Genomic DNA, 212,403 nt, shown 5'->3' with positions numbered 1-212,403 from the left:
TTTAAATTGCCCCTAGGTGTGATTGTAAGTGCGGCTGTCTCAATGTGCCCTGCGAGTGGCTGGCAACTAGTTCAGGGTCCAGTCCTGCCTTCTGGCCGTTGACAGCTGGGATAGGCTGCAGCACACCCCGCGACCCTTGTGAGGATAAGTAGCTAAATAAATGGATGGATGGAGATACTAAACCGATTTCCGTTGTTCCTGTGACAGTGACAATGAAGTTCAATTCTATTCTATGACAGCGCCATATAGTGGCATTCAGAACAATTAAATGATCTTCCACTAGAGGGCAGAAGATGTACAGAAATTCTACTGTACAATCCGGGCCTTGGTTTAATAAAGTTTGGAAAAAACACACCACAATAAGTACATTAAAAAAAATAGCATGATATGGATTTATTGTGTTATATGCTTTTTTATTTGGGTTTCACAAACACTGGGAAAGCGTGGAAGAATAATTTGCTGTTCAAAACAGCAACTGGGTGCAACAACAAATATCATTTACATGTAAAAAGAAAAAAAACGAGCTGTACAAAAACTTTATGTCTAAAAAATATAATCAACCAAACAATTATAAGAGGATGTAATTGTGCCTGGAAAAAAAAGTGGGGGAAACGGCTTAAAAAATGATCAAGTTGAATAACTGTGTCATAAACATGATTTTCAACCCCCATTCAATGCATATACAATTGCAATATGGAACTACACGCAGCACGGACGATAAATTAATCCACACAGGTGACGGCTGCATTTTAAAAAAGAAAAAGAAAAAACAGATCATAATTACTTCAACGCGAAAAACAGGTGGCGTCAGGTACACTTGGAAAAAGTATTGTCAGTTAACACAGTCTATCACTAAATGTACAGATGTCATTCTTTAATCAAAGCGAAGTTATACAGTCCATAAAAGCTTCCAGAAGCACTTCCTTGGGTCGGAGTTCACCTGAGATGGATGGACACAAAGCAGAAAAGAAAAATTTCTTTCCACCATCTTTTTGGGAAAGAAACGTGTTTTGCTGTTGAACACTGAATAAAAGCGTTTTATGTTCAGAGTATATTTGAGATGGGTTTGCCAAATTGCCAAATCGATAAGATCTTGATTCAATTCAGCATGTACCCCACGACCAAACCATGACCTCACTAAAATTCAGTGTGTGTATGTGTAGCTGTGAGTGCACATGTGCATGCGTATGTGCGTGTGTGTGTGCGTCCCAGAGATCATCCTCCTTTTTAAATTAAATGACTTGTTGTACACTAAAATGGCCAATAAAATTGCTAAACTATAAAAGTAACAGGTTTACTTGAATCATCCATCCATTTTCTTTTCTGCTTATCCTCACAAGGGTTGCAGGAAGTGCTGGAGCCTATCCCAGCTGTCACCGGGCAGGAGGCGGGGTACACCCTGAACTGGTTGCCAGCCAATCACAGGGCACATAGAGACAAACAGCCGCACTCACAATCACACCTAGAGGCAATTTCGAGTGTCCAATTAATGTCGCATGTTTTTTGGGATGTGGGAGGAAACCAGAGTGCCCAGAGAAAAGCCACGCAGGCATGGGGAGAACATGCAAACTCCACACAGGCAGGTCCGGGATTGAACTCGGGACTTCAGAACCGTGACGCCTGCTTGAATAATATTTATTTTATTTTTCGTAATTACTAATATTTAACTTGGACATTAATCGTGATCCTGGTTGCTCGTGATTATTGTGATCAAACATGCAAAATCATATTTCTGTACATACCATCAAGTATTTACATTTTTGTATGATCACCTCGACAAGATTCCTAGAAAAATTACAATGTTCCACTCGTTAGTTTTAGAACTGGACTGTGGGCGAGTCCTGTCTTTCTTTGTGGATATACCTGGTTTCCATGGACACCATATTTAGAGTACAATCAAACAATCTTTTCAGTTCAAGACCTTCTCAGGGTTTCTCTACAGGAGTTGTTTGGGGGTGATTCTTTTTCAATCCCTTGTTCTGAGTGTGGGACGTCGTGGTGGTCTTGAACAGTGACCCAGTCACAGGCACTCCGCTGGGCCCGATGCCACCTTTCCCAACTGCAGGCCCCTTGGCAGTTAGGTTGGCATCCGTGCGAGACGTCCACATCCCAGCAACAGCGTCACCGATTTGGGCTGGCACACTCAAGTCCCCAGCCAATCACACACAGAAAGAGTCAAATAATTCCAGAGGTAGCCAATAGTGGTCCTGGGTGTACTGAGTGTCATCCCTCCCCTGATAGAAATTCCTCAAACCCACCATATACACAAAACACAGACAGTGTATACAAAGTCGGAGTGTGCACATACTTGTGCTTACATACGTGCCTGATGGAAAGAAGGGATGAAAGCGATCTTTTTACAGTGGAGTGAATCTTTCCATACTCTTGAGCAGGTCCGGTTTATTTCGGACATTATTTTGTACTTTGCTAGTGGAGTTCTTTCTGTCTCATGAAGCTTTCAAAGGCTGCAATTCGAGCTTTGGCTCCCTCCAGTGGTTAATAGGAACAAATGCGGCTTCGGCTTTTGTTAAATTACTGTTTGCCATTATTGACATTTAAAAAAACAACAACAACAATATTTTAACATTATTTTGTCATCATTACTGGGAGATTTACACTAAAGAAAAATACACCATGTTTTTTTTCCAGTTTTTCTACTCAAAGTATTGCTCTGATGTCATCCCAATATCTCAGTAACTGTGAATTTCTATGGAATTCTTTGATTTATTAACTACCATCTTTTTCATAATATTCTATTTATATTCATCAAATGCAATACTTGTGGTGGCAGAATACTTGCTGTAGCTCTTGAAATTGATATTATGCATGTTGTCATAATGATGTAGCTTCTCAGTGTTGTCCCTGATTCATTTGACTTGGTGACCTCATCTCCCAGCATTCACCCAGAATGTTGAAGTGAAATGCAATTTTTAGAAAAGAAATCAATGAGGCAAACCTCAGTATATTAAAACGGAAATTTAATTGGTCAGCATTCAGGAAATGATCCACCACCTTAGAAGAAGTCAATAGCATCACTTCTGTTGTCACAATTATTTCGTCTAAAGGAGGACAGACAGATGGGAAGAAAGTCAGTACTTGGTTAATATACAAAAGAGCTCAGTATATCATGAGATCAAATATTAAAATGTGTACGATTTAGTCACAAAAAGAACACCTGCTGCATCTCACCTTAACCAAAGTGGCCAAGACGCCGTAGATGATGGAGATGAGAAAAAGCACAAGGAACGTGGCAGACATGTACCAGCTTTCCACATTAATATCTTGACTAACAACTGCATGAGCAATGTCATCCAACACATTGCAATCTGGCAAAATCACTGAAATGATTGAAAAAAATATGCATCATTATTGTACAGTGATAATCACGACATGTGTCAAAGCCACAAAGTAAATTAGTACCTGGATTTGATAGGTTCAAGGTAAGCGTGAGGGTTGTATGCGTCACCCTGCAGGTATGGACCGCACCAGGTAGCAGGTCCATTTGGGACATGCGAAGGTGGCTCTGGATGGTGAACCTTCCATCGGGCCCTCTGCTTGGTTGACTGGTGTTGAAGTGCGACAGTTCGTTGGCGTCAAGAAACCAGGAAATGTTTATGGACGCAGGGCTGAAGCCAAACACCAGGCACACAAGTTCACCTGAACCCCGGAGCAAGATGGCTGAAGGCTGGCTCGGGGTCACTGTGGCTGGTGGATGGAGACATTCATTGAAGTGGGAGAATAAAGAAGAACATTTTGATTCAATCTTGTAAAAAATGGTCAGAATGTGGCACCGTGACACACTGTGACCAACCCCAGAACTTAAATGTTCCATTTTGAAATGAATTAAAATGCCATTCCAGCCAACCAAAAACACCATTATTTTTGTGACATATTTTTAATGTATTGTATAAAATAATAAAACAGAGCATAAACAAATAAACTAGTTCATAAGGTGTAATTATTATACGTTGAGAAAAGCCAAAAGTCAGCAAAGGTGTGGGTGTTACACCACTCCTGCTATTTTTAATTTTTTTTTTTTTTAGCTATTTCATCTTTATTTGTATTTCAGGTAATTTACCAAGTTCTTTAAACTTTGCATTTACTGTTGACTACTGTGAAAGGTAACATTTGAAGAATTCACTCCTTGTTTCATTGTGTTTAACCCTTTTCACAGAATCGTTTCTAGCTCCCAAGCGGCTAGATGCTAGTTACTGGTGTGCCTAGTGTGTTCCACATCTTGACTCAGCTCGCGCGAGCCATCACGCCTAAGTACTCACGCTGCATTGCTAGCTCGACCACTACAGCAAATAGATTTGACAAAGGGTTATATTTAAACTCACCAAAAACGTCGTCAATCGTGCTTCTAAAAGGTGTTCTGGATGACTCATGTTTGACAGAACAAGAATAGCTGGAACCCCGGTCCTCAGTTTTGGACACGTTCAGTCTGCTGCTCATTGAAAAAGTCCTGCTACTGCTGTATTTCCATGAAGGGCTGTTGGTATAGGAATCTGACGGCAGCCTTTGGCCATCTTTCTCCCAGTACACGATCTTATTATCTGGGAAAAATCCAGTAACCAGGCAAGTTAGCGTGAGGTCATCCGAGGTTGACAGCTCAGAGACGGTAGGCGGTATTATGCGCACTGTTGGTGGGTACAAGTCTGGGGGAACACAAACACAGATAGAGTCAATGTTGATACTATGATGGCTATGAGATTATGTTGTGAAAAATACAAATGCACTAAACAATACTACAATACCTCTGCTTTTGCTTATTTGGCCCTCATCACCCTGGTCGGAACATTTGTGTTTTCCCTGACAAGAGACTTGTTTATAGGCATCCCAGTCGCTCGCTAACACGCTGAGAAAGCTCCGTAAGGACTCCGTCCCGTTGCTGTGACTGGTCGCCTTCTCTGTTTGTGGTTTCTGGGAATATGTCTTCCCATCTACTTTCCAGGAAATGGTTAAATCATCGAGATGAGTGCCGACCAAAAGGCAAGTGACGGTCACTCGAACCCCCTGCTGCGACTCTGTGAGTGGCGGTCCTTGCATATACACTGCGACTATTTGAGATGATGACGGGGTTACTGCAAAAATACATTGAATAGCGATTCATATTTTGAAATGCAATACTGTTTTTCTTCTGCGTAAGAAAATCTCGCAATCATTTACCTGAGCAGATGTTGATAATTTTTCTCACGTCTTTATTCTGCCACCTGTCAGACACTTTACAAGTGAAATTGTCGCCAGTTTGCCACTCTTCTTTCTCCACATCTAGTTGACTAGCCACAGAGACACGTCCATCCGCACTCATGCTGACATTAGTCGTCGATGAAGATCTTTCCTGAGACCCGATGAACCACGTAATTTGAGGGTTAAAGCCCCATCCGGAACAAAGGAGTCTCTGAGGTCCTGACCTTTCGCTGGGGCCCAGAAAGAGCTCCGCTGATGGCTCCACTGATCAAGGATGACAGATTGATAAGGTATAAACATTTCAGCATGAAAGCAACTCTCAAGAATTAGCCTCTTACCAAAAATGCTGTCAAGGCGGTTTGATTGGAAGGTGCTGGAGAAGCCTTGGTTCACCGTGCAGCTGAACTGCGTGTCACTCTTCATGTATGACTTCGGCAAACTGAAACGCGGGCTGATGGAATGCGGGCCTGGGCCTTTTGGCAGTTCAACAAAGAGCTTGTCCAAAATATCCACACCGTTGGCCTGAAGGGTGACGTAGAGGTCGACGGCGTCGAGTTGTGCGACGTGGCATTCAAGCACAGCCGTGTCTTTTTTCTGCAAATCGGCAAAATATCGCCTGATCTCCACTGTTGGAGCGTTGACTGCTGACCCTGTTTGATTATGGGGGGATAACGAGGGAGGCTTTAGTCCAGCAGGTCCGCTTCTCTCAAAACCGTATCGATTTTGCAAACGCCTCTTACCTGACACGTGCACGGTCTCATCAATGTCTGAGAAACAGCGATGCGCCACTCTACATTTCACACTCTTCATTTGTCGCCACAGTTCGGCAGATACCGTCAGGTGACTGATGATGTGGGACGAGTTGGTGTACTGGCTCACTTGGTTGGAAGAGGCCGCTTTGCCCTCCACCAGCCACGTGACAGCGGCATCATACGCAGTGCGCACCAAACAGGTTGCCTTCACTTCAGCTCTTGCCGTCATGACCGCGTTGAAGCTGGGGAGCTCCATATGAACGGAGGGAGGGTCGTCTCCCTGTGCTGTCGGATGACACGGCGTGTTCATTTTTACAACATTCAGGATCACACGTTGTACTGGTCAAAGACTGTAGTCATACACACATACGTACTTTCACAAATGCTCGTGGACTTCTTCATTTCCGCGTTATTGTGAATGGACCTGCAGGTAAAATCTGAGCCCTTCGTCCAGTCACTCATGCTTGGCTCGATCTCACTAATTACGGTGAAACTTTTCGCTTCTTTCACCACACTCTGAAGTTTCCTGGTGGAGGTCTGTACGGCATCTACCTTTTGGTTGTCCCGTAGCCACTCGAAACTCAGTGTGTCAGGATAGAAGCCACTTATGATGCACAAAATTTTGACAGCTGAGGCTCCAGATGTATCTTCCCACAGGGTATACAATGTCATGTCCGGAGACACAGAACTCTCTGCTACAACTGAAAATACAACATATGTCTTTTGGTTTTGTTTTTTTAATATTCACTTCTCAGTCCATGTGGAAGTTGTACATTTCCCGCACTCATCATAAATAAATCATACATACCTTCAAGTATTTGACTCAACTGTAAATGTCTTTGGTTTTAGGCCAGATGGCAGAGTTTCACTTTGACAGTCTCTGGTGTCGAACAGTCAGGTGGAAACAGGACTGGCTTGAGTGAGCACAGGCATCAGCGAAAGCAGCGGGCGAAAGCGTAAATACACACACACACACAAGCGTGCCGAAAAAAGCACCGAACGCAGAAGTGAAAAGCGGCGAGGAGGAACTGCGTGTGACGGACGGCAGGTGTGACACGGACACAACTTGCGGCAAACATTGAAATACTTTACATGTTATTCAAATCTCAAGATAGTCCGTTGAATGCAGGTGCTGGTGTGATGTGAACGTTTGACAAAGAGCCATTAAGAGAACAACTTGCATGTGAAAAAGTCCATCCATTGACATCATTTTGGTATTTATTTATTTTTTAATGAAATGTAAAAAATCAGGTGTATAAAAACTCATTACTTACAAGTGACATGCAGTGTTCGCTTAGGAGACAATTTTTACAGACAAAAGCAGATTTATGATTTGACCTGAAAAGAAAATGAAGAACATGAATATCTGTCTTCATAACAATCAAAATAAATAAATAACAATAATATCCATCCGTCCATTTTCTGAGCCGCTTATCTTCACAAGGGTCGCGGGAGTGCCGGAGCCTATCATTGGGCTGGAGGCGGGGTACACCCTGAACTGGTTGCCAGCCAGACAGACTACAGCCGCGCTCACGATCACACCGAGGGGCAATTTAGAATCTCCAATTAATGTTGCATGTTTTAGGGATGTGGGACGACACCAGAGTTCCTGGAGAAAATCCACGCAGGCACGGGGAGAACATGCAAACTCCACACAGACGGGGCCGGGAGACCAACGCTCTACAGCTGCCCCACCGTGCCGCCTGATAATAATAGTGAAATGAAAAAAAAGGAGACCGAGAGAAACATTAACAAAATGTCAAAAGTGTTATTATTATTTCAATTCCAAAAATTTCAAGAAAATTCCACTCAAAAAGCAGAATGTTTGTGATTAATCAGAGCAATTTAACATGACTCCTTACATCCTCAGTACGAAGATGCACACTCGTGCCAAGTATTATCTCAGTTGCTTACTGTATATATATTAGGGGTGGTATGTTTCTATTTAGAAAAGATTTTTTGATGCGTAGCATGATTCGTGGTGGCCGATTCCATTTACGAGTATATACACATACATATATACGCACACATATACATAATAATAATAATTACAGTATTATTATTCTTGTTACTACAGTATTGCAGTATTGTTTTACCTTGAAAACAGTTGTTCCAATGCTGAAAAGCAGTGTGATGAGGAAGAGAATAATGAAGGTGAGTGCTGTATTTTCCATGTTATCTTGCTCTGCATCCACAGCACTATTCCAATCTGTCTCCACCAGGACATCTAGTAAATGTACATTAGTACTTCGGTTAAAGCTTGAAATCCAAAATGTCGTCTTTTAAACAATAGCTCAGTTGTGCCTTGACACGACGATACGTTTCATTACCTTGCAAATATTTTCTATACTTTCACACAATCAGCTGCCAAATTTGTTGTTTTTTTTAAGGCCTGGCTATGCCTGTGTCGTAAAATGTTGATTTTGTTAATTAAATTAATGCTAAAGACTTGGAGACCCTGAATTGCTTTTGAAAGACTCCAATATTTGTGTGGCATGTGTGATTTTCAATTATTGTTTATTATTATTATTATTATTATTATATACTGTAGCCAGTATATTTCACAAGCTAGACCACCAGACAGTGTTGGACCTTAATTCTCTCTTTCATTTGGGTGGCAAGACCCAGGAGAGGACAAAGACGTGCAAAAAGACAAGTGACAGAAATATTGTAAATTTACCATCTATTCTTTATCTCTGTCCCATGAGAAATACTCCAAGTGACATTCAACAATAAATGTATGCTAAAAAATAAAGACAACATGGACGGCTTGCGACATACAACAGTTGCAATGTTATTTTTTTATTTAGATTTTTTTTTAAATTCTGCATTGAAAGACACAATGTTCATGAACAAGCAGCAAACATTCAAGAACAAAACAGGAGAAGACAGAGTGACACGGAAGACGTCTACTGAGTCTTGCACAATTCAGGTTCGTTCATGGGCAAACCACGCCTTTTTGACTGGCAGTTGTGTATGTAATGGACCTGGCAATGACACCAGAACCGGTGACCAGAGATTCGTGGTAAAGGATACAGCTATAGACCACGTCAGTTTTTTTCCACTCCTCAATGCTGAGCGTTAAGTGGCTGTAGACTGAATATAAACCCTGGTTTTCGACAGGTATGGAGGTACTCTGGTCGTGGGCGGAGTCTGCGGGCTCGTCATTGATAAGCCAAGACACCAGAACCTCACGAGGGAAGAAGTCTTTTGCAAAGCAAGTCAGGGTAACCGTTTCTGTTCTACTATGTTCCACGGGAGACATCATAAATAGCGAAGGACGCTGCGGTTGTCCACCTGCAACGATGACAAAACGACGTGTGATCAAGAGCACAAAAAAACCTTTGCTTGACCATGAATTTCTTACCAATAGTTCTTTCGTAGGATCTCCTGACCGTACCGCCGGTACCTTTACGCACCACAACGCAGTCGCGCATTGTCCCCTTTGTCCACTCATCATATGTGATGTCGAGCTGAGTGCGAAATGTGGCCGTTTTGTCCGCCGGGACTAATATTGAGGTACCGGCCATATCCTTCCCGTCCTCGTTTTCCCACGAAATTCTCTCCACGGTCGGCTTGATGACTTTCACTTCACATGTCACTGTTCCTTTTTTGCGCATCAACATATCTTCCACCTTGGGGCCCGTGATCTTTATGGTTATATCTCCTTCGGGGACTTCGTCACCTGTTGATTTGATCAATAGTTTTATATTATTTGAAGCCCTCTACATCGAAGGAGCTGCATTTGAAAGAAGGAAAAAAAGCAGAAATGCACTCACAGGATGAATCCGATCCAGATGGAGATGTGTGGGTCACAGATGAGTTCATATAAAAAGCCCCTTGCGCACCTTTCCCTTTAAACTCGCACACTATGGTTGTGCGGCGTGACCACTGATCGGATTTTAGCGTGAGCAAACTTCCTGCGCTATAAAGTGTTACTCCCTGCGCGCCACTTCGGGCCTCAGAATGAGTCTTGATCTCGTCTATTTTGTTGGAGATCTCCACTCCATTTCTCAGCCATTTGAAATCATAAACATTTGGGGAAAAATCTTTGGCAAAGCAGGCCAACGAGGCCTCGTCTTGGCCGTCAGAAGAGGCCAACACTTTAAGAGTTGGCGACATGTAGGCCTCTGAAAAACAAACATATTGACAAATATATGTTTGCGCGAGACAAGACTAAACATGTATGCACAGGCAGGCATGACAGTGAGCTGAGACAAGACTCCACATAAAAAGGTACACGCTCAAGCAGACATGATAGTCGGCAGTCATTCTAATTTGGCTGTTTTAGAAACACTTTATTAATTCTTCAGTAAAGAACTTATCCATTAACTCATCAATGTGCATGCGAGTCAAAACTAAGATATTGGCTGAAATGTATCCACTGCAGACCATGTGTGCTTTTGCATGTATTGTAAAGCGCATCCACCGAGGCAAGCGAGCACAGATTTTACCCAAATTAGTCATTCACACTCTGGAGCCAATGAAGTCGGATGCAAAAAGCAAGAACACATTAGAAATTATAATTTTTCTGACAGAGGCGACAGAGTCAGCAGCCGCACGAGGAGAACTCCGCCATTCCACCTCACTGTTTTGTTTGCTTGAAGCGACACCGTTGGAACCAATTTGAAAAACGACCTGGAAATGTTTTTTTTCAGTGGCTGAAAATTTCCGTTAGGTGACATCCAATGTGCAATCTGTTTTGTTTTTTTTTGTTTTTTCCCCCTTAACAGTGGGTCAAGACAAATATATGTATTCTCATTCAATATTTTATGGCACTTATCAGCTGATTTGTCCTACATTGGTAAAATAAACCCTTTTGCTTTTGTTGCTTGATTTGTAATGTATAAATGATGTTTTGAAAATGTAAATTATCATTACAGAATTCAATTTACTGTGATGATTTTTTTTCTCTCGACAATGTAATAATCGTGATTAAAAAGAACAGAACTCATAAAATTGGCCTTACTGGACTAATTTTCTTGCAGTACAATTAATCCTAATTGCTTGTATAAACTTTTACAAATCCATATACATCTCTCATACATATCAAGACATGATTTTATGAAACATATTTTCAAAACAAAATCTAAAAATCCCTGTATAAGAATCTCTGTTAGAGGATTAAAAAAAAAAAAAAAGTATTACCTTCTTTTTTGGTGATCTCAGCTTCAACATCTTGGTTAGAATGTTTGGCGACGCATCGGAACTTTGCCCGATTATCCCAGTCCGCTTTATTCACTTGAATCTCACTGACTCCAGTATATAAGTTGCCCTTCTGTACTGGAGGATACTGAATAAAGTTCGTCAAAGCGACCCCGTCTTTGGTCCAGGTGAAGGTCAGCGGAGGTGGCGTGAAGCCAGTGGCAAGGCAGCCAAGACTGAGGGTGGTTCCAGAACCACATTGCATCAGAGGAAAGACCGTCGGTCCGATCGGTGAACCTGGCAAAAGGAAAGAAATTGTGCCGTTGAATCTGACATAGTGTGTGACTTCAGTGAAATGCTTGTGATGTACTTTATACATCAGTGAAAATAAAAAACCATAATATTAAAGAGTACATTATATTTTGACCGATAAATATCACTGGGCATTTTTAAAATCTCATTTACAAAATGTATGACAAATATATCTACTAAAAAAACAAGAAAATATTTTGGATACAACTGAACAACCATTAGAAAACATCTAATAATTGACATTTTTCACCATTTTTGATTTCAGACTAAACTCAGCATTTTATTTCCCCACAACTTCCTTATCTTGTAGCAGTAAGCCGGTCACACTTAATGAGTAACATTTATACGCAAAACGAACACATTTTACTAACTTCAATTTCAGCACAGCAGCTTGAAAATTAATAGATAAAATGTGACTGAAACATATATCCATTGCATGAGAAATCTGTTCAAATAATAATAAATAATTCCTGGGCTCGATAAACCAACAGTTGATTTTACTCATCTGTCAGTCATCCACAAAAAGACAATAAAACAGCATCAAAAATGACTCGTAAAATTTCAAAATTGTACTTACCGCGTGTTACTGACACACATTCCTTTTCTCCGTCAAAAGAGCAACCCTACTGTGTAAATCATTTTCCAGTCGCAAAACATTTATGACTTACCAGCTGTAACCGTGACTTGGGTTCCTTTACCCCAGTACTCCAAGGCATAAATCACATTGACCGAATGAAAATGCAACGTAATGCAAAAATTTCATCTAAAAACCTTAACAAAAATAACAACCGTCTTCTGACACGAAACATAGTTAATACTTACCAGATGTGACTGTGACTTGGGTTCCTTTACCCCAGTAGTCGTAACCGTCACATTGACTCAATGCAAGCGCAATTTAGTACAAAAACCTCACACGAGCCATCGGCACAAAGCAATTATTACTTACCAGATGTAACCGTTCATTTCCCCAGTTAACACATCACAATGACCAAATGCAAGTGTTTTGCAATTCCAAAAAAAAATTTTAAAAGACAGTATTCCAGACGGCAAAAGAAAAGAACTTACCAGATGTAACTGTCACTTGGGTTCCTTTACCCCAGTAGTCGAAAGCATCACATTGACTGAATGCAAGCGCAATGTTGTACAAAAACCTCTCACGAGCCACTTTTTCAGACACCAAACAATTACTACTTACCAGATGTAACTGTTCCTTTTCCACAGTCAGTTAACACATCGCAGTGACCAAATGCACGTGTTTTGCAAATCAAAAAAAATTTTAAAAGACAGTATTTCAGACGACAAAAGAAAAGAACTTACCAGATGTAACTGTGACTTGGGTTCCTTTACCCCAGTAGTCGAAGTAACTACACAGCGACACAATGGAATCGGTTGGCAATGCAAATACCATTCAATAATTTAAAAAAAAGAAATTTGACAGGAAAACTAGTTCTTCAAATAGTCACCTCCCTTGAGATGTTGGTTTCCTGTCCTCGGAATTGTGTGTAATCCAACAGTGAGAGAAAATGTCTTTCTTTCTACAACTTGCGCTGTGACAGCTGTGAACTCGCCTTCGAACAAAACACATACTTTTCCTCCCAGGTCCACTCATTTTGACCCCAACATTCAAACCCTTTGAGATGGTCCCAACCACATCCAATCACGTCTGAATGATCGCAAAACAAAACATGAACAAGTCTGATTTACATAAGGGAATATCGCCGAGCTGGGAAAGTGCGTGGTAAATTTAAAAGAAGAAAATGCAAACCTGAAAGCAAAAGTTGACAATGCCCAAAACCATCCTTCAGATGTTATTGAAATGACGCGATTGCTTCGATAAATGAGCAAATCCTGCTGCTCCTTGTCCTAGTAAAATTTCTCCACAGCAGCTGTCATCAAACCTATGGTCCCTTGTTTGCTGAAGACTTTGACTTTTTATGTTGACACTCAAGCCATATCAAATCAAACAAAAGTATTGCTTTGGCGTCATCTTGAAGAATGTAGGAGTGAAGACAGGAGTTTCATTCAGTCACACCATAGCCATTGTGGCATTCAAATACAAACCTTTATGAGTGGATGTCACCTACTTGTGGATTATTGCTATTTGTGACAGGGTCTGCAAATAGTGAGGGAACACAATGCCATGGCAGGGTAAGGAGAAAATACCGTGAGATATATTCCTTTCAATGTGGATAAAATTCATTTTGACGAGTTATAGGACCTTGGAACAAATTATTGGCAAAGTCTTAAAAGCCATTTGGAGGGGCATTGATCCAATATCACTATGTTAGCATAGGGGTCAAGTGGCCAGAATACTGGTAAGCAAGCACACATGTGCCAATATCAGGCAGTGACGAGAAAGTGAACAGCATTAAACACCTGCTGTTGAGTTGCAATGGCTCCTAATTTAGGTTAAGCGATAAGGAAAATCTTTGTAATCTGGAGGAGGTTACTGACTGTAAGGTCGTGGTCGGGTAGAGTGTAGCCCGACATCATAGGGTGATTGTGTGTAGGATGACTCTGGTGGTGGGTAGGAAGATTAAGAAGGCAAAGGTAGAGCAGAGAACCGTGTGGTGGAATCTGAGAAAGTAAGAATGTTGTGTGGCCTTTTGGAAATAGGTTAGACAGGCTCTCAATGGACAGGAAGAGCTCCCGTAAGACTGGACTACTATAGCCAAGGTGATCAGAGAGACAGGCAGGAGGGTACTTGGAGTGTCTTCTGGTAGGGAAGGGGAGAAGGAGACTTGGTGGTGGAACCCCAAAATACAGGAAGTCATACAAGGAAAGAGATAAACGAAGAAGAAGTGGGACATGGAGAGGACTGAGGAGAGGCAGAAAGGAATACATTGAGATACGACATAGGACAAAGGTAGAGGTGGCGAAGGCTAAACAAGAGGCATATGACGACATGTACACCAGGTTGGACACGAAAGAAGGTCAAAATGATCGATACAGGTTGGCCAGACAGATAGAGATAGGAAGGATATGCAGCAGGTAAGTGTGATTAAGGATAGAGATGGAAATGTGTTTACTGGTGCCAGTCATGTGCTAAGTAGATGGAAAGAATACTTTGAGAAGTTGATGAATGAAGAAAATGAGAGAGAACCAAGAGTAGAACAGGCAAGTGTGAAGCACCAGGATGGGATAATGATTTGTAAGGGGGAAGTTAGAAATGCACTAAAAAGGATGAAAATTGGAAAGGCAGTTGGTCCTGATGATTTACCAGTGGAGGTCTGGAAGCAATTTGGAGAGGTGGATGTGGAGTTTTTGACATACTTTTTCAACAGAATACTAGCAGCCGAGAAGATTTCTGAAGAATGGAGGAAAAGTGTACTAGATCCCTTTTTTAAGAACAAAGGCAATGTTCAGAGCTATGGAAACTATAGAGGAATAAAGTTGATGGGCCACACAATAAAGTTATGGGAAAGAGTAATGGAGGCTTGACTCAGGACAGAAGTAAGTATCTGCAAGCAACAGGATGGTTTCATGCCCAGGAAGAGTACCACAGATGCATTATTTGCCTTGAGGATGCTCGTGGAAAAGTACAGAGAAGGTCAGAAGGAACTACATTGTGTCTTTGTGTCACGTCCCATCGGAGCGAGAGTAGGACCCAAATGCAGGACTCGGAAGATGCAAGGTAGTTTAAGAAGAGACACGTTTATTATATGCAGAGGTAGGGGATCGAGCAGGCAGTCCGGTGCAGCAGCGGTAGTTGGGACGTCGGTGAAGAGAGCAGGTGAGCGGGCAGGCAGGAGTCGGTACACAGGAGAACAATCAAAGCAGGCAGAAGTAACGAAGGACTCAGGCTTACAAGGTTGGTCGGAGAACGGACGAAGGTCGGTACACGCAGGTTCAATCAGGGATACCGGAGCACACGAACGGGACATGAAGATCAACGAACTGGCGCCGGCCAGTTGTCATCGCGGTCATATAAATCCACAGCATAATCAGGCTGCATGAGGCGCAGGTGTGCACTTTCCAATCAGCGCACCTGCGCGGACACCCGCACAGCTCGTGCTGGAGTGGCAGGATCATGACATTTTGTAGACCTTGAGAAAGCCTATGACAGAGTACCAAGGGAGGAACTGCGGTATTGCATGCGTAAAACTGGTGTGGCGGAGAAATATGTTAGAATAGGGCAGGACATGTATGACGGCAGCAGAACAGTGGTGAGGTGTGCCGTAGGTGTGACAGAATAATTTAAGGTGGAGGTGGGACTGGATTAGGGATCAACTCTGATCCCCTTCCGGTTTGCTATGGTCATGGATAGGTTGGCAGATGAGGTTAGACTGGAATCCCCTTGGACTATGATGTCTACAGATGATATTGTGATATGCAGTGAAAGCAGGGAGCAGGTGGAGAAACAATTAGAAAGATTGAGAGATGCTCTGGAAAGGAGAGGAATGAAGATTCACCACATTAAAACAGAATATATGTGCGTGAATGTGAGGGGCGGAGGAGGAAGAGTGAAGCTCCAGGGAGAAGTGATAGCAAGGGTGGACGACTTTAAATACTTGGGGTCAACAATACAGAGCAATGGTGAGTGTGGTAAGGAAGTGAAGAAATGGGTCCAATCAGGTTGGAACAGCTGGAGGAAAGTGTCAGGTGTTTTATGTGACAGAAGAGTCTCTGCTAGGATGAAGGGCAAAGTTTATAAAACAGTGGATGATGCACGGATTAGAGATGGTGGCACTGAAAAGACAACAGGAAGCAGAAGTGGAGTTTGCTGAAATCAAGATGTTGAGGTTCTCGCTCGGAGTGAGCAGGTTGGATTGGGTTAGAAATGAGCTCATTTGACGGACAGCCAAATTTGGATGATTTGGAGACAAGGTGAGAGACTTTGATGGTTTGGACATGTCCAGAGGCAAGAGAGTGTGTATATTAGTAGAAGGGTGCTGAGGATGGAGTTGCCAGGCAAAAGAGTGAGAGGAAGACCAAAGAGAAGGTTGAAGGATGTGGTGAGGGAAGAGATGAGGGCAGTTGGTGAGAGGAAGATGCACGATATAGGCTTGGATGGTAAAAGATGTGGCGATCCCTAACGGGACAAGCCAAAAGGAAAAGACGAAGAAGAAGATTTTTACAAAATCTCAAGTCCCCAGAACTGTACGTATACTTAACGGCTGCAATTCCACCAGATCAGACATAGCTGTTATTTTTCAGAATCAGCTTTAATGGCCAGGGATGTAACAACACAAAAGGAATTTGGTACGGTTTTCTGGGTTTCTGCTTTCTGTCTAAGCTACCTCAAAATAATTCCAAATCAGGCTGATACGTTTTTCATTTCATGAAAAGAAAATGTTCTTGTCCTTGTTTCTTTTTCACAGTCAGATGGTGTCCCGTGCTTTCCACGTTATTTAAAGCATTTGCCTATACTGTACAGTTAATTAAGGTTTTAGAACAAATTGTCTTTACATGAGAAAACAAATATTTGCAAATTAGCAGAAGTCGAACGTCATCCAGCGTCGTGAAAAGAATTTGCGCATTTTTCTTTGAAGGTTCCGCTGATCTTGTGGTTATTCCTTCACAATATTTTTGATATGGTATTTGTACAGTATATGCCATTTGTTTGGATTTGATGGAATACTGTTGTTTCACAACGAGAGCTCATTGTGAAATAATTATTGTGTTGTAAAGAATTTCCTCCGGTGCTTGCGAGAATCGCATTCGAATGATGGCAGGTTTTTGCTATGCCGTGTGACACCGTGCCACCCCATATACGCACAATGACACACCGCCTGTCAAAAACCTGCCAGCTGCAGCATGTGCCAAAAGTACTTTTGAAAGACAAAATGTATAAATAACCAAAAACAACAACAAAATGCAACGAAGTATTTTGTCAAAATGATCATTATAATGTATTCATTGTCTTTCATTTTTATGAACTTGATGAATGATGACATTCCGATAAAGTAATTTGTTTTAATGGACATACAGAGAGACTTACAAAGCCTACTTCAACAATGTTGCAACATTGTGCAAAAACCGAATACTGAATACCAAATAGGATTTTCTCAACCTTTCCAATGTTTCTGAACATCCCAAAAAGTTTTATTTCATGATTTTGCAGTGGATTTGGGAAACTTTTTTTTTTTTTTTTTTTTTGGGGGGGGGGGGGGTTCCTGTTTCACAAGAGCAGCTGGTTTTCCAGAGGTGCAACCACAAGATATAACACATTTAGGTTAAAATGACGAAAAAAGCATGACCCGAACAGCTAATAAAACTTTTTTTTTTTTTTTCAAACACTGGAACAAGTTCACTTTTCTTCCTAAGTTCGTGGACTATCGAGGGGCGGTGAGTACAACTTGGAGGTGAGCCAGCATCATGGATTTTTTTTTTTTTTGTAGAATTTCCACTATAAAGGGTTTAAAGTAATTGTACAAAATCTAAAACGAACATTTTTTCCGATCATTTTTGAGAAAACACTTCTCTGTGTTTGCAGCACTGCATTGACGTACACATTTACATGTACATACAGTATGTTTTTTGTTGCTTGATTGAATGAATATTTGATCAATTTCATCATTATTCATGTATGCATGAATCAATATGAATGAGGATCCGTTTTTTCCAATATTCAATTGTATTTAAATTGATCAAATATGATACGTTCATAAAAATGTGACTGACTCTTTAAATAGCGTCTGTAGGATTATTTCTGGTGTATACATAGCAAAAATGATACCTTAGAAAAGAAACAATACAAACATTTTTCAAGTAACATCAAGATTTTCCAGAATGTAAATGTATAATTACATTTTACAATTTTCATGAATTTAATTTATTGTACAAACGATTTTAATGATTACTGCCTCATGATATTCAGAGATGTATCTTATTACATATTTGCAGCTTTTAATGAAATGAAGTTTCTCCCTGTGCTTGCAATTTGTAGACACTCGAATGATGACAGGTTTTTGTTATGGTGTGTGACACTGTGCCACCCACCCAGTAATACACGACGATACATCCCCTGTCAAAAACGTCCCAGTTCCAGCATGTACCGTTTTTTTTTTTCAAAGACAACAGATTTTAATATCCCAAAATAACCACAACATGCCATTCAACATATGATTAAATTGATGTTTGATCAAATATTGTCTTTAATTACTATTCATTTATTTTCAGAATCTATACTTGGTATTAAATCAATAAAAATATTATGCCTATATATATATATATATTATTTTAACAGCAAATGGTAGGGTTTTCTTTGTCAGCATTATTTTAACTCTTGAAAATATGGTTGTTTGATTCACGTAAATTCTGGCAGAAACAGCAACCAGAGATAAAAAAAATAATAACAAAGACCAACAATCAAATGAAGTGGGAGTAGGATGTATGAAGAGTAGTAAAATTTAGAAAGCAACCGAGATTTTTTGTAAAAAAAAAAAAATGTCATTCAATAAACGTAGAACTCAAAGAATTTTTCTATCCATTTTCTTCACCACCTATGCTCACGAGGGTCACGGCAGTGCTGGAGCCTATCCCAGCTGTCAGCAGCCAGCAGGCGGGGTACACCCTGGACTGGTTGCCATTACTGAGTGGGAATCGATCACACAGTGTCCATACAAAAGTCAGGCGTGTGTACCACTACACCATCAGTTACTGCTTGGGAACGAAATACTTCTTAAGTGGTAGAACGTTGCTGTCATGTTGCATGCTTTATGTAATGTAGTTGATTCAATGAAATACAAGTCAAGTTTTTTCCTTGCTTCTTAGTTTTTGTTCAGGTCTGCTGATGTTTTGTGTTGTTGTGTGTCTCTGGCACAGTAGTACACTGCAGTGTCTTCAGGCTGCATATTCTGGCCGTTTAGGGTGACGATTTTGCTGGAGGGGTGCAAATTGATACTGAACTTGTTTTTCAGTGAGTCCGTGCGGTAATAGTCCCCAGTGTGTCGTTTGCTCCCGATCCATTCCAGTCCTTTCCCGGCCGGTTTCCTGACCCACGCAGTGTAGTAGTCACTCAACAAATAAGACACCTTACAATCGATGTTCAACTCCACACCAGACCGAAGGGTCAAAGACGCCGGCTGGGTCAACTGTTCACCCTTGACACCTGTGGAGGGACGCATGTTACATGTCGAATGTGAGCAGTCAAAGGTCACGGGTGCGACTCAGTGACACTCACTGGACCCGGCGGCGAGCAGCACCAGCAGAACGACACACAACATGGTTGGTATGCCGAAGGTGTCCTGACGGGAACGTCTCTTCTGCGAGGGCAGGACTGCAAGTTTTATAGCGCACCGGTGGGGCCATTAATTTGCATAGCGGCACCGTATGTGTTATGAAAGATGGCAGATACTGTGCATATTTAAAAACTGATGCTTATTGTATGCTCTAAAACTCAAGCTTACCCTGTGTGATATTGACAAAACATATTTTTCATTTTATTCCATGTTTTAAATCTTAATCAAGTGACAGTAAATACTTGGAAAAGTTTCAATGAGTAAAAATTGTTGTATTAATCACATACAATACAATTTAACAAATGCCTATCATCATTATGTAAAACAGTTCTACACCACTTTTATTTACAATCACAATAATAGAAGCTATTTTAAATCTCTTTTTGGCGTGGTCAATCAAACGGAGCATTTTCGACAAAACTGTATTCAAAACAACTCTTCTCAGTTTTGTCGAAAATAGATTCAAAACAGCTACTTTCATTTGGAAAAGTCCATGAAAACGATAAAGCATGTGTGTGAACCAGTTCATTATGGTCGTTAAAAGAGGACTAGTGAAAAGGTTGACATAACTGATACAAAATGTGCTTTATTAGAGTTTTTTCCTCAATGTAATGGTAGAAAATTGCCCTAATTTAAAATTACATCAAAGTGATGAGCATCATCCTTCATTGTTATTTTCATTATTCTTGTAAAAGTACGGCACACCTATAGGGACATTGAAGAAAAAAAACATAACTTTTTATCATTGTAATGAGTAACTTTGGAAAGTGTCGATAGATGAAATCTGTTGCATTATTCACACACAATACATTTGAACAAATCATCAAAACAGTTCTATACCACTGTTATTGACAATTATAATAATAGTGTAGTAGTATCACTGTATAGTGTAGTGTAAAATGAGTAAATTTGTCATTACGATGTCAATGTCCCTTTAAGGGCTCCGTATAAAAGGTTGTTTTTGTGTTTTAGTTATGATGTAAGTAAAACACCTGTCATGTTGGTACGAGCTGCCGGAATGGTTTTTGTGCATCTGTTCCGTTAGTGTCTGTCAGTGTGCTTCTGGCACAGTAATACACAGCCGTGTCCTCGGCCTTCAGACTGCCCATGTTGAGATAGAGTTGGCTGCTGGAGTCCTGTCGGGAGATGGTGAATCTACCCTGGACCACAGATGAGTAATATATCGGAGTACTCGCAGTGCTGATGTAAGCGAGCCATTCCAAGCCTTTACCAGGCGCCTTTCTGATCCAGCTCCACGCATAGCTAGAAAAAGACAATCCATCTGTTTTGCATGTCAGGGTGTGCGATTCTCCAGCTCTTTTGGACACTGCTTCAGACTGTTCGATGCTCCAGCCTTCAGCGGCCGTCAAAGCGCAAAGCGCGACCGTCAAGAACCTTAGCATTGCGTCTGCCATCTTAGTATTGGTTTGAGGCAAGAACACTGAAGGCGTTCTCATGGGTACTGCACTTACCGGGGGGTTTTATAGCTCATGGGTGGGAAGTCTGTTTTGCATAGAGGGAAATGGAAGGTTAAAGCACCGGTGGGATTCTCTGAAACTCAGCACAACGTGAACATACGAGGAAACAGAAACATGGTGTTTCAAGATTTTGTTTTTCTGTTAGTTTCTTTAGTTTTCTGTTGAACCCCAGTGGAGGTCTGCCGTCAAGCAGGTGGGACTGAAGCTTTCACTTCTTTTTTCGATTGAGCCACTCACCAATAGAAGCACACTGCATTGTGTGTTTCTTTCGGCTTGTCCCTTTCGGGGTCGCCACAGCGTGTCATCTCAGATGAACGCATATATATGTTTGGCACAATTTTTACGCCGGATGCCCTTCCTGACGCAACCCTTCTCAGCATAATAGGAGAAAAATATGGAGTTAGCGTTTCTTTCGTATATTACGGAAAGAAATTGAATTTTGACAATCCCATATTGTTTTTTAGTTATTATTATTATTTCAAGGAGAATGCCCAAGTCCAATACAAAGTACGATTGAGGTCTCATAATAATTACATGACCGAAAAAAGAGTGGATGTGCATTATAAAATAAAATGACAGAAATTGGTTTTGTGATGGAAATGGGAAAAGAATGAAAGTCTATTTGACATTACTCAATAATATATAATTAGCCATGCACGATATAGGGGTGGGGGAGAAAATCAGAGTACCTGGAGAAAACCCACACAAGCACGGGAGAACATGCAAACTCCACACAGGAGGCAAAGACTTAAACCCAGGTCCTCACAACTGTGAGTCCCAAGCTAAACAGCTGTACCACCATCTCATCTTTTTTTTTTGTTACTTTTCTGTCATTAAGCTTTCAATCTCAACTTAGAAATCAGGAAAACCCTTCTACCAATGTACAATGCGCACCACCATATGCTATCCATATGCTCAAAATGTTTGGAATTATCTGTATTTCTATTTTACTAGGTTTGCACTTTTATTGTTTGTACTTGTCTTGTTTTTCAAAAAAACATCTGTACAACAATGATTAATAATAATCTTTGTGCATGTACTTATGCAGCAGCGGTAAGATGATGAAAGAAAGAAGATGCTTGTTCTGGTCCTTACAATTGTCTGAACAGAATCCCTCAACCAACTCAAATAAATGCACAACAATGGCATAACATTTTATTGATATTGTTGAACATTTTTTGCAATAAATATTTGTATATAAAATGTTTGTGCATAGTGCAGTTTATCTGCTACATTACACATCCTTGGCCAAGACTTCAAAAGAAGCATCTGACTCATCTCCAATCTGAAAATTATCCATCGTAGCTACCTTTGGTCCATCATTGTAAATTTGATTCAGTTCTGGTGCTTCCTGCATTCATGAACAGTGACCCCATCTTGCTCCCACAACATGTCATCCTTTGTGCCATCCATGGCGTTTCTGCGGAAACATTTTTTTGAATCCCAAAAGTCTTGGTTCCCTTTATTTCTCATTATTGTCAGCGTTTTGAGGGGAAGGTCCACCGTGCTAACAGCACAGCGAGTGTCGTTATAAATGAGTGACAATGTGGTGAGTATTTAGCATTCTTCATGTTTACTTCCTGTTGTGGGTCCCTCACTACTTCCACCCCTCCGCCCACCTTCCTTGATTTTGTAGGGCCCTGCCGTGTGTTTCAACTTGTGTGGTCTTTTTCACAGTAATAGACGACAGAATCCTCGGGCTGTAGATTGGATAGTGTCAGATGAACCATGCTGTTGTCATTATCTTTCCTGATAGCAACTTGTCCTGTCAAGCTGCTGGCATATGTGTTGTGAAGGGACGATGAAAAGCCCCTTCTGATCCATTCAAGGCCTTTTCCAGGAGCTTACCTGATCCAGTGCATTGCGCAGCAGGAAAACGTGAACCCAGAGCCTATGCAAGAAAGACTGAGGGTCTGACCCGCTTCTTTCACGACCGCACTAGCTCCTCCTATCGGAACACAGAGTGCACTTGCCGGGAATGTCCACTTTTTTTATGTGTTTGGTTAGACATTTTGATACCGTTTTCAGTCCTATCTGCACGGGTACACTTTTTTCAAGTCATGCCCGTATGAGTTTTTGATTCCAGCATCCTGGTCAATTGCCCTCGCTCGATCTTCATCCTTTTTTTCTAACACTTTCACCATCGTAAAACTATGAACACACCGTTGCTCAGTTCGCACTATCACTTGGCTAACTAACAAGTTACACTGCGATTTCTGAGAACCGAGAACATGGCAATGGTGATACTCGATTAACCACTAACACGATTGGATCGTTATATTGTATAACTCTGTTGTCCAATCCAGTAATCTGCCGGAAACGAGTTCTAATGTTTATGTCGCAAAATGCAAATATTTACACTACCGAGCAAGTGAGAATGGCATATGATAGTCGTGCTTGTGCTAGCACTAAGCTGAACTTGCAGCTCGGAGCCCACCACCGAGAGGCAGGCGCACGGTACCCTACCCCCCCTTCCACCCTGAAATTTTTTTCAACGGATTTGCGCTTATCTCGAGAATTGTCATTTTGGTCTGAAAAAGTCAGAAATTCGCAGATCGGCGGAAAATTCTCATCTCAGAACAGTGTTGGCTTTGCTTGAAAGCCATTCTTTATCTTTCTTTTTTTCTTTTATTAAAACATGAAAACATAAAATAATAGTCTAAAATGAAAATACAATACTTGGAAAAAATTATACATTACACTTAAAACAAATCAAGATTATCTGCAAATACTCGAAGCATAATTAACATTAAAGTTGAAGAATGGAAATAACACAGTGGCAATAAGTCGCCCGGTTGCACATATGGGCTCAATACATGTTCACAATGGAATAGAAGGAAGTCTCCATCCATCCATTTTCGGTCCCACTTATACTGACTTGGGGGGGGGCAACAGGTTGACTACACTCTGAACTGGTCACCAGTCAATCAGGGACACATGTTGACACGGACAACCAATCGCACTCACATTCACAGCGTCACTGAGAGGGAACTGAACCCACACTGGCCCACCAAAGTCAGCTGAGTGGAACCACTACACCAGGGGTCAGGAACCTTTTTGACTGATAGAGCCATAAATGCCAAATATTGTCAAACGTAATTTCAAAAGAGCCATGCAATATTTAAAAAACTAAATACAGGTGTATTTGCGCATTTATGTCAAACCAACACTTTTAGAGTACAATACAGTCTCTGAATTCTTTTAAATAACATTATGATGTTGCTAACCACTGATGACAAAAGCACTTCCTACCATTAATGCGACTTCAGGTGCTTCCTGGTTTTGCTAATGACTTGACAGCATGTTTCATACACTCTCAGATTAATCTTCATGCAGGCGTTGAGATTTCCATCCAATAATCATGAACGTAATTCCATTTGATTTTCCATCATGCTGGTAGGATGGTGAACAGTTCTTGCCAACAAATGCGTGTCTTTTATTCGTTTGATTATCTTGTCTTGATGCGAACTTGGCAAAATGTTGATTGGCAATGTCGAATACTAATGCTTTGGCATACTCCCCATCTGTGGATTTAAACACACAGCAGAACCTTCCATCTCCCCAATGGCTGTCCATTCTTTTTGAAAACTTCAGTTGTACTCGTATGCTTTTCTTTGAGCGACCTTTGTCAAAAGCGTTTCCATAAATAGTTGTTCCGATAAGATCAGCATTAGACCCTTCTGCAGCACTGGACTTTGACTACCACGCAAAAACTACGGCAACACACTATGGCAAACTGTCTCTACGTCATTTGCGTTGCCTCCCACACCGAAGTACGGCAACGCCACTAGGACAAACCTTCTCTGCACGACAAAAATCACATGGACAGCGTGTCGTGATGCGGGCTTATATGCAACCACCAAAAGAGCCAGCTGTGGCTCGCGAGCTATAGGTTCCCGACCCCTGCACTACACCATCAGTGACAAGGAGGAAGTACAGTTTTTTCATGTTTAATGTATGTATATGTAATGTGATTAAGAAATAATTATGATTCTGAGTCTGAAATGCATACCTGTTTATCATAAATTTATTGATACTAGAAGTGATATTGTTCTTACTTGCTAGTCTCAAAATTTTAATCAAAAAAATAATAAATAAACAATGAAAAAAAGCAAAGGAAGTGGCAAAAGCAGGATGAGATTTGGCATAGTTTTGAGTGACTTGTGCTGCTCCTAATAGGAAATGCTGAATCACTTTAACAATTTAAATTGAAATAAACAAGTCTTTCAACATTGTAAGATATAACAGCAAAAAGCATTAACAAATATCAAAGTAATCTGTCAAAAATAAGGTCAAACAATACCATTATAGCTTCAGACATGATTTCATGTACATAAAAGATGAACGCGTATAATTATTAATTTCAGTGCTCTCTCAAAGGAGTGTAGTTATGGAAGTAAAGTGAACATGAATAGTCTATGATGGCCCTAGACAGAACATTTCTATACTTTTGCTCTATGTTGTATAGTTCATTCAATGTATTTGAAGCTCCTCCTCCCCCTTTTTTCCCCTTCTTATTAGTTTTTGTAGAAGTCTGTTGATGGTTTGTGTTTTTGTGTGTCTTGGCACAGTAGTACATTGCAGTGTCTTCAGGCTGCATATTCTGGCCATTTAGGGTGACGATTTTGCTGGAAGGGTTCAAATTGATACTGAAATTATTTTTCAGTGAGTCTTTGCGGTAATAATCCCCAGTGTATCTGCTCCCGATCCATTCCAGTCCTTTCCCAGCCGGTTTTCTGACCCATGCAGTGTAGTAGCTACTCAGAGAATAAGACACCTGACAATCGATGATCAACCCCTCACCAGACCGCAGGGTCAAAGACGCCGGTTGGGTCAACTGTTCACCCTTGACACCTGTGGAGGGACGCATGTGACATGTCGAATGCGGGCAGTCAAAGGTCACGGGTGCGGCTCAGTGACACTCACTGGACCCGGGGGCCAGCAGCACCAGTAGAACGACACAGAACATGGTCGGTATGCCAAAGGTGTCCTGATGGGAACGTCTCTTCTGCGAGGGCAGGACTGCAAGTTTTATAGCGCACCGGTCGGGCCATCAATTTGCATAGCGGCTTCGCACGTGCTATGAAAGATGGCATATTTGAAAACAATTGTTTCCAGTTGCTTTGTAAAACAAGCATATAACCTGTAAAAATGTTTTCAAGTTGACTTAAAATGTTTCTCCGTAGAGTTTATCATAGACCCAACCCAAATACTTCAACGCAACATTGAAACACAAGTGTTAATGGCATTCTGAATAATGGAGAATATTTTGAAATGAATCCATCTAAATGGAGCGTGATTGTCAATATTGCATTCCTGTTTCAGCTTGAAAACACACGAGTGTAAAAAATACCAAGCAAGTGTGAAGATCATGTGAGGTGAACACGAATAATCATTACATTGATTCCTCTGTTATTTTTGTTGTTGTTGTTGTTTTATCCCGTTTCTAACTACTGTTCATTAAATGTATGAGAAACGCCTATTCTTTGCCAGGACTAAAAGGAAAAGACAGTCACACCAAAAAAAAAATTCAGGCCTTCTGTGTGATTCATCTCACAGTCCAAAATGCAAAGGAGCAGTTAAAAGCCCGAGTGGTCAAATCAAAGCAAGAAAACTCATAATGTTTCATGTATGTGACATTAATTTGACTGCAGAATGTAACAGAAAACGAATGCAGCGCAAATGAAATTGCACACATTCCCATTATTTTTTGGGATCTTGAAAAGCGCTCCCAGCATATTTCGGACGAAAGATGTTTTTCATGGTTCCTGTTTCACTTAAGCAGGTGGCGTCCCACGGGTACAAACGGAAGATACATTGGGGTTAAAATGTGACTTGAAACATTCCCTGAAAGGTTTCCCAAGCTTCACATTGAGACCACGGAACAAATTCACTTGCAATCCGATGTGATATTTCAGGGGAGGTTAGTCCAATTTGGAGGTTCGCCGGCCTCACCTAAAGAATTTTTGTTTTGTATTTTGTTTTTTCTTTCAAAGTTCCACATTGCAGAGTTTATAGAAATTGGCAAAACTGCAAACCAAGAATTTTTAAGGCATTTTTGGTGGAAACCTTAAAGCTTTTCCGTCAATGTATAGATCTGGTGTAAATTGTAACATTTAGATAAATGTATACACTTTAAACATAAATGTATGTACATAAGTGTGATTTAAGTTATTGTTTAATTTTTAAACCTTTGGAGGGATAATAATCATCATGTTTTTGTCCACTATGTTAATTTGGATATTTGTGTACAGAATGACAACACTTAACTGGATTTGATGGAATATTGTTGTTTTAAGATTAGAGCTCATTCAGTAATGAGCTTCCAATTGTATATGAAAAGAAGTTTCTGCTCGTGTACTGAGTATTTGAATGAGCAGAGGTTTTTGCTATGGTGTGTAACACTGTGCCCCATACCCCATATAGTACACACAATGACACACCCCCTGTCAAAAACCTCACAGCTCAAGCAATGACAAATGTATATTTTTGAAGACAAGGCTTTAAAATGACTGTTAACAGCAAAAATAGATTCTATATTTGACCATATTATTAATTACTTGTGTATTTATTATTTTAATGTGTTCATTCTGATCCAGTTTTTGGAATATTTAATTGTTTATGAATTGATTGAATGATATGCCAATAAAATTAGAGACTGGTTATATCCCAAACTAGTAACCAACATTATTTCAACAAAAAAAAAGCAACTTCAAACAAGGGAGATGTCAGATAAACTCAGAGGAGTAAATTTGTAAATTCATTTGTAAATTCATATTAATAAAGTATTATTATTATTTTCATTATATTTTTCAAAGTTATTTGAAGAGCAAAATGATTTTTTTGCACTTAGGTTATGATGTCAGACAGACATGAAAAAAAAAGAAAAAAACTGTCCTGTTGATCGGAGCGACCGGAGATGTTTTTGTGGCGCTCTTCTGTTGGTGTCTATCAGTGTGGCTCTGGCACAGTAATACACAGCCGTGTCCTCAGTCTTCAAACTGCCCATGTTGAGATAGAGCCGGCTGCTGGAGTCCTGTCGGGAGATGGTGAATCTACCCTGGACCACAGATGAGTAATATATCGGAGTACTCGCAGTGCTGATGTAAGCGAGCCATTCCAAGCCTTTACCAGGCGCCTTTCTGATCCAGTTCCACCGATTGCTCGGAAAATCTAATCCATTTGTTTTGCATGTCAGTGTGTGGGATTCTCCGGCTCTTTTCGACACTGCGTCAGACTGTTCGATGCTCCAGCCTTCAGCGGCCGTCAAAGCACAAAGAGCGACCGTCAAGAACCTTAGCATTGCATACGCCATCTTAGTAATGGTTTGAGGCAAGAACATTGAAGGCGTTCTCGTGGTTACTGCACTTACCGGGGTTTTTATAGCTCATGGGTGGGAAGTCTGCTTTGCATAGAGGGAAATGGAATGTTAAAGCACCGGCGGGATGCTCAGAAACTCAGCACAACGTGAACATAGGAGGAAACAAAAATGTGCTGTTTCATAATAGTTTTTTTGTTTGTTTGTTTGTTTACTTTTCAGTTTGACGTATGTCTTACAGCCATATTTAGTTATGACTGCATCATTTCCTCATGTCCTCACTGGAGCTCTGCTCTGTCGCCAGATGTGTCCTTGAGCGCATCTCTGCACCTAGGCTAACCTTGATGAACTGCATACTTGACACTTTGTAATAATCCATTGCCAGCTAGAACCGGTTGAGACAGAAACCCTTTGTCTCAGTGGAAAGCTCCAATGTCATGCCACAGGTTTGATACCACCCATGGTCCGCCCTTCTGACAAGATAATAGATGTGTGCTTTCTCTGTTTTTTCGCCTTTGTGATCTGCTCTCTACAGCCATTGTCTGTACCTCATAAGTGCCCGGAATATTCTGTAAGTAAAATTATCCATCCCTTATTTGGATAACCAACATTCTCACTACCTACAGCCCAAATATTCTGCCGTCTATTACTTTGCAAAATACCACACAAGTTGAACCTCACAGCAGGGCCTTACAAAAACCAGGGAGTTGGGGGATTAGGGGGGGTGCAAGTCCACATCAGGTAGATCGTGCTACCCCATATGGAAATAATCTTTAATTAGTAGGATTCTAACGCAAAGGATAATATATTTAGGCACGTCTTTTTGTCTTCCAAAACTCAGGCACCATGTCGGCGACCCCGACCCAACATGTTAATGGAATGTAGGATGCAGCTGAATTTCCTGGAGGAAAACCCTCAGAACTTTCAGTCAGAAGTGCGAACCACTTTCCACCGTGTCTGATCCAAAGGGACAGAAAGTGGCACCTCGATATATGAGCTCAATTTGTTTTGTGACTCAGATCACAACTTTATTTAGTCTGATCTCAAAATTTTGAGCAACATTCTTTATTTACTATTTGAATAATATCAAGTAAACTTTTCGAAAAAATATCAATAGAGCATTTTAAAAGAATAACAGAACCCAATTTTTGAAAATAAACAAGCAAATAAAACATAAAAAATTAAAAATCATCCATCCTTTTTCTGAGCCACTTATCCTCACGAGGGTCGCGGGGAGTGCTATCCCAGCTGTCAACGGGCAGGAGGTGTGATACACCCTGAACTGGTTGCCAACCATTCGCAGGGCATATAGAGACAAACAGCAACCCTCACAATCACACCTAGGGGCAATTTAGAGTGTCCAATTAACGTTGCATATTTTTGGGATGTGGGAGGAACCCGGAGTACCCAGAGAAAACCCACGCAGGCACAGGGAGAACATGTAAACTCCACACAGGCGGGGCCGGGATTGAACCCGGGTCCTCAGAACTTTGAGGCCAACGCTTTACCAGATGCTGCACCGTGCCGCCCTAAATGAAACGTTATTTAAACAATTTATAATGACAATCTGTCCTGGATAAAACATGAGTGAAAAATATTATTACAATAATGAAGTTATTGATCAAACACAAGATCAAATAATACCAGTGTTTAAAAAATGAACTGATATTAGCATTAAATTAAATAAAAAAATTAAATAAATGAAATTCATGTAGTGAAATGCAGTGAACTGTAAAACGAATGAATATACTGCATTAGAACATTTCTCTCATCTTGCTTTATTTTTCTTTATTGTTGATTCAGAATGTTTGAAGTGGGAGGGCTCCTCCTCCATTTTTTTTCCCATATTATTAGTTTTTTTGAAGGCCGCTGATGGTTTGTGTTGTTGTGTGTCTCTGGCACAGTAGTACACTGCAGTGTCTTCAGGCTGCATATTCTGGCCGTTTAGGGTGACGATTTTGCTGGAGGGGTTCAAATTGATACTGAACTTGTTACTCAGCGAGTCCTTGCGGTAATAGCCCCCATTGTGTCGTCTGCTCCCGATCCATTCCAGTCCTTTCCCGGCCAGTTTCCTGACCCACGCAGTGTAGTAGTCACTCAACGAATAAGACATCTGACAATTGATGTTCAACCCCACACCAGACCGAAGGCTCAAAGACGCCGGCTGGGTCAACTGTTCACCCTTGACACCTGTGGTGGGACGCATGTTACATGTCGAATGAGAGTAGTCAAAGGTCACGGGTGCGGCTCAGTGACACTCACTGGACCCGGCGGCCAGCAGCACCAGCAGAACGACACACAACATGGTCGGTATGCCGAAGGTGTCCTGACGGGAACGTCTCTTCTGCGAGGGCAGGACTGCAAGTTTTATAGCGCACCGGTGGGGCCTTCAATTTGCATCGCAGCACTGCACGTGCCATTAAAGATGGCAGTTACTGTACATATTTGGAAACAAGTGTTTCGCGTGAAGATCATGTTAGGTGAACACGAATGATTGATTGATTCATCTGGTGGTTGTTGTTTTTTTTTAAGTTTTGTCTCGTTACTAACTACTGTTCATTGAAGTAACGAGAAACCCTTATTCTTTGTCAGAATTTAAAAGATAGTCACACGCAAAAAAAAAAAAAAATTCAGGCCTTCTCAGAATCTGTGTGATTGCTCTCAGAGTACTAAATGCAAAAGAGCTGTTAAAAGCCTGAGTGGTCAAATAAAAGCATGAAAAAATCATAATGTTGCTTTCATGTTCTTCAGTTTTTTCATGTATGTGGCTTTAATTTGAACAGAGAATGTAAAAGGAAGCAAATGCAGCTCAAATGAAATTGCACAAATTACCATTATTGTTTTACGTCTTGAAAAGTGGTCCCAGCATATTTCGGGTGAAATGTTTGTCATGGTTCCTGTTTCACATGAGCAGGTGGCATCCCACGCATGTCAACCAAAGAACAAACGTACTCAAAGCAGACTCTGGCTCAAACTGGGGCCCAAGAGCCGAAACGCTCACTATGACGTACAAAGCCATTGGAATGTCTGTCCTTAACGACAGCGCTCCACTGTGGTCTCCCTCACTCAACCCATCGCAATGGAAGAAGGTCCAGACTTGGCAGAACGCCGCCCTCTGAGTCACCGCCGGCTGCCTGGCCGTGGCTAACGAGGACCACGTGCATCGTGAGACCAAAATCCTACCGATGAAGCAACACAATGAACTACTCGCCTGGCAGTATCTACTATGCTGCCAACTACCCATGCACCTGTGCCATCAGGTGTGACAGGAACCACTTCAACCGCGCCTACTTCACCATGACGTCCGCAAATACCGTCAAGACATCGACAAAGACGTCCCCACCGACATGGTGTTCGACGAACAAACCTGCCGAGACGGGCTACATAGGCTCCATCGAACGGCGGTTGAAGACGCGGTGGCCGGCTACAAAGCAGTCATCATCCCTGGTGGCTACCCAACCCCTGAGGTGGACAAAACCGAAACCAATCTTCAGTGGGCCACGAGATCCAAACTGTCACAACTTCGCTCCATACGTGCTGAATGACAAAATGGCTCTTATTGACAACACTATTGTCAACCTCTGCCCGAAATGCGGACAGGGCCCTTAGTGTCCCACTTCTTCTTCGCTAATCTCTTTCCTTGTATGACTTCCTGTATTTTGGGGTTCTACCACCAAGTCTCCTTCTCCCCTTCTCTACCAGAAGACACCCCAAGTACTCTCCTGCCTGTCTCTCTGATCACCTTGGCTGTAGTAGTCCAGTCTTCTGGGAGCTCTTCCTGTCCATTGAGACCCTGTCTCACCTCTTTCTGAAAGGCCACACAACATTCTTCCTTTCTCAGCTTCCACCACATGTTTCTCTGCTTTATCTTTGTCTTCTTAATCTTCTTATCCACCGCCAGAGCCATCCTACACAACCCCATCCTATGCTGTTGAGCTATACTCTCCCCTACCACGACCTAACAGTCAGTAACCTCCTTTATTACATTGTCGGCACAAAATATAATCCGCCTGCGTGCCTCTGCTTCCGCTCTTGTAGGTCACTCTATGTTCCTGCCAATTCAGGAAAAAAGGGTTCACTACAGCCGTTTTCATCCTTTTCCCAAAGTCCACCACCATCTGTCCCTCAAAGTTCCTTTCCTGGATGCCGCTACTTACCCATCACTTCTTCATCACCCCTGTTTCCTTCACCAACATGTCCATTACAATCTGCACCAATCCCAACTCTCTCTCTCTCTGGGATGTTTAGAACTACTTCATCTAGTGCCTTCCAGAATTTCTCTTTCAACCCGAGGTCACATCCTACTTGTGGGGCATAGCCGCTAATCACATTATACATAACACCTTCAATTTCAAATTTCAGCCTCATCACTTGATCTGATATTCTTTTCACCTCCAAGACATTCTTAGCCAGCTCTTCGTTTAAAATAACCCCTACTCCAGTTCTCTTCCCGTCTACTCAATGGTAAAATAATTTAAACCCTGCTCCTAAACTACTAGCCTCACTACTCTCTCTTGGATGCAAAATATATAAACCTTTCTCCTCATCATCATGTCAACCAACTCCTGAGCTTTTCCTGTCATAGTCCCAATATTGAAAGTCCCTACACTTAGTTGTTGGCTCTGTGCATTCCTCTTCTTCTTCTGCCGACGAATCTGCTTTCCTCGTCTTCTTTGTCTTTGTCCCACAGTAGCTGGCTTTCCAACGGCTCAATATTTGTTTGCCACAGTTTATCCGAGCTTGGGGCTGTCCTACAGATTGCACTGGGTTGCATTCAAGTATGCAACAGTATGTGTTTGGATTTGATGGAATACTGTTGTTTCACAACTATTGCTCATTGTGAAATAATTAGTGTGTTGGAAAGAAGTTCCTCCTGTGCTTGCGAGACTCGCATTTGAGTCATGGCAGGTTTTTGCTATGGTGTGTGACACCGTGCCATCCCCAGTCCAGCCCATAAACACACGATAACACAGCCCCTGTCAAAAACCTGCCAGCTTCAGCATGTGCCAAAAGTACTTTTGAAAGACAAACTGTATAAATATATAAAAACAACAACAAAATGCAATCAAATATTTATGTCAAAATGATCATTATAAATGCATCTTCTGACATTCCATTTTTATTAAATTCATGTTATTCCTATAATTTATTTTAAAAGCAAGTGGTCGAGATTTACAAAGCCTACTTGAACAAAGTTTTAACATTGTGCAAAAACCGAATACTGAATACGAAACAGGATTTGCGACTCCTTCTCAACCTTTCCAATGTTTCTGAACAACACAAAACACTGTGAATTCAAATGAAGTGCATGAAACATAGTAGAATTTGGATGATGGTTGAGAATTCGTGTTGTTGTGTGTATCTGGCACAGAAATACACTGCAGTGTCTTTAGGCCACATACCAGTACTCTATTCCCCTGATCTAGCGAGATGACATGCTGAGAAAAAGTGCCTAAAAATAAAATTTATTTTATTATTCTCACACATCCATCCATTTTCTGAGCTGCTTATCCTCACAAGGGTCGGGGGAGTGCTGGAGCCTATCCCAGCTGTCAACGAGCAGGAGGCGGGGTACACCCTGAACCGGTTGCTAGCCAATCATAGGGCACATAGGGACAGACAACAGTCGCACTCAAAATCACACCTAGGGGCAAATTAGGGTCTCCAATTGCATGGTTTTGGGATGCGGGTGGAAACCAGAGTGCCTGGGGAAAACCCACGCAGGCACGGGAAGAACACGCAAACTCCACACAGAGGGTGAAAGGAGCTGGGATTGAACCCGGGTCCTCCGAACTGTGCTAAATGGTGAACATGATTAATAATTTGCTTTATCCTTGTTTTTTTCCCCTCAATATACTGCCTGAAGTTTAGATTCAGATTTTTTTTATTAGAATTAAAAATAAAAGTAAAAATTAATCAATAATAAAAATAATAAAAAATAGTGATCAAATGTTAAAGTTTTGGTTTTTAATTCAGTGACTTCAATTTAACCATAAAATGTAAAAATGTAATAAAAAAAAAATAACCACATCAATTTTATAGGATTTGAGAAGTTCCCTTTATTTCATGATCTTACTGTGGATTTGGGCTGAAACATTTTTTTTTTCTCTTTCCTGTTTCACAAGAGCAGCTGGTGTCCCAGAGGTGCAACCAGAAGAGACAACACATTTAGGTTAAAATGACGAATAAAGCGTGACCTGAACAGCTAATAAAAGGTTTTGGGGTTTTTTCTTCAAATACCGGAACAAATTCACTTTTCTTGCTATGTTAATGGACAGACGAGATGCGTTGAGTACAACTTGGAGGTGAATCAGCATCATGGAAAGAATTTTTTTTGTAGGATTTCCACTATAAAGGGTTAAAAGTAATTGGCCAAAATCTAAAACGAACATTTTTTGGATCATTTTTTGGAAAACATTTCTCTGTGTTTGCAGCACTGTATTGACGTACATATTTACATGTACATGCAATATGTGTATAAATTGTTTCATTTTAAGATCTTATAATCAATATGAACTACAATATTTTTTCCAATATTTAATTGTATTTAAATTGATCAAATATGCTAAACTTGTAAAAAAAAATGTGACTGACTCTTTAACGTGGGCCTGTCATGAAATGGATGATTTTTAGTATAATATTAATGAAAAACCGGCACCCAATATGGTCTCATGTGTTTTTTCACCACAAAACATGATTTTGACGTATACAGCTTTTTGTAACTCCCGCCATGAAAATTCTCTCAGGAAATTGTTTTCGAGAAGAAGCAGGAAGTGACGTAAAGGACAGCGGCGCCCCCTAGTGGAGTCGTTTGTTTCCATTAATTTTACCTCCGGGAAGGTAGCTCATTGTTCCTTTGTGTTAGCCAAAATGCCGCTCACTGCATTGCTGGACATTGCTTGAACACTCGGGCGAATGGAATTACCCTTCATAAGTTTGAAAGAGACCCTCTTCGTTGTGAAAAATGGATTGCACGGGTGCAGAGGACGAGAGCTTCGTGGGTTCCAAATAGAAGGTAGGTGCGCATACAGCTACTAAAAAATAATAATAGTTTGGGGCAGACCACGTAATCGGTCTCTCTCATAACGTAACAAAAGATCCGCGTATGAAATGTGTTGACGTGCGCGTCGCCCAGCCAACAATGTCTCACTCAGCCTCATCTCGATAGTGTTCATCGCGTACTGCGGCGGCTTTGAACATACCCCTAAAAGCAGCATGGCTAGGCTCCACCTCCACCTTATATGCCACCACAGAGCACAAAATCAGCAACAGGCTGAGGCGACGTGTTCAGCGGTCGCAGCTTCTGCGAAGGCTGCGTGTCGGGCTTTGCGACGGGGGCGGCTCTGAAGAACCCAGCCGAGAATGTGTTACTCAGTCGCGTGCGCGCATAAAGCGCCCCGGCTCGACTGTGACTAAAGCAGGACCGCTCGGCTCTGTCATAAGCCACACTGGCCGGCTGCGATGAGCCGCGATGGCTCATCTCTGCCGCGGGAGTGTATCGGATGGGATGCGCTTTGGCCGTGATCGCATATCATCTGAATATGGCTCGAAACAATAGTGTAATATTGCCCTGAGGGGTCGAAACAATAGTGTAATATTGCCCCGGTAACTTCACTCGGTTGTGTGGTGTTGTCCTTTTCGAAAAGAGCTTCCGTGTCAGAAGGGGCGTTGGAAAATCCCGAATATCTCTGTTGTTCGGCTTCCATAGTAGGTATAGTAGGCACTGCGCGTTTTCAACGGCGGAAGTGACGATGACATCAAGGACAGAGGACGCGACTAATATGGCGACCACTCGGATGTCGAGGGACACTCAATTGCGCAACTTTGCGCATGGTTTACACACGATCCGCTCACATTTATTTTTTCGTATAGACGAAGTGAATACTGTTATATGTATTTTTCATTACAATATCTATTTTAGGATGTTTATAGGGATGACAGTCCCACTTTAATGAAATGAAGTTTCTCCTTGTGCTTGCAATTTGTAGACACTCGAATGATGACAGGTGTTTGTTATGGTGTGTGACACTGTGGCACCCACCCACCCAGTAATACACGACGATACATCCCCTGTCAAAAACGTCCCAGCTCCGGTGCCGTTTTTTTTTTTTTTTTTCAAAGATAACAAATTTAAGTATCCCTAAATAACAACAAAATGCCACTCAACATTTGATTAAATTGATGTTTGATCAAATACTGTCTATAATTTTTATTCATTTATTTTCAAAATCTATACTTGGTATTAAATCAATAAAAATATTATGCCTATGTATTTTTAACAGCAAATGGTACGGTTTTCTTTGTCAGCATTATTTTAACTCTTTAAAATATAGTTGTTTGATTCACATAAATTCTGGCAGAAACAGCAACCAGATATAAAGAATAATGACAAAGACCAACAATCAAAAGAAGTGGGAGTAGGATGCATGAAGAGTAGTAAAATTTAGACATCTACCCAGATTTTCTGTAAAAAAAAAAAAAAAAAAAAAAGGAGGAACTCAAAAAATTCTTCCATCCATTTTCTTCACCACCTATTCTCACAAGGGTCACAGGAGTGCTGGAGCTAAACCACCTATCAACAGGAGTTAGGGTCGACCCTGAAGTGTTCAGGGCAAGTATCAATATCATCACTGAGCAGGAATCGACCACACGGTGCCCGTACCAATGATCAACCCCTCACCAGACCGAAGGGTCAAAGACGCTGGCTGGGTCAACTGTCCAGCCTTGACACCTGTGGAGGGATTCATGTTACATGTCGAATGTGAGCAGTCAAAAGTCACGGGTGCAGCTCAGTGACACTCACTGGACCCGGCGCCCAGCAGCACCAGTAGAACGACACAGAACATGGTCGGTATGCCAAAGGTGTCCTGATGGGAACGTCTGTTCTGTGAGGGCAGGACTGCAAGTTTTATAGCATACCGGCGGGGGCATCAATTTGCATAGCAGCACCCCATGTGCTATGAAAGATGGCAGATACTGTACATATTTAAAAACTGATACTTATTGTATGCTCTAAAACTCAAGCTTTCCCTGTGTGATATTGACAAAAAATATTTTTCATTTTATTCCATGTTTTAAATGTGAGTCAAGTGACAAAAAACACTTAGTGTCAATAGGTAAAATCTGTTGCATTAATCACATAGAATACATTTTAATAAATGCCAATCATCATGATGTAAAACAGTTCTACACCACTGTTTTTTGCAACCACGATAATATAGGTTTCTTAAAATCTCTTTTTACCGTGGTCATTCAAATTAAGCATTTTTGTCAAAACTGTATTCAAAATAACTCTTCTCAGTTTTGTCGAAAATAGATTCAAAACAGCTACTTTCATTTGGAAAAGTCCATGAAAACGATAAAGCATGTGTGTGAACCACTCTATTGTGGTCGGAAATGGAGGACTAGTGAAAAGGTTGACGTGACTGATACAAAATGTGCTTTATTAGAGTTTTTTCCTCAATGTAATGGTAGATAATGGCCCCAATTTAAAATTACATCAAAGTGATGAGCATCATCCTTAATTGTTATTTTCATCATTCTTGGAAAAGTACAGTGCACCTATAGGGACATAGAAGAAAAAAAACATAACTTTTTCCTCATTGTAATGAGTAACTTGGGAAAGTGTCGATAAGTAAAATCTGTTGCATTATTCACAGTACATTTTAACAAATGCCTCTCATTCTGTAAAACAGTTCTATACCACTGTTATTTACAATTACAATAATAGTGTATTAGTGTCATCATATAGTGTAGTGTAAAATGGGTACATTTGTCATTACGATGTCAATTTCCCTTTAGGGGCTCTGTATAAAAGGTTGTTTTTGAGTTTTAGTTATGATGTAAGTAAAACACCTGTCATGTTGGTACGAGCTGCCGGAATGGTTTTTGTGCATCTGTTCCGTTAGTGTCTGTCAGTGTGCTTCTGGCACAGTAATACACAGCCGTGTCCTCGGCCTTCAGACTGCCCATGTCGAGATAGAGTTGGCTGCTGGAGTCCTGTCGGGAGATGGTGAATCTACCCTGGACCACAGATGAGTAATATATCGGAGTACTCTCAGTGTGGATGAAAGCGAGCCATTCCAAGCCTTTACCAGGCGCCTTTCTGATCCAGCTCCATGGATAGCTAGAAAAATCTAATCCATCTGTTTTGCATGTCAGTGTGTGCGATTCTCCAGCTCTTTTGGACACTGCTTCAGACTGTTCGATGCTCCAGCCTTCAGCGGCCGTCAAAGCGCAAAGAGCGACCGTCAAGAACCTTAGCATTGCGTCTGTCATCTTAGTATTGGTTTGAGGCAAGAACACTGAAGGCGTTCTCATGGGTACTGCACTTACCGGGGGGTTTTATAGCTCATGGGTGGGAAGTCTGCTTTGCATAGAGGGAAATGGAATGTTAAAGCACCGGCGGGATGCTCAGAAACTCAGCACAACGTGAACATAGGAGGAAACAGTAACATGCTGTATCAAAAGTTTTGGGGTTTTTTTGTATTTTTGTTTGTTTATTTTTCAGGTCAACCTCAACCTCAGGTGTGCAATTGAAGATATTAACCTATTTTTCTCATTGACCCACTGACCAAAACCAACACATTGCATAATTGGAGAAGAATATGTAGTTAGCTTTTCTTCATATATGACTGAAAGAAATTGAATTTTGAAAATCCCATTGAGTTTTTCTTTTCTTATTTCAAGAATTCCCATGTCTAATACAAAGTATGGTCGACGTCTCATAAAAATGACATGACCGAAAAAAAGAGTGGATGTGCATTATAAAATAAAATTACGGGAAATGGTGTTGTGATGGAAATATGAAAAAAATAAAAGAGTTTATACAAATTGTCAAAACTGCAAAACAAGCACTTTTAAAAGCACATTGATCAAATGTTTATCGTAAAAATGATTTTGATGGTTATTTTATTGTTATTTCAAGAAACAATTTAATGTGGACTACAAAGTTGTTGAAGTGTCATAATAATTTTTGTATGTGAGTGACAAAACTGGATTTTCATCCTGATGTGAATGGAAAAATATAAAAATAATAATCTTGTAACTGTTATAAATCAAATAATATTGACATATTGTCCAATGTGACAATGAGTGTGAATTTTTATTGTATTATTTATTATCCATCTAATATTGTAGCGTTCCTGTTCAACTTAAAATGTGAATTTTTGTGAAAAAAAAATAACTTTCCCCATTTTCAGTTCATCCCCTTGTAAAGGAGAAATAGGCTGATCAACAATATGGTGAAGATTTGGATTTACCATTCTTCATGTTTACTTCTTGTTGTGTGTACCTCACGACTTGCAGCCCTCCCCCAACTTCCTTGTTTTTGGAGCGCCCTGCTGTGTGGTTCCACTTGTGTGGTATTTTGCACAGTAATAGACGGCAGAATCTTCGGGCTGTAGGTTTGATAGTGTCAGATGAACCATGCTGTTGGCATCATCTCTGCTAATGGTAAGTCGTCCTGTCAAGCTGCTGGCATATTTGTTGCGACTGGACGATGAATAGCCCTCTCCGATCCATTCAAGGCCTTTTCCGGGAGCTTTCCGGATCCAGTGCATAGTGCAGCAGGAAAACGTGAACCCAGAGCCTTTGCAAGAAAGACTGAGGGTCTGACCCGCTTGTTTCACGACCGTACTAGAAGGAATGGACTCCATACTCTGACCGGCACAGGCTGCCAAGGCAAAAAGAGAGCAGAGGAACGGTCGCCACGGAAGCTAAGGAACATTTCGTCAATCATGTCATGCCACAAAGGACTTACAGGCCAGAAGGACTGAAAGCGTCAGAAGACAGAGTGAGTTCATCTTGCCCATGCTGCAGATGTGATCTGTGATCCACATAAAACGCGAGACAAGTCGGACGGGCTCAAGTACACCACGCAGGCTCGACATTTGCATTTTCAGTCGAGAAGAAGGCGTGGGCTGCGTTGATGTCACGTGGTCAGGTAGACTGAGCAACCCCATATGGAAATAATCTGTAATTAGTAGGATTGTAACGCAAAGGAGAATATATTTAGGCACGTCTTTTTGTCTTCCAAAACTCAGGCATCATGTCGGCGAACAGAATGTAGGGTGCGACTGAAGTTCCTGGAGGAAAACCCAAAGAAATTTGAGTCAGATGTGCGACCCAGTCGCCATCATGTCGAATCCAAAGGGACAGAAAGTGGTACCTCGACATATGAGCTCAATTTTTTATGTGACTCAGATCTCAACTTTATTTAGACTGATCTCAAATTTTGAGTGATATTCTTTATTTACTATTTGAATAATATCAAATAAACTTTTCCAAAAATATAAGTAGAGCACTTTGAAAGAATAACAAAACCCAATTTTTCAAAATAATCAGCAAATACAACAACAAAAAATTAAAAATCATCCATCCATTTTCTTCGCCGTTTATCCTCACGAGGGTCACTGGGGAGTGCCGGAGCCTATCCTAGATGTCAATTATTAATTATTTTTTTACGTTTTGAAAAGTGGTCCTAGGATATTTTAGATGAAAGATATTTTTTATAGTTCCTGTTTCCGTTGAGCAGGTGGCATCCCACACGTGCAAACGGAAGATATATTGAGGTTAAAATGTGACTTTAAACGTTGCCTGAAAATTTGATCAAGCTTTGCATTGAGACCACGGAACAAATTCAATTGCTATCTGATGTTATATTGTAGGGGAGGTTAGTAGAATTTTAAGGTTCCCCGGCCTCATGTAAAGAATTTTGGTCTTGTTTTTTGTTTTTCCAAAGTTCCACAGAGATTATACAAATAGTCAAAACGGCAAAACAAGAATTTTTAAGGCATTTTAATGGAAAACCTAAAGCTTTTCCTCAAACGTATAGATTTGGTAAGTGTAAGTTTAGATAAATGTATACACTTTAAACGTAAATGAATGTACATAAGTGTGATTTAAGTTATTGTTTAATTTTTAAACCTTTGGAGGGATAATAATCATCATGTTTTTGTCCACTATGTTAATTTGGATATTTGTGTACAGAATGACAACACTTATCTGGATTTGATGGAATATTGTTGTTTTGAGATTAGAGCTCATTCAGTAATGAGCTTCCAATTGTATATGAAAAGAAGTTTCTGCTCGTGTGCTTAGTATTTGAATGAGCAGAGGTTTTTGCGGTGGTGTGTAACACTGTGCCCGGTACCCCATATAGTACACACAATGACACACCCCCTGTCAAAAACATCACAGCCCAAGCATTGACAAATATAGATTTTTAAAGACAAGGCTTTAAAATGACTGTTAACAGCAAAAAATACATTCAATATTTGACCATACTATTAATGACTCCTGTATTTATTATTTTTATCTATTCATTCTGATCCAACTTTATGTAATGTTTAATTGTTTATGAATTGATTGAATGATATGCCGATAAAATTAGAGGCTGGTTATATCCCGAAATAGTAATCTTCTCTTATATCTTACTATTAATACATCAACAGTATTTCAGAATATTTTCTATCTTTGTTACAAATAAACATTTAATCATTTAGTCCACTAAAAAAAAAAAAAAAACACCAAATGAGTCAGTGGCAAAAACAGATTAAGCTTTTTAGCTCGTACAATGAGGATTTGCCTTGTTTCACATACTCACTCATGCTGCTCATCGGTATTAATAACATTATTTAAACACTTTATAATGAAAAACTGTCCTGGATAAAACATGAGTAAAAATATTAATTCAATCATGAAGTTATTGATCAAACACAAGGTCAAATACTACCAGTATTTAAAAAAATGAACTGACATTAAAGGAATACTGTCCTCAAAATTCACATGTACAATAAACCCTCCAATGTGAAGTAATATTATTATTACATATATTTTGTACAGTGATGGAAAAAAACGTTGCTTGAAAATACAACTTGGTGTTAAAAAAAAAAAAGTCGGGCCACCTGCAATGGATTCTCTACATCTAAACCAACTCCTCAGAAAAGCATCAAATCTTCGCGGTCCATTTCATGGGACTGTTATTGTTTGTCATCAGCGCCACGTCCCTCCCAACACGTCAAAGTCCCCTTGTGTGTGTTCTGGCTCAAACGCTTAAACTTTGTACGTTGTACATTGTTATTTTTATTTTGTTTGCTCATTGGTCGGTATAGCAATAACAGAGCATCAACTCGCTTTGCTAGCTCTCAGAACACAACACTTCTCGGTGACTATCTACAGCGATCCATCTGAGCGAGAGATAATACTTTTCCAATTTAGAGATGTTTCTCAGTGATATCTGCGGATAAGTCTGGCATTAAAAGAAACACTGAACCCTCATCTACTAACTTTTTATGTGTGCTCCCATTCCTATTAGTTTCAACAAAGTCTTCCTTTAAATTCAGTGCTCTCATGAGTGTAAATCATGTAGTGAAGTGCAGTGAACAGTAAAATGCATGAATATACTGCATTAGAACATTTCTATCATGTTGCTTCATTTTTTTTATTGTTGAGGGGGTTTGAAATGGGAGGCCCCACCCCCTTTTTTTTCCCTTCTTATTAGATTTTGTTCAAGTCCCCTGATGATTTGTCTTTGTGTGTCTCTGGCACAGTAGTACACTGCAGTGTCTTCAGGCTGCATATTCTGGCCATTTAGGGTGACGATTTTGCTGGAGGGGTTCAAATTGATACTGAACTTGTTACTCAGTGAGTCCTTGCGGTAATAGCCCCCAGTGTATCTGCTCCCGATCCATTCCAGTCCTTTCCCGGCCGGTTTCCTGACCCACGCTGTCCAGTAGCTACTCAAAGAATAAGACACCTTACAATCGATGTTCAACTCCACACCAGACCGAAGGGTCAAAGACGCCGGCTGGGTCAACTGTTCACCCTTGACACCTGTGGAGGGACGCATGTTACATGTCGAATGTGAGCAGTCAAAAGTCACGGGTGTGGCTCAGTGATACTCACTGGACCCGGCGGCGAGCAGCACCAGCAGAACGACACACAACATGGTCGGTATGCCGAAGGTGTCCTGACGGGAACGTCTCTTCTGCGAGGGCAGGACTGTAAGTTTTATAGTGAACCGGTGGGGCCATCAATTTGCATAGCGGCACCGCATGTGCTATTAAAGATGGCAGATACTGTACATATTTGAAAACAATTGTTTGCGGTTGCTTTGAAAATCGAGCATTTTCCCTGTAAAAGTATTTTCAAGTTGACTAAAAATGTTTCTCCGTACAGTTTATCATAGAACCATTTCAAATACTTCAACACAACATTTAAACACAAGTGTAAATGGCATTGTCAATAATGGAGAATATTTTGAAATGAACACATCAAAAGGGAGTGTGATTGTTAATATTGCATTCCTGTTTTAATCTTGAAAACACACGAGTGAAAAAAATACCCAGCAAGTGTGAAGATCATGTTCGGTGAACGCGTATGATCGATAAATTATTCATCTGTTTTGCCTCATTTCTAACTACTCTACATCAAAGAAATGAGAAATGCCCATTATTTGACAGAATTAAAAAGAAAAGACAATCACACACACACAAAAAAACAAAATTCAGGCCTTCTCTCTCAGAATGTGTGTGATTCCTCTCAGAGTCCAAAATGCGAAAGAGCAGTTAAAAGCCCGAGTGTCAAATATAAGCAAGAAAACTTTTTTGCTTTCGTGTTCTTTGGATCTTTTCTGTATGTGACTTTAATTTGACAATAGAATGTAACAGAAAAAGAATGCAGTGCAAATGAAATTGCACACATTCCCATTATTTATTTTACGTCTTGAAAAGTGATCCCAGGATATTTTAAGCCAAAGATCTTTTTTATGGTTCCCGTTTCACTTGAGCAGGTGGCATCCCATGCGTGCAAACGGAAGATATATTGGGGTGAAAATGTAATTTAAAATATTGCCTGAAAAGTTGATCAAGCTTCACGTTGAGACCACGGAACAAATTCAATTGCTGTCAGATGTGATATTTAAGCGGAGGTTAGTACAATTTGGAGGTTCGCTGGCCTCATGTAAAGAATTTTGCTTTTGTTTTTTCTTTCAAAGTTCATACAAAATATAAAAACTGAAAAAACGAGCACTTTTAAGGAATTTTTCATGTGAAACCAACGTATAGATTTGGTAAGTGTAACATTGATACAAATGTATTGACTGTAAACATAAATGTATGTACATCAGTGTGATTTAAAATATTCTTTCATTTTTAATCCTTAGGAAGGATAAGAATCCATGTTTTTGTCCACTATGTTAATTGTGCTATTTGTGTACAGAATGACAACACTTAACTGGATTTGATGGAATATTGTTGTTTTAAGATTAGAGCTCATTCAGTAATGAGCTTCCTTTTGTATGTAAAAAGACGTTTTTGCTTGTGTACTGAGTATTTGAATGAGCAGAGGTTTTTGCTATGGTGTGTAACACTGTGCCCCATACCCCATATAGTACACACAATGACACACCCCCTGTCAAAAACCTCACAGCTCAAGCAATGACAAATGTATATTTTTGAAGACAAGGCTTTAAAATGACTGTTAACAGCAAAAATAGATTCTATATTTGACCATATTATTAATTACTTGTGTATTTATTATTTTAATGTGTTCATTCTGATCCAGTTTTTGGAATATTTAATTGTTTATGAATTGATTGAATGATATGCCAATAAAATTAGAGACTGGTTATATCCCAAACTAGTAACCAACATTATTTCAACAAAAAAAAAAGCAACTTCAAACAAGGGAGATGTAAGATAAACTAAGAGGATACAATTTGTAAATTCAAATTAATAAAGTATTATTAATTTGAATTATTTTCATTATATTTTTCAAAGTTATTTGAAGAGCAAAATGTTTTTTTGTACTTAGGTTTCGATGTCAGGCAGATGTGGGGAAAAAAAGGGGAAAAAAACTGTCCTGTTATCGTTTCTTCAGATATTAAAGAAATTTAATTTTCATATTCCCATTTAGGTTTTTTTTTATTACTTCAAGGAGAATCTAATACAAAATACATTTGACGTCTCATAATAATTACATGACCAAAAAAAGAGTGGAAGTGGATTATAAAAATAAAATCACAGAAATCGGTTTCGTGATGGATATATGAAAATAATGAAATTCCATTTGACATTACTCAGTAATGTACAATTAGCCATGCATGATTTAGGGGTGGGGGAGAAAATCAGAGTACCTGGAGAAAACCTACACAAGCACAGGAGAACATGCAAACTCCACACAGGAGGCAAGGATTTAAACCCAGGTCCTCACTAATGATGGTAAAAGGCAAAGCTCCACCCCCCACACCCCCAGGAGGTCAGAGTTCAGGCGGGTGACACACATTGCCGTAATATATCTAAATCTATAACTTAAGACGTAAAATATCATAATCAAAATTTATATGTATATACTTTTTTTTACCACCCTTTGTACCTGTATACGACTATACAGTGTGATTGAATTTTTTATATTTCACCCATACCTAAATATAATGCACTATATATGACTTTTGAAAATATTTTTGGAAAGAATTACCCATTCTTTTCGAGGAATTGCGGTACTTTTAGGTCAGTGTCGTTTTAAAAGAGTGACAATGTGGTGAGGATTTATCATTCTTCATGTTTACTTCTGCTTATATGCACCTCGCGACTGGCAGCCCCCACCCTCCACCCCCCACCCCCCTCCAACCTTCCTTGTTTTTGTAGGGCCCTGCTGTGTGGTTCAACTTGTGTGGTCTTTGCACAGTAATAGACGGCAGAATCTTCGGGCTGTAGGTTGGATAGTGTCAAATGAACCATGCTGTTGTCATTATCTTTCCTGATGGCAACCCTTCCTGTCAAGCTGCTGGCATATGTGTTGCGACTGACTGGACGATGAAAAGCCACTTCCGATCCATTCAAGGCCTTTTCCAGGAGTTTTCCGGATCCAGTGCATAGCACAGCAGGAGAATGTGAACCCAGAGCCTTTGCAAGAAAGACTGAGGGTCTGACCCGCTTGTTTCACGACCGCACTAGAAGGAATGGACTCCATACTCTGACCGGCACAGGCTGCCAAGGCAAAAAGAGAGCAGAGGAACAGTCGCTACGGAAGCTAAGGAACATTTCGTCAATCATGTCACGCCACAAAGGACTCACAGGCCAGAAGGACTGAAAGCGTCAGAAGACAGAGTGAGTTCATCTTGCAGATGCTGCAGATGTGATCTGTGATCCACATAAAACGCGAGACAAGTCGGATGGGCTCAAGTACACCACGCAGGCTCGACATTTGCATTTTCAGTCGAGAGGAAGGCGTGGTCCATGCTGATGTCACGTGGTCAGGTCGATTAAGCTACCCCATATGGAAATAGTCTGTAATTCATTTTAAAGTAATAATAAAACAAAGGATAATATATTTGGACATCTTTTTTTTTTTTCCAAAAGTCAGGCCTCATGTCGGTGACCCTGACCTAACATGTTAACGGAATATAGGATGCAGCTGAAGTTCCTGGAGGAAACCCCTCTGAACTCGACATATGAGCTCAATTTGTTTTGTGACTCAGATCACAACTTTATTTAGTCTGACCAGTTTTGGCTTTGCTTGAAAGCCATTTGTTTTCTTTCTTTTTTTCTTTTATTAAAATGCTAAAACATAAAATAATAGTCTAAAATAAAAATAGAATACTTGGAAAAAATAATACAGTACACTTGAAAAAAATCAAGATTATCTGCAAATACTATAAGCATAATTAACATTAAAGGGCTCCTGTCATGAAATGGATGATTTTTAGTATGTTATTAATGAAAAAACGTTAGCCAATATGGGCTCATGCGTTTTTTCACCACAAAACGTGATTTTTGCGTATACAGCTTTTTGTAACTCCCGCCATGAAAATCCTCTCAGGGATTTGTTTTCGAGAAGAAGCAGGAAGTGACGTAAAGGACAGTGGCACCCTCCAGTGGACTCGTTTGTTTCCATTAGTTTTACCTGCGGGAAGGTCGCTTGTTGTTCCTTCGTGTTCGCCAAAATGCCGGCTCATTGCATTGCTGGACATTGCTTGAACACTCGGAAGAATGGAATTACCCTTCATAAATTTGAAAGAGACCCTGTTTGTTGTGAAAAATGGATTGCACGGGTGCAGAGGACGAGAGCTTCGTGGGTTCCAAATAACAGGTAGACAGTAATGCACCCCGGCTCGACGGTGTTCAACAAATACTGCGGCGGCTTTGAACATCCCCCTAAAAGCAGCATGGCTCGGCTCCATTATATGCCACCACAGCGCCGAAAATCAGCCATACTGGCTGAGGCGCCACGTTTGGCGGTCACTGCTTCTGCGAAGGCTGCGCATCAGGCTTTGGGGACGGGGAAGGCTCTGAAGAACCCAGCCGAGAATGCCTCACTCAGCCGCATTCGCACATAAAGCGCCCCGGGTCGACTGTGTTATTCAGTACTGCGGCGTCTGTGAACACCCGTCCAAAGCAGGACGGCTCGCTTTGTCATAAGCCACACCGGCCGGCTCATCCGCGATGGCTCATCTCCGCCGCGGAAGCGGATCGGACGGGGATCCGGTTTGGCCATGATCGCATATCATCTGAATATGGCTCGAAACAATAGTGTAATATTACCCCGAGGGCTCGAAACAATAGCCCCGGTAACTTCACTCGGTTGTGTGGTGTTCTCCTTTTCGAAAAGAGCTTTCGAAAAGAGTGTCAGAAGAGGCACGTTTGTCACCCAAAGTTAGGGTGCACCGTGTGTTTTCCTTGGCGAAAGTGCGGGTGATGTCATGAACGGAGGACGCAGCCAATATGGCGACCACTTGGATATCGTAGAATGACACTTCTGCAACTTTGTGCATGGATTACGCGCTCTCCGCTCACATTTATTTTTTCGTATGGACATTTAAGTGTATGTATTTTTCATTGCAAAATCAATTTTAGAATGTTTATAGGGATGACACTTGGGCTTTAAGCATAAGCAAGTGTAAATGGCATTGTCAATAATGGAGAATATTTTGGAAAGAATCCATCTAAAGGGAGCGTGATTGTCAACATTGCATTCCTGTTTTCAGCTTGAAAACACATGAGCGTAAAAAATACCCAACAAGTGTGAAGATCATGTAATGTGAACACAAATGATTGATAAATTGATTCATCTGTTGTTGTTTTTTGTAGTTTTGCCTTGTTTCTAACTACTATAAATCAAAGTAATGAGAAACCCTTATTCTTTGCCAGAATTAAAAAGAAAAGACAGTCACACACACAAAAAAAATGTACGGCCTTCTCTCAGGATGTGTATGATTCCTCTCAGAGTCCAAAATGCAAAAGAGCAGTTAAATGCCCGGGTGGTCAAACAAAAGCAAGAAAACTCATGATGTTGCTTTCATGTTCTTTGGGTCTTTCATTTATGTGTGTTTAATTTGACCATAGAATGTAAAAGAAAATGAATGCAGTGCAAATGAAATTGCACACATTCCCATTATTTTTTTACGTCTTGAAAAGTGGTCCCAGGATATTTTATTTAAGTGAAAGATGTTTTTTTATGGTTCCTGTTTCACATGAGCAGGTGGCGTCCCACGCGTGGAAACGGAAAATATATTGGGGTTAAAATGTGACTTAAAACATTGGCTGAAAAGTTGATCAAGCTTCACGTTGAGACCACAGAACAAATTCACTTGCTATCAGATTCCATATTGTAGGGGAGGTCAGTACAATTTGGAGGTTTGCCAGCCTCATGTAAAGCAAAGCAAAGCAAATTTATTTGTATGGCGCAATTCATACATGATGCAACTCAATGTGCTTTACATGATGAAAGGCATTTGAAAACAAAGATATAAAACATTTAAAATGGGATAAAAACAAAAAAAATGACAGACAAAATTTTTAAAAAAGACAGTTAAAACCTTATACAGTGCAAGTAATATGATCAAAAAGTGGATATATTCTAGCATGTATGTATACATAAACATATATAAAAGGATTTTGGTTTTGTTTTTCTTTTGAAGTTCCACATTACAGAGTTTACACAAATTATCAAAACTGCAAAACAAGCACTTTTAAGGCATTTTTAATGTAAAACTTAAAGCTTTTTTCGATTTATTTAAAAAAAAATCAACTTCAAACAAAGGAGATGTCAGAGAGACTACAAGGAGTAAATTTGTAAATTCATTTGTAAATTCATAATAATAAAGTATATTATTATTTTCATTATATTTTCTGAAGTTATTTGAATACCAAAATGTTTTTTTGCACTTAGGTTTTGATGTCAGGCAGAGGTGAGAAAAAAAAGGGGAAAAAAGCTGTCCTGTTGGTAGGAGCGACCGGATATGTTTTTGTGGCTCTGTTCTGTTGGTGTCTATCAGTGTGGCTCTGGCACAGTAATACACAGCCGTGTCCTCAGTCTTCAGACTGCCCATGTTGAGATAGAGCCGGCTGCTGGAGTCCTGTCGGGAGATGGTGAATCTACCCTGGACCACAGATGAGTAATATATCGGAGTACTCGCAGTGCCGATTAAAGCGAGCCATTCCAAGCCTTTACCAGGCGCCTTTCTGATCCAGCTCCACTCATAGCTAGAAAAATCTAATCCATCTGTTTTGCATGTCAGGGTGTGCGATTCTCCGGCTCTCTTGGACACTGCTTCAGACTGTTCGATGCTCCAGCCTTCAGCGGTCGTCAAAGCGCAAAGAGCGACCGCCAAGAACCTTAGCATTGCGTCTGCCATCTTAGTTTTGCTCTGATGCAGGAACATTGAAGGCGTTCTCGTGCGTACTGCACTTACCGGGGGGTTTTATAGCTCATGGGTGGGAAGTTTGCTTTGCATAGAGGGAAATGGAAGATTAAAGGCACCGGTGGGACGCTCTGAAACTCAGCACAACGTGAACATAGGAGGAAAGATAAATGTTTCATGATTGGGGTTTTTTTTGTTTTTTTAGTTTTTAGTTCAACCTCACCCTCAGCTCTGCGATTGAAGTTATTAATTCATTTTTGCGAGTGAGCTCCTGACCAAAATCAACACATTGCATAATTGGAGAAGAATATGAAGTTAGCTTTTCTTCTTCTATAACTGAAAATCCCATTTAGTTTTTTGTTTTCTTATTTCAAGAATTCCCATGTGTAATACAAAGTATGGTCGACGTCCCATAATAACTAGATGACGGGAAAAAAGAGTGGATGTGCATGATAAAATAAATTCACGGGAATGGGTTTTGTGATGGAAATATGAAAAGACCAAAATTCCATTTGACATTACTCAGGAATATACAATTAACCATGCATGCTTTGGGGGTGGGGGGAGTACTGGAGTACCCAGAGAAAACCCATCAAAGGATGGGAGAACATGCAAACTCCATACAGGAGGGTCCGGGGCTGAACCCGGGACCTCAGTACTGTGAGGCCAACGCTTTACCAGCTGCTCCACTGTGCCACTGGCTCCTTGACATATCAGTACAATTTGTTTTGTGATTCAGCTCACAACTTTAGTCTGATTTCAAATTATGAGCGAGATGCTCGGCAGCTCTCGTTGCATTCGCTGCTGTCATCGAACAGCATTGGCTTTGTTTAAACGTTATTCTTTTTTTATTGTTAGAGTAAAATTAAGTAAACTGTCACAAAAATGTAAGTAGAATACGTTGAAAGAAAAACATAACCCATTTTTTAAAATAAACATCAGCAAATACAATGAAAAAAAATCATCCATCTGTTTTCTGAGCCGCTTATCCTCACAAGGGACGCAAGATGTAGGATCTTGTTTGAAAAGGAGAAGAAGGTAGTATCAATGAATCTATTCCTATTTTTATTTTATTATTAATACATCAACAGTATTTCGGAATATTTTTTATCCTTGTTACTAATAAACATTTAATTATTTAGTCCACAAAAAAAACAATAAAATAGTCAGTGGCAAAAGCGGAATAACATTTTTAGCTCTTACATTGACGATTTGCCTCGTTTTACATACTCGCTCTTGCTGCTCATCTGTATACATAAAATATTATTGAAAGAATTTATAACGAAAAACTGTCCTGGATAAAACTTGAGTAAAAATATTAATACAGTGATGAAGTTATTGATCAAACACAAGATCAAATAATACCCGTATTTAAAAAATGAACTGATATTATGATTAAATTCAGTGCTCTGGTGAATGAAAGTCATGTAGTGAAGTGCAATGAACAGTAAAATGCATGAATATACTGTATGAGAATATTTCTATCATGTTGCTTTTTTTCTTCATTTTTTATTCACTGGGCTTGAAGTGGGAGGGCTCCCGCCCTCCCCCCTCTCCCCCAATCTCCCATTTTTTTTCCTTGCTTGTTAGTTTTTGTTCAGGTCTGCTGATGGTTTGTGTTGTTGTGTCTCTGGCACAGTAGTACACTGCAGTGTCTTCAGGCTGCATATTCTGGCCGTTTAGGGTGACGATTTTGCTGGAGGGGTTCAAATTGATACTGAACTTGTTACTCAGTGAGTCCTTGCGGTAATAGCCCCCATTGTGTCGTCTGCTCCCGATCCATTCCAGTCCTTTCCCAGCCGGTTTCCTGACCCACGCAGTGTAGTAGCCACTCAGAGAATAAGACACCTGACAATCGATGTTCAACCCCTCACCAGACCGAAGGGTCAAAGACGCCGGCTGGGTCAACTGTTCACCCTTGACACCTGTGGAGGGACGCATGTTACATGTCGAATGTGAGCAGTCAAAGGTCACGGGTGCGGCTCAGTGACACTCACTGGACCCGGCGGCGAGCAGCACCAGCAGAACCACACACAACATGGTTGGTATGCCGAAGGTGTCCTGACGGGAACGTCTCTTCTGCGAGGGCAGGACTGCAAGTTTTATAGCGCACCGGTGGGGCCTTCAATTTGCATAGCGGCACCACATGTGCCATTAAAGATGGCAGATACTGTACATATTTGGAAACAAGTGTTTGCAGTTGCTTTGAAAAATGAGCATTTTCCCTGTAAAAGTATTTTCAAGTTGACTTAAAATGTTTCACCGCACAGTTTATCATAGAACCAACCCAAATACTTGAACACAACATTTAAACACAAGTGTAAATTAATAATGGAGAATATTTTGAAGTGAATCCATCAAAAGGGAGTGTTATTGTCAATATTGTAGTCCTGCTTGAAGCTTGAAAACACACGAGTGTAAAAATACCCAGCAAGTTGTTAGGTGAACATGAATGATCAATAAATTGATTCATCTGGGGTTTTTTTTGGGGGGGGGAGTTTTGCCTCGTTTCTAACTACTGTACATCAAAGTAATGAGAAATGCATATTCTTTGCCAGAATTAAAAAGAAAAGACAGTCACACAAAAAAAGAATTTCAGGCCTTCTGTGTGATTCATCTCACAGTCCGAAATGCAAAAGAGCAGTTAAAAGCCTGAGAGGTCAAATAAAAGCACGAAAACTCGGAATTTTGCTTTCATGTTCTTTGGGTGTTTCCTGTATGTGGCTTTAGTTTGACCATAGAATGTAAAAGAAAATGAATGCAGCGCAAATGAAATGCACAAATTCCCATGATTTTTTTTTTACATCTTGAAACGTGCTTCCAGCCTATTTCAGGTGAAAGATGTTTTTTATGGTTCCTGTTTCACATGAGCAGGTGGCGTCCCACGCGTGCAAACAGAAGACATATTGAGGTTAAAATGTAATTTGAAACATTGCCTAAAAAGTTGATCAAGCTTCACGTTGAGGCCACGGAACAAATACAATTGTTATCCGATGTGATATTTTAGGGGAGGTTAGTACAATTTGGAGTCCCATGCAAGATACCAGATCGTTGGGTCTCAATGATCCTTAGAAAGGTGAGGAATCAGCCCAGGACTACACGGCAGGATTTGGTCAATGACCTGAATAGAGCTGGGACCACCGTTTCCAACATGAGTGTTGGTAATACGCTAAGACGTCATGGTTTGAAATAATGCACGGGACGAAAGGTTCCCTTGCTTAAACCAGCACATGTCAAGGCCCGTCTCCAGTTTGCTAATGACCATTTGGATGGTACAGAAGAGTCGTGGGAGAAAGTTTTGTGGTCAGATGAGACCAAAATGGAACTTTTTGGTCGTTATTCCACTAACTGTGTTAGGAGGAAAACGAATGATGAGTTCCATACCAAGAACACTATCCCTACCCTGAAGCATGAGGCTGGGAACATCATGCGTTGGGGGTGTTTTTCTGCATATTGGACAGGACCACTGCACTGTATTAAGGAGAGGATGACCGTGGCCATTTATTCTGAGACTTTGGGGAACAACGTCTTTCCCTCAGTCAGAGCATTGAAGATGGGTCATGGCTGGGTCTTTCAACATGACAATGACCCGAAGCACACAGCCAGGAAAACCAAGGAGTGGCTTCGTAAGAAGCGTATCAAAGTTCTGGCGTGGCCGAGCCAGTCTCCAGACCTAAACCCAATAGAAAATCTTTGGAGGCAGGTGAAACTCCGTGTTTCTCAGCAAAAGCCCAGAAACCTGTCTGATCTACAGAGGTTCTGTGTGGAGGAGTGGGCCAAAATCCCTCCTGTAGTGTGTGCAAACCTGGTGAACATCTACAGGAAACGTTTGACCTCTGTAATTGCAAATAAAGGCTACTGTACCAAATATTAACATTGGTTTTCTCAGGTGTTCAAATACGTACTTACAGCTGTACCACACAAATAAATTGTTGAAAAAATAATCCATTGTTGTCATGATCCTGCAGCTCCAGCACGAGCTGTGCGAAGCCCGCGTGGGTGCCCGCGTGGGTGCCCGTGCGGGTGCGCTTATTGAGGCGCAGACCTGCGTCTCATGCGGGCTGATTAGTCCGTGTATTTATATCACCCCGATGACGACTGGTGGGTGCCAGTTCGTTGAGCTTCATGTCCCATTCGAGTGCTCCGGTATCCCTGATCGTCATCCTGTGTGTACCGACCTTCGCCTGTTCTCCGACCAACCTTGTAAGCCTGACTCCTTCGATACTTCTGCCTGCTTGGATTGTTCCCCTGTGTACTGACTCCTGCCTGCCCGCTCACCTGCTCTCTTCACCCGACGTCCCAACTACCGCTGCTGCACCGGACTGCCTGCTCGATCCCCGACCTCGCCATATAATAAACGTTTCTCCTTGAACTACCTTGCATCGTCCAAGTCCTACATTTGGGTCCTACTCCCGTTCCGATGGGACGTGACAGAACGAACTGGCCACAACAGGACCCAGCAGGAAAGACCCGGCGTCGCCGGGACCGACGCAAGGTAGACCATCTGCCGGAGGACCAAGCCTGTCCGATCCGGGTAGACTCCTTGACGTCCCCCGCTTCCGTGTCTTACACTCCGCCAGCGAGGTATGAATACGTACCGAACACGACCCGTCCGGCTCCTCATATTCTTCTGGACTCTGACTTTTCGGAATATGAGGAGGACCGTGATTTGTATGACCGGCTGCCTGAGTACGACTCCGATGACTTTGATTTTGAATCTCTTTACCCGGCTTTTCATCCCAGTCAGTTTGCTCCACCTCCCCCCGTTCCCAGCACCCGAACGTCTTCGCCCGGTGGATACAAATACACCAATCCGTTTGAGGGAACCCGCTTGGCCATCTAACCGTGACCTCCGCGGGGCGGCCAGAGGAGACGCCCCGGCCGGGCGCTCCCTGGTGTCTCCCGCTGGGTGGCAACGAAGACACCGTCCTCCCACTCTTCGCCGGAAACGGTGAGACCGGCAGACCCGCAGCTGGTGGCGAAGCTTCCAGCCCAGAGGGAGGAGGAGCCGCCAAATCGCGATGCGTTCTACCGTGAAATGCGGGCGGATATAGAGCGGCAGAGCGCCGAATTGGCAGTTCTCACGGGCCAGGTCCGGCAAGGATTGGCGAACGAGCCGAGCTACGCTGACGTCACAACTGCGACAGACTCGCTGCTGATGCAGGTTCACGTGGCAGTTGGAACTGACCCGCTCCCAAGACACGCCCACGTGTCAGTTTCGACTGACTCTCTGCCTACTCTCGCTCACGTTGCTGTGGAAACCGACCCGCCCCCTCGCCAAGCGCACGCTGCAGTGGGAACGGACTCTCCACCTTGCCAAGTGCACGTCGCAGTGGGAACGGACTCGCCACCTCGCTAAGCGCACATAGCTGTGGAAACTTACCCGCCTCCTCGCCATTCCCACGTCGAGGTTTTGGCTGTTCCGAGCAGAGTTCTCGCGGCAGTTGGAACTGTCCCGCTCCCGAGACCCGCTCATGTGTCAGTTTTGATTGACTCTCTGCCGACTCTCGTTCACGTTGCCCTGGAAACGGATTCGCCACCGCGCCACGCCCACGTTGCTGTCTCAACGAATGCACCGCAAGCTCACGTGGCAGTGGGGACCGACCCGATGCCTTCTCACATTGCTGTAAAGGAGGTGGTGATGGCGAGGGCCATGGTGTCGCCACCTTCTCACGTTGCTGTCCAGGAGGTGGCAACGTCTCCTCAGCCGCTTCCCGTCCGTGCTCCGGAGTACCAGTGGCGACCGGCCCGCGGACGCTCCCGGTTCCTGCTTCGTCGGCGACCGGCCCGCGGTCGCTCCCGGTTCCTGCTTCGTCGGCAACCGGCCCGCGGTCGCTCCCCATTCCTGCTTCGTCGGAGACCGGCCCGCAGTCGCTCTCCATTCCTGCTCTGTCGGCGACGGGCACGCCCATACGTTCCCATCCAGGAGGTGGCAATGGTGACACTGACGCTGCCTTTTCACGTTCCTGTCCAGAAGGTGGAGACGGTTCCCCAGCCGCCTCACGTTGCCGTCCAGGAGGGGGCAATGGCACCACGGCCTCCTCACGTTCCCGTCCAGGAGGAGGTGGAGTTGGTGATGCTGCCTCCACCTTCTCACGTTCCTGTCCAGAAGGTGGCGACGGTTCCCCAGCCGCCTCAGGTTGCCGTCCATGAGGGGGCGATGGCACCGCGGCCTCGTCACGTTCCCGTCCAGGAGGAGGTGGAGTTGGTGATGCTGCCTCTGCCTTCTCACGTTCCTGTCCAGGAGGTGGCGACGGTTCCCCAGCCGCCTCACGTTGCCGTCCAGGAGGGGGTGATGGCACCGCGGCCTCCGCACGTTCCCATCCAGGAGGAGGTGGAGTTGGTGATGCTGCCTCCGCCTTCTCACTTTCCTGTTCAGGAGGTGGCGACGGTTCCCCAGCCGCCTCACGTTGCCGCCCAGGAGGGGGCGATGGCACCGCGGCCTCCCCACATTCCCGTCCAGGAGGAGGTGGAGGTGGAGTTGGTGATGCTGCCTCCGCCTTCTCACGTTCCTGTCCAAGAGGTGGCGACTGTTCCCCAGCCGCCTCACATTCCTGTCCAGGAGTACCAGCGGCAACTGGTCCACGGCCGTCCCACGCCCTTGTCTTGACGGCGACAAGAGCTGGGGAGTTCTGATGAGCTACCCCGGAGCTGGAGAGACTTCGGGATGGCTGTGATGGTAATGGTGGCAGTCATGGCTCTGGTCCTTCTCTCCATCATCCTATTCACTCAAGATGGCTCCCAGCCGCTTCATGACCTGGCCTCGTTGGTGACCAATCCACGGCTGCCTACTGACCAAGCCTCGATGGCGACCAATCCCTGGTCGTCTTGCAAACACGGCGTGGGAGGTTCTCGTCTGGAGCAGTGGCCTGCCTCGTTCTGGTTCCTGCTTCGCCGTTTGATTCCTCACAGAGGTCGTCCGCCCGAATCGCCCCGTGGGGACCCTGGTGCTTGGCGTCCGGGTCGTCTTCCTGACCTGTCCACCCGGACGCCTCGCGTTTGGTGGCCTGGATGGCCACCAGACTGGGGTTCAGAGGGGGGGGAAGAGAGAGCCGGCTGCTGGAGTCCTGTCGGGAGATGGTGAATCTACCCTGGACCACAGATGAGTAATATATCGGAGTACTCGCAGTGCCGATGTAAGCGAGCCATTCCAAGCCTTTACCAGGCGCCTTTCTGATCCAGTTCCACTCATAGCTCGGAAAATCTAATCCATGTGTTTAACATGTCAGTGTGTGCGATTCTCCGGCTCTCTTAGACACTGCTTCAGACTGTTCGATGCTCCAGCCTTCAGCGGTCGTCAAAGTGCAAAGAGCGACTGCCAAGAACCTCAGCATTGCGTCCACCATCTTAGTTTTGGTTTGATGCAGGAACATTGAAGGCGTTCCAATGAGTACTGCACTTACTGAGGGTTTCATAACTCACGGGTGGGAAGTCTGCTTTGCAGAGAGGGAAATGTTTCATAATACTTAATAATATTTTTTTGTTTGTTTGTCTAGTTTTCAATTCAACCTGGTTTGCACCCAAGTGTGGGTCATTTAAATTACTAACTTATTTTTGTGATCAAAACCATTTTGTCAATAATTACGTGACAATATTCTTATCATAAACTTGGTCTCTCATTTAAAAACATATTGATCAAATGTTAATTGTCAAAATGATGATGATGGATATTTTATTGTTATTTCAAGAAACATTGTCATGTGGACTACAAAATTGTTGTGTGTGAGTCCTCTCAGAGTCCAAAATGCAAAAGAGCAGTTAAAAGCCCGAGTGTAGAATAAAAGCAAGAAAACTCATAATGTTGCTTTTGTGTTCTTTGGATCTTTTCTGTATGTGACTTTAATTTAACAATAGAATGTAACAGAGAACGAATGCAGCGCAAATGAAATTGTTCACATTCCCATTATTTTTTTACGTCTTGAAAAGTGGTCAAGCATATTTTAAGTGAAAGATGTTTTTTATGGTTCCTGTTTCACTTATAATGAAAAACTGTCCTGGATAAAACGTGAGTAAAAATATGAATGCAATAATTAAGTTATTGATCAAACACAAGGTCAAATAATACCAGTATTTAAAAAATGAACTGATATTATTATTAAATTCAGTGCTCTCGTGAATGAAATTCAGGTAGTGAAGGGCAGTGAACAGTCAACGTATGAATATACTGCATTAGAACATTTCTATCATGTTGCTTTTTTTTTCCTTCATTTTTTTAATCAGTGGGTTTGAAGTGGGAAGGCTCCTCCTCCCCTTTTCATGTCATTAGTTTTTGTTCAAGTCCCCTGATGGTTTGTGTCTTTGTGTGTCTCTGGCACAGTAGTACACTGCAGTGTCTTCAGGCTGCATATTCTGGCCGTGGAGGGTGACGATTTTGCTAGAGGGGTTCAAATTGATACTGAACTTGTTACTCAGTGAGTCCTTGCGGGAATAGTCCCCAGTGTATCTGCTCCCGATCCATTCTAGTCCTTTCCCGGCCGGTTTCCTGACCCACGCAGTGTAGTAGCTACTCAGAGAATAAGACACCTGACAATCGATGTTCAACCCCTCACCAGACCGTAGGGTCAAAGACGCCGGCTGGGTCAACTGTTCAGCCTTGACACCTGTGGAGGGACGCATGTTACATGTCAAATGTGAGCAGTTAAAGGTCAAGGGTGCGGCTCAGTGGACACACTCACTGGACCCGGCGACCAGCAGCACCAGCAGAACGACACACAACATGGTCGGTATGCCGAAGGTGTTCTGACAGGAACGTCTCTTCTGCGAGGGCAGGACTGCAAGTTTTATAGCGCACCGGTGGGGCCTTCAATTTGCATCGCGGCACCACATGTGCCATTAAAGATGGCAGATACTGTACATATTTGAAAACAAGTGTTTACAATTACTTTGAAAAAGAAGCATATTCCCCATAAAGATATTTTCAATTTGAGCATATTCCCCATAAAGATATTATCAATTTGAGTTCAAATGTTTCACCGTACAGTTTATGTTAGATTAATTGGATATAAAGTTATCTCATATTTGCTTTCTTGGGTTTTTAATGCTTATGTGATGCAATGCAATACAGAGGCCCATTGGGTGCCATGGAAACTTTGCTATGATGTACTTTAACAATGTGATGCAATCAAGTTGCATTGGGTGCCATGGAAACACCAGACAACAAAGACTGCCGATCTCCAGAGGATGGTGAAGACATCGCAAAGACACACATGGACTATTTTTGTAACGGTTGCTTTGTTTGTCACAATTTGCTTTGTGTGATGTGGACCACGCTCAGGAATAAAAAAGTGGAGACGACGTGATGTGATTAGAATGGGTTGGAGATTGTGAAAGAGACACATCCCACGTTCTCTTCGCGACCCATAAGTTCCTCTTGTCTTCCTTCTTTGAGAATTTTACTTTAAATATCCTCGGCTGCTTAAACCTGACAGTTTATCATAGAACCAACCCAAATACTTCAACACAACACTTAAACACAAGTTAAAATGACATTCTCAATCATGGAGGATATTTTGAAATGAATCCATCAAAAATTAGCGTGATTGACTTGTGTGATCCCGCTCAGAGTCCAAAAATGCAAAAGAGCAGTTAAAACCCTGAGAGGTCAAATAAAGGCAAAAAAACTCAATGTTGCTTTCATGTTCTTTGGATCTTTCATGTATGTGACTTTAATTTGACCATCGAATGTAAAAGAAAACGAATGCAGCGCAAATGAAATTGCACACATTCCCATTATTTTTTTTACGTCTTGAAAAGTGGTCCCAGGATATTTTAAGTGAAAGATGTTTTTCATGGTTCTTGTTTCACTTGAGCAGGTGGCGTCCCACGGGTACAAATGGAAGACATATCGAGGTTAAAATGTGACTTAAAACATTGCCTGAAAAGTTGATCAAGCTCCACGGAACCAGTTCAATTGCTATCCGATGTGATATTTTAGGGGAGGTTAGTCCAATTTGGAGGTTCGCCGGCCTCATGTAAAGAATTTTGCTTTTGTTTTTTGTCTTTTCTTTCGAAGTTCCACATTACAGGGTTTATACAAATTGTCAAAACTGCAAAACAAGCCTTTTTCAGGCATTTTTAATGGGAAGTTTTTCCGCCAATGTATAGATTTGGTGTAAAGTGTAACATTTAGATAAATGTATACACTTTCAACATAAATATATGTACATAAGTGTGATTTAAGTTATTGTTTAATTTTTAAACCTTTGGAGGGATAATAATCATCATGTTAATTTTGATATTTTGTGTACAGAATGACAACACTTAACTGGATTTGATGGAATATTGTTGTTTTAAGATTAGAGCTCATTCAGTAATGAGCTTCCAATTGTATATGAAAAGAAGTTTCTGCTCGTGTGCTTAGTATTTGAATAAGCAGAGGTTTTTTGCTATGGTGTGTAACACTGTGCCCCAGTACCCCATAGTACACACAATGATACACCCCCTGTCAAAAACCTCACATCTCAAGCAATGACAAATGTATATTTTTAAAGACAAGGCTTTACAGCAAAAATAGATTCTATATTTGACCATATTATTAATTACTCGTGTAGTTATTATTTTTATCCATTCATTCTGATCCAGTTTTCATAATATTTAATTGTGTATGAATTGATTGAATGATATGCTGATAAAATTAGAGGCTGGTTATATCCCAAGCTAGTAACCAACATAATTTTTTTTAAAGTAACTTCAAACAAGGGAGATGTCAGATAAACTAAGAGGAGTACATTTGTAAATTCATTTTAAGAAAGTATGATTATTTTCATTACATTTTTCAAAGTTATTTGAAGAGCAAAATATCTATAGGATGTACGACATGAGGAAAAAAACTGTCCTGTTGGTCGGAGCGACCGGAATTTTTTTTGTGCATGTGTTCCGTTAGTGTCTATCAGTGTGGCTCTGGCACAGTAATACACAGCCATGTCCTCGGCCTTCAGACTGCCCATGTTGAGATAGAGCTGGCTGCTGGAGTACTGTCGGGAGATGGTGAATCTACCCTGGACCACAGGTGAATAATATATCGGAGAACTCCGAGTGCTGATGTAAGCGAGCCATTCCAAGCCTTTACCAGGCACCTTTCTGATCCAGTTCCGCCGATTGCTAGAAAAAGACAATCCATCTGTTTTACATGTCAGTGTGTGCGATTCTCCGGCTCTCTTGGACACTGCTTCAGACTGTTCGATGCTCCAGCCTTCAGCGGCCGTCAAAGCGCAAAGAGCGACCGTCAAGAACCTTAGTATTGCATCCGGCATCTTGGTTTTGGTTTTAGGCAAGAACATTGAAGGCATTCTCGTGGTTACTGCACTTTCCAAGGGTTTAATAACTCATGGGTGGGAAGTCTGCTTTGCATAGAGGGAAATGGAACGTGAAAGCACCGGTGAGAGGCTCAGAACAATGTGAACATACGAGGAAACAGAAACGTGCTATTTAATTTTTTTAAATTTATTTTTTTTGTTTTTAATTCAACCTGGACAAGGTCTGCACTCCAGTGTGCTATTAAAGTTACTAACTTATTTTTGCGAGTGAGCCATTGATAAAAACCAACACGTCAATAATAACATAAGAATATTCATATTATGTACTTGGTCTCTAATTTAAAAACATATTGATTGAATGTTAATTGCCAAAATGGTGATGATGGATATTTTATTGGTATTTGAAGAAACATTTTCATGTGGACTACAAAGTTGTTGAAGTGTCATCATAATTTTTGTATGTGATTGACAAAACTGGATGTTCATCTTGATGTGAATTGAAAAATATAAAAATAATAATCTTGTTACTGTGCACTGGTATAAATCAAATAATACTGACATATTGTCCAATGTGACTGTGAGTGTAAATTATTATTGTATTATTTATTATTTTCCATCTCATATTATAGCGTTCCTGTTCAACTTAAAATGTGAATTTTTTTGGAAAACAAAACACAACTTTTCCTATTTTCACTTCAGCCCCTTGTAAAGGAGAAATAGGCTGATGTAAAATAGGGTAAAATAAGATTTGTATTTACCATTCTTCATGTTTACTTCTGCTTATGTGTACCTCGGGACTTGTAGCGTTCCTGTTCAACTTAAAATGTGAATTTTTGTGAAAAAAAAATAACTTTCCCCATTTTCACTTCATCCCCTTGTAAAGGAGAAATTGGCTGATCAACAATATGGTGAAGATTTGGATTTACCATTCTTCATGTTTACTTCTTGTTGTGTGTACCTCACGACTTGCATCCCTCCCCCAACTTCCTTGTTTTTGGAGCGCCCTCCTGTGTGTTTCAACTTCTGTGGTCTTTTGCACAGTAATAGACGGCAGAATCTTCGGGCTGTAGGTTTGATAGTGTCAGATGAACCATGCTGTTGGCATCATCTCTGCTAATGGTAAGTCGTCCTGTCAAGCTGCTGGCATATTTGTTGCTACTGGACGATGAAAAGCCCTTTCCTATCCATTCAAGGCCTTTTCCAGGAGCTTTCCGGATCCAGTGCATAACGCAGCAGGAAAATGTGAACCCAGAGCCTCGGCAAGAAAGATTGAGGGTCTGACCCGCTTGTTTCACGACCGCACTGGAAGGAATGGACTCCATACTCTGACCGGCACAGGCTGCCAAGGCAAAAAGAGAGCAGAGGAACAGTCGCTACGGAAGCTAAGGAACATTTCGTCAATCATGTCACGCCACAAAGGACTCACAGGCCAGAAGGACTGAAAGCGTCAGAAGACAGAGTGAGTTCATCTTGCAGATGCTGCAGATGTGATCTGTGATCCACACGAATCACGAGACAAGTCGGACGGACTCAAGTACACCACGCTGGCTCGACATTTGCATTTTCAGTCGAGAAGAAGGCGTGGTCCATGCTGATGTCACGTGGTCAGGTAGATTAAGCTTCCCCATATGGAAATGGTCTGTAATTCATTTTAAAGTAAGAGTAGCACAAAGGATAATATATTTGGACATCTTTTTTTTTCCAAAAGTCAGGCGTCATGTCGGTGACACCGACCTAACATGTTACTGGAATGTAGGATGCAGGCGAAGTTCCCTCAGAAATCCCTCAGAACTTTGAGTCAGAAGTGCTAACCAGTCGCCACCGTGTCGGATCCAAAGGGAGACATCTTAAACATCATCAAATACAACAACAAAAAATAATCCATCTGTTCTTTGAGCCGCTTATCCTCACAATGGAGGTGAATTGTAGGATCTAGTTTGAAAAGGAGAAGAAGGAAGTATCAACGTATCTATTCCTATTTATATTTTACGATTAATACATCAAAAGTATTTCAGAATATTTTTTATCCTTGTTACAAATGAAATTTTAATCATTTAGTCCACTAAAAAAAAAATGAGTCATTGGCAAAACCATATTAAGTTTTTTAGCTTGTACATTGACGATTTGCCTTGTTTTACATACTCGCTCGTGCTGCTCATCTGTATAAATAACATATTATTTAAACAATTTTATAATGAAAAACTGTCCTGGATAAAACAGGAGTGAAAATATTAATTCAATAATGAAGTTATTGATCAAACACAAGATCAAAAATGACCAGTATTTAAAGTAATGAACTGACATTATTATTGAATTCAGTGCTCTCGTGAATGAAAATCATGTAGTGAAGTGGAGTGAACAGTAAAATGCATGAATATATTGCATTAGAAAATTTCCATCATGTTGCTTTTTTTTTTCATTTTTGATTCATCGGGTTTGAAGTGGGAGGGGTCCTCCTTTCCTTTTTTTCCCTTCTTATTAGATTTTGTTCAAGTCCCCTGATGGTTTGTCTTTGTGTGTCTCTGGCACAGTAGTACACTGCAGTGTCTTCAGGCTGCATATTCTGGCCGTTGAGGGTAACGATTTTGCTGGAGGGGTTCAAATTGATACTGAACTTGTTACTCAGTGAGTCCTTGCGGTAATAGCCCCCAGTGTATCTGCTCCCGATCCATTCCAGTCCTTTCCCGGCCGGTTTCCTGACCCACGCTGTCCAGTAGCTACTCAAAGAATAAGACACCTGACAATTGATGTCCAACTCCTCACCAGACCGTAGGGTCAAAGACGCCGGCTGGGTCAACTGTTCACCCTTGACACCTGTGGAGGGACGCATGTTACATGTCGAATGTGAGCAGTCAAAGGTCACGGGTGCGACTCAGTGACACTCACTGGACCCGGCGGCGAGCAGCACCAGCAGAACGACACACAACATGGTCGGTATGGCGAAGGGGTCTCGATGGGAACGTCTCTTCTGTGAGGGCAAGAGTGCAAGTTTTATAGCGCACCGGTCGGGCCATCAATTTGCATAGCGGCACCGCATGTGCAATTAAAGATGGCAGACACTGTACATATTTGAAAACAAGTGTTTACAGTTGCTTTGAAAAACAAGCATATTCCCTGGAAAGATATTTTCAAGTTGACGTAAAATATTTCACCGTACAGTTTATTATAGAACCAACCCAAATACTTCAACACAACATTTAAACACAAGTTAAAATAAGATTCGCATTCATGGAGAATGTTTTAAAATGAATCCATAAAAAGGGAGTGTGATCGTCAACATTCCATTCCTATTTGCCCATTCTTTGCCAGAATTAAAAAGAAAATACAGTCACACAAACAAAAATGTCAGGCCTTCTCTCTCAGAATCTGTGGGATACCTCTCAGAGTTGAAAATGCAAAAGAGCAGTTAAAAGCCAGGGTGGTCAAACAAAAGCAAGAAAACTCATAATGTTGCTTTCATGTTCTTTGGATCTTTCATGTATGTGACTTTAATTTGACCATAGAATGTAAAAGAAAATGAATGCAGCTCAAATGATATTGCACAAATTCCCAATATTTCTTTTACGTCTTGAAAAGTGGTCCCAGGATATTTTAAGTGAAAGATGTTTTTTTATGGTTCCTGTTTCACATGAGCAGGTGGCGTCCCACGCGTGCAAACGGAAAATATATTGGGGTGAAAATGTAATTTAAAATATTGCCTGAAAAGTTGATCAAGCTTCACGTTAAGACCACGGAACAAATTCACTTGCTATCTGATGTGATATTTAAGGGGAGGTTAGTCCAATTTGGAGGTTTGGTAAGTGTAACATTTATATAAATGTATAGACTGTAAACATAAATGTATATATGTACATAAGTGTGATTTAAGCTATTGTTTCATTTTTAAACCTTAGGAGGGATAATAATCTTCTGACTTTTGTCCACTATGTTAATTGTGACATTTGTGTACTGAATGACAACACTTAACTGGATTTGATGGAATATTGTCGTTTTAAAATTGCCGCTCATTTCTTAATGGCATATAGTACACACAATGACACGCCCCATGTCAAAAACCTCACAGCTCAAGCATTGACAAATGTATATTTTTAAAGACAATTTTAAGGACAATGACTGTTAACAGCAAAAATAAATTCAATATTTGACCAAAAAATTAATTACTCATGTTTTTATTACTTTTATCTATTCATTCTGATCCACTTTTTTGTAATATTTAATTGTTTATGAATTGATTGAATGATATGCCGATAAAAGTAGAGGCTGGTTATATCCCAAACTAGTAACCAACATTTTTTTTAAAAAAAAAGTAACTTCAAACAAGGGAGATCTCAGATAAACTCGGAGTAAATTTGTAAATTCATTTGTAAATTCATATTAATAAAGTATTATTATTATTTTCATTATATTTTTAAGTTATTTGAAGAGCAAAATGATTTTTTGCACTTAGGTTATGATGTCAGACAGACATGAGAAAAAAAGGAAAAAACTGTCCTGTTGATCGGAGCGACCGGAGATGTTTTTGTGGCGCTCTTCTGTTGGTGTCTATCAGTGTGGCTCTGGCACAGTAATACACAGCCGTGTCCTCAGTCTTCAAACTGCCCATGTTGAGATAGAGCCGGCTGCTGGAGTCCTGTCGGGAGATGGTGAATCTACCCTGGACCACAGATGAGTAATATATCGGAGTACTCGCAGTGCTGATGTAAGCGAGCCATTCCAAGCCTTTACCAGGCGCCTTTCTGATCCAGCTCCACGGATAGCTAGAAAAATCTAATCCATCTGTTTTGCATGTCAGTGTGTGCGATTCTCCAGCTCTTTTGGACACTGCTTCAGACTGTTCGATGCTCCAGCCTTCAGCGGCCGTCAAAGCACAAAGAGCGACCGTCAAGAACCTTAGCATTGCGTCTGCCATCTTAGTATTGGTTTGAGGCAAGAACATTGAAGGCGTTCTCGTGGTTACTGCACTTACCGGGGTTTTTATAGCTCATGGGTGGGAAGTCTGCTTTGCATAGAGGGAAATGGAAGGTTTAAAGCACCGGTGGGATGCTCTGAAACTCAGCACGATGTGAACAAACGAAGAAAGAGAAATGTTTAATGATTGTTTTTTGTTTTGTTTTGTTTTTTTAGTTTTCTATTCAACCTCAGTGGAGGCCTGCACTTGAGTGTGTCTGATTGAAGTTCCTAACTTATTTTTGCAATTGAGCCACCCACCAAAACCAACATATTGCATATTTGGAGAAATATATGTAGTTAGCTTCTCTTCATAATATACTGAAAGAAATTAAATTTTTAAAATCCCATTTTTTTTTCTTATTTCCAGGAGAATTCCCATGTCGACTACAAAGTACGGTCGACGTCTCTTAATAATTACATGACCGAAAAATTAATGGATGTGCATTATAAAATAAAATCACGGAATGGGTTTTGTGATTGGAAGCATGAAAAGAATAAAATTCCATTTGGCATAACTCAGTAATATATAATTAACCATGCATGCTTTCGGGGTGAAGGAGGAAACTCGAGTACCTGGAGAAAACCCATGCAAGCATGGGAGAACATGCAAACTCCATGCAGATGGGGCCGGGTTTTGAACCCAAATCCTCACAACTGTGAGGCAGAAGAGCTCACCTGTAAGCTCCGTGCCAGCCTCACTGCAACATTTCTGTTTTTTTTTTATTTGTATATTTATTACTAGTCTGTGAGCTTTCAAGTTCAACTTAAAATAGAAATGTTTTTAAAAATAAAAATAAAAACATAATTACCAACTTTTAGCTCTGTGCTTTTATAAAGGAGTGACTGACTGACATTTGTATAATGTAGTGATAATATGGCATTCTTCATGTTTACTCCTAGTTGTGTGTACCTCACTACTTGCACACCTCCCCCCACCTTGTTTTTGTCAGGCCCTGCTGTGTGTTTCAACTTGTGTGGTCTTTTGCACAGTAATAGACGGCAGAATCTTCGGGCTGTAGGTTGGATAGTGTCAGATGAACCATGCTGTTGTCATTATCTTTCCTGATGGCAACCCTTCCTGTCAAGCTGCTGGCATATTTGTTGCGACTGGACGATGAATAGCCCTCTCCGATCCATTCAAGGCCTTTTCCGGGAGCTTTCCGGATCCAGTGCATAGTGCAGCAGGAAAACGTGAACCCAGAGCCTCTGCAAGAAAGACTGAGGGTCTGACCCGCTTGTTTCAAGACCGTACTAGAAGGAATGGACTCCATACTCTGACCGGCACAGGCTGCAAAAGCAAAAAAAGAGCAGAGGAACAGTCGCCACGGAACCTAAGGAACATTTCGTCAATCATGTCACGCCACAAAGGACTCACAGGCCAGAAGGACTGAGAGCGTCAGAAGACAGAGTGAGTTCATCTTGCCGATGCTGCAGATGTGATCTGCGATCCACACGAAGCACGACACAAGTCGGACGGACTCAAGTACACCACGCAGGCTCGACATTTGCATTTTCAGTCGAGAAGAAGGCGTTGTCCGTGCTGATGTCACGTGGTCAGGTACATCGAGCTACACCATATGGAAATAATGTGTAATTCATTTTAAAGTAATAATAACACAAAGGATAATGTATTTAGGCTTGTCTTTTTGTCTTCCAAAACTCAGCCCTCATGTTGGCAACACCGACCTAACATGTGACTGAAATGTAGGATCCAGCTGAAGTTCCTGAAGGAAAACCCAAAGAACTTTGAGTCAGTAGTGCGAACCACTCTCCACCGTGTCAGATCCAAAAGGACAGAAAGTGGTACCTCGACAAATGAGCTAAACTTTTTTTTGTGACTCAGATCACAACTTTATTTAGTCTAACCTCAAATTATGAGCGAGATACTGGGCGGCTCTCATTGCGTCCACTGCTGCCATCTAACAATGTTGGCTTTGAGTAAATGGCATTCTTTTTTCTGTTTTTCTTCTGTTAAAATGTGAAAACAAAAAATAAATCATAAAATAAAATAAAGTACTTGAAAAAATAATCCAGTACACTTAAAAAACACTGAGATTATCTGCAAATACTGTAAGCATGATTAACAATAAAGTGAATGAATGGAAATTACACAATGGCCTGAAGTTGTCTGCTTGCACATATGGGATCAATACATGTTCAAAATTGAATAAAAGGAAGTATCCATCCATCCATCCGTTTTCAGTCCCACTTTCCTCACTAGAGGGGAAACTTGGGTGTGAAAAGGTAGACAATACCCTGAACTGGTCACCAGTAAATCAGGGACACATGTAGACATCGACAACCAATCGCACTCACATTCACAGCATCACTGAGAGGGAACTGAAACCACGCTGCGCCCACCAAAGTCAGGTGAGTAGACCACTACACCAGTGACATCAGTGACTAGGAAGCAGTATAATTGTTAAATGTGTTTAATGTATGTATGTAACAAGATAAAGAATTCTGATTCTGAAATACATACCCCTTTATATTTATTTTATTAAGACTAAAAATAATATCTTTCATACTTGCTACTATTAAAATTTTAATCATGTGACCCCGCCCACCCCCCACCGCCACCCCCGCACCTCCCAAATGGAGGAAGTAGCACAAGCAGGATGAGATTTGTCTCGTTTTGCCTGACTTTGTTGTCCCAAGATAAGAACATATCTATAGTTTTGCGCTATGTTGTATAATTCATTCTATATATTTGAAGATCCTCCTCCCCTTTTTTCCTTCTTATTAGTTTTTGTAGAAGTGTGCTGATGATTGCTGTGTGTCTCTGGCACAGTAGTACACTGCAGTGTCTTCAGGCTGCATATTCTGGTCATTTAGGGTGACGATTTTGCTGGAGGGGTTCAAATTGATACTGAACTTGTTACTCAGTGAGTCCTTGCGGTAATAATCCCCAGTGTGTCGTCTGCTCCCAATCCATTCCAGTCCTTTCCCGGCCGGTTTCCTGACCCACGCAGTGTGCTGATCACTCAACGAATAAGACACCTGACAATTGATGTTCAACTCCTCACCAGACCGTAGGGTCAAAGACTGAGTCAGCTGGGTCAACTGATGACCCTTGACACCTGTGGAGGGACGCATGTTACATGTCGAATGTAAGCAGTCAAAGGTCACGGGTATGGCTCAGTGGACACACTCACTGGACCCGGCGGCCAGCAGCACTAGCAGAACGACACACAACATGGTCGGTATGCCGAAGGTGTCCTGTCAGGAACGTCTCTTCTGCAAGGGCAGGGCTGCAAGTTTTATAGCGCACCGGTGGGGCCTACAATTTGCATAGAGGCACCGCATGTGCTTTTATAAATACTGAAGATAATATTTGTCAATGCTCTGTACACTTATGCTTTCCAATTGAAATTTTGAAACAAGAGTACTTGGTGGCATATTATCCAATTTATTAAACAGTACTGTCGTCCTGTTTTATGCCCTGCAACTGACTGGCGACCAGTTGAGGGTTTGGTCAGGCTTTTGTCCATTGTTTGCCGGGATAGGCTCTGGCACTCCCGCTGCCCTTGTGAGGATAAGAGGCTTGGAAGATCGACATAGTCCTCTTCCATCCTTTTTTTTTTCTTACAGTACTGTGCTACTGCTACAATCGTAGCTATAAAAAAAAATATTGCATCGTTATCATCCAATCAAGCAAAACATTGAAGCACATTTCAACACCTCTGAATTTGTTGGAGTAGGTTTACACACCACATTAAATTCCAAACACTTTTAATTTTTTAAGCAAATATCTCTCTTTTACGGGGATTGTGAGTGTCGACTGACTGCTGACCAGTTCAAGTGCACCGGGCCTCTCACCCAAAGTCAGCTGGGCTCGATATCGCCCACGGCCCTCGTGAAACAAGATGAAATATAGAAAATGGATGCATTGCAGTTCCTGATGCTGCTCGTTACTATTAAAGTGTTCACGTGATCATAATGTTGTGGCTCCTCAGTGTTTATGAAATGTCCAAATGTCACTAAATTTATTCAAGTCAAGAATGTAGTGTATGCATGGTAGTAAATACAACACAATTTTGATCCACTTGGCATGAAATTATTTCAATTTCATAAAGAGCATTCCTAAAAACTTGAAAAGACGAACTTTCACGCCAAGCATGTGTGGAAAGCAGCTTTTTCGTGGCAGTGACACTGTTTTGTGGAACACGATTGCAGAGGTTGTATCGTATTTAAGTAGGGGAACATTGCAAAATGAGCATAAGTGATTGATTTTTTAAAATATCCCTGTTATTTATTCTATTTTATTATTTTGCATTATGATGTCAGTGTTTTGCCTGATTTAAAACTATCCTAAAAGTGATTCAAAGTCATGCTAATTCTTTGTCTAATTAAACAATATATATGTATACAAAACAGCAATGTTAAGCATGAGATGTGAAAAAAAAAATCATGGCAACTAATAACATTAATCTCATGGCAAATGTGACATTTAATCATAAACTTTTTCATTTACGCTCCTTACATTTTAGCATAAAACGCCGCCCTCAGAATTGTGACATCAAAGGAAAATAGAGAGTTTTACAATATTTTATTGGGCTTTCAAAGTGTTTTTTTTCCTTGATTTTTTAAATTTCTCAGTCTCATGAGCAAAGAGCGCATTTCGGGTAAGAGACGTTTTTTTGGGTTCCTGTTTTGCATGAGCAGGTGCCGTCCCCAGAGGTGCAGCCAGAAGACGGGTTTGGAAACCGAGAAAGCTCATCTTAACTCTACTCTGACAACTGTTTTGCATGTTTCTTCCCCTAAATGACAAATAACGGGCATCATTTAACTGTACTGATCATGATTGTGAAAGCATAATCAGGAAGGCTTTCTTATCTTATCGGCTTCTTGAAGAAACCGTTTGAAGGTGAGACGAATATAAAGTACAGCACTTCTGAATAAAATCCACAACTCGTCACTGATTAATTTATTATTAAAAGTCTTCATATTTACTGCTACAGTACAGCACATTTCTTTAGATTACAGATTCATGATAAATTTGACCTCCAGACGTCCATACTTGCTGGGTTTGGTGTCATTTTGTTTTGCTGATAGCTCACTGGGGACTGCTGACTGCTTTTTCGTTCTCATGGGCAGGGTGGCAATTTTTTGCCTTATTGAGATTAAAGTCTCTTAACAGGCCACAATCAAGGAAATAACACTTCTTTTTCATTTAACGCATAAAACAAAGGGCAAAAAAAGATGTACCGTCTCGCGGGCAGTGTCCAAAAACTGGGATGGGTATGTTATCAGTTCTGTGAAGTGGTACATACTAGAGATACTGTATGTCTATTAATTCATTCTTATTCTACAACGACACTTACGCATTAATAATACTGATGGGTTAGCATTTTGAAGACAAACTTGGGTGGATACTGACCTTTCCCCCTTTCTTCTCTGTGGGGTCAGGAAGGAAAGGGAAATAACTCCGTGCTAACTGTGACCGATGGGTTATCCTCTCCTGATACCTAATTATGGCTTCAGATTAAAACACTTAAATATTTTGATATACTGAAGGACATAATGCGTGAAAACCACGATGTCCCAAAAATGGGACGCTGCCCACGAATGGGTTTAATTGTACTGTCCCCCACACAAGATTCGACACGAAAATTGACAAAGCCCAAAGTGTGTAATGCACATTTATTTTTATTTATTTCTGTTTGATGGATTTGGGATCCATATAATAGGTAAAATGAAAAATGTATTTTAAGGTATATATACTGTACTAGATGACTGAAATTCACCTCCATGAAGAAATTTCTTTGAATGGGCAGTGAAAAGTCTCCATTTTATACATTTATTCTAAGTATATAGATGAGATGAATTAAATCTGTTCTGTTATTCATATTAAATTGATTTCCTATGGTAACTGCAGATCAAAGTTATGTAAAAAGATGTAAAAGTCATTTCAAGACTTATCTGTCAGATGCAGATCTGATTATAAAGATCTAACTTCACTCTATGATTACTAGATTTTTTTTTTAAAAGTGGAACTAAAACATGACAATTTTATGCCAGCCAAAACAGGTTGAATAGATTTTTATGTATGAGCCTGTATGTTTCAAAAATCTAATTTCTCTGACTAAAACAAGAGCAATTTGCATCATGATTTACATCCAAACGTACCGTTAATCTCGTCTCATCAGTGGGATTGTGTTCATACTGGAGTTAAGGTTAGGCAAATCCTGAAAAGCAGGGGGTGTGGGATGTAAAGGCTGTATAAAATTGTGCATCATTAAGCCCCGTGTTACTATTCCAGACCAAAGCTGCAGAGATAATCCATGAGAGACTTCATCCCTCCTCTCTGACATACACAGATCACGAGTGACCACATTTTACACTCACGTACGCAAACCCTCGCTCGAAATAAAGATACATCCAACCGTGTCTTCGTGTGTGCATTTAACTTTCTTAGCAAAAGCAGACAGAATGAGCCTACAACAAGCCTGCATCTTCCTCCGAGGGGGGAAAAGGAGACAAGTAAGTCTTGCGGATTGAACATATCTTTTTCTTTCCATGTTTTCACCCCCAAACTTGTCTACAGCAAATAGTTAAGAGGGAGGAAAAAATAGTGAACGGATTTTGCTTATTGTGGCGACATGGTGGAAAATTGATGGAAATATTGAAACCTCATACTAGAGTTAACGTTAAGCAAAACATGTTTCATGTTATAACGCGTTAATAATGTTTCTATTTTTAAAACAAGATTACACTTCATTCTGTAGCTTGTAAATTGCAGTTAGTGGAGAACATCGGGGATTTCTCTAATCTGTATTGACAAAAAAAACAGAAGAAGGTACAATACATGAAATATATTACCATATTATGTAAACATTTAGATAAAAGGAAATGGCAAAAACATAAATCACAGAAGTATTAGTCAAGTTTGATCTGATTTACATTTGTACTTTGTTTCTTCAAACTAAATAATCTCAATCTGACTAAAATGTGTGGGCAAATTAGTTCATCGTGCAAATTCACAAACTGCTGTACAGTATATAGTAGAAAAATTATATTCTGTGTAAAAAGTTGACCTTATATGTTAATAGTTTGGGCTAACATGATTTGCTATATCAATGACAGAAGAAAAATGAACATGATTACAATTAAGTGTATGCACTGCATTTGAAAGTATATTTTACAATACTTCGATACAATTTACTACTTAAAAATTTTGTATGTAGTGTCACATTATGACGTTCCTTTCGATATCTGTGAACAGCTCTCACCAGCACATACGCACGCAAACACAATCTCGTAGCATAAAATTTCATATTGAACTTGGTTGAGAGAATCGTTGACAAACAGTGCAACACGTGCATGTCATCGTTTTGATCATAGATATGCAAGTAAAATGTTTTTTCTGTCCGTCCTCAGCGAAATCTAACTCACGATGAGGTAGAAGGTAATAATACATACTTTGTACCACGCGAGAGACATTTTTGAGAAACTGCTGCGCTTTTAACGTCTCTCTCTCCGCACGGTCTCCAGAATTACGCGTGGCATTTGTGGAGTTTGACAAGGACAAAGACGGCTTCATCACCTGCAAAGATTTGGGCAACCTGATGAGGACGATGGGTTACATGCCGACTGAGATGGAGCTGATAGAACTGAGCCAAAACATCAACGTCAATAGTAAGTTAGTGTTGAACGCTAGTCGCGACTGATAGTTAGGATGGGAATCACTGTGCAATGACAATACCAAAAAAAAAAAAAAAAAAAATAGACAGTGTAACATATCCGATACAGGGAGTCCTCGTGTTAAGACGGTCTCGACCTAAAACGTTTCGACTTTACAACGCCCGTCCCCCGTCCGCCATTTTGTCTGGCTAATGCTTGTCCGTGTTTGTGCGCAGGAAAGTATCTTGGCATTTTTCGCCCTCCTTTTTCGACATTATCGCCCCAAAGAAGAAAGCGGTGTCTTTTAGCAATTCTTCTGCAGCCAAAAGAAAATCCATTACCATGGAAACAAAGCTCAAGATCATAAAAACATTGGAGAAAGGAGAGACGCCAACACCACTAAGGCTTCAGTCGGTCGACCGTGGTGACAATAATTAAAGACAAAGCCCGTATTTTAGCGCATGTGAAGGGTTCCGTTCCTGTGCCGGATATAAACAAGGTTCATGGATACTTGTCAAGATGGAGAGGAATGAGGAGGAGGTTCCTTCGCAATAGCTAAGCGCAGCCTCCTCTTCTTCTTCTCCATCCACCTCTCAGCACTAACGTTAAGAACAACATCTTAAGTCGAAATTCGAGCTAAGTCGCTACTCTAGGAATGGATCTCAGTCGTAGACCGAGGACTCCCTGTACTCTGTTGGGTGGGGTGGGGGGGTTTGCGTTATGGTATTAAAAACGAATATAATGCTATTAATACTGACAATTTTTTAGGTCAAGGGCAGTGTATATTTTTCAGAATATAATAGAAAGCAAATACATAATTGAGAATATAGCCGTTTTCTTCTATTTCTAGTTAGCTGGTTACTTTTATAGTTTTCAACCATCACACGCAGACAGAAAACTTAACATCAAAGGAATGACCAGATGTTCAATGCTGTGAAAGGAGAGCGAGAGAGCAAGAGAGAATATGCAAACTCCACAGAGCAAGGCGGCGGCACAGTGGAACAGCTGGTAAAGCGTTGGCCTCACAGTTCTGAGGACCCGGGTTCAATCCCGGCCGCGCCTGTGTAGAGTTTGCACGCTCTCCCCGTGCCTGCGTGGGTTTTCTCCGGGCACTCCAGTTTCCTCCCACATCCCAAAAGCATGCAACATTAATTGGACACTCTAAATTAGTCGTAGGTGTGATTGTGAGTGCAGCTATTGTCTGTCTCCATGTGCCCTGCGATTGGCTGGCAACCAGTTCAGGGTGTTACCCCGCCTCCTGCCCGTTGACAGCTGGGATAGGCTCCAGCACTCCCCGCGACCCTCGTGAGGATAAGCGATGAAGAAAATGGAGTGATGGATGGATGGATGGATGGATGGATGGATGGATGGATGGATGGATGGATGAAAAAAATAATAATAATCAGCAGTGTTTGCGTTATAATTGATCTACTAGCTGATGGGTTCTGCTTGTCTGTCATTTGTGTCATCACAGTGGGAGGACGGGTGAACTTTGAGGACTTTGTGGAAATGATGACCCCCAAGCTCCTGGCTGAAACTGCAGGCATGATTGGACTAAAGGAACTTAAAGACGCTTTCAGAGAGGTGAGCTCGGCCGCCGTCTTTCCTGTGGTCGATCTTTGGCACCCCTCGGCGGAGACCAATTCGGATTTGTGAGCTGTCGTCGTCAAGTGATTGGCGATCGTCCCGTCCGTCCCTTGCAGTTCGACATCGACGGCGACGGTTCGATCACATCTGATGAGCTGAGGCAAGCCATGATGAAGTTACTGGGAGAGCAGGGCAACAGAAAAGAAATTGAAGCAGTGGTGAAAGAAGCTGACCGCAATGGGGATGGAACTGTTGACTTTGAGGGTGAGGAACTATATATGTATATATATATAAATATATATATATATATATATATATATATATATATATATATATATATATATGTGTGTGTGTGTGTGTGTGTCTAATCAAAGTTCTGCCCACTGTCTTTCTAGAGTTTGTGAAAATGATGTCACGGAAGTGAAGGCGTCAAAAGAACTGCAAATGCATTTGTATTCTCTGCATATTGAAGACAGCCTGCATTACTTCTCCTTATTCATTTTTATGGAATATAATTTCTCTTTGATTAAAAAGGCAAAGAAATGTACAGCATATACCTGTAAATGCGCTAATACAGCTATATCGGTTACAAAAGGGGAGTTTGCAGCTTTTAAAACAAACTTTAACTTTCACTTTTATACTTGTTAAAGCAAATGTGATATGACAGTTGTCCATGATTAATATTATCTGTGAAGAAATGCATCCTTTGCATCTAATTTGAGCTACAAGAGACCACCACGCATGAGGAAAAACAACCAATCTGAAGACAACAAAAGGTGAAATTTCTGAAGTCTCACTCATTTGTCTCACGCTAACAGGCATCGTGGGCACACCCGGCAGCCTCACGCTGACCTTGTTTGCCCGGGAAAAAAAAACCTTATTCATAATGGAGTATGACCACACTAAATACTATTGGCTTTAAATTTCATTTTTTGCAAAGCCGTGGCAGTGTGCCCACAATATATGTGCTCACAAGTGTACACCAAATGATTGACACAGCGTAAGTAATGCCTTTTGTCTGTCTTCTTATTGGTTGTTTTTCCTCAAGCGTGGTGGTTCCTCGTATATCAAATTAAAGGGCCAAGATTTTACCAGAGATGGTAATTTTTTTCCACACATATTTATTCAATGTCTATTGCTGTTGCATTGTTTTGTATTGTATTATTCTTTGTTTGTCCACATGCTGGTTATTTCAGTGTACATTATCAAATATGAGTCATTAGAAAATGTAAAATACAATATCCAAAATAAATTAGATGCTAAATTAAAATTGGGCAATGCATTGTAATCTCAGAATTAAAAGATGAAAATACATTGCATACACGAAAGAATTGTAAATGCAATGTCAGAGTTTCTGTTGAGGAAAATAAAATTGATCAAATATTTTTAGCGAGTCTTCCATTAAGAAAATAGGGAATAAAGTAATAATAATCTTGCAGACATCACAAAAGATCAGCAAGATGAATCCACATTTTCCTCTCATATTATTTTGACAGCCTCATACTAAGTAAGTTTCTTTCGGCTTGTCCCTTTCGGGGTCGCCACAGCGTGTCATCTCAGATGAACGCACATACATGTTTGGCACAATTTTTACGCAACCCTTCTCAGGGAGTGGAGGCCCCAGTGGGATATGAACCCACAACCCCTGGTTTACCAAACCACTGCTCTGTACACAGTATATTCATAACGCCGTTGATCTCTTTTGATGCAAAGGAACCATCCGTATGATCCCGTTGTGTAATAATCGAACAACCTACATGCCAAAGATCTGAATGTGTCTATTTTCTTTGAAAATGTCACACGACATCACCTTTGTGAGGTTTTATCTTTCAACTGCTGTGTCTCCTCATTTTCTAAAAAAAAATGTAATACAGTATATAGAACAAAACCATACATCATAAGCAGGATACCAACGTCATATAAAGTATCTCGGGAATAATCTGTTACTCTGAGCTAGATGAGATCTGTCTGTGTAATCCTCATCCTGGGACCCTCACATGAACAGATGGCAAATAAGACAAAATCACCTCAGTAATTCTCATTGGGCAGCACGGTGGAGCAGCTGGAAAGCGTTGGTCTCACAGTTCCGAGGACCCGGGTTCAATCCCAGACCAGCCTGTGTGGAATTTCCATGTTCTCCCCGTGCCTGCGTGAGTTTCCTCCGGGCACTCCGGTTTCCTCCCACATTCCAAAAACATGCAACATTAATTGGACACTCTCAATTGCCTGCGGGTGTGATTGTGAGTGTGACTGTTTGTCTTCATGTGGCCTCCGATTGGCTGGCAAACAGTTAAGGGTGTACCCTGCTTCCTGCCCGTTGACAGCTGGGATAGACTCCAGCACTCCCGTGACCCTTGTGAGGATAAGCAGCAAAGAAAATAGATAGATGGATGGATGGGTGCATGGATAGTTCTATGGTGTACGTGTATGTTCTGTGCACACACAACATCTGTGCATCTGTTTTCCACTGGGATTCAGTTGCGTATGCAAATGTGCAAGCAAAAAAAAAAAATTATATTTTTCGCAGTGTGCTGACTTTATTATACTTCATCAGGTTCTGCTGTTCTAAGTGACAAATGCATCAACATTAAGAAGAGCATTCAAAGTTTTTTTTTACATGCAAATACCTTCGGGAGAATATCATGTGACGTGAAGACTGAAAAATAACTCCTACGCTCCAAACTTAAATGAGTGAGGCGCATACTGTAGTTACGCAACCAAAGTTCAGCTATAATAATATTTTTATCTACACACCTTGAGTACATCAGTGGTCAAAAGTACCCGGAATGGCCAGTATGAGTTTCAAGGCTAAAGCACACCATGAGCCATAGGCTAAGGTGGAATGTACCAAACAACAGGCACCACCGCATGTTGCATAACTTGCAGAGTTCACAGGTCAGAGTGGATTCAGGAGTCGGGGCTCAAGAGTGATGAATCTCTCAGAGATCAGGACTGAACATGAAATCCAGCGCTTGTCTCTCAGCTGCCGCCACATTCGGATGCCAGACATCCACGCTGAGAATGACGCGAGGGCCAGCATCCGGGGGCCCTTTGAAAGAAAATACATAACAAAAAAAAAGTCAATTCAACTTTTTTTAAGCGTGTGCATCGCATTTCGTTCTCAGAATTAGTAGATTGGAGAAGCACCAAGTTTGCCCTGACTAGTTTGCGCGGTTTACCGACCTTTGTGCGAGACAGTGTGAAGAAATGAGTCGTCGACCAGCAGGCAGTGTCCCTCGGACCAGCACTGGGGCTCCCCTCCCACCACCAGCTCACACAGAGCGGGTGTTTGCAGACCTGCGGGATTTATTGGATCCAAATTCATTACGTCTTTACTTTCAAGCGAACGCCCCGCCGCGCCCCACCGCTGTCTGTGTTTAAGGGGAAGAGGATTACACGCCAGCTGTGTGGCAGCGGGAAATGGGCTAAGTAGAAATGGACCTAAACGCTCACTGCATCGCTTCTGCAGCTATTGTGTGCGATTTCATTTTGTTGTTGTTTTATAAGTAGTTATGTAACAATCTGACAATACATCTACTGTATGCAATTAAATAAAAGTGATTTAAAAAAGGAACCATCTGTGCTCATTTGTCACGTGTTTGAATCTATAGCTTGCTTTGGACCCGGATTTGGCAATATCCAAAACCGTGAGTCCAACGGCCAACAAATTCACCATGTTAACATATTTTATGTACATTTTGCTTGTTCATTTGAATAGCTAGATTGGACTCCTCAGACACGACTGTATAACTCAAAACCCTCTTCGCTAGTGGTGTGCCTCAACGTCATAGTCAGAAAAGAAAACGCACAAATACTTTGAAGTGTATCATATGTTGTATGCTGCCGATAAATGTTCTGCAACTCTAAAATTCTCTTCGGCCTGATGTGTTTACCGACCTAGGTGACACCGCAGCCGCGCATTAGTGGGTCCATACGAGCTCCCCAGCACAACACCGGGTCCCAGCAACCAAAATCCAGCCGATCCCAAAGAGTTGCTGCTTATAAATGTACGCAGAGACAGCAGCGTCCGGTGTGTGCGGGGACAGAAGCGACAGTTGGCTGCCACGTACACGCCTGCATTGTACAGTGGAAACACTGCCTGGCCCTGAAAGAGACAGGTGTCTTACTGCCTTGATGCTGTTGGTACAAAAACGATTTTATGATTCAGGAAATGTGATGAAGGATAATATGCTGTATGTACACCATCAGACGCATATACAGGCTCTCTGTACAGGGCGTCTATAGAGTGAGTCACTCATGAGCGGGGCAGGACCACTGCCAAGAGGGGCGTGGCCACTGCTCTGTCTTAGTTTATGTTCCATAGTCAAATCCTAGTTCATAATTTGTCTCCTAGTCATCAGACCTCGCTTCACGTTTTTGGATCCTGACTTTGCTTAGCGTTTCTGTACCTCTGCCTTCTCGGACTGCTTACACCGTGTATGACCTCAGCTTTGAATAAAACTATGCCTAACATCATGTCCTCGACTTGGAGTCCTGCATTTGAGTCCAGCCCCGCACCAGAGGTTCGTGACAGAGTCAGCAATTACATTTTTTCTGCAATGATCCAGTCCAATCTGGTAATACCGCATAGCTAAATGTGTGGCACGCCTTGAGGGTACCACGTGAGTGACCCTTGAGGATCATGACAAATAAAGGATTTTACTTGAAAGACTCCTTGTGAAAATTCCAAACTACTTCATCTGTTTCCATGTAACTTCGTAATATTAATAACAGTATTCTTAAATTCGCTGTGCTCAACTAAAATGATCTGCACCACAATTGACTTGCGAATGGGCCGAGACCACAACTTGAAGCTGTCTAGTTCTCCGTGTTTGATATGATACCATTTTTTTTTCCGTGCCAAATATCACAGGTATAAACATACGGAGGAGCTGAGTTATCACTCAAATGTAGACTATTTGTTGTTGACCCAAATTTGTGCCAAGGGTGGATTTGAGTTTGGTACCTTTGGTCCCACACTGGTCCAGCCAAATTTGGAATCAATGCCTCTCCGGTAAACAGCCTGGAACTCTTCCAAGATTACCGGGTAGTTTGCTTCCAAGACATCAATATCGTGACGATGGGCATCACGAGGGAAAAAAGGAACACTTGGCACATCTGGCAAGAAGAAGAGATGTGGCTTCTGGATGGCTGAATGATCTTTAAGTTTCATCTAAAGTAGACACGGTAAGAAGACAATGAGAAATTGCTGATGAGACGCCAATTTTAATTGCTTGGTGAAAACGTATAACATGGACGGGACTCACTACCTGTTCACGAAGGCCTTTATGAATGCGGCCCATTCCCACCCAGCTGTAGCGTTTGGCATACTCTTGCAGCGCCGAGTACAGTTTCTTGGCCTGGGCGGATGCCTGCGCCGGGAACAAGGCATGGCTCAGAACGGATCTGAGGTAGCCTTGCCCCGGCTCCTCATCCTCTTCTGTTTCCATGCTTAGATCACCCCTGTAAAGCTTCGATTGTGCTTTATACTCTGTTCCGCCCAAAGACACCACGGACCTTCTTGAGAGCATCTTTCCCGCACGTACGTGACCCGCCGCCATTGGGAGGTCCGAGCCTATCCGGTAACAGTGCCACAGGAACAAGAGCAGGACAGTCCACAGAAGGCCGCTTAGTGACTGGACACCAAGCTCAACATAAGGAGGCGAGGGCAGCATGTCCAAGGACCAGTACATCTTGTCTATTTGGTGCCAAAATACTGAAATACAAGCAGATTAAGATCTTAAGGGAATGTATCAAAATGAGTAAAGATCAGGCCGAGCCAAAATGGCTCGATGACAGTGTTTTATTTTTAAAAATGATTTGTAATTTACAGTATTTAATTACTGAATGGGGATGCAAATTTGAGTCATCCCACTGTCGCAAATGGATCACGTTAAGCGTACGATGTTCTGTCCGCCAACAAGCAAAGCCTGCTTTCAGACAGCCTCATTCACTTATTTTCTTTATTTAATCCTCGTTTGGCTGGCGGTGGGGTGGAGGCTTCGGAGGGGCTGAGGCCAATCCTGGCATGTAGCATTCTTTATCCGTGTTGGGTCTTTGCTTCGCCGCAGAGCACTGACTGGTTTTTGACTTCACCTAAGTGGTGAGGTCTTGTATTTGTTGCCACCTGAGGAAAATCAATATACATACCCTATTTTGATCATTTTTCATCTCTCATAACCTGGTTAAAATTTCATTCATGATTAGTCTAGTCCAAAAGTTCCCAAACTGACACACCCCCCGCTTTGAAAACCACTGGTCTGGTCTATCGGAACACCATGTATTTCAAATTTTGGTATGTCGACGTTTCTATTTCAACTTTTTTTTTTTGTGCGTCGAGGCGAACCCATAAGTTTCATTTAAAATGACAAATGTAGATATACGAAAACAGCATTCATACTTGACTTGTTGTGCAAATGCATTCTGTTGTACTTATCACATTGCAGTGATTTAAAGTATTACTGGAGTACCCTTAAACACCATTCTGAGTTGAAGCCAAACTGATTAAATGATCCTTTTGAGCTTAACAAGGTATTATGTAATGTTTGTTTCGGCTGAAAGCAACCCTAATAAGGACAAGAGGTAAAGATAAACAAAGGCATGCTAGTTTTACAGAACCTGCTTAGGCCAAAGATCCTGAAGCACGCCAGTTCACTCCTCCCGTTCCAGCAGCATTTCTTTCTTTTTGCTTCCTTTCCTGTTTCTTCACATAATGGAAATTTTCCAAATCCTGTCTAAACCTGACTGTTTGTTCCTGCTTTTGGGTCACCTGCCGGGAACTAAATTATATCCTTGAATTGCAACCGGTGGTGAGAAACCAACCAACGGGCCTAAACACTATTAGAATATTTGCCCTATATATACAACCTTAACTCCGAAGTTTGTTTTCGTAAACTTTAGTGAATTTGTTCCCCATCCACGCTGGAAGGATTTCTTTCCTGGATGAGATGCGTGGAGGGACAAGAGTAAAGTTAAAGTAAAGTGGAGCGAAAGAGAGTTATAAATAAAGATGAGAGCGCTGTGAACCATTACTTATTTTGTGCGACTTGAGAAACTAATGGGACTTAGAAAACTGCAGTAGTTAATTTATATTCAAACTTAATATTGAAGTAAATACACAGGACATCATTATTACATTCATCATCCATTTTTCTTAGCTGCTCATCCTCACAAGGGTCGCGGAGAGTGCTGTAGCCTATCCCAGCTGTCAGGAGGCGGGGTACACCCTGAACTGGTTGCCAGCGAATCGCAGGGCAGATAGAGACAAACAGCCACACTCGCAATCACACCTCGGGGCAATTTAGAGTTTCCAATTAATGTTGCATGTTTTGGGGACGTGGGAGGAAACCGGAGTGCCCGGCGAAAACCAAAGCAGGCACAGAAGAACATGCAAACTCCACACAGGTGGGTCCCGGATTGAACCTGGAACCTCAGAACTGTGAGGCCAACGGTTTACCAGGTGCTCCACCGTGCCACCATTACAATTTCAGTATTTTTTCTTTAAGTGCATGTATTATTTATTCACAATGAGTTATTTTAGTCTAGTACTTAAAGATTTGCATGTGTGTTAATGAGTTAAGTTATCTAGTAGATGTATTTAGCCTGGCCATCATTTTAACCATATGCCTAAACACACTTTTGATGAATAAAACAACCTTCCCAACAAGTTTGTAAGTACAAAAACAAAACCGTTTGTACTGCGATACATGACAAGACTGTGTGTACCCCGCTTTAGATGACATAAACCGGAAAGTTGTCCCACAAATATTGTAATTTCTCAATTGTCTCCTGTCCAGCTATGATTTGGAGCTCTGCGCCAGACTACCCGCAGCCTCAGATATTACGTCCGCAGTCCACGACGACGCAAAACGTCTTGCCACTTGCAAACCTTCAATACTGTGCACGCGTTATTCAAGGCGCTGCGCAACGCGTCACTCTCATTACCTTGATGGACCGTGGTGATATGTTTCACTTTCACGCAAGCACCTGCATCGTGCTCGATCGTTCCTCCCTGACTGGATGTCGTTTTGTGTGTGTGTGTGTGTGGTTTTTTTTTTTCTTCTCCCGTGCCTCCCTGCGGTTCCACCCCGCGGCCGCTAGAGCGCGCCTGGCGCCTCTCCACAGATACCGTCACAATCCAGCCGAATGCGTCAAGCCCTGAGTGAGCAGCCATAGGGGCACCTCAGCACCTTGTTGACGGGGGGGGGGGCTACAGCAACAGGATACAGTCTAATAAAGCTATCGTCGGAGGAGAGATAAAGGTATGTCACGCTGCGTGCTTTTTTTTCATCCCTCATCTCATAGTCAGGACGACAGATGCCCCCAATATGTTCCTCGACACAAAGAGGGGCCGAGGAGGTGCAAGGGATGCTGCCTTGCAGAGCACCCATCATTTTTGTGACATACGAGGATGGTGGCATCACGGAGGAAACGCCTCGCTCGATGAGCTTTTTCTCATGCATTGGAAAAAAAATGAGGAAAGCAAATAACATTGGTGGTGTAGCTGCAGAGAGAGGAGAGTCGTTTGTGTGTGTGTGTGTGTGTGTGTGTGTGTGTGTGGTGTGTGTGTGTGTGTGTGTGTGTGTATTTTGCATTTGGAATAACGCATTTTGGTACATGCGTTTGCAGGTTTGGGGGAGGGAACGCAGGCAGGTGCAAATAATGGGTATTTCCCTGGGACACACGCATTGAGCACCTTTTCTTTTGGCCCACATTTCGAAAAAGGCATATTACTGAACAATCGATGAATAAAAATGTGGAATTCCGTTATTGAACAAGGTGTTTTTTTTCCTGCTTCCATAATCCAAATCAGCATGGCCTGTGTAATATCAACATATACCTGCAATGTTGCTACTTTTTGCTAGAACTCTCACTACTCATGTTTATTTCCTAAATCTATAAACCATAAACCGTTACATTTCATATTCATACCAATAAGGATACTGTTAGAGCTTTTCATTTTATAATCGGAATTACCCGATCACTATTTATTTTTCTGTAATGCAAATGTTTGGACCTTCTAAAGATTTGATAAAATACATTTAAAAAATACTGGGACAATCATATAATGTAAAAGTCAGACCCCAAAGGTACAAAATGATGTGGGTTAGTTCGGGTAACAAGCTGTTTTAATCCCCTCGTGGTAAAATCATGTATTTCTTACAGTGACGTGGATATTGCGGTGTGTTGGTTTGTTCTTTTCAGATCATCGGTTTCATCTGGGACCATGGGGTTCACGTATCTTGCTGTGATACTCTCTGTCACCATCATCCACCAAATTTCAGGTAACAGCACGTGCACGTGGTTGTGAATACTGTTGTAAGTTTGTTTCCTTGATGTCTATTCCTATGTTCTGTTATTTTTTTGGGATTTAAAAAAATATTTTTTCTTGTGCAGGCTTGACCTTCGGGACGCGTGAGACTGACACACCACCGACATCATCCCCCGACTCTTACCCTCTTGGTGACCTGATCCACGCTGCCCGACAAAGTAAGGAATACTTCGAACTGTCTTGCGCCACCACAGCTACCAAAACAGCCGTTGATGGCCATTGCCATGTAATCCAAAATGGTTCACCCACAATTGAGGATAATATATCCTTAATCAAACCTCAGCAGGCACGACCACCAATCCGACGCAGGCGGTGCCTGGTGTCGGACGGAGCGAGTCGACCGCCACGGTCATTTCGCCGGGACTGCTCACCACAGCGTTGGGCTCCTCCTCTGCAGGCGGCCACGCGGGATTGAGAAACCGCATGTCCTTCGTCCCCATGGAGGAGGAGACAACCACTACTCTAATCACCACCACCACTATAACCACAATGCACATGCCAGGTATCTGCAAGTTGCCGTAGGGGAGGTCCCACGGGGGACGCGAAATTTTTTCAGGCAGTCGAGCTGCATGAATTAATTCCCGTCAGTCATGAGCAGTTGTTTGATATAACCACTTAGATCGCCTCATCGTATTCACACGTGAAATTTATAAACTAGTTTTGGAATCAGAAATCAAGAGTAATGGATTTTTCAAGTCTTGTTGGTGTTTGGTAACACAAAAACGCTTGCAATATCTAAATGTTGTCATTTAATTTTTTTGTACAGATTTTAACAAGAATCAGAGTCACTGACGGTGTAGTGGTACACACGTGGGATCAATTCCCACTCAGTGATGGTGTCGATATGTGCCCTGCGACTGACTGGCGACCAGTTCAGGGTGCACTCTGCCTTTTGCCTGAAGCTAGCTGGGATAGGCTCCAGCTTTCCTGTAACCCTTGTGAGCATAAGCGGCTTGGATAATGACATGACATTTTAACAAGAATCATGAAAGTTGACACACGTGATTTGCCTTTGCGGTCCACATAATATTATCTGGTGGATCAGATCTGGCCCCCGGACCTTGAGTTTGACACCCATGACTGAGCTATACTACATATCAGGAAAACTTCCCTATTCTCTGTTTCTCAATTTCTCTACCAACAACAGAGTATAGCAGAACAGTATTGTGTATTAATAGTCTACATGAATCATTATTAAGTTGAACATTTAAAATCAAATTTTAGCTAGTTCACAGGAAGGCAATTGTGAGAATTGCTTTTGCAGTTGTTCCTAATCTGTTCATCCATGCTTGTAGATTTATTAGTTCAGATTAATTTCTTAATACAATCGGTCTTTATTACGTGTAGAAAATGCACATTTAGCAGCTTTTTTAGCGGTGGGAATTGGAAATAATCAGTGGATTCAGATTCCATTATCAATACTGTCATCGATCCGATTCTAATCAATTGCTCATTTTAATTTACTCAGTATTGTTTTTTTACCCCTCCTATTTAACATTTTGACGACTAACATTTGGGAATATTAAAAGTGCTTCCATTCAACGTGATCTATAACTAATCCGGACACAAAAGAAAGAATAATTCAAACATATTTGACCTTATTTTTATTTTATTTTTTTACAAAATAGCTTCTGTAAAATTATAGAAACGTACTTTTGAAAAACTGCCATTTTGTGGATTATTTTTGTTGTGAGCTACATTTTGAGGATGGCAAGGTATGTCGATAAAAACAAAAAAGGTGCTCACATACCATCAGTAATGTACAATATTTACTAAACCAAAGAAAAAATAATAAAGTAACTTGACATTGTATGAAGCCGAGTTCCAAGAACCTTTCAAATGTTACATAACTGGTCTTGAAATCCTTCTTCTTTTTTTGCGGCTATCTATGGTAATGTGTTATGTAACTTAATTATGAACATTCTTTTGGAAATACCCTTTGACATATTGTTCATCCAAAATTGAGTCTAGATGTAAACATGCTGTTGTTTTTAAATAATTAAGCAAGTAAGGATGTATAGAATTCTGGTTTTAAAAAGCTACATGTGCTGTGTACTTTTTCAGGATTCCTTTAGCCTTGAGAGGCACATACTGTAAGTAATTGAAGTGGGGGCCTGTGTGAAGGAATAAGGTCGCACTGGCGATGAAGATGATGAAGAGACTTTCAGACCGCCACTCTAAAACCCGCGTGAAGAAAGTGTGATAAAAGCGTGGCGTGCCCTAAATGAGCGCGCCTGACCCAAATGGGTGTTAGTCGGCACCGAGGCGTCGAGGTTGTCCGTGTGGAGGAAATGCGGGGGGGCCGGGGTGTGTGTGTGTGTGTGTGTGTGGGGGGGGGGGTAGCTATTTGTGGCCACTTAATGCGAACATTCCACAAGAACAATCTGTAAGTGGTCCACTGGCGCACGGACATGTAATTGAATATGTAAAAATATTGATCAAACTCTCTTATCTGAAGGACGCTGGAGAGGTGAAACCAGGCTGACATCCAGATGATATTGTATATTCATTAGAATACATGAGGTGATATACTGAATGCGTTTGTTTGTAATTTACCGCTATCTCCTGCAGCTTTGATGATAAAATACATAAAGAATGTCTCTTTGCAGATTAACAGCAGGTCACCATGGAAACAATTTCATTTGTACACAAGTGATCTGCTCTGATTCAATTCAGCAAAGAAGTCATAAATTGACATTGATGTGAATGAATGTATTTTTATCAATTGCATGAATGAGGCGGCACGGTGGAGCACCTGGTAAAGCGTCACCCTCACAGTTCTGAGGACCCGGGTTTGATCCCGGCCCCGCCTGTGCGGAGTTTGCATGTTCTCCGCGCGCCTCTGTGCGTTTCCTCCGGGCACTCCGGTTTCCTCCTTATTAAGTATAATGTCACTGATCATATAGAGTATGTATAAACCCAAAATGAACATCTTCCCTGGTGTTCTTTATGCTTCAAATTCTTCACATACATTTTGAACTATGTCTCATCTTTTTCCGTGTTGACAGTTCAGTGCAACGCGTCTTTGTCTGCGATGGAAGATGTCGTCGAGTCACCGGATTCCGCATCATCATCAGTTTCCCCGCTGGAATGCACTTACAGCATTCGAGTGTATGCAGGTTACGGTGTGGAGATTCAGGTAAAACATTTTTAGCAATGAATGCTTATTGTACTCTTTTAACTGTTTTTTCTTTCTTGAAATCTTAATTAGAATCACTTGTACTAACCAATTATATTAAAATCCACATGGTATTTGTCTCCGGAAGTTGGAACCTCTCTTGTACGGAAGCAAACAAGCCAATAGAGCACGGGTGTCAAACTCATTTGTGTCACGGGCCACATTGTAGCTCCGGTTTTCCTTCAGAGGGCCATTATGACTGTGAAACCATAAAAATCACACAAAATTTATGAACTATTTTTTGAATCAGGAGTCAAGGGTAATGTTTTTTTTCAACCATTGTTCATGTTTGGTAATCGAAAAAGGCTTATATTATTTCAACATTATCATTTATGCTGTGACAATTTTAACATTTGGCACAGATTTTCACAGGAATCGTGAAAGTTAACACACATGGTTTCCCTTCAGGGGCCACATAAAATCATGTGGCGGGCAGGAACTGGCCCCCGGGCCTTGAGTTTAACACCTGTGCAATAGAGTATAATACAAATGAAGTACAAACATTTTGCAAACACGAGCATTTTACATTTTGATATTGCTTTCGCTGCCAGGTGAGGAAGGTGAATCTGTCCAGGGAGGAGTCCCTGATTATTATGGGGCATGGGGGGTTGACACCTAAGATGTTGGCCAATGAGACTTTGATGAGAGAGGGTCAGGTGATTCGCAGTCCCACCAATCAGGTTTACATCCACTACCGCAGTCGCCAGTCCAACAACCACGGCAAGTTCATCCTGCACTACCAAGGTAAATGACTATATTGGAAATCTGTACCTTGTTCAATATTTGTTGGCGACACCAAACAAATCCAACACAGTCCAAAAGACATGATGAGCTCGGCTCTCGGGTCCAATTTTAGTGACCTCTGACCACTGATATCACAAGTGTTTTCTTGGATGAACGGTGAAAAGTGCTACATTTGTAAATCTTGTAGAAACGTGGTCACCGTTGATTGTTGAAAGGAAGGCAGAGTCTTCTTCTTCTTCTTCTTTTCCTTTCAGCTTGTTACGTTAGGGGTCGACACAGCGTGTCATCTTTTTCCATCCAAGCCGATTTCGTACATCCACCTCTCTAACACACACTGTCCTCATGTCCTCCCTCACCACATCCATCCAGATTTTCTTTGATTGCCTGGCAGCTCCATCCTCAGCACCCTTCTACCAATATACTCACTCTCTCGCCTCTGGACATGTCCAAACCATCGAAGTCTGCTCTCTCAAATCTTGTCTCCAAAACATCCAGCTTTGGCCGTCCCTCGAATGAGCTCATTTCTAATCCTATCCAACCTGGTCACTCCGAGCGAGAACCTCAACATCTTCATTTCTGCCACCTCCGGTTCCGCTTCTTGTTGTCTCTTCAGTGCCATCGTCTCTAATCCGTACATCATGGCCGCCCTCACCACTGTTTTAAAAATGTTGCCCTTCATCCTAGCGGAGACTCTTCTGTCACATAGAACACCAGACACCTTCCGCCAACTGTCCCAATCCTCTTGGACCCCTTTCTTCACTTCCTTACCACACTCTCCATTGCTCTGTATTGTTGACCCCAAGTATTTGCAGTCGTCCACCCTCACTATCTCTTCTCTGTGGAGCTTCACTCTTACTCTTCCGCCCCTCTCATTCATGCACATATACTCTGTACTACTTCAGCTACTCTTCATTCCTCTCCTTTCCAGTGCGTGCCGCCATCTTTCTAATTGCTCCTCCGCCTGCTCCCTGCTTTCACTGCAGATCACAATATCATCTGTGAACATCATGGTCTAAGGGGAATCCAGTCTAACCTCATGTTTCAGCCTATCCATTACTACCGCAAACAGGAAGGGGCTCAGGGCAGATCCCTGATGCAGTCCCACCTCCACCTTAAATTCTTCTGCCACACCGATTGCACATCTCATTGCTGTTCTCCTGTCCTCATAGATGTCCTGTACTATTCTAACATATGATATGCAGCTACTAAATGTATGAAAGTTCTATGTTTCAACTTTTTAAAAGCATGCAAGGTGTTCAGTAGCACGTTGTTGTCTTGCAGCTTTTATGCTGTCCTGCACCTTCCCTCGCTCTCCCGAAAGCGGCGGGGTGACCGTGACCGACATCCATCCTGGCGGTCAGGCACACTTCCATTGTGATCCAGGTTTCCAAGTCCGAGGTCATGAAGTCGCGACCTGCGTCAACACATCACAACCGCACTGGAGCACGCCGGAACCCCAATGTGTTGGTCAGAGACCTCAATTAGCTCAACCACTTAACATGAAATTGTAGCGCCAATGTGGGGCATTTCTTCAAGCCGTGTGTGCGATGTTTTCCTCTCCTCAGCTGTTTCTTGCGGGGGGTGGATTCGTAACGCAACGGTGGGCCGAATACTGTCGCCACCCCCGCCGTCTGTTGCCAACCACAGTAATGGAAACAACCTGAGCTGCCACTGGTTACTCGAGGCCAAAGAGGGCCACAGACTCCACCTGCATTTTGAGAGGATTGCACTGGATGAAGATGACGATAAGTAAGTTGCTTTGTGGGACACTAATTGTACTTTGACATATTCTGTAAATACCGTAATTTCCGGCCTACAGAGTGCACCGGATTATAAACCTCACTCAGGAAGGAAATATCATTTGGTACATACATACGCCACAGCTGTGTAAAAGCCACAGGTGCTCACATTGAAACCCACATTGAAACATGAGATATTTACAAAGAAAGGCGGTACACAGAAAGAGTTTTAATACCTTAGTTTAGTTTAACATAGCAACAACAGAGTTGCACGAACAGGGCTGGTTAAAAAAAAAAAAAACATACCAAGAAAATAAAAACAACCACAGCAGCTACACAGTAGCAGTACAATAGCACAGCACTAACAGGGCCGGTTAAAAACTACATACCTAAAGGTATAGGCAGGGTAAACCTTGAACTGGTTGCAAGCCAATCGCAGGGCACATCAAGACAGCCGCACTAACAATCACACCTAGGGGCAATTTTAGAGTGTCCAATTAATGTTGCATGTTTTTGGAATGTGGGAGGCAACCGGAGTGCCCGGAGAAAACCAACGCAGGCACAGGGAGAACATGCAAACTCCACACAGGCGGGGCCGGGAGCAAACCTGAGTCCTCAGAACTGTGAGGCCAACGCTTTACCAGCTGACCCACCGTGCCAACCTCACATAGATATATTTAACCCTTTTTTTGACAAATGAGCAAAACTTTTAAATGCTGTGTCCTACCAGTTTTTACAATGATCTGTTTTCTTTTTCTACGTTAAACTGGAGCCATCGTGCAGCGAAGGTGCCTATTAATGTCCCCTCTGTCCTTTTAGGTTAATTGTGCGCAGCGGGAACAGTTCGCTGTCACCGCTTCTCTTCGACTCAGATATGGATGACGTGCCAGAGCACGGACTGCTGAGCGAGGGCACCTCCCTGTACATGGAGCTCACTGCCGATTCGTCCTCCATCCCCCTACTTCTGGCACTGCGATATGAGGGTGAGTATCAAGCTCTCTGGACTCCAAAAAAAAAATGTAGAAATGAAAAACAAAAAATGTCCAGTGCAATGTTTTTTTTTAGGTTGATTGACGTAGTTTCTAAAAGTTATTCTCTTAAAACAAAAAACAATGCCTGACATTCATGCCTTGATTTTATTTTCTTTTTTAACATATCAATAGATTTGTCAGTTTCACTTGTTTGTCGCAACTATTGCGGGTTTTTCTTTTTTGAAACCAACAACCTAGTATACGTGTAAGCGTAGTTCATGTTTTACTATGATAGAGAAGCACCACTGAGATGCTGTGAAGAACAATCTCATCTTTCATCCTTTCCCCCTTTTTTTCCCCCCTAGCGTTTGATGACGAGCACTGCTGGGAGCCCTACATGCCGCATGGAAATTTCAGCAGTAGTGACATCAGCTACCAGTTGGGCACGACGGTAACCTTCAGCTGCTCGCCGGGCTTTGTCATGGAACAGGGCTCCGCCACCATTGAGTGTGTGGACCCCAGCAACCCACACTGGAATGACAGCGAACCTGTGTGCAAAGGTACTGACGTGACTCTTTTTGTTTTTAGATAAGCAGCTTTGTAACCCATTTTTTGTCCATCTTGCTGATCTGCTTGGGCATCGTCGTGTCGTTTTAACTGAACCAAATTTGCTGTTATCCCTGTTCCTGAGGCAAACGAGAGTCACCAATTTAAACGGGTAATGATAGTAATTACTGGTGGTTGAGATTAATGGAGAAACATATCGATTAATTAAATATCATGTTTATGAAGCAGACTGTGCTGAGTTTGTGTGAATATGAGCATTTGTGCAAAGCTAGGCAAAAATATTATTTGTTCTAGGTTTTTTTTAAAATACATAATTGCAAGATGTCATTTTATACAAGCACCTGGTTGTTCATCCATCCATTTTCTACGCCACTTATTTCCATTAAGACTAACCAGTGGGCTTGCTGAGGCTACCCAAGCTAACTCCACTCTCAATTTCTGGTTACATGTTGAAAAGAGGCACTGCTCACAGTCATATCTGCAAACAAGAGTTCATCCATCCATCCATTTTCTAGCCACTTATCCCCACAAAGGTTACAGGAGTGCTGGAGCCTATCCCAGCTGTCAACGGGCAGGAGCCAGAGTACGCCCTGAACAGGTTGCCAGCCAATCGCAGGGGACATGGAGACAGACAACATACTCACAATCACACCTAGAGGCAATTTAGAGTGTCCAATTAATGTTGCATGTTTTTGGAATGTGGGAGGAAACCGGATTGCCCAGAGAACATGCAAAATCCAAACAGGGACGGCCAGGATTGAACCCAGGTCTTCAGAATTCTGAGGCCAACGCTTTCCAGCAGCTCCACCGTGCCACCACAATTGACCCCTCCGTACAGGGCACTTAACCACGCCTCCTGAAGTGACGTCACGCCACGTGTGCCTACGTCAGACAAACAATTAGCAAAAAGGGCGGCGCATCAAGAAAAGAGTATAGCGAAACTTTCCGATTTACCGGCTGATTTCTCACTCACATTCTTAGCTAACAGTGAAATATCATTGAAAAGCAGACAGCAGGGCTTCAAGTATTTCAGCGAGGGGTATTTCAATGGTATTTACATGCATATCAACGGAGAAACCACTGATATTAGCTCGAGATCTTTCCAGAGTCAGAGGAAGACCGAGAAGCCACATAATATAATATATTATAACCCAAAGACGAATTTGTCATTGACAGTTTCCTATTTTCGTGTTACATATCACACTTGTGTGCAGAATCTGTATATGTGTCTGTATAGCCGTTTGTGAGCCGCCGTATGAAGGAAAAGAAGGTGAGGCTTGATTTACGAGTTGTTTCTCTCGTTTTCTTTGTGTAACATCACACGCTCCCCTCAATAATTATTCTTGAATTAGTGCCGAACCTACGCAGGTCCCGACCGAGTACGACAATCACTACTTTAGTGTCCTCAAACATCCTTCCTTCAGTCTTGGTGTCTCGGTGCACGTCGAAGGCTTTGAGGACTGCTAGTCTGGTTTACTTTAGCTAATTAGCCGCGAACAAAGGGACACGTTTGTGCAGTCAGATCATCGCAAAATATGGCTCAACACATATCAAGTGTGTCAATCATTCACACTTAGCTATGTTATGCAAGCGAAGAACTGCTAATTCATTTATATGAGACATGTATTGAAAATCAAATATAGGGCTTACCTTCGTGCAAACATATCTATTCCGGTTGATGAATTCAGTTGATCATGCGGTCTTCCACAAAGTTTGATCCATCTAAGACATTTTACGTACTCGGTCTTCTGTTCCGGTTGATTTTAGATGGATTCAGTTGATGATGCGGTCTTCCACAAAGTTTGATCCATCGAAGACATTTTTCGTACTGGGTCTTCGGTTTTGGAAAGGGTACGAATTGAACTCCACCAACTAGCCTTTAAGGATACCTGTCGTCAGTATTATAAAGTCCGTGACTACACCTCTTAACCATATCTATTGTTAAAGAGCCCAAATACGCGATAAAACGCCAACAGAAGTTATACTGGACCATCCAGCGTTGTCTGAGAAAACTGCGGGTCCAAAAAAGGGGTGTGGTTTATGCAGATATCTGGCCTCTGATTGGTCAATGACGCGGATTGCGCAATTTCTACGGAGGGGTCAATTAAGAATCTTCAAAGATATTTGAGTTTATTTATTTTTGATATCTTGGTTTCTTCCTGACTCTCCCAACAAGCTACATCTAACACTGCATAGGAAGGTCAAAAGCAAGGTTTCAAACCAAAACCTCAGATCTGTGAGGCAGAAGTCCCAAACACTACCCCACCGTACTCACAGGCATATGTCTGACTTTTATTAATTTAACTATAGTTTACTTTATTTACAAAGATGTCATGGCCGTACTGTCATGAAAAGCTATTGACCGTTATCAATAGACATGTTTCTTTTAAAGGACTTTCCCTCATTAATAGTGTGTTTATGAATATGAAGCAATTTAGGTTTCATTGGGTGCGTGTCTTGGTCATACAAATCGTTTTTCTGCCACAAAGACAATGTTGTGTGAAAGTAACTAAGCTTCAGTGACTGAAGTGGCCAGCAAGGAAGAGCAATTTGTATGGGATTAATGGCTGGTTTCAGGTGCATTTTTATGCAGATTTGCGGTCGATTCGTTCGACGTTGTTTGTCATCCAGGTCGTCTTGCCTCAGTTTGTTTCATATGTCTTGCTCTATCATCAGCGCTGTGTGGGGGGGAGCTCACTGAGCCCTCGGGTACCATCCTGTCTCCCGATTGGCCTCAGAGCTACTCCAAGGGCTTGGATTGCTTATGGCAGATCCACGGCAATGAAGAGAAGCGCATTGAGTTGGACGTCCATATGTGAGTTTGCATTACTTTTCTTTTTTTAAGCAGGTGGTACCAACTCAGCATTTTTGTGTTTTCCGAAACATTGATTGAATAATGTGGAATAATCTGGAATTTAATATTTTTCCTTATACCTTTTCTTTGTCTGTTATTTGTCCTGGGAATAAAAAAAAAAGCTTAAATATTCGCCACACCGACGTGCTGACCATTTTTGACGGCCGTGATCTCACGTCGCATGCCATCGGCCAATACCTGGGGTCCAAAGAGCGCTTCCAAGTTGTATCCGGTGGCTCAGAAGTCACCATTCAGTTTCAAAGTGATCCAGAAGATTCCAGTTTCATCCTGAGTCAGGGATTCCTGATTCATTATCATGGTAAGGCTCATTGGCTAAATTCTGTGAATACTATGATCGATACTTGGGAGCAATGTTCCACCTAAGTTGCGCAACTGCGCATTTGCGCACTTGCCGCACACTCTCAGCGCAGAGGAAAACAGATCCAGCGCTATGAAGTCCAGCCTGACGTGTTTTTTTTTTTTTTTTTTTTTAACACGGCAGCATACTGCCTCTCACAAAGAGCTGGTGCTCAGCCACACCAGGCCACGGACACTATTTCCTTGTTTACCTGACACCGGGGTATTTGTCTAATAGAAGAAAAAGTGGTAAAACTGGACGAGATTTTGTCTTTTTTGAGTAAAAAAAAAAAAGGTATGGTCTGAAGCCAAAATAGAAAGTACAGGATGAGATGGTGTATAATGTTAAAATTCCACCTTGGCAAAGCCTGATCAAGGATGAAAGCACAGATGATACAGTGCACAAAAAGCTAATTATGTATTTTAAATATAGGAGGCAACATAACATTGACCCTAAAACTGTTTGGGAGCATCATTCAGCTTTCAACATGCATTGCGAAAGATATAAATAGTTGGCTTGGTATGTATTTGTATTGTAATGTATTTTTTATTTATATTATGTATTTTATTTTGTTTGTTGACATTTTCAGTGTAAGTTAGCAAAAACACAAAATTGTTCTTAAAAATGTTCTGATGGGAATGTAATCTGAATTTTTTAATGAGCCATGTAACTTCAATAGAGGACACTGATTAACGGCAATGCATACGTCTGATGTTGCTCACAGTGGTCAAAGGGGGCGCTCACGGGCTTAGTGTGTTCGCTCAGACACGTCAAAAATGAGAGGGATCATTGGTTGAGAGTCATATTTTATACCAAATACTGCGCATAATATCCGTTTGTCTGTGTCGTACAGAGGTTGAGCCAAATGACACCTGCCCCGCTCTCCCTCAAATCGAGTTTGGGTGGATCAGCTCGTCCCATTCCTCCCCAGTAAGAGGAAGCGTGCTGACCTATCAGTGCCAACCAGGATATGACATCAATGGCTCTGACATCATCACCTGTCAGTGGGACCTCTCCTGGAGCAGCAGCCCACCCACCTGTGTCAAAGGTGAGTGAACTGAACTCAAATCTGCGAGTAACTGACGCCTCCTGCTAAAAAGGTTTCATAATTGCCAATATGAGCCACTAGATAGCAGAAAATTGCAATGTTCTTTCCTAGATGAACCTCCTCATTTCAGCATAGTTCCCTGAGTTAAAGTCTGTCTTTGTTCCACTACAGTCCAGCAGTGTCCTGACCCAGGAGAGGTTGTAAATGGAGCTCGCTCTGTGCGCCCCGAAGCAGGTTTTGCAGTCGGCACCATTGTGCGTTTCTCCTGTAACCAAGGTTACCAAATCGAAGGTCCCAGCCAAATCTCCTGCCACGGACGAGACACCCGCAACCCCAAATGGAGTGACCACAGCCCAAAGTGTGTCTGTAAGTGCAACTGTCGACATCCGTTCACTCTGCATGTGGGAACAAACTTGGAATACGTTTTAATGGTCTCTGTCTTCTGTCCAGTAAAATATGACCCGTGCCCGAACCCTGGCGTCCCAGACAATGGATACCAGACGTTGTACAAGCACAGCTACCCGGCAGGAGATACTTTGCGTTTCTTCTGTTACGAAGGGTATGAGCTCATCGGTGAGGTCATTATCAGCTGTGTTCCTGGACACCCATCTCAGTGGAACAGCCCACCACCCTTTTGCAAAGGTAATGGTTTCTCTCTAATTTTGTCTTCCTCCTCAGGAGACGACTCGTTTAGCTGATAGACTAAATATAACATGGTTTGTGTTGGTTTGTCTGCTTTTTCTTAGGTAGGGAATTATTTCACTACGGATGGAGAAAATATTATGTTTACTTGATTTGGTCTATCTTCTTCTTCTTTTCCTTTCGGCTTGTCCCAATTAGGGGACGCCACAGTGTGTCATCTTTTTCCACCCAAGCCTATCTCATGCATCTTCCTCTCTAACACCCACTGTCCACATGTCCTCCCTCATAACATCCATCCACCTTTTCTTTGGTCTTCCTCTCGTTCTTTTGCCTGGCAGCTCCATCCTCAGCACTCTTCGACCAATATACTCACTCTCTCACCTCTGGACATGTCCAAACCATCAAAGTCTGCTCTCTCTAACCTTGTCTCCAAAACACCCAACTTTGGCTGTCCCTCTCATGAGCTCATTTCTAATCCTATCCAATCTACTCACTCCGAACGATAACCTCAGCATCTTCATTTCTGCCACCTCCAGTTCCGCTTCCTGTTGTCTCTTCAGTGCCACCATCTCTAATCCGTACATCATGGCCGGCCTCACCGTTGTTTTCTAAACTTTGCCCTTCATCCTAGCGGAGACTCTTCTGTCACATAAAACACCAGACACCTTCTGCCAACTGTCCCATCCCGCTTGGACCCATTTCTTCACTTTTTTACCACTCTCACCATTGCTATGTATTGTTGAACCCAAGTATTTGAAGTCGTCCACTATCTTTTCTCCCTGGAGCTTCACTCATTCATGCACAAATACTCTGTTTTACTTGGGCTAATCTTCATTCCTCTCCTTTCCAGTGCGTACCTCCATCTTTCTAATTGGCCCTCCACCTGTTCCCTGCATTCACTGCAGATCACAATATCATCTGCAATCATGGTCCAAGGGGAATCCAGTCTAACCTCATCGGTCGGCCTGTCCATTACTACCGCAAACAGGAAGGGGCCCAGGGCGGATCCCTGATGCAGTCCCACCTCCACCTTAAATTCTTCTGACACACCTACAGCACATCTCATCGCTGTTCTGCTGTCCTCATAAATGTCCTGTACTATTCTAACATATGATATGCAGCTGCTAAATATATTAAAATGTATTAAAATTCCATGTTTCAAACTTTTTAAAAACATGCACGGTGTTCAGTAGCACATTGTTGTCTTGCAGCTTTTATGCTATCCTGCATGTTCCCTCGTTCTCCCGAAAGCTCCTCTCGCCACAGATCACAATATCACCTGCGAACATCATGGTCCATGGTCTTTCATAGTTACATTAAAAATAATATTTACTTGCAACATTAACATTACAGGCTTGTGGTAGTGCTATTTGGAATAAAGCAACAAAATTGTAGTAATTGCAACGGCTTAATTGTACTTTGGCCATTATATTCTGAACGGGGTGTGTACTTTTTGCAAATAAGAATTGTGATGAGGTGATGAATAATTTTGATAATGTGTCTTTTATTTCACTTAGTGGCCTATGAAGACCTTCTGGATGATCATAAATTAAAGGGTGATTATATTTATCTGTAATTTCCAGGAAATAGTTTATGCATGGTATTTAATCGCTATAGACTGAAAATATAATCTTTTGCAGTTGAGTTAAGGAGTTTTTTTTTTTTTATTTTGCAGTGTCTCAGTCTTTTGAGCCCTCCCATCAGATCCTGAGCGAGAACATTGCTCTTGCAATAATTCTGCCCATCATCCTTGTCATCCTCCTGATCGGAGGAATTTACATGTACTATACAAAGTAAGTCACCCTCGTGTTGACTAATACAAACCATGTCAAGAATATATGGATTATGGATTGGATTGTGGACTATATATTTTTTTATTTCCACCCGCCCAGCATCTGCAGACTAGAATGGAAGCCACTCTTCTGGAAATCTCTCTCCCACACGCACTCTTACAGTCCCATCACGGTCGAGTCTGATTTCAACAATCCTCTGTATGAGGCAGGGGTGAGAAAACCCTTCATTTCCCGGTATAGTTTTTGTATGTATGGTACTCGGGTTTTGTTTTTGATTTCTTCTTCTTTGTGACCGCAGGATACACGGGAGTATGAAGTGTCCATTTAAAGGCCAAAATATCTTGGTGAGATATATATATAATAAAAAAAAGAAAAAACAAATTGTTTTGAGAACATGTTGATTGCTTCAACCAATGACCATGAAATCTGCTTTCATTTTATTTAATATGTATTTATTTCTTTTGGCTTATTTATTCCACTTCCAGCACCACCGTATATTTATGTTCTGAATTATGGAAGTCCTAATGAGAATTTTTGCATCAGCCCGAGGTGGATTTGACCTCAGTCAGTGTCGCATCGGGACTTGTGCCTTACAAGGGTTAACAAATTCACTCCAGCAAAGTAACGGTGAAGGGTGGCAAAGGAATTGTTTATTTGTCTGGGTCAAATATATAAATATAGGACAAAACCTTGACAAACTGTTATCAATGACAAAAAAAATTCTACACTTCTGACCAAACAGAATGCACTTGAATGTTTTTGTGCTTATGTTGCAGACAGAAATATGTTGTGTTAATACACCATTTTCTCTCTTATTCAATGTCTCTGTAATATACTCACACACACGCGTGCACACATGTACACACACACAATGAATGTAAATATATGACTTGATATTGACTGAGGTTGATATATATATATATATATATACATACACAGTATATATGGTACAAAATTTAATATATATACATATAAACCTCATATTTCCGCTTCTACATGGTGATGGAAGGTTGTATATTTTCATTAAATAGATGATGAAAATTCTGTGCCAAAATATAATGTTAAAAACTCTTAAAGTCCTTAAGTGTTTCATCTGTTGTTGAAGTAGTGTTTTCCGAAGCAGAATTCAGTTTTGTTTAGGTTTATTTTGTTGTTGTGTTTTTTTTTTTTTGTTTGTTTATTGCTGTTTCTAAAGAACAGCCAGTGTCTTATAACATATTGTACATGGGGCAACGAGGACATGAATGTCATTATGCTTATAGCATGCACTGATTGTAAATTATATTGCTTCTGCTCAATCTTGCCATGATCATTATAGTTATTAACATATCAGATTTGATGTTGTATGCACTATGTTGATGAAAAATTACAACCATGGCTGTTTGCTGTAATGCATTACGCATTTGTTTAAAACACAGTGTTTGGCTCATTCACTGTGCCAAATGGAGCTCTTGGAGACTGTTGCGTCGTAGACATAATATCCGTAGCATTTCTTTCCTTCATATATGAATACATTCTTTTGAAGGCAGTAAATTATTTGCTGATCTGGAAATAAAGTCTCTGTTTAATGGTGTAAAATATTTTGAGGTGTCATTTTTACAAATCATACTGAAATCCTAGACAAACAATCATCAGGTGCGCAATGAAAAATTGTACAATTTGAATTAGTTAAAAAAATTAGTACGCATTTTAATATAATGTCGCTTTGTTCATCAATCTATGCCACCGACAAATATTGACCAGGCGAACAATAAAATCTTTGACAAAGCGTAAAATTAGCCTTTTTCCGTTCACAAATCATGAAAATAACAAAAAAATGCTCAGATTTCACACAGAGAAAATAAATGTGCGACTAAATCGAGACCATAACGTTATTATTTTAGTATATAAAGCAATACTTTTGTAAAAAGTGGAATTCTCGAGACATCTGAGAGTTGTGCGTTTTTGATTCGACAGAGGGCAGTAACGTGTCAAATGTTAAAGAAATAGTAGAAGAAGAAATTACCGGAAGATGTGCTGCCTACGTTACCGAATGACCCAGTTAGCTTCTCAGATTAACAGTGAATAATCTAAAAGGCAAACAATTGATTGAATTCTTGTATTTGTGTGAATTTAATTTTAAAATGTATTATTTCCAAAGTCGTACGTTGGTGTGAAAACGAATCTAAAAACGAGGATTTCGAGGCAAAATGGACTAGTTGACGTTGCTGTTTTGGTTAGCCATGCTAGCTAACGTTAAAATGAATCGTCAAACCTTAACTGCGCGCTAAAAAGCTTTGCCTTGTTCACACGTTTTGTTCTTTGGCCTAATAATTACGCACTTTAAGTGTTCAGAAGATCCTTCATATCATCAGTGTCCTTTGATGTTCTGGGTGGTAAGTATAATTTATTATTAATGGTATAACGGGGAAATGATGATTGCCAACCAGACGAACTGTAGTGTCATATTTCCATTTTTGCAGAAGCATATCGAACTAAGTAGCATCTGTGCATATGTTGAACAACGTAGATAATGGATACGTAGAATAAATGCCATGGTCAAGGTAATATCAAAAGGGGTTAATCACTTAAAATATCCATGAACAAGTTTTAGTACAATATCCATCCATTTTGCAAGCCACTTATCCTCACAGGTGGAAATAATCTATTATATGTTTTGTGGGTGTTTTTGCTCAAAAGATGAGGAGGGTATCAACAAAAACGTTAACCTTGATTTTAATCAGCATGTGGATCTCTTTATCTATTAGTCTTTCAGCAGTTTGACTGCTTGTCAAAAAAAAAAAAAAAAACACTAATTTGATTGTAATTTCTTGCCTAGTTCTTGTCAATAAATACCCTCCTCCCCTTGTGTTTCAGTCAGAAAGGAACCAGTCAGTCCCATGTCTGCTGAGGCGACAGTCAGCGGTCATGCTGCAAACTCTGCCCAGTCTGCTGTTTCCCAGCCGGTTTTCCAAAGCACTGTTGTAGACAGACAACATGGCCTGTTGGGAAGCAAATATGTCAAGTTAAATGTGGGTGGCTCGCTGCATTATACAACTGTCCAGACACTGACCAAGGAGGAAAGTCTTCTGCAGAGCATTTGCAATGGAGGAACTGATGTGACCATTGACTCAGATGGTGAGTGGAGCAGTAAAATGTTTACTAGTGTGGAACAGCCAAAGCCAAATGCCCCAAAAGTCGTGCAATTTAGAATTCAACCCCAAAAATCTGTAAAAAAATACCAACAGTTTATGCTACCATCTCTTGAGAGATCATCAAGTTGCAATTTATTTTTGCCCAGAGCAGGAGTCAAACTGTAACTCTTGAGAGCCCAAGTCCTTTTGTGGTTGAGTTCCTGGTGCTTTTCTCCCCCTCAGAATTAAAATGGCTCATTTACACTTCTTTTTTTTTTCTGCATAAGGCTGGGTGATTTTAGATAGAAGTGGCCGACATTTTGGGCTCATTTTGAACTTCCTGCGGGATGGATCGGTACCGCTCCCTGATGACCACCGAGAACTTGACGAGATCCTCAAAGAAGCTCAGCACTACAGGGTCCAAGGGCTTATCCAGCACTGCGTCACTGCCATGCAGGTAAGGTGGTTCTCTGTTGTTGTTGTTTTTTTTTTTAAAGATGAAACTTAATAAGCATGGACTGAAGTAATGCTTGGCCAGTCAGTTTGTTTCATTTTTACAACTTGTGCAATAGTGCTTGGAGATACAAATTTAATTTGTTTTGCAATCACATGTAATAAAACACATTTCAAATATCCTATCCCAATTGAAATGAATGGAATTGTCATTAATGCGTTCCTATGTCCCTCAATGAATGCATATTAATGAAGAAAGAATAATTAGTGAGAAGATCTGCAATCGGCTGTATTGACTTAAAAAAATACAGAATGTTTCATAAGAAATAGTTTTTGTTTTTTGGCCCACAGGATTTGGACTTAACATGCGTAGTTTTTGTATTTTTGCATTGTATGCTATAGTCTTGCAGATACAAACAAACTACTACTACTGTAAACAACGCAGTAATATGTTCCAATAACTCAGTAAAATGTTGTAATGCTAGTAGTGGTAGAGGTGGCTAGTAGTAGAGGATAAAGAGAATATCCCTGTGATATTGCTCCACTGTTTGTGTTCAAATATTCCTTATAAAAGCACAGCTATCATTGCGAGCTGTTAGCATATCAATGGTGTTTTATAAATTGTTGTTATTATTTAGCTTCGCAAAGCTTTGTGTATGATAGTGTGATTCTTTTTGTCTCATGTTTGTGGTCACCAGGCGGAGCAAAAAAAATTGTATGATGGCTCATATCATTAAATACTCTAAAATTGGGTCATCTTTATCTCAAGACTGTTTGCTAAAGAAGATTGTGATGCAGAGTAATAATATATGTAATATGTAATGGCATAGCTTTATTATTTTTGACGTGAACTAATTGTGATGTTGTAATTTTACAAATGAATTCAATTTCTAACAACATTCTATGATTAATACCAGTAGTCAGTTAATTTTCTTTTAGTCAGTACCTTCATCCAAATAATTCTCAGTAATGTAATAAATGCATTATTCTTTGTCCCTCTTTAGAAGCAAAAGGACATTTTTGAAAGTGTGTGTCGCATCCCCATGATCACATCAGCTAAAGAAGAGCAGAGGATGATTGCTACCTGTAGAAAGGTACACAGTTGCTTATCTGTTCCATATTTGTTTCAATGATGTTGCATGTTATGAATGACTTATGCTTTTTCCCATTTGCATTGTAAGCTTCTTTTGATTTATTTTCTTTTCCTACAGCCGGTTGTAAAATTGCAGAACAACAGGGGAAATAACAAGTACTCGTACACCAGGTAAAATGTCTTTGTCTCTGAAAGATAAACACTACGCTTAGCAGGCCTTTAACGTAAATGTTTAAATGGGACTAGTGTGCCGACCTCTGCTACTATAAAACAATCCTAATTTGAATATCCATTTCCATAAAGATGTGTACATCCTGCAATTATTTTGTCAGTCATTTCGGAAGGTGAAACTGTTATTTTATATAGACTCACTAAACTGATGGAAATATTTCACACTTCCATTCAATATCCATCAATCCATTCATTTTCTTAGCCACTTATCCTCACAAGGGTCACGGGGAGTGCTGGAGCCTATCCCAGCTGTCAACGGGCAGGAGGCAGGGTAAACCTTGAACTGGTTGCCAGCCAATCGCAGGGCACATCAAGACAGCCGCACTAACAATCACACCTAGGGGCAATTGAAAGTGTCCGATTAATGTTGCATGTTTTTGGGATGTGGGAGGAACCCGTATTGCCGGGAGGAAACCCACGCAGGCACGGGGAGAACATGCAAACTCCACACAGGCGGGTCCGGAATCGAACCTGGGACCTCAGAACTGTGAGGCCAATGCTTTTCAGCTGATCCACCATGCTGCCTCTATTCAATATATAGAGTGAAATAGTTCAATGTTTTAGTTCTTGTATTTTGTAATGTCTTACAAATGAGGAAAACCTCAAATTCAGCGTCTCAGAAGATTAGAATATCACATAAAATCAGTCAAAAAAGGATGTTTTTAGCACAAATGTCAGGCTTCTGGAAACTAAAAGTGATTCTCCATACATTAAGATTAGAAAAGTTCACATATTTTTGTAATCTAATGAAACTAATTTAGAACTGTAGATTGATTTCAAGCTTCCAGCTAATGAAAACCCACATTTTGTCTATCCTTGTGTGATGACGCTGTATAATTGGATTTTAACTTTCTGATATGACTGATAATATTGACACTTTTCATGATATTCACATTTTTACCATGTAACTGTATGTTCAGAGTTACTGAATTTGTCTTCATCTTCCACTTTCTTCCATGTACTACTCCTTCACTAACTTTTGTAGAAATCATGATTATATATGTATTTCTGCCCAATCCTGCTTAAATACATCAAAACCATCTCACTCTCCTTTCGTTTGACCAGCAATTCAGACGACAATTTGTTGAAGAACATCGAACTGTTCGACAAACTCGTACTCCGCTTCAACGGCCGGGTGCTGTTTGTCAAAGATGTGCTGGGGGACGAGATCTGCTGCTGGTCTTTTTACGGCGAAGGTCGTAAAATTGCTGAAGTATGCTGCACATCCATCGTCTATGCCACAGAGAAGAAGCAGACCAAAGTAAGCGCCAAAAAAATGTCACACTAACTGAAACGTCTTTAAAGGGGAATTCCCGTGGTTTGGATTAACAATGTATCCAATAGGTCATGTCATATGTACAGTATCTTGAAAATGTGACGATAATCCTCATTTAATGGTGTTTTGAGAAGATTTTTACCGACAATTACGAATTTTCACAGGCGCCGCCATTTTGGCGAGTCACATGACCTATGTGATGTAATAGGCGCGCAAACAAAGGATCGATTACGATGGGACACAATCATGGCCAGCGCTGATTTCTGGGATTTGTCCTCAGTATCGGTTGCTCAGGAAGACGGAGGAATACGTCCATACAGATTTGAACCTGTGGCTGTAAATAATGTTGAACATTCGGATGGGAATGACGCGAGTCTGACTACACGGAGGCCAACACGCGGGACACACCATTCATCGATCTTATTGATTTTGGAGTGCGTTTAGGCCAGCCAACGGAGGACTGCACTGAGGACAGCACCCGTGGCCATGAAGGATGGTAGAACCCATCGATGAAAGTTGTTTTAGCCAACAGGGTGGCCGGGGTCCAAATGAGAATGAAAGGATCTTTGGGCTCACAGTTCTGAGGGCTCGGGTTCAATTTTTGTGGAGGTTGTATGTTCTCGTCGTGCCTGCGTACGTTTTCCCCGGGCACTCTGGTTTCCGGTCCGTAAATGATTCTTTTTCTAATTGGGCATAACATGCCACCGAACAATCCGCAGATTATTTCTATCCGAATTATGCCAAAATTTTGCGATACAGTAGGGTATTTTACCATGTCCGATCGTGGTGGTACCGCATGTGAAGACACTACAAACCAGCGATGATTTCTTTGTTGCCGCACTTAATACGTCACATCCGCCTACGTAGGCCATGTGACTCCCCAAAATGGTGGCACCCGTGAAAATTTATAATTGCTTATAAACATCTTCTTAAAACACCATTATATGAGAGAAGATTAAAGGGGAAATCCACTGGTTTGCATTAACAATGTATCCAATTGTTCATGTAATACCTACTCTATTTTGACAATATGATGTTAAATCCTCTCATTTAATTGGGTTTTGAGATTTTTATTGAGAATTACGTATTTTTAGGGACGCTGCCATTTTCGCGAGTCACATGACGTGTTACGTGCCGCAACATAGGCTCGATTACATGGGACACCTTTATGCCCAGCGCCGATTTCTTGGATTTATCCTCATCTGATGAAGAAATAGCAGTATCAGTTGATCAGGAAGACGGAGGAATACTTCCATACACAGCCGTAAGCGGCACAGTTGTGAGCGGCTCGGTTGATAGGGAAGACGGAGGAATACTTCCATACAGCGCTCACGGCTGTGTATGGAAGTATTCCTCCAGCCGCTCACGGCTGTGTATGCAAGTATTCCTCCGTCTTCCCGATCAACCAATACTGATATTTCTTCATCAGATGAGGATAAATCCAAGAAATCAGCACTGGGCATAATGGTGTCCCATGTAATCGAGTGTTTGGAACGGCACCTAACACGGTCACATCTGTGCACATAGGTCATGTGACTCGCGAAAATGGCGGCACCCCTGAAAATGCGTAATTCTCAATTCTCAAAACACTATTAAATGAGAGAGAATTTAACATCACATTGTCAAAATAGAGTACATATTACATGACCTATTGGATACATTGTTAATCCAAACCACCGGAATTCCCCTTTAACCATTCATGGGCAGCGTCCCATTTTTGGGACATCATGATTTTCACGCATTATGTCCCTCAGTATATCAAAATATTTAAGTGTTTTAATCTGAAGCCATAATTTGGTATCAGGAGAGGATAAATCATCGGTCAAAGTTAGCAGTTAGATTTTTGGGACGAGGTTATAAATTAGTAAAATTATCATATAATTTAACCATAAACAAAAAAGTGTTATTTCCGTGATTGTGGGCTTTTATCTCAATAAGGCAAAAAATTGCCACCCTGCCCATGAATGGGTTAATGAATTATAATTATAGTTCAGCAACAAAATAATAAATAGGGATGCGCCGAGTATCAGTCCGATACTGTATGCTGTACACTATTCATAAAAGAGCATAAATTATTTGCCATGCTGCAAATTATGCGAATTATGGGATGATGTGTGGAGTTGTGTTGTAACCATTTTACTTATGGCTTGCTGATAAAAATGTGTTCGTTATCCTTTGTGATTTCAGGTTGAGTTTCCCGAAGCACGGATTTTCGAAGAAACCCTCAATATCCTCATTTATGAGAACGGCAGAAGATCCGGTCCGGGAGGCTTTCACCTCTTAGATTCGAGGGGGCCCGGCTCTTCGGCGGGCGCCGGCCAATCAGAGGAAGAGGGCGCAGTGGGCGGTGACAGGCGAGTGAGGCGAATCCACGTTCGGAGGCACATCATGCACGACGAAAGAGGGCACGGTCAGCAAACTGTGTACAAGGATTAACAATGTGAAGACAAAAAGGCACACTCAGACATGTTCTACGAGCTGATGGCAATATCTTTATTGTCAGTAGTCACGTTTCGTGTTACTGCCATAGGTTAAGGTCGTAACTGGAGGGAGGTGAAGATGTTTACAAGGTTTAATAGAAAAATAGCCTGGGACGTGAGACTGGCATAAATATGACTTCACTGTTCTTCGCCTTCTTTTCACGTGGGTGTTTGATGATGCGCACTGGCAGCCGCCTCTGTGTAAGCACAGTTTCAGGCTTGATCTGCTCGTATTTTGTCAGGTTGTCCACCTTTTCGCGAATAGATGAGGTGTTTCTTCAATTTAGTTTCGATATGTTAACACTGGAATAGCCTGCGCAGCCGTTTTTTGTGACGTTGTCTAAGAATGAGATTGATGGGCAGCTCTAATTTTCCATATTTAAAATAATTTCCGCTGTTGCTTTGGGATGTCTTTTTTTAATTTAATTTATGAACCTAATTTATTGCCCTGTATATAACTTTTGTATGCAATCCCAGTGTTAACACATGTCAAGTGGGTTATACATTTGCACTCGATAACACACGTCGGATTTGTAATGACTAAAATTGTGATGTTTTATTTAAGTTGGTTTTAGGTGATTGTGTTGTATTTAATTCTGAGCCATGATTTTTCACTTTCCTTCACGTCATATACCAAACCACAAATATGTGTTCCGTTATTGGGCTAGCAATGATCTTAATACGTCCAACGTTGTATTTTTAATGGTTTTTATACACCCCCCTTCCTACTCTCATTTTGATGTTTTGTGCAAACCTAATTAATTCTAAAGTTAAACACTGAACAATGTGCCTCCTTTTTAAAAATTCCCCCCTGAACACGATGCACTACTTCTCCTTGCAACTTCCGTCCAACTGTGGTGAGAAGAAATGTTCCAAATAAATTTAGTATTCCAACTTGCTCTTTTGGTGTATTGTTTTTCTTCTTTTGCTTTAAATAATAAACTCATGCGCAATTCACACAGAATATGTGTGAATTAATTTTCTAATTATTTACTATTTCTTCACTTTACTGGTGTGAACTGTATTACTAAGATTTTTAGGTATCTTAATTTTTCACATTTTTCTATCTAGTTGTACAGATTGGAGGTCATCGTAAACATGGCAAAGGTTTTGAAATACCTCAGCAACTTTTAGTTGACCAAAAACCTGCCGTTTCGGCCCAGATGTCGACTTTTTATTGTCACTGTAATATAATAAAATGTTTGTCATTACAAACTTTTCAACTTTTTTGCTTTTCATTTACAGGAGTTGAATATCTGTATTTCATCTTAAAGGGTATGTAACGTCTTCAATGCACCTTTTTTTGCCTGTATTATACGTTTTTTTATGCTGAATTTGAATCTGAAATCAGTTCTGAAGGAAACGTATTTTTTGATTGTCGGCAAAAAATGATCACACATTGCTGGATTCGCCGGAAAAACACGAAAACACCGGAAAACCCCGAGAAGGGATGTGACGTCAGAACTTAACATATACATGTTGGTCATTGGACTCCATTGGAAGAACAATGATGAATTTTCTGATAATTCAAACGATGAACATGATTCTGAAGAGTCCCACGAAGACTGCAAAGGTAATGACCTTTTTAGAGGCGTTAAAGGTTCTCAATTTGAGCCAGTTACACAGCACACATTCGAATGCAGATGAAATAGCTGGGGGTGAAGGTGGCGAGCTAGCAGCCAGACGCAGGGAGGTGTTGGAAACAAAGACTGGTACGCATTTGTGTTTTGTTTATTTAGTCATAAACTGATAAATAGTAAAGGCTTTGATTTCTTGAATGTATATGTGAAGTTTTGGGTCTTGTTTTAAAACAAACTGTGTATTTAGTAAACAGGTACGCAACAACTATTTTGCACGGAAGTGTCTTGCTGTCCCACACAAAAAAAAAAAATCCATTTTTTTGGGCTGATTTTTTTCTGTTTTTCAGACTATTTTTCTCTCTCTGTTTTTCAATCTATTTTTTTTCCGAGTTAACGATATCATCTATGTGACTCAAAGACAAGTGTATCTCCCATTGTCTTAATCCCATAGAAAAATAAAATTTGATCAAAGTAAACAAGATGGTCATTTTCCTTATTACGGAGTCCGCCAAGAGTCACTTGTTGTTCACAGGTTCTCGCGTGAGTTCGATGTGTCCCGATAACTCTGGGGGGGGGGAAATAACTCGAAAAACAGGGGGGGAATTTGCCCCAAAAACGGAAAAAAATAGCCTGAAAAACATGGGAGAAAAAATTAGTCCAAAAAACGGGATTTTTTTTTTTTGTGTGACAGCAATACTCGTGCGTAATTTTGCGTGTACAAGGCTTGTTTATTATTGCACCAAAACACACAGATGTTGATAACGTGGTCCACAGTCTAAGATGGTATATTTTCACAAATAAGGATTTTAAAGAACGAAATCTGTTTATGATGTTGTCACATTAATTTGAGAGCAATAGGTGGTCATAACTTGCTTCACCATAAATATAATTTCACGTGGTAAACTGATGCCATAAACAGACAGTACCCGGACCCGTCCAAACCCAATTTTAGTCACCATTTTCCCAAGATGTCATGAGCAAGACCGCAAAATTTTAGACAGAGAAAGCTGTGAACCAGTTTTGTTTGGGCACTAAATGCTTAAGATAGAAATGTCAATGGGGTGGATGGTTCTGTTGACTGGACTGATATGGGTCTTTGAGCTGTAGAAGTTTGTGAATGTGAACCGATTTTTATTCATTGTTTTTTTTTTATTATATCCACAGGTCTCCATGTAAATGCTGGATACCCATGCAAACAACAGGAGAGATTTTGGTGGCATGAGAGTCAACATATTCACCAGAAAATGGCAGAATATCCAGGCCATCTGCTGCAGTGTATGACGGAGTACTCAGGATAGATTGCCAGCTGGATCTTCCACAACGTAAACAAGTGCTATTTTAAAATTTAGTAATATTTCTCCTAATCAGCCCATCTTTTTGGCATTTACATTCCTCCATTGTCTTCATCGCTTATCCTCACAAGACTTGTGGGAGTGGTGAAGCCTATCCCAGCTATCATTGGGCACGAGTCAGGGTACACCCTGAACTGGTTACCAGCCAATCACAGGGCACACGGAGACAGACAACAGTCGTACTCACAATCTCACCGAGGGGCAATTTAGGGTCTCCAATTAATACATATTTTTAGCATGTGGGAGGAAACCGGAGATCCTGGAGAAAATGCATGCAGGCACGAGGAGAACATGCAAACTCCACACAGGTGGGGCCGGGATTGAATCCAAGGTCCTCATGATTGTGAGGCCAACGCTTTACAGCTGCTCCTTCGTGCTGCCCCATTTACATTCAGATTTTGTTATTATTATTATTGTTCCTGCTAAAAGCAGCATTTGTCCACTCAATGCTTGTTCAAAGTCCCATTCTGGAAAATTTTCATACAAGTTTATTTTTAGGTTAATGCAACATACTGCTCTTAGCTTGTAAGATGGTGTTGGGGAATTGTCGGCAGAAATAACCGCATGCCACTTCCATCCTGCTGTGTGACTAAGATTTGTGACATCTTTCCTAATCCAGAGGGTCAAGGGTACACAGGATTTAAATGGTCTCCATCCAGATTTTTTTTTTGTCTTTGTGTAAATGTTAATGTATTTGTCGTAAACATACACCACAGAAATAGAATCATAGCATTTTTATTGCACTTTTTTGTGTGTCTCATAACATTCACACAGAATTATGATTTGGTCTTTCAATAAGAGTCTTTTGAGAACACCTGAGGTTGAAATACATAGAGGACATACGTTAAATTATTCTCAAACACTATGTACTTCATTTCACTGACAAGGTTCGACGCTGGTGGTTTTTCTTTTGCCGCTTCTGTTTCGCTTCCTTTGATGAAATGTTCGAAGGTTGATATTCTGTGTCCTTTAATTGCATCACTCGGGTTTGTATCCTCAATTCGACCCAGTGGCTTGACATAGAAGTATTCTGGTTCTGCTTTCGGGGAGCGTTAGCATTCTCACCAAATGGGAAAAAAAAAAAAGCCAATGGGATCAGTCTGCGTTCCCCCGTCTATTGCGACATCAGGTTAGATTGTGCGGGTACTGTCAGTTTGGGAACTTTTATCAACCATCTTGCAGGCTACATTGATACCTTTGGAACGATAATGGCACTTCAGGGCAGATAACTGTGTTCCTTTATTATGACCAGGCACTTTTTCAGTCTGGCAGCTTTCGGAATGTACCAAAGATTCAGCATCTGCTGGTTCGAGGTCAACCTCTTGTACAGAAGATGCTTCCTGCAATATCTGTAATGTTGAAAAATAAGGTTCAAAGTTTATAAAATAAGAAATGTATGGATAAAGCACATGAAAACAAAGAGTCACAATCACACTTAGGGTCAATTTAGAGTGTCCAATTAATGCATGTTTTTTGGATGTGGGAAGAAATCGGAGGGCCCGGAGGAAACCCACGCAGGCACGTGGAGAGCATGCAAACTCCACACGGGGAGGGCCGGGATTGAACACGGGTCCTCAGCAGTGTGAGGCCAACGCTTTCCAGCAGTTCCACCCTGCCGCCATTTATACACAACATTATCCTGTTTTTGTAGGTGAGAATGATCAAACGATTTGCGGTGATGAAATAGTTTTCGCAAAGAATGACACGTGCTTCTTTCATTCGACCATGTCAACACTGTTTCAGGAACATACCTCCGCAACTCGTCTTTTAACAAAAGCTCTTCGCAGTTTTGGTACTTTCTGTGGGGGGGCTAAGCTTGTCGGAGCGTTTCCAGGTTCGGCGGCTGATCCAAGTTTCCGTTTCGTGCCTTTCGCGACGCCGATCTGTTCAGGTGTCGGAACCGGCTGTATGGTAGGCACTGATCCAGCTTTTAACAGTTTTTTACACTTAAACCCCATCTCAGACATGAGTCCGCCAGTAAAAGAGTCCGGGGTGAAATGTTCACTACATATAACGGACTGCAGACCGGGTTTGGGAAAATTTGCTCTCTTCGTTCGCACAAACCTGACCCATTGTCTTCTGAGGCTTGGATCTTTGGGAAAGGAATGTAAACTGTGACCAGAATAATTGGAATTGCGACAAAACTGAACCACGCACGTGTTTACCATTTTCAGGGATTGGTTTTAGCTTACAAACACCATGGAATTTTCGGAACGAAAGGATTTCTCTTCGCCGTCAACAAGCGAGACTCCAGGGTAATGCTCGTCCCACAACTGCAGGTCGCTCTGCAGTGACGTCAAAGTTCAGCCACACGAAAGGAGGCGTTCCTCAGATACGGGAAACTACAGTTGAACATATAATATTTAATCATTTGCGTTCAAAAATTGGCATTCCATACACTTTAAGGATATAGAGTACTTTTGACACCTTGGAGTTTGACTACAGTTGAAAAGAAATGACAGTCATAAGCACTGCATGTACTGTAGTGGAAAAATGTCAACAATTCGGAGCAGTGTCGCGTAACGCTGACGTCACTTCCAGTTTAAGCCGCCGACTGGCGCCAAGAACTAGTTGAACCGTCTCCCTCCAGTAGTTAAGATGGTGCCTGAGAGCGAGGTAAAAAGCATACGCCGGTTTGTCTGTGGACAACTCCGTGCAGAACAAGATTTAAGGTAAACAGAACTCTCTAAAGTGACTGCGAGGTGATCCTCAGTTGTTTTTGGTAACGCCTGTGAAAATACTTTAGTTTGTGCAAGCATCACGAAGGCTGGGCAGCCTTATCGGACTTCTGGAATGGTTCGCCTGTAACCGAAAGCTTACACAAACATTACCAATGTAGACGTGATATTTATGATGACATTAACATGTCACTTGTCGCACCAGGTAGCAAACTTGGGCTGGTGTAGTCGAGTCAGGGCGGTGGCCAAGTGAGGTGATGAACTGTTGTAGCTGAGCGAAACCCGCTGTTTACTCATTGTCACTGTCAAGATGCACTACATTTAACAGATATGTTTTTCATCCTTTTAATCTGTGCAATTTGTTACTCAGCTCGCTGACTTTGGGGATTTTAAAACGGCGATATTTGGCCAACGTGGGAGGCGACTCGCTTAGTTCATCTGTCCAAAGTTTACTGAAACAAGTGGTTCATCAGGAACTGCAAAAAATGCAGGTATAGAAATGAGTATTTTGATTTTTGTCTAAATGTCTGTCGTGTTAAGGATATGCGAAAACAAATCAGTCAAAGATGACAACCAAGTCTTTTATTTTGCCTCCTAGGAGGATCACAGAAGCAGTAGTGAGTCGGAGGCAGAGGATGTCCAAAACAAAAGAAAAAGAGAAAGGGAAAATGACACTACAAGTGAGGATGAAAACGAGCTTGCATCCAAGGGAAAAAAGCCCCGCAGTTGTGTGAGCACCGAGTCGGGTGAGTTTGTTGTTGGCAATAAAAACATCTTTCAAAAGCCCAGCTCTTGACCTCCCGTCAGTATATCCAATGCTTTAAGCACTTTAAGACTCTGGGTGTCTCTGTTCATGCCAGTTGAGTACAATTGAAAAAATGGCACTTGTGACCCCTGCATCACCCACCATGAGAGGCTGTATCTTCCTGTGTTGCCAAGCATTTGATCCCTTATTCTTTTCATGATGGCCTCACCAAAACAAGAACATAAGGCGGTACACTGTACTCATACTTAAAGGTCAAGTGTCGTACCTATAAACATTCTAAAATCGATATTGTAATGAAAAATGCATGTAACATTATTCACTTCAATGTCCATACGAAAAAATAAATATCAGCGGAGGGTGCGTCATCCATGCGCAATGTTGGGGAAGTCTCATTCAACATCCAAGTGGTAGCCATATTGCCTGCATCCTGTATTCATTATGTCACACCGCGACATTTGCCATTGAAAACACCTTGTGGCAACTTGCTATGGGACACAGAAGCTCTTCAATGAGGAGAACATCTCACAATCGAATGAAGGGACTGGGGCAATATTACCCTATTGTTTCGAGCCATCTTTAGATGATATGCGGCTCACTTCTAACTAACAACAGACTCCCAGACAGTATGTATGAGCCAGCCCGGCCAAAGCTGTGCCCCTCGTCCGGGAACATCGACACATTCAGCACCCTTGACTTACGTACGCGGATCTTTTGTTACATTCTGAGAGGATTACGTCCCTCCCTTTCCAAACTTTTTTTTTTTTTTAGTAGCTGTATACACACCTATCTGTCATTTGTAACCCACAAAGCTCTCGTCCTTTGCACCTGTGCAATCCATTTTTCACAACGAACCGGGTCTTTTTGAAAAGTATGAAGAGCGAATCTATCCTCCCGAGTGTTCACGCAATATCCAGCAATACAATGAGCCGGCATTTTGGCTAACACGAAGGAACAAAGAGCTACCTTCCAGCAGGTAAAACTACTAGAAACATACGAGACCGTCTGAGTGGGCGTCTGCTTCTAACATCACTTCCTGGTTCTTCTCAATAACAAATCTCTTGAGAGGATTTTCATGGCGGGAATGACAAAAAAACGTATACATCAAAATCATGTTGTGTGGTGAAAAAACGGATGGGTCCATTCCGGCTGCCTTTTTTTTTTTTTTTTTTATTAATAACATACTAAAAATCATGCATTTCATGACATTTAGAGGCTTGTTTGGAGGGTGACTAGTTTAGTTCACAACACATAAATGGCACCACCTTCAGCACCATTGACTCTGAATGCTTTCCACCTCGCTCTTGTCAAACACAAAGCATTGAAAACTGATTTTTATGCATGTCAGTGGAAAATGGATTCACCGGTTTATTTTGAGGAAAATAGGTGGTCAGGAAAAGTTTTGAAACTTATTGATGTGGTTGCTCGCAATATCACAAAGTTGGCAACAGTGCATTTGTAATTTTGCGGCCAACTTTTCGTAGCCATGTTGTTAGTGTAAAACGTCAGTGAGCAGTGATGGATACATTTTTAACTTAAATTGTTATTTTTAATTTCACTCTATTTTCAGAATCAGAGGACAAAGAGAACCAAATAGCAGAAAGTGCAGAGAGTGAAGAGGAAGAGCAAAGTAAAACTGGATCAGGAGATACAGAGGAGAAAATGACAAAATCAAGTGAAAAGACAAATGGAATGTGTGACAAAGATTCTGAAGATGGAGAAACGGAGATAAAAACTAAAATGGAAAAAATGAAAACTGATCAGAGTGATGACGATGATAAAAATAACTCAAATAAGAGTGACAGCTCTCTGTCATCAGAAGAGAGTGAAAAAGGTGAGAGCGTAAACTTTATAGTTTACTCGTCGTATTACATCACGCTACTCACGGTATGATTGATTCCGTGCTCTGGAGTCTAGAGGACAACACCGTGGCAGAAAAGCGCGAAAACCAAGCAGATTCAGATTCATCATCTCTGCCCTCGGAGGATGAGCAGGAACACCAGACCAAAGTCGATAAAAAGAAAGGGAAAAATGGTGATAGCGAAAAAAATAAATCAACAAAAAAGGACAAACATGATGCTGTAAAAATACAGAAGGTGAGTGTAAATAATTGAAAAACTATCCTAACTGAAAAAGTAGACTGTAATAGTACTGCACTTTCATTTGTAGTTTTCTTTGTTACATTTGACTTTTACTTTTAGTCTCTGGTGTTTAAATACCATGGAGGTTACTTTCGGCTTGTCCCTTTCGGGGTCGCCACAGCGTGTCATCTCAGATGAACGCACATATATGTTTGGCACAATTTTTACGCCGGATGCCCTTCCTGACGCAACCCTTCTCAGGGAGTGGAGGCCCCAGTGGGATACGAACCCACAACCCCTGGTTTACCAAACCAGTGCTCTCACCACTGAGCTACGGGGCCTCTACGCTATCACTAAAAAATTGTAGCCTGAAATTCTTTGCAATTAGTAATAGTTAGGCTAACCATAACCCTTTATTCTCAGATTTATAAACTAAAATGTATCTATTTTTTAAAACTGTAAGCTCGATTTAAAAATAACAAAAACAAACATCTGTAAACCTGAACTCGGCTCTCAAGCTGATATCGATGTAGATCTCATACCTCCGATTGTTTTTGCAGGACGACAATAAAGCAGTCGTGAGGCTCAAGCGCTACATTTCGCTCTGCGGCGAGAGACGCAATTACAAGAAGCTCCTTGGTGACTGTTGCTCTGTTCGCTCCATGGTGGCTGTCCTAAAGAAGGAGCTGGAAGATCTCGGTGTTCACGGTCAGTCGGGATACAAACCTTAACACAGACTAATTCCCGTCATCAATTAATCTCTTCTGTAGTTTAATGGTTTTCCTACACACAACTCTGAGATGTTTTATTTTAGTAGTGAGATTTATCTGCAAATTCAGGTTTGAGTAAGAGATAAACAGGATACTTTAAAAGAGAGTTGCCAGAGAAATTCATGCACGTCTCTATTACCGGACTACAGAGTGCACCTTGTAGCCTCACTCAGTACATTTGTAAAGGAAATACCATGTGGTACATACATAGGCCGCAGCTGTGTAAAAGCCGCAAGTGCCCACATTGTAACATGAGATATTTACAAAGACGATACACAGAGTTTAATGCTAACGCTAGCGCCGCTGCTTTAAAAAAAAAAAAACATACTGGTAAAAATCACTAAAACACGGCAGTAACACGCTAGTGCACTGCTAATAGGGCCGGACCGGTAAAAGTCACTTCCTCGGTACGTATATTCCGCCGGGCTCACTCTTACCTTTTCCGTTCGAATGCCCCCTTGCGGCCGTTCGGAAAAAAATGCTCAAGTTAGCCGCATCACCGCATAAGCTGCAGGGTTGAAAGCGTGTGAAAAAAGTCGCGGCTTATAGGCCGGAAATTATGGTAGATTCCACGGCTCTGCATGACACAGTATCGTCGCCTCATCGACTATGGACATAGGGTACCAGAATTTTGTCCTGTGGTCTCGAGAGCAAGACGAACTATGCGGCTGCACCAATGTGTCTCCAAATCTGGGACCAATATGTTAATCCCATCCAGGTATAATTATACATTTGACTTCTGAGAAGTGATTTAACTAACAGCACAAATGATTTTCTTTTTACACAGGCCAACCATCCATCGAGAAATGCAAAAAAGTACGTCTCAAGAAAGAAGAAGCTCGGGAACTTGCTGAATTGGATGTCAGCAACATCATTAATAGTGAAGGTGACTTTTAGTAACATTTCTTTCTCAATCTATAACTTCATAACTGGGCTAACAGCTTGTCTTTCTTAGTGTGTATATAAAAAGCAATTCATTTAAATGTAGAGTTTGCATTTTTTTAAACACCTTTTTTTTGTCATATTTTAAAACCATTAGTGTGACCTGACAGTATCATCATATTAAAACCCCAAGGAATGTCAATTTTTTTCAGCATTGTTATTTTAAAACTTGTCATAGCCTGACAGGAACTGCTTGTTAGAGATTGTAGGAACAGAAGGCATGACCAAAGAGATGTCAACCAATTATATACACATACACGCAGTACATGTGGTACTCCAGCCTCACCGTCTTTATTCCTTCTCAGGTCGACCTAAACGAAGAGTAGCCTTTGCACGGCAGGAAGACCGCGAACCACCGCTCCCAACCTATCACCGATCGTTGAACTCTGACTCTGACAGCGATCAGACAAACGGCGCGCCGAAAGGACCCAGAAGGGTATCAGATTGGGAAAACCTGCGCGGAATCATCAGTGATGATGCAAGCAGCGACTGAGGCACAGCTGTTTGTGCAAGTTTTCTGAAAGACTTTTTCAAATTCAGTTTTTGGTTAAAAAAATGAGTCAGTTTTATATATCTCAGCAGGGGTCACTAACAGTGCCCGTGCCAAGGACCACGTGAGTCCAGGCCTATTCTAAACATAGTTTACCAATGATGGGACATTATTTCCGAGGAATCTTAAAAAAATGCACACTTGAAAAATTTAAAAACTTCTAGAAATGTATACAAATAAAGTGTAACATATTGTTGATGATTTAATGCTTACTATGGCAAGTCATTGTTTATAATTGTGACAAATCATTGATGTGATCAATGTTTTGACATGGCTGAATACAGGTAATTGGATCGTATTTATTTTTAAAATGTGTATTGAAATGGTAGCCCTTCACACTCACACATTACCAAGAAGTTGTTTCTTAAGAGGTTGGTGACCCCTGCATTTGAATACTTTGCTGTTTGTATAAAAATTGATACATCATGTATTTTTATGAGTTTTGCAGTTTTGAATCCCAGCTTGTGCCTTTCTATATGTCGTTTGCATGTTGTCACTATGCTTTCCAGGGGATTTCTTGGTGCGTCCCAAAACTTGTATGGTCTGTTTATTGAAGACTGAAAGATGATCCATAAGTGTGACTTGTTCTTTGTCTGTGACCTCCGACAGAACGGCAGAAGTCTCCCAAAGTCATCTGCGATGATTCCAACTTGTGTGTGACCGTGTGCAAGATGAATAGTTGGCAAAAGAATATCCATCTTTTATAAAGTCAAGTATGTTAAATAAAAATCTGTCACACGAATCACATTTTCTCCATGGGATGGGCCTTGTATAATTGTTCGGATACTGTGTATGTTTACTCGTGCACAAGATTCTCCTGGGTTTTCAGTTAATTGTGTGTCTTTTGCATTGGGTGCGATTGGGATCATCTGAATGAAAGTTTTGTAGTTGACTCCTGACATTGGTATATGACGGCTTTATATGCAACAATTGTGTTTAAAAATGATTGACGTGAGCGTAATGATAGCGGAACAAAACTCAGACGGAATTGTTTACAAGTGCACTTGTCCGTCAGGTTAATGTGTCCCCCTCCCAGGTCAGTCGAAGTAAACTGCAGATTATTGTAATTGCAGTTTTTGGTTGGCATTTTGAGATTAATTACAAATATTTTTTCGTTTTATTCGACATGTCAACGAGGAAATATATATATACAGCGCAGTTGAGCGCCTAAATTGTCAGCTCTACTAAGGTAATTCAGCATATTTTTTTCCCTCACGAGTGAGTGAAGTTTTGTTTTGAGTTGGTGTGTGTAATTTCTGCGTTTTTATTAGACTCTTCATTCATTTGTACATCAGCAGCATTCCTACACATGCACGGATTTTTTTTTTTTAATGGAGTCTGTACGCATTTGTAACGTCATAATCAAAATAAATATTTTCGTCAAAAACACTTAAGGATGTGAATATGATCAAATGAAAGCCAGGAATAAAATCTGACGAGATTTCCTTGACTTTACTTGACTTGAGTTAACTTTACTTCTATGCAAATATATTGATTCTTAACTGAAGTGTACAATAGCAAAATCCTGTGATGAAGAAATGGATGATGACGCCCCTGACAATGCGTTTGCTGAGCTCAAGACAAGAGACCTCCGATTTTGGGATGTTGCTCAGATCGCTGCCGGAACTGGTCTCGCTGTTTACGCCATGTGGGTGGCAGTCCTCCAGCCAGGCTTCCGAAAAGTCCCATTCAGGTTACAGGTATTGTGCCATTGTTTAACAATTATCATCTGATGTTGTAGTATCTGCTTGAGCGACATCACTGGTTTTATGAGCTATTCATTAATATGTCCCCCAGGTACCATACATACCAGCCAGCGGAGCCCAAGTGCGCAATGTCATGACATTGCTAAGAGGTCGGAAAGGGGTCCTTGTGGATTTAGGATCTGGAGACGGGCGCATTGTAAATGCATCATATCTGAAAATCAACTTTATTTATACAGGACTTTAAAGTTTGGTGTTGGTGAGAGATTGGGGTGTGGGGTGTGTACTTGTGTGTGAGAGAAGTAACCCTAACCCAGTGCATTTGCTCACACAAATGAGAAAAAAAAAATTAATTGTCTTTAAAACCTTTAAAACAAAGGTCCTGGAGGCATACCGACAAGGCTTCACTTCTGCTGTTGGCTATGAGCTTAACCCTTGGCTGGTTGGCTTGGCTCGCTTCCATGCGTGGAGAGCAGGTCATCATGGCAGTGTGTCCTACCGGAGAGAAGATTTATGGAAGGTTAGAAATTTGTTTTGCAAAATTAGGAAACACCAAATCCCAATAATCGTAACGGTAGAAGAGTATATTACATTGTTATACACGTAAAGAGTGATTGCACATTGAAACACAATGTAAGAGATGCTAACCTGCTCGCTATATAACTGTCGAGGTGCCCTTGAGCCCTTGACCAAACCCCCAAGCCCTGGCTTAAGAAGTGCATCCTTCACTCTGATACTGCATTCCTCCTCGGATGCCTGCATCTACTATGTGTTATCTCGATTCTCTGCATGGTGTGAAACTGGTACAGTAGAGTAAAAAATGAAATTGCCTTTAAGGGATTATAAATATTCTAAAAAAAAATACACTTTCATTGACTGTACGGTAATATTTATGACTGAAGATATTGACAGACTGCTTTTGTGTGTCCTTCTAGGTGGATTTGACAGAATGCAAGAACATTACTGTGTTTTTAGCGCCTAGTGTGGTGAGTAGAATAAACGGTTAAAATCTGTTTTAAATTCAAATTGAAATCTTATACAACTTCATCAGTATATGGGCATTAAATTGTAATTGTCAAAAATTTGTGGTTGGGATTATGTTGCATTGCGACCCCGTTTTTCTACTTAGCTTTCGCTGCTGCAGAAGAAGATGGAGGCCGAGCTTCCTGATGACGCCTTGGTGGTAGCCGGCCGATTCCCCATCCCTGACTGGACCCCTTGCAGAACCGAGGGAGATGGCGTGGACAGGGCCTGGGCGTACGACATGCGAGCACAAAGAAGACTCGCTCCAAATAAAAATGAGAAGTCCGCCAATGGGTAACCTTCACAATGTATTGTATTAAACTGCTTAATTGATCACAGTGGGTTGCCCTCCAGAAGGACACACATAACTATACTGAATGTTGTAAATGTTAGTATTTTAAGGATGTTTAACTGTAGTTAGGTCACGCTGTCCAAACTATATCATCATGTCATTGTGCTGTTATGTCCAATGTAAGGACAAATGTTCTGTTCTCATTAAACCTTTTTGAGACATTTCTCAGAAATGAAATACACTGTATATATTAGCAGTTTTACACCAAGATTTGACCCATTATTTTTTTTATAGTAGGTGAAAATCAAGAGAGAGTGGTGAGCATGTTTGGCTCACAGTTCTGAAGGTTCAGGGTCGAATCTTGGCTCCGTCCCTCCTATGTGAATGCCCTTCATCCATTTTCTTTGCCGCTTATCCTCAAGAGGGTCGCGGAGAGTGCCAATGGGCAGGAGGCGGGGTACACCCTGAACTGGTTGCTAGCCAATCGCAGGGCACATGGAGACAAACAGCTGCACTCACAATCACACTTTGGGGCAATTTAGTCTCCAATTAATGTTGCATGTTTTTGGGATGTGGGAGGAAACCGGAATGCCTGGATGAAACCCACGCAGGCACGAAGAGAACATGCAAACGCCACACAGGCGAGACCAGGATTGAACCCGGGTCCTCACAACTGTGAGGCCAACGGTTTACCTGATGCTCCACCGTGCCGCCCTATGTGAATGTTCACCTGGAATTGCATTGATTTTCTCTTGTACTTGAGGTGGATAACAGTGTGGATGTTTGTTTGTGTATATTTTGACATATTGGCTGGTAACCAGCCCCGGTGTACGACGCCTCTCACCGTATAAATGAGCTCAGATGAAGTCAAGATCATTCGTAACAAGTGCTAAAGAAAAAGATAAAGGTGGGAAAGGTTGTCACACCCTGTCTGAAGTAGAAGTACAGATATTTGTATTTTTAAAAAGCACCTTGGAAAAGTAAAACTACTGATTTAACGCCAGTAAATAAAAGATTTTAAAAAGTAAAAAGTTTTTTCCATGTTTGTTAAAACTGTGAGTGTGACCTGACAGTAGGACATGAGTACAATAATCTGGGGGGGGTGGGGGAAAGTCATCCCTCTTTTGCCGCAACATGTTGTGCTTCTATGTAGATATTTAAGAAATCATCAAGCCCAAGAAAAACAACCTATCAGAGACAGAAAGCATGATTAATGAGGTGCCAATTATTTGCCTTGCTCTTGTGGGCATTCTCATAATCGGCACACCCTGCAGTCTTGTGCTGATAATGCACTAATACTTGCTTATCAACCACCAAAAAAAAAACTAACAAAGATGTCTTGCACTAACACATTACTGTGGGCTTCAGGAGCTTTGCTGGAACTGGCAGAATATCCACCTTTGGAAACTTGAAAAAAAATCCCTCTTTTGCTTACCAAATATGTAAGGTCATACATTATTTCCCAGATATTTCTGGGTGCTTTCAAGTGTGTTTTTCCAAAATATGGCAGGGCTTGGATATTTTTCTTGTAAAATAAGGCTTCTGTCTTGTTATCCTTCTCTATAGCCCAGACTTATGAAAACTGGATCTTGTGTTTACATTTACTAACGATACCTGTGAATATTGTCTTTTATTCTAAGCGCATTAAATCCATCGCAAATGGCATCTGAAGAATTATAATTTGGAAGGCGCAACCGGATGTCGATGCTTTTACTCCCTTGTATAACTTGACACTAACTGCTTTCGGTTGGTTGATTTCGGCTGCAAAATAGGAAGTGGCAAAGTGATCACACAGTCTTTTAAGCGAAACAAATTCCTGCGCCGCCCCAAGCTTTGAAGGGGCCAACGAGAGGCAATATCGGGCAGAGAATTGAAATTATTTTCATCAATCTTATTTTTACCGTGCATATTTGCACGCTTTTTAAACTATTAACGGTTACGTCAAGTTGTCGCGAGCAAGCGCCAACCCTGGAAGCATGTCCGCGTCTGGCAAGCTAACGAAAAACGATGCCTTCATCTTTCTAGAAAAGATCGTGGGTTAGCTTCTGGAACGTTAGCATTCACCTAAAGTGACGCTCTTGTCACGATACTTGACACGGGAACACAAAAAGCTAACCAGCGTTATACTTGTTTCCAGGGTTGGGACCAGTGGTGAATGTCAGCCAGAAGAAATGGTTTTAGAAAATGAAGGGGTACTGAAATCGCCCCATCATGGAGAGCAGTTGCACGTCGTATGCTTTATTTATCACATGCTTCGCGATCTAGAACGAGTGCAGGTTGCTCACGTTTCAAGACGGTAAATTTTTTCCATTTTGTGCAAAGTAAATATTAGTGTTTTGGCCGTGGAATGGCGAATTAAAGCGAGCAGACCATGACTAGTCCCTTTTGCGATTACGTTAGCCAGCAACACCTTAGCTAACGCTAACTGCAGTTGGTGGCTCCCCTCTGTCATTTAATTTTGTCTTATTTGTGTCACTAACCTGAGACAAACAGAAGTGAAAGAAACATCCGAGGAAGCCAAACATGGTAAGTAAAAAGTAGCGTACTTTTCTCTAATTCTTTTGCGGACATTTCCTTTTACTTTGGTTCATGCTAAAAGCTAACCAGGGTCATAAAATCAGTTTATTCATATCAATGAAACAGGAAGAAGTAAATGAAAAAAAAAAGGTGTTTAATATAGTTTCATGTATTCCCACAAAGCCAGTTCCTTTCGGCTATCAGCAAAGGCCTTTGAAGCCGGTTGTAGTCGGGTAACGGTTTGCAGGTATTTTACGGGATGTGACATCTAGGCCATTTCCACAACAAGACGCCCATCTTGCAAAACTAAACACTTCCTCAGTCTTGTTAAGCCCCGGCAAGTCGTGGCTCATGTGAGGAATTTCGACCCGCATACCACAGAAGCGCCTCTATAAAATCTTCACCTTTTCCTTGTTTTATAGTTTTGAAGGCGTCCAACGCTAATCGATACGTTTTAACCACATTGTCATTCATTTTACTGCACAAAATTCTGACTGTGCGTCCTGTCATCGTAATATACTGTACTCATTTGGCATAGTTTGCCAAATTAAGTCGTGCATCATAAATGTTTCTGGACTGATGTCAGAAAAGAGCAAGTCCCAATTTTAAATGAGTTTTTCGCTTTGAAATTATTCCTTTTTAGTCTAACACACTTTCCTAGCCTTCACTGCCACACTTTGATGCACTCCTGGACGGATTCTTTCAGGATTCTCCACAACTCTGTTTTCATGGCCATCTTGAGCCCATTCCTTTCATAAAAGAGGTCCCCTGAAAGATCCCTTGAGGTTGAGAGAGGGAGGAGGGGAAGCAAGCACACAGAGCCAGAGTGAGTCAGGAGGTTGCTCCAGCACAGCAGTGTTCTTCTTGACCGGAAACTGGCGAATATTCAGGGCTTTGGATGCTGTTGCCATGGTGAAACAACCATGAGTTCTCCAACCACAACTGTAGCCTCTTCTCACGCACTGAACAGAGCAAAAAACAGGAGCCTTTTTATATGTCCTGTTTGAGCTTCCATCCTATTATGAAGAGGGAAACCTTTGGTTTGGATATCTTTTGTGATGCCAGTCAGTTTTCTGACACACGTTACAAGGATTGGGCAAAATCTATTACCGTGTTTTTTTTTAATAGACCTTTATGAAGTGGACTACAGAATACGATCAGTTGCTTGTCCTTGTGACTCTTGCACACAGGAAATTATGGCCTTAAATAAGCACTCATAAAAAATAGAAGTGGTAGTCCTATTTTTAGTATTTGGTTTCACTTCGTATAACCAAGATAATTTTTGGAGTTGTAATAATCATTGCTTTCACACGGGGACTAGCTAAATTTAGATTCCCCCTAATCACCTGTACATAGCAGTTTAGAAGGTTTCAAAAAATTCCTTCCACTTAGGGCCAAATAATTATCGTCTTAAAAAATCTCAACTTTTTTTTCAAAAAGTTTTCAAGTGTTAAAAATAACTGGAGCAAATAGCTAAGTTGGTAACAATGACTACTCTTCGAAACGACCTCCTCTCTGTTTTCAGCCATATTGTTATTGCTATCAGCCCTGAAGCCAGTGTGGATTATTTAATGAATGTGTTGGCCATTTTATTGTTATGCTAAGATTTAAATGTACTGATTTTGCACTGTGTGCTGGCTTTTCATTAATCACCAGGCTTCAGAGGAGGCGTCTTTGCGTGCACTGGAGAGCCTAATGACGGAGTTCTTTCACAGCTGCACAACCAATGAAAGAAAACGTGAAATAGGTATGTGTGCGTTTCATCACACCTGATTGTTAAACAATGGAACCTCAAAAGTTGAACTTACTTTCCTAAAATCACACAATTTGGAGTCCACCCAAACAAAAATGTGGAAAAACTTGGAAGTTCAAACATTCAAGCCTTGCAAGACTTCTTGCAAGCTCCACACACACACACACACACATATATATATATATATATATATATATATATATAATTTTTTTTTTTTTGATGCCACCACACTTCCTGCAACATGCAACGGCATGCACAAACAAAAACGTAATGACTAATGACTAGCTAATGCTTGCCTACAAAGCTTACTGCTACATATCCGACAGGGACGTACTGAGGCTGAGTAGTTTATCCAAGATAGTTTCATGTGGTTACATTACCTTGATTTATTAAACGTTTTGTAACAATGGAGCTTTCCGACTAGCGATCTTAAACTCCGCCTCCCCTTAGCTACATTTGCCCTGTCCCACAAGCTTCCAAAATGGGGACTGAACAGAACAGGTTTGAAGTGGATTCTCTAACGCATATTCCAAATAATATTGCGGTATGATTTTTTTGCCAAATGCGTCAGACTTGTCCAAGAAAGTTCTACAGAGAGATCTCAACTATTTCACGCAAGGACATGTACACTGAATTAAGATTTTGAACGGAGCAGGACACAATGTCAGAGTTACAGTGAAACGTTGGCGATCGATGCAAAAAAAAAAAGTTCAGATTGAAATCCAACAGGATAAAGTCGAATCGTACTGCGCATGAAAAGTAGGGTGAGTACTTTTTACTTGGAAAGATCACGAGTAATATCATTGTAGTCTTTATAAGTGAGTGGGTGTATTCATTTGACTTGGCTCGTAATCGAACCCAGAGCTCTGTCTTAAAAGTCTGATGTGATACAATTGGGCAAATGCATTCCTCTTGCATGATATGGCGCATTTACATATCTCTAACCCGACCCTTCAGCATAAAACATGACACACTTCATTCAGCAGGTCAGTACGACAACAAAGTGAAAGTTGTTCTCTTGCAATGTGTAAAGTGTTGATAATAATTCAATCAAACTCAGAGATGATACTTGTCCCTCACTTACCTTCAAACGTACAGCCTTGTGTTTTTTTTTTATATTGTACACATTTAGTTGTACGTGCGCTCTTCCGCAAGCCGTAATCCATCGTAGACACTTCGTCGACTGTGTTTTAGGCTTTGGAAACTGAATCAACCAGGCCCCTTGTAACGTAGCAGGATATCTTTCATCAGAATTGCACGTTCCCCAAGCGCATCTGAGGATCATTTTCTTCGTGACATTAACTTTTCCAAGTGCATGCTACTGAAAACCAGCATTGCTTGTGGGACAATATGGCGAGAGGGACGTGTCAAGCCAGGGGATAAGACAATGCGGCTATCTGATTGGCTATTATTGTACGAGTGATTAACAGGTCGGAAAGGTCCATTTGACTCTGGAACAAATTTAGTTTTGATAAGCTTCTATGAAGTTTTTTAAAAAAAGCTTGGAAGTCAACCAGCATCACGTAATGGATTATGGTTGACTTTGCAGGTTCCACTGTACTGTTGTTCAAGTAAGAATTAAATTTAGACAAAGAACAATTAAAAGGCTTGAGAAAAACAGTCAATAAAACATTTTCCACAAGTGGTATGTAAAAAGCACAACGACGGAAAAAGATCCACAGCATTTGGAGACCAAAATGCTTTTGAAGTAGTTTCATTATTTTTCAATACAGATTTGTTTTGCCCCATACATACTGTGCTTATTTACTTTTGTACATTTGTTTTGTATTCTTTTGTAATGCACTTCCTTCGCTGTGCGTGTGCACCAATAAAGTGTCGCAATACACTCTTGGTGGTCATTTGTGATCATTGTCACTTCCTTGTTTCTACAGAAGAGTTGCTGAATAACTTTGCACAGCAGACTGGAGCATGGCGCCATTGCTTGTTCTTCCTGTCTAATACCCGGAATGAGTATGTCATGATGTACAGTCTCACAGTATTTGAAGTAAGTTCACCTTTATTTATTTATTTTTTTTTTGGGGGGGGGGGTGTTAAAGTAGAGCAGCACGGCAAAGAATGTGGGTCACGCGTCTGCCAAAGGTTTGAAGTTTCTGTGGGTTGCTCAAGACTTCCTCTCACGTTCCAAAAACATGCATGTTAGATTCATTTCACATAGGTGTCAATGTGAATAAGTTTCTGTCTGGGCAATTGACTGGTGAGCAGTCCTGTGGTTATGTCGTTTGCTGTTTCTGTTCACCTTCTTTTAGGAAAATACATTTTAAATAATGCTTAAGTGGGGGGGCGGGGGGGGGGGGGCGGGGTGGCGCACCTCGAAAGTGTTGGCCTCACAGTTCTGAGGTCCCAGGTTTGATCCCGGCCCTCCCTGTGTGGAGCTTGCATGTTCTCCCCGTGCCTGCGTGGGTTTTCTCCGGGCACTCCGGTTTCCTCCCACATCCCAAAAAACATGCCACATTAATTGGACACTCTAAATTGTCACGCTGTGTAATTGTGAGTGTGGCTGTTTGTAATGTGCCCTGCGATTGGCTGGCAACCAGTTCACGGTGTACCACCCCCTCCTGCCCATTGACGGCTGGGATAGGCTCCAGTACTCCCGTGACCCTTCTGAGGAAAAGCGGCTAAGAAAATGTATGGATGGATGCTTAAGTGTCTGCAGTGTTGCATTCTAAATTTGATCCCACAATGCAAAAATAAGGTTAAGATTACAGATTACCCGTTATCAAGCATTCTGTAGTACACGTTTCACTCAGCTGTCATTTTATCTGTCCTCTTGACTCGCAGAACTTGGTGAATAAGATGTGGATCGGTGTCGCATCGCAAGACAAAATGGAGATTCGCAGCTGTTTGCCCAAACTCCTACTTGAACACCACAAATCGGTGCCCTATTTCATCCGTAACAAACTCTGTAAAGTCATTGTGGACATCGGTCGCCAAGATTGGCCAATGTTCTACCACGATTTCTTTACAAACACGCTCCAGGTAATCCCCGTTGACGTTTTTGGAGACCCTGTTGACGTTTTTGAGGCCTTCTCCAATGAGGGGGACGAATAGCAGCTTGTTCTACTCTTATTTGATTCTATTCCCTGCACATTGGAGAAGTAGTCTTAATAACTAGATATGGAATCAAATCTCAAAAAATAAGTAAAACTGTCTTCACAGTACACAAGCTTTTTATGTCGACTTATATTTGGAGTACCATTTGTAGTGTACATTTTGCTTCCATATCTGTTGTTGTGTACAAAAAAATGTTGTTGCTTTTTATATTGAAAGCTTTGTATTTTCCCAAATACTAGCCACACATAATTTCTTGGTGTTAAAACTCTAAAATGAATAAATGCCTCAGTTCAAGTAGCCCCCCCCCCCCCCCCCCATTCTCCCAAGAAATAGAGAGGGGGTGACCTTTATGTACAGTCGTCACCTTTTCTCTGACTAACAGATCATGGTTGATTTCTTAAATGCTGTTCATGCGCTGCCTGCATAGCAGACATGGCATTTATAAATCTTACATATATTGAGGGTTTTATACAAAGCATTTTTAAACAAAACCCAAGTTTTCAGAATTTATCACAAAATTATTTAAATTTGGGAGGGAAAGAGATCAATCATGGCCACTAACAAGTGGAAGGAATTGGGACTTGCTGAAAGGGTGAGGAAAAGAAGAGTAAGTGAAGTTGGACAGAAAGCTTTTCGGGTGGTTTTGTGCCACGCGGGCTCACACAATATGTGTGGTAAGAAAAAGTGAAGGAAATCTGGAATAATAGTGAAATTGTTTAACACTGGTCATTTTTATAAAATTGGTTCAACTCCTCTAAACCTCAAACTGACCTTTTTGCCCTTGCACGTGTGTAAGTATCTTGTCACAGTGTGTGTATTTATTGTATTTTCCTTGTGTGTGATTTGTAGTTGGTCCAATCCCCAGCTTTAGCACAGTTGGGCTTGGTAATGCTGAAGACTACCTCGGAGGAACTCGCGTGTCCTCGGGAGGATTTGAGTGTTGCCAGGAAAGATGAGTTGCGTAAACTGCTAATGGATCAGGTGCCCACGGTGCTTGGACTGTTGACAGGTAAGCATGACTAATTGTGCTTTGAAACATCATGGACTGTTTCCTTACATGAAAGTGCTTCCCATATTAAGTTGTACCTTGACTCAGGAGTCCCCCAACTTTGCTTTTTTTTTTTTTTTTTTTTTTTTTTTTAAGTACAGTATGATCAAGCTTCAGTTACATTTCTGCTCAAGTGCCTTTTTTTATGACTAGATTAAATTTTAATACATAAAAGTTTAGGGGTCTGGAATGGGTTAACGGCATTTCAGTGAATATGAACAGAGGAAATTCGATTTTTTTTTTTTTTTTTTATTTAATGAGAACATTAAGAAAAACTAGTTTGTCAAGGTACTTGGGTATTTGTCATATTTTGTCAATTATCTTATTGGTGTTGTTAACATTATACCAAATTTTACCTTCCAACGTCATCTTTTAGGCATCCTGGAGACTTACTGGGACAAGCACAGCATCATCGCTTCCACGCCACCGCCTTCACCCTCATCAGGAGAAAGTAGTGAGTGCATTGAATTTTTTGGGTTTTATTGCATTATTATTATTTTTAAATAAATTGTACGCAAATGTAGGTGTGTGTTAAATGCACAATTTTGTGTCTCCATTATTTCAGTGGAACTTCTTGGCACGTTGTTTCAAGGCAGTCAGTACTCAAAGCTTCTCTGCCAGCCCATGGCAGCACTGGACAGTGAGAGTCAGCAGCTCTGCTGTCTTGTCTTGGAGTGCTTGGCCCACCTGTTCAGCTGGATTCCTCTATCCACAAGCATCACGCCCACTCTGTTGGCATCCATCTTCCACTTTGCACGCTTTGGCTGTGATCTCCGGGTGAAGGTCAAGTCCTTCATCTCGTCAACCTCCTCGTCTTCTAATGGACACCTCAATGCCGGGACAATCCCACCCACGTCAAACGGTGGAGGGCGATTGAGTGAAGGCAGCAAAGTTGACCGTTCTCGCCTTGGCGTGCTCGCCATGACCTGCGTCAACGAGCTGGTGTCAAAGAACTGTGTGCCAATGGATTTTGAGGAGTACTTGTTGCGCATGTTCCAGCAGACCTTTTTCCTCCTGCAGAGGCTCACTCGCGAGAATAACGCTCATACAGTCAAGAGTCGGCTCCAGGAACTTGACGAGAGGTTCGTGTAAAAAAAATTTGCACAATGAGGTCCAACTGGATTTTTATTTGGTTTCCTAAACCAATTCTCAGTACGATGCAGTGCAGATCGAAACCATTACAGACGACTGTGGACCTCCTGCATACACTCGTTTAGACCTTTTCAGATTCAACTAATTTTTGAATTTCTTTTTTGTTTTTTTTGCGGGGTGGAACCACCCCCTGGTGATTTGTATTATCGCTTATTCACAATTATTTATTTCTATATTTTATTTATTTATTGCAGTTACAATGGCCATCAATTATCCACAGATTTTGTTCATATTTATCACCCAGCCTGGTCATTATTTCCCACAAGGGCAGGGACCCAGTGTACAGTAATAATCATGAACAGTCTGTGACAGTATCTATCAAAATCAGGCAATTTATTTATAAACGCAGTTCTCTTCGATGCAGCATTCTCATGGTTGTGGAAATATAGTTTGCACTACTCACAAAGTTAGAGCTATCTATTTCATTAACCTGAATGTGATCATTTCATTTCTAAACTTCTCAAAAATATTCTCTAACAAGCAGCTGAGAAACAAAATTCACAAGAGGTGTTTGATCCATGAATGGACTGATACGTTTCCAAGGATGGCCACTTCTGTGCCTTTCTGTGCCCATTCCATTCTCTGTATATTTATTGCAACTGGTATTGGTTGAGACATGTATCAGGCATCTGGGAATTTTGGTGTTTAGCTACTTGTTTTAGATCACCAATCAGTGTGTAAAGTATTTAAATGTTTACATTAGACATGCATTCAAATGTTAAGAGAACTGAATTAATTCTACCTTTAAAGGTTATCGTGGATTTTATATACTTTTAAGATTTCTTTGTTATGTGGTGGTCAGTATCTCAACAGTTAGTCTCTCAACATAACATTCATCAGATCAGTCGCATCATTATTCTAACAACCTCTTTTAATTTAACAAGCACTTTCTTTTTTTTTTTTTTTTACCCTGCAAATCTATGATTTCTAAAATGCCCTTTTTGAATGTGTGGTTAACACGTCTGCACATGTTTTCTGGGTTTAAATTTTCACGCTGACCTTTGTGTGGGGTTTACATGTCTCTCTTGTGTTGGGTGTTTTTCCCAGCTATAACTTCGTTACACATTGCAAAAACACGTTAGCTAGGTTCATTGAAGACGAAGTTGCCCGTTGGTGTGAAAGGTAAACAGAGTTTTTGTTTTTCAATGTGCACTTACGTGCAGGTGTAGCCTGCCTCTTAATGTCATCTGGGATTGTCTCCTCCTCATGTGACCTTGAGCAGGAAAAGTGGTAGAAAAGTAGAATTATGGATCTGGAATTCAATGTAGACATCACTATGGAAGCTGTTATCGATATGTTAAACAACTCCTTCCTCAAGAAAGCAGTTGTATGCTCGCCTGTCACCATCTTCTTGTGAGATAAAATTTCAATGTAATAACTTTAAAATCTTTCCTTTTTTTTCCTTTCTATTCCAGTTACTTGGAAAAATTCACTGATTTCCTGCGCCTGTTTGTCAGTGTTCACTTGAGGCGGATTGAGTCCAGTCCTCAGTTTCCAATTGTAGAGTTTCTTGCCCTGCTTTTCAAGTACACCTTCAACCAGGTATGGATCATTGCAATGTTGTATATATTTTCAAATCTACGTAATATATTGGCTGGGCCTGTAGCTAACAAGCGTGGTTTATCTTATTGCTCTTTGCCCAGTCCACCCACGAGGGCTACTTTGCTTGTTTGGATATATGGAGTGTGTTTTTGGATTTTCTTACAACCAAAATCAAAAGCAGACTTTCCGACAGAGAAAGTGTTCTCAACAGGTAAATTATCTAAAAACATTTTTGTCCTCCACTCATGTGTGAGATGTGGTTAATTTTGTTGTATGTTTTGTTTGATTCCAGGTACAAAGATGCCTTAGTTCTTCTGTTGAGAGAAGTTTTGAATCGGATTCAGTTTCGATACAATCAGGTTCAATTGGAAGAGCTGGATGATGAGACGCTGGATGATGATGTAAGAGCATGCCGCACATCCACTCCAGTTCGTCATTGCAGATGAACTCCCAGGTCGTCAATGTAGCACTTCACTGCCTTAATTTCTTTTATTTGGTAACCACAGCAACAGACTGAATGGCAAAAGTACCTGCGTCAGAGTCTAGAGGTTGTTGCTAAGGTGATGGAGCTGCTCCCTTCCCATGCATTCTCTACCTTGGTAAGAAAGCTAAATGGGTTTTTTTTTTTTCCATGTGCATGGCTTTGATTGGATATTTTCATCGTCAGTTTTTGGTAAAACTGATTGTTGGCACTTTATTTTACCATGATTCTGTTGGGCAAGTAAGATGGGTTTTACGCTAACATCACTTGTCCGGAGATGTGTAAAATTCTATCCAACAGAGTTCAAGATCATTGGGCCTCAATTGATTTGTTAGGAATTGTTTCTTTTCAGTGCTAATACTTTCTATGGGAAATTATAATTGAAAAGAAAATGTGGGGCATTGATTGTAAATAAGATTCCTTAGTGCTATTTTTTTTGTAACGGATAATTTGTAAAAATGAATTTGAATGAAAGTGTATTGAAGCTAAATATCAAACTATGCGGAACATTGTACAGTGGTACCTCTACTTAAAATTTGTTCCAGAAGTCGTTTCATAACATGAATTTTTTTCGTAACTAGAAGAGCTTTTTGCATGTAAATAGCCAAATCCATTTCAAACCCCCCAAAAAACACACACACAAAAGCATTAAAACTACATAATGTAAAAAATAATGAAAATTATGTTTGTTTACATTTGGTATTGGGTGACTGCAAAGGGTGAGTGAGAAGCGAAAGGCATCGTGGGAAACGGAGGAGGAGGCAAACATTTGACAGCTCAGGAAAAAAAACATTTACCCACACACACACAACATAATTCCACGAAAGTTTCTTGGGGCTGAAGAAAGATGACTAAAGTTACAAAAAACACAAAAAAGTTGTATTTTACCAACGTCCGCTAGCGTGTGAGTGGGTGACGCTCGAGTGTCGTAGGGGAAGCGACGAGCATCACGGGTAACGATTGACATCCCTCCTAGCCATTGGGATGCCAGATTCTGGGCCAGTGGGAGAGCAGCTCTATCACGCCACTTTCAAACCAAGATACAGGATTTTTACATTTGGCAAAATTTGGGGGCCGTGAATAGTAGTGCCTATTTTTGCCTTTCATATCCTGAATTTTCTTTTGTAACTGGAGAATATTTTTCAAGGAGGCATTTTGTAACCTAAATTTTTCATTACTAGAGACATTCATAAGTAGAGGTACCACTTTTTAGGTAATTAGGCCTTACTTAATATTTTGTATTTGTCCAAAGTTTCCCATTCTTCAAGAAAACTTGGATGTGTACTTGGGCCTCCAGCAGTTTATTGTCACCACTGGCACAAGTAAGAATCCATTTGATCAGTTACATCATCGTGTGTGGATGTGGTCTGATTCCTAAGCTCGAACATCTGCCGTTCCAGGTCGCAGGCTAAACATCACTGCTGAAAATGATTGTCGCCGACTTCATTGCTCTCTCAGGGACCTCAGTTCCCTTCTCCAGGCTGTCGGGCGCTTAGCCGAACATTTCATCGGGGAGATTTTCGCATCACGTTTCACTGACGCCCTTGCAGTTGTTGAGAGGTTTGTGAGAGCCTCACCTTGACCTAAACAGTCAGTCTGCACAATTTTGTAGTTCCGCACATTTAGCCTCTGTTTCAATGTGTATTTTTTTAGGGCAGGATCTGATATCTGGTTATTTTTCTCAGTTTAATTCAAACTATTGATTATTTTCAGGTTAGTGGAAGTCACCTGCTACGGGTCTCAGACCAGCTTGTACGACCTGGAAACCGCAGTGCCTTCTGTACTTAAACCAGACCTCATTGATGTGTAAGTATTTTAAGCAAGACATGTACACACATGTTCTATTTCAAATGGTGTGCTGCTGGTGTGCTACTAATATTTTTAATATTGAGTTGATTACCTTATTCAGCTACACCATGAACTGGGGCTAGGTTATATTGCCTTAAACTGAAGTTGTTGTTTTTTTTTTTTTTAAGTCCAAGTTCTAATTTAAATAATTTTCCGTCATGAAAATTGCATTCAAAATTAGTTTTGCTTTTTTGTTTTTCCTCTGGTTAATTTGCTTTATTTCCTGATACAAAATAAGCTCTGTAGATTTTTTACATTTTTTCCCTCAAACTGACATCAACATCCGCGGAAATAGTTGAAATCCAGTTTTGTGTTTTTACAGTTAATTTGCAAGTATGCCCGTCCTTCTGGGGGGGAAAAAAAACAAAACATTTATGCAAGCTTGTTCCTTAAGAAAATATTCAAAATGTTCATAATGTTCAGCTCGTCGATGTGTGTTGTTTAAATTTAGTGACGTGTGCCGTCAAGCTCCTTCACATTCATTTCTTACGTGGAGTTGTACAGGTAATGCAGGGTGACTTAAGAAAAATATTTGCGGCTTGCGGCAACATACTTTGCTAAATGTTTTTAATGTCACCGGTTATGCAACATATAAATTGTCTTTGTAAGTATTCAGTGTGAGTGGCTGTGATTACCATCCCCTGTGCTTCTTTCTTCTTATACCAAAAACAATCTGAAAGTAATTATGCTCCTATTGTCTATTTCTTAGCCGGAATTAAACACTAGTTGCTTTAAAAACAAAAAAGAAAAAAAAAAGAGTGACTAGGTTTGCAACACTGACTTTTCTTTTCTCAGTTGAAGTTCCTGTTTGCAGTCACGTTGGTACGAGCAGTCCACGTCTGTGAGAATGCAGATGTTCCTTTAGCGCAAAGTGCGATCGAAAATCTGAAACTCATTGCCTCTATTTATGTGCGTTTCAGACATGCACAAGCCCTTGCAGCTCTGCAAGCCTATTCTCATTGGCTTGCACAGTTCTACAGTGAGGTCCACAGTCAAAACCAGAGCCAGTTTGTCAACCTCATCACGTCTGCAGTAGATGCCAGTAGCCCGCTCATGACTGCGAAGGTAACATTCCCTCATTGCACTGAAACAGGACTTTCCATTTTTTGTTTTTAAACAAATTATCCAATTAACGGTTATCAAAAATTCTGTTGCTGCCAAGATAATTTTTTTATTTTGACATTCATTTCGCATTGTTTGATGGAGTAGTTGCTGCAGTATAGAACTCCACCGCAGCCGAGATTCTCATAATACACAGTATTACTTTACACCAGTACAGTACTCCTACGTAAAACCTAAAAGATCACTCTTTTTGTAGAAGTACTTTGTTGTAAACATGAGTGACGTTACTTGAAGCTGCCTGCAAATTATGCTCAGCAACCGAGGCGGCCATTGTGCAAGCCATCCAGCAAGCGCAAAGTTTAGGGTCCCCGTTCTCCTCGGCTCCCGCTGTTCATACGTTGGTGAAGCTGTGGTGGTGTGGCATTTATAGTAAAGAGAAAGAAGTAAGCAATGTTTTATTTGGGTATCATATTAGTAATAAGATAGTCATAAGATTTATTCATCGAGAGCTCTCTCTTCATATCATTCATTCAAAGAAAGAAATCCAAATAACATTTCCTGGATGATACATTCTGTGTTAAATATTCTTATTCTTGTTATTAATTTAATCAATGCAATTGTTTTTTGCAGGTACCGGAAAAGTTACTGCTGTGTGCGTGCCATCTGATGGTTTCCATAACCTTCACAGTGCGCCCTGTGTTTATGGTGACTTTGCCTGCGGTTCAAAAGATCTTCAACCTCATTACTGAGAATCAGACTCGCAGGCTTCCCCTAGAGGTAAATGCACGTTGCCTCCTCTGCACGTGACCTCCTCTGACTTGCTGATTTACCCCAATCAATCGATTTTTATTCTCCCTTTTTTTGTGTGTGCGGTTGCATCACTGCAGGCTCACTTGCTAGTGTGTCGGGCTCTATCCAACATGCTGCTGCTCCCGTGGCCGAATCTACCAGAGAACGAGCAGCAGTGGCAAACTCGGTCCAGCAACCACGCCAGCATGCTAGCGGCCCTCACTCGGGAATATCGTATGTTGCGAGGGACAGTGACCATAACCCCACGGCGACCTGAAATCCATGACTGTAAATAATTTTTTTCTTTTACCGATTGATAATGGTTTGTCCTGCTTTATATCCTTCTATTCATCAGTTTTTGCTGTCTTTATTTTTAATCAGTGAAAGCGGTGATACAGCAGACCTTGCCTGTCCTCAGAGACATAGTGGACAGCATATCTGGAGAATCCACGAAATCCCGTCAGATCTGTTACCAGAGTCTGCAGGAGTCAGTTCAAGTGTCCCTCAGCCTCTTCCCGGTGTTTATTCAGCAGCCAGGTCAGCACGAAAAAAAATCCTCACCCATTACATGATGCAGGATACCTAAACTACAATTCTTTTCTTTCAGATGTGACAGATGAGATGTTGGCTTTCTTCTTGACGCTCTTTCAAGGATTGCGAGTCCAGATGGGTGTTGCCTTCACAGGACAGATCCTCCACACATTCCTCAGCTTGTTCACCAGGTTTAAGCATCGCTCTTGGTTGTGGTTTTATTAGTAATTCTTCCGTTAATTATTCAAGCAGCTGTATTGGTTGAATTGTGTAGACAGATACTTTCGTCACTTCTTGAGAATAGTGATGTCATGCCGTCTGTCTATGTTTTAGGGAACAGTTGGCAGCCAGTATTTTGCAGGAGGGCAGTGCAGGGTGTCGAGTGGTACAGAAGTTCTTGAAAATCCTGCAGTTGGTGGTACAAGAACCCGGTCAGGCTTTCAAACCGTTTCTACCCAGCATTCTCTCTCTATGCATGGAGCAGGTCTACCCAGTTGTGGCAGAGGTCAGTTCTCTATACGTTTCCTGAAATTGGTGCCGTTCGGGATTGTGAAAGACTGACAGTCATGCGCTTGAACATTCGCATTATTCAAAATAGGTTTTAATGTCATTTTAGCATTGAGAAATGTCCATCTATTCTGATTGACTCCTCTTCTTGACAGCGGTCCTCCCCTGATGTCAAAGCAGAGATGTTTGAGCTTCTATACCAAATACTTCACCAAAACTGGAGGTACTTCTTTAAAACCTCCATTCTAACAAGTGTCCAAAGAGGAGCCCCTGAGGACGCCATGGACAACGAGGCCCAGTTCACAGCTGCCATGCAGGTATTTATATTTGTCATTTTTGCTGTCACTTTTGAACTGTTAACAAACCACAAACTATGATTCTCAAACAATTGAATATTGCAAACTAATATCACAGTACCTTTAAAAAGAGATTTAAACTTCATTTGATTTTCTATGTACGTGGTACCTCAGCTTTTGAGCGTCTGTTTTCGTACAAATCCCTTTTCGAACGATAATTTCAAGATTTTTTTTTTTTTTTTTTCTTTGCTTTTCGAACGAAAATCGCTAATCGAACGCCCCGGCCAGCTGACCCACGACAATTTGTTATTGTGCTTTCGAACGCACCCCCGATAGTGACTTTTTTCTTCCAATTGAGCAATATAAACCCCCGATCATGGCTCCAAAGCAGGAAAGTGGAACTGCTAGGGTTGAAAAAAGGAAAGCGGTATTGCTCTGGATCAGTGACCTATGTCACCCAGAAAGGTTTAGAAAAGGTCCATAACCGCATCATAAAGTTGGGATAATCTCGAGCAGTGAGTCTCTCTCTCGGGTCCTTGTTATTTGAACATTTGTCACAGACTCACTCGATCCCAATCTTGTAGAACACGTTTCCAGCTAAGTGGAAGCTGTTATAACTTGCAGCTATTATGAATCTATTCCGAGTTGGACACAGTGCTGTAACCTGGCCTTCGTTGTCTCGATCAGGCTTTTGGGCAGTCTTTCCTGCAGCCCGACATCCACATCTTCAAGCAAAATCTCTCCTATTTGGAGTCCCTCAACAACAAGCACAAGTTGTATCACAGAGTAAGCGACACCAGTCATACCAGTAATCAGTTGTGACTCGCACATCTTTGTCCGGCTGACCCATGCGCTGTGTCCTTCTAGAAGCTTTTCCGGACCTCGATGCTCTTCCACTTTATCAACGTCCTGCTTCAGGTTCTTCTCCACAAAAGTCACGACCTTCTCCAGGAGGAAATCACCTTGGCAATTTACAACATGGCCTCTGTGGACTTCGATGCCTTCTACTCAGCCTTCATGCCAGAGTTCCTCAACAGCTGCCAGGGTGTGGACACCAACCAGCGAGCTGTCCTGGCACGCAACTTTAAGATAGAACGGGTAAGTGGAGAACGCTTGAAACTATACTCCCATGTTGGGGTTTTAAGTTGACATACGCACGCATTAATTAACTATCAGCGTGTTTGAATTGAGAATACAAATTTCTATTCAAAGCGCAAAGGGGATGGCACCAGACTCAACCGCTTTTTCGCCAAACCAAACAGCACAACGAGCTCAGGAACAAGAACATCTATCTCATTTTCAGTTTGTATTCATTTATCAACTGGATTATGATTAGGCACCCTAATAGAGAACCCATACATTGGAGAAGTCACCCCAGATTTTTGTTTGTTTTTTTTGTCTAGGCGGCACGAGGGCCCTTATTCCTCGTCATTAGCTCTTTTTGTACTCAATCCAAAGCAGTGAAAATCTTACTTTGGCACCATCTTGTTGTCAAACTATTGAACTCACTTGAGGTGTTTTGTTTAGACAATAAAAGGCCTTTGCCGTCATCTTGTATGTGTATATAGGCAATTACCGTAATTTCCGGCATACAAGCCGCGACTTTGTTCATACGCTTTCAACCCTGCGGTTTGTACGGTGATGCGGCTAATTTGTGCATTTTTTCTCTAACGGCCGCAAGGGGGCACTCGAGCAGGAAATGGTAAGAATGAGACCGGTGGAATATATGTGCCGAGGAAGTGACTTTTACCGGCCCTGTTAGCGCTGCGCTAGCATGTTGCTGCTGTTACTGGCGTGTCTCAAGTGATATTTACCAGTAAGTTTTATTTTAACTGGCCCTGTTAGCTCTTGCGTTAGCGCTAGGGTTAAACTCTTTCTCTGTACCATCTTTGTAAATATCTCGTTTCAATGTGGGTTTCAATATGGGCACTTGCGGGTTTTACGCGGCTGCGGTGTCTGTATGTACTTTACAAATGTACTCAGTGAGGCTTGTTACCAGGTGCGCTCTGTAGGCACGGATTTACAGTAGCAAAATTTGGGCGCTGTCGATTAGGATAACTTGTGGATTTTCACATTTCATGGTAGCCTTTAAGAACCAATTCAAAACTTGACATTTGTGGGGTGTACTGCAGTTTTTCAGCACTGCAGCACAACAGAGTGCTCCACGTGGATACTGACTATTCACAAAGTGATGCATAGTTTGTGATCTGAAGGAATTGTTTTTTTCCATAATACCTTTGTTATGAATAGATGTTCCACTGTATTAAGAAATGTGACTACGGTGTCCAAATTTTTTCCCCAAAGGACCTGCCTTCGTTCACGCAAAGTGTGCAGCGGCTGGTGAACGACCTTCGCTACTACAGACTGTGCAACAGCAGCTTGCCCACGGGCACCATTAAGCTATAGCGCGACTGAACCACTTCACGATGCATCCAGGACGTTGGACTGCCTGTGCTGACCACTTTGCCCAACACTCCAAACTCTTGCTTTGGCTCACTTGTTCAAAGTATTGGGAAGGTTGAGGATGCTGCTGTTTCTTTTGAGTTCTACTGTAGACATTGGCGCATCGTTGTTGACATTTAAAGCAGCGCCCACCGTGTCGCCGATGATTCATTGGCAGGAAATGTTAACCTGGTCTGCAGTTGGCATTAGTTTGCCCCAGATTGGGACCAGTCTGAGCCAGGCCTTCTTTCCCTCACCTCGGCCGCGAAGCCGAGCTGGGACTGAGCACTTTTAACTCATTTTGAGTTTTTAAAATGTCTGCTTTTATTCATTTTTGCCTTCAGGTTTTTCATCTCCAAAGGAGACGGACTCTCAACTTAAATCTTTCACATCATTCCATTCTGAAAGAAATTTTGCTTGATTTAATAAAGTGCTTCTCTCTTTTTTTTAATATAAAATGTGTGATTGTTAAACATTTAAGTTTATGTGGGCCATTTCAATTCATTAGTAATTTATATTTGAGTTTACGGCGATGCTACCCTGAGAACACCCAATCTGGTCAGATCTCGGAAGCTAAGAGTGTTTGGCCCTGGTTAGTACTTGGATGGGAGACTGCTTGGGAATACCGGGTGTTGTAAGCTTCTCTCCCCGGCTAAATGCAGAGGGGTTGCATCAGGAAGGACATCCGGCGTAAAACTGTGCCAAACAAATGTGTTCATCTGAGATGACACGCTGTGGCGACCTCTAACGGGGTAAGCCGAAAGGATGAGAAGAAGTAGTACTTATTTATATTCCACCAGTAATAGTCATGCTTTTCTCTCAACATTGACGTAACCTTGTTACAAAAACATTTGCCATCTAGAGGAAGTGGGAAAAAGTGAAACCTGATTGAATGACTAATGGTTGATCTAAGTAAGTTTTTTTTTTTTTTTCTATAGTTCGTCAAGTTGAGTTGTCAGTCAAACCCAACACAACACTTTTTCCTCTTCCTATAAGAGGAAATCCTGTTTGTTTTTTTTGGGGGGGGGTACTCTAGCCTGAATAATGAAAACTGATCAAGAAACACAGCTATTAGCATTGCATTTTGAACATTGTTTCCATCATTACTGTAATACTGAGCAGTTTTTAAAATGTAATTTGATTTAATTGTGAAGGGTTTATCCTGCAGCACGTGACAAAATATCACAGTGTACAAATTACTAATTTTCTCAGACACGTTCAATAAGTGCTTGTTTTTTCAAAATTTGGATGCCTAACTCATCCTCCAATTTTGTGATGATCCATGTAACGTTGTTCCAATTATGGCTGCACCTATTTTAATATGATTTTGTTTTTGAATGAATGAATCTATTTTTAACTCCCCCAACTTAAACATTTGAGATTGACAGTACAGAAAATCCAAAAACAAATGCATATGGATTTACTGGTTTGCGCTTTAGGACATCCAAAAGTAGGCAAAAAATGTTAGTCATTGGTAAAAGGTGACCGAATCTGCTTTTATGGAGGACTACAGAAATGTGAGTGATGTTCTGATGCTGTAATGTACTTACATCGATTATCAAAATACAGTCGTTGATTTATTTGATCATTTAGTTGTCGACTAATTGATAAATTGCTGCACCTTGTTATGAGTTTACTAAATATGCTGTATATGCATTTGCAGATTTCCAAATTCCTGCCCCCCCCCGCCCCCTTTTTTTTTTAAACCCCTCTTTGAAAACCTTCAGCTTTATCACTTAATGCAAACTTGACCTCTTGACCTCCGCACAGGGCGTCTGTGACCACTTTGCTGGGGGGGAAAAAAAAACTATCAAACAGCAGCCTCACTTCTGGCACCAGTGGAGTTAAACATGTTTGTAGACGGTCAACAGTGCGAAGGAGTCAGGCGGGGTGGGTGTGGGGGGGACTCGTGAGTCAAAACTCACAGCTGTCTGTCTGTCTGTGGCGGCAGACTCGAACACACGACCATGCTGTTGCAGCGCGTTCTGTTCCTCCCACTGGTCACTCAGTGGAACAGGCACGCTACCCAAAATCTGATTCCTCGCTTCCCGGCTGTACGGCTGACCGGCTTCAGGAGCAACTCGAGTAAGTGGATTTTCTCACCTTTCATTTCATGCAAAGTCTGGAATGCACTCAGGATTTTTCAGTCAGCTCTACATGAACAAGCTGAATGTCAGAAGGATGCAAAATGCGCAGCTTTTGCGTGCCCCTTTCAAGCAATCTTCAATTCCAAACTTGCAGTCGAGCAGTACTACCAAGTACTCCCAAAACTCCAGCTCCGTTTGTGTGGAGTGGTCGTGTCACGGGTCACATGCATAATTGGCAGCATGCAGCCAGCCATCCCTTAGTGAGAGCAGTTTTTTCGTCTGCATGCACATTCTGAAATTGTGTTTTAACCCTTACGTGCTTCTCATTTTCTATGCACACGTGGGATGTTCTGGGGCAGTTTTGATCCACGCCAAAAATATCCTCAAAATTGTACCACTGTATGAACCACTTTACAAAACTTTTGGATGGAATGAAGTATGGCAGAAAAGTCGGGTTCAGTGACAAAAAGCTGGAAGTAAAGACTCAAAAACACCTCTAAGAAAAGGAGGTCAGGAATTCAAATGCAATTTAAAAGAAATGCAATTGATATCGATATTGGAGTTTGCATGTTCTCCCCGTGCCTGCGTGGGTTTTCTTCGGGTACTCTAGTTTCCTCCCACATCCAGAAAAAACATGCAACATTAATTGGACACTCTAAATTTGCCCCTAGGTGTGATGGTGAGTGGGGCTGTTTGTCTCGATGTGCCCTGCGATTGGCTGGCAACCAGTTCAGGGTGTACCCCGCCTCTTGCCCGTTCACAACTGGGATAGGCTCCAGCACTCCCCGTGACCCTCGTGAGGATAAGCGGCTAAGAAAATGGATGGATGGCAATTGATACCTACTTTGTGCCTGATGTGCAAGCAGGCCTCCCAGGTGCGAAGGAGCAGACCCTCATTGCTGTCAAACCTGACGGCGTCCAGCGTCGTCTCGTGGGACAGATCATCCGGCGCTTTGAGCAGAAGGGCTTCAAGCTGGTGGGTCTGAAAATGCTGCAGGTACATATTCTATTCCGGTTCTACATGAAGTTGTGTTTAGGCCAGAAAAGGGGGACGGAAGTCCAGTATTGATGCGGCTTAATTGTGTCGGGAAGGTGTCCGAGGAGCTCCTGTCTCAACACTACTGCCAACTGACGCGGAAGCCCTTCTATCCCAGTCTGGTGAAGTACATGACCTCTGGGCCCGTGGTTGTCATGGTGAGAGCCCAGAGACGTTCTTTTACAAGTGATGAATGGATGGGTGTCACGGGCCGGGCTACGTCGTGGTGTGCCTCGAAATGCCGTTGGCGGCGCATCCATATAAATACAGTATATGATCATCATTTTGTATAAACCAGAAAAAATGGTTGGATGATTATATATTAAATACTAATTTTTTCAACTATTAATTTACATTAAAAGTGTTTGTTAATGAGAAAAAAAAATGTAATAGCCCCAAAAAAATGATCCCAAAGCAAAAAATTCTAATGATTATATACAAATGTACAAAAAAAGTTAAATAGAACTGAAAAATACATCACAAATGGATCTTTTCTGGTATAGAAAAAAAAAAGTTGAAACCACTGTAGTATTATGCATGAAGATGGAAATCAGTGTTTTGTTTTGCCCCCCCCCCCCCCCCCACACACACACACACACACACACACACAAGCAACTAGAGGAAATCTGGTACCAACGATAGCTAGCAAACCTAACTGAACTGAAAATATGACTTTGTCAAGTATGACTCGTTTTGGCTTCAACTCCAGGTGTGGGAAGGGCAGGATGTGGTCCAGTCATCGCGCCTGATGGTGGGACCCACCAACCCTGCCGCGGCCCCAGCGGGCACCGTCCGAGGGGATTTCAGCCTTCACGTCAGCAGGTGATCCGTTGCAGTCGTATCCGCTTTTGTTTTTTTTTTTTTTAGTTTTCTCACTCATGTTTTCCGACGTGAAGGAACGTGGTCCACGCCAGCGATTCCCTGGAGGGGGCCCAGAGGGAAATTCAGCTGTGGTTTCAGGGGAAGGACCTTGTCAAGTGGGACTGCTGGGACCAGACCTTAACCTGCGAGGAGTAAAGACGCCGACCGGCGCTGCTACCTCATCTCCTGTTTTGCTGGTGATTCTGCTTCTTTAAAAGTTCTTCTGAAAAGCGTCCGTGGAATAATTTGCCTCAGGAAGTTAGTATGGTCAAGCAAAGGAGATTTTTTTATTACCGAACATCAGCGCTTTTGGTGCTTTTGGCTTTTGTGTCAGTCCTCAAATGAGTTTGCTAGATATTTATCCGTGAGCCACAATCACCTGATCAAAATCATTGTAGTTTTTTTTCAATTTAATTTACTACGTATTTCCAATTTAATATCTTAAAGCTCAGGGTTAGAATATGATGGAAATCTGAAACTGATTTGGGAGATCGGCAAACATGTAGAGCACAGAAAAAATGGTGATATGTAAATTATTAACTAAAACTACCCTCCCCTGACTGTAATTTCAATCATTGCAATTGCACGAGTTCCTGGTGCTTCAAGTAAAAAAATATATATATATTATTGTATAATGTCTGTCTTGAAATAACTCGGGTTTTTCATATTTTGACCAATGTTGTGACTTAAAAATAATTGCCTTAAGTCATGCGTTATTGTTTTTTTTATATGCCGTCCTTGTGATTGCATTGTGCTAAAATGTTTCCAGCGATGTTAAATTGGATGCATAAATGCACATTTGAAATTCAAAAGTATAATTTTAACAAAAGACAAGAAAATGAGTTTATTAGCAATTAAAAGCTAATGCATGCTAATGTGCACATTTTGTGGGTTTCTACCTCTGACAACGATCTCAGTCTCTTCTCGTAACACTTTTTTTTTTTTTTTTTTGCTTTCGCTTGTACATGAGAAACAGAAATACTTAAGTACATCAACCAGGACTGATCGATCCTCATTTAGCTTTTTGTCTAAGCATCGAGTTCTCTTGACACTCCTCCGCACGCCGCCTCATTGCATCGTGCCGATCTTCAGCTTTTGCTTCTCCATCGCCTTCTCCAATTCGGAGACCTTGCACACATCCTGAGGAAGGGAAGACAGCGAGCAGGTGCATATTTTAATCGTCGTCATGGGTTTGAAATGGAAATATCGGCGGCACTGTAACTAGGTCAGTAACAATTGGGCTAAATTGCACAAGTCCAAGGTTGCGCTAACAAACTGGCTTTGTAAACATACACAGCGACGCGCACACGACGTTCCCGAGAGGATGCGAACAAGACTTTAACCCCGCTACTTGTCTAATCTTACATTTAGTAGGTAAAGGGGACATTTGCAGAGCACACACACACATTCGGACAAAGTTCTCCGCACTGTAGTTTTACTCATATTAAATACTTCAACTGCAAATTTAGTAATTTTAATTATTCCACGACTAAGACACCAACAGCATTTGTCTATTTTATTTTATTTTATTGCTTTTTATTTATTTATCTTGTTCAGCTCAAAAATGTTGCATCTGTATGCGTTTTCTACTGGAACAGTTTTGCTGTGCAGCGGCAGCGTTTGAGATACTCTCCCTGTTTTATTATTAATATCATTTTGACGTTTCTTGAAAATGCAGCCAGACAGAAAAAGGTTTTAGTGGACGGCGTGGACAATGGGCAAAGGATTGCGAACTACGTCGGAATAATAACGAGACAGTCGAGGTGACATTACAACACTCAAATCCTGATCGTATTTGTGGATGACGGTGACAAATAATAACAACGAAATACCATAATTTCTGGCCTACAAGCCGCAACTTTTTTCACGCCCTTTCAGCCTTGCGGTTTATGCGGTGACTCGGTTAATTTGTGCATTTTTTTGTCACAGCCGCGAGGGGGCACTCGAGGGGAAAAGGTAAGAGTGAGACCTAATACACTGTGCCGAGGAAGTGACTTTTACCGGTCAGGTGTGACGGTCTGAGCGCTCCCCCGTGCTGAAAAGTTCCCTTGCGATTAATGCGCATAGAATTTTTTTGAATTTTAAAACTTTTTCTACTTCCGTGCCAGCCTGAAACTTCCCCAATCCATGCTTCTTCCACGTGTCCATTTTCTGCCAAGACTCAACAGAGGGTTCTTTGGCTATGGATTCGGGTGATATGACACTTACTTTCACTATCCCAAATGTGGCTTAATGACTGAGCCCGAACAATCTTCTGTTGATTCTCGTTCAATGCTGGAACGTGCTTTCCAGTTGATAAATAACAAACAATACGTTCACATTTGTTTCTGTATTCTTTCATTCGCTGTGTTCGGTTTTGTGAGACGTCCATAGCGAAATGCACGCTGGCCGAAAGTGAACACGTGAAAGAAGCATGGAAGTAGAAAAAGTAGAATATTCAAAAAATTCTACGCATGTGCACATTAACCTGGAGAAGACCTTTCAGCGCTGGGAGCGCTCAGACCGTCACTTTTAGCCCTGTTAGCGCTGTGCTAGTCTCAGGGATTTTTACCAGGATGTTTTGTTTTTTTAACCGGCCCTGTTAGCACGGCGACGCTAGCCTTAAACTCTCTGTGTACCGTCTTTCTTTGTAAACATCTCGTGTTTCAATGTGGGCTCTTGTGGCTGCGGCCTGTGTATGTACCAAATGGTATTTCCTTTACAAATGTACTGTGTGAGGCTTATAACTTGGGTGCGCTCTTCAGGCCGGGAATTACGGTAATCAAGAGAACAAGATGAAGGATGACAGAAATTGGAAAATAAGGCGACAGGATATGGGAAATGAGCAAGGCAGTGCTGCTAATGGGTGGTGCAGTGGGGCTCTTTTTAGCGTCTAAACACCTGCAAGACCCTCCGAGTTGATCCCTTAATTGTCAAGGTTATATTACGGCTTATTATCATCTGATCTGGAGTCTTTTCGTTTGCATGTGAGCATCTGGGAGAGAGTCGTGGCCTACAGCAGCTACCTGCGAGTATTCTCATTTTTGGACGGTATTTCTGAGTTTGACTACCCCGTTCAATATGAGTGCGATGGCGACTCTGTCGTTCCAGTACCTTCAATACCTCTCGAGATACCGCTAAAGAACTTTGTATCCGGGCTTGTACTTGTCCAAGCTAACCATGAATTATTTGGACCTGACAGGAAACTTTAGCCTCGCAGTGGTCACAATATACAGTAGGTCGACAAAAAGCAATATAATACAAATACATACAGACGTCCATGCAAATATTATCCATAACGCCAGCACTCACCTGGAGAATGGCCTTCTGCATCGTCATTTGACTGTACACTCTGGCCCCTTCTTCTGGAGACACTTCACAGAGCTCCCCCTTATTCAGGGAAAAAAGCTGCGCTCCAGTTAAAATGCCGAGACTCTGGACCGTCCTGGGAGAGGAGGAAGGAGAAATTGCTTTCTGTCCGCTTTCCCTACCATTCCTTCTTCTCAGCTCAGCGTCTCTTTTGGTGAGACCGAATTCTGACACTAGGGGGCAATGTAGCACTCTTTAACCCTGAGTCGACAATAGAAGAATTTAACCCCCATACTGATGCTAGCGTTTTAGTTCACTTTGGTGGGTTGCGGTGTAAAAGCTGTGATGAATGAATGAATGAATGAATGAATGAGTGGGTGGGTGGGTGGCCGGCCACTTACTGCTGAGTGAAGCCCTTCTCTACGAGCCAGGCCCCCACCTCGGTCGGTGGGGAGTGATAGTTCAAGGGAAAAGTCGTTTCCACCGAGCGGGACGCCGCGAGAGAGGGGCGGCTGCCGGGGACTCTTTTCTGCGCCATTCGTTGGAGAAGCTCCTCATTCATTATCAGCACTGCACAAACACACGCGGCAATTTGCAAAATTGTTTGCATGTACAAGTACGGCGAGGGTGTGGGTGACCTGCCGGGCCCTTCTGTACTTTAGTGTGATAAATGCTCATAGAAGACCAGAGAAACTAGATAGAGACCTTTTTTTTTTTTTTTTTTTTTCAGGGCTAATACTGATTGTTAGTCATCAAGGAAGTTGATAGCTGATATTCATTTGCTGTAAAACATAAATAAATAAATATAGGTGTCAAAACTTTGAATAATACAACCATAACATTAAACTTCATTTTAATGCCTTTAAGCATATGTTTATTGAACAGTTTTGATTTGCAACGTGGAGCTCCAAGGCTCAGTTGCATGTCTTAAGTTGAACGGAGACTTCATTCAACAGATGCAGTTTTCCGTCCATCCATCCATTTTCTTAGCCGCTTATCCTCACTAGGGCTGCGGGAATGCCGGAGCCAATCCCAGATGTAATCGGGCAGGAGGCTGGGTACGCCCTGAACTGGTTGCCAGTCAATCGCGGGGCACATCGAGACAAACAGTCGCACTCACAATCACACCTAGGGGCAATTTAGGGTCTCCAATTGCATGTTTTGGAGATGTGGGTGGAAACCGGAGTGCCGGAGAAAACCCTCATAGGGACGGGGAGAGCATGCAAACTGTGCACAGGCGGGGCCGGGATTGAACCCGGGTCCTCAGAACTGTGAGGCCAAAGCTTTCCAGCTTTTACAGCTGCACCACCGTAGCGCTCAGATCCAGTTTTCCACATAAAAAAAAATTCAGTGGATCTCAAATTTATATCCTTCACATATCTTTGTTTTTAGTTTAGTCAAAACAAAAAAAGTGCAGGGATTTGTCATAATCAGCAGCATCTCCAATAAAGTTAACTGTAAATTTCAATATAGTCAATAAATCAATAGTTCCATGAAATATTCCCAGTTTCAAATTGATCTCTTATCTGCTTTTAGGTTAAAAAAAAAAAAAAAGGGAAGATGCCAATTCAGTATGCGTCTGAATCCTATTCATTAGCCAATTTGTAGCATTTTGCATTATCTGTTAGCATTAAGCTAAATAGACTTTCCTAAGGCAGAGCTATGTGGTTGTTTTAAATGCACTTAATACTCTTTGTTTGATGTTTTTTTGTTGTTGTTGTTTTTTGCAATGTTGTTGTTGGGTTTTTTTTTTTTAACTGAGCATATTCTTTTTTTTTTAATCCAAATATTGGCTCATTTTAAAAATCTTTGCTCCTAAATCAAAGCAGAAAATTAACCCGGTGGTTAATATCTTGGAAAACTTGTTAGTTGGGTCAGTTCCATCGCAGCCACGACTGTAATAACTATGTAATAACTGTGCTGTATAATTTGAATATGTTTTTAAAGACTGATACTGCCTGTGCTGACGTCAGGTGAATGTACGACTGCTGTCAGTGACTCCTCGACCGATGGTCTTACCTCGATCCCCGTTGTCTCCGTTCATTGTTGTGGATGGTAAAACCATACTTTGAGGTCGTACAGTCGGGCTCGTCGGTGTCGGACAAGTGCCGACTGGACTCGACGGATTGTTGGGAAAGAACATGGAGGAAGGGGAAATGGGTGACATCTACAAACCGCAAAGGAAACAATAAGGCGTTTTGCAAGGACGTTTGCCAGAATTGAAACAAACAGAAGCTACGTTGGGCACCTACCGTTGGGTTTTCTGCACAAGCTGACAATGGTTCCAAAATATTATGTGGAACAAATCCTATCTGATCAAAGCGATTGCGACACTTCCACCATCTCTTCGACGACTCAATGACCTGTCGCAGGTAAGATGTAGATGAGATCATATTTCGAGAGTCCTCCTAGTTTAAAATCTAATTCTAGAGTAGTCTTTGTGTACCTGCAGTGTTTCTCCTTGCAGCACTGAGAGCTCACTGCTGTTTCTTGCAACAAAATCGTAAGTGCAGCAGTAACGTCTTTCCGCCGGTGGTGGAAGTCCATTTCCCTCACTGCAATTTTATTTACACTGACATCAGGTCAATATGCGGGTTTCTGAACTCTTTCATCTCATCATATTTTGTCAGTGATTGTACAATTAAGCCCTAAATTACTCCTAGCCTGGATGGATTTTGATTGAAGTCATTTTTTTTAATACTTTTGTGCGGATATTGCCAATCTTCTGCTGTTCCAGATGCCTTCAGCTTGTGTTTGATGTCTGCTAAGAGAGCAACGAATTTATTTGTGCCCATCGTTCCGTCGCCCCTCCCTTGATTGCGCAACCCTTCAATCCTGTTTTCTCTCTCTCGATCTGCCCTCCGTCCCTCTTCTCTGTCTCGCCATCTCAAACCAACCGGGCGAGGCAGAGAGTCGTCATGCAGAAACTGGTTTCTGTTTGACGTCGCTTTCTCACAGGAAGGTTTTCCTTCCTTTCTCCGTCCTCCGAGTGCTCGCTCATCTGACGCTTCATTTGGTTTTTGTCAGACTAAAGTTCTTTTCAAAAAGTCTATGAAGGTATTATGAAACGCTATACTCACACTTCATCGGTCTCCTCAACGTGGTCTCCGCCTCCCGGCGCACATTTGCTCTGCTCGTATGCCTCTTGTTTGTGTTGCGACTCTACTGGGTCTTCCAAAGGAAAACCAGAAGAGTCGAAAGCCTGCGGCCGCCACCCGTCCAGGAAGACGGGCGAGTAAGGAGGGACCGACACACCGAGCTGAGAACTGAAGGAAGTGGTCATTCGGACTTGTTAGAGTGGAGTCACATAATTGCAAACGGAGGCAAAGATACACACAGACCATGGGGAAGTCCAGTTGGGTCCTAACTCAGTCCAGAGAGCTTTTTCCTCTGGAGTCAGGTGCTCCTGGAGCAGCAAAACAGCGCCAGAGGTCAGTGCAGGACTGACCACTGACCCGCCCAACTCTGGCCCACATGTGGTTCTCACCATCTGTGATGGAGTCAATCAGTCATTAAGGGAGAACGGAAAAGATGCGAGAGTGAGCCTATCACCCCAAAAACGTGAGAGGGATTCACCAGTTCGAGAGGCATAAAGATGTGGTGGAGCAACTCCGGTGCGTTCGGTTCTGTTATGGCTGACTTGACACGATCCTGAAGTAACCGGGAAGTAAAGTAACAGGAGGGTGAAATTCCAGGAGTAACCGCAAATGTAGTATTCTCTTGTCTGTTCTCACCAGTAGACTGAAGGAGTACTTGATTTTCTGAAAGAGGTCCACGAATTCCTCCGCTGACGGAGGAACTGATTTCATGGTCATCAAGTCCTCTGCACAATTACAACCGTGAACGATTTTGTACCGACACGTGCATTTAAACGAATTCCATTAACGAGCCCTTTGAATGCGCAAGTGCTCACCGCCATCTTGGCTGTGCTTCTTGCCCTTCCTGCTTCTTTTGGTCCTCTGCTCCAGAATGGTCTGGGCCTCGGCCGCCTGCTGCAAACGCAACATGAACCGCTCGATATCGTCGAAACAGTGGTTCAGGATCTCCTGGTGAGGGTTCGATGAAAAGTCAGACCGCCTCATCGTATCGTATTTCGTCAGTTGTAACATAATATTAGATGTTACCACTTCTCTCTTTGCGTTCAGTTGAGATGGAGGGTTGGACGCCACGTTGGCCTCAATCTCTGAGCACATTGAGCAATTTTTATCAATTGAAAAGTACTTTGAAAAATTGCAAGGATTTCTGAATAATGAGGATGAGATGAGTCAAGGATACCTTGACCAGAATCATTGGTTTCTGGGAGCTCACTAGAGGAAAACGGTTGTTTTGGGACAGGCACGACTCGGACACCTGAAGCCTTTCGAGGTATTAGCGGAGGAGGTTTTGCTGACATCTGTCAAGTTAAATCAGGAATATGTACGTTATTTTATGTACAGATGAACAGATGTGGTAAAAGTATTCCCAGTCTGGATTTTAAGAGGGAGATGGCAATAAAATTAAAATAAAATAAATCACTTTTCACACTGACCTGTAAACTTGTTACCCTAGAAAAGCACCTTATTGCTCATAGAATGTTACTTTAATGCTGTGGTTTTCAAACTGGGGGGTGCGGATTGATCCCCTCCCTCCCGTCAGCACTATTACTCAACGCATCTTTTTACAATTTTCAGTGCTCCCCCCATTGGAGAAAATTTCAAGCGGCAGGAAGGGTGGGGGGAAAATGTTAATCTCCATCTCATGAATCACACCTTTTATCACTGATTGGTTGTTTTTCCTTGGCCACGGTGATTTCGTGTGTATGAAATTTGAGGCAAAAAATACGATTTTTTTTCGACAGATCATATTTGTTGTACGTGATATGATTATTATGATTTATTGTGGAATACTTACTTCTCTGAATCTGTGGCTGTTGTCATTAACGCTCCCTGATTCACATTCCTCGCTCTCACTGCTTTCCCCGATTTTAGTCCAAAGATCAGAATCAATCAAGTTCTCAACCACGGTTTACGTTGTCTTTTTCTAATGACGTCTTTTTTTTTTTTAACGATTATTATCTTGTCAATATCAAGGTTTGAAAAAGGTGCAAATATGGAGAAAAAGTCACCAGGAAAAAAAGCAATACTCAAATCATGGACTTGAAAACCTACTCAAGTAAAGTGTTGTTAATTCCCAATACTGCAGAACGTCTTTCAAATGTAATAATGCAATATAAATTGATTTTACTCCACCGCTGGGGCAACCTGTAAATATGCAGAGAATTTCGTGAGCGTGCTTTCTTGTCTGCACGCTTGGAAGTGACAGCGACACTACAGGAAAAACCACCGACACCGGCTGCGCGGTATGTGGATGACACAATTCTCCTGAAACTTCCGCTACATTTTTTTCCCCATAAGACACCACAAAAGGGTCTTGCCACCAAATCCTCGCCCTCAAAACAATAATTACAATACAGTAATTTCCTTTAAAGTGCACGGGATGATGATTCAAAGGCATTCATAAGACTTGTTCTCATTGCGAAAGTGAATCTAGCAATACTTGTCATATTTACTCGTCACATTTAGACCCCCCCCCCCCCCGCCACCCTCACCGATTATTGGCAAACAATTGGCACATGTATTATTGATGCATTACTGTACCTTTTGTTGTGGTCTGAGCGTTTTAAATCCGAAGCCACCCAAGCGCCGAGCGGAGCTGTTGACACGAGCGCGTCCCACCTACTCTGGAAATGCACAAACGAGAAAAACGAGTCGGATTTTCATCTGTGCCGCTTTCACTCGTCCGCGCGCCTCACTGCTTGATGACCACCTCTTAAGGGATGGGCAAAATTCTGGCATTGCGACGTAATGTCATCATGCCTAATGCGAGAGCTCTATCAAAAATGTCACTTACAAAATATTAAGAGACTTAAAAAGTGTCCCACATTCACATCATTCAAATGTGGGCAATTTAATCGGTAAGAAAAATTTAATTTTTTGTCTTTTTTTTCAGGTGGGGGTGGGTGGGGTGGGGGGGTGGTGTTTGATTCCCTGTGAGCCTGAAACTGAACTCAAACATCACTTACTGCTGTTTTTAATACAATATTACCATCTCAACATTTTAATATCAACCTTTGTTTATAAAACAGAATTGCTTTAACCTCTTTTGAGGATGTTTTTTTTTTCTTTTTTCCTTTAACATAACTGGCGGCACAGTGGATCAGCTGGAGAGTTTTGGCCTCACAGTTCTGAGGTCCTGCGTACAATCCCAGACCCGCCTGTGTGGAGTTTGCAGGTTTTCCCCATGCCCGCGTGGCTTTTCTCCAGGCTTTCCGGTTTCCTCCCACATCCCAAAAACATGCAACATTAATTGGACACTATAAACTGCCCTTAGGTGCGATCGTGAGTGTGACTGTTTGTCTCCACGTGCCCTGCGATTGGCTGGCAACCAGTTCAGCGTTTACCCTGCCTCCTGCCCATTGACAGCTTGGATAGGCTTCAGCGCTCCCGTGACCCTCGTGAGGATAAGCGGCTAAGAAAATGGATGGATGGATAACATAACTAGTTACCATTGTACATTATTTTTCTTTCTCTTGAGCTACTAAGATATTTCTCTTGCACGTCCCTTGAAATATCCATCCATCCATTTTCTTTGCTGCTTATCCTCACAAGGGTCGCGTGGAGCCTATCCCAGCTGTCAACGGGCAGGAGGCAGGGCACACCCTAAACTGGTCACCAGCCAATCGCAGGGCACATCGAGACAAACAGTCGCACTCTCACAATCACACCCAGGGTCAATTTAGAGGGTCCAATTAATGCTGCGTGTTTTGGGGATGTGGGAGGAAACCGGAGTGTCCGGAGAAGACCCACGCAGGCACAGGAAGAACATGCAAACTCCATACAGGCAGGTCCAGGATCAAACCTGTGACCTCAGAACAGTGAGGCCAACGCTTTCCAGCTGCTCCACCGTGCTGCCCTCCTTTGAAATACTATATTAATACGAATACTTTATGGAGCGAAGTCACTGGTGGCAACAGTAGATGTACATATCTGTATGCATGACATTGTAGCGTCGCTCGGAAAGCAAACTTGTCCTTTTGTACGTCACGCTGCCATTTAGAACATGACAAGCATCCACGGACTGTTGGCTCGGAAGACCTGAGCAGCGAGCAGGTGCTTCAGATATTTAAAGTACCACAATACACGTCAATTATAGATTATTTCTATGATGCAGGATTATAGGTGGTGCTAATGTAGCCAATATAAATTCACTCCTCTTTTATGTCATGTTATGTTATGTTATTTTAATGATATGGTCCTGCTGTGCTGCAAGTAAATTAACTCACAGTGGGAAGTACACGGCTTAAGTACAATATTAGCATACATTCTTGCCACTACAAGCTCCGCAAACTTGGTGAATGTGTGATCTTTAACCCTGTACACGATTTATGTGTACCCTCATCGCTTGATAATACTTTAAGAAGCATCTTTTTAAAAGTCTGTTTATTGTATGAACGTCCTTGATTTCTGTGTGGCTATTTGTGACTTTTTTTTCCTCTGATAAACACCAAGGAAATGGAAGATTCTTCTAACTTGAGTCACATTTTGAAACTATGTTTCAAAATTCATCTCTTGAAACTGCCATGTATTTATGTATCCAGCCCCTAGTTACATTGTTTTCTTTTTATCATCTTTTTGTATTGTGATATCTTGTAGTTCAAGGTTCATCATTATTTTCATGCCTATCTATTTTTTTTTCTATTAATTTGCCATGAAAGCATTTCCTTCTTTTATAATTAAGGCTGTTACAGATGGGTTTATTAATTTTTTATGAAGTACTCCCCCCCCCACCCCCTCCAACCATTAAATGAAATATACTGTAATAGCACTTAGTTTTGTATGAAGTCTTACAACATTTTTAGCAGGGAGGTGGTCTCCGTTTGGGACATGTTGCGCTGTATTGTGACACAGCGCCCCCTGTCGTTACCTTGGATGATTTTTCTTTCCACCCTTTATATTAGGCAGCGCCACTGTTAAAAAAGTAACAAAAGTACCAATACTGTACTTTGTTACTGTGCTTGTGTAGATTTGCAGCTTTACTCAACTTGAGTATATGCTTTTTATTTTTACTCTTTGTATTTTGAAAGCGATATTTATAAAAAAAAAAAAAAGAAAAAACGCACGCTAAGTGTTGCGCTTTTAGTCAGCCTGTGCGAACGACCGCTTAACATAAAACTAATAAAAATGTACAATATTCCCTACTAGTGGCTCGAAGAGAATTGTCTATTTTTGACATTATAATTCGCAAATTTAGAATTGTTGCTGTTAATTAGTTTGCAATGTTAGTCAGACTACGGAACATTGATATACATAAGTTAATAAAAGTCAAAATAGAGACTTTTTTTTGCCACTGGCTTACAGGAAAAAAAAAAATCATTCATACTTAATAGTTAGTCTGTTTTTTTTTTTTTTTTTTTACACCCAAATACAATGAATGTACATAATGTACTTAAACACGTTTTCTTTTTTTCTTGAAAAGGTTTTGACTCCATCTGGTCAGCACACGCTTGCGCAACAATGAAGTCGCATGAGTGTATTTTAAATGTATTTCCAGCCACGCCCCCAGGCCTCCTGCTCATTGGCTGTAGTAAAAGAAACCTCTCGCTTGCGCTTATTTGGTTCGCTCCAAACACGTGAGTCCCCCCGTGCACTCCAAAAGTGTCTCCCTCGCCTGTAAGCCCACAGCTGGAGTTTAAAAAGGGGGGGTTTCAAACGTTTCTTGGTAGAAAAAGGGAAAAGGGAAGAGAGGAGGAAAGTACAAAGGAAATAAAAAGTCAGCAAGATCAGGATCGATCGGAATTTGAGTGCAGAGTTGGAGCGAGCTGTCAATCATGGTAATTAGCAATTACAAACTTTATATGTTTTTCCAAATTATTATGATTATTATTGCTTTCCTCCCTTGCTCACATTGCTCTTGTGCCTGTTGGAACGCTGCTCAATTCTAACTGCTTGTTAACTTGAACATAATACTACTGGTTCATTTATGTAGCCTATATGTACACCGTCAAATGTGTTTATATTTTCAATCAGTGGTGTAGAAACTTTTTTCACCTAACTAGCACCTAAAAAAATGTGTTCCATAATGACCAACTTTAAAGTACAGTGAAATAGTAGGCCTAAGGGTTCCACGAAATGAGACTTTTTTTTTTTATTATTATTCCAAAAGTAGGGTTATTATGGAGTTTAAACATGAACCCATGTTCATTAAATATAGGCAAAGGAAAAAAAGTGTGTTACAAAAATGGTGATTCATTTAAATTGTATCGTAAGTATGTGAAATAAAATTGTAGGTAAATATTTTTCTAAACAGCAGCCACATCTTAAAGATTAAATGCAAATGTTTTTTTCTGTTCTTAAAAGTTGAATACAACTAAACTGTACTTTTGAAAAAATGTACTTTAATTCAAAAGTTCAAACAGGTTGTATGCATAGCTACAAGCTTGATTCCATATTTGTTTGTATTACACCCTTTAATTGCTGTAAATTTTCTTTATTGGTATAATTCAGGGGCGGGACGGTGGTGCAGCTGGAAAGCCCTGGCCTCACAGTTCTGAGGTCCCGGGTTCAATCCCTGATCTGCCTGTGTGGCGTTTACATATTCTCCCCTGTGCCTGCGTGGGTTTCCTCCGGGCACTCCGATTTCCTCCCACATCCCAAAAACATGCAACATTAATTGGACACTCTAAATTGCCCGTAGGTGTGATTGTGAGTGCGACTGTCTGTCTCCATCTGCCCTGCGATTGGCCGGCAACCAGTTCAGGGTGTACCCCGCCTCCTGCCCATTGACAGCTGGGATAGGCTACAGCACTCCCCGTGACGCTTGTGAGGATAAGCGGCCAAGAAAGTGGCTGGATGGTATAATTCAGGAATTCTTTTGTGTACCACGAGAGAAGAACCGCGTGTAGTACTCATTCCATACTTTAAGAATGACTGTTTGAGGCCAGTCTCGTTGATGCGTATCCACACGATAGCAGAAGCTACAATTAACCCGGGTATTCGCACAACAAAATAATAAATTGCGACGAGATCGTCATGACTTTGAAATTTTCAACTGTAGAAAAATGTCCCTTGGCTTAATACAGTTTGACAAACACAGTGTTTTTGTCACTAAGCGGAACTAACATTACAAATGCGTCTCTCTTTAACAACATAAGATAATATTCAGTGTATTGGGATTTAATTTCCATATCACTGGCTTTAGGGTGAAAACCTCCATGCCCCCCCCAAAAAAAAAAAAAAAACATCACTTTCAGCAAACTTAAAAAAAAAAAAAATAGTGTTTGAGAGCAAATACAGAGTATTTTAGACTGGTAAATAATTTGCAATCATACCCACTGACCACTAGCATTTTGACAGAAGGCGTTTATTGCACATAAATGTCTGGCCGAGTGTCGAACAGCTGAAATGTAACAATTTATTTGCTTATTCATCATCAAAAAGCACTATTGTTTTCATTGCCGTGGCGCCAAACTGCGCTGCGTGATACCGAGAGGCGTTAAGGTGCAAACATTTTGCCACTCTTGTTTCTAAATAAAGTGACCACCGTATTGTCAACAACTCCTCCAACGGTGCAACGCACAATACCAACTGCGTTCTTCCAGTTATACAATGTCGCACTCTGTATCTTGCAGCTATGCTTCAGGTATTTGTTGACTGAATGAATTGTTATATTTGAGAGGATTATCAAAACGGGTTACATGTAAATTTGTATCATGAACAAAATGTCCTGTCGTGCAATGTTGTTGATATGCTTCATACTGCATCACGGCTCATATAACAGGTTAATATAGAGTATTAAATATTATTTATGTAAGTATACAATCGACTTGGTAGTCAAAACGAAGACATGTAACGCTCTCAAAGCTATCCATTCCAAGACCTTTTTTCTTTTTACTTTCGTTTCTTAACATTGATCTTTTTATCCATCCATCCGTGTTCGTTGTCACTTATCCTCACGAGGGTCGCGGGGAGTGCTGGAGCCTATCCTATCCCAGCTGTCAACAGGCAGGAGGCGGGGCACACCCTGAACTAGTCGCCAGCCAATCGCACGGCACATAGAGACAAAACAGTCACACTCACAATCACACTAACGGGCAATTTAGAGTGTCCAATTAATGTTGCATGTTTTTGGGATGTGGGAGGAAATCGGAGTGCCCGGAGGAAACCCACGCAGGAACGTAGAGAACAGGCAAATTCCATACAGGCGGGGCCGGGATCAAACCCAGGTCCTCAGAACTGTGAGGCAGATGCTTTACCAGCTGGTCCACCGTGCTGCCTTGCTCGTTTTAATTTTATTTAAAATAAAAATAACATTTCAGGACACTGCAGTGCTCCCACGACTCTTGTGAGGATCAGCGGCTTGTAAAATTGTAAAAAGAATGATACTTTACTCTTCATCTACTACATCGTATTTAATTTTATTTAGCGTACTATCATTGAGGCTTGCTTTGTTCATTTGAGATTTAGGAAGTAAATATGTTTTTATTATGCATATATATATATATATATATTGTAAATGGCTACATGAGTTCTTCTAAGTGGCATCAAGAATGTTGCATTCATTTAGCGCGGAGGTTTCAAACAAGGGTTGCATTTTAGCCGATGTGAAAATATATTTCTCAATATTTCAAATTCAGCACAGAACACATCTGTCTTCATCTTCACACGAAATATGACTTTTTAAAGGGCCGCAAAAAACATTTTGAAATTGGAGCAGGTCGTGGTGACCTTCCACATTTCCCCTCCCTTTTGTCGAGTGGTGCCCTTGACATTCGAAGCCCCAACACGAGTAAACAAAAGCCCGCGTAAGTGCGACACAAAAACCGGCGACAACGTTCTCGCTGAACATTCTGACAGCTGGTAAATGGCGCGCAGCGACGTCACAAAGCGGCTTTGAATCCCTTCGACGTTCTCTTTGGAACCGCAGTGTTTATAAAAAGCCTGAATGTCTCAAAATATTTTGAAGGTTGGTATCATAAAGTCAATTTCTTGACCGCGTGTGCTCCATTTACACCTCGGCGCCACCCACAGGCTCAGCCAATGTAATCTTACATCCCCCCCCTCACCCCCACCCACCATCCGTTTTAAGACTTCTCAGTACGCACACGTACGACATTCTCCGAATAGCCACTAGTACACGTTTGAATACATATTCTGTAACTGTTGGCAGCCACATGTGACTCTTGTCTCCTTGCCAGCGGCGAGGTCACGTCACTCGGCAACAAACCCGAGTCGATATACAGTAACGTTTATTTATCTTAAGCGGTATCCCACTTTCTCTTCCCTCTTTCCGGTCAAGTCACGTCCCACATGTTCTCAGTGTGCTGTGAAGCTGATATTTGAGATAGCCTACCAAATAGACTCACCCTCCATCCGCCCCCTGCATGTTTGTGTACCAAATGGAGTCTGGCTTGAGTTGCAGCACACTTCTTCATGTTTTTTTTTTTTAGTGTGTTTGTTTTTTTTTTCCCCCACATGGCAGGTGATGGTGGGAGGCGAGAGCTCCACACATGATAACCAAACGGGCGCCTTCTACTCAGTTCCCTTCCCCTGAAATGACTTTTAGCGTCTGATGGACTGTTAAACAGATACACATTCTTCTGATTCTTCAATGGCTTGTTTTCACGTGACGTCACCCGTTGGGCTGCCTCGAACGGCGGCCATTTTCGATCCCTGAGCTCCCGTTACTCATACATAGGCAAGGTGGACGACATTATGTTTCTAATTGCGTTTATTGAAGACGCGACCGACAGCACCTCAAGCCCAAACTTGACTATTAGGCAACCTGGCATACACACATGATGGGACTCAGGACTGCGTCACAAAGGTGCAGTATTGTGCCCTTGATTTTTTTTTTTTTTTTTTTTTTTTTTTTTTTTTTTTTACTCTATGTGACAGAAATCAAGAAGAAGGAGCACTCACCTGTATGCTAACACGAAAGGCGGTGGAATATTATTTTTTTAGAGGTCTCCTGTCATCCCCATAAACATTCTAAAATGGATATTGTAATGATAAATACATATAACATTATTGACTTCAACGTCTACATGAAAAAATAAATATGAGTGGAGAGAGCGTCATCCATGCGCAAAGTTGCAGAAGTGTCATTCGACGACATTCAAGTGGTCGCCATATTGGCTGCATCTCCTGTCCGTGACGTCACCCCGGACATTCGCCATTGAAAACACGCCGTGGCCCACAGTTGGCCCCCACTATGGGACACGCCCCTTCAGACACGGAAGCTCTTTTGGAAGAAGAAAACCTCACACAACCGAGTGAAGTTACCGGGGCAATATTACCCTATTGTTTCGAGTCATATTCAGATGATATCCGATCACGGAAGCCTTCGCTGGCGAGGCAACGCAGCAGCCTTTGCCGGCGAGCCCGACTCCGTCCGACGCGCACATCGACACATTTAGCAACCCTATCATACATATGCGGATCTTTTGTTACATTATGAGAGACAGATTATCTGGTCCGCCCCAAACTATTATTTTTTTTTAGTAGCTGTATACACACCTACCTGTCATTTGGAACCCAGGAAGCTCTCGTCTTTTGCACCCGTGCAATCATTTTTTCACCACGAACCGGGTCTCTTGCAAACTTATGAAGTGTAAATTCATCGTCCCGAGTGTTCAAGCAATGTCCAGCAATGCAACGAGCCGGCATTTTGGCTAACACGAAGGAACAACGAGCTATCTTCACGCAGGTAAAACTAATAGAAACAAACGAGTCCGCTTGAGGGCGGTCCTGCCATGTACATCACTTCCTGCTTCTTCTCGAAAACCAATCCCTCGAGAAGATTTTCATGGCGTGAGTTATAAAAAGCTGTGTACATCAAAATCATGTTTTGTGGTGAAAAAACACAGGGGTCTATGTCGGCTGCCGTTTTTTTTTTTTTCATTAATAACATAATAAAAATCATCCATTTCATGACAGTGGCACTTTAATATCGAGGCAAACTCCATTTATTCAATTTTTTTTTTTTCAAAAAGTAAAACCTGTATGTTGGTTCACCATAAGCAAAGCGAAATGTTGATTATATGTTTAAAATTAGCCTAGTTCGGCAACACATCAGCACAAATGGAAGTTGAGACCGGGCAGCGGGAAAGCAGCGTCGGGCACTCGTCCACAAAGCCGAGTCTCTGTGAACCGCAGAACGTCCAAAGTTTTTCGTCGGAAGCGTTAGACCAGGGGTCACCAATGTGGTACTTTTACCCTTCATGCACACTTTACACGCATTGAAATTGAAACTGTGATATAGCTGGAAACGCTGCACTCCTTTACATGAGTGGCTTTGGCCCAATTGGTACGCTGTTGATCAAATTCTCTGCTATGTGTCTGGAATATTGTATTGCGTTCATGTAGTGTATTATTATAATTATTTTGCTGTTGTTTATTGCAAGACAGAGAAACCCTCACTGGACGGCGGCGAGGACGGAACGTGGCTGACCGAGAGTGAGTCTCAATCTCAGCTGGCGCTCAATTCTGAAGCAAACGAAGCCGACGATGGGGGGCGGCCGGCCTGGGATTCCAAGATCCAGTACGTGCTGGCTCAGGTGGGCTTCAGTGTGGGCTTGGGGAACGTGTGGAGGTTTCCATACCTTTGCCACCAGAATGGAGGAGGTGAGTGTCCAAGGATAGCTAATGATTTTATTTTGAAATTATAGCACTGGCGGCACGGTGGATTCAGCTGGAAAAACGTTGGCCTCACAGTTCTGAGGTCCCGGGTTCAATCCCGGACCTGCCTGTGTGGAGTTTGCATGTTCACCCCGTGCATGCGTGGGTTTCCTCCGGGCACTCTATTCCAAAAACATACAACATTAATTGGACACTCTAAATTGCCCCTAGGTGTGAATGTGAGTGCGGCTGTTTGTCTCCATGTGCCCTTTGATTGGCTGGCAACCAGTTCAGGGTGTACCCCGCCTCCTGCCCGTTGACAGCTGGGATAGGCTCCAGCGCTCCCCGCGACCCTTGTGAGGATAAGCGGCAAAGAAAATGGATGGGTGGAATTATAGCGCTGGTCTTCTTTTGTTTTCCTCCCCCGTAGGGGCTTTCATGCTGTTGTACGTTTTTCTTCTGGTGGTGGTCGGCGTCCCCCTCTTCTTCATGGAGTTGGCAGCCGGCCAGAGCATCCGCCAGGGCAGCATCGGCGTCTGGAAACACATTTCCCCCAAACTGGCGGGTATTGGCTATTCCAGCTGCTTGGTGAGGATTTATTGCCATTCCAGACGAGGCCGTCCGTCCCGCACGCAAGCAAGTTTATCTCGTAGCCGCCCAGTGTTTAAAAAAAGCGAGAAAGGACGACGAGGGGCTGTAACGCGAAACGTGTCGCGTAAGAGTTTGTCACGCTGACAATGAAACTGTGTTTATTCAACATGAATGTTTATTTTCCCACGAGGCTACTGTGTCATTTTTCTATACTGAAACTACTCAAATGTCACTTGAGCATTCGACTGTGCAAGAACATACGTACAGTGGACATGAAAAGTCTACACACCCCTGATCAAACGCTGCATTTTGAGATCAAGCTATAGAGTATCATTTCTATACTTTTTCCACCATTTGCGTGACCTACAACCTCTTCAACTTTATTGAAATGTTTTTAAAGAATCTTTTCAAGAGGGGAAGTAAAGTTAATCAACTAAGATAATGTGATTTGTGCACAATTTTTAGAACTTTAGATGTGGCTGCACCCCGTGAAGCAATTACCTTAAAACTAATTACTGACTCGGGCGGCACGGTGGAGCTATTGGTAAAGCGTTGGTCTCACACTTCAGAGGTCCCAGGTTAAATCCTGGACCCGCTTGTGTGGAGTTTGCATGTTCTCCTCGTGCCTGCGTGGTTTTCCTCCAGGCATTCGGGTTTCCTCCTACATTCCAAAAACATGCAACATTAATTGGAGACTCTAAATTGGTGTGATTGTGAGTGCGTCTGTTTATCTCCATGTGCCTTGCGATTGGCTGGCAACCAATTCAGGGTGTACCCCGCCTGCTGCCCGTTGACAGCCGGGATATGCTCCAGCACTCCACGCGACCCTCGTGAGGATAAGCAGCAAAGAAAATAGATGGATGGAAAAACCTGGCATTTGCACAGGGCTGCATAGATTGTTTTTTTTTTTTTTTTTTTTTTTTTAATCGACCGTGAGCGATGATTGTGTACATATATGGAACCTATGAAGTTGTTTTCTCCTCAGGTTTGTTTTTATGTGGCCTTGTACTACAACGTGATTATCGCATGGAGTCTTTTCTACATGGGCAACTCCTTCCAGTATCCTCTGCCGTGGGAGAACTGCCCCATTGATGTGGCCACCAATGACACAGGTAGAGTGTGCCTTGTCCAGACATATACTGTAGTCTCATTTCATATTTAGTAAATGCCTTTTTCTTGCTGAATTCTACAGTGAGAGAATGCGCACAAAGTTCTGCAACATCGTATTTTTGGTTTCGGAAAGCTCTGAACATCTCAAGTTCCATTGAGGAGTCGGGGGAGTTTAATTCCATCATGACGGGCTGCTTGTTGGCCGCGTGGACCGTCGTCTCCTTGGCGATGATTAAGGGTATCAAGTCGTCTGCTAAGGTGAACAAGAAGAGCGTTCGAAATCCACATTACATGCTGCTGTAGCATATTTTTAATATCTGTGACCATGGAACACATAGCCACGAAACAAGTTCTTTGGAAAATAAATTGCATCTGGGAAGGAAAAACTAACTCACTATTGACAATTTTCAACATGCTTTAGAACTTTTTTGTTTTAGTTTAGTTTGTTGATGTTGTTAACAATAATGCCAAAAAAAAAGAAAAAAAAAAAGCTCCACACGAAGTTTCACTGAAGTTGTGGAATTATTTTCTGAGAACAATAGTTTAGTTTGATCTTTGGCCATCCTCGCTGCCACATCTTGAACAGAGAAACTCTGTGGGCGAAATAATGCGTATACCGGCAGTTATGTAAGTTTTAAGCAACAATTTGCTGTAATTCAGAACAGCTTTCTTCCAAGCACATTTTCATAAATCGCCATCTCATAAAATACTTTTGTTGTTGAATTTGACGCTTTCAGAGACCCAACTATTTTGTACACAAGCCACTAAACGGGCAATTTTGTGTGTCTCTCTCTCCCTATATATATATATATATATATATATATATATATATATATATCCATCCACCCATCCATTTTCTTTCCCGCCTATCCTCACGAGGATCGCAGGGACTGCTGGAGCCTATCCCAGCCGTCAACGGGCACGAGGCGGAGTACACCCTGAACTAGTTGCCAGCCAAACAGCCAACTCAATAATCACACCTAGGGGCAATTTAGAGTGTCCAATTAATGTTGCATGTTTTGGGGATGTGGGTGGAAACCGGAGTGCCCGGAGAAAACCCATGCAGGTACGGGGAGAACATCCAAACTCCACACAGGGGGGTCCGGGATTGAACCCGGGACCTCAGACCTGTGAGACTAACGCTTTACCGTCTGCATCACCGTGCCGCCACTATATAGTAAAACAGATATTGGGACAGATGCAGCAATTAATGATATGGATATTTTGTTCTAATTTAATTTTACAATTTCATGTAGTGTTCTTTTTAATTTTTTCCGTCTTACTTTAAATGCTTTTCTTGGTTGTGTATGCTGTAAACTGCTGCGATGCTTATTCCCATCAGTGTTAATACAATGACCCCCCCCTTTTTTTTTTTTTTTTACTTCCAGGTGATGTACTTCTCCTCAGTCTTTCCCTACGTGGTGCTCTTCATTTTCCTCATCAGAGGTTTGACGTTGGATGGAGCAATAGATGGTATCACTTATATGTTTTATCCCAGAGTAAGCAGACATTTTCTCACATTTGATTCTTCGTTTTTTGTTTAAATGCAAAAAGTCTCCCTGAATCCTCTTTAAATGAAATGATTCTGAGCTTGTCTTCTGGTGTTTTTCAGCTTGAGATTTGGGGGAGCGTGCAGGTGTGGCGGCAGGCCGCCACCCAGGTGTTTTTTGCCCTGGGACTGGGGTACGGTTCCGTCATTGCGTATTCTTCCTACAACCCGATCCAAAACAACTGTCACAGAGACGCTCTGCTGGTCTCAGGGATCAACTTCATGACGTCTGTCCTGGCCTCGCTTGTCGTTTTTGTCATCCTGGGTTTCCGGGCCAAAAACATCGCAAAGGGCTGCGTGGCTGAGTATGTATCAAAGTCTGTAAGTCTGATTGTGTCGTTTTGCGAGAGAAGAACAAAAAAATGCTACAAGGTTCTGAGGTTTATACATGTTTGGTGATAACTGCTTAAAATTTGCAAAGAAAGGATTACAGTTATGAAAAGTCCTGAATTGTGAAATGTTCAGAGGCGTACCATAAAAAATGTCCAATGATTCACTTGGGCATGGAGGACTTGTTCTTATCACCGTTTATCCAGCACAATTCCAATATGCAGTTCATCATCAATCATTTTCCCTTCAGGTAGTCCGCTGGCGTGGCCACTTTAGAGCGACTCGTTGTCGGGCATGAGAGTGTGTGCACGTCTTAGTGAGAAAGGCAGAAGTCTTAAAGAAGAAATATTGGGAGGTGGGATACGAAATAAAGTCAAAAAGTCCAACTTGACAGCCAGCGTGTGGACCAGAGCTTCGCACTGTTTTGGCGGATTTAGAGTGCCTCGTTGTCTGCCGTTAGTGCACATATGAACCAGGGATGAAGTCAGGGTGTGAAAACTTATGCAACCAGCTTTTTGTATTTTTAGTAGACTGTTTTAATTTTAATTTAACAAGGTTCCATTGTGTGTGTGCTTGTGTATACTTGAATGTGCCTTAAAGAAAACCTTCACTGCTAACTAAAAGTGTTACCATGAAATGTTCTCTAATAAAAATGATACAAGAGATTACACAACTACAGGCCATTGCCATCTTTGTGTATTCTTACGTCAGGTCTGTTTATTTGCAGAAACGTTCGGCTTCTAAGCAACATGTGGAATACGGAGCAGGACCATCTTTGGCAGCCAAGTTTCAACACGACCGAGCCGGCCTCCGTGTCTGTGTCGGACTACAGAGACTGGTACAGGCGCTACGGCGCCACGTTGCATCTCAACATCACCGACTGCAATCTGGAGGAGGAGATGAACAAGGTGAGTGACGTCTGGTGGGAACAGGAAAGTGCACAAAAGACCTTCTCTTCTGCTTGTGAAAGAATCTACAAAACGAATTGCGAATCTTCACCTTACTTGAACGGGTTCTTCTCACCCGTCAACCCTCCAGAAGGTTTTTTTGTCAATGAACTAAGTCGTCCTGTGATGAACGCACGAGCTCGGCAGTGGAAGGAAAATATGGAGTCAGTCAATGTTCCCTCTAATTTTTGACGTGTCTGAGCAAACACACTCAGCCCGTGAGCGCCCCCTTTGACCACTGTGAGCAACATCAGACTTATGCACAGTGGTCCAATCAGTGTCATGCATTGAAGTTACATGGCTCTTTCAAAGGTTCAGATTGCATTCCCATCAGAATATTTTGAAGAACAATTTTGTGTTTTTGCAAACTTGCAATGAAAATGTCAACAAACGTAAAATACAACTCTGAACTATAAATTTGAAAGGTCGCTTCCAAATTTGTTTCTTTTTTTTTTTTTTTTTAAACCACAACGATATCCAAGTCGGTTTTTCTTGGTGTAAAACTGAATTATTGATTGCAGAATATCTTTTGCAAAGCATGTTGAAAGCTGAATGATCCTCCCAAACAGTTTTAGGGTTAATGTTATGTTGCCTCCTATATTTAAAATACAGAATTAGCTTTTTGGACACTGTAATGTCTGTGCGTTCATCCTCTATTTGGCTGTGCAAGGTGGAATTTTAAAATGATACACCATCTCATCCTGCACTTTCTACTTTGGCTTCAGACGAGGCCTTTTTTACTCAAAAAAAAGAGAAAATCTCATTCAGTTTCGCCACTTTTTCTTCAATTATTCACATACTCCAGTGTTTGTAATTATGAGTGTACCCCTTTAAAATACCCTGCCTGCTGCCTGTTGCCAGCTGGGATAGGATCCAGCACTCCGACGCACAACATCCTGTTCTTTAACAAGGACCCGAGCCCCAACACTCCCAACATTCATATTTAGCAAAGGTTACAGCAGATTTTAAGTTGATCCTGAAATTTCACCTGTACGCCGAATATCTCCAACTTTTTTGTTGTTGTACGACGTGTGTATTTATGCAATGTTGTCAAGTTGCATCTGTTTGTGTCTGCGGGCGCTCAGGGAGTGGAAGGGACAGGCCTGGCTTTCATAGCGTTCACTGAGGTGATGGCTCTCTTCCCAGCCAGCCCCTTCTGGTCCGCTCTGTTTTTCCTCATGCTGCTCAACCTGGGCATGAGCACCATGTTCGGGACCATGCAGGGAATCCTCACACCGCTCATGGACAATTTCAAGCTGCTCGGACGCCACCGCACTTTACTCACCGGTACGCCACACAAATTGAATGTAAAATTTGAATATTTTTTGGAATTGACCTATGTGATCCTTGCCACCCCGCCTCACCCTCCAGTGTGCAGTTGTGCTTTGGGCTTCCTGCTCGGACTTTTGTTCACTCAGCGCTCGGGCAACTACTTTGTGGCCATGTTTGACGACTACTCGGCCACGCTGCCCTTGGTCATTGTCGTCATCTTTGAAACCGTCAGCGTCTCCTGGGTTTACGGCACCGATCGGTAAATCGTGAATACGTTTTTGTCCTTGTTTTTTGTCGTCGGACGCTGATTGAATGTATCGACAGTACATCGTTCGTCGTAGAATTGGAGGAAAGTTTAAGCACCGACATTCTTGAAAAACGTACCACTCGTTTTTTGTTTTTTTTTTAAATCTTTTCAATACCAACAGATCATAGAGCGTCATATAATTTGATACACACAGGTCAACTATCACTCACGCGCTTTGACATATTTAATTGTCATCTCATGTATTTTGTTGTGGCACGGTGGAGCAGCTGGTAAAGCAATGGCCTCACAGTTCTGAGGACCCGGGTTCGATCCCGGCCCCGCTCGTGTGGAGTTTGGATGTTCTCCCCGTACCTGCGTGGGTTTCCTCCACGCTCATCCCAAAAACATGCAGCATTAATTGGACACTCTAAATTGCCCCTAGGTGTGATTGTGAGTGTGTTTGTACACTGCGATTGGCTGGCAACCAGTTCACGCATCCTGCCTATGGACAGCTGGGATAGGATAAGTGGCGAAGAAAATGGATGGATGGGTTGATTTTATTGTGCTTAGCGTGACACTATTAGAAATATTTAGGAACGTGAAAAACATTTATTTCAACAATGTTGCTGCATAATTCATATCCAATTAATCAAGTAAACTATCGTTTATTATTGGAATATTGATTTAAACTTGTATTATTAGGTTTGCAAATCAATGTCAGTGTTTTTGCTCAAAAAATACATGCTAGCTGTGTTAGTTGCTATGCTAGCTAAGATCAACCTTACTTATATCATTTCAAAATACAATATAATGTTGTTTTAATGTTACTATGTTACTACTTGGCCCGAGTGACACCCCATCACAGTCAAAACCTTTTTTTTGGGGGGGGGGGGGTTGAAAAGAAAAGAGGACTTCCCTCATGTCTAGCCAGGTGCCAAACATTTAGCTTGATGAAATAATTTCTGCTGCTTCATGTTGCTCATCATCTTTTTTTCTTCTTAAAAAGGTTTTGGTAGTGTATGTTGAGAGACATAAATGAACTTATATAGTATTATTGCAACCATTTCTATAACAAAACTAAATATTATAACAATCGCAACAAAATCACACCAAAAAAAAGCATTTTTTAATTAATCGCATTTACCTATTTACTTTTTTATTTTATTATTTTTATTATGGATATTTTATTTTTACTGATTACTTTTGTTTTTTATTACAGGCCAGCTATGATTTCCACATGTTTCTGTGGTTTTTGCCCTGTAGCTCAGTGGTTAGAGCACTGGTTTAGTAAACCAGGGATTGTGGGTTCGTATCCCACTGAGGCCTCCACTCCCTGAGGAGGGTTGCGTCAGGAAGGGCATCCGGTGTAAAAATTGTGCCAAATATATATGTGCGTTCATCTGAGATGACACGCTGCGGCGACCCCGAAAGGGACAAGCCGAAAGAAACTTTTCTGTGGTTTGTGCATGGATTAATTGAAATTCTCCACCAGTTCTGGATGTGCTGTACTGTAATTTTTTTTAATTATTGTTATTGTAGTTGATGTTGTTGTTATTGTTTTTCACCATGGCAGTTTCCTGGATGATATTGAAGACATGCTGAAATGGCGTCCCCCGGTGGTGTACAAGTACCTTTGGAAATATGTGTGCTTGCTAGCCATGATGGGACTCCTGGCCGCAAGCTTGTTAAGGATGGTCTTTAAAGGGCCCACCTACACCGCCTGGAATGAAAGCACAGTAAGAGAGTTTTAGTTGAATAAAACGATGGCCACATTGTGTTTGGTGCGTAACATACCAAGGTGCCCCTGAGCAAGCTATGCAAACACCTGTTTATTGAGCAAGGAAAGATCTATCCATCCGTTTTCTATGGTGCTCGTCTTCATCAAGGCCGTAGAGAATCAAAGCCTATCTCTGTTTACTTTGGGTGAGAACAGGTTTACACCTTAGACTGGTTCCCAGCCAAATGGAGGCCACATCTTGACAAACAACCATTCCCGCTCCCACCTACACTGCAGATCACCTCGTCTGTCAGCCTATACGTTACTAACGCAAACAGGAAGGGGCTCAGCGTGGAACCCTGATGCACTCCCACCTCCGCCTTAAATTCTTCTGACACACCTACAGCACATCTCACCGCTGTTCTGCTGCCCTCATACATGTCCTGTACTATCCTAACATATTTCTCCTGCCACACCAGACTTACGCATGCCACAGTATGTGAACAATCTAAATTCATATTTTGGAATGTGTGAGGAAGCCGGATTACACAGAGTAAACCAACACAAGCAGAGGGAGGACGTCCACAGAGGAAGTCGATTCAAGATTTGAACCCCAAATTTCTGAAGTGTGAGACAGACTTGTTGAACTCTACACCATTAAAAATAAAATGTGGTAAAACATTTAAGTAACAATGCACCATACATGTCCTGTTACTTTTAATTTTAATCCTTTCCGGCCCCTACGTTAATGGGACATTGTTACCGCCTTCCGGGGGCTTCGTTAAGACTGGATGCAAACAACAAGGTCATCACCAGACTTGGGCGGGTGAAATCGGGTGTCCGAGAAGATCCGGGAAAAGTGAGTATTTACCAAAGAAAATGTCTTTTCTCTGACTACAGCTGAGCGGTCCATCATTCTGGGGAAAAAAAACAAAACAAAACATCAATGAACCTCATTGTACAAAAATATCACACCCTGCCATGTTCTCGTTCTCAAGGCTCTTATCAAAAACAAGTGCAGATGTAAGTTCTTATTCCATCTTGTCTAAACCATAATAAGTATGTTTGAAGAGGAAAACGTGCCTCCACATGTCGTTATTATTTTTAAATGAGGAAACGTGGATTAGAAACATGTTTGTGTGTATATAGTGAAGATACAATCCAGAGGCAGGGGTCTCAAACTCTTTTTTTTGTCACGGGCCACATCAGAGTTACAGTTTGCCTCAGGGGGGTGGTCATGACTGTGAAACCAGAAAAATCTTTAATCCCCTCATCATATTTACACTCATAATTTATTAACTAGTTTTGGAATCAGGAGTCAAGGGTAATGTTTTTTTCAACCGTTCTTTATGTTTCGTAATACAAAAATGCTTATAATATAGCAACGTTATCCTTTATGATATGGAAATTTGAAATTTTGGCACAGATTCTCAAAAGATTTGTGGAGGTTGACACACATGATTTGCCTTCACGGGCCACATAAAATCATGTGGCGGGCCAGAAGTGGCCCCCGGGCCTTGACTTTGACAACAGTGGTATACAGGGTAGTTAAATTTTTATGGGGGGGGGGACTACATCACTCTGTACAGGAAAAAAAAAGTCTTGTTTTCTATTATAAAATGTCTTTTGGAAAAAGATATACCATAATTCATGTACCTTGTGAAGATACATTCCAGAGGTGTTTTTTTTGTTTTTGTTTTTTTTAATGAAGCCGGTGGCTTTTTTTAATTACATAAGCAGGAGTATTCAAGGTCTCTATCACGAACTGTGTCAAAACATGACTGAGATGAAAGTATTCAGTTGTTTAACTTTGATCTATTGGCGAAAATGTGCATTGCAGTAGTGTAACCTTGGGGGGAAAAAAACCTTCTTGACAATGAAAATTTCAAATACAACTAGATGCAACTTGCTTACGCAAAGGTCATCAGAAAAAACACTTTTCCTTGGCTAAATACTTTTCCAGACCATCTAACATCCGGGACACCCTATTTCACCCACCCAAATTACGTGAATATCCCCGTTCTCCGCCATTGCTGTGTGACCTTTGGTCATGACCCCTAACATTTCAGGCACCTGATTGCAAAAAAATGTTTCGTGATGCAACTTTCATTTGCGACTGTTTACATATACTGTCTAAGGCTATTGTTTATTTCTCCTCTGCACAGGCCTCTGAGATGACTTTGGACTACCCCGGTTGGGCTCTGGTTATGATCACCTTACTCATAGTCTTTGCCAGCTTGCCGGTACCGATCGGTTACATACAAGCGTTGCTGCAGGACCGCAGACTGCGTAACACGGACACCATGGAGGGGGCGGGCAAGGAGGTCAACCGCGACTTGTACACCAAGTGCAGCTCTGTCGAACAGCTGGAATTCAACCCCCAACAAGCTAACACCGAGGAAGACGACCGCCGTCCCAGGACGACCTTCCTGCCGGCGGGCAGCGAGCACTATCGCCTCTTGCCCCAGCAAGAGGAGCTCGACGACGAAGAGCAGGACACGGGGGTGTGAGGGTGTGGTCGCCCACCAGGGTGGAGGTTGTTTGGAAAGAGTTTCAAGTGAGAAAAACCCTGCGGGAGGGTTGGGACAATGACGGAGGACAGCATTAGACACAATAGTTGGTTAGCTCAGGAAGCTACATTGTTAGGAAGTGAAAATCATCGAGTTATGGACGACCCCCTGAAAAGGTTTGCAATTGTCTCTAGGTGCCATAAAATGCCAGCAAAGGGCTACTTTTTTAAAATTAAGATCCTCAAATCGATGTGTTATTGCTTTGGCCTTAACACAAAACAGAGTACGCAGTAGGGGAATTTTCAGCAAGTGATGGTGGATTGGTTACCCCCACCCCAAAAAAAAGATCAGCAAATTCACAACACCTGAATATGTGGGGGCGGCATGGTGGAGCAGCTGGTAAAGCGTTGGACTCACAGTTCTGAGGACCCGGGTTCAATCCCATCCCCGCCTCTGTGGAGTTTGCATATTCTCCCCGTGCCTGCGTGGGTTTTCTCCGGGGACTCCGATTTCCTCCCACATCCCAAAAACATGCAACATTGATTGGACACTCTAAATTGCCCCTAGATGTGATTGTGAGTGCGAATGCTTGTCTCTATGTGCCCTGCGATTGGCTGGTGACCAGTTCAGAGTGTACCCAGCCTCCTGCCGGTTGACAGCTGGGATAGGCTCCTGCACTCCCTGCGACCCTTGTGAGGATAAGCGGCAAAGATGATGGATGGATGAATATGTGGGCTTTCACTTCACATCTCGCCACCAAAAGGAGACAAACTGTTTCAAATGAGCGCTAAATGTCACAGAAGCCGGTCAAAAGAACGGCTGTTATTGTAAATAAGTGCAAGAGGCATATTTAAATAAAACACGTTACAAAAAGTATGAATACCAATGTAAGGATTGTGTCTCACTTGAGTAGCAGATTTACTTGGTTTTGAATCTGGGCCTGTTAGGTGTTGAGTAACCAAGTTAATTGTACCTTCTGCCATCTAGTGGAAGAGCTTTTTAATTTTAATTGTAATTGTTGGTCCAGTTCACCTTCATTGGAACCTTCCCTGTGGCACACCGGATGGTTTTTCACGGCACACAAATGTGCCGCAGTGCAGTGGTAGAAAATGACTGTTACATTCATGAGTGCATGAGACTGGGCAGCTGGGGGGGCATGGGGGAGCGGGAGGGGGGGTTATGGCAGAAACTTGATTTAAGATACTGGTCTACGAGAATATAAGCGATTGTAATTAGTGTACTTTTTTAGTTTTAGAAACGGCTACGTGTACTTTACCCTTTACCTTGGTAAGTAACTTGGCGTACCTTAGTCAACCTCCACGGTTGGCGACACAGATTTTGTGTCCTCATAAAGTGCAAAAATATACAGGAAGAGGCGCAACATGGTGGACCGTGAACCAAAGAGTATTGATGATGACAAAAGACAACATCACAGCCTTCTTTTTGTTGTTTGTTTTCGTTGTTTTGTTGTCATCTCCCAGAACGATTGGTGGTGAATTTTGTTCATTTTGTTTTGCTCCGGTTTAAAAACCTGGGCGGACGCATGCAGCTATTATTATTATTTTGCATTTTTTGTTGTTTTGTTTTGCTCATGCAGGACCTGCTGTCAGTTCAGTCCAGATTATCCTGTCAGAATTTAGTTTGCAGCAACGCTGTGCCAAGTGTTTTTGTATTGTACAGTAACACTAAAAAGAAAAAGAAAATTATAATTTTTACATTGTACTTTTGTGCTTGCACCTCAGTGTCTGTACTTTTTTTTTAACTTTTACTTTAAAGGAGTTGAATCAGTAGTTCGACTTGTCTTTCTTTTCCACACGTTGCTTATTGTGAGTACTTCTACCACCTCTAAATAAACCCGATAACATCATTGTACCTCCTCAACCCCTCAGCGGAGCGAGGCACGAGAGCGCGCGTGTGCGTGCGCGCGCGGGCACCCGCGTGCGTACTGTGCACGTTCACGCGAAAGAGGAGCACACGGGCCGGCTGAGCAGCAAGAAGGATGGAGGTCCGACCTGACAGGTTCAAGGCGGTCGCGGCCAAAACTCTGGGCAGGATTAACAGGTATTTTTATTTAATCTGTCATTTTTGCAAATCTCAATTTTGGACTTCAACCCCACCGCCCTCCCGTGCCCTCCATATGTTGTTTTTAAAGGTGGAAAAGTTACTTTCTCATCAACTTTAGCCCAGAAAAGGGAACAGTGTTGAAGTGTAAGGTGCATACTTTTGTTTTATTTGTTTATTTTGGTGAGTGGAGAAACTGTAGATAACGTATAAAAGTCCAAAGTGAGAGTAATATACAGAATGAGTGAAAGTGGGCGCATACTTCCTTGGCTGTGATTGTGAAGAAAGAGCGGGGGAGGGAAAAAAAGCACAATTTACTCTTGTCAGAAAATAGTTATGCGAAACCAGTTTTTGTAATCTTGTGAAATTAAGTTAATTTCCCCCATCATTCTGTTTTATGCATTTATATTTGCTGCATTTTGTCTGTCTCTGTGATGTCCTCGGTCAAGAATATATATATATATTTTTTTGATCAGTTAAAAAGCCTTAATCCAAAACACAATGTTATGAAACTTACATGCAAAATTGCTTTTTTAAAATAAAAAAAAATTAATTTCATATTCATAGCTAACATTGCTTCCAATTTTTTTGTAAATAAAATATTCAAAAACGCTCATTTTCATAAATACAATATTTCGTATGAAATTGCGAGACAAAAATCATAATGCAGACGTGTGCGTGGACAACATTTTGGTACAGAGAAATATAAATCACAAATATTGATAACATAAAAATTGCTCAACGGCACATATTGCAATATGTAATATTTACATGATATTGCCACGCAGACTGGGGCGTGGGTTGTGTTTGAATATCAAAAAAATAGAGATTAAAATCAGCGGTGGAGGCTCGTGCAATAACCTTTTGCTTTAAGCTTCCGTTCTCTTCGGATTTGAGGTAGCGAGCAAACGTACAAATCCCGTCCTGAAATAGCCTGTTTTTCAGTCCAGATGTCGGGCCACGCAAATCCCTAAACTCTCCCCTCCCACTCCCTCCATCCTAGCCCGTGTCACTTCCTCCGGCCGCTCCCTCCTCACCCATCCATCCATCCATCCATCCATCATCTACCCATCGAGGCGGCCTCTGTTCTATCACACTTGCAGATTACCACACACGAACATTTAAGGAATTCCTTTTGCTCCCAATGGGCGACATTCAAGGCAAATGTTTGTATGTATGGATCCACGCTCTGACACACATCAGTGTGTGTGCGTGGATGTGCGTTGCGCGGAGGGCCTCCCCCCTGACTGCCTTTGCATGCTCGAGTTGGAGCAACCTCACCAGCTCGGAGACAAAAGCGTGATCCCTCCACGATGAAAGCAGCCAGAAGTTCATTTATTATTTAAAGATTTTCTCCATCAGAATGTGTCTCCCGTTTCTATATTAAACTCCACTAGGTAAGCACAAACAGCACCGCTGTGAGGTCAAATGCACCCTTTCCTCTTCTCGTTCACCCTTTCCACATTCAAAGCAGCATGGCCGGCGCGCGGCGACAACGAGAATTTGATTTGAAATACACAACGGCAATGCGTCCAAATTTCTGAAGTTTGCACCAGCGCCGTGTGGAGAGGCTCCGCAAGGACAACTTTACTTGCAACGCAGAAAGTAGAAGGTAATCCATTTTTAATCCATTTTACATCCGCCAGAGTGCTACATTTTCATTTATGATGCACGGTGGCTCGGTGCCGTCGTGGCTTTGATGAAATATTCAAATTCTGGTGGGATGTACAAATTATAGTTTGTGATCATTTTGGCTGCTCTTTGAGCTTGACAATTTGACAATACTTTCATGTAATCACGTTTTATGTCGATGCATTGTTTTTGTAATCGGTGGAATAGTTAAATTTGTGGGCATGCATTGTAATTATCTATCTATCTATCTATCTATCTATCTATCTATCTATCTATCTATCTATCTATCTATCTATCTATCTATCTATCTATCTATCTATCTATCTATGTACAGGTGTTTTACATAAAGATGGTGATTACACAGCATGCTTGTTGAGCAGGTGTGTCTTAGGCTGCCCACAATAAAAAGCCACTCTAAAATGGTCAGTTTTATCAAATAGCGCAGTGCCACAGATGTCGCATAATTTTGAGGAGGTGAACAATTGGGGCGTTGACTTCATGTGTCCAAGGGACTGATCTAAAATTAAAAAAAAAAAAAAAAAAGACTGGCTAGCTCATACACAAAGAGCGGTGTCGATTGGTTGAAGCCAGTTGGCCGCCATCTTGGTACTCCCAAAACGTGTGGAGGACACGGGTTACAGGTTGGGTTATGGTGGGGTTTTTCTCAAAGTTTGGCATGTAGAATTAAAACTGGTCGTGTGAGCTTGACATTTGTTCAGTTCTGATCATTTTTGGGGGGGGAATTTTTTGTCATAAAACCATTACATTTTAAGTCAATCAGTTATAAAGATATATTTATACAGATATATTTTTGGAAACAAGGACTCGCAATGGGAAAAAACATGCTAAACGCAGTGTTCATTTGTTGACTCTGCAACGTCCTATTTCAGACAGAAAATGTAAACTCGTTTCCTCGCATTTGAAAATCAAATTCAATTTGCAGAGTTCGGTATTATGAAATTCATCAAAAAATTTCACAGAAAAAGTGTTTTCTTGCTTATCCACCGATGAAGTTTGGGAAAATATTGATATCGCTTTTTGACGTAAAAGCGTCGACCTATAAATCTGAAGCAGAGAGTGAACAGTGAACAACAACCGTAAGCAAAACTTTGTTCAAGTGAATTAAGCTCATCAGAAAATAAAAAAAAAAAAAAAAAAAAAAAAAAGACTGGCTAGCTCATACACAAAGAGCGGTGTCGATTGGTTGAAGCCAGTTGGCCGCCATCTTGGTACTCCCAAAACGTGTGGAGGACACGGGTTACAGGTTGGGTTATGGTGGGGTTTTTCTCAAAGTTTGGCATGTAGAATTAAAACTGGTCGTGTGAGCTTGACATTTGTTCAGTTCTGATCATTTTTGGGGGGGGGAATTTTTTGTCATAAAACCATTACATTTTAAGTCAATCAGTTATAAAGATATATTTATACAGATATATTTTTGGAAACAAGGACTCACAATGGGAAAAAACATGCTAAACGCAGTGTTCATTTGTTGACTCTGCAACGTCCTATTTCAGACAGAAAATGTAAACTCGTTTCCTCGCATTTGAAAATCAAATTCAATTTGCAGAGTTCGGTATTATGAAATTCATCAAAAAATTTCACAGAAAAAGTGTTTTCTTGCTTATCCACCGATGAAGTTTGGGAAAATATTGATATCGCTTTTTGACGTAAAAGCGTCGACCTATAAATCTGAAGCAGAGAGTGAACAGTGAACAACAACCGTAAGCAAAACTTTGTTCAAGTGAATTAAGCTCATCAGAAAATAAAAAAAAAAAAACGCTTTACAAACTAACTTTAACAGTGACAGAGTAAATCTTTCTAACTTACCTGTGGAATGTTTTGTCACAGTCACGAAACTTAGTTACTCGCTGTCGCTACACAGGTCGGCATGGTTGTTTTGGGAGTATCAAGATGGCAGATGGCGACTTCTGTTTTGGTGGCCAATGAGCCACCCAGTCGTTTTTTTTTTTTTTTTTAAATCAGTAGTCCAAGGACATTTCAGAGAATTTGGCTGTCCATCATCCGACCGGCTTCACAACCACAGGTCAAATCTAACCAGATCAGGACCTTCAACGTCAAGATCGACTAAAACCAGCCACCTGGACAGCGGTTGCAGCAATCGATCGCATAACTAAAGATTATCTTCATAAAAACTGCTTTGTGGAAGCTCATCTGCAGGCAGGTCGTCCTTATCGGGGGTCTGGTCTTGACCGCGGTTGGTGGTCTTAACTGACTTGAGTGGACAAATCCTCACATTCTGTGGCGTCTGGCACTTTGGAGAGCTGTTAGGTAAATTCGTGGTTCAATCCCAGTGTTGACTGTTTAGAGCGGATGGCAGACAGCGTGTATGACGTTGTGTGCGGTTTTCTGATTTGAGCGTGTGTCAATCGATGGCCCACAGCGGCGGTGGGGCTACATCACGGGCAGGCTTAGAGATACTGTGGCAAGATCCTGAGACCCACTGTAGAGCCGTTCATCCTTTACTGTCTCTGTGATGGATCTGTTTGCTAGACATCCCACTTCTCGCGTGTCCCTCATACGCAATTGACATGTCAGCCATTAAGCCTGTTTGGGATGCGCCGAATTGGCAGAAACGAAAACGTGTTCCACTTCCTGCCAGTACTTTTCAGACCCTTCGGCGAGCATTGGACCCACCTTTCACAGGTCGCAATCGGACTTGATCCACCCCCTTACGCCCAGATGCCACCAACATACCGTAGTAAACTACACATTTTATAATGAGCTTTTATTGGGTAGAGGCTAAGGGACACCTGTGCAATCACCATGATGTCCAAAAAGCACATAAATAGGCCACCTGCGGTGTTGATGGTTTATTTTGGCAAGGAGGAGGTGCTTACTGGCACAGATTTGGGAGCAATACTTGACAGAAATAGGCCTTTTGTGTCCATAGAAATACTTAAACCTTCATCCCTCCATCCATCCATTCATCCACCCTTCATTGTTGCTATCACTTTCTATCAATATCGCTCCTACTCGTTTTTGGATTGCCACATTAGCAAGTTATTCCTTTAACAACAGTTTTATTCGTGCGGTTGGAGCTTGCCCTGCTGCAGAACCTCACTCCATCGTGACGTCTGTGAACTATTCGTAATATTTGGTTTGGTTTCTACTTTAACTCGGTGACCGCCGATCTCCTGACCGTCTGTCCATACTTAAGGCTGTTCTGGGAGGCATTGTCAAAGTCATATACGTGATGTGACCGTCCTGTATGCGCAGATTAAAAACACCGTGACACGCAACAGAACCGCGAAGCAAGCGGACACGAAGATTAGACGTTCAATCCGAGAGCGTTATTGAAATGTGTTGTTTTTGATGATTGTCACATTATGGAAGTGCGTCAGAGTGACACAATGAATAAATTAGTCAATTCCTGACTTCATCAATGAAAACATTTTTGGCCTTATTGTCTTGGTACAGATTTGTTCATTGTATTAGAGTATACAGGTGTACCTAATGAAATGACTCGTGGGTGTATAATTAAGGATTAAGATTTTGATTTTTACTCTCAGCCTATTTGAATAATAGCGTGTATGAAAGAATACATGTGTGGATGATGGGATGGAGAGAGGGTGGCAGGGGTGGGGGTGCGGTGTGACAGGATGAGGCAGGGGAGGGTGTCTCCCAGGGTGACACATTCCCACCGAGACCCAATCTGTTCACTTCAGGGAGAGCGAGTGGCTCACGGAAGGCGCACCAGAGCTCCCACGGCCGAGAGAAATTGCACAATAAATGCGGAAATTTCGCTCGAAGCTGTGAAACCAGAGCGCGTTTGACACTTGATTTTACAATGAGAATAACGGACAATTAATTGTGGCACATGGCCACTAACGAGGAAGGCGTCGGTTGTCATATAATAAATTTGCTGTCAGCCTCCCTGGCCGCTTCTCTCCCTCCATCATCCTCTTATGCGAGGATTACACAGAACACTCAGTGAATTCATGATTTGATATGCAGGAGAACAAAGGTCGCAGGTCACCGGCCAGCATGCGAGTCATGGTCGGTCGACATTGTAAACCAGGGGTGTCAAACTCATTTTTGTCACGGGCTTTAACCGCTGCATCGTATTTACACATGAAATTTATGAACTAATTTCGGAATCGGGAATCAAGGTCATGGGTTTTACCAACTATTGTTTTATGGTAACACAAAAATACGTGTAATAGCTCAACATTACCATTTATGATATGACAATTTGACATTTTGGTACAGATTTGAACAAACATGATTTGGCTCTGCGGGCCACATAAAATCATGCGGCGGGCCAGATATGGCCCCCGGGCCTTGAGTTTGACACCTGTGTTGCAAACGTATGTTTAGCTGCAGAATACATAGGTAACAAATATGGTACAATTCTACATTAAAATGACAGCTTGTCGGTCATTTTGATGGTATTCTAAGAATAGTAGTATTGCGAACTCGGATGCAATTTAGTTTTGGTCTACTGTATTTGTGGACCACCAGAGACCACAATGGTTTTTCTAAATATGTCGTCAGTCACTATTTTTTTTACAAGTCTTTATCCCAATCATTATCATCTGACCTTTTCTTTGTTGATTTACAAATGCACATTTTCAGTTTACCACATTGGCTTCAAGGTACATTGTAGTACATTGCAGTATTTTTCTCAACATCTCCTGCTTATTTCAAAGCAGTATTTTGCCATTTTTTTGCAAGGAAAGTACTTGTATTTTATAATCTAACTAGAAGGGCCTAGCAAGTACAGCGCGGACCTTTTCCAAAGTGAGACATGAAATGTTAGCGTTCCGCGATATGGGCTAGCGCCGGACTGCTCCAGATGTTGCACGCGGCATGTTTGCGTGCTGTGACTGTGTCCAGCATTTTCTTAGTCATTATGCCTTCTAGAATTGCAACGTGATGGTGGGGGTATTGAGCGATGGATTAAATCAGATAAGCCCCACATTCAAGGCCCAGGTACCAAATGTATTGTAGTCCCTCACATGAAGGCATCCTCACAAGTTAAATACAAGTTTCAAAGCGTGCATTGGAGTGGCGAGTCCCTCCAGGCTCTTACTGTTGTTGTAATTATGATTTTCAAAGGGCCCGGGGTCAGGGACCTCCTACCTTGCTCATTAGTTGTTACCAGCTGAGAGCTGGTAATAGCCAGCTCCTGTCTCTTAGCTAACATAACAATTTGGGTTGTCTCGTTACTGCTTTTGTACACTTGAGCTAAATATTTGAGGAACATGCTTATGTCTTTTGGCCTTGGAAAAAGTACGTAAAGTGCAATTATTAGTCCTAAAGCGGACGTTAGTGTAATAAACACTGACTGTGACGAATCCCCCCGTTCACACTTCTAAACGCTAAACAAATAACTGGGCTGTTGTGGGACATTTCCGGCCCGCACTTCAGCGCGATCATCCTTAAGTGTGGAGCTAGCAGCTGTAATTAAGAGCGGTTTTGTGCTGTGGGCTAGCCTCGTTAGCCGGTAGCATATGTGCGAGCGTCGGGCCGCAATCTGTCTCCGCGTCTAATGAGGATGCTTCCGCTGCGCCGAAGTCGGATTTCGGGAGGCCAGTCGGCAACGCTGTTTGCGGCGGGGTGATTCATCACTTGTTATACGCTATTAACACCTTCTTATAACAGTACTGCATGAGCCGTTCCGTGTTTTTTTTTTTTCTTCCTTTGTCTTTTGTGTAGGTCTGGCAGCTTGCATGTATAAAAAGCATTATGTAGTAATCATTTTAATTCTATTTAAAAAAAAAAAAAAACACGGCACGTTGGATCAGCTGGTAAAGCGTTGACCTCACAGTTCTGAGGTCCCGGATTCAATCCCGGACCCACCTGTGTGGAGTTTGTAGGCTCTCCCTGTGCCTGCATGGGTTTCCCCCGGGCACTCCGGTTTTCTCCCACATCCCAAAAACATGCAACATTAATTTGACACTCTAAATTGCCCCTAGGTGTGATTGTGAGTGGGCCTGTTTGTCTAAATGTACCCTGCGATTGGCTGACGACCAATTCAAGGTGGACTCCGCCTCCTGTCTGTTGACAGCAGAGATAGGCTCCAGCACTGCCCTTGTGAGGATAAGCGGCTAAGAAAATGGATGGATGGATGGATGGATGAATGGATGGATGAAAACACAATACTTATTTAAATACAATTGGTCAATATAATTGTGTGTGTTTTATCATTCCAGTTTATTAAAAATTATACATACACAGCAAATGCATAGTCATGTACATAACAAAGAAAACATTAAATGGTCATAATTTACACATAAATTCATATTTTGGAAATCTAGAAAATCGGTAAAAATTTGTATAAATGCAATATCTGAAGTGGATAAGGAACGTTTTGTTTATCTGTGTATTTTGGAGGGGATGTTATATTCTGATGTGAAATATGGAGGGGGTTTTTTTTTGGCAACAGTTTTCCAAAATTATCTCAACTTTTTAGTGAATACACCACAAATTTTTTTCAACAGGCAAAGCAGTGTAAGCAATTTGGTGCTATTTGTTTTTCAGATCTGGCAGAGGCTTGGAAAAAGAAACTTTGTACATTCTATGTATAATATTATTTTTATATATTATCCATTCCCAAAATATGTGATGAAATTGAAAAGGCGTCAATGTTCTAGTGAGAGGAGAACCCACAAAACCCGGTTGACTGATCGTAAAAGAAAAGTAAATATTTCAATTGCTATGGTGGAGTCGGACATTGATTTTTATAAATGGAAACCAATTTTATATGCCAAACTATGAATAAATCATGAAATGGAGGGGATAATACAGCTATATGTCGTCATTGGGAAGCCACGCCCTGCACTACTCTGCGACTCCATATTCATTTCCGGAAGTAAATCATTTTTATAATCCTAATCTCGATGTTGTGACAGATTAAGGGGAGAGCTAGAGCGAGTAGGAGGGAGGACGCAGATGTAGATAATCTCTTGGAAATTCCAAAATGCTGCTTTTACAAAGTATAATTTGGTACGCACTCTTTTTCGTGTGGTAGTTTAAATTATAGAGTATAATTTAATAGAAGTGTTGCCGGGCCTGGAGTAAAGGAGCCGGAGTGGAAGGGGATGTGAGTTAGAAATACGCGGACAGACACTCATGCGGGCAGATAGACGCATAGTGACACATTACAGTATAAAAAGCCACGGTGAATTATTTATCTCATCCAAAAACTCATCAATAATGAACCAGTGTCAGAATGGGATGTGCCTCATGTTGTGTGCGTGTGTGTGTGTTTGAGTGAGAATAATGTTGCAGTGCTGAGCGGACCAGAGGAATGATTATTTTTTTCGGGGGGAGCATTCAATCAAATCTCTAATACATGAACACATCCTTGTGACGATTGCACTTGTTTCTATACTGTACATTATTGTCCAGATCACTGACTAACTGGATCAAGCTCAACTGGAAAATGTGCACGCGGCACACAACTGCGCTCCGTGTGGATGCGCTCACACACAAAAAGGCGACGGTATTTGTCGTTGTCGGGCATTCGTTGCTGACTTCAGCGGGAAAAACACTGGTGACGCTGAGCTAGCCAATCTACGGAAGCGTATTACTGCCACCCCCCCCCCCAAAAAAAAAGGTCGCGTTTCACATTATAATGTGAATCATTTCACGTCATAACGTAAATTCGTTTCACATAATAACGTAGAAAATAATATATAAATAAATTTCAGCCCTCTAAAGACAATTTCCGGTTCGGGTGGGCAATAGCAATACGCTTCATTTAGTCATGTAGTGATCTACGTCATTATGTGAAGCAAATCTACGTTATAATGTGAAACGATTCAATGTTTTTTTTTGGGGGGGGGTCGCATGAATACGCTTCCATACCAAGCGGCTTTCTGTTTTTTCTTGAGACCGCATTCGCTTTGGTTTTGTGATTCTTGAGAGACAACCACGAGACACTAAAAACCGATAAGGAATCGTGTTGTGTGTTGCAACTGCTTCGAAGAAGTCCAGCATTCCCAAATTAGCCAACGTTAACAAAATCGCAATCTTTCTTTTTTTAGGTTCCTTCTCAAAAAGTTTCATGTTAAGAGTATCAAAATAACTTCACCCATATTGTCTAAAACTCTGTGCCAAGGTGATGTGCTGCATAAAACATCCAATTTCATCACATTTTTTGGGAATGGGTAATATATAAAAATAATATGATACATAGAATGTACAAAAGTTTCTTTTTCCAAGCCTCTGCCAGGACTGAAAAACAAATAGCACCAAATTGCTTACACTGCTTTGCCTGTTGAAAAAAATTTGTGGTGTATTCACTAAAAAGTTGAGATAATTTTGGAAAACAGTTGCCAAAAAAAAAAACCCTCCATATTTCACATCAGAATATAACATCCCCTCCAAAATACGCAGATAAACAAAACGTTCCTTATCCACTTCAGATATTGCATTTATACAAATTTTTACCAATTTTCTAGATTTCCAAAATATGAATTTATGTGTAAATTATGACCATTTAATGTTTTCTTTGTTATGTACATGACTATGCATTTGCTGTGTATGTATAATTTTTAATAAACTGGAATGATAACACACACACAATTATATTGACCAATTGTATTTAAATAAGTATTGTGTTTTCATCCATCCATTTTCTTAGCCTCTTATCCTCACAAGGGTCGCAGGAGTGCTGGAGCCTATCCCAGCTGTCAACGAGCATGCCACCCAATCACAGGGCACATAGAGACGAACAGCCGCACTCACAATCGTACCTAGGGGTAATTTAGAGTGGGCAATTAATGTTGCATGTTTTGGGGATGTGGGAGGAAACTGGAGTGCCAGGAGAAAACCCACGCAGGCACGGGGTGAACATGAAAAACTCCACACAAGAGGGTCGGGGATTGAATCCGGGACCTCAGAACCGCTGCTGCATAAAAAAACTTTCTCCAACAAGTGTAACAAGATAAACACACTTAACCATAATAAAACTCACTACCTTAACATTGATTACCATGATTTTGATAACAAGTGAATGTGAAACTTCTTAATTCACAAGTCTTCATCTTTTTCGCTTCAATGCAGTGCCACAGTCCATTTGAGCATCTTTAACATCTCTGGTTGCGCTTCATATTTTTTAAATATGTGTTTAAAAAAAAAAAAAACATGTTTGAAAACGCTCTCTTGTCCTGGCAGATTGATTGACAAGCAGCAGCCCAATGGAGAAACCATCGAGCTGTCCGCGGAGGGCCGTCCCGAGCTGGTGCAGGAGAAGGAGCTGCCGGTGGTGGACTGCACGTGCTTTGGTTTGCCCCGCCGCTACATCATCGCCATCCTGTCCGGCCTGGGCTTCTGCATCTCCTTTGGCATCCGCTGCAATTTGGGCGTGGCCATTGTAAGCATGGTCAACGACCACACTGTCTACAAAGGCAACAAGGAAGTGCTGGTGGTAAGTGCGCAGTATGGGTGGAGCTGGGTTTTTTTTTTTTAAGATTGTGTAGTTGGGAAAAAAAGAAAAGGAAGATGCACGAGATGGGCTTAGATGGAAAAAGATGAGACGCTGAAAGCGACCCCTAACGGGACAATCCGAAACGAAAAGAAGAAGAAGAAGTGTGGTTGAAAAAAAGGAGCTATGTTGCTATGAATGGGAATTGTTGGTTGTCTAAACATGCCCTGAGATTGCCTCGCGACTATTCCAGGGTGTGCCTCGCAACTCACCCATATTCAGATCTTACCCGCAACCCCCAACAAGGAGAAACACTATAGAAAATGGATGGAAGGACGGAAACTTGAATTAAGTCTAAGTTTATTGATAAATTATCCATCCATCCATTTTCTTCACCGCTTATCCTCACGAGGGTCACAGGGAGTGCTGGAGCTTATCCCAGCTCTCAACGGGCAAGAGGCAGGGTACACCAACAATCACTCCCAGGGGTAATTTAGAGTCTCCAATAAATGCATCTTTGGGGAGGTGGGAGGAAACCGGAGTGCCCGGAGAAAACCCACCCAGGCACGGGAAGAACATGCAAACTCCAACGAGGCAGGATTGAACCCGGGACCTCAGAACTGTGAGGCCAACGCTTTACCAACTGATCCACCGTCGCGCCCATTGACATATGAAATTCTTTTTTTTTTTGCTTTTGTATTGAAATATTAAAAGATGCTCTGGTGTAAATTCCCGATGATGATTTCAGACTCAGTACAAGTACCGTATTTTCCGCACTATAAGGCGCACCGCACTATAAAGCGCACCTTCAATGAATGGCCTATTTTAGAACTTTTTTCATATATAAGGCGCACAGAATAGACGCTACAGCAGAGGCTGTGGTTACATTATGCATCCATTAGATGGAGCTGTTCTAAAGGCTCAATTTTGATCCATGTATAAGGCGCACCGGATTATAAAGCGCACCCAGAACTTTTGAGAAAATTAAAGGCTTTTAGGTGCGCTTTATAGTGCGGAAAATATGGTACTTACATTTGAGTAATCATTGATGCCAAGTACCAATACTTGATACTGCAGTTAGGTCTCATAATCGTGCATCTGATTCCATATTTTTTCTTAACGAAAGAAAAAAATGACAATAACATAAATTTAACAAAAAAAAAAAAGCTGGAAGCAGACACTATTTACTTCAGTGAGACACCCAAAAAAATGATGTGGCACCAGGATTTGGCCCCAGGGCCTTGAGTTTGACACCTGTACCTCAAGGGTGAGTAGTATTGGAGTATTTTCATGTGGACTGACGTACAATATCAGCACTGATGCTGGTCTCAGCATTCGTGCCTCGCCATTGTAAGTAAAATAGCTAAATATTAGAACTGGGGAGAACAAGTGTTGTCTGTCGTTGTTTGCCAGCGTCCAACGTTCTCTTGACTTCTCCTCAGGCCGCCCAGTTCACTTGGGACCCGGAGACGGTGGGCATGATCCACGGCTCCTTCTTCTGGGGCTACATCGTCACACAGATCCCTGGAGGTTTTATATGTCAAAAATTCGCAGCCAACAGGTGATCTATCTCATGCTGGCTATTTGGACTGGTTGAATTAAAACAGTTTATTGTGATGACTGTGAAATGAAAAGACAGCTCTCGGTTCTGCAACTTCTAGTTTTGTGTAACGTTTTAATTTAACCTTCTGAGGTCGCTTTGTTTTGTCGTCGTGTGTTCAAGAGTGTTCGGCTTCGCCATCGTGGCCACGTCCACCCTCAACATGCTGATCCCGTCCGCCGCTCGCTGCCATTACAGCTGCGTCATACTGGTCAGAATATGTCAAGGCCTCGTTGAGGTACCCCCGTGCGCCTGTGTCCGATTCTGTGTTTCGGAGCCAGCTTGCTTGAAACGTTGGGTCTCGTCCCTGCAGGGTGTGTCGTACCCGGCCTGCCACGGCATTTGGGCAAAGTGGGCTCCTCCGCTGGAGAGAAGTCGATTAGCCACCACGGCCTTTTGTGGTGAGTTGGACCTTGTAGCCCTTAAATTCTACCTGATCTCCCCTGAATTTTAATATTAACACAGATAAGTTCTCTTTTTGATTAAAGAATAACAAAGCTGTTTAGTGACCTTGTTGAGTTTTAAAGGGACAGAAACCTTCCTGTTGATTTCTAGAAATTTTTTGAGATATGAATGCAATGACCTGGATGTTGAAAAAAAGGAAGTTCATGTTAGAAAACTGGATCGTATATTATGTTTAAATGGTGAACAGGAATGTTATCAATTTAATGAAGAAATAAATACATTCATGTGAATGCACAACTTGGTGTGGGTAGAAAAAAAAAATGTTTTGTAATTTTTTTTTAAATTCCACAGCCACTCTGTAAATTTCCATAAAACAGTATCTGTTAATGTCCATTGTGGAATTTTGTTTTAGTATCAAATATATTCAGAAATAATATCTAGGGTTAAATAAACGGAATCCGTGCTCCACGTTTTTTGTAGCAACTACAACACAGGTGTCAAACTCAAGGCCTGGGGGCCAGATCTGGCCCGCCGCATTATTGTGTGTGGCCCACGAAAGCAAATTATGAGTAGCAACTTCCATGATTTGTGTTCACATCTGTCCCAAAAATTACAAATTGTCACGTCATAAATGATAACGTTGCGATATTGCAAGCATTATTGTGTTACGAAACATCAGCAATAGCTCAAAAACCCATTACCCTTGATTTGATTCCAAAAGTAGCCATTAAATTTAATGTGTAAATACGATGAGGCGAAAGATTTTCACAGTTTCACGGTCATAACGGCCCATTGAGGGAAATCGTTAACTACAATGTGGCCCGTGAAAAAAAAATGAGTTTGACACCCCTGAACTACAATATCTTAGAGTAGGAAAGCGTGAAAGGATCCTGCCAAGTGGAAGCAAATTACTTGAATGTAACTTGACTGGATTTATTCAATAAACATCCCTTACATTTATGAAAATATTTTTCTTAGATAATCATGTGGTATATATAATCATGTAACTTAGTTCATTTTCTTCTAATAAATTTTTAACTACAGAACTGGAGTTGAAATGAAAATGGGATGCACTGAACAGTATTTGCTAGCGCTGTGTCTTTAAAAAAAAAATTGAATTTAATCAAAATTTTTTCAATTGTAGGATCCTATGCAGGGGCTGTGGTGGCCATGCCTTTAGCAGGGATACTAGTGCAATACACTGGGTGGCCTTCTGTTTTCTACGTCTATGGTGAGCATCCTGATCCATGCCACGTGAACTGTAGTACTCACTAGCCTGTGCTACACGAAAGTATATGAACAGAATGTTCTGACAATTCTACGCCGTCGAACATGGTTGGGATTATGAATCTATTTCAATTTCTTCCTCAACTGATGAACTCTCCCAGGCAGCTTTGGCATATTCTGGTACTTGTTCTGGATATTGGTGTCCTACGAGAGTCCCGCCGCGCATCCCACCATCACGCCGGAGGAGAGGAAGTACATTGAAGATGCGATCGGCGAGTCAGCGACGTTCCTCAACCCTCTCCAGGTACGCCTTTTATTATTAGGACATTTACAGACTTATTGGTACAAGTAGTGTATGGGTGAGTATCCATCACGTTCTATTTTACGGGTGACAGAAATTTAAGACGCCATGGCGGCATTTCTTCACTTCTATGCCTGTCTACGCCATCATTGTGGCCAACTTTTGCCGGAGCTGGACCTTCTACCTGCTGCTCATCAGCCAGCCGGCCTATTTCGAAGAAGTCTTTGGCTTTGAGATCAGCAAGGTGCGTGGCGTGACAGAACATGCGACGAGCGGTCTGGCTCACGGTCAACAGGTTCTGGGTTAGAATTTCTGCTTCAGGCTTTCTTTGTGGAGTTTGCACGCTTGGGTACTATGGCTTCCTTCTCCAGTCGCAAAATGTGAATTGTTGGTTAAAAGACGACCACAAATTGCCCATAAGTGAGTGTGAATGGAAGTCTGAATACCCACATCCATCCATCTATCCATTTTCTTTGCCGCTTATCCTCACCAGGGTCGCAGGGAGTGCTGGAGCCTATCACAGCTGTCAAAGGGCAGGAGGGGGCGGGGGGGTACACCCTGAACTAGTCGCCAGGCAATCGCAGGGCACAGAGAGACAAACAGTCGCACTCACAATCACACCTCGGGGCAATTTAGAGTGCCGATTAATGTTGTTGTTTTTGGGATGCGGGAGGAAACTGTAGTGCCCGGAGAAATCCCACGCAGGCACGCGGAGAACATGCAAACTCCACACAGGATTGAACCCGGGTCCTCAAAACTATGAGGCCAATGCTTAACCACCTGATCCACCGTGCCGCATACAGATACATATATATTGCATACAGATTGTGAATAAAAGTTGAGATATAGTTCTACTTTTCCTCCAACAGGTGGGCATGGTGTCAGCTTTGCCCCATTTAGTGATGACCATCATAGTCCCTGTGGGGGGCCAATTGGCGGACTACCTTCGGACCCACAACCTGATGACCACCACCAATGTCAGGAAGCTCATGAACTGTGGAGGTGAGTTTCACATTCACTGCAAGTGAATTTCAAATATTATTTTATAACAATACAGGGTTTCCAGACCGCATACCACATATTTATCGTGTTTTAAATGTTCATGTTTTCAGGTTTTGGTATGGAGGCCACCCTACTACTCGTGGTGGGATATTCTCACACAAAAGGCGTTGCCATCTCCTTCCTGGTCCTTGCCGTCGGCTTTAGCGGCTTTGCTATCTCAGGTAGGAGAAATTACAACATGCTCCGTGTGAAGAGTCGTGTCCGTAAACGTTTTTAAAACATTAGCCTGTTGCGCACAGGTTTTAATGTCAATCACTTGGATATTGCGCCACGATACGCCAGCATACTGATGGGCATCTCCAACGGGGTGGGAACCTTGTCCGGAATGGTGTGTCCTCTTATCGTGGGAGCCATGACCAAACATAAGGTAGATTAATAACAGCGCATTGCTCTGTCGCCAGCAGCAACGGTGATATTGTGACTTTTGTCATCATTTCAGACACGTGAGGAGTGGCAGTACGTTTTCCTTATCGCGTCCCTTGTTCACTATGGAGGAGTCGTTTTTTATGGTAAGGCTTCACAATGATTTTATTGTCGTGCCACAAAGGTTTCCTACATCCCACCGTGAAATCACACGAGGCAAAAGCCCCAAAAAATCTCTGAGGCCACCACTTGTAAACAAATCAATTGGGCTATGGTAGCTGGTCTATTTCTCTATTCTTTTTTTATTCATATGTTCAAAGGCGAGCAAAATGTTAGGAAAAGCTGACGAGAACATCTGCTGGACTTTATTAGGGGTTAATCAGAGGCACTTTAAATGCTGTTAGGTGTAGATTGACTTTTATTTAACATCTTTAGTTAATTGTGTCATATCCCAGTTATAAGAGGGTGTACACACTTGTGGACTCTCATTATCTTAGTTTTTGTATGTTGGTTTAACTTCCTATAAAAGATTTTTTTTTTTTTTTTTATGATTTGGTTAATTAAAGGTCACAATAGTGGTGGATTTTTTTTCAAATCATTTATCTTGGGGGTGGCACGGTGGGTCAGCTGGTATAGCGTTGGCCTCAGAGTTCTGAGGTCCCGGGTTCAATCCCGGACCCGCCTGTGTGGAGTTTGCATGTTCTCCCTGTGCCCACATGGATTTTCTCCGGGCACTCTTGTTACCTCCCACATCACAAAAACATACATTATTTGGGCACTCTAAATTACCCCTACGTGTGATTGTGAGTGTGGGTGTTTGTCTCAATGTTCCCTGTGATTGGCTGGCAACCATCTTAAGGCGTACCCCGCCTCCTGCCCATTGACAGCGGGGATAGGCTCCAGCACTAGTCGCGACCCTTTTGAGGATAAGCGGCTAAGAAAATTGATGGATTTATCTTGGCCTCACTTTTGATATCAGAAAACCTGGAATTTGATGTCCACTGTACATGTGATAAATGCCACACAAACCTGATGAGGAGAATTTTATTGTTACTTTCTATTTTCTCAGTACCTTGGCATGTTCTGGATGACATATCCTTTTCCTTCCTTTCAGGACTCTTTGCATCGGGAGAAAAGCAACCGTGGGCTGACATCGAGGACACCAGCCAGGAGAAGTGCGGCATCATCGACGAGGACGAGCTGGCCAACGAGACGGAGGATCTCTACCGCACCGGCGGCGGCCAGTATGGGGCGATGAGCCAACAGGTGGTCGGTTCGAACGGCGGAGGATCCGGAGGAGGCGGGGCTGGTTGGGTGACGGACTGGGATAAATCGGAGGAGTATGTGCAGCCGCCGGGATACAACTCGTACAAGTGCGGCGGTGTAGAGGAGAAGAAACTGACGTAGAAGAGAGACTGAACTCATACAAGTGTGCACACGGGAAGCGGGAACTTGCTCTGTACTTCTGTACAATTACAAAGTATGTTGAATATGTCGTGTGTGTGTGTGTGCGTCTGTATGTGTGTGGAAGGGTGAGTGGCAACACGCGCGCATGTCAGTGTTACATTTGACAATATACATACAATATTTTTATGCTCGGCTCGTTCCTCAGACATCCTCCCTGCTGCACGCTTCACTGTGATTGGTCCTTTTCCACCACGTACAGGAAGTGCAGCAAGCGTCTCCCTTATGTCGTATTTAAAATGTCATGTTTAAGCTGCAGTAATGTTTTTTTTTCCTTTCCAGGAAATGCATGTCTGCAGTTTTAGATAAGAATAATGTTCATGATGAAGAGTGATTACCTCCATGCACACACAAGCACGCAATATTTCATCAGTCACATCCTGAACATTTGTTTCCACGCTTGATACCAATTTTGAAACATCCAAATCAAAGACGAAAAAAGGTGCTTACGAGTTGTACAGTGGAAGGCTTAGCATGGGTGCAAATTTGACACATGCATAGACATGCATGTGATGTCTAGATAAAGCTCACCTGTGTCTGACCTAACTAGGTCATGCCCATCTAGGTTCATGGGTCACAAGGTACATATGATGAGTAATCATCTGACACTCAGGACTCTTCATTCGATGTGGGGAGTTAACTGTTTTGCCATCGAACATGTGCAAAATAGTCCAAATATGGTGTGTGTTGTGTTTGTCTTTTTCTCTGTCGTTCTGTCCGCTTTCTATTGTTTCATTCAGTGCTGTTTTTTTTCTAGTTCCTAAAAGGCAGCCATATGAAATCAGTGGGTCAGTAGTAGTGACTGTGTTGTTCTGTCGGTTGGGTACAGGTGCTGAAACGTTGTGCAGTGAGCATGTAATAATGAGCACAGCAGTTCCCCCACCCACCCCGAACCCCCTCCCCTTATCCCTCTGCTCCTTTAAAACACTTATATACAAGGTGTCTCATGATGCGAGCGCACTCTAACGCACCATCCAGTGGGCATAGAGAGCAGAAGCACACAATTTGGCACTCGTATCTGCCTCTCAACACCCACTTGATACAACAACAAAAAAAAATACATATTTATCAGGGTTTACTTCAAATACTTTGGGTCAACAACACAGAGCAATGGTGAGAGTGGTAAGGAAGTGAAGAAACGGGTCCAAGCGGGGTGGAACGGTTGGCGGAAGGTGTTTGGTGTGTTATGGGACAGAAGAGTCCCCGGTAGGATGAAGGGCAAAGTTTATAAAACAGTGGTGAGGCCGGCCATGATGTGCGGACTAGAGACGGTGGCACTGAAGAAACAACAGGAAGCAGAACTGGAGGTGGCAGAAATGAAGATGCTGAGGTTCTCGCTTGGAGTGAACAGCTCGGATAGGATTAGAAATGAGCTCATTAGAGGGACAGCCAAAGTTGGACGTTTTGGAGACAAGGTTCGAGAGAGTAGACTTCGATGGTTTGGACATGTCCATAGGCGAGAGAGTAAGTATATTGGTAGAAGGGTGCTGAGGACGGAGCTCCCAGGCAAAAGAGCGAGAGGAAGACCAAAGAAAAGGTTGATGGATGTTGTGAGTGAAGACATGAGGACTGTGGATGTTAGAGAGGAAGATGCATGAAATAGGCTTCGATGAAAAAAGACGACACGCTGTGGCGACCCCTAATGGGACAAGCCTAAGGGAAAAGAAGATTTATCAGAGATTGATTTTTTTCTTTTTTTTTTTACTTCAAAACTACCGTTTTTGCCCTTTAAAACCAATCATGCTGCAATGGCAGCTGGGTAATGGAGTCACAGGGAGCTCTATGCACCAGCACATAGACAGAGCCAACAGACTCAGATATAAGCGTGTTCTCGTGCACACACACACACATTTTCCAAACACGGCATATGTACTCACACAGACATCACTTGTGAAATTTCTTTTTGACAGATCAAATGTCTTTTTTTTTTTTTTTTTTACCTTGAAATTGAGATTAGATGAGATAAAACACACTGCAGGAATGTTTAAGGAGTTACAAATGCATTGTTTTGTTTTACAGGTGAAATGTTGGAACAACAAAAAAATACAAACAATTATTCCTGTGATCATTTTTCAGTTGTCAGTGTTGTATCGGTGGATTTCAAATCAGATTTTCTTGTTTGTCTCAGTTTATGGCTAGTCCAATGTTACTTTCCTCCCTCTCAATGAAATGTGTTGAAATATGATGAGGAGCAGTGTGTAAAAAAATAATCTTAAATATTTTAAGATGTAATAAAAAATGTGGAAAATACTCAGTGTACAAAGGATGTATAATGTGAAATATCCTTGTGAATAATAAAAACATAGGAAGCAATTTTACATGTGCCACTGTGTCAGCAGTGTGCATTTTTTTTTCCAAAATGTTCTTTTCTTATTAGTCAACCTTTTTTAAAAAAAATAGCTATGGGGCAGTGTTAGTGTCTCCTCTTTCAATCCTTTTCTCAGGACAGATGGAAACTGGATTATCGCTGTGATTTTAGGCAATGATTAGATAAGAGAGCAGATGCACTCAGTGGGAGAGTGCGGCAGCAACGTGAACGTCACAATGCGGGATGGTGAACCAGCGTGTGCGTGTGTGTGCGCGTGTGTCTGCGCGTGTGTTGTGTGCGTGTGTTTCATCACGAGAGGGCAGCAGAAATGCAAAAACCGTTACTTGCGATCATGCGCACACACGTTGTTAAACAAAAACATTTTTTACATGAAAACGTCAATTACAACCCCAGTTCGTTTTTTAAACGATCACTTAAGTAAAAGTACATTATTTTTAAATGTACAGACATAAACATACTTATGTACAGAAGTAAAAAAATAATTATTATATTTTCACTTATGTAAAATACCCATTTTGTTAATTTGACACAACGGATTAAAAAAATCTCCACACTAAATAGTTTTTCAGTGAAATGCTATCCGAGGCAACAAAAAAAAAAATCATACAGTAGTTCTTTTAAACAATATTAAAACCCTTTCCGGGAGGGGGTTGCAAATTTGCAGCAGGTTGAATATAATCGAAAATTTTAAGTCCAGAGTATCATTTTCTGAAAGTATCGGATTTTTCTCTCTGCAAAATTTGATTTGATCCAGAGAGGGTTAGGCTCTAAACAGAGGTTGATTTCTACCTTTTTGTGTTTATACTGATCTTTTTGCATGATTTTTATTTAGTGTTTATTTGTACAGATGAACCAAATGAGAACAGATTCTTACTTGCAATGCCGACGTGCCTTGCAGACAGCAGAGTAAAACAAAATCATAATAAAAACAAACAAAACAACAAAATAGTGTTCTATTTTTACAAATTAGGTATGCATCTGTTTTCATAAGGGAATAAGGTACATGTACCTGCAATAATGTAATTAAATGTGGTAATATTCCAACACACCACAACTTACATATATTAAACATTACAAATACATAAAAACGCTATAGACAAATGTACAGTAAAACAATCGAACGGATTCCCAGAGACCACGCCCAACCGTGGTTAGTTCTATGTATGATTGGATGATCCCTTTGCCATGGGCGGAACCAACTGTTACTTCTCCACTATGATTGGATATCATTTGGGTCTGTTTTAGGATTCCCGTTTCATTGGTCGGTCTGGTGTGGGGATTAACGCAATGATTCGGGCTGGTTTGCAATTGATACACAATGGAGGTTTCGTGAAAGTGGCGTTTACTTGCTCACAACTTGAACGTAGATGTAGTTAACTAGCAGTTAGTCGTTCTAAATCTCGGCGTTGCGTTTTAATGCTCAAACTGTAGCCGAGAAAAAGGCTCGAGGGCTCATCCCAAAGTGTTTTTCGACCTGCGGTTTACGTGCGGAAATAGTCTTTAGGCTAACGCTATGTAGCAAGCTAATATTCATCCATTGACGCGTCAACTCTGGACCTGTGAACTTGCACGCTCTTATAAATCACATTTGAAGGCAAGGCTGTTTTATTTTGTTGTTGTTTATTTACATAACACGGACTTTTGTGCTATTTGGCAACAACGGTAGTGACGTAAGTTTGAGACGACACGCGTCGAACGAGTGTCCAAGTTAAATCTGGGTCGCCATGTCACGGCGCTGTATCAGATTTGATGAGTTCGTCTGCTAGCAAACGCGTCCGTGTCTCTGTTTTTGTTGACAATTGTTTTGTTTTCGCGTCAGTTTGCAGGCATGACTGAATACAAGCTGGTGGTGGTCGGTGCAGGAGGCGTGGGGAAGAGTGCGCTCACCATCCAGCTCATCCAGAATCACTTTGTGGATGAATATGATCCAACCATCGAGGTGGGACTCACGTTTGCTGTTAATGTGTCAAGTGTGTACTGTGGTATTTTTGGGTCGTTCCATGTAAAATCCCTTCTGTGTGAGCTGCTGCATGGGTGTGATTTGGGTTAAACACAAACATATGCAGTCTGTGCAGCAGTCTAAAATTGAATTACCTCGTAAGGGTATTATGAGTATAATAAATAATGATCTTTTTTTTTTTTATCAGGTTTTCTCCAATTTCTCAGATGTTGTTGGGAATGTAAAGACGGGAACACAAAACATTTTTATTTTAAATCCCTTCATCACAATGAGGAAGCACAGCAGATGGTTAGTGCATCTGCCTCACAGTTCTATGGTACCGGGTTCAAATCCCGGGCTTGCTTGTGTGGAGTTTGCGAGTTCTCCCCATGCCTGTGGGGGTTTTCCACCCAGTACTGTGGTTTCCTCTCACAGCACCCCTGGGTGATTAAAGAATGTAAATTGTCCGTAGGTGTGAATATGAGTGTTAACAGTTGTTTGTTTATATGTGCCCTGTGATTGGCTGGCAACCAGTTCAGGGTGTAGCCCCGCCTCTCGGCCGCTTTTGGCTCCAGCACGCTCGTGACTTTAGTGAGGATAAGCGGTGCAGAAAATGGATGGATGGATGAATGATGAAAATTATTAGGGGAACTAACTCGCAACTTTAAACATTTATCCATCCATCCATCCATTTTCTTTGGGTGTTTAGCTGAGGTGCATTTGGAAGCGGTTTTAATACTACTGTATCACATCCAAACATGACGCACGAAGCATTTCGCACTGATATTCTTAATGTCAATTTATTTGTGAATGGTACTGGGAAATAATGAAAGAATCAGAGCTGAAATTGGTATTAAATAAATGAATTTTCAACTCTAGTGGAGCCTTGAGAAGCCATATATATTCATCCATCCATTTTCTTAGCCGCTTATCCTCACGAGGGTCGCGGGGAGTGCTGGAGCCTATCCCAGCTGGCAATAGGCAGGAGGCGTGAACTGGTTGCCAGCCAATCGCAGTGCAGAAACGCATTCACAATCACACCTAGGGGCAATTTAGAGTGTCCAATTATTGTTCCATGTTTTGAGATGTGGGAGGAAACTGGAGTGCCCAGAGAAAACCAACGCGGGCACAGGGAGAACATGCAAACGCCACACTGGCGGGTCCGGGATTGAACCCGGGTCCTCAGAATTGTGAGGCCAACACTTTACCAGCTGATCCACCATGCCACCCTTTAAGCTTTTTTTTTTTTTTTTTTAATTTAACACCAATTGAGGTGCTGATTTTGGTTTCATTTCAAAACTCTTTGGAAAGGTCTGTGAAAGCCCATTGATATACATACAATGAATGAATTATCATTTCTCCAAAAATATAGCGCTAACCAAAAGCTGAGCTGCAAAGTTTTTGAAGATGAGTGCATATGGCGGTTATACTTCTTATCCCTGACTTAATGTGTTTGGTGTGGGGATCCCTAATAGTCTCTCTATCGTATTACATCATTGATTAATATTTAATATGCTCTGTGTGAAATCTAGGCCCATTTATTTGAACACAAAGCTATTAATCTGCTGTATGGATAACAACAGGTGATCCACAGGTTCAGTCTACCTTCTGTCACGATTCCGTAGATCATTTTACACTTGAGACTGGGTGAGTCCCGCCATGCACGTGTCATGGAAACAACCCGAGAACAACGAGTCCCTGCATCTTATCATCACGGGATACAGATCCCGTCCTCTTCCCCCACATCACACACACATGCTTCTTGCTTCTCAGTCCTGGCATATGACAGGTTTTTATTGCAGTTTTTACTCTAGTTTTTTTTTTTTTTAATTGTGTTTGTACAATATTTTTGTGTTAGTCCTTGATCCTTTTGTCTCAGTATATTGTGTTTTCCGCTGTTACCATAGCAATTTTTTTAGGACAATATATTTTACCAGAAACTATCAAGATAAACGAGAGTGTCATTGATGGGTTCCATGCCACCGATATAATGATTTTAGAGCACTATAATGTAAGTGGATCCTGTTCAAGAACAGTTCACTTTAAATTCTAACATTGTAATGTTTAAGTACAAAAGATTTTTTAGATAAAAAAAATAAATGGACTCTGGGTCTCTTCACAAAAATTGCACTTACATGCTAAACATTTGGCACAGAGGTATAAATGGACATTACTGCCTTAACGGGCAATATACTGCAAATCAAGTTTCTGGTTGGTGAAGAAAAAGTGCCAAGGAACAAAGTTAAACAAGTAGATAAAAGCTGCATTGTTTTTTGGGGATGTGGGAGGAATCCGGAGTCCCCGGAGAAAGCCCTCCCAGGCGCGGGGAGAGCATGCAAACTCCACACACGCGGGGCCGGGATCGAACCCGGGACCTCGGAACTGTGAGGCCAACACTTTCCAGCGGCTCCACCGTGCCGCCAGCAGGAGTGTTGCTTACTATAATTGCCAATTAGTATTGACAATGTAATACGAGAGCAACTATGTCAATTCCTTTCTTAAAGTAATACACATTTTTAAAAAAAAAAACTTAGTTTTGAATGTATGAACAAGACCGTTTTACATGTCCTCTTAAATGTGGATTAAAAGCCTTGATTGTAATTTTGGAAGGTGGGATTTAAAGGTCACATTTGGAAAAATGTGCCGTATTTGACACTAGGGCAGGATGGCACATGATCAGGGACGCAATAGCAAGTGCTGGTTTTAGAAGGAGGAAGTGATATGGGAAAAAAATAAGTGTTTTCATTTTTGGAAAACAACTGAAACTACTGAATTAAACACAGTAATGTAATGGGTTACGTATATTTTGTAATTGAATTATGTAATCCTGTTCCTTGTAAAACGGCACGGTGGAGCAGCTGGAAAACGTTGGCCTCACAGTTCTGAGGTTCCGGGTTCGATCCCAGCCCCGCGTGTGTGGAGTTTGCATGTTCTCCCCGTACCTGTGTGGGTTCTCTTCGGGCACTCCGATTTCCTTCCACATCTCAAAAATATGCAACATTTATTCGACACTCTAAATTGCCCCAAGGTGTGATTGTGAACGCAGCTGTTTGTCTCGATGTGCCCTGCGATTGGCTGGCGACCAGTTCAGGGTGTACCCCGCCTCCTGCCCGTTGACAGCTGGGTTAGGCTCCAGCACTCCCCGCGACCCTTGTGAGGATAAGCGGCAAAAAAAAATGGATGGATCGATAATGCTCGTAACACATTTGCATCGTTGGGCAAAGGTCACTGGCGCAGAACAAAGATACGTTATTTGTCGTACGTAAAATGAATTCTTGCCTAATTTCTTGCGGGAAACTCATGTTGGTGCCCAGTGGTTGAGAATCGCTTTTGTAAGAAGCATAGACGGCGGTGTCCTCCTATGTCGCAGGACTCATACAGGAAGCAGGTGGTGATCGACGGAGAGACGTGTCTGTTGGACATCCTGGACACTGCGGGTCAGGAGGAGTACAGCGCCATGAGGGACCAGTACATGAGGACCGGGGAGGGCTTCCTCTGTGTGTATGCCATCAACAACACCAAGTCCTTTGAGGATGTTCACCTGTACAGGTACTTGTGATGTTCAGTAGAGTTCAGCTCACCTCAGTACACCCTGATTTGGCTTGGTCTTTAAAAACTGGATGTACACTCGTGTACGAGTTAACGCTGACGTCGTAAGATGCTTCGCTAATGATAATAGAGTGTTTATGGTCATGGTTTGAGATACATGTACAGTATTAATATAGGTAATTGTGAATAAAGACATTTGAGGAGGGTCAAGTACTCGCAGTTGTCCGCTATTCTTGGGAGATAGTTCTGGACCGTACTGTCGTTGCTCTTAAAATACTAAAAATAAAAGTACTGAAGCATTGTGTGTCAGCTACGTCATGTATGCAAAAAAAAAAAAAAAAAGTGTTTGAAAGTTCTTCTGACAGATTTGCTCGGAACTGTTTGAACTATTGTTTGATATTATGGGTCTGTTGTTTTGTGGACCCAAACCAAAGACACGAAAATAGAACAAAACCTTCAGACTTTTGCAGCCTTGCCGTCTTGTGATCCTTGAAATGCAACTAATATAGTGTTTCAGACATGACGTGGACGTTCTTGGATTTAATCTCACTTTGTGGGTTATATTTGTGCTTGTGATGCCTTTATTTATTTTTTTATTTCATCGTTCAACATTCTGGGAAACCATGCAAAAGGTTCTGACAGTAAAGAGGGCAGTTGGATAGATGCTCGTGAATTCACGTACCACAATGTGGTTTATGTGACCACACGTAGATATACAGTGAAGAAAATAAGTATTTGAACACCCTGCTATATTGCAAGTTCTCCCACTAAGAAAACATGGAGGGTTCTGAAATTTTCCTCGTAGGTGCATGTCCATTGTGAGAGGGATAATCTAAAACGAAAAATCCCAAAATCACAATGTATCATTTTTTTAACAATTTATTTTTTGTGATACAGCTGCAAATAAGAATTTGAACAACTGAGAAAACCAATGGTGCAGTAGCCTTTGTTTGCAATTACAGAGGTCCAACGTTTCCTGGAGTTGTTCAACAGGTTTGCGCACACTGCAGGAGGGATTTTGGCCCACTCCTCCACACAAATCTTCTCTAGATCAGACAGGTTGCTGAGAAACACGGAGTTTCAGCTCCCTCCAAAAATTTTCTATTTGGGTTTAGGTCTGGAGGCTGGCTAGGCCACGCCAGAACCTTGATATGCTTCTTACGGAGCCAATCCTTGGTTTTCCTGGCTGTGTGCTTCGGGTCCTTGTCATGTTGAAAGACCCAGCCACGACCCATCTTCAATGCTCTGACTGAAGGAAAGGGGTTGTTCCCCAAAATCTCACAATACATGGCCGCGGTCATCCTCTCCTTAATACAGTCCAGACGTTCTGTCCATTGTGCAGGAAAAACAGTCCCCAATGCATGATGCTACCACCCCCATGCTTCACAGTAGGGATGGTGTTCTTGGGATAGAAGTCATCATTCGTCTTGCTCCAAGCACGGCTGGTGGAATTATGACCAAAAAGTTCCATTTTGGTCTCATCTGACCACAAACTTTTCTCCCATGACTCCTTTGTGTCATCCAAATGGTCATTGGCAAACTTAAGACGGGCTTTGACATGTGCCGGTTTAAGCAGGGGAACTTTCCGTGCCATGCATGATTTCAAATCTTGACGTCTTCGTGTATTAGCAACAGTCACCTCGGAAACGGTGGTCCCGGCTCTATTCAGGTCATTGACCAAGTCCTGTCGCATGGTCCTGGGCTGATTCCTCACCTTTCTAAGGATCATTGAGACCCCACAAGGTGATATCTTGCATGGGGCTCCACTCCGATTTGAGATTGACCGTCATGTTTAGCTTCTTCCATTTTCTACTGATTGCTCCAACAGTGGACCTTTTTTCACCAAGCTGCTTGACAATTTCTCCGTGGCCCTTTCCATCCATGTGGAGTTTTTGGACAGCTCTTTGGTCTTGGCCATGTTACAGGTTTGAGTCTTATTGATTTTATGGGGTGGGCAGGTGTCTTTATGCAGCAAACAACCTCTCTCAGGTGCATCTGATTCAAGATAATACATAGAGTGGAGGTGGACTTTTAAAAGCGGACTAACAGGTCTTTGGGAGTTAGAATTCTAGCAGATAAACAGGTGTTCAAATACCTATTTGCAGCTGTATCACAATCGTTTTAAAAAATCCTCCATTGTGATTTCTGGATTTTTCTTTTTAGATTATCTCTCTGACAGTGGACATGCAACTCCGGTGAAAGTTTCAGACCCCTCCATGATTTTTAAGTGGGAGAACTTGCAATATAGCAGGGTGTTCAAATACTTATTTTCTTCACTGTATGAGGCAGACATGGTAACCACTAGTGAACTGTACGACCTGACGGATCGCCCTCCATCCAAAACAATCTACAGAAACGATTGACAATAGTGAACTGTTCCCCTAGTTTATCAAGGAAATTGCCTCATTTTGTAATGTCGGCGGTCTCGGCCTCTAATCGCAGAGAGCAGATAAACCGGGTGAAGGACAGCGACAGCGTTCCCATGGTGCTGGTGGGCAACAAGAGCGACTTGAGCTCCCGCTCGGTGGAGACGCGCCAGGCACAGGACCTGGCGCGAAGTTACGGCGTGCCCTTTGTCGAGACCTCGGCCAAAACCAGACAGGTGGGCAGTTGCGACGGCGTGGAATGTGTTCGGTCAGCTTTAGTGGCAATTCTTCGCATGTACCAGACGTACAAGGAATAGAAATCACAGTTGTGGGTGACGGGGGGCTGACATTTTCCCACCTCTACATAAATATGACCTACCTTTTGTGTTCCTTGTAGGGCGTGGAGGAAGCGTTCTACTCGCTAGTGAGAGAGATCAGAAGATACAAGGAGACCAACCGCAGCAACAAGAAGAGCAAGAAGAACACTCAGAGACGTTGCATCATACTATAGCGACACATGAGACCCCCCCCACTCCCACCCTCCCACAGCACTTGTCTCTCACACACACACACACAAAAGCCCCTCCAACATGTCAAGTAGACCACAACATATCCAACACATTTGTCCATTTAATGCTGTGACTGTCCAGATCAAACTATGGTTAGTTGGGTTTTTAACAGCAGCATTAATTAATATATATATATTTTTTTTTTAGTAAATAAAGTTTTCTCTTAGTGATTTGTCGCTAATACGTGCGCCGCAAACTGCCCTTTGCACTGACTCGTTTTCGGCCAAATGGCAATAGGGTGAAGCCTCGTGTCGGCTGCTGGCGTTTCAATGACTTTTGACATCAATACAGTAAAAGTGTTTCCTACAGACTTCATCCCTTGTGTGGTTTGTTGAAATTGGTGCGTCAACTTCCTATTTGTGTGGTTATGCCTCTATATCCCCCCCTTTTTTTTTTTTTTAAAGTGAAAAAAAAAAACACTTCACAAGAACAGTCTGCTATTTCAAATACTAGTATGTGTAATACGTGTACTCTACGGAGTCTCTTATCCGGGGTCAACTCCTTCCCCCCGTGAAATCACTTTCATTTGGTATCATGACATGTAAATAATTAATTTTAAAGGGGAATTACCACCTCTTTGTTGAGCCGGCCGCCCTCTGTTAGAAGAGATGGTGTGCGGAACACCGAGCTAGGACCGCCCCTGCTTGTTCGAGCTCTAGTTTTTTATCTTGCGAACGAGCAACAGTTGGGTTGGACAGAAGAGCCAATAGAACATAAATATGGTTCATAAAAGAATTGGCTTAGCAGCGTTAAGCAACTTCCATTTTTCCCTGCTGCTTTTCTCGTTTTGAATAGCGACGCAGGAGCGGCTGTCTGTAGTTTTACTTCTGGGATGAGTAGCTTGAAAGTGAAAGTGGGCACTTTATTAACTCAAATTTCTCAGATCCTTTTTAGTCAGAAATATGAAATGACCATCACAAGACAAAGATTAGATGCGGCAAATGAGACAAATTGAATTCAAATTCAACGTTTAAGTGATTTACTGATTGAAACACAATGTCTTTGAGTTTTAGTGACCTTCTATTGAGAAGTCGCTGTTGGACGGACGCAGCAAGCAAAGCAAGCAGAAAATTTGGATCAGGAACCCAAACAGTAACCTTGTACACGACTTCAGTTGTACAACCTGGTTTATTCTTTTTGACTGAGATCCACTGGCAGTCTTGTCAACTGCTCTATGTGGTAAGTGCTTGCGGATAAAGTGTTAAAATTTATATATTGAGCTCTGAATTGAGCAGAAAGTGACACGGCGAGTCATTTGGCAGAATTTGGTTTTTTTATATGTACTCTTCTGTATATGGAACCTGCCCCCTAGTGGAGATGTAATAGATTTACAACGTCAACGCAGTTTTAATAATTTTATGGTTCAAGCTACTCCATGATTCTTTGCCATTATTATTACTCATAAGACCAAATTAATATGTATTATGTTCAATCTCGACATTTATGTTGAATAGTATCAAACCAGCTTTAAATTCTAAAGCTACTTTTTTTTGTTCCACCTAAACATTTTTTTTTTTTTTTAATTGCATGTACTGGATAGGCGGCACGGTGGATCACCTGGCAAAGCGTTGGCCTCACAGTTCTGAGGACCTGGGTTCGATCCCGGCCCCGCCTGTGTGGAGTTTGCATGTTCTCCCCGTGCCTGCGTGGGTTTTCTCTGGGCACTCCGGTTTCCTCCCACATCCATAAAACTTGCAACATTAATTGCCCACTCTAAATTACCCCTAGGTGGATTGTGGGTGTGAGCTGTTTGTCTCTATGTGCCCTGTGATTGGCTGGCAACCAGTTCAGGGTATGCCCCGCCTCCTGCCTGTATACAGCTGGGATAGGCCCAACACTCCCCGCGACCCTTGTGAGGATAAGCGGCTAAGAAAATAGATGGATGGATGTACTGGATAAGTAAAAATGTTATTTACATCCATCAATCCATGATCTCAGTCGCTTATCCTCGCAGGAGTTGATAACAAAGTGTTAAAAAAATAGAGTTTTAAAAATTACAAACTCCCCTTTAACGTAACATGCATGTTTTGGGAATGTGCCCTTTAAAAAGTCAACATGCAAACACAGCAAGAACATGCAAACTCCACACCAATGAGGTCATGCTTTATTGCACAAATCAAGGAGGGATAAATAAATTTGTGCTGTAAAAAGGTGATCGTTTTAGTTCATATTTATTGGAAATGCAGTCAAAAAAAATGTTTTTTCCCAAGAAAAGACATGATTCCGACTTATACAGTAAGTTTAGTTTAGCTTACACACATTACATGCAATAAATAACAAAGGCTCTCTATTGTCTGACCTTACGTACGTCTGCCTATTGTACAGTATATTATTGTACAAAGCGTAACAGCAGCAGTGTAAAATGATATCTCCCCCTTTGAAAAGCACAAAGGCTAGCAGTGTAAAGAGTGGACTATCGACTGGTAATACAAAAATAGAACCAAGTAGCATTTATAGTTCTTTAAACGAACAGACAGCAAACAACAATACTTCTTTTTTATTTTTTTGTGCATCCCTCTTCCTTCTTCGTACGAGCAGCAGTCATTACTTCACTTTCGTTTTATTTCTGCCGCGACAGAAATAAACTCGGATCTGGGTGCCGACGTCCGTACCAAACGCATTTTTGAGAGGGGGCTGATGGAATGAGGCACCTAGAAGAACGTTACAGTATCTTGAGCACTGGAAAGCACTCGGGACATTTGAGTAAAAAGTAGCTGCATGGAAGAAGTGAGCCGGTCGGACCTGTGCCACTATTTCGGACTCTCCGGAATTCCTATCAAAACAAACCTCAGGAATAACAATCGAAAAGTAGCTGCTTGGAAGAAGTGAGTTCGGTTGACCGCCGTCTCACAATTTGTGTCTTAATCGCAACATTTACCATCTGTTTGTTAATTTCTTGGTGATAAACATCTTCTCAGCAGGAAAGGAGTGGAGCTCTGTAAACATGTTACGTAGACGACATTTTTACACATTGTTACAAAATGAGTGGGCAAGTCTGATTTTATTGTTGTCGAATGGATGCGCCGTCGGCCGTTGGTCTACCAACCCTTGAAGAAGCCCGCGGCCTCGGCGGCTTCTTGAAAAGTCACCGTCAGCGAGTTGATGGTCACCTCGGTCATGATCACCTTCCCGGGATGCTCCGATTGAGCGCTCGTCGCGGTAACCTTCCCATTGTCGACCGCCGCATCTCCTTTGACCGCGACGGCGACGGTTGTGTCATTTCCCAAACGATTGCCGGGACTCTCGGCCCTTGACTTCAATTCCACCTTGCCCGTATCACCATCTGACACGTTGCCCGCGGCGATAACCGCGTCCGCCGCTCTATCGTCAAGCGCAGCGGCGGCGTCCTTCGAACTGTCACGTGCGACGGTTGAGGTGCTGCCGTCTGGCGGGTCCGACCACGTTTGGGTGGCGTTCGCCTCCTCCGCGTCCATCTCGAGGTCTTGCCGCTCCACGACGGGAGGCGAGCTGCACTCGGAATGACCTTGAAGGCACAAAGGTCACTCGATGAGCCCGGTGATTCTCAAAACGTACACCAAGTGCCACATACAAAAATATTTGGTTCTCCGAGGACTACCATCATGCTCAAACAATTGGAACTGTAACTGATCCAGAATACTACTACTACTCGAGTTCTTACTATAACCTGGAACCTGTACCACATCACACCGGTCAAAGAATAGATTTCAAAATCGTACTTCTGGTTTTTAAAGCTCTCAATACCTTGAACCTAAATATAGTCTCCATCAATCAGTTAATAATTATTTAATTAACGCCGCATACACAAAGGTCGGTATTTGCAAATTCAACAATCCGTGGGTTTTTGGGGGTCCCTTTTCTCCGATATACGCAGAAAATGTAACTATTGTGGGACTAAGAAAAGTTTATCTTGAATTTTTAATAAAAACCTGGTGCAAAGGACGATGTGGAAGTGAATTGAGGAGCTTCAATTAACAATAGTGCTTTGCTTGACATCTTTTGGCCTCTTGGCGCCAAGGAACTATGCGCAAGTGAGTTGAGGAGTTTCATTTTCACAAAACTAGTGCTTTGCTGCCATCTAGGGAAAATTACAATTTTTTCCCAACTACCCACAGATCTCACTGATGCCACTCCCTAAAACGCAATTACTAAAATACTACTATTGTCTCTATGAAGCTCCTCAACTCACTTTAGCACTGAGTTGCCACCAGATGGCATCAAAGAGATGCTGTTGAAAAAACTTTTAAAAATTGCTAATGTCCACATCTTTATGTCACTAGGAACCGCTGCAATACAAATGAACTTTTTGCTGTCGCTAAAGATAGGTTTAAGATCGCAAAGAGGTCAAAGGTCACACACAAACCATCTAAGCTGTCTGGCCGCGGCTCCTCCGAGGTGCTTCCGGACTCGTGTTTGTCTTCTTCGCTGGCGTCTTCCCACTCCACTTTCTTCCCCCGGGGGCCGACAGCCCCGTCGGGGCTCTCACGGGGCCTGCGCTTGCTTCCCAGCTGCTTGCTCCTCCTCCTCGCGGGGCGACAGTACGCGCCCCCCCGCTCGCCGTGGTCCACGTCCGTGCTCATGGCACGGGTCAGCGACAGGCGCAGACGGGGCGGGGGCTTCTCCGGGGGCTTGTGGGCGCTCCGGAGGTCCATGGCGAAAATGTTCTAGAAGGACACACATTGGGGGATTTATTATATGAGGCAGGACAGGACTGGCCCCCTTCCCTTTAGACCAGTTTTTACTGGATAGTCACAAAATATACCAGGTACACCTGCACCAATAGTGAGGTATCACGACCACCTAATCAACATTTATATCTTAAATTTTAAGTTAACTTCCATGAAGTTGTATAAATTTATTACCAACTCTCTATTCTGTTCATTTCATAGCATTTCTCTTATCTGCACTGCTCCCAGTACAAGTGGATGATAAACAGTGACAAAAATAAGTATTTGAACACCCTGCTATATTGCAAGTTCTCCCACTTAGAACTCATGGAGGGGTCTGAAATTTTCATTGTAGCTGCATGTCCACTGTGAGAGGGATAATCTAAAAAGAAAAATCCAGAATTTACAATGTATGATTTTTTTTTTAGCGATTTATTTGTGAGATTTTCTTCACTGCATATCATATTTTTCTGCTCAATGAGATTTCAGTCTCCACGTGCTGCCTTGTCTGTAGTGCTGATCAGTGCAATTTAAAATATAAAATTTAAAATATATTAGCAATGTCATTAACCAATCACATTTGAAACTCGTCTCCTCTTTTTTTCATCTTCCTATTATTGGTTGATCAAATCTTTTCATCTGTACACATTACTATACTAATCAGCATCTCTCGTGAGTAAATATGTGATCTTTTCCATGTTGTTAGATAAATATTGATTCAGAACTGGTATTTAGGATTGACCGTTTCTATAAATAACAGATTAAGTATTGGATTAAGATGAAGTTGTAGTAGTAAATAGTTTGGAATTTGGATTTGAAATACATGAAAATATTAGTGAAACTAGTTTGAGGACTTTTCGGACATAGCTCAAACCCCTAAATATAAATGCAAGCCAGAAAAAGTGTAAGAAAATATGGAGATGCAATCCATGACTTTACCCGCAGGACGAGGCTTCTGGGTCGGAGGCCTTTCTTGCGGTAGGCCAGAGCTCTGATCTTCTGTTGACTGGGACCACCGCCGGAACACAAGCAAAAAGACAAAAGAGGTGGGCGCCAGAACAATAACAGCAACAACAAAAAAACGCTAAACCAACGCCTCTCACTTCTCCTCGTAGGCCAGGACAAGGCGAGGGTCCAAAATGTTGTCCTCTGGCTCCCAAGTGCTATACCTGCAAAGGTACCACACAAGGCGCATGTTAACATTTTCTCGTAAACGGCCGTCCAAAATATGGAAGCGCAGTCAGTCATCATGCTGGATGTGAGCGTATATTAAAGAGATGATGTCACTGGATGGTGACTCAGCGATTACTCACTTTGGGGGCCATCCCTGCCACTTTAGCAAGTACTCCACATTACCCTGCAGACAAGAGAACCGGGGAGTGAAAATACCACTAAAATAGATACAAAAACATGCACGTTTTTTTTTTTGTTTTTTTTTTTTTGCTTCCTATCAGCTCCACCGCACCCCGAAAGAGGATTCAACAGTTTGTTGCCACTCCCAGTTGATGTTTACTCTCACACTAAACACAAGACAATACAATTACACGTTGAGCATTGAACTTTTCCTTACGCAAATTGCTAACTACCTTCTAGCTAACAATGCAAAACACCATAAATGGGTTAGCAAATAGCATCGGTGCCTGATTATTAATTAACGTGTAGTTGACTACTTGTACATAAAACGATGGGGAAACACGTGTAGGCATATAATATAACAATAGATAATATTCTTTAGCATCTGAAAAACGTATCTCTATGTTGATCCGTGTTAGTGTATCTATATGTATGGTGTTGATTTGTGTCCTATGAACCTTGTGAGGATGAGTGGCTACGAAAATGAATGAATGTGTGTGTGTGTGTGTGTGTGGTGTGTGTGTGTGTGTGTGTGTGTGTGTGTGTGTGTGTGTGTGTGTGTGTATATATGGCGGCACGATGGAAAAGCATTGGCCTCACAGTTTTGAGGTCCCGGATTCAATCCCAGACCCGCCTGTGTGGCGTTTGCATCCTCTCCCCGTGCCTGCGTGGGTTTCCTCCGGGCACTCCGGTTTCCTCCCACATCCCAAAAAACATGCAACATTAATTGGACACTCTAAATTGCCCCGAAGTGTGATTGTGAGTGTGATTGGTTGTTTGTCTCCATGTTCCCTGCGATTGGCTGGCAACCAGTTCAGGGTGTACCCCGCCTCCTGCCCGTTGACAGCTGGGATAGGCTCCAGCACCCTCGTGAGGATAAGCGGCTAAGAAAATGGATGGAGATATATATATTATATATATATATATATATATATTATATATATATATATATATATATATATAGCTTCTCAAGGCTCCACTGGAGTTGAAAATTCCTTTATTTAATACCAATTTCAGCTCTGATCCTTTCATAGGTAAGATCATTATTTCCCAGTACCATTCACAAATAAATTGACATTAAGAATATCATTCTTCAAGTATACCCAAAATATCACATTACAAAATGCTTAGTGCGTCGTTATGTTTGAATGTGATACGGTAGTATTAAAACCCCTTCCAAATGCACCTCAGCTTAACACCCCGTGGAAATTTCCGGAAAGTTCCTGGAAAATGCAACTTGCACTTTGCCACGAGTTGAAAAGCTATTTTGTAACCGATGAGTAACACACAATTTTGCCGATCACCCTTCACGTTGCCAGCGTTGTAGTTTTCTGATGATGACGTTCTACGAGCTTCTAATTGGTTGAAATGGATTAAGAGTTCTGGGAAATGCGTTTTCATGCAGTTTAAGTAAAGGTGTTTGGATGCTTTTGTGGATTTTGGACCAGATACTCTGGCTTCCTCCATTCATCCATCCATCCACCCATCCACACGAGGGTCACATGCGACAAGGAGCCTATCCCAGCTAACTTCAGGCAAAAGGCAGACTACGCCCTGAACTGCGTGCCAGTCAGTTGCAGGGCAGATATCAATCCCACGCTGCCCGCTGAACCACTACACCATCAGTGACTCCTGGTTTCCTTCCTCATTCCAAAAACATGAAGGTTCCAAATTGAACCAGAATTATTGTCTCTGCCCTGCGATTGGCTGGTGACCAGCCCACGGTGTACCCTGCCTCTGGTTCAAAGGGCAGCTGGAGAGGAAATGGATGGAGGGATATTTTGGCTAAAATGCCATCGGATGTTTTTGAGGTTCTGTACATTGTGTGCACATAGCTTAATCGAGTCCACATCTGGGATCCAGAGCCAGGCAGCTGCCAAAACAAGGTCCACAATAGCATTTGTTTCATTCAACAAACATGCATGCGTTGGGGACGCGCATAAGATAAGATTCGAGCCGGGGACGTTTTGACCGTCATGCAGCCGCGCTGACCACTGCTCTGCCGTGCCACCTTCATCTACATCGATGCCAAGTTGAATTCCACCTTTATTGAGTGACTGACATTACGATACGAGCAAAAGTACAACGTGTACTTGTGCGCGTGTGGTGATGTCTGTCACTTTAAAGTGCGTGTGGAGGGGGGGGGGGAGTGTTATTCTTGTCAAATGGTGTTCTTCGGAGGAATGACGTCAGTAAACGGCCCCTTTCTAGCACGAGAGCCGCGCGCGACGTGACGGTGCACGGTCACAACAAGGGACTCTTCTAGAACCCCGCACCGTGCGGGGCTCGGATAGGTGGGGCCACGGGAACATGTAAACAACGTGCTGTTGCGCAACCTTGACGTCACTACTGCCGACCATTGCTGCGTACTGCGATCAGCACGCAACTTAATGTACACGAGTCTCTCTCTCTGTTTTTTTTTTTTTGTTTGTTTTTTAATAAAGTAGCCCAAATTCCTTGAAACACTCGCTGTGTGGGAACCGAACCCAAAATAACGTGAGTGGCTTTGGTCAGCCACCTTGCACAGTGTACACACCCCCTTCTCGCTGTGTACTCCATCTGCGTGGGCTCCTGCACACAAAACACGCTGCAGCATCTCCGCACAGCACAACTTCCAGAAATGAAAACAAAAGAGCGCGTATGCGTGCTCCAACAAAATGAAAGTCGCGGAGTCGGGGAAAATGTTTGTCTTTGGAGTGAATGGAAAGTGCGTGGCCTAGTTTTTGGGCGTTTGACCGCCTTCTTTCACGGGCGCGCAGCACCGCTCCGCCGTGGCGGAAAAGCACACGGAAAATAAGTTATGTAAGTTGCGTGGAGTGGATTGAAAGAGTCGGAGCTCACCTTTCGGACTCTTTTCTTCGTGATGGACTCCACTGCGAACACTTGGTCGCCGATGGATGACAGCTCCATCCCCGCTGCGAATAAGCAGCCTGCGTTCGGGCAAAAATTGCGAGAAGAAAGGAGCGAAAAGGGGGGGGGGGGCGCGTTCAGAAGGGAAACGTGTTGGTTGGTTTGGGACAGCAAAAAACGCCTCCGAGCCTGCTGGTTGTTCGTTTCGCTGCCGCGCAAAAGTCTTCTCCTAGCTCACTTTTCAAATCTGCGACACATCAACACGGGACGACGCGTTGCTTTAAGTCGCGCGCGCGCGCCCGACGCCGTTACGTAGGGCCGAGCCCCCAAGCGCGTGGCCGCGCACGCAAAAGGGAGGGAGAGAGAGAGAAAGAGAGAGAGAGCGTGTATAAAGTCAATGTAGGAATTAAGGAGTTGAAATTTACAAATTTTTTTTGATTGCATATTAAAGTGTTAGTAGAAAATACCTCGATTTACTAGTAAATTGAGGTCACTGTGATCCTATTCTATATTAAATCAATCTCCCCAGCATTAGAATGAATTCAAATGTCATTAATCCGAAATGAATCCCTTCATCGACAACCAGTCGATTAACAAATTAATCAGCAACTACGTCCATCCGTTACCCAGGCCCCTTATCCTCAGAAGGGTCACAGGAGAGCCGGAGCCTAAACAAGCTAGCTTTAAGCGAAAGGCGAACTACACCCTGAACTGGTCGCCCATCAGTTGCAGGGCAAATATCGACACCATCACTGATTGGGAATCGATCCCACTCTGCCCGCACCAAGGTCAGGCGTGTGTGCCACTACACCAGGGGTGTCAACCTCATTTTTGTCGAGGGCCACATTGTACTTCCGGTTTTCCTCAAAGGGCTGTTATGGCTGTGAAACGATAAGGGTTTTACCATTTATTGTTATTTGGTAACACAAAAATGCTTGTAATATTTCAACATTATCATTTATACAATTTGAAATTTTGGTATAGATTTGAACAAAAAATCACGGAAGTTGATA

General features: G+C 41.9%; 14 protein-coding genes, 1 long non-coding RNA gene, 1 pseudogene and 4 gene segments (V, D, J or C); 11 read left to right on the top strand and 9 right to left on the bottom strand.

Annotated features, from left to right (window-relative positions):
• Nucleotides 1-1,769: 1,769 nt before the first annotated feature.
• On the bottom strand, nt 1,770-21,905 carry ighd (immunoglobulin heavy constant delta). The gene is made up of 16 exons (XM_061846464.1): nt 20,642-21,905; nt 19,395-19,409; nt 12,717-12,763; nt 11,091-11,384; nt 9,722-10,072; nt 9,310-9,627; nt 8,884-9,239; nt 6,317-6,683; nt 5,931-6,227; nt 5,529-5,840; nt 5,170-5,454; nt 4,758-5,084; nt 4,341-4,658; nt 3,421-3,705; nt 3,190-3,338; nt 1,770-3,059 (listed from the first exon to the last, which is right to left on the bottom strand). Exons 1-16 carry the CDS (start codon nt 21,037-21,039, stop codon nt 3,051-3,053), a joined length of 4,128 nt encoding a protein of 1,375 aa, XP_061702448.1. The 5' UTR covers nt 21,040-21,905; the 3' UTR covers nt 1,770-3,050.
• LOC133514494 (uncharacterized) lies at nt 19,514-56,809 on the top strand. The gene is made up of 2 exons (XM_061846241.1): nt 19,514-19,583; nt 52,078-56,809. The coding sequence occupies exon 2, from the start codon at nt 55,630-55,632 to the stop codon at nt 56,629-56,631; it is 1,002 nt and encodes a 333-aa protein (XP_061702225.1). The 5' UTR covers nt 19,514-19,583; nt 52,078-55,629; the 3' UTR covers nt 56,632-56,809.
• On the bottom strand, nt 38,505-67,778 carry LOC133514495 (Ig heavy chain V region 3-like). The segment is given in 2 exon segments: nt 38,505-40,052; nt 67,602-67,778. Coding segments are annotated over 2 exon segments (516 nt in total).
• Nucleotides 58,205-64,667, bottom strand: LOC133514496 (immunoglobulin heavy variable 5-51-like). The segment is given in 3 exon segments: nt 58,205-58,621; nt 64,163-64,244; nt 64,654-64,667. Coding segments are annotated over 2 exon segments (381 nt in total).
• Nucleotides 62,087-62,800, bottom strand: LOC133514534 (Ig heavy chain V region 3-like). The segment is given in 2 exon segments: nt 62,087-62,615; nt 62,703-62,800. Coding segments are annotated over 2 exon segments (366 nt in total).
• A 774-nt stretch (nt 67,779-68,552) lies between the features above and the next one.
• Nucleotides 68,553-69,424, bottom strand: LOC133514635 (immunoglobulin heavy variable 4-38-2-like). The segment is given in 3 exon segments: nt 68,553-68,617; nt 69,007-69,306; nt 69,382-69,424. Coding segments are annotated over 3 exon segments (408 nt in total).
• A 3,162-nt stretch (nt 69,425-72,586) lies between these two features.
• cabp5b (calcium binding protein 5b) lies at nt 72,587-76,759 on the top strand. Its single transcript, XM_061846015.1, has 6 exons — nt 72,587-72,709; nt 73,607-73,634; nt 73,721-73,864; nt 75,324-75,433; nt 75,553-75,700; nt 75,832-76,759. The coding sequence occupies exons 1-6, from the start codon at nt 72,659-72,661 to the stop codon at nt 75,858-75,860; spliced, it is 510 nt and encodes a 169-aa protein (XP_061701999.1). The 5' UTR covers nt 72,587-72,658; the 3' UTR covers nt 75,861-76,759.
• A 1,251-nt stretch (nt 76,760-78,010) lies between these two features.
• asphd1 (aspartate beta-hydroxylase domain containing 1) lies at nt 78,011-84,936 on the bottom strand. 2 transcript variants are annotated; one of them, XM_061847241.1, is made up of 7 exons: nt 84,892-84,936; nt 81,281-81,563; nt 80,707-81,152; nt 80,403-80,609; nt 79,334-79,541; nt 78,620-78,733; nt 78,011-78,485 (listed from the first exon to the last, which is right to left on the bottom strand). In XM_061847241.1, the coding sequence occupies exons 3-7, from the start codon at nt 81,127-81,129 to the stop codon at nt 78,376-78,378; spliced, it is 1,062 nt and encodes a 353-aa protein (XP_061703225.1). In that variant the 5' UTR covers nt 81,130-81,152; nt 81,281-81,563; nt 84,892-84,936; the 3' UTR covers nt 78,011-78,375. The 2 variants fall into 2 exon arrangements, with proteins under 2 accessions (XP_061703225.1, XP_061703224.1); XM_061847240.1 differs by lacking the exon at nt 84,892-84,936 and adding an exon at nt 83,381-83,449 and having other exon boundaries at nt 80,707-81,563.
• On the top strand, nt 83,607-99,542 carry sez6l2 (seizure related 6 homolog (mouse)-like 2). Of its 5 annotated transcripts, XM_061847235.1 has the most exons (20): nt 83,607-83,697; nt 84,641-84,720; nt 84,833-84,925; nt 85,051-85,269; nt 87,776-87,906; nt 88,497-88,689; nt 89,971-90,156; nt 90,255-90,438; nt 91,248-91,411; nt 91,765-91,959; nt 94,643-94,781; nt 94,943-95,139; nt 96,032-96,226; nt 96,398-96,592; nt 96,677-96,868; nt 98,386-98,424; nt 98,544-98,661; nt 98,761-98,872; nt 98,960-99,005; nt 99,147-99,542. In XM_061847235.1, exons 2-19 carry the CDS (start codon nt 84,663-84,665, stop codon nt 98,987-98,989), a joined length of 2,640 nt encoding a protein of 879 aa, XP_061703219.1. In that variant the 5' UTR covers nt 83,607-83,697; nt 84,641-84,662; the 3' UTR covers nt 98,990-99,005; nt 99,147-99,542. The 5 variants fall into 5 exon arrangements, with proteins under 5 accessions (XP_061703219.1, XP_061703218.1, XP_061703223.1 ...); XM_061847234.1 differs by having other exon boundaries at nt 98,960-99,542; XM_061847237.1 differs by lacking the exons at nt 83,607-83,697; nt 84,641-84,720; nt 84,833-84,925; nt 85,051-85,269 and adding exons at nt 87,120-87,153; nt 87,226-87,290 and having other exon boundaries at nt 98,960-99,542.
• A 1,092-nt stretch (nt 99,543-100,634) lies between these two features.
• kctd13 (potassium channel tetramerization domain containing 13) lies at nt 100,635-108,206 on the top strand. The gene is made up of 7 exons (XM_061847257.1): nt 100,635-101,036; nt 101,518-101,778; nt 102,062-102,231; nt 103,232-103,321; nt 103,439-103,491; nt 104,617-104,812; nt 107,015-108,206. Exons 2-7 carry the CDS (start codon nt 101,541-101,543, stop codon nt 107,261-107,263), a joined length of 996 nt encoding a protein of 331 aa, XP_061703241.1. The 5' UTR covers nt 100,635-101,036; nt 101,518-101,540; the 3' UTR covers nt 107,264-108,206.
• Nucleotides 108,207-110,958: 2,752 nt separating this feature from the next.
• Nucleotides 110,959-112,681, bottom strand: LOC133514159 (uncharacterized). Of its 2 annotated transcripts, XR_009798729.1 has the most exons (3): nt 112,667-112,681; nt 111,991-112,581; nt 110,959-111,588 (listed from the first exon to the last, which is right to left on the bottom strand). It is a non-coding gene; the product is annotated as an uncharacterized LOC133514159 (long non-coding RNA). The 2 variants fall into 2 exon arrangements; XR_009798728.1 differs by lacking the exon at nt 112,667-112,681 and having other exon boundaries at nt 111,991-112,626.
• Nucleotides 111,743-118,652, top strand: hirip3 (HIRA interacting protein 3). Of its 4 annotated transcripts, none has more exons than XM_061845578.1 (9): nt 112,813-112,911; nt 113,123-113,171; nt 113,288-113,408; nt 113,516-113,663; nt 115,251-115,514; nt 115,598-115,776; nt 116,322-116,469; nt 117,319-117,417; nt 117,779-118,651. In XM_061845578.1, the coding sequence occupies exons 3-9, from the start codon at nt 113,403-113,405 to the stop codon at nt 117,964-117,966; spliced, it is 1,032 nt and encodes a 343-aa protein (XP_061701562.1). In that variant the 5' UTR covers nt 112,813-112,911; nt 113,123-113,171; nt 113,288-113,402; the 3' UTR covers nt 117,967-118,651. The 4 variants fall into 4 exon arrangements, with proteins under 4 accessions (XP_061701564.1, XP_061701561.1, XP_061701562.1 ...); XM_061845579.1 differs by lacking the exon at nt 112,813-112,911 and adding an exon at nt 112,970-113,035; XM_061845580.1 differs by lacking the exons at nt 112,813-112,911; nt 113,123-113,171 and adding an exon at nt 111,743-111,890.
• Nucleotides 118,653-119,033: 381 nt separating this feature from the next.
• On the top strand, nt 119,034-121,262 carry antkmt (adenine nucleotide translocase lysine methyltransferase). Of its 2 annotated transcripts, none has more exons than XM_061845582.1 (6): nt 119,034-119,212; nt 119,532-119,723; nt 119,821-119,925; nt 120,106-120,246; nt 120,662-120,712; nt 120,856-121,262. In XM_061845582.1, the coding sequence occupies exons 2-6, from the start codon at nt 119,562-119,564 to the stop codon at nt 121,045-121,047; spliced, it is 651 nt and encodes a 216-aa protein (XP_061701566.1). In that variant the 5' UTR covers nt 119,034-119,212; nt 119,532-119,561; the 3' UTR covers nt 121,048-121,262. The 2 variants fall into 2 exon arrangements, with proteins under 2 accessions (XP_061701566.1, XP_061701565.1); XM_061845581.1 differs by having other exon boundaries at nt 119,035-119,212; nt 119,542-119,723.
• A 19,341-nt stretch (nt 121,263-140,603) lies between these two features.
• On the top strand, nt 140,604-140,722 carry LOC133515184 (5S ribosomal RNA; annotated as a pseudogene).
• A 1,326-nt stretch (nt 140,723-142,048) lies between these two features.
• nme4 (NME/NM23 nucleoside diphosphate kinase 4) lies at nt 142,049-144,803 on the top strand. Its single transcript, XM_061846462.1, has 5 exons — nt 142,049-142,166; nt 143,035-143,165; nt 143,261-143,362; nt 143,914-144,026; nt 144,101-144,803. The coding sequence occupies exons 1-5, from the start codon at nt 142,049-142,051 to the stop codon at nt 144,219-144,221; spliced, it is 585 nt and encodes a 194-aa protein (XP_061702446.1). The 3' UTR covers nt 144,222-144,803.
• Nucleotides 144,804-144,880: 77 nt separating this feature from the next.
• On the bottom strand, nt 144,881-153,175 carry LOC133515005 (epidermal growth factor receptor kinase substrate 8-like protein 1). The gene is made up of 14 exons (XM_061847193.1): nt 152,990-153,175; nt 151,629-151,746; nt 151,478-151,536; nt 151,267-151,399; nt 151,088-151,176; nt 150,930-151,004; nt 150,695-150,843; nt 150,434-150,619; nt 149,800-149,908; nt 149,606-149,716; nt 149,373-149,520; nt 147,755-147,923; nt 147,357-147,489; nt 144,881-145,205 (listed from the first exon to the last, which is right to left on the bottom strand). Exons 2-14 carry the CDS (start codon nt 151,744-151,746, stop codon nt 145,134-145,136), a joined length of 1,551 nt encoding a protein of 516 aa, XP_061703177.1. The 5' UTR covers nt 152,990-153,175; the 3' UTR covers nt 144,881-145,133.
• A 2,842-nt stretch (nt 153,176-156,017) lies between these two features.
• On the top strand, nt 156,018-173,156 carry slc6a16a (solute carrier family 6 member 16a). Of its 2 annotated transcripts, none has more exons than XM_061846052.1 (12): nt 156,018-156,222; nt 161,798-162,013; nt 162,438-162,595; nt 163,584-163,710; nt 163,791-163,966; nt 165,097-165,207; nt 165,321-165,562; nt 166,315-166,495; nt 167,620-167,821; nt 167,906-168,065; nt 169,627-169,789; nt 171,936-173,156. In XM_061846052.1, exons 3-12 carry the CDS (start codon nt 162,446-162,448, stop codon nt 172,278-172,280), a joined length of 1,857 nt encoding a protein of 618 aa, XP_061702036.1. In that variant the 5' UTR covers nt 156,018-156,222; nt 161,798-162,013; nt 162,438-162,445; the 3' UTR covers nt 172,281-173,156. The 2 variants fall into 2 exon arrangements, with proteins under 2 accessions (XP_061702036.1, XP_061702035.1); XM_061846051.1 differs by having other exon boundaries at nt 161,794-162,013.
• Nucleotides 173,157-173,312: 156 nt separating this feature from the next.
• On the top strand, nt 173,313-194,067 carry slc17a7a (solute carrier family 17 member 7a). Its single transcript, XM_061846053.1, has 13 exons — nt 173,313-174,341; nt 185,118-185,370; nt 186,810-186,928; nt 187,091-187,205; nt 187,281-187,368; nt 188,517-188,603; nt 188,761-188,903; nt 188,995-189,144; nt 189,770-189,902; nt 190,013-190,123; nt 190,202-190,329; nt 190,402-190,471; nt 191,440-194,067. Exons 1-13 carry the CDS (start codon nt 174,280-174,282, stop codon nt 191,730-191,732), a joined length of 1,752 nt encoding a protein of 583 aa, XP_061702037.1. The 5' UTR covers nt 173,313-174,279; the 3' UTR covers nt 191,733-194,067.
• Nucleotides 194,068-195,376: 1,309 nt separating this feature from the next.
• On the top strand, nt 195,377-202,838 carry zgc:55558 (GTPase KRas). Its single transcript, XM_061846573.1, has 5 exons — nt 195,377-195,712; nt 195,938-196,057; nt 199,428-199,606; nt 202,049-202,208; nt 202,370-202,838. Exons 2-5 carry the CDS (start codon nt 195,947-195,949, stop codon nt 202,481-202,483), a joined length of 564 nt encoding a protein of 187 aa, XP_061702557.1. The 5' UTR covers nt 195,377-195,712; nt 195,938-195,946; the 3' UTR covers nt 202,484-202,838.
• Nucleotides 202,839-204,695: 1,857 nt separating this feature from the next.
• Nucleotides 204,696-211,688, bottom strand: cbx7a (chromobox homolog 7a). The gene is made up of 6 exons (XM_061847256.1): nt 211,382-211,688; nt 208,501-208,544; nt 208,291-208,356; nt 208,127-208,193; nt 206,884-207,184; nt 204,696-206,025 (listed from the first exon to the last, which is right to left on the bottom strand). The coding sequence occupies exons 1-6, from the start codon at nt 211,448-211,450 to the stop codon at nt 205,580-205,582; spliced, it is 993 nt and encodes a 330-aa protein (XP_061703240.1). The 5' UTR covers nt 211,451-211,688; the 3' UTR covers nt 204,696-205,579.
• Between the last annotated feature and the right edge of the window lie 715 nt (nt 211,689-212,403).

Source organism: Syngnathoides biaculeatus, chromosome 16 (genome assembly GCF_019802595.1).
Source record: "Syngnathoides biaculeatus isolate LvHL_M chromosome 16, ASM1980259v1, whole genome shotgun sequence".
Taxonomy (NCBI): domain Eukaryota; kingdom Metazoa; phylum Chordata; class Actinopteri; order Syngnathiformes; family Syngnathidae; genus Syngnathoides; species Syngnathoides biaculeatus.
This window is presented reverse-complemented; position numbering and strand designations above follow the sequence as displayed.

Coding starts and splice junctions, on each gene's coding strand:
- ighd (XM_061846464.1), bottom strand. CDS start 21,039: ATGAGAACGCCTTCAGTGTTCTTGCCTCAAACCAATACTAAGATGGCA. Junction 9,628..9,721: donor ATCTGGATCGGATTCATCCT/GTGAGTGCATTT, acceptor TCAAATCAACAG/GTGACGAAGTCCCCGAAGGA. Junction 4,659..4,757: donor CCAAATAAGCAAAAGCAGAG/GTATTGTAGTAT, acceptor GTGTTCCCCCAG/ACTTGTACCCACCAACAGTG.
- LOC133514494 (XM_061846241.1), top strand. CDS start 55,630: ATGCCTTCTCACATTGCTGTAAAGGAGGTGGTGATGGCGAGGGCCATG.
- cabp5b (XM_061846015.1), top strand. CDS start 72,659: ATGAGCCTACAACAAGCCTGCATCTTCCTCCGAGGGGGGAAAAGGAGA. Junction 72,710..73,606: donor GAGGGGGGAAAAGGAGACAA/GTAAGTCTTGCG, acceptor GTCCGTCCTCAG/CGAAATCTAACTCACGATGA. Junction 73,635..73,720: donor AACTCACGATGAGGTAGAAG/GTAATAATACAT, acceptor CACGGTCTCCAG/AATTACGCGTGGCATTTGTG.
- asphd1 (XM_061847241.1), bottom strand. CDS start 81,129: ATGTACTGGTCCTTGGACATGCTGCCCTCGCCTCCTTATGTTGAGCTT. Junction 80,610..80,706: donor ATAAAGGCCTTCGTGAACAG/GTAGTGAGTCCC, acceptor TGTCTACTTTAG/ATGAAACTTAAAGATCATTC. Junction 78,734..79,333: donor GCGGCTGCGGTGTCACCTAG/GTCGGTAAACAC, acceptor TAAATCCCGCAG/GTCTGCAAACACCCGCTCTG.
- sez6l2 (XM_061847235.1), top strand. CDS start 84,663: ATGGGGTTCACGTATCTTGCTGTGATACTCTCTGTCACCATCATCCAC. Junction 94,782..94,942: donor ATTGAGTTGGACGTCCATAT/GTGAGTTTGCAT, acceptor TAAAAAAAAAAG/CTTAAATATTCGCCACACCG. Junction 95,140..96,031: donor ATTCCTGATTCATTATCATG/GTAAGGCTCATT, acceptor TGTGTCGTACAG/AGGTTGAGCCAAATGACACC.
- kctd13 (XM_061847257.1), top strand. CDS start 101,541: ATGTCTGCTGAGGCGACAGTCAGCGGTCATGCTGCAAACTCTGCCCAG. Junction 101,779..102,061: donor TGTGACCATTGACTCAGATG/GTGAGTGGAGCA, acceptor TTTCTGCATAAG/GCTGGGTGATTTTAGATAGA. Junction 103,322..103,438: donor TGATTGCTACCTGTAGAAAG/GTACACAGTTGC, acceptor CTTTTCCTACAG/CCGGTTGTAAAATTGCAGAA.
- hirip3 (XM_061845577.1), top strand. CDS start 112,838: ATGGTGCCTGAGAGCGAGGTAAAAAGCATACGCCGGTTTGTCTGTGGA. Junction 112,912..113,287: donor CGTGCAGAACAAGATTTAAG/GTAAACAGAACT, acceptor TTTGTTACTCAG/CTCGCTGACTTTGGGGATTT. Junction 117,418..117,778: donor CAACATCATTAATAGTGAAG/GTGACTTTTAGT, acceptor ATTCCTTCTCAG/GTCGACCTAAACGAAGAGTA.
- antkmt (XM_061845582.1), top strand. CDS start 119,562: ATGGATGATGACGCCCCTGACAATGCGTTTGCTGAGCTCAAGACAAGA. Junction 119,926..120,105: donor GATCTGGAGACGGGCGCATT/GTAAATGCATCA, acceptor TTTAAAACAAAG/GTCCTGGAGGCATACCGACA. Junction 120,713..120,855: donor TGTTTTTAGCGCCTAGTGTG/GTGAGTAGAATA, acceptor TTTTCTACTTAG/CTTTCGCTGCTGCAGAAGAA.
- nme4 (XM_061846462.1), top strand. CDS start 142,049: ATGCTGTTGCAGCGCGTTCTGTTCCTCCCACTGGTCACTCAGTGGAAC. Junction 143,166..143,260: donor TGGGTCTGAAAATGCTGCAG/GTACATATTCTA, acceptor TGTGTCGGGAAG/GTGTCCGAGGAGCTCCTGTC. Junction 144,027..144,100: donor TTCAGCCTTCACGTCAGCAG/GTGATCCGTTGC, acceptor TCCGACGTGAAG/GAACGTGGTCCACGCCAGCG.
- LOC133515005 (XM_061847193.1), bottom strand. CDS start 151,746: ATGTCAGCAAAACCTCCTCCGCTAATACCTCGAAAGGCTTCAGGTGTC. Junction 150,620..150,694: donor CCCAACTGGACTTCCCCATG/GTCTGTGTGTAT, acceptor CACTTCCTTCAG/TTCTCAGCTCGGTGTGTCGG. Junction 149,521..149,605: donor CTTGTGCAGAAAACCCAACG/GTAGGTGCCCAA, acceptor TGCGGTTTGTAG/ATGTCACCCATTTCCCCTTC.
- slc6a16a (XM_061846051.1), top strand. Junction 163,711..163,790: donor TGTGGCCACCAATGACACAG/GTAGAGTGTGCC, acceptor TGAATTCTACAG/TGAGAGAATGCGCACAAAGT. Junction 168,066..169,626: donor TGGGTTTACGGCACCGATCG/GTAAATCGTGAA, acceptor TCACCATGGCAG/TTTCCTGGATGATATTGAAG.
- slc17a7a (XM_061846053.1), top strand. CDS start 174,280: ATGGAGGTCCGACCTGACAGGTTCAAGGCGGTCGCGGCCAAAACTCTG. Junction 188,604..188,760: donor TTCTGTTTTCTACGTCTATG/GTGAGCATCCTG, acceptor GAACTCTCCCAG/GCAGCTTTGGCATATTCTGG. Junction 189,145..189,769: donor TTGGCTTTGAGATCAGCAAG/GTGCGTGGCGTG, acceptor TTCCTCCAACAG/GTGGGCATGGTGTCAGCTTT.
- zgc:55558 (XM_061846573.1), top strand. CDS start 195,947: ATGACTGAATACAAGCTGGTGGTGGTCGGTGCAGGAGGCGTGGGGAAG. Junction 196,058..199,427: donor AATATGATCCAACCATCGAG/GTGGGACTCACG, acceptor CCTATGTCGCAG/GACTCATACAGGAAGCAGGT. Junction 199,607..202,048: donor GAGGATGTTCACCTGTACAG/GTACTTGTGATG, acceptor CTCTAATCGCAG/AGAGCAGATAAACCGGGTGA.
- cbx7a (XM_061847256.1), bottom strand. CDS start 211,450: ATGGAGCTGTCATCCATCGGCGACCAAGTGTTCGCAGTGGAGTCCATC. Junction 208,545..211,381: donor CGAAGAAAAGAGTCCGAAAG/GTGAGCTCCGAC, acceptor TCTTGTCTGCAG/GGTAATGTGGAGTACTTGCT. Junction 206,026..206,883: donor GCGGCCAGACAGCTTAGATG/GTTTGTGTGTGA, acceptor TGTGCCTTCAAG/GTCATTCCGAGTGCAGCTCG.